The sequence below is a fragment of the Marmota flaviventris genome, chromosome 16 (assembly GCF_047511675.1).
Source record: "Marmota flaviventris isolate mMarFla1 chromosome 16, mMarFla1.hap1, whole genome shotgun sequence".
Lineage (NCBI taxonomy): Eukaryota > Metazoa > Chordata > Mammalia > Rodentia > Sciuridae > Marmota > Marmota flaviventris.
Genome location: NC_092513.1, coordinates 52810054 through 53098411, shown reverse-complemented (window position 1 = coordinate 53098411; position 288358 = coordinate 52810054). Strand labels below are relative to the sequence as shown.

At 38.4% G+C, this 288358-nt stretch overlaps 3 protein-coding genes and 2 pseudogenes across 5 annotated transcripts; 1 reads left to right on the top strand and 4 right to left on the bottom strand.

Annotated features, from left to right (window-relative positions):
* Positions 1-49015: 49015 nt before the first annotated feature.
* LOC114098703 (U6 snRNA-associated Sm-like protein LSm3) lies at positions 49016-50417 on the bottom strand (annotated as a pseudogene).
* Positions 50418-100436: 50019 nt separating this feature from the next.
* LOC114098726 (myosin regulatory light chain 12B) lies at positions 100437-118677 on the bottom strand. The gene is made up of 4 exons (XM_027942946.3): positions 118569-118677; positions 105807-106005; positions 102147-102308; positions 100437-100933 (listed from the first exon to the last, which is right to left on the bottom strand). Exons 2-4 carry the CDS (start codon positions 105988-105990, stop codon positions 100761-100763), a joined length of 519 nt encoding a protein of 172 aa, XP_027798747.1. The 5' UTR covers positions 105991-106005; positions 118569-118677; the 3' UTR covers positions 100437-100760.
* Positions 118678-122184: 3507 nt separating this feature from the next.
* LOC114098683 (myosin regulatory light polypeptide 9) lies at positions 122185-131460 on the bottom strand. Of its 2 annotated transcripts, none has more exons than XM_027942910.2 (4): positions 131352-131460; positions 126159-126357; positions 125506-125667; positions 122185-122688 (listed from the first exon to the last, which is right to left on the bottom strand). In XM_027942910.2, the coding sequence occupies exons 2-4, from the start codon at positions 126340-126342 to the stop codon at positions 122516-122518; spliced, it is 519 nt and encodes a 172-aa protein (XP_027798711.1). In that variant the 5' UTR covers positions 126343-126357; positions 131352-131460; the 3' UTR covers positions 122185-122515. The 2 variants fall into 2 exon arrangements, with proteins under 2 accessions (XP_027798711.1, XP_071458536.1); XM_071602435.1 differs by lacking the exon at positions 131352-131460 and adding an exon at positions 127433-127538.
* An 18745-nt stretch (positions 131461-150205) lies between these two features.
* Myom1 (myomesin 1) lies at positions 150206-285455 on the top strand. Of its 2 annotated transcripts, XM_027942915.3 has the most exons (38): positions 150206-150251; positions 154691-155031; positions 176901-177041; positions 181724-181973; positions 182407-182564; positions 191582-191674; positions 193377-193465; positions 193592-193654; positions 197324-197488; positions 201706-201867; positions 208410-208551; positions 210995-211194; positions 212736-212792; positions 224711-224835; positions 230111-230294; positions 230952-231126; positions 232776-232897; positions 234413-234703; positions 236599-236795; positions 240953-241079; positions 244084-244268; positions 246697-246811; positions 255856-256012; positions 256775-256881; positions 256993-257037; positions 262435-262571; positions 264647-264791; positions 265548-265607; positions 265900-265967; positions 269863-269976; positions 270638-270725; positions 271765-271803; positions 271899-272004; positions 275550-275713; positions 278514-278550; positions 278796-278818; positions 281124-281179; positions 284694-285455. In XM_027942915.3, the coding sequence occupies exons 2-38, from the start codon at positions 154715-154717 to the stop codon at positions 284997-284999; spliced, it is 5010 nt and encodes a 1669-aa protein (XP_027798716.2). In that variant the 5' UTR covers positions 150206-150251; positions 154691-154714; the 3' UTR covers positions 285000-285455. The 2 variants fall into 2 exon arrangements, with proteins under 2 accessions (XP_027798716.2, XP_027798717.2); XM_027942916.3 differs by lacking the exon at positions 234413-234703.
* LOC114098689 (large ribosomal subunit protein eL21-like) lies at positions 173336-173887 on the bottom strand (annotated as a pseudogene).
* Positions 285456-288358: the final 2903 nt, after the last annotated feature.

Sequence of the window (288358 nt, the reverse complement as noted above, 5' to 3'; positions counted from 1 at the left end):
AGCCAGACTGCGGCAGATATTGTGTCCAACTACAACTAAAAAAAATATTAAAGAAAAAAGACCACATAGAGATAGAGAGTACAGGTGATTAGGAAGGGTGGGGAAGGAGGGATAGAGAGAGGATAGTAAATGCCATATTTAGTAAATACAGTTTGATGAGAGAACTAGTTCTAATGTTCTATAGCACAGAAGGGAATTGTAGTCTACAGCAATTTATCATACATTTCAATATAACTAGAAGAGTTTGAAGGTTCTGTACACATAGAAATGATAATATTGGAAGAGATAGAAATGCTATGTAACCTGATTTGATCATTATGCATTTTATATAATACGTATCAAGTTATAAAACTGTATTCCATAAATAAGTATAAATAATATGTCAATTACAAATTTTTAATTAAAAAAGGAAATATGTAAGTGAAAATATATAATACCCAACCACATGTACAAAGACACACTGAAGACCTCAGAAAGAATAAAAGTAAAAGAATGAACAAAAGTGTAAGCAGTCAATTTAACAAAAACAAAGCAATGATAAAGCTGGGCATGGTGTTGCACACCTGTAATCCCAGCAACTCTGGAGGCTGAGGCAGGAGAATCCCAAGTCTGAGGGCAGCCTGGGCAACTTAGACCCTCAGCAACTTAGTGAGATCCTGTCTCAAAATAACAAATAAAAAGGGGTGAGGATGCAGCTCATTGGCAAAGCTCCCCTGAATTCAATCCCTAGTCCAAGAGAAAGAAAGGGGTGAGGAGGGAAAGAGAGAGAGTAGGAGGGAGGGCACAGGGGTGAAAGGGAGGGAGAGAGAAAGAGATGGGGGGAGGGAGAGAGAAACAAAGAAAGAAAGAGGTAAAATATCTAATTCAAAGTAAAATAGGACTGAGGTTTGCTTAGTAATAAAGTTGCTTACACACAATTTGAATATAGATGTTATGAAACTATATACCAAATAACAAAACCTCAAACTATATGAAACACAAAGTTCATAAAATAGAACACAAATTGACAAAAATATAAAAGCTGAAAATTAATATACATTTCTTAGTATTAAGAGGAAAAAGGATGCCGGTAGAGTGGCACATGACTGTAATACCAGCTACTCACAAGGCTGAGGCATGAGGATCACAAGTTCAAGGCCAGCCTCAGCAACTTAGCAAGACCCATCTCAAACTAAAAAATATAAAGGGTTGAGGATGTAGCTCAATTCTACAGTTCCCCTGGGTTTAATCCCTAGTACTAATCCTAGTACTAAATCCCTAGTACTAATCCCTAGTACTGTAAAAATAAATGAATTAATTACTTAATTAAAGAAAGGACAAAATAACAATTTCATAGTAACATATGAATGTATTAAAAATTACAAATAAAAATGAAAGAATCCTCTTTTTACTTTTAACAAGGGTTTGGGGAGAGGGGATACAGAGATGTTTGGTTTTGCATTTTTTCCTCTTTATGTATTATACTCAATATAGCAACCCCTATTACTTTTATATTTGAATAGAAATTTTTCAAACAATTTCTAAACCCACATACATTGTTAAAGCACAGGAGATAAAGTTAAGATTACACCAAGAAAAATATTCATAGCCTCTGTGATGGTTTAGACATGGGGTGTCCCCCCAAATCTCCTGTTAATACAAGAATATTCGGATGTTAAATGATTAGATTATGAGAGTTGTAACCTAATCAGTCCCTCCTTGCTGGCATGGACTGACTGGGTGGGAACAGTAGGCAGCTGGGGTGGGGCTGGAGGAGGTGGGCCACTGGGTGTGTGCCCTGGACAGGTGCATCTTTCTTGTGACCCCTTCCTCCCCCCCCCCCCCCTCCTTCCTGACCCCACTAGGAGCTGAGCAGCTCTCTTCTACTGGACTCTCACCTCAGGCCCAGAGCAAAGGAGTTGACCATCTATGGACTGAAACCTCTGAAAACTGTGAGCCCCAAATAAACTTTGCTTCCTCTAATTGTTCTTGTTGGGTGTTTTGGTCACAGAAAAAAAAAAGCCTACTAAAATAACCTCCAGTGTATCCATTCCTTATTAAGGAAATATGAGAATTATTCAATAAATGAATAATAATGATAACAACAAAGATTAATATAGTATAACAGCAATATTCTTAAAAAAAGAAGCAGAAAGAAAGAATAGCAACAAAACTAATGCACTAGAGTTCTGACTTACTATTATTGCTGTTCAAGACTTGTTAAATAACTCTAGCCAGTTCCTGGACCAAGAAGGAAAACAAAACTTAACCTCTAAAAGCGAATGAATGCTAGCGAGGATGGTCATGAGAAATAATAGAGAAATATAGAAAGAACAATAAAAGAGAAAGCCCCAACCAGCCCCCCTGTTCCACTTTGTCAGTCTGCTGCTCCTGGGAAGATGTACATTGCTGCAGGTGTTTTTTGGGAGGTCACAGCCCAGGGAGACTCTGTCACCACCCTCCACAGAGGAAAATTCTGAGAAATGAGTCACAACTAAAACAACAATCCTATTAATGTCGTCCTCAGGGCAGGATGTTTCCACTGTGCCATTTAAGATTGAAAGACACAAAACAGTTACTAAACTAATAAAGCTGACTTCAAGCAGCAGGCTTTGTCGTGGAGAAAGAGCAAATCCTCCTTGGATTGGCTGCCAATCAATCAAGTGCCCTGGCATGAACCCTTTGAAATGGATGATGGAGGCACAAAGGATGTGCCCAGCAGTAGCAAGAGTACTCTACTTAAAAACAAGCCCAAACCCTACCACTTCCTCACTCCAGAATATGATGTCAGAATAATATTTTCATGCTGGGAAAATATGATTTAATTTCACCACGTTGTTGCAGGTTTTTCTGTTCATTGATTCTCCCATCACTTCTATTGCTTTCCATTTGTTACATTATCTGGTATATGTCATAAGTAAAATGCTTGCTATTTCATTTCGTTTCCTTTTATGAATTTCAGTGGTCATGATAATAAAGAAAAAAAAAATTCATTCTAAGAAGACGACACTTTCTCCCGTAAATAGTATGTGCACTAAATTTTTATTTCTATCATTTCATTTAAGGCTAACAACAACAAAATTTATATGCTCCTCCTCCTCCTCCTCCTCCTCCTCCTCCTCCTCCTCCTCTTCCTCCTCCTCCTCCTCCTCCTCCTCCTCCTCCTCCTCCTCCTCCTCCTTCTTCTTCTTCTTCTCACTGAGTTGCTTAGGGCATCACTAAGTTGCTGAGGCCAGCTTCATACACACAATCCTCCTGCCTCAGCCTCCCAAGCCACTGGGATTACAGGTATGAGCCACCGTGCCCAACTATATGCCTTTCTTCATGAGATAAAAATCAAATGTGTTTCTTGCATCATTATAAAACTGAGGCTCCATTCATAATTTTTGTATGTGAGTAGAGACTTATGCATGAGAAAAAATATACTTAAAGGAAATTGATTGTAGGATCTGGGTAGTTTTTCCTATATAAAATACATCTGTGTGTGTGTGTTTGTGTGTGTGTGTGTGTAACTGGGTCACTGGGGATTGAACCCAGGGGTTGTCTATCACAGAGTTATACCCCAGTCTTTTTAATTTTTTTTTTTGAGACAGTTTCTTACTAAGTTGTCCAGGTTGGCCTCAAACTTGTGATCCTCCTGCCTCAGCCTGCTTCCCCAGTCAAGTGGACTGCAGGCATATGCCACTGTGCCTGGCTCTGTTTTGTTTGTTTTGAGATGTGGGGGGAGGTATCACCATGTTGCCTAGGCTGAAAATATCTTTGAAATGTGGCAATGTATTTTTCATTTTGGCTTTAGTATCTTGACACAATTGTGTTTGTTTTTTTTCAGGTACATGAAGTGTAACCTTTATTAACATCTTTAACATTTGTTTCAGGAGCAGGTGGGTTCATGGCAGTGGCAAAGGCAAAATTAAACTTTTTATTTTATAATATTTTGGATTATCTCTGCTTCCCAATAGTGTCTATGTATTGTTTCTATTTTTAAAAGATCAAGAAATATGCAAGAAAAAAATAAAGTAAAATAAGCTAACCATTTTATCCCATTTAAGGCTTTGCCCTGATGTCTTTTTGCATGATATTAATATTACTATTGTTGCTTTATGTGTTTGTCTTTTAGTTTCAGACTGTCTGCTAAATCTCTGGCCATTTTTTTCTTTCGTATCAGAAACTATAGGATAATTCAATATTGGAAAGTTTATTATGATGTGATAGTGATAATCTAACAAAATCTTTTAGAGGAAGCATTTAATAAAATTCAGATTTTATGTGTTAGAAAATTAGGGGAAAAAAGTAACCTTTAATTTTTTTCTGTTATTTTTTAATGATGTTCCTTCCTAAAAGTATCATAAGGTTGTTGAGTCATTTTGAGAATCTTGTCTTTTCATAGGGAATTTAGTCTATTCATACTCATTACTATAACAGGTAGAATGATCTTTCTTGTGTCATGTTCTTTTATACAGTTGTCCCTCAGTATTAGAGGGAGATTGATTCTAAGACCTCCCTAGGACACTGCAAATGTTCAAGTCCCCTCTATAAATGGGGTGGTATTTACATATAACGTCTTATATAATTTAAATCATCCCTAGATTACTATAATATCTAATACTATAGAGAGCCTGTGTAATTGTTCTACCACATTACTTAGGGAATAATCACCAAAAAAAGTCTCTTGAGTGTTCAATATTTTTTCCAAATACTTTCAGTCCAGGGTTGGTTAAATCCACAGATATGGAACTAGAAGTAATAGAGGGTAGATTGTTACTGATTTTAAAATTTTGCTAGTGATTACCATTCCCCCCCCCCCTTTTTTGGTACCAGGGATGGAACCCAGGGGTGCTTAACCACTGAGTCACATTTCCAGCCTTTTTAAATTTTTTTTTTTTTTTTTTTTTTGAGACAGGATCTTGCTAAATTGCTTAGGGCCTCACTAAATTGCTGAAGCTGGCATTGAACTTACCATCCTCCTGCCTCAGGCTCCAAGTCACTGGGATTACAGGTGTGGGCCACCACACCTGGAGTAATTACTTTTAATATTTAAATAAATCAGCATTTTTGTAAATGACAAAGCCAAATGTAAAAGGGTGCTCTCCCCAAGTCTCCATTTCTGCTCAAGATAGGCACTTAGAGACCTCTGCATTTCTTGACAGCTGAGCATAATTTTGTCTTTGTTTATATAACCCATGAACTTAAATCCAATTGCTACTTTAGTATTTTTATGTCTTTTCCTTCAATTTTCCCATGAACATAGCTGTAAAAATTCTTAATAAAATATTACTAAATAGAATTCAAAAATTAAGAAAAAGTATAATATGTCCTCACCAAAATATATCACTTTGGCCTAGAGTTCTAAAGAAATTCATCAATGCAGTTAACTACATTAACATCAAACAATGCAAAAGAGAAACATGATATGAACTTTCCAAAGATGCAAAACAAGACAAATTATATGAAAAATTGACCTTCTGATACCTGAGCCTCTGTTCTTTTTTTAATCTCTCTTTTTAAGTCCTTTAAAAATATTAATTAGAAGATCGAACCCGGGTACATCTGCACCTAAAAAATAAATATTAAAAAAAGAAAAAAAAAGATCTTTAAGAGGGCTGGGGATGTGGCTCAAGCGGTAGAGCACTCGCTTGGCATGCGTGTGACCCGGGTTCGATCCTCAGCACCACATAAAAACAAAGATGTTGTGTCCGCTGACAACTAAAAAAGAAATATTAAAAAAATTTTAAAAAAAGATCTTTAATATATATATATATATAAATATATATAAATATATATATATATATATATATATATATATATATTTTAGATTGGTCATTTCTTTCATTATCTTCAAGTTCACTAAGTCTTTATTCTGTCACCTTTATTCTGCTATTAAGTCCATTGGTGAATTTTTAAAACACTTTAGTTATTGAATTGTTAAAAAAAAAAAATTCTAGCAGACTCATGCACTAGATTCCAACAGACCAGACTAAAAATCAAAATGAAGTCACTCCTGCTCAAGTTTCACATCACCAAATTGACAGTAAATTGTTATCTGACTTCAGGAGAAATCAGCATAGAGAACAGCTGAATTTCCCAACAGGCTGGTTTCAATTGGCGTGATGAAGAAGTTCCTTCTGCTTTAATCCTTACAAAGAGAAGTAACCTGAAGTAAACAAAAATTAACCAGTTGTTTTTGTATTGTTCTGTGTCCCTGTCCCCAGCTCACAAGGAAGGTGACTTTGAAGTGACCAGTGTGCTCTTTGTTCTTTGTTTATAAAGCCAGTCTCTCCTCTGCTCAGCTCAATGGAACACTTCTTCTATTTTATGGAATGTAATGTTGCCTAATTCTAAAATGGCAAACAAAGCCAATTGGGACTTTTAAAATTAAAAAAATTTTTTTTCATTTTGTTCTTGGATGGTCTATTTCAGGGCTCCCACCTAACATAACAAGATTAAAATGTAGAAACTTACCAGGGAGAAGCGAGTGGGGGAAGAGACACCAACAGACAACAGATATCCTTGAATATTTACAATGTGGGAAGCTTAGGAAGGAGTTCTCCCTATCTTCACAAGGAATTTGAAATTTGGCAGGGAGGAGGACATGGGTGAAAGAGAAGACAACTCTCTCTAAAGAAACAAAGGATCAGGACTCAGAGGTACCAGGAAAGGCCCTAAGGAACATGGGTGTCTTTAAGCAGAGCCTGAGAAACATTCTTCTATGCAGACAGTTAGTTTTAGTAAGTGTCCCAATAAGGAAGGTGCTAGAAAGAATGAAATGCATAGATGCATTTTCAAACTGTTCACTTTTCTTGGTACCTGGAGTTTAATCTTGTCAAACAGTCTTACAGGAAGCTTGAATTACTGACTTCAGAATTGGCCCCCTGGAAGGATAGGTAAGGAGAATATTTGTCAAGGAGCTCCCAACCCCCACAGATCAAAGTTGTCCCATGTTAATTCTATACTTCAAGGTTATACATATACCAGTATGGCAGAGCAGAGGTGGAGTCCCTGTACCGCACATACCATGATCCATTTCTGACTTTTACCATCCCTTCCAGCTTTAAAATCACCTCACCTCAATTTTATTTTTTCTGTTACTATTCAACCATGCCATATGACGGCCCACGGTGGACTGTTCATTCTTCATGGGTAAACAATTTCCTTCTTAAAAAGACCTAAAACATGAAATTTTAGGATGATTTCTTTTCCAAAATTTTACCAAAAGAAATAAACTTTAATAAACTTCAGGGTTGGGAATTTAACTGCATTAATTGTCCATGCGTTTCAAGATAATGAAAGGTACTAGAAGATAACTTACTAGCTGCACTAGAGAATTTTACAAGACCAGGTAATAATATAAAACAAGGTTAAGCAGAAACATGAATAAGAAAACATGCCTGGTAAGGAGCCTTTTACTAGCATTTTGTTAATACCCACATTTTTATTTTGAAAACTTTCAAGCCTATAGGAATGATAAGAGAATAGCACAAAGAACTCTCATCATTTCACTGTATTTCTAACCATTTAATCTATATTTTCTAAGGAAAAGAAGCCTTTCCAATATAACCACTATGCCTTGATCATATTCAAGAAAAGTAACATTTTATTAAAAATTGACTTACTATTAAAATCTTAAAAATAATTATTTGAACATTTTCCCAATGTTTGAACGTGTTCCCAATGAAACTACTATTATCCGTAGTCCCAATGAAAATTGGGAACATGTTCAAATAATGCTCTTTATAAAATTTTCCTCCCTTTTCTATTCAAGATCCTATCTAGAATCACATATTGCATTTAATTGGCATATTAGCATTATGTAACATTATTATATTAGCTCTATATACTTTTTAATCGCAAGTAGTTCTGCTGTCCTTTTAAATTTTAATTTTATTGATTGATTGATTGATTGATTGATTGATTGGTACAGGGGGATTGAATCCAGGTTGCTTAACCAAAGAGGCACATCCCCAGCCTTTTTTTTTTTTTACATTTTATTTAGAAACAGTTGCTGAGGCTGGCTTTGAAATTGCAATCCTCCTGCCTCAGCCTCCCAAGCTGCTGGTATTATAGGTGTGTGCCACTAAGCCAGCTCCCCAGTTATTTTTTAATTTTCTTACTTCCTGAAACAATAATTATCCAGGCCTTCTGTGTACTTTTCTTACTACAAGCCTGAAATCAGCCATTGGTTCAGGAAGCCCTGGTTCAAAAAAATTTTTTTAAGTTTTATTTTAATAAACAGCATTTTCCTCCGGGCACAGTGACACGTGTATAAACCCAGCAAGACAGGAGGTTGAGGCAAGAGGATCACAAATTCAAAGCCAGCCTCAGCAATTTAGCTAGGCCCTAAGAAACTGAGCCAGACCCTGTCTTTTTTTTTTTTTTTTAAGTTGTACGTGGACACAATGCTTTTATTTTGTTTTTTTAGTTTTATGTAGTGCTGGGGATCAAACCCAGGGCCTCACACATGCTAGGCAAGTGCTCTACCACTGAGCTACAACCCCAGCCCAGAACCTGTCTTGAAATAAAAAATACAAAGGGCTGAAAATGTGGCTCAGTGGTTAAGCATCTCTCAATTCAATCCTTAAAAATTACCCCCAAATTAATTAATTAATAATATTTTCATGTTATAAGGAAATTATTTTTAGATAGTTGGAGGACTGTAATTATTTATCCTAGCTTTTCAATTATTATATAGTTGCTAGCTGTAGAAGTGATTTCTGAGAATTGCTTTTATAGAAGTTTAGACATTATTATCTGTATAACTTATATTAAATATTCATCCACAGGGGTTAAAATAGATTACTCAGTCATGAGATACAGAGGAAATGTTAATATTATTTTTATATTCCAAGTGAATAATCTTAGTACGTGATCTTGAACTTTTTCTCTCAATCAGGATATGGTTTTCAAATGAATGGCAGCGACCTCTACTGGAACTGGTGGTATAATGTTTATTTAACTGAGTGAGTCATTAAATATGACACATGAGACAATTATTTCTGTTACACTATGCTTTTGTCTGAGTAAGGCAGTGACAGCTGTGTGCAACACATGACAGATCCTTCTTAAGTTCTGAATCATGACAACAGTTGTATACACCCCTGTATACTAACAGCCTAAATATTTAAACATTTAATAATAATATTTCAGAAATTTGCCCATGTACTTAATGAGGGAGATGGGGTGTGGGGAGATGTTGCTTTCTTAATGCATAGAGAAATTAGGAAAAACTATTACAAAGAGACAATTAATTACACTCTCATTGAATACCCATAATATTGGGCATGCTTTCAGTATAAAAACATTTTAAGCTCTTTGAAAAAATTTATCTCTGCTAGAGAAGTTTGTAGATCTAGAATCCTGCTTTTCTTAAGGTCCACTTAAGATTGAAAAAGGTATGTTGGGGCTGGGGTTGTAGCTCAGTGGCAGAGTGCTTGCCTAGCATATGTTCAATTCTCAGTACCACATATAAATAAGTAAAATAAAGGCCCATTGACAACCATATATATATATATATATATATGTATATATATATATATACAAATATATACCCCAAAGCCACACTTGCTGTTTTGCAGCAATAAGAACATTCAAAATAATAAAAGTCCTCTCAAATATGTCTATATCCTAATCCCCAGAATCTGTGACTATGTAGGTTACATGGGAAGAGGAAATTACATATATTTTATATATATATATATATATATATATATATATATATATATATATATATATATATATATATATAAAAGAAAAAGGTATATTTTTATTTGTTTGGTTTTTTTTGGTTCTGTATATCAAACCCAGAGTCTCATGCATGCTAAGCACATGCTGACATCTGTCATAGAGCTACCATTAAAGTTACCATTTTAACCATTTCTAGGTATAACATTTCCGTAGCATTAAGTACATGCTTACTGTATACAGTGAAGACAGTATTATCATTTGCTGGGCATAGATTTTGGTTTTTGTCTATCACAAGGGAAGACTGCTTAAATATGGTACAGAAATGGAGTCAATGTATTTAACATTCCATCTTGATTGGTAGGCACTGTTCCGGTGAGGACAAACACTACATATATAAAATAAAGAAACCTTAAAGAGAAATCAGTTTTCATTATGTAAGCTCACATAAAAATAGAAAACTAAAGGGCTGGGGATGCAGCTGAATGATAGAGCTCTTCTCTGTTTGTGTGAGACCTACAGTTCAATCCCCAGCACTGCAGAGCAAAAAAAAAACAACAACAACAACAACAACAACAAACCAAACCCAACCCCTCACCCACCCCCCTCCAAAAAAAAAAAAAAATCAGCTAAAGCTTTTCCAAGCAAATATGTAAAGGGCAAAGGAAATAGTCTGCAAAGTACAGTAATAATAATAATAAGTAATTTGATTGAAAAAAGAGCAAAAGCTTATTGTGCTTTGTTATATGTCAAGCACTGTACTGGTGTGGAAGCACTCTATTATTGTTTTAGTCAGATTTTTTGCTACTGTAGTTAATAGATCTGACCAGAAAAATTGTAGAGGAGGAAAAATTTATTTAGGGGCTCACAGTTTCAGAGGTCTCAATCCAAAGACAGCAGCCTCCATTCCTCGGTGCTCAAGGTGGCAGAGGGAAGCAGCTCGAGTGATGCTCAGGAAGAAGAGTGATCTCCACTTGCCAGATACAAATATATACCCCAAAGCCACACTTGCTGTTCTGCAGCAATAAGAACATTCAAAATAATAACAGTCCTGTCAAATATGTCTATATCCTAATCCCCAGAACCTGTGACTATGTAGTTACATGGGAAAGGGAAATTACAGTAGCTAATGAGCTGACCTTAAAATGGCTGACCTTATCCAAGTGGGTCCAACATAATCACTAGGATTCTTACCTGTGGAAGAGGTAGACAGAGGAATCAGTATCAGAGTAATACATAGTGAACAAGACCTGATCAGCCATTGCTTGTTTTGAAAATGGATCAGGGCTGTAAGCCAAGGAATGTGGGTGGCCTCTAGATGCTGTAAGAGGCAAGAAAATGGGTTCTCCCCTGGAGTTTCCAGAAAGGCATGTGGCCCTGCCAGCCTGTTGATTTCAGCTCAGAGAGATCCATTTAACCAACAGATCTGCTTCCATGCACTGAGGACTGCCAATTCCTAGTCCAGAACAGAGGAGTCCTCAGTGCTTTCTGGCTCACCCAACTCCATCTATAATGACTGTTGCCTGCCACCTGCCATTCATTCCCTGGAGCCAAATTCTGGGTAGATGAGGACACAAGCAAAGCAAAGCAAAATAAAACAACCTCAAACTTGCATAAAAAGAAATAAAGGAATACAAAAACCCACAACAAAATAACAGCAACTCCAATCCCACAGCATATTAAAGGATGATATAGACCAATCTGTTGGAATTTATCCCAGGAATGCAAGGACAGTTCAACACACAGAAATCAATCAACATGATGAGAAAAGGAGACAAGAACCCACATGGTAATCTCAACTGATGCAAGAGAAGCATTTGAAAATACTCCATACCCATCAATAAATGAGTAGATAAACCAACTGTAGTGTAAACAGACAATGGAATGTTATCCAGCCCAAAAAGGAATGAAGTTCTGATACACACTCAACATAAATGAAACTCAACCACACTAAGCTGAGTGAAGAATCAGACACAATCACATATTGTATGATTCTATAAGAAATGTCCAGAAAGGTAACACAAGAGAAACAGAATGCAGATTGGTAGCTGCCAAAGGCTGAGAAGAAGAGACGTCTTCTTCATGGGTATGGGATCCTTTTGGAGTGATGAAAATGTTTCGACACCAGATAGAATGGTGTCTGCACAGTACTGTGAATGTATTGAATGCATTAAATGTCACATTAATCTTCACTTTAAAGTGATTACCTTAGGACTGGAGGTGTAACTCAGTGATAGAGCAGGTGCTTAGCATATGCAAGGTCCTGGTTTGAGCTCCAGAATTGAAAAAATAAAAAGATTAATTTGATATTACATGAACTTCATCTCATTAAAAAAAAACAAATCAATGATAAAATATATAAATAAATAAGAAGAGCTTACAAATTAGAGACCTTGATAATCATTGAAGTGACACTATAAATCAACATGGGGAAATTTCCTTCAACAGAATATAGATTTTTTAAAAATAAATGGTGCTAAGACAATTGATTATCCACACTAAAATTATAAAGAAAAGAAAAGAAAAAAAACTGTATAGAAAATGTGAATTCCAAGAGACTTAAAATCTAAATGGAGAAAAATTTAGAACAAAACTGAGGAAGACTTCTTATTCTATATATAAAAATTATAAACCAAAGGAAGAAGAGTGATAAATTTCCATTAAGATAAATTTTTTTAAAAAGATGTAAAATTTAGCCAGGCATGATGGTGCTCATCTGGAACCTAGCCTCTTGAGAGGCTGAGGCAGGAGGAATGTAAGTTGAGGCCATCCTGGGCAACTTAGTGAGATCTTGTTTCAAAATAAAATTGCTATGGTTTAGATATGAGGTGTCTCCCCAAAGCTCAAGTGTGAGACAATGCAAAAATTTCAGTGGTAAAATGATTGTGAGAACTAACCAGTGGGTTAATCCACTCCTATGGATTAATTGAGTAATAACCTTTGGCAGGTAGGGTGTGGCTGGAGGAGGAGGTAGGTCACTGGGGGTATGCCTTTGGGTTTTATATTTTTTCCTTGACAAGCATTGCTCTCTCTGCTTCCTGGCTTTCATGTCCTGAGTTGCTTCCCTCCTTCACACCCTCTGCCATGATGTTCTGCCTCGTCTCAGGTCCACGGCTATAAAGTCAGCAGACCATGGAATGAATGAACTTCTGAACCTGTGAGCCAAAATAAATGTTTCCTCCTCAACATTTTCCTTGTCTAGTCTTTTGGTCACAGAGACAAAAAACTGACTAAAACAAAAATTAAAAACTGCTGGAGGTGCAGCTCAGTGGTAGAGAGCTTGGTTACAATGCGCAAGGCCCTGGGTTCGATCCCCTGTACAACCAGAAAGAGTTTAAAAGTTCTGTTCAACACAAGGCTGTATTTTATTTTATGTTTGTTCTTTTTAGAGATACATGATAGTAGAGTGTATTTTGACATCTGATACAGACATGGAGTATCACTTCCTGTTCTTGTGGTTGTACATGATGTGGAGTTACCCTGGTCGAGTACTCATATGTGAACATAGGACAGTGATGTCCGATTCATTCTACTGTCTTTCCTATTCCCATCCCCAGTATTTTCAAAGTTAAAAAAAAAAAAAGTCAAAAATGGGGGAAAATTAATTCACTGTATCTAGGTGACAAAGAACTGGTGCATAGAATATATGGGAGGGAAAAATAAACCTCACAAATTAATAAGAAAAGGAAAAATAACCCAAGAGAAAAATGTGAAAAGTAAATAATAAATTTACAGATAAGAAGCTAAACAGAAAAAAGGGGACCAATAGGGCAAGAAATGAGGACTGTGGGTTGTGGGGAGGGAGGGAGGGAGAGATGGAAGCCAATGAATTGGACTGGATGATGTTTTCTGCAAGGACAAATACCGTGCAATTAATCCCACTATTTACGCATAAATAAAACACACCAATAAGAATTCACAGAAGAGGAAACTAGGTGCATAGGAAACACTTATGCAAAAAAAAAATGCTCAGTTTTGTGGGAACCAGGGATATGTGAATTTATAACATAGCAAGAACCTTTTTTTTTTTTTTTTAAAACTGGTGGGACCGGCAAACATTTTAGTACTGATGTGTATTGAGAATGATGCTGCAGCACTGCGGTTCCACACTTCCACTTTAAAATCAAGTGGTAGGGAAGGATAGCAAGAGCCAGAGCAAACTCTCTCTCCCATTGCCTGTATACACGTAGGGACGAACTCTGATTGGCCCTCTTGACTCTCATGCTTGCTGTAGGTATGTGGCTAGAGGGATGCAGTCAGGATCACATGACCCCCGCCCCCTTGCATAGAGAGACAGGGGTGATCATTCTCTTTGAAGGTTATATCTGGACCACTCAGACTCAGAAAGGGACAGACTCCCAAAAGGAAAGAGAGATCTTCCAAAGAAACCAAAACCAAAGATGTCCACTGTGGGATCATAATGAGCATTTTTAATGACTTTCCCCCCTTTTTTTCCACCCCAATTATTAATATTGCATAAACATTTCTCTGGAGGTTTTTTTTTTTTTAAGATAGTCAGGAGGATAGAACTCTTAAGTTCTATCAATAGTTTAGTTCTAGGAATTAAGCTAATAAAGGAACAATTAATAGGAAAAAAGACACACCATTTTTTTTTATCAATATTTACATGCATAGGTGTTCACAGAAAAAAAAAAGTGAACCTTACAGAGGTAGTTAAATATGGGGGTTTATCTACTCTGTTAAAAAAGGAAAAAGTGTTTGGACTTCAAGGGAAGATAAATTTGGGGGCAGTGAGTAGGCACTATATGGAGGAATTAATTAAGAGAGTGTTATTTTAGCAAGTGATGTTTATGCAAACTCATCTCAGTGGTGACCCTCTGTCTGCATCAATAAGGCTCTTTTCTTTCTGGTGCAGGAGGGAGGCACCTTCATGAAGGTAAATTTATGTCCTGTTTTAAGCAGATGAGGGGAAGGCAAAGAAGTCTTCCTGCATCTGTTCATTCTTAATTGCCTTTAGTTCAAAATAACTCTTACCCACAAAGTGGCATATCTGGGAGTTGCATATTCTCATCCCCTACAAGCTATAATTTACAGACAGTCCAAGTCACTATTTTTTGATACTTCATTCTATGAGCTTTGACAAATGCACATAGTGGTAACCACCCATACTACCAAGATAAAGAAAATTTCATCAGTCCTCCTCCAGAAAATTCTGCAAGCCTATTACAAACAACCTCTGGTTCTCCCTGTCAGGAAGATTTGGAACAGAATATTCTCAATTTCAATGAATTCTTTCCATGTATTTAAAAAGGGTGAAGTAAAATGTAAGAAATAGTCTGAGAAGTAGACAATGAGATTGATATTAGAAAGTTATGTGGTGATAGATATGTAATCTATGTCTGTCTCAAGTCTGTTTGAGGGACTGATGGACACGGTTACCCGCCCACCCCTCACAATCACCATTATTGATGGCTGGGCACCCTAATGGGAGCACCAGTCCAACCCTGAGGTCTGGTGCTGGGAATTATCACTCAGAGTGAAGAGACCATTTCTTCAAAGGAAGGCATGCCTGGCAGAGGAAAATCACCATTTCTGTTACAGTGTTCAAATAAACAAATTTAATATAAATAACCTCTCGTGAATTGAACAAGTCCCTTCAGATCTCTGGGCCAGATTGTCTTATTGGTAAAAGGATGGTCAAAAGCCTATGCTCACTTTAAGGAGTCTCTCTCATGCATCAGTCTTTAAATCTGATGACCTTTGTGTGGTCAGCTTCAGAGAAACATCTATGTCCGTGTCTTATTGCAAAAAAAAAAAAAATCCTACTGTGTCCTTAGTAGTAAAGGGATTAGAGGTATAAAAAAAAATTTTAAATTCATTACCTGGGGACCACCAGATATGATACAGAGGTATCATAACAGGTAATTTTTATGATAATCATTTGATGTCCAACATAACTCCCTGCTGAGCAGCCCTGGATCCAGAGGGGAGCCTCCTGGACCCTCCCCAGCCAGCCAGCTCAAAGAGGGGAGGGAGCGTAACCTCTGAGCTAGAGAGGGAACACCATAACACGAAGGCCACTGCACACACAACCATCTGTGCTTCATCATGACCCTGTATTCTCCACCCTGATAAGATTAACACAAGTCACGTGTCCCACCCTTACTCCACCATCTGAGGTGTTGGAGCAGATAGGGACAGAGTGAGGGGGACAAGTGACAATAGGAAAGTTCATCCAAAAAGAGCTTAATTCTGTGACCTGGAGAGTTTAGGGAGATTAAAGAAAGAGTCTAGACATGGGCAGTCTGATGAGCCTGTTATGGTAGATAGACCCCAGATAAGATTTGAGAAACCCAGCAGTTGACCGTCCCTTGGATAGGTGCTTATGGTAATTATTTCATGCTATGGTTTGGATATGAGGTAGCCCCCAAAAGCTCATGTGTGAAACAACACAAGAATGTTCAGAGGCAAAATTATTAGATCATGAGAGCTGTGCCCGAATCAGTGGATTAATCCACTGACATGGATTAATCCTGCGGGCAGGTAGCATTTACTTCCTCCAGTCACATCCTACCTTTGGAGTGTGCCTTTGGGGTTTATATTTTGTTCCTGGTGAGCAGAGCTCTCTCTCTCTCTCTCTCTGCTTCCCAGCATTCATGAACTGAGCTGCTTTCCTCTGCCACACCCTTCCGCCATGATGTTCTAGGAGTCGGCTGACCATGGACCTGACCTTTGAAATCATGAGCCAAAATAAACTTTTCCTCCTCTAAGTTGTCCTTTTTGGGTATGTTGGTCACCATGATTAAAGTTGACTAAAACATTCCAATAGGTGAATTAAAAACCTTAATTCAAAGTCACACAGATTTTGTCATTAAAAACCTAGGAATGGGCTGGGGATGTGGCTCAAGTGGTAGCACACTTGCCTGGCATGCGCATGGGTTCGATCCTCAGCACCACATAAAAATAAAGATGTTGTGTCCACCGAAAACTAAAAAATAAATATTCTCTCTCTCTTAAAAAAAAAAAAACAACCTAGAAATCATGCATCTAAAAATGGGTCAGACTTCAGGCAATTTGGATTTGGGACTTTAACAATGTCATCAATGGACGTTTTTCTCCCCAGTGCTTCCTATCTTGGGCTTCTTTTTACAGATAGTTGGAAACTAGGAGTGATATATGTATACATGCATATATACACAGATACGTGTATATTCACATACATATATAACCCCCATATATATACACACACAAATACACGCATATATTTGGATTTATTAGATTGGTCCCCTTGACCACAGACACTGAAAAGTTTTACTTTGCAAGCTGGTAATGTGACTCAGTCCGAGAGGCTGGAAACCAGAACCAGGAGGCCATTGATGCAGGCCCTAGTCCCCAGTACAAGGCCAAAGAGCCCCTGGAAGGCCAATGGTGCAAAGTCCTAGAACCAAAAGGCCAAAGAACCTGGAATTTGATGTCCAGGGCAGCAGCTGAGAACATGCCCATCCCAGGATGGAGAGCCCAAAAGAGAAAACCTTTCCCCTTTTTGCCACTTTATTGTCCCATTTGGAAACAATAGAATGGTGCTGGCCACACTGAGGGCCATCTTCCTCATCAGGTCATTGACCTGTGTGCCAGTCTTTTCCAGAAACACCCTCACAGACACACCCAGGTGTATGGTTTACCAATTCTCCGGGCATCCTCCAAGTTGATAACCAAAATTAACCACCATGGTGACCAGAACAGAACATAGTTCCAGTTCAAACTAGCCAAAGTACCTTCAGCCAAATGAGCTCATCAACTATTTCTTTCTTTCCTCCTTCCAGACACATGGTAGGATTGCAGTTTCTACCCTACTTCCAATGACACTTATAAGTAGCCAAATAACTTACTTTGTCCCCAAAATGTAGAAGGACAAAAAAGAAACTTGTAATCAGTGAGCAGAGTCCACACTTCACCATTCTTGGATGAAGAAATAAACTTTGCGTTGTAAAAGCATTATACACTCTCAGACTCCCTTGTTTCACAGAAATCCTTACAGAAGCCCTGTTATCACAAGTGAGGAAATTAAGGTTCATTTATAGCCAATACACCTCTAGAGCTACATCCCACAAAACCATGGCCACCAGCCACATGTGCTATTGAGCATGAAACTGTGACTGATCTAGACTTGACATACTGAAAGTGTAAACCACACACCAGGTTTTGAAATAATACCAAAAAAAATGCAAAATGTCTCATTAATAGTTTATATTGGGCTGAGAATGTGTCTCAGTGGTAGAGCGTATGCTTAGTATGCATGAGGCCCTATGTTTGATCCCCAGCATCTGGGTACATGCGCGCGCGCACACACACACACACAAAATTTATATTAAACACATGATAAAATAACAATATTTTAGGTACATTGATTTAGATAAAACATAACCTTCAAAATAATTTCCTCTGTTTATTCTGACTTTTAAAAATAGAGCTACTAAAAAAGTACATAGCTTGCCTTTATAATTTGTGCTGTATTTCTGTTGGATGGCACTGGTTTACAGCTTACAGATGAGGAAGCATATCTAGTTCTGAATCTCAACTCAGTTCTCTTTCTAGCATGCATTCCCTTCCCCTGAGAATGAGTTGATCTAGTGAAGGTGATTTGACTGGCTGCTCATCAACATTTATTTATTCATAGATTCATACACCAAATATTTTTGAACAGTTACTATATGCAAAGCTCTGTAGGAGGGTGGTAGGATTTTGCTCTGCCCTGAACTCAGAGTCCTGCTGAGGACAAAAGTTCTGTGCTTGAAAACTTGATCAGTGGCCAAGTTTGAAGGTAAATGAGATGCTAAGAGGAATGCTGTTCAGGAAGGGGAAATATGAACCGGCTTGAAAGGGGGGGCGTGCTATTTGAAGACCATACTGCCCAGTTTTAAAATGCAGTTTGCATCTTGAACTTTGCTGAGGAGTTGTAATCTGTGTCAACTCAGCAAGTCTGTACATTAACCCAGTTCTACTCTTCTATTTGTTGAACCTTTGAAAATAATTTAGATGACAAGAATTTAGATGAAAAGAATTTAGAATTTAAATTTGTCACTCTAGATGCAAATACTTACCACTAGGGAAAAGACGCTAAGGAATCCTGCACCATTCTGTCCCAATTAAACTTACTGAAATGCAATCAAGCACCACATAATGGCATTTGACGGACCTTCTGTAACATGATGGTCCATAAGATTAGATCACTTTTCTCTTTCTTTAACATGGTAGCCATCTTTGTTTGTGTAAAACACTCTCTGATGTTTACACAACCACAATAGCACCTAATAACGTATTTCTCAGACCTTACTCTCCATGTTAAGTGATGCATGGCTGTAACAAAAATGCCATATCTCAGCAGTGAAAATTGCTGAACAATATCTAATATTTCATTCTTTAATGAATAATTATTAAGGGAAAAATTAAATGTAAGATGTTAACAGATGAATCATTATCACACTTGAATTTCCAATTTTTTTTTTTTTTTGCAGTGCTGGGGATTCAACCTAAGCCCTCACATATGCTAGTAAGTGCTCTTCCACTGAGCTACATCCCCAGCCCTCATTTCTAATGACTGAATGCTCATGTCAAATCCTTTGATTCTTGTATCCTCTCTTAATTAAATCTTATGTAAAATGAGCTATTTTCTTTATCTTTTATAAGCAAGCAGGTCACCTCTGCTGGTGATTTTCACAATGTCAACGCCCACCAGAGCCACTGTCAATGCTGGGTACAACTTGCTCCATCCCAGAATTCCAGGAAGTGCAGTTTATGAGTCTGTTTTGCATGTGTGTATATATGTGAGCTGGGGATTGAACTGAGGGCCTCACACATGCCAGCCTAATGTTCAACTATTGAGCCACATCCCCAGCCTGAATCTGTCTTTTTAAAAACCAGGTGATTCCTATGTGCACTTGAGTTGGAGAAGCATTGCAGCTAGCCTTGGATATTAAAAATTTGTTCTCTTGGATTCTCTCTGACAAAATCAAAGGGCAAGAAGAGTAAGGGCTATGAAATATTTGGAAAGGCCTCCAACAGTCAAGGGGAGTGGAGAGAATTATTCATACCCTTTGGTGCCAAGAAATCTGGAACTTCTAAAGCCACAAGCTAATGCATCTTACATTAGTGATTTGGCACACAGGAAATCCCTCCACCCTCAGTGCCAGGAACACAAGGAGACGTGGCATCTCTTAAATAAAACAAAATTGGGATTTTCAAGTTACCTGGAGCTTCTGATTTCCTATTTTGTTGTCTGAAAGTAAGCAAAGTGATTATATAGTCATCCCTCGGTGTCCACAGAAGATTGTTTTTGCAATCCTTACAGATACCAAAATCTGCAGATGCTCAAGTCTCTTATAAAAATTTGCATATAACCTAAACACATCCTCCCATATACTTTAAATCATCTCTAGATAATCTAGATCTTATAACTAATACAATGTAAAGGCTATGTAAATAGTTGTTACACTGTAATGTTTAGAGAGTAATGATGTAAAAAGTCTGTATATTTGGAGTCTCAACTGAGCTCTATTGGAACTTTAAAGAAGAACTAACACTAGTCTTTCTCAAATTGTTCTATTAAATTGATAGAGAACATTCCCAAATACATTCTATGATGTCAGTATAACTCTGACACACACAAAAAAAACAGATAAAGACACATCAAGGAATGAAAACTACAGACCAATATCCCTGATGATCATACATGCAAAAATTCTTAATAAAATATTAGCAAACCACATTTAAAAACACATTAATAAGATAATATAGCATAATCAAATGGGTTTTATTCCAAGGATACAAAGTTGGTTCAACATATGCAAATCAATAAATGTATCTCACTACATAAGTAAAATTGAAGATAAGAATCATATCATCTCAATAGATGGAGGAACCAAATTTCTTAACAAGATCCCTAAAACCCAAGAAATAAAACTAACTCCATTTATTTACCTACAAATGCCATGATTTTATTCTCTTTTATTGCTGAGTAACATTCCATTATGTATATATGCCACATTTTTTTAATCCATTCATCCACTGAAGGGAATCTAGGTTGGTTCCACAGTTTAGCTGTTGTGAATTGTGCTGCTTTAAACATTGATGTGGCTGTGTCCCTGTAGTATGCTGTTTTTAAGTCTTTTGGGTATAGTCCGAGGAGAAGGATAGCTGGGTCAAATGGTGGTTCCATTCCCAGTTTTCCAAGGAATCTCCATACTGCTTTCCATATTGTCTGCACCAACTTGCAGTTCCACCAACAGTGTATGAGTGTACCTTTTTCCCCACATCCTCGCCAACACTTATTGTTGTTTGTCTTCATAATAGCTACCATTCTGAGAGGAGTGAGATGAAATCTTAAAGTAGTTTTTATTTGCATTTCTCTAATTTCTAGAGATGTTGAACATTTTTTCATATTAATAAAAAAAGAACTAAAACCAAGAATCAGTAAGTGTAATGATATCAATTTAAAAGCTTATACACAGCAAAGACAATGATTAAGAAGAGCAAGAAGAAATCTTTACCAGCTATGACTCTGACAGGGGATTAATATCCAGAATATATAAAGAACTCAAAAAACTTAACATTAAAACAATCAATAAGTGAGCCAACAAATACATGAAAAATATTTAATATTTTTATCAATCAGGGAAATGCAAATCAAAACTACCCTAGTATTTCATCTCACTCCCATCAGAATGGCAATTATTATTACAAATAATAATAAATACTGGGGCTGAGGTTGTGGCTCAGCAGTAGAGCACTCACCTAGCACATGTGAGGCCCTGGGTTCAATCCTCAGCCCCACATAAAAATAAATAAAATAAAGGTATTGTGTCCATCTACAACTAAAATGTAAATATTTTAAAAAAATTATACGAAATGCTATTGAGAATATGAGGAAAATATGGAACTGAAAATAAGTGCAACCACACTGGAAAGCAGTATGGAGAGTCCTCAAAACAAAACAAAACAAAAACAAAAACAGGAATGGAACCACTATATATGAACCAGCTATCTCAATTCCTTGGTATTTATCCAAAAGGACTGAAATCAGCATACTGATAACAACCACATTAATGTTGATAGCACAATTCACAATAGCTAGAAGCTGGAGCATAATAAGAGGGGAAAAGGAGTCAGGTATCAAGATATAAGAAAGATCAGTAAAATAGAAGGGAATCAAGAGGGAGGGAGGAGGGATGGGAAAGGGGAAGAAATGCGGAATGAATTTAACAATATTATGCTACATGAATGTATAAATATACTACAGGGAATGCCAGCCTTATGTATATGTAGAAAGCACCAACCAAAAATAAACAAATAAAGGAGCGAAAGAAAGATCAGCAGAGGAAGCAGAATAGAGGGAGGGAGAAGGCGGGGAGAGAAAATGAGGGGTAGAGGAACTGAAATGGAATAAATCAAATTCCATGCATTTATGATTTTGTCAAAATGAACCCAGCTACTACATATAATGCTCTAAAATGAAAAAGAAAAGAAAGCATACTATTTGCCTATAACTTGCATGCATCCTCCCATATACTTTAAGTCATCTCTAGATTACTTATAATCTAGATCTTATACCTAACATAATGCAAATACCATGTAAATAGTTGTTATACTACATTGTTTAGGAAATAATGACAAGAAAAAAAGTCTGTACATATTTAGTACAGATCAATTTTTTTCCCCAAATATTTTCAACCTACAGTTGATTGACAACAGAAGAGTCAACTGTATTGTTTTCCTGCTTCAAGGTTGGTGAGTGTTATCTGGTAATTTTTTTAATGACATAAAGGAAATTAAGATTTGAAGAAATGGTTCAGGAAAATGGAACTGGCTCAAGATCATTTCTTCCTGGTGAGAACCAAACAGACTGTTATATGTTGATACAGTTTTTGTTTTGTTTTGTTTTCTTTTTTAAAAATTTCTGAGGCATATTTCAGTGTTCTTGATTCAGAGCCCTTTTGGGCTCCAGATGTAGTTTGGATTCCTTTTACATTAAAGCATTGATCAGATCTGGACACTTAGTTTTTATCTTTTTGTTGTGAATTAATTTTAAAATGCTCAGGATTTGCAAAAAGAGTACAGTGAATTTCTGTCTACCCTTCCCTCAGCTTCCCCCAGTAATTATAGCTTATATAACCATGGCACATTATCAAAACCAAGGGTTTAAAATTTTTGCAATATTCTTAACTAAACTTTGGACTTAGGCATTGCTGTCTGATACCCCTCCCCCACTCCACCTTGCAAAAATTTATCTGTTGAAGCTAGACACAGCGGTTCACACCTGTAATCCCAGCAGCTCAGGAGGCTGAGGCAGGAAGATTGTGAGTTCAAAGCCAATCTCAGCAATTTAGGGAGGCCCTGCCTGTAAAAAAAATCTAAAAACGGTTGAGGATGTGGTTCAGTGGTTAGGTACACCGGGATTCAATCCCAGGTATCAAAAGAAAAAAAAAATCTGTTGAAACTCATTCCCAATGCATTAGAATTAAAAGGTAAGGCCTTTAAGGGTTGATTAGACCATGAGGACAGAACCTGCAAGAATCAGATCAGTGTCCTTATAAAAGAGATCTTGTTCACTTCTACCACCATGTGAGGACACAAGAAGCTACCATTTATAAGGAACAGTTCCTCATCAGATACTCAATCTGCTGGCAGGTTAATTTTGGATCTCCCAGTCTTTAGAAATTTGAGAAATAGATTTCTGTTGTTTGTAAATTCCCAAGTACAAGGTATTTTGTTATAACAGCCCAAATGGACTCATACCAGTCCTTTCATGTGTTTTCTAAGGAAGATGGCCCAGGAGTAACTTCAAGAGCATCAGCATACTGATGAATACCACATTAGCTGCAAACTTAATTGGAATTTCATGAAAGAAGCCTTGGTCCCCTCTGAAAAGTGGAAGCGTTTCCTATTCCATTCTCTACAGGGAATGTTACTGATATTTTGATAGGAATTTCATTGAATCTATAAATTGCCTCAAATAATATGGACATTTTAGCAATTTTAATTCTTCCAATCCAGGAACATGAGATATCTTTCGTGTGTGTGTGTGTGTGTGTGTGTGTGTGTTTCTTCAATTTCATCATCAATGTTTTGTAATTTTCATATTAGAGGTTGTATACATCTATAGTTAAATTTATTTCTAGGTGTTTAATATTCGTAGCTTCTGTGATAGATGATTCCCTGCCCCACTAGTGAGGATTGAACTCAGGGCCTCACACATGCTAGACAAATGCTCTACCACAGAGCTATATCCCAGCTCATTTTTAAGAAATTGTTTTAATTTTTTTTAGTTTTACTTGGATGCAATATCTTTATTTTATATTTATGTGGTGCTGAGGATCAAACCCAGTGCCTCATGCATGCTAGGCAAGCACCTTACCACTGAGCCACAACCCCAGCCTGTCATTTTTATAATTTTATTTTCATACAAGGCCTTGCTATATTGCCCAAGTTGACCTTGTGCCAAGAGGTCCTGAGCCACAACATCTCAAATAACTAGGTATACAGGCATGAACCACTGGACCCAGCATGGGTTTGCTTTCTTGATTCCTTTCTCAGCAATTTTATTATTGTAGAAAAAAGTAATTGATTTTCATCTGTTCATTTTGTATTCTGCAAAATTTCTGAACTTATTCATCAGTTCTTAAGTTTCTGGGGTGGGATATTTATTTTTTCTATATATAAAACTGTATTATCTGCAAACATGGATACTTTTATTTCATACTTTCTTATTTGGATGCTCTTTAGGACATCATTATTTTTTTATTTACTAAACCTGGTAACCTTAAGTGAGGCTGGAGATGAGTAGCCCCCCAAAATACTTACTACTATAAACCATTTTGAAGGATTTCTTGCAACAAAATTGGATAAACAAGCCAAATATCTATTTTCTAAAATATAAGTGAATCTGCTCAAGTTGAAGCAGGAATAAGGAGATCTGTCTCCCATGAACCACACTCCCTTTTCTGCAATGGCCTGAGGCACCTCTGCCAAATGAGAAAGTTTACAGAGGACCATGCAGGAAATTCTTTCCATTGAGCCCCCTTAGGAAGGTGCCACCATACCCTTCAGAGGCAATATTATGGTGGGCGTACTGATGAGCTGGGAAGCAGCAGAGGCCTTACCTACAGTAGCCCACAACATCAGCACCAGGATGCAAGACTACATCTTCCAGAGGAATTGGGAGTCTGCAAGGAAGTACAGGTTTTTAGTTAGCTGGGTACTGGAAGAAGTTCAATGTGTAAGGTTTTGCAGGCCTTTTATCATGTCCAAGGGGATGAGCCACTGAGTAAAATCTAGGTAATATCAGTATGTAGACATATACATTGAATAGGAAGAATGGAGGAAAGAAGTACGTACATTCCTAATGTGGCATGGTTCAATGGAGAACACAATGCCTTAGTTTATTACATGATATACATTACTTAACGATAGTTATACTTTGTCCTATTATGTGCAAGGCCCAGCACCACAAAATAAATAAGTAAATAATTAAAAATTGTAACATATTACAAAGAATTGAGATGAATTCCAAACTCCAAGGAATAGGGAAAAAAGTAAAGAATATATGGAATCCTTTAGTATATCTATAATAATACAGATTAATATTGCATCTTTATGATCCAATTCAGTTGATTTTTTTCTTTTATTTAAAAACAGGGTCTCACTGAGCTGCTTAGTGTCTCACCATTGCTGAGGCTGGCTTTGAACTTGCAATCCTCCTGTCTCACCCTCCTGAGCCACTGGGATTACAGGAGTGTGCCACCATGCCCTGCTAATTGACAGATTTTATAGTTAGCAGAGGATTTATTGTAGCTTTGGACAGAATATCTTGAATCAAACTGGTATTTTTCAGTATAAAGGAAGTTTTGACAATGAAGAAAGTTCTGTAATGATAGAACCAAGAAAGACAAAAAAAAAAAAAAAAAAAGATCAATGTGAATGTGTGACGTATGTGATAAAATAGCATGAGTGATAAAGTCTTTGTTTTCTCTTTAAAGGAGAGTGTTCCTCAACCCAAGACAGAGGGGAAGAGAATATCTAGCTGCGGAAGATGAGAGCAAGCTTGGCTGTTGACTTAGATAAATGGCACCACACTATCTTGAAAGAACTTGCAGATGTGATCCCAGGACTATACAACCAGGGGGAATCAGAGAGCATGGGCGGATGGCGACAGATGGGAGGAAGGCAAACAAGTTCCAGACTTTTCAACAGAACAGGAAGGGTGACTTGTGTGTCTGTGTGCTGGCTAAGTTTAATGTGCAGAACTCCAGAATGGATGATTGAGGGACTTCCTGTATATTAATTAAAGACTGTGGAGACAGCTAGGAACTACAGTGGATTTCCCCAAATCGGAACTCATAACAACTGTTTCCATTTTGTAGCATGTCACAGGAGGAGCAGGGAAACGTCATAGCCAAACATGACTTATTTCAGCAAGCTGTTTCCCAGAATTCTCTTGTGACATCCTAAGGACAGACAGGTGCGGACTGGTGGTCCATGGATCCTTCTTATTTCAGTATCCATTCCCTGAATTCTCAGTTACAAAAGCACAGGGAAATAAAATGATCATGACAGAAATTTAATGGACTTTAAAAAATTAATTCCATATTTTTAATTTTTTCATCAATAGAATAAAATTTATTCTCCTTATGTTATAATACAAAAATGGGGGGGAATGCTATTTCTTACTTTCTCATTTCCTATTTTTTAAACAGTATATAAATTTAAGGTATAGAAAATGACATTATGATACATATTTTATATGTATGTATATATATCACACCCATGGTAAAATGATTATTACAGCAATCTACTAGATTTATTCATCCTAGATAACAACTTTGTACCTTTTGACCTCTGTCCTTCCATTTCCTCTTCTACTTTGCCACCTCCACTCTGGTAATCACTATTTTACTGTTTCAATTTATTTTATTTATTTTTTTACATTCTACCTATAAGTGAGGCCATGCAATTTTTCATTCTGTCTGACTTATTTCATTTAACATAAAGTCTTCTAAATTCATCTATGCTGCAAATGACTGGATTTGCTTCTTCTTTTTTTATTGGTTATTCAAAACATTACAAAACTTTTGACATATCATTTTTCATACATTCAATTCAAGTGGGTTATGAACTTCCATTTTTACCTCAAATACAGATTGCAGAATCACATCAATTACACATCCACATTTTTACATAATGCCATATTAGTAACTGTTGTATTCTGCTACCTTTCCTATCCTCTACTATCCCCCCTCCCCTGCCCTCCCATCTTCACTCTCTACCCCATCTGTTGTAATTTAATTCTTTCTCTTGTTTTTTTTCCCCTTCCTCCTCAAATTCTCTTATATGTAATTTTGTATATCAATGAGGGTCTCCTTCCATTTCCATGCAATTTCCCTTTTCTCTCCCTTTCCCTCCCACCTCATGTCTCTGTTTAAAGTTGATCTTTTCCTCCTGCTCTTCCTCCCTGCTCTGTTCTTAGTTGTTCTCATTATATCAAAGAAGACATTTGGCATTTGTTTTTTAGGGATTGGCTAGCTTCACGTAGCATAATCTGCTCTAATGCCATCCATTTCCCTGCAAATTCCATGATTTTGTCATTTTTTAGTGCAGAGTAATACTCCATTGTGTATAAATGCCACATTTTTTTTTATCCATTCATCTATTGAAGGGCATCTGGGTTGGTTCCACAGTCTAGCTATTGTGAATTGTGCTGCTATGAACATCATTGTGGCAGTATCCCTGTAGCACGCTCTTTTAAGGTCTTCAGGGAATAGTCCGAGAAGGGCAATAGCTGGGTCAAATGGTGGTTCCATTCCCAGCTTTCCCAGGAATCTCCATACTACTTTCCAAATTGGCCGCACCAATTTGCAGTCCCACCAGCAATGTACAAGAGTACCCTTTTCCCCACAACCTCTCCAGCACTTGTTGTTGTTTGCCTTCATAATGGCTGCTAATCTTACTGGAGTGAGATGGTATCTTAGGGTGGTTTTGATTTGCCTTTCTCTGACTGCTAGAGATGGTGAGCATTTTTTCATGTACTTGTTGATTGATTGTATGTCGTCCTCTGAGAAGTGTCTGTTCAAGTCTTTGGCCCATTTGTTGATTGGGTTATTTGTTATCTTATTGTTTAATTTTTTGAGTTCTTTGTATACTCTGGATATTAGGGCTCTATCTGAAGTGTGAGGAGTAAAAATTTGTTCCCATGATGTAGGCTCCCTATTTACCTCTCTTATTGTTTCTCTTGCTGAGAAAAAACTTTTTAGTTTGAGTAAGTCCCATTTGTTGATTCTAGTTATTAACTCTTGTGCTATGGGTGTCCTATTAAGGAATTTGGAGCCCGATCTCACAATATGTAGATCGGGGCCAACTTTTTCTTCTATCAAGCGCAGAGTCTCTGATTTGATATCATGCTCTTTGATCCATTTTGAGTTCACTTTTGTGCATGGAGAGAGAAAGGGATTCAGTTTCATTTTGTTGCATATGGATTTCCAGTTTTCCCAGCACCATTTGTTGAAGATGCTATCCTTCCTCCATTGCATGCTTTTAGCCCCTTTATCAAATATAAGATAGTTGTAATTTTGTGGATTGGTTTCTGTGTCCTCTATTCTGTACCATTGGTCCACCCGCCTGTTTTGGTACCAGTACCATGCTGTTTTTGTCACTATTGCTCTGTAGTACAGTTTGAAATCTGGTATCACTATACCTCCTGATTCACACTTCCTGCTTAGAATTGCTTTTGCTATTCTGGGTCTTTTATTTTTCCACATGAATTTCATGATTGCTTTATCTATTTCTACAAGAAATGTCATTGGGATTTTGATTGGCATTGCATTAAACCTATAGAGAACTTTGGGTAATATCGCCATTTTGATTATGTTTGTTCAGCCTATCCATGAACAGGGTATATTTTTCCATCTTCTAAGGTTTTCTTCTATTTCTCTCTTTAGGGTTCTGTAGTTTTCATTGTATAAATCTTTCACCTCTTTTGTTAGGTTGATTCCCAAGTATTTTATTTTTTTTGAGGATATTATGAATGGGGTGGTTGTCCTCATTTCCATTTCAGAAGATTTGTCACTGATATATAGCAATGCCTTTGATTTATGCATGTTGATTTTATATCCTGCCACTTTGCTAAATTCACTTATTAGCTCTAGTAGTTTCTTTGTAGACCCTTTTGGGTCTGTTAGATATATTATCATATCATCCGCATATAGTGATAATTTAAGTTCTTCTTTTCCTATTTTTATGCCTTTAATTTCTTTTGTCTGTCTAATTGCTCTGGCTAGTATTTTGAAAACTATATTGAATAGAAGTGGTGAGAGAGGGCATCCCTGTCTCGTTCCAGATTTTAGAGGGAATGCCTTCAGTTTTTCTCCATTCAGGATGATGCTAGCCTGAGGCTTAGCATATATAGCTTTTACAATGTTGAGGTAAGCTCCTGTTATCCCTAGTTTTTCTAGTGTTTTGAACATAAAGGGATGCTGTACTTTGTTGAATGCTTTTTCTGCATCTATTGAGATGATCATGTGGTTCTTATCTTTAAGTCTATTGATGTGGTGAATAACATTTATTGATTTCCATATATTGAACCATCCTTGCATCCCAGGGATGAATCCTACTTGATCATGGTGCACAATTTTTTTGATATGCTTTTTTATTCGATTCGCCAGGATTTTATTGAGGATTTTTGCATCTAAGTTCATTAGCGATATTGGTCTGATAGTTTTCTTTCTTTGAAGTGTCTTTGTCTGGTTTTGGGATCAGGGTGATGTTGGCCTCATAGAATGAATTTGGAAGAGCTCCTTCTTTTTCTATTTCTTGAAATAACTTGAAAAGTATTGGTGTTAATTCTTCTTTGAAGGTTTTGTAAAACTCTGCTGTATATCCATCCGGTCCAGGGCTTTTCTTGGTTGGTAGTCTTTTGATGGCTTCTTCAATTTCCTCCTGTGTTATTGGTCTGTTTAAATTGTATGTATCTTCCTGACTCAATCTGGGCAAATCATATGACTTAAGAAATTTATCGATATCTTCGCTATCTTCTATTTTATTGGAATATAGGGTTTCAAAATAATTTCTAATTATCTTCTGTATTTCTGTAGTGTCCGTTGTGATATTGCCTTTTTCATCCCATATGTTAGTAATTTGAGCTCTCTCTCTTCTTCTCTTCATTAGCATGGCTAAGGGTCTGTCGATCTTATTTATTTTTTCAAAGAACCAACTTTTTGTTTTATCAATTTTTTCAATGTTTTTTTTTTTGTTGTTTCAATTTTGTTGATTTCCGCTCTGATTTTAATTATTTCTTGCCTTCTACTACATTTGCTGTTGTTTTGCTCTTCCTTTTCTAGGGTTTTGAGATGAAGTGTGAGTTCATTTATTTGTTGGTTTTTCCTTTTTTTAAGGAATGAACTCCATGAAATGAATTTCCCTCTTAAAACTGCTTTCATTGCGTCCCATAGATTCCGATATGTTGTGTCTGTATTTTCATTCATCTCTAAGAATTTTTAAATTTCCTCCTTTATGTCTTCTGTAACCCATTGATCATTCAGTAACATATTGTTCATTTTCCAGGTGATGCAGAATTTTTCCTTCCTTCTTTTATCATTGATTTCCAGTTTCATTGCATTATGATCAGATAAGTTGCATGGTATTATCTCCACACCTTTATATTTACTAATAGTTGTCCTTTGGCATAATATATGGTCTATCTTTGAGAAGGATCCATGTGCTGCTGAGAAGAACGTGTATCCAGTTGATGATGGTTGATATATTCTATAAATGTCGGTTAAGTCTAGGTTATTGATTGTGTTATTGAGTTCTATAGTTTCTTTATTCAGCTTTTGTGTGGAGGATCTGTCCAATGGAGAAAGCGGTGTGTTGAAGTCACCCATAATTATTGTGTTGTGGTCTATTTGACTCTTGAACTTGAGGAGAGTTTGTTTTATGAACGTTGCAGCACCATTGTTTGGTGCATATATATTGATAATTGTTATGTCTTGTTGGTGGATGGTTCCTTTTAACAGTATATAGTGTCCTTCTTTATCCCTTTTGATTAACTTAGGTTTGAAGTTGATTTTATTCGATATGAGTATGGCCACTCCTGCTTGCTTCTGAGGACCATGTGAGTGGTATGATTTTTCCCAACCTTTCACCTTCAGCCTGTGTATGTCTTTTCCTATCATATGAGTCTCCTGAAGGCAGCATATTGTTGGATTTGTTTTTTTAATCCAGGTTATTAGCCTATGTCTCTTAATTGGTGAATTTAAGCCATTAACGTTTAAGGTTACTATTGAAATATGGTTAGTACTACCCATCATGCTTGTTTATTTATTTATTTTAATATGGCTAGTTTTTCCTTTTTGGTTTTTTTTTTCCTTCCCTTTACTGAGTTACCTCCCAATGTTAGTTTTGGGTGCTGTTTTTCAATTCCTCTTTTTGTAGTGTTTTGCTCAAGATGCCTTGCAGTGCTGGTTTTCTGGCTGCGAATTCTTTTAACTTTTGTTTATCATGAAATATTTTAATTTCATTGTCAAATCTGAAGCTTAATTTTGCTGGATACAGTATTGTTGGTTGGAATCCATTATTTTTCAGCGTTTGAAATACGTTGTTCCAGGATCTTCTCCCTTTCAAAGTCTGTGATGAAAAATCAGTCGTTAACCTAATTGGTTTACCCCTGAATGTAATCTGCCTCCTTTCTCTCGTAGCCTTTAATATTCTCTCCTTGTTCTGTATGTTGGATATCTTCATAATTATATGTCTTGGAGTTGGTCTATTACGGTTTTGAATGTTTGGGGTCCTGTAGGCTTCCAGGATTTGGCAATCCATTCCATCTTTCATCTCTGGGAAGTTTTCTAGGATTATTTCATTTAATAGGTTGTCCATTCCTTTGGTTTGAACCTCTATACCTTCTTCTATCCCAGTGACTCTCAAGTTTGGTTTTTTCATGACATCCCATATCTCTTGGATAGATTGCTCGTGAGATTTAAGCATCCTTTCTGTGTTGACTATATTCTTTTCAAGTTGATAAACTTTGTCTTCATTATCTGATGTTCTGACTTCTACTTGATCTAGTCTATTTGTAATATTCTCGTTATAGTTTTTAATTTGGTTTATGGTTTCCTGCATTTCTAGGATTACTGTTTGATTTTTTTTTTAAATCTCTATCTCCTGGTAAAGCTCGTTCTTTGCAGTTTGAATTTGTTTGTTTAATTCGTTTTCAAAATATACTTTCATTGCTTGGACTTGCTGTCTCATGTCTTCTCTAATATTCCGTTCCATCTGAGTTAGGTATGCCTTGAGTTCTTTCCCTGTCCATGTTTCTGATGCTTCTAGGTCCTCCTGTAGATTTAAGTTGTCCTGCATTGTTTGTACTCCTTTTTTCCCTTGTTTTTTCATGTTGTTCACGTTACTTTCCAGCTCTGTTTGACTGCTGTGTAACTGCTTTCTCCTATAAATTTGTTTTGGTTTTGTATATCTCTGTTGTCTCTCCTTTGTGGTGGGAGATTATGCCTAGAAATGTTGGGCTTTATTGTACTTTAAAGCTGATTCATTCAATTCATAAAAGGCTTCTGGGTTCTGTTTGTTTTGGTTTTTATAGTTCCATTATCTCTCCTTTGTATTAGGAGACAATGTTTAGAGATGTTGGATTTAATTGTGATTTAAGGTAAATTCATTGGTTTCATTAGAGGCCTTCAGATTTTGATGGCATATAGAGAACTGAGGTTTGGACTTAGGATTTTATGTTAAGGTCGGGCGATTTGATGGTATGGAGGTTAGTATATGTTAGCTTCTTTGGGGGGTTACTCAAATGCAGGCGGATATTAACAAGAGAATAGACAGGAGTACTTGGGGGTAGTTAAGGGCTTAGGCGGACTATAGACCTATTCGTTTATTCATCTATTTGCATTTAGTAAGTTATATGTAGTCTGGGTGTTCATGCTTAAGAGGAAAGATGGGGAAATGTAAGGACGCAAACCAAGAAAGAGAGAGGGAGAGAAGAAAGAAAGAGAAAAGAATAGAAAAGAAAAGAAATGATAAAAAAAAATAATAAAATGCAGTAAAATAAAAATTACAATTGAAGAGAAAAAATTAATTAACAAACATACAAAAAAATTTAAAATTAGAAAATTAAAGAATTAAAAAAATTGAGAAAAGAGAAAAAAAAGGGGGGGGGCACTGTTAGGCTTCTATTTTCTTCGCTTCCCGTAGGTGGTGCTGTGCCTTCCGGGCCAAGATTTTGCCCTCTGGATGTAGGATACAATCCGTGTGAGGCCGCTCCCTCCTCCCCCGCCCCGGTGTCTCTCAAAAACCTGTTAGCTTAGGTTTATTCCTGGCCTCTCATCCCCTGGCTTCTCCTGCTAGCCCGGCCTTCCCCAGTGTGATGCCTCTCGGCAGTTCAAACTGTACTCTGGGCCTGCAGTTTGCTGGGTGTGGAGGGTGGCTATTGGGAACCGGCACCCTATTGTTTTGATTTTTTCCGCTTGCCCCTCCCCCAGAGCTGGCAAGACAGGTTTCGTTTTCGCCGCTGATGGGAGGGGGAGTTGGAGGTCAGGTGTCTTTACCCTTTCTCCACGTCTCTATGCAGGCTCGTTCTGATAATCCCTCCCCCGGAAAGCCTGGGAGAGATTTTATGCGAATTCCCCATTGTATGGGAGATGGGCTGAGTAACACACACCTGTTTTATTGTTGCAATCTGTCGGAAACTGGCGTTGGTGATGTCAGCTCTCCAAGATGGTGGCCGCTGGCTTCCTTGGTGGACTGTCCGGTGTGGGGGATAAAACTGGACAGCTTCCTTCCCCCGTCTCAACCCCTGAACTCAGCCCCGAGCTCAGTGAGGGCACAGCCGGCAGGACTCCACAGAATCCGTAGTGCCGTTTCTCTCTGCTTGCTGGTTGCTTCTCAGCGGCGCCCCGCCATCTGTAGCCGCGGGCCACAGGGCGGGTGGCGGATCGGTCAGCCTGATCTCCGGTCGCACAGTTGGCTCGCATTTGAGACTCAGTAACAGGTCCTCGGTGATGGAAATCCTTTCTCTAGGTTTCAGTGCACCCCAATTTTGCTGGAAATACCTAACAAGATAGCTTTTTGTAGTTCTAACTCGTTATTCACCTGCGCAGTGACGCGGTACACGGGGTGTGATGCACTCTATTCGCGGCCATCTTCCTGATGGATCTGCTTCTTTTTAATGGCTGAATAATATTTCAATGTATATCATAATTTCTTCATCCATGTATCCATTCATCTACTGATGGATATGTTTGTCATTTCCATGTCTTGACCATTGTGAATAATGCTGCATTGAACATGGAAGGGCAGATATTTTGTGGGGTGTTGGATGATATCATTTTCTTTGGGTCGGTACCCTGAAGAATTGGGTCATACAGTAATTCTGTTTTTCATTTCTTTAGGAGCTTTCTTGCTTTTTTCCATAAAGGCTGTATCAATTCCAGGCAACCATATACAAGGGTTCCCTTTTCTACATGTTGTTATTTTTTCATCTTCTTGATTTTGGTTTTGACCACTTCTCATGACGGTTTTGATTTATATTATTCTGGTGATTAATGATATTGAGCACCTTTTCATAAACCTTTTGGCCATTTCAAAGTGTTTTTTGAAGAAATATATGTTCAGGACTTGGACTGTGGCTCAGTGGTAGAGCACATACCTAGCATGTGAGGCACTGGATTCATTTCTCAGTACCACACATAAGTAAATAAAACAAAGGTCCGTTGACAAAAAAAAAAAAAAAATATATATATATATATATATATATATATATATATGTGTCTGTTCAGATCCTTTGACCATTTTAAAGCCAAGTTATTCTTTTTTTTTTTTTAGTTGTATGAGTTTTTACACTCTCAAATATTTTCTTCCGATATGTAGAGTCCTTTTCCATTTTTTGATTGTTTTCTTTGTTGTTAAGAAGTTTTTAGTTTGATGTGGTTTCATTTGCTTCTTTTTGCTTTGGTTGCTTGTGTTTTTGGTGTCCTGTCCAAAAAGATCTATAGCAAGAACAATGTCAAGGAGCTTTCTTCTATGTTTTCTTTTCTTTTTTTTTAATATTTATTTTTTAGTTTTCAGTGGACACAACATCTTTGTTTGTATGTGGTGCTGAGGATCGAACCCGGGCCGCACGCATGCCAAGCGAGCGCACTACCACTTGAGCCACATCCCCGGCCCTCTTCTATGTTTTCTTATAGAAGTTTTCTGGTTTTAGATTTAATCTTTAGATCTTTAGTCCATTTTAAAAATTGAGTTTTGGGGGTTTTTTTGGTATAAGAATAAGGACCTAATTTCATTTTTTTCCATGTGGATATCTAGTTTTGCCAAAACCATTTATTGAAGAAACTTTTCTCTCTCCTTGGTTACTTTCTCAAAAAATTACTGTATAAGCTTGGGTTTATTTCTGGACTCTATTCTGTTCCATTGGTCTTTGGGTCTAGTTTATACCAGTACCATACTGTTCAGATTGTTATCACTTTGCTTAGGCTTGCTTTTTCTTATTCACATTCTTTGGTGGTTCTTCTATATGAATTTTAGAATTGCTTTTTTTGTTTGTTTATTTTCATGAGAAATGTCATTGGGATTTTCATAGAGATTATATTAAGTCTGTAGGTAGGTTTGTGTAGTCTGGACTTTTTAAAACAATATCTTTATTTTGTTTATTTATTTTTATGTGCTGCTGAGGATCAAACCCAGTGTCTCACATGTGCGAGGCAAGCGTTCTACCACTGAGCTACAGCCCCAGCCCTAGTCTGGACATTTTAAATCTTCCAATCCATGAACATGGGATATCTTTCCATTTTTTCATCTTCTATTTCTTTCATCAATGTTTTGTAGTTTTCCATATACAGATCTTTCACAAATATTCTTTCTTACTTGTATTAGTTTGGAAGTTAGGGCTGCCAAAACAAAGTACCCACTGAGTGTGTGGCTTAAGCAACAGAAATTTATTTTCCCATGGTTCTAGAAGCCAGAAGTCTGAGATCAAAGTGTTGGCAGTGTTGGTTTCTCTTGAGGCTGCTTTCCTTTGGTTGACAATGGACTTATTTCTCTGCATTTTCACATAGTTGTCCCTCTGTACAATGTCTGTGCCCTAATCTCTTTTTATAAGGATATTAGACCTATTGGATCAGGATCCATTCTAAGGACCTTATTTTAACTTAATCACCTCTATAAAAACCCTATATTTAAATACAGTTACATTCTGATGTATTAGTAGTTAGGATTGAAAAAAAATGAATTTTGGGGACATAATGCAGCCTATGACATCAGTAGCATCTGTTCTAGCTCAAGCTGTCAATTTGTTCATCATTTGCTGATGATCTTTGTACAATGTGATAATAAAAATGGGTACCATATTATTGATTACTTACTATATACCTGGCACTATTCTCTGTGCTCTATTCACATGGACTCATTTACTCTTCATTAAAACCATCTCAGGTGAGCATTATAATTAACTCATTTGTAGATGAAGAAATTGAAGTGACAAAGATTTTGCCTGTACAATTTCAACTCGGGGCCTTTAAAATAGACATCTCATCTGCAGGAATCTAAATCAATGGCAAAGTGAAATTATAATTCTTGAAAAATATGTAGAATTTCAAGAAATCTTTCAGAGAACTGATTGAGACTCAAAGTAAAAAGAAAGAAAGAAAGAAGAATCAAGAAGAATCAGACATGTTAATTAAGGAAGGAAAAAATAGTTGCAGATGTGAAAGGATCATGGAAATGAATTATTTGAATATAAAACCAACAGCGAGAACCTTGGGAAAATTAATACAGTCTTCAAATATTTTTGCAGGAATGACAGTCTTTATTTTTGATCTGAAAGTCAAAAATAAATGAAAATGGTCACATCTTGCCATCATACAGCTTTGTCAGAAAAACTTTGCTCTAATTCATTTTCTTCATTTTCAGAATTTGTAGGAGATTGTAATCAAAACTGAATATTCTAACTTTGAGGTAAAATGAATTCATTTACAAAATTTTTCCATTATTTAAAAAATTAACTCCAAACATTTTTTTCGATATTACTCATTTTTTTCTGTTTTCAATAGATTAGAGTGACCTTTTTTTTTTTTAGTACTAATGATACTTAGCTAATGATCCTCTATATTACTTCAGCTGATTGAACCAAAGAATATTAACTGATTAATGTCAGACTGAAGTCAAGTTTCTGATGATTTTGGAGCTACAGTTTTATATTTTAAAAAGGGCTGATGAAATGCTATTAGATATGCTCACTTAATAGGTGGGTGACAAAAACCTAGAGTGGGCAGTTTAGATGATGGATAGCAGAAGCAAGTTTCACAAAGATTTTAGGGACTAGAACATGACTTAAAACCATAACATGATTTTTGGGGGTGGGGATACCAGATATTGAACTCAGGGGCACTTGATCACTGAGCCACGTGCCAAGTCCTTTTTTTGTATTTTATTTAGAGACAGGGTCTCACTGAGTTGCTTAGTGCCTCACTTTTGCTGAGGCTGGCTTTGAACTTGTGATCCTCCTGTCTCAGCTTCCCAAGCCACTGGGCTTATAGGCGTGCCCCACTGCTCCTGGGTCCATAACATGAATTTTATCTAGAAAATTAATTGCATTTAGGTTAAAAAGTACCTATTCATGAGTACAAGAGAGAACTGGCCAGTTTGTAGACTCTAAAGCATGATTTAGATTTTAATGACATTCCTAGATTAAGCTAAGGAATACTCTTTTACTATGCCCTCGCTAGACTTAAATGGAGTATTTTACTCATTTCTAGATACCAAAAAAACCAAAACCAAACAAACAAACAAAAAAGCCCAAACAGCAACAACAAAAGTGGTACAAGCTGGAAGATGATCAATAAATCAAAATATTTTTAGGGGGCTGGGGATATAGCTCAGTTGGTAGAGTGCTTACCTTCCATGTACAAAGCCCTGGGTTCAATCCCCAGCACCACCAAAAAAAGAAAAAAAATTAAAGCAATTTCCTGTAAGAAAAAATTAAAGCTAAGTATTTTAAGTCTTAGGAAAGTAATACCAAAGGAATATACCAGAACCATTTTCAGTTATTTGAAGGTCATTTTCAGATATTCAGATTGTGGAGAAGATAGGAGAAGAATGTGGATTGTTTCAGGGAACACAGAATGAGGTTTTACATATTAGAAGAGCTCCGTAAGAATTAAAAGAGATCAATAATGCCCAGGAAAACTGACCCTTTTGTTTCTGGAAGTGTCTAAGCGGCTGGTTCAAACACCATCTATTAGAGATGTTCTAGGAGGAAGGGATTCATTAATCTAGGAAACTCAAATGGATTCAATATATATTTAAAGTTGTATTTTTGGAATGTTTGTGCTTCTGCAAAATATTAAACAATCGACAACTTTCATTAAAGGCATTAAGTTATTCCACATAAATGACATTGATTGCGGAGCTGTTTCAACAATTTACTGATGACCATGGGGACCTAGACTCTTTCCATCCTTCACTCCATCATCCTGATGACTTTCACTTCCAAAAAGAGGAATCTTCTTGGTCTCAAGATGCCTGCCAAAGATCCAGGCATCACAGCCTGACACCATCACATCAAAAGGCAGAAGACAGAGCACCAAGTGGTGATAAAGTCTTTTTTTTCATAAGAGTCTCTAGAATTCTTTCAGAATGTCTCACTGTAGCACGTGGACATTCTCAGCTGCAGTGGAGGTCAGAAAAGCTGTGTCAGTTTCAGCCTTTCTGTGGGAGCTGTGCTTTGTCAGGAAGAAAGCTGCGGGGTAGGGGTGGGTCAGGCAATGGCTGTTATGAGGACAAGTATAACAACATTGGTGAGAATGTGGGGAAGTTGGAACCACCAGGCATCACTGGTGGCATTGTAAAATGGTGCAACTGCTGTTAAAAATAGTGTGGCAATTCCTTAAAAGATGAAACAGAATTATTATGTGATCAGGCAGTTCCACTTTCAGGTATGTTCTTAAAGGCATTGAAAGCAAGGACATGAACAGACCCTTGTACCCAGTTTTCACAGCAGCATTGTTCATCATAGCCAAAAGAGAGAAACAACTCCAATATCCATCTGTGGATGAATACATAAATAAAATGTCATGTGTACATTCAATGGAATATTATTTAGCCTTAAAAAGGAATGAACATCTTTTTTTTTCAGATATCTTTTTTTTTTTTTTTGAATTTTAATATTTTTATTTTTTAGTTTTCGGCAGACACAACATCTTTGTTTGTATGTGGTGCTGAGGATCGAACCCGGGCCGCACGCATGCCAGGCAAGCGCGCTACCGCTTGAACCACATCCCCATCCCCAAGGAATGAACCTCTGATGCATACTGCAGACACCATGGATGAACCTTGAAAATGAAATAAGTCAGCCACGAAAATACAAAGATTGTGTCATACCTCTGTGGAGTACTTGGAATAGTTAAATTTATAGAGAGAGAAGTCAAGGGGCTGGGATTGTGACTCAGTGGTAGAGCAATTGCCTTGCATGTGTGAAGCACTGGGTTCAATTCTCAGCACCACATATAAATAAATGAATAAAATAAAGGTCTGTCAACAACTAAAAAAAAAGAAAACAAAACAAAAGAAATCAAACAGTGGTTACTAGAGGCCAGAGAGGGAATGACAGGGAGTCGGTGTTGGATGCACTTGGGTTCTGTGTGTATATATGAAAGTTTGTGAACATATGAATGTACTCAATGCCACTGAACTGTTTGCTTATTAATGGTTAACAGTGGATTCACGTCATATATATTTACCATGATAAAAAAATTTTTCAATGCACAAATCTTAAAAGTGTGTTTTGGCAACTGCATGCAGCCTGTCTTAGCCAAACGCTTTTCTAGACAGAGAACATTGGCTGTCATCTCCTGCCCCTTCCCAATCAATTCTGACCCCGAACTTCCACAGAAGGCCATTGTTCTCCCCCCCACCTCCTTTTTTTCCCCTGCTGTGGATTAGTTTTGTGTGTTCTAGAACCTCATATAAATGCAATCAGAGCATGAGCTCTTTTGTGAGGTTTCTTTTATTCAGCATAAGTATTTTGAGATTCATCCCTGTTGTTGAGTGTATCGGTAATTTATTACTTTTTATTGCTCAGAGAAATTGCTTTGAGTGAACGTGCCACAGTTTCTTTAGCCAGTCTTAGCAAGTCCCATATCCAGGGTCACCGGGGCTATTTCCAGCTTGGCAGTATTATGAATAAAGCTGCCGTACCCGTTCTTGTATAAGACTTTTAGGAACATGTGTTTTCAATTCTCGGGGGAAAACACACACACACAGAAGTAGAATCGCTGGGTCCTAGGGTAGGTTATACTTATTTTATAAGGAAGTTACCAGATCTTTGTCCAAAGTGATTGAAGTCAATATATATTTTTATTAGTTCTTAATTCGGTTGTATCAGATGAGTCCCTTCATGGTCACCATCAGCCAGGCAATGTTGGCTGTGACCTAATAACGTTAAGTCAACTTGCCAAGAAAAGAAGCCACTGGTTCTGTGGGAAGTGAAGTATGGACACAGCCCCTTTCAGAAGAGATGGGAAGCTTTTGGTCTCAAAGTTCACTCTTCAGGTGACCCAGCAGGTCCCTCTGGGTCATTTTCACACAACTCTGCTGCTATTTCTCCTTTTTATTTGGTCTGAATGGCTTTTAGTCTTTTTCCATTCAAAACCACCTGCCCTACCTTTAGGGAAAACTTTTTGATTATTAAGATAGCAGACATTCAGCTCTGCGCATCACCATGTCCCCTTGAATCCTGGCAAGCCAGGAACACTTTTACTTTTCAGTGTTTAAGTTAAATATAGTCCGGACCTTTGGTCTACATGGCTGTCTTTTCCCTTCCTACCAGAGCACACAGCAGAAGGTAGTTTCAGGAAATCAAGATACAGGAAGTCGATTTCTCTCTCAGTGAGGCGTTAACAGGTTATGAGAGAGCTGCCTTGTCAGGCTTATGCAGTGAGTCAAAGGAGCTTTGTGGGTTTAGATGCTTTGAATGTCTCTGGAGGACAGACCACAGGAAGATCAGACACTCCAGAGGATATGGCCACCCAAGTATTTTCCAAGTTTATCTACAACCTGCTGTGACTGATTTTGCTGTAGGCAAACACCATCTTATGAAAGTGAATTCATTCAAAGGAGGCTCAGAAAATGCTCAAAAGACTAGTGGTTTAAATAAGGCAGAAGTTTATTTCTCTCTCACACAGGAGTCCAGAAGCCAGCAGCCCAGGACTGCCAAGCTAGCTCCATGGTGGCATTCTGTGTTAGTCAGCTTTCCTTGACTATAACAAAATACCCGAGATAACTAACTTTATAAAGAGGTTCACACTTTTGGAGATTTCAGTCCAAGGTTGTTTGGACCCCATTCTTTTAGGTCTTATGGCAAGGCAGCACATCATGGCGGGGACATGTGGCAGAGGAAGCTGCTTCCCTCACAGTGGCCAAGAACTAAGAGAAAGAGGCAGGAAGAGGCCAGAGTCTCAATATCTCCTTCAAGGGCATGCCCCAGTAACAGACTTCCTCCTACTTGACCCCACTTCCTAAAGGTTCCATCACATCCCAATAACACCACAGGCTGGTGACCAAGCTACCACATGGATTTGGGGTCACTCACACAAACCACAGCCCGTTTCAAGACCCAGACCAAGAGGCCAAAGAAGGAAAAGAAAGCTCTTCTTTCCTAAAACTCCAGGGGACAAAATTCAGCTTACTCTCCCTTTGGAAAATTTTTGTTGTTTTTGTTTTATTTTAAAATTCTAAGTGAGATGTTAAACATGATAGAACTGACCAAAAAATGTATCTTTTCCCTATAACATACACAAAATGATAGTATTTGGGATATGTTGAATTTAACAAAATGTTATCAAAACTAATTTTGCCTGTTTCCTTTTAACTGTCATGTATAACAACTCATTAGAACAAATTTAAATTTTTTTTAAAAAATGTAATTATTACAACATTTCTAATTTTGTAGTAATTACATTACACACGTGGTTCACATTATATTTCTGTTAACAGTATTGCTCTAGTATAACCAGGCCCAGTGTTCTCTGGAAGACTCCAGCTTTGGAATGTGGGACAGACACAGGAAATTTAACAAGAAAGAAACAAAACAATTTCGGAAAAGAGGGGCAGAGGGACGTCGAGGAGGCAGAAGCTAAAGATTAAATGATGGAAGAGTTCTAGACTGCGATGCCAATTCCCTGGGGGGAAACGGAGGAAGTCTCTGAGGTAGACCTGGGGGTGCAAGACAGCAGCTGAAACAGGGCTTCCCTGAGTGAACCAAAAGGAAAACCGCCCTTGACTTCTCTGGCCTGGACATAAAGAGGGCAGCACAGAGAAAATCTGAAATCCAACCTCCGAGAATACCTTTAGGAGTTGTCTGGGTAACTCTGTACCTCTGAATTATCTCCCTCTTCCTTTAACCTAGACCCTGGCAGAGGCTAGAACAGGGAGCCCTCTTCAGTAGTGCTGGCACCTGGGCCAACTTTTTTGCTGGAGGCTAGGACTATTGCAGTGGTCACAGGGGCCCTTGGGGATTGTCAATCACAAGTCTGGGCCACATGGGGGGGGGAAAGGGGGGCCATAAAAAAGAAGACAAAGAAACACTCACTCTTCATCTTTCCAGAGCTCCAGAGGGGAGAACCCAGATTATGTTCACTTTTTAATAATATTTTTATGCCAAGTCAGGTGCTAAGCCTGGGTAGTGTTGGAAATGAATATGGAAAAGTTGATGATTATCTAATGAATTTAAACTACCCTAGATCTGCTTTGGAAACAAATTGATTTTGGTTAATTGTCTACATTGGCCCCAAAAGAAAACAGAAAGAGGTGCTTGGCTTTTTCACCACCCATAACTCTTACAGTCATGAGGAAAAATGGAGTTCACCAAATTGTTAGGCTGTCGCGATGGGCAAATGGTGCGGTTTATAAAGAATATCCACGCACTTCTGCCCTTTTCGATGCTTTATTTACTCGTATCACTCAATACAGTTTCACTCTATAGGTTTTTAATCAAGAAAACGACAATCCTCAATGCTAGGCACTGCAATAGACATAATTAATTCACAGCAACCAATTCTAGATTAATTAACTCACAGCAAACCATTCTAGATTAATTAATTCTAAGCACTGAAAACACACTTAATCATGACAGGCTCATGACAGACATTCCCTCTGCATGCTAAGTTCAAGTGTCAAATCAAAAGTCTCAAGCCTTTAAGTCCAGCAGATGCACATTGACTCAGGCTGCGGGGTGATTGGTCCAGAACCAAGGCAGGGGTGGAGCTGACAGCCGGCAGAGGAGGCCGTCCTAGGGAGAAGTCCTGGCTCTCACCAGGGTCAGATGAGAAGAGTGGGATGTCAGTCCAGGTCCTCATCAGGCTCTCAGGCTTGTGTGCATCAGTGTTGGATGGCTGAATATCTATTCATTTGCTCTATTATTTATACTAAATTTTGGGGCTTTTGACCCTCCCACCCCTTCAATCCTTTTCAGCTACCCCCGGATTTCTCAGTGACATCATTTACCCTGGGGTTAAAACATCTGGTCTGGTGATCCCCACCTTGATCTTTCTGCCTTTCCCTCTTATCAGGTGAGGACAGCCTGCCAGAGGCTTCACTCTGAGTTTATCAGGGTGGGGGGAAGTGACTTGTTTGTGCCTGAGGGCCACACTGGGGGGCTCTGTTAGGTGTGCCTGGTGAGACTGCAGGTTTCAAACTGGAGTTTTTACAATGGAGTTGCTTAGGCTCAGATCTAAGGCCGTCCTCACATAAGCACATCATGGTATCAGAGAAAGCAAGGCTGGAAGGCCAAGTGTTTTTATGATAGTAAAAATGATGATGATGTTGATGATGATGAGATGATAGTAATAATAACTTCTAGTGTTAAAGTCGCTTGAAAGGCAATCCAACCTTCCTAACTTCCAGTCTTTCATTTGCAATTCAATTATTTTTTTAAAGTGCCATAAAGATGCTTTTCCAGATCTGAATTTTCAGGCAGTGGTGTTCAAATTAGATCCATTCGAATCTAGCACTATACAATTCAACGGTGTTTGGTCCAGCCACAGAAAGCCATGATGCTTTCTCTAACTCATAGTAGAAAATAAACAGGAGTTGCAGGCTTCTTCCAACGTCAGCCATCTACCAATGAGTCTTGTTGACACTTAGACGTTCAGACCAAGTTACAATATATAAATCTGAGTAGAAATCAACTGGTGACGGTTAGAGACTGAAGCCTAAATAAGCACAGTAATCACATAGACGTCTCCTACCCAAGAAATTGCCCAGAGAGAAGACACTTCAGGATCCTCTGAACCTGTGTAGAAAGTTTAGGCATGGAAAGTTTACAATTACAGTTTCTTACTTCTTTGCCCCTTAAAGTGTGAATATGCTGTGTCATGACTCAAAGGGGGCTAATCTTTTCACAAGAGGCAACTGCCTTTGAATAAGGGCTCCTTTGGCATGTTTTGTTAGTGGGGGAGAATGAATGTCACTATTATTTAATACTGGATTTTTTTGTTTGTTTGTTTTTTTGGACTAAGGTTCAGACCTTTTCATATTATGATTGTGGTTCACTAGTAAAGCTGAAGCTACTTTGTCCCCTAACTGAAACCAGCTAAGTGCTGACATTAATTCTCTTTTCTGACTTAGGAAATGCCTGCAGCCAACAAAAACCCATTGAAGAACTGTATCAAGTCAAAAGTTCTAGAACAGGAAGAGAACTTAGAGGTCTCCATCCAGCTCTGACTGGTCATGTGTGAGGAATCTGACCCTGAGAGAAAAAGTCTGTAGCTCAGAACTAAGGAATGATGGAACTAGGCTGACCCCACATCCTTCTAATTTCCTCTTTGGGAACAGATGTATCACTCTCTTTTTTGGTGGGGGGGAGTTTCTGGGGATTGAACTCAGGGGCACTTAGCCACTGAGCCACATCCTCAGCCCTATTTTGTATTTTATACAGGGCCTTACTGTATAAACGAAGCTTAGTGCTTCTTTTTTGCTGAGGATGGCTTTGAACTTGCAATCACCCTGTCTCAGCCTCCCAAACTGCTGGGATTACAGGCAGGCGCCACCGCACCCAGCATATGTATCACTCTTTAAAACTCAAGCAACAAGCACAGAAATTATGGAAATAATAACCAAAGTATCTCACTGAATTAATTAAATACATTTTTTAAAAAAATATGAAGCAATAGTTTGGTCTCAACCTGTCACACAAACATAAAATCCTCCCCTCTGACTGGCCCCAACAACCAGTTCCTCCGTCACCAGCCAGAGCTCACTGCATTTTTTTTTCCCTGGGGGTAAAAAAGAGAAAATTTTTTTTTTTTTTTTTTTTTTGTCAAGATGGGAGTTCAGAGGTGGAGGAACTTGGAACACAAAACTGGAAACTTTTTTTCTTTATTCCTCACCCAGTACTTTTGGTTTGTGAAACTTTTAGTGGTTTATTTCACTAGGAAAGAACAGCACCAATAATAAAATCAATCCACTTTACATCACAGGTGCCTCGATTTGATTTCCATCAGACAAGGTTAAATTTCTTACGTCACTTTGTGTACAATTTCTCTTACTCGATGAACTCAGGACCTCCTGCATGCTAGCCCAGCAGGGCTCCAGCCCCAGGTCCCAAGTGGTCCCTTAGTGAAAGAAGTTCCTGCTCTTCAAGGTTTAAGGAGAAAGGAAGGGTAAGTCATTTAAGGGACACTGTAACTATACCTCCCCCGCCTTTTTTTATTTCATTTTTCCCCCAGTGTTAGAAGTAAAGTTGCCAGATAAAATACAGGCCACACTATAACATTTGAATCGATTACACAACTGGGAAATATTTAGACAAAACATGTATTCATTGTGTATCTGAAATTCAAATCCTGCTCTGTGACTTGCTTTTTGCTTGCTCACCCCAGCAGCCCCTGTGGGGAGGTACCCAACTGAGCTCCCCTCCCTGGAGCAAATCTTATTGGCTGGTCAAAGACACTCATTGGCCAGGCTTGGTTTGAAGTTATTTTAATTTGATGACTTCCTCTTTTTCTCCTTTGTGCAGGAATCCACTTACCGAGGCCGCTAGAGGAAGTGGTAATTGGATGCTGCTTTCTAGAAACTATGAAATATGCAGCCTGATCACTTTTTCTCCACTTTTTTTCAGTCTGGGGAGAGGAAAACCTTAGGATAAAATCACTTCACCTTATTTTGAAATTCAGTTTTGAATACTTTTTATTGGACTATTCCTCCTTAAAGTATTTTTTAGACAAAAGACCAATTCTTTGGCCATTTTTAACATTCTATTGCCTAAGGTTTTCCTTGGGGAAGTGTGAGCAAAGCAGGTCAGCGTACTGGTGACCAGGATTCAGTGCACTGGTCTTCTTCCCTTTGTATCTGGTGGTATTCCCAGCGCTGGGGGACGGGGAGACAGGTAGGTAGTAATTAGCCCACCACCTCTAGCAAGTGATGCCTCTGTACCTACCACCTGTGTCCAAATGGAGTGACTTAACCTCTTGACATCTCATTCTCTACATCTACAAAATAAAGATAAAAATGTTATTGTTGTAAAGGCCACACAAGTCAATAAAGGCAAAGCCCTTAGAACAGTGCTCTGTCATACAAATCCGTACATCACACCTTCCATTCTGTGCACATCTCCTCTTCTCTAGACCACAGTGACCCCATCTATTGTGGCTGTAATTAATCCACTTGGTGTTCGGGATTTTTTAAAGCAAAACTTGTTCACCTGCAAGCAAGTGCAAATTCTAAGATAATTGGACTATTCTTTTTAGGAAAATACACACTGTTATCATCAGGGATGTATCCTTAAAAAAAAAAAAAATCAGGCCAGGCACGGTGATGCATGCCTGTAATCCCAGTAACTCTGGAGGCTGAGGCAGGAGGATGGCAAGTTTGAAGTCAGCCTGGGAAATTTTGTGAGACCTTGTCTAAAAAAAAAAATGAAAAGAAAAGAGGGAGGAAAGAAAGAAAGAAAGGAAGGAAGGAAGGAAGGAAGGAAGGAAGGAAGGAAGGAAGGAAGGAAGGAAGGAAGGAAGGACTTGGTACATAACTCAGTGATAAAACTCCCATCAGTTCAACCCCAAGTACTGAAGGAAAACAGGTGTGCATAACTAGGAGGAGAGAATCTTCCTGAAGGAATTTTTATCAGGATTAATGAAATGCAGGTAATGGCAAAAATTGGCAGAGACACTGAAACACTCAATTAGGGAAGGAGCCTTGCATAATAGCTTTGTACTAATATTTGGTACAAATGCTTGCTTTAAATGATTAGGATCAAGGGGAAAAAAACAAGGGAGAGAAATGAATTACAGTAGATGGGGTAGAGAGAGAAGATGGGAGGGGAGGGAAGGGGAGGGGAGGGGGGATAGTAGAGGATAGGAAAAGCAACAGAATACAACATACACTAGTATGGCAATATGTAAAAACGTGGATGTGTAACCGATGTGATTCTGCAATCTGTATACGGGGTAAAAATGGGAGTTCATAACCCACTTGAATCAAATGTATGAAATATGATATGTCAAGAACTATGTAATGTTTTGAACAATGAATAATAAAAAAATAATAATAGGGATCATCACTTATTAGGCCCCTAGAACAGTGATGGGTGTTCAGCTGGAATGGAGTCTGAGCATGGATTTTAAAAGCTCTAAGGGTTAAGGGTGACTAACTGGGCCTATTCCAAGTCCCCCACTGCCATTACATTTTAGCAAAGACACGTTGGAAGCTGGCAGAGGAGACTTATTCTGGATCAGTGTGTTGCACGTTTACATTAACCACATGGTCAGCTGGCTTCATGCTCATTCCTTGGCATGCATTCATTCCTGACTGAGTCCTTTTGGTGCTTTATCAAGTTCTGGCTTCAAGTACCCTCCAGATATTGGATGTAGATAACTCTCAGATGGCTCCCTCTAGCCATAAGAGTCAGGAGGCTAGTTTCAAGAGTTGGAGGTGTGTTCCATTTTGCTTAGACAGCCAGGTGTATGTCTTTCCATATACACCCCATGAGGTGCTTGGCAGGAGGGCTTAGGAGCGGGCCTTCAGCAGGCTGGGACAAGTTTATGAGCATGTCAGACGTCACACGTTTGGGAACCCTGAAGAAGAGGATCACTGTATTCAAATGTTATTGTGAAACCATAAAAAGAGAGTTGACCTGCTGGAATTTAAAGCCTAGTTCTTCCATCCTGAGTAACCCTGGTAGATTATTTTAAGGCTTCAGAGTCAGTTATGATACCACCTATCCTAATATCTTAAGGAACAGTGAGCCCACACACATTGGGAAACCACAGAGCCCGATTCAGTACCAAGTTTCCTCTGGCCATTGACTTTATTACATAGTCTCCAATGTCAAGGTTCCGTGTTCCACTGCCTGGTATTCATGCTTGCTGTGCATGATTTAGCTGAAAGTAATTCTGTTATTGTTTAATATCACCCAATGAAAATGATATAATTTTTTTTAGTCAAAAAGAAAACATCAGCTTTGCAGTAATGTGTATGTATCAAATAAGAAGCACTGGAGAACTATGCATGTTTCCAGTGGTATTGAAAGCTTCACTGATGATTATGTAATAATAAATGTATCTGTTATTAATATGAAAAAAATAAAACATCAAATTTAAATAGAAAAATCAGAAATTGTCTACAAGAATAATGGAGCAAACCAACACCAGAAAAAGAGTTCTGCATCTTGATGATCATATTTATTGAAAGGATTGGAGAAAAATTAAAATGTCCTTTAGCTTAAGAAGTTGTAAGTAATTGCAAATCAACTCATTTCTTTCTTTTTTGGTGGTGATGAAAATTGAACCTCAAGTCCTCACACATGCAAGGTAAATGCTCGAGGGCTGAGCTACACTCCCAGAACTCTTGGGCCATTTCTTAATATCAGAATGTATACAAGTTTCTCTTTTGATTATTATACAGTTAAAGAGGCGATTGTACAATGTCTTCTATTTTCTCTCAGGATAAATTCTTTGTTTTAGACCGCTGTCAATGAAGGTACAATTGATACGACATTGAGAGCCACAACCAAGTCAGGATGGCACCTGGCATTTTGCCAGAAGGAGTGGTTGAGAAGTAACGCCAGCGAGCCATTAAGATGATGATAATTAAGTTAAGTTGTATATAATTATTAAGATAACGACTGATTGCTGTAACTGGATGATGCTAAATTGAAACAAGCTGTGTATTCAGTTGTGTATATAAACCTCTGCTGTCTGGCAATAAGGCGGCTCCTGCTACCTCGGGTGCCCGCTACTTTTGAGTTCTCACGGAGTTCCCATTGAGTTCCCGTTGGTTCTTGCGGAGTTTCCATGGAGTTCTGGAGAGTTCCCGTTGGGTTCGGGCAATAAAGTAGTTCCTGTTTGAACCTACAAGTGGCTCATGACCTCCCGGTTATTTGTGCCCAGCCAGACTGTGGCAGTACAATATCATTTTTCCAGATGAAAAGCATTGGAGTAATGTTTCATTGATTTTTATATCTCTTCCTGTGTTTCTTCATCACTTTCTATGGTAGTTGGTTTCTCCCACATCTTCTAATACTATATTTAAATGTTGATTGCATAAACCCTTAGCCATGCTAATGAAGAGAAAGAGAGAGAAAACTCAAATTACTAAAATCCATGATGAAAAAGAAAATATCACAATGGACATTGCTGAAATACAGATGATAATCAGAAACTATTTTGAAAATTTATACTCCAATAAAATAGAAGACCTCAAAGACATCAACAAATTTCTAGAGACATATGACCTACCCAATTGAATCAATAGGACATAGAAAATTTAAACACATCAGTTTCAAGCACTAAAATTGAAGATGCCATCAAAAGCCTACTAACAAAGAAAAGCCCCAAACCAGACAAATTCTCAACCAAGTTCTACCAGACCTTCAAAGAAGAACTAACACCAATCCTCCTCAAATTATTCCATGAAATATAAAAGGAAGGAACCCTTCCAAAGCAGACAAAGACACATCAAGGAAAGAAAACTTCAGACCAATATCCCTGATGAACGAACATACATGCAAAATTCTTAATAAAATTCTGGAAAATCACATACAAAAACATATTTAAAAGGATAATGCACTTTGATCCAGTGAGGTTCATCCCAAGAATGCAAGGTTGGTTCAATATACGGAAATCAGTAAATGTAATTCATCACATCAATAGACTTAAAGACAAGAATCACATATATATCTCAATGGATGTAAAAAAAAAAAAAAAGAAGTTGATAAAATACAGCCTCTAGTCATGTTCAAAACACTAGAAAAACTAGGGATAGTAGGAACATACCTCAACATTGGTGAAAGCTATCTATGTTAAACTCAAGGCCAACATCATTCTAAATGGAGAAAAAAATGAAAGCATTTCCTCTAAAAACTGGAACAAAACAGGATGCCGTCTTTCACCACTTCTATTCAACATAGTCCTTGAAACTCTAGCCAGAGCATTTAGGCAAAAGAAAAAAAAAATAAAGGGATACCAATAGGAAAAGAAGAGCTCAAACTTTCCCTATTTGCCAACAACATGGTTCTATAATCAGAAAACTTCTAGAATTCATACACAAATTCAGCAAAGTAGTAGGATATAAAATTGACACACATAAATCAATCCTCAGTGCCAAAATAAATAAATAAATTGATCATACGCATGTAATCTACCTTGAAGTTCTTCATCATTTCTCATTTCCACATAAGTTTTCTCTTCTAGGCTGAGTCTAGTAAAATCCAGGGGCTCCCATATGGCATTGGTAGTTTGTGATTGTTCTATATCATCTACCATATTTCAAATGCAAGCAAATTTTGTGAATCAAATACCAAGACTGTTACGTCTCTAAAACATTCTTACCTATTTGGGTAAGCAGAGAGAGGCTTACCCAGATTTACACAGGATTTCACAAAAAGTCTAAAGTCCCAACCAAACTCATCTTGAAATTTTATTTCTACTGTGAGGTATTCAAAGGTGTCGGGAGCTGCCCTGGACAGGAGCTATGTACACACCTTTCAGTGCTGAGTAAAGGGGTACTGAACTGGTACTGCACCCATTGCCATGCAATTGGACCTCACTTCCGCTCAGGTAATAAAGGTGCAGCTCCAGGAGTGGGTGCCCCCGATGGGGTTGGATTACACCCACTTGTTTGTTGTAACCCTGCCCTTTGCCCCTTTTTGGATAGAATGTTCCATAGATTAACTCCCCCCATTAATAAAACCTGGGTTCGAGGTGTGCTCCTCCTCTTTCTTGCCTGCCTTGCCCCCCTTGTGGGAGCTGTAGCTGAGGAGTGAGCACTGAACCTGAAGGTAAAGGTACTTTCTGTGTCTGTGTCTTTATTTAGTCAGCCCAAATGCACTTGGAGTGACCCTGATTGATTTAGTCATGTGTCGCCGCACAAAGATGGGGCCAGATGTGCGCTCTGAGAGCAATGCCCTAAATGGATCAATCCATTCATGGGTTAACAAATTAGCAGTTTATAGTGGAAGTTACTGTTATGAAAACAATTTCTCTTGTTCGCTTGCTCTCTTTCCATGCCATACTCTCTGCCATGTTCTGACTCATCAGAAAGGCCCTCACCAGATGCCAAGCAGATGTTAGTGCCATGCTCTTGACATCCTGAACCATGAGCTAATAAACCTCTTTTCTTTGTAAATTATCTAGTCTGTGATATTCAGTTATAGCAACAGAAAATAGACCAATATAGCACCCAAAAAGATCTTTGGTGACTCTATCAGCTGCTCTAAGTATTAGACCTTCCCCCAAGAAGTGTTCCTATTAAAGCATCACAGAATTGGCCTCCCTACTGTCCAGACTGGAGCCCATTCTTGGTAAAATTACAGCTTTGTCAGGGCATCCAGAGGTGAACAGTTTTCTATATTCTGAATTATACTACTCAAACTCACAAGAAGTGGGTATATAAGTAGAAGATCAACTAATTATATCAATTGATTAATTAAAATAGAATATCAGTAAGTTGGTTAAAAATATTGATGGAGTCAATACTAATATTTTTTTAAAGAGAGAAAGAGAATTTTTTAATATTTATTTAGTTTTTGGCTGACACAACACCTTTGTTTGTATGTGGTGCTGAGGATCGAACTCGGGCCGCACGCATGCCAGGCGAGCGTGCTCCTGTTTGAACCATATCCCCAGCCCCCAATACTAATATTTTTAATTAAAAATATCTTAAGTTGTAGAGGGCCACAACATATCTATCTATCTATCTATCTATCTATCTATCTATCTATCTATCTATCTATCTATCAATTTTGTGCTGAGGATCAAACCCAGTGCCTCCCACATGCTAGGCAAGCACTCTATCACTGAGCTACAACAGCCCCTCCATACTAATTTTTGCTGATGGGCACTTTTATTTCCCAACAGCAAATCCCTAAGGAAACACTGTCAATATGCTAAGCCTTCTTACAGAGCACAGAACGAGGATGAAGGCAGATAGGGAAGTCGTAATGCCACTGACTCTGACAGCCTGCACCTCCATTCCCAGCTTGGGGTGAACCAGTCATACCCATGTGCAGGGGCCTACTCCCTCCTTCCATAGGAAGTTCTTGATAGATAGTGGAGTAGGTCATGGTCAGATTTTTCTTTTTAAGGGGAATAGAAGATAAAAATATCTGAAAGCATTATGAAGTGAAAGATTTTTTTCCATGAAATTCATTTTAATTTAGATAAGTGACAGATGTACAGATGATGATAGATGATAGAGAGAAGAAATATGAGTATTGGATCCTCTGTGTGTGTGTGGCGGGGGGGAACATTCATTCACTTTTTATAGTGATTGCCTTCCAAAAAAAAAAAAGTGTGCATTTTGTTTCGTTTTATTTTGTTTGTTTGTTTTTCACAGGGCTGGACATTGAACCCAGGGCCTTGTACATGCTAGACAAGTACTTTACCACTTCACAGCCCTTTTTCACTTTATTTTGAAACAAGGTCTCACTAAGTTGCCAAGGGTGGTCTCAAACTTGCAATCCTCCTGCCTCAGCCTCCAGAGTAGCTGGCATTACAGGTGTGTACCACCATACCCAGCACTGACATCTTTTATTTTTTAATGAATATTTATTGGGTAGCTCCTCTGTAGGGACAACTCTTCTGGAAATTACAATTGAGGGAGGGATTATGGGAGAGATAAGCCAATAAACAAGTAACTATACCCTTTCGGTTCTTCCTTTTCTTAGTCTTGATGCCTCCCGGGGCATGTTCACTCTTCACAGAGAGACAGTCTTAGATGGACCCATTGAGTTCCACTTTCCCAGGGTTCCCCCTCCCCCCAGAGCAGCCTGCTTCTCCATAGGCTGTCCATCACCAATGCAGATTTTTGCACAGGTGGTTCTCCCAATCTCCCAAAATTGCCCAGTTTTCCTCTTCCTCTTCCAACTCCTCATTCCAACTCACGTTCTTGAAATAATCCTGTGGTTTTAATCCTCTAGTAAGATATGTATAAATAATCAGGCTTAAAAATCACACAACTATACAGTTCAAGGGCCTGGATGAAGAAAATTACAAGATGTTGCAGATGGAAGAAATCCTGGAAATCGTCTTTTCTAATCCTTCATTTTCAGATGAAGATGCTGAGATCCAAGAAGGCTGGTACTTGCTCAAATTCAAAACCATGACAGATCTGACACTGAAGCCTGGGTCTCTAGACCCCCATCCGGTGTTCTGTCACTCTGCCATGCAGCTCACCTAGAAGAAATCTGCCTGAAGAGAGCCCAGAAAACATAATAAACGTGTAAACATAATATGTTCCAAATGCAGATAAAATATGCTAAAGACAGGTCGTCCTTCTGTGAGGCTGTGTTTCTATAACAGTGACAGGTACGAGGAAAACTGAATGAAATATTTTCATGATGAAAAAATAGAAGGAGTTGTTTTATCCCCTGGAATAAAAATTTTAAAGCATTTTGCATTCATAGTTGTAATAAAGTCTCCAATCTAGAAACTGATTTCAGTTATTCATTTCGTCAACCCACGTGCCTTTTCAAGCGCTGGTGATATGGTCAGTGATTTTTAAAGAATAAGTTCCTGCTATAAGAGATTTTTCTAATTGTGAAGGTAGGTGTGGGGTGGCCAACACAAGGATGCCCCACTCAGGAAGATCTTGGTGGCCAACTGTAGAAAGAGGTCAACAGAGACTTCAGCTGTCCACTCCTTCAAGGTCATTTCAGTTGCAGATCATTGCTTTGCTCAAGATCATACTCTTCCTCTGAGGTCTTTCCAAGTCCAGTGACAGAACACAGAGAATAAAGATCTGGCCATTTCTATCTAATACAAGGCAATTGTGACGGACAGTCCTTGCTCTTCTGTTCTCTGCCAAATGGATCGATTTTTTTTATTGGGCTTCGTAGTTGTTCGAAACTTCTCCCTCTGCTGTATCCTGTTTCTCCATTATCTTCTTTTCACAGATGGTGACCTTTCATGAATATTCTACACCCTAAACTCTGTTTCAATGTCTGACTCCAGAGAACAGGGTGTGGAGCAGCTATTTTATACAAGGTGGTAAAGGAAGACCTTTTTAAAATAAGATGAAATTTGAGCAATCGGGCAAAGACCTGGAGAATGTCTGGGAGAGTCAATTACAGAGATCTGAAGGAAGAGGGTCCCAGCAGGAGAGAACTAGTGCAAAGGTGCATGACTGGCAGGTGTTTAGAACTGCAAAGGGGCTAAGGGAGTTGGAGCCATATGGAGGAGAGGAGAGGTAGGAAACGAGATGTGAAAGGCATGTGGCAGGGGCGTGAAGGATGATACTCTCCCACCCTGTAGGGGCATGTAGGCCAGGGTAAGGACCTGGCTTTTGCTCTGAGACAGAATGGCAGGTTCCAAGAGTTTCGAGCAGAGGATTGACATGATCTGACCTGTGTTCTAAGAGCTTCACCCTGGAAAAGGGCAGAGGCAGGAAGGCCAGGTGGGAGGCTATTGTGAGAATCCAGTATGAAGCAATGAAGGCTTCCATCTGGTTGGGAGCAAAGCCCGTGGTGAGGAGCAGTCAGAGCCTGGATACGTGTTGAAGGGTAGAATGAAGGTGGATTGAAAGTAGGGCATGAGTCAAAGAAAAAGAGCAAGGGTAACGTCAAGGTTCTGGTCTGAAAAAACTGGAAGGAATAAATTGGTGTTTGTTAGATCAGGATCCACATTTGGAACATATTATGTTTACAAATAGAATTCAGTAAATCTCTAATTCATCATCTGAAGGGAAACGCTTCTAAGAATAAAAGGGATTGATGAATAATTTCTATGGGGTAAACTGGGCATGGTGGCACATGCCTGTAATCTCAGTGGCTTGGGAGGCTGAGGTAGGAGGATGAAAATTTCAAAGCCAGCATCAGCAATGGCAAGGTGCTAAGCAACTCAGTGAGACTCTGTCTCTAAATAAAACACAAAATAGGGCTGGGGGTGTGGCTCAGTGTTCAAATCCCAGGTGCCAATAATAATATAATAATAATTTCTATGGTGTAAAAAATATAAACCTGGATTATCTGGGACAAACCAGGGGATACAACCCTGGCATAGCCCAGGACTTAGGAAAAGGACTATAGCACGTGTTAGGGGAACTGGGTTTAAATGGTAGTTTGTCATTTGTGTTAGGAAGTGCTTTGGCCTGAATGTTTGTGTCCCCTCAAATTTGTGTGTTAACACCCAACCCCTACAATGACGTTATTAAGGGGTAGGATTTTGGTAAAGTGATTAGATCATAAAGGCTCCACCCATAAGAATGGGATTAGTGCCCTTTATAAGGGAGGCTGAAGGGGAGCTTGTGAGTCTCTTTTTGTCTTTCTGACATGGGAGGGGGGGTTCAGGAGTTGGGGGAGTAAGGGAAGAATCATCACAGAGAGCAAGCCTTCACCAGACACCAAATCTACTGTGAGAAATAAATTTCTATTATTTACAAATTACCCAGAGAGATCTAAGAATTAACAATGGACAGATTAACAGGAGGGGGAAAAAAAAAGGTTGATTGATATGTGCCTACGGGAGTAACCAGCAATGAGTAACTCCCTAAATAGTCAGGGATAAAAGATTTTGTGTTAGTCAGCTTTTTGTTGCTATGACAAAATACCTGAAAAAAAAAAAAAACAGCTTAAAGGAAGAAAGATTTATTTGGGTTCACAGTGGATTTAGAGGTTTCACTCCATGGTCACTTGGCCCCATCACTTGGGGTCTTTGGTGAGGCAGAACATCACCACAGGGAACATGGCAGCAAAGCAGAGCTTGGTACCTCATGGAAGGCAGGAAACAAAAATAAACCCTTGAAAGGCATGCCTCCAGTGACCCACTTCCTCCAACTAGACCCCCTCCTCCTTAAAGTTCCCACCACCTCCCAACAGTGCTGTAAGCTGGGGGCCAAGCTTTCAACCCAGGAGCCTCTGGAGAATATTCCAGAATAAGAGGGGTCTTGGTCATAAGCTACTGGCCCCATTCTTCTCCTGCAATTAAGATGTAATTGACTTAGCAACCGCAAGCAGGATTCAGTTAGTCACCAAAGGATTCATTTAGCATCTGGCCAAAATCTTTGGTGGTTACACAACCTCAAGCCATAATTACATGGGAAAATTGTAGGCTAAGTGGGAAGTACCTTACAACCCCAAGGAGATTTGAGGGAACCAAACCCAAATGTATTTGTATTTTGAGGTCAAGGAATTTGTACATATTTGGAGTTATAAGCTTGTCATTGAAGTATTTGAATAAGTTTTTTTTTTTTTTTTATAAATCCAGTTTTAAACATGCAAATGCATCATTGATTGAGATGTGTGTAAATGTGTATCCAGGACTGAATGACTTCAAGAGATCTTCACATCTAATATAAGTTTAATTTCACGTATCAGATTTAGAAGAATTATTGAGTACTCGGGAAGATTTTATTTATTTTATTTATTAAGTTGATTATCTGATGAAAACAAATACATATTAAATTTAGAAGTAAGATACAAACGGTCTTAAAATATTTATTTTGTTGATAGTAGTAACCAGATTTTAAAGGTCTCTGTACAATGGTTATCAAATTTGTTAGATCCAAATATGCTCTACAAATACAAGGTGCTCTAGGAATACCAGTCAACTTGCCAGCAATTCACTCATTCTCCTCTGGTGAATCTTGGTTGTTCCATCCCTCTGGAAACGATCATTTAGGAAAAGGTCCATTGTGTCTGGGCGTGATGACCAGGGTTTCAGTGGCCACCTAGCGAGAGGATCTGAGCTCAGGAGGAGAAAGTCCTCACATTGTGGGGGAGGAGCAGAGGCGGAGCAAGCTGAAGCATCAGACTTCTTGCTGTGGAAAAACAATTTCCTTTTTGTTTATATGGATCATGATGACGGTTTTCCACCATTTGCCGACAAACTAATCTCACTCACATAGGAAGTTACTAAAATCCCTAAGACAGCGCTTCTCAGTGAGTGGCAGAGCTGGGTTTGATTTCACTTCCCAGGCACATGACCGTGAGTGAGCTGTTTGACCTCTCAGTGGCACTCTCTCCTACAGGGTTGCTGCCAATAGAAAGCAACATGGGTTAAGTTTTAGCAAGTTTCTTTAACTGGAAGATGTGATTATTAATATCTAACAAACACCATGGTTATGAGGATAAAAGGGAAATCTATGTAAAAACCGGGAGAAGGGGGGTACACCTGTAATCCCAGTGGCTCAGGAGGCTGAGGCAGGAGGATTGCAAGTTCTAAACCAGCCTCAGCAAAAGCAAGGTGCTAAGCAACTCAGTGAGACCCCTGTCTCTAAATAAAATACAAAAAATAGGACTGGGGATGTGGCTCAGTGGTCAGGTGTCCCTGAGTTTAATCCCAGGTACCCCCTCCCAAATGTATGTAAATATCTTAGATCAGGGCCTAGTACACAGCTGTTTTTATTGTTGTTATTTGCAGAATACTATAATGGACTGCAAAGACCCTACAGGAATGTTTCATAACAAATGGAACTAATTGTGGATTTTGACAGCCGTGGACATGGCTCTCACAGCCCTGGGATCCCCGGTCTCCACTGCCAGGTCTGCGGTGGGGAGTTGACAGAATTTATAGGTCTTTGGACTACCAGGGACTACAGATGCTCTGGAGGTTTAAACCACGGAAAACGGGGTGCTAAAAGTAGTTAGCATTTGTCCTTGGTTTATCCTGCCAATATTGATTGGCACCGGGGATACAGAGATGAAAGCAAAAAGACCTGTCCCCAAGGAAAGCTCCTTCACTCACTCCAGGTGGCAGGATGGAACTATGCAGGGTGCTGGGGAGGGGGAGGGGGAGGGGCAGTGTCAGGAAATGACTCAGAGGCAAGGGATGCTTGGTTGGTCTGCCCCTTGGAATCCTGAGTCAGTGGAAGCTTGAGAAGCAGATTGGAAAGGGGGACCCGGGCAGGGAAGGGCTTCCAGGAAAGGAGGCGGTGAGCTGAACGTTGACTGCACATTAGATTCATCTGGGAACTTCTGGAAAACACTTGGCATTATGGACCTAAAACATTTTCACATGGTTCTAATTTGCAGTCAAGATTGAGAGCCACTGATCTTGAACTCGATTTTTTTTTTTTTTTTAAGGAATTGCAGCGGATATGGTGACTAGTTTGGGTTGGCATGACTGGCGGGAATTCTATCATGGACAAGGAAACATTTTGTGCAGGTAACTTTGCTCCTGATCTTTAAAGCAAAGTGATTTGCCTCCCAGTGGCTGGTTTTTGATGGAGATGATTGGATCATCAATAGTAGGTGCTTCGTCTTTATTTTTTTAATTAAAAAAAATTTAAATCTTTATTTATTGAATAAATAATCCAGAAAGGCAGTCCTTATAAGTTTGACTATTTTAGGTGTTTATTTAAGAACCTTTACTCGTCTTTCTATCCTTCCAATCTTCTAATCTAAAGTCTGGCTAGCCGGGTGTGGTGGCAAGCCTGTAATCCCAGGGTCTCAGGAAGCTGAGGCAGGAGGATCGAAAGTTCATAGCCAGCCTCAGCAAAAAATGAGGCACTAAGCAACTCAGTGAGATCCTGTCTCTAAGTAAAATACCGAATAGAGCTGAGGGTGTAGCTCAGTGGTTGAGTGCCCCTGAGTTCAATACCCAGTACCCAAAAAAAAAAAAAGTTTGTCTGACTTTGCAGTGATAGGGACAGCGAAAGGACTACTCAGAATTATGCTTATTCTAGAAAGATACTTTCTCATCAATCCCTAACCTTGGATGAGGCTAGCTACTCCCATTTTCATTTCAAACAGCCCATATTTCAAACAAAGTATCTAAGCAACTCCTATTCTCATTTTGTTAACATTCCCCAAATCTTCTCTGTCTGCTGTGTAATTTCAGGAAGCAGTCGGACTCTGGAAGCTGTTGGCAGACCTCTTGTCTGATGAATATTTAAGTACCTTCAGTAGCCCTTCAAAATTGGCAGTTCTCCCTCTGAAGACTCATTGGAGCACACACGTGATCATTTGGAATTAAAACGCTGCCAGATTTCACATTTGCAAAAAGTAACTTTGATAGTACAGTACCAACAAAGGGATTTTGTCAGCCATGATTGGGTAAACACAGCTGTTTTCTTCCCTCAGGGGAAGGATAGGAAACTAAAATTATAGGGTATCGTGTAGACATAGGAGTTGAGTTCTTTCACCGATTTTTATAAAGTCTCAATAAATTAATTATGTTTGATTGGGTTAAATAAAGTACAAGGTTTTGGAGTAGGATTGTCTTAATCACTTTTCCTATAACAAAGAGGTACATAAAGCTATTTAATTAATTTATTTAAAATTCTTTATTGGGTAAAAAGAAAAATCCATAAGTCTCTGTTATTCACAAAGTCTTAAGGCATAGTCTGTTTTTTGTTTTATTTTGTTTCTTTCCAATTAAAGAGCATCTTCAAAATATACTGTGTAAAATCTCTCCAAATTTAAGCACCAGATAGAAGATAATTTTTTTGTTCTATTTAATGATACATGACAGTAGAATGCATTTTGACACATTGTACACAAATGGAGCACAACTTCTTATTTCTCTGGCTGTACATGGTGCAGAGTCACACCAGTAGTGTAGTCATGCGTGTATGTTCGGTAATAATGTCTGTCTCATTCTACTGTCCTTCCCATCCCCACAGCCCCACCCCTCCTCTCACTCCCCTCTACACAAACCAAAGTTCATTCATTCTTCCCTATTCCTCTGCCCCATTATGAATCAGCATCCACTTCTCAGAGAAAACATTCAGCCTTTGGTTTTGGGGGTCTGGCTAATTTCACTTAACATGATATTCTCCAACTGTATCCATTTACCTGCAAATACCATAATTTCATTCCTTTTTAAGGCTGAGTAATATTCCATTGTGTATATGCACCACGTTTTCTCTATCCATTCATCTACTGAAGGGCATCTAGCTTGGTGCCATAGTTTCGCTATTGTGAATTGAGCTGCAATAAACATTGATATGGCTGTGTCCCTGTAGTCTGCTGATTTTAAGTCCTTTAGGTATAAACTGAGGAGTGGAATAGCTATGTCAAATGGTGGTTCCATTCCAAGTTTTCTGAGGTATCTCCATACTGCTTTCCAGAGAAGATAAATTTATGTAATTCGAAATAGTCTCTGGAAAGGAATAAGTCCAAAAGAAGAGTGAAATGTATAGGAAAACATTCTTTTCAGTTCTGTACTTATCATATACTAACTACTTTCCAGTCTTTGCTTAGTGAGAAATATCCTCCTTCATTAAGATGCAAGCAACAATATCTAGTAATTTTTTTTATATTTTAGTACTGGCTATTGAAACCAGGTACACTTAATCACATCCCCAGCCCTTTTTTGTATTTTATTTAGAGTCAGAGTCTCACTGAGTTGCTTAGGACCTCACTATATTGCTCAAACTAGCTTTGAACTTTCCATCCTCCTGCCTTAGCCTCCCAAGCCACTGGGATTATAGGTGTGCACCACCACACCGGGCAATATCTAGTAATTTTAAAATTTCCTAATGCATTTATCTGCATAAGGTGCCAGTAGTGACTTATTAATTCATTTGTTAATTCATTTATCTACTGGGGACTACTTGCTTTTAGGGACTATACAATACACGATTAAGTTACAATCCTATCTTGAACCACAATTCATTGGGGAAGACAGACATGTAAATAAACATAGAACTACAGGACAGTGAGGAGAGGGCTATAGGAAAGTTATTTCCAAAGAACTTCAAAATCACTGGGGAAAAGATAGTGCTTGGAAATCGGTGACAATGGGGTCTTCACAGAGCAGGTGATATTTGTACTCATCTTTGAAGGAGTAGGTCCTACTTCTTAGCTAGAGTCATGCACCCCTGTGACCATGTGCTGATGTGTTATTTGACCTCATGCTATCAGCTTTTGTCTCTTCCTCCTCCTCCTCCTCCTCCTCCTCCTCCTCCTCCTCTTCCTCTTCCTCCTCCTCCTTCTTTGACCCCATGTTGGATTTTTAAATTTTTATTTATTTATTAATTCACATTGAGATGGGGTCTCCTGACATTGCCCAGGCTGGTCTCCAACACCTGGGCTCAAATCATCTTCCTGCTTCAGTCTCTCCAGTGCCTGGGACTAAAGGTGCTCACCACCATGGCTGGCTCTCCAGCAGTCTTAATGGACAAGCCCAGAATCAGCATGAGACTACATGACTGGGCATGGCACATTGGGGACCATCTTTAGAGACCAGCTACCATATCCTGACTTTTCCATCTCCTCCATCATTTACTTTCTAATAATTCTCTAATGTCTCATCCCTATCTTTACTGATGATGTCCTAATCCTGCTTCTCATCATGACAAACCTGGATTATTACCATAGCAACCCTCACTCACCTCCAATAGTTCTCCCCGACTTCTGTCTTCCTTCTCTTCCATTTGTACAAGATTTCCTTCCCAAAGGCAATGATTATTCTTTTTAAAACAGAGACTTTTTATGTAAGAAATACAACGCCTATGCAGAAAAGTACACATAATTTAAGTATCAAATAAAACAAGCTTCTTATAATCACAAGAGAGAAAATATTGTCAGCATCCAGAAGCTCCCTCATATCCCTTACCAATTACACCACTGCTTCTGACTGGAAATAACTACTCCCTTAACTGTGGAACCTAACACTTCTGTGTTTCCTTTGTTCCTTCCTTCCTTTTCCCTCCTGTACCAGGGATTGAACTTGCGGACACTTTTTCATTGAGCAACATCTCCTGCCCTTTGCATTTTTTTTTTTTTTATCTTGAGACAGGGTCTTGCTAAGTTGCTGAGTTCAGGGAGCCGTCCCTGAAATATGCATGAACCAAATTGACCAGGAAGCCATTGAGAAGGACAGGCTGGTTTAAGGAACTCCCAGCTACAACTCTGCTGGTTTGAGACTGCCCAATATGTGTGACTTCCTATCAGCTCTGTTAGGTTCAGCACTGCACTAGAGATGGGGTAACCCCAGGAGTCACACAGCCACACAACCCCTCAGAGATGAGTGTGGCTTGCCAAGATGACAATCAACCTGTTTGCTGCAAGACCCCTGCCACACCAAAAAGCAAGACTCCTCCCTGCCTTTGATGTGCTCTCCCTTAAATAGAGAACTGGAGCCATTTTCTAGTTGTGCTGTTCCAGCTCCTAGGTGAGCTGGAGAACCTACCAGGCACTCCTCTTCCTTTTTTTTCTAATTTCTGGTTCTGACTCTTATCCTTTACTAATTATTTCAGACTTTCTTTTTCTCAGGTGGCTTATACCTTCTGAGCAGGAAACTACCCTGGTGGGGTGCTGGCCCCCCTGCAATAGCTGAGACTGGCCTCGAACTTGCAATCCTCCTGCCTCAGCCTCCAGAGTCTCTGGGATTACATGCATGCACCACCATGCCCAGTTGTTTTATTCTTTTGCCACTCAAGTGTACATTCCTAAAAACTATAGTTTAGGCTTGCATGTATTAAATTTGATATAAATTAAACTGTGCAATGCATTTTTTTATGTCCAGCTGCCTTTCCCCAAAATTGAGTCAATATGCTGCACTTTATTTATCTGTTCTACAAATTTGGTAGGCTGATTACTTCCATTTTATTCTTCTTTTTACTTTTTTTTTGGCTAGAAGTGTAGCTCAATAGTAGCGTGTGTGTTAGCATGCACAAGGCCCTGAGTTCAATCTCCAACACCCCCCTGAATTTTGTTTTAGTTATTCTTTTGCATTCATATAAATTTCATACTAATCATGTCTATCTCTACAAAAATCTTGCTAATATTTTAATAAAAATTTTGTTAAATTTGAATATCAATTTGGGGAGAATTGACCTTTTCTGTATTGAGTATTCCAATCCATTTATTTAGAGCTCTGATTTCTATCATCCGCATTTTGCAGTTTTCAACATGAGTCTTAGGCATGTTTTGTTAGATTTACATCTACACTTTTAATTTTTTGTTGAGTGATTATAAAGGGTATTGTATTTTCAACTTTAGTGTCCATGTGATCATTCCTAGTATACATAAAAACAATTGATTTTTATAAATTTATCTTATATTCCTTGATCTTGTGGAATTCATTTTGTAATTATAAGAAATTTTGGAGGTTCCTAAGGGTTTTCCATATTTAAATATATATATATATATATACACTTTGCAAATCAGGATCATTTATTAACTTTTTCTCAATGTGAATGCTTTTCACTTATTTTCTTGCCTTATTGCATTGGCTAGGATTTATAGTACAATATGGAATTGAAATAAGAAATAGTGGGAGTGAAATCTTTGCCTTGTTCCTAATGTAAAGGGAGGACAATCAGTCTTTCATCATGAAGTATGATGCTAGTTATAGGGTTTGTTTTGTGTTTTGTAAAGGCCTTCTATCAGAAGTTATCTTCTATCCAGAGTTTTCTGATAATTTTTATCATCAGTAGATTTTGATCATGTGGTTTTTGTTCTCTGGAAAAACAAAGCTATTTTTCCTGTGCTCTCACACTACAATAATTAATACAGAAGATTTCTGTGAGTTTCTCCCCACCAGCAAGTAATCAAGCAATTCTTCATGGACAACAGCTGGTTGTCCTCTTATCCAATTCAACCCTGCCACGAGTGTCCAGTTCCATGGGTTGAGGGCTCAATCCTCAGGACTACATTCCTACTTTAGATGTCAATCATAATCCCGGGTCTTTTCACCTGTCCTTTTGACTAACTGGCTATAAATCAGGGTTCACACAACTCTCTCCTCAGGTTTGATTAATTTGCGTGAATGGCTCTCAGAACTCATGAAAATGGATTTACTAATTTATTTTAAAGGACATAGATAAAGAAATGCACAGGGTAAGGTGGTGGTACCAAGCTTCCATGCTCTCTACATTGCACCACTCTTCAGAAGCCTCCATATGTTCAACTGTCTGGAAGATCCACTAAACTCCATCCTCCCAAGTTTTTATGGAGGTGTGGTAATTAAGGCAATGACCATTGGTAATTGACTCCATTTTTAGTCTCTACCCTTTTCCCAGAGTTTGGTGGTAGGACTGAAAGTCCCTACCCTATAATCCTACCTTGTGTTTCTAGTGACCAGATCCCACCTGAAGCTACCTAGAAATTGCCAGCTTTCAGTTAACTACAAAAAACACTATCTGCCCAGGGGGGTGGGGGGGCACATGCCTGTAATCCCAACAACTCAGGAGGCTGAGGCAAGAGGATCACAAGTTAGAGGACAACCTCAGCAACTTAGCAAAATTCTCTCTCTCAAAAAAAGCTATATCTATATATATCATGGTTTGCTATGTAACTTAGCAATTTAGCAATTCTGCAAAAACCTGTCTCAAAATTTTATATATATTATATATATAATATATGTATATAATATATGAAGAGGAGGAGAAAAATTTAAATGCATATAATATATATGTATATTATATATATAATATATGTATAAATAAATAAATATATATAGCTTCTGGGATTTATTTCCTCTTCTTTTTCTGGTTCTTGAGTAGGAACTCAAATCATTGATTTCAGACTTTTTCTCTTCTAATGTTAGTAGTACTTTTCTTTCTTTTTATATATTTCTGGGCTGAGGATGTAGCTCAGTGGCAAAGCACACCTAGGTTCAATTCCTAGTACCAAAAATAAAATTTAAAAAATTATCACTTTGGAGATTCCAAGGATTTTAAGGGTTATATGCCAAGAAGCAAGACAAAGAACAAATATATATTTTGCAATATCATAACTGTTAATATGGTTTATTGCATTGATTAATTGTTTTAATAGGGAACCAGCTTTGTATCATTGAAATAAACTCTACTTTGTGATGGTATATAATTTTTTGTATATATTATTGAATTTTATTTGCTAATATTTTCTTAAGAATTTTTGCATCTGTATTCACGAGGAATATTAATCTGTAGGTTTTTTGTTTGGATGTATTTTTGTTTTGTTTTCATATATTATCTTTTGCTGGGGCATTAAGATAATATCAATTTCATAAAATTAAAAAAGTATTCTAATTTTCTGTTTTCTGGAAGAGATTGTGTGGAACTGGTGCTAGTTCTTCCTTAAATGTTTGACAGAATTCTCCAGTGAAACCATCTGGTTTCGGTGATTTCTTTTTTTCAGGAGTTTTTAAATTACAAATTCAATTTCCTTAAGAGTTATATGGCTAGCTATATTATCTATTTCACATTGGGTGAGTTGTAGCAGTGTATGTCATTTGGACTGGTCCATTTTATCTAAATTGTTAAATTAATGTTTGTAGACTTGTTTAAAGTATTTCCTTATTAACCTTTTGATGCTTGTGGGCTTTTGGTGATAATCCCTGTCTCATTCCTGAAATTGTTAATGTTTATCATTAATCCTCCCCCTGACCCACCCCCTCACCTCATGGCCAGTCAGGTTTGACAGGTTTAACGGAGGTTTAAGATTTTATTGATCTTTTCAGAGAACCAGCTATTTCTTTCATTTTTTTTTCTAATGTTATCCTGTTTCAAATTTCATTGATTTTTTTGTAATCTTTGCTATTTTTTTCTTGCTTGCTTTGGGTTTTATTTCCTCTTCTTTTCCTGGTCCTTGAGTAGGAACTCAGATTATTGATTTCAGACTTTTTCTCTTCTAATGTTAATAGTACTTTTCTTTCTTTCGTGGGTGTGTGTGTGTGTGTGTGTGTGTGTGTGTGTGTGTGTTGCTGGGAGGATCAAATCCAGTCAAGTGCCCTACCACTTAGCCACATCCCTAGCCCAGAACTATAAATTTTGATCTCAGCATTAATTTACCTCTGTACCACCAATTTTCATACCCTGCTTTCATTTTCATTCAGTTCCATGTATTTAAATTTTTCTCCTCCTTTTCAGCTCATCAGCTATTTAGAAGTATGTTATTGAGTTTCCAAATGTTTTGAGAATTTCCAGTTATATTTATGTTACTGATGTCTTGTTTGGATTTTGGAGAAAAATGCCCTGTATGATTAGTTATTTAAATTTATTAAGGGTTGTTTGATGGCCCAGGATATGATCTATGTTAGTACATGTCTTGTGGACACTTGAATATATATTCTGCTGTTGTTAAGAGCTGTATTCTAGAGGATGCAATTAAGTTCTATTGGTTGATAGATAATATTGCTGAGTTCTATATCCCTGATAATTTCTTGTCTATTAATTAGTGAGAAAAAGTGCTGAAAATTCCGACCATGATTGTGGGTTCATCTATTTCTCAGTGCAGTTCTGTCAACCACTGTACTTATTTTGCTGTTCTGTTATTTGGTGCATGCCCATTTAGGATGGCTATGTCCTTCTTTAAATACTTGCTCATCTATTATATGCAATGCCCTTTTCTGTCTCTGGTAATTTTCTTTGCTCTGAAGTTTTTTATACCTGATAACAATATAACCATGTTTACTTTCTTTTAGTTAACGTTTTCATGATGATGCTTTCTTTTTCCTTTTACCTATATGATTTTATATGCAATAATTTTCCATAGACAGCAGAGAGTTAGGTCCCATTTTATAAAATTCCACCCTGCCAATCTCTGTATTTTAATTGATATTTTTATCATTTACATTTGATGTAACAATTCGTATGTTAGGGCTTAAGATTGCCATTTTATTTTCTGTTCTTTGTTTTTTCTGCCTCCCAGTGGATTACTTGTACATCTTTTAAAATTTCGTTTAACTTATTTGTAGTTTGTATTTTTGTAAAGATTTTTAGTAGTTGCTTTAGGTTTTACATTATGTATACCTTATCACTGCCTATGGGTGTTGATCTTTTACCAGGTCTCAAATAACATCTAGAATTCTTGCTTCCTTTATGTCCTTGTAACCTTCCCCATTTAATGATAATTGTCTTAATATTAAATTATAATTGTCTTAAATATTTCCTCTACATACATTCATTATTCATTAGGTAATGTTAAAATTTTTGTTTTATCCATCATACATAATTTTGAAGATTCAAAAGAAAAAGAATTTCAATTACCAGTACTTGGGGGGGGGGCCGTAAAGGAAAATATTCTCTTTCTTTCTGATTTTTTTTTTTTTAAAGAATTCCTACCTGTTTAGAGAACTTCCTTTAGCCATCTTTTGATGGTAGGCATGATGTTGACAAATCGGTTTTCTATTTCTGAGAGTATCTTGATTTCCTCTTCATTCCCGAAGGATATTGTCTCTGGGTATATAATTCTGGGCTAAGAGCTCTATTCTCTTAACACTTCAAACATTGTGCCACTCGCATTTTGTCCCTATGGCTTATGATGATAGATTTGTTGTTATTTGAATTTTTTTTTCCTGTATATGGTGTCCTTTCTCTTGTTGTTTTAAAGATTTTTTGTCTTTAGCCTTCAGAAGTTTGGGTATGATGTGTCTCGATATGGATGTCCTTGGGTTTACCCAGCTCATATTCACTCAATATCTTGAATCTATAGATTTCTATCTTTTGACAAATTTGGAGGCTTTCTCCTCCTCCTCCTCCTCCTCCTCCTCCTCCTCCTCCTCCTCCTCCTCCTCCTCCCTGGGGATTAAAGCCAGAGGTTCTTACCCATAGAGCCACATCCCCAGAGATAGGGTCTCGCTAAGTTGCTTAGTGCCTTGCTAAATTGCTGAGGCTGGTCTTGAACTTGCCATTCTCCTGCCTCAGCCTTCCGAGCTGCGGGTATTACAGGTACATGCCACTACACCCATCTGTTATTATTTAAGTACTTTTTTTGGTCCCACCCTCTCCTTCCAGGACTGTAATGACAAAAATATTGGGTGTTTTGTTGTTGTTTTTGTTGTTTAACTCTATCCATTTTTCTCTCTATTGTTTAGAATAGTTTGATTTAAATGGTTCTTTCTTCAAATTTACTCATTCTTTGCTCTTTTCCCCTTCATTCCATTGTTGAGTCCACCCATCAACTTTTTTGTTTGTTGCTTTATTTTTCAGCTTTAGATTTTACACTTGGCTCTTCCTTATATCATCTTTTTTTTTTTCCCTTGAGACTTGCTCTCAGCCTCCTAACTCCCATTTTTCAAATGTGTTCATTATTGCTCATTGAAAAATTTTTTATGATGGCTGTTTTAAATATCTGTTAGAGGAGCCAGGAGTGGTGGTGTATGCCTCTAATCCCAGCCACTCAGGCGGCTGAGGCAGGAGAATGGGAAATCCAAGGTCCGTCTGGACAATTTTGCAAGATCCTGTCTCAAAATAAGAAACAGGGCTGAAAATGTAGCTCAGTGGTGGCGCGCGCCTGGATTCAACCCTTAGTACTGTAAATACATAAATAAACAAAATTTGTGAAATAATCCTAACATTTTGACTTTTTAATGTTGACATTTCTTGGTTGCCTTTTTTCACTCAAGTTGAGATTTTTCTGAGTTTTGTTAGAGTCCATTGAAGCCTTTTTGTTTGAGGATTTTGTGATGGGACTCCGGATCTTATTTACCTTCTCTTTGACCTGGCCTCCTCCCATATTATTGCAGCAGGTAAAAGAGGGCCACCCTCTCATTACAATTGGAGGTAGAAGTTCCTACTTCCCACTTGGCCTCCATTGGTCTTGGAGGAGTGAACACCTCCTCACTGCTGGGCAGTGGCAAGTGCTCTGGGCCACCATTAGATGTCCATTGATGCCAGCTTTGTTAGATAGGAGTACCTCATTCTTGCTCCGCTGTGGCCTCTGCTGACACAGCAGGGGTGGGAGGTTGACATTGTTGTTGCTGGAGAGTGGTAAAGTCCTGACTCTCTGGTTGGCATTCTTTGACAGGAACCCTGTTGGGGAGTTTGGTGCCTTGTTACAGCCTGGCCAGGGGGAGGGATGTCAGGCTGGTGGGGATGGGGGTGGGGCATGGGGTCTGGCTGAACTAGGGTGTCTGTTATCTAAGACTGTTCTGTTTTGCAAGGCTGCTCCTTCCCTGGTTCCTTGACTAGAGAGAACAGGCTTTTGTGGTTATTTGGCCTGTGTCAATTTCTGGTTTACTGGTTCTTCAGCTCCAAATGTTGGCTACGTGAGGCAAAAAAGTAAACCCTGGGATTCACGGTTTGTGCATCTTGAGTCTCAAGGTTCTTCATTGAGCTGCTTTTTTTTCCTCTTCATTTTTCAGTTGACCTATGTGTGTTTTATATATGATATCAAGGGGTGGGGTTGTTCTTAATGGGAGAATTAGGGAAAGTACATCTATTCCATATTTCCTGAACCCTATATATACTCATATTTTTAGCATGTACATTTCCCCAATCTATAATTTTTCAACTTTACAGTGAAGCAAAAGAAATACACATTTAGGGCAACCAAAGGTAGAATTTTGATCTTTTCTTGGGCTAGTAATCTACAGTACAATACTTTCTTGTAATGCCCAATTATAAGTTACTATAAGTGTTCTGAGCATGTTTGAGGTAGGCTAAGCTAAGCTCTGATGTTGGGACTTAAGTGTAATGAATGATTTTTGACTTAACAACTTTTCCAATTTACAATGGGATCATCAGAACATAACCCCCTATCTTTTTTTTCTTTTTCTTTTTTTTTGGTACTGGGGATTGAACTCAGGGGCACTCGACCACTAAACCACATCCTTGGCTCTATTTTGTATTTTATTTAGAACAGGGTCTCACTGAGTTGCTTAGAGCCTCATCATTGCTGAGGCTCACTTTGAACTTGAAATCCTCCTGCCTCAGCCTCATGAGCTGCTAGGATTATAGGTGTGCACTACTGTGCCTGGCTCCTAAATATCTTGGTAGCAATACCGGTTCCAGTTTATAAACTAATGATACTAATAGGTGTCCTAAGACAATCCTTTTAATTGATGCATATGACCTTGTATAATGGTGAAATAAATTAGGCTGGACCAACACAAATTGGAAAATAATTCTACCCATCCCCCAACCTCCCACTGGCTGACCCTGTACCTTATTACTTCCTTTTCTTTCTTTTTCTGGTTTTGTTTTGTTTTTGCAATGCTGGTTATTGAACCCAGGACCCCAGGCAAGCACTCTATCACTGAGCTACATCCCAGACCCACTATTTCTCTTTATTTCTTATTAGTCTTCTTCCTCCTTCCTTCTCTTTTCCTTTATCTCTTCTTTTCTAGGCTTCATTGTGGCTATTTTAAAACTCATGTCTGTGGCAAATGTACCCTCAGGTAACTTTTAGGGGGCTTGGTAATCCATAATATTTACAAACGAACTCTGGATATTTGTTTGTATCACATAGATGCTGATTTTGGTAGCTCAAAAGAAAGATGTCAAAACTTCCAAAGGTTATTAGGACTTTCTTGTGATACTAGTTTTGTGTGATAATTTTTAAAGCAACAAAAGTGTGAAAGTCTGAAATTGTATTTCAAGAGTGCCCCAATGGAAGGATTTTGAATTTATCACATATGGTTGCTGTCATTTTTCCTTTCTGTCAGTAGACGTGTTCCTACCAGCTATGCTCATGGTCATCTGGGAAGCTGTATGCAAAAAGAGAACATGGTTGATATTCAACCCTGAAGTTTCTGCCTGAAGCAAGAGCAAGAAAGGGCATTGCACTCTGCCCTTCTTGAAGGATTAGCTGGTAGCTGTTCAGATGAATCCTGCTAGATCAGAGAGAAAAATCTTCAATGAGTTCATCTGAGAAACTGCATGTTCTGTAAAGCATACACTGTTTTTCCTTTAAACTTACTTGCTCCGGGTACCTCCTATGTCACAGGACAATGCTGTCCGTTCAGCGTACGTTGTGTTCTCATCAGTATCAGCTCAATGACAAAAGGTGTGCCCATTAGGGTACATTTTATGAAACAAAATGAAATTCTGAAATGCAATGCAAATGTAAGGTGTGTCTTGATACTCTTAGCTGCTGAAGCAAACCTGGTTAATTGTTAAGCTTCCAAAGTTATCACAGAATAAATTGGTAAATGTGAAACACCAAATAGTTAAGGATGAAAGGAGACTCTTGAGGGGCTAAATACAAGGAAATACATTAAAATTGGTAAACTTACATTATTTAATTTTGTTCTTAAGATCTACCCCTCACCCTATTTTTATCTATAATTAATTTCTTTAAATGTTAAAGATAGATTATGCCAGTGTTGGCAATAGTGGGAAAAAATAGACACTCTAATACATGATCAATTGCAGAATAAATTTATAAACCTTTTGAAATGGCAATTGAACACAAAATTTTAAATGCACTTATTGCTTGAAACAGTAGTTCTACTGGGGATTTACTATGCAAAATATAATTACAAAAGTATGTCTAGATATATGCAGAGATGTTTATTACAGGATTAATTGTAATAACAAAATTCTGAAAATAATCCAAATATCCACTAGTAGGAGATTGATTAAATACATTGTTATGTACAATAAAATAACATTCACCTATTTAAAAAAATGAGATAAGCCAGGCACTTTGGTGCATGCCTATAACCCCAGCAACTCAGGAGACTGAGATAGGAGGATAGAAATTTTGGGAGACCAGCCTCAGTGACTTAGCAAGAAACTGTCTCAAAATAAAAAACAAAAAGGGCTGGGGGTGTAGTTCAGTGGTAGAGTGCCCCTGGGTTCAATCTCCAGTACAAAAATAAAGGAGATAAATTTGTTTTTTGCATATAAAAGGTTTCTAAGAAATGTTAGTTGAGTAAACATTTTCAAGACTATACACATATATGCTGATATTCCATAACAAGTTCTTGAAGAATAAACATTTATTAACCCTAAATATATTTAGAGAAAGAGACTAGAAGTTAATGGAGAGGGACATCTTTCTTTGAATTTTTTTTTTTTTTTTTACCATCTACATTTTTTTACTTTTTAAAAAAACCACCTCACCCAATGGGACAGGTAACTGTCCATTCAATGAGCTGACCAAATTCAAAATTTTATAGTCTTGAGCCAAGTACAGCAAGCATTCTAACTACTCAGAAAGATGAGGCAGGAGGATCATAAGTTCAAAGCCAGGCTGGGCAACTTAGGCCCTGTCTCAAAATAAAGAAGGCTGGGGTGTAGCTCAGGGGTAGAGCACTCCTGGGTTCAATCCCCAGTATTAGAAAAAAATTATAGTCTCATAATTCAAAAGTTGAAACCTTCTTATGTCTTCAGTAAGAAAATTGGGGGTCAGAGCATTCAGGTGGCTTAGGTAAAGTGATTCAAGGCCTCGCACCAAAGTAACTGAAATACTCCTTGTATTTCCCAATCCACTAATGGCAGACACAATTCTAAATTCTATTCTACTGAGATGTAATTTACCTATAGTAACGTGCCTAAGTCCTAGTGTTCATCTTGAATTTGTGCATGCACGTGCATACACTCTCTCTCTCTCTCTCTCTCTCTCTCTCTCTGTAACCTCCAGGTCAAGTGCCCTGCAGACTTCCTTGTGTAAAGGTCAGCCAGTATACCTCAAATGTAACCACAATTCTGGCCTATAACGCCCAAAGTTACTTTTCAAACCTACATTATTAAAACAAAACAAATCAATCAAATGATGATACTCGAAGGTAGAATGGATAAGGAAGATGAGCCAACTGGGTTTTAATCTATTTCATTAATTAAAAAGACCTCTCTTCCTATCTTTTGACTTATCTTCCTTGCTCACCATGTTCTTTTTAAAAATTATTGTGTGAAAGATCTTAGACTTAATGCATCTCTTTTAAAGGCAATTTTTCTAGGCTTTTCTTTTTATAGTTTGTTTGTGCTTGAACTTTTGCCATGCTCTAGAGATCAGAGAAAGCTCAACAATGCGGAAGGAGGAAAAGAATTGCAAAAGGACTTTGATTTTCTTGTCTTTAAGTCCCAAGTTCTATTTTTCATATCTGCTTTATATCTCACTGCTTTTTCAACATCGATACCCAGCCCTGCATATTCATAGAAATGTGTTCCTAATATTTCAGAAAATCCATATTGAAATAATAGTTGTTCTTATTTAATGCTTATGAATAAATACAGGAAGAGTGTAGAGTTTAAGCATAGAGACTTTGTGGAGAAAGCAAGTCCTGAAATGGACTTTGTTTAAAGTTTTGGAGGAATTAATTTTGAGATCCAAAGCACCAATTTAAAGGATTCTCTTCCATAGGGAGTGTCCGGCATGGAATATCAATGTACTGGGATGGGGAGCTCCCACTCAGGTATGGCCCACCCCAGAGTTTCAACTTCCAGCCACCAGCTGATTTCATGGACCCCACCTACCAGAACATGTGCCCTCTGCTGGCATTAGTGAAGTCTGAAAAAAACTCACTCCAACTCCCTTTCAGCTGTGCTGAAGGAAGCTAAGAAACATCCTTGCTAGTCACAAATGCTTTCTGATATTTTTATCTTCTATTCCCTTTAAATCTTCAGGAGTTTGGAGATGGCAGTTGCAAAGACGGCCCTGCCTTCCACAGACACTGAGCCTGTCCTTGGATACCCAAGGTCAGAGAGCTAGACTTGAAAACAAAGGCTTCCCCCCAAAATCAGATAAAAACTTCATGCAATGTCATAGTGAACAGCAAAGAACTGGCATAAAACTAAAAGCAGTCTTCACGAGAAGTCCAAAACCTGGAAGCAAAAGTGATAGCTGACATTTGGTATAAGATCTTGATTACCTTGCCACACTGCACATTTGCCCTTTATACTATTTCTTACAAATACTTTCTGACATCATTTAACAACAAACACAAACATATTGGGACTGGTCAAAGAAAATCAGAAAGGTCATAATTAGAGGTAAAACCTTAAACTAACACAAAATGATATTTCACTCTAGAAAGGAGGCTTAGGACACAAGGCACAGATGCTGAGATTCTGTGCCCTTTCCTGCTGAGCACTCAAGATACAGTGGGCTGGCCTAGAACCAGAGTTCTTCCAAACTCCCAGCGGGGTGAAGCCTCTGCTTCACCATTGCATGGCTTGCATTGGTCACTGTGCAGTGCCTTTGCTTTCTGACACACTGATACCATCCACTTTCCTCCAAGTTGGGATTTCTGTGCAGGGGACAAACAATAACTGTAACTCATATCTCTCTTTCACGTGGCAGACATTTAAGTGAAAACCAGAATCACTAATATGTTCCCCTGTAGTTCAGTGGTAGAGTGCTCACCCCACGCACCCGCGCATGCGCGCAGACACACACACACACACACACACACACACACACACACACAGAACTAATATATTCCCCTACGATTTATATTTTTCCAAAAAAAAAGAAAATAAAAATTTCTGACTACCTCTATATAACCAGAAAATGGATTTAAATGCTCCCCAACCTTCCCATAGAAAGAAAAGGGAAGCTAATGCATAGTATTAATGAAAAAAGAAAATTGCCAAAGTCTTCAACCTTATTTTTATATCTGTGTGACCCAAAAGGGTAACAAAGGTACTAGGAAACCGAGGCACACTCAGGGAAAGCTGTAATTTTGTCTTCCTCTCAGGAATATGGGCAAGGAAGTGAGAAATTAATCTATGACAGTTTTCTAGATGCTGAGGTCATTATTAAAATTTGGGGAGGGAGGGTACAAATATCCACAGCCTGTCTTGTTAAAACAGAGAGGAGACTATTCCTCCCTCTCAAGATGGCCTGCATTCTCCCTTGAATGTGTATTTCTTATTTTTTCCCCAAAAGGTGTCCTTCCCTTGAGATAGCCCACCTTCTCTCTTGAACACATATCTGCGTTCCAAAGTAAATTGTGTCTCCAAGGAAAGGAGGGTGGGGTACAAAGGAAGGAAATTTTTAAAAGAAATTTTTATGCTATACTGGGGATCCAACTAAGAGCTTCGTGCACACTAGACAGGCACATTACCACTGAGCTACATCCCCAGTCCTTTACATATTTTTATTTTGAAATAAGGCCTGGCTAAGTTGCCCAGGCTGTGATCTCCTGCCTCAGCCTCCTGAGTCACTGATATCATAGGCACACGCCACCATTCCCAGCAAAGGAAGGACATTTTAACACAAAAGTGGAAGAGTATAATTTTGAAAGAAATATTTCTTCCTCTGTATAGCACTAAGTTGTGCTCAAGCAGGGGAATTATCAGTAAGGGTTCAATAAATGTTACTTATTATATGTATCATTATCATTCAGACTGAGCAGGCCTTTTATTTATTTATTTATTTTTTAATTTTTTATTGTTGGTTGTTCAAAACATTACAAATTTCTTGATATATCATATTTCACACTTTGATTCAAGTGGGTTATGAACTCCCATTTTTACCCCATATACAGATTGCAGAATTATATCAGTTACACATCCATTGATTTACATATTGCCATACTAGTGTCTGTTGTGTTCTCTGAGCAGGCCTTTTAAATGAGCCAGACTATCTTTATAAGCCAGTTGGATTTTTTTTTTTTAGGAGAGAGCTGTTAAGGAGGAAAATACGAAAGATCAGTATCATGCAATAAAATCCATCAGTGAGATAGTTCCCTAAGCTTCCCCAGAGATCTGTTTTGAAGTGTCATAAAATGTCTTCACTTGTGAGTAAAAATGGCTTTCGATTATCATACCCAACAGTTAGGAGCTGAGAAATAGCTAATGGCACAAGAAAGAAGAAAATTATTTCTTGGTTAAATTTTACTTTTAGAAATGATCCAGTAATTAGTTTCTAACATAAATACAAGTATATATCTTCGGGCAAGTAAGAGTCATTACATGTCAGCCTGGATTACCAGGGCTTCCATCAGAGGGACGTGGGAGCCGCCAAAGAGACAGGTTTTTCTTATTCTGATATCTTTATCTCCCCAATTTACAATTACAGACTTTGTTTCTATCTAGGGAATATTTGAAAAGGGAATGATACAATATTTGTGAAGCTGGATCACAGAATTTTTCTGCAAAATTAAATGAAGTAAACAGAACCGTATTTTAAGTCCCTCCCTCCCCCATAGAGGAGGATCAAAAGCCACATGCTTTCCTTATCTTCTCTCCAGCTGCAGGGGAGTGACAGAGCTGTCAGGAAGAGACATTGGTAGATGAAACAGAGGAAAAGAAGGAGAAATAAATACCTGCATTCTTCCTTGGTCCAAAACAGAGACTTCATGGTTCTACCCTGAATTGAAGGACTGCTAGAATCAAGGACTAAGTTTATTCTACCAGCTGTTCAGGAGGCTGAGACAGGTGGATCACAAGTTCAAGGCCAGCCTGGGCAATTTAGCAAGACACTGTCTCAAAATAAAGGAAAAACTGGGGAAAAAAATGCCAGAATGTAGCTCAGTGGTGTGAGGCTAAATCCCCTGTAAACACACACACACACACACATACACACCCTATATATAAATATATATATATATATATATATATATATATATATATATATATATATATTCCCAGTCAATGAATAAATATTGGTCCAGGACTTTAAGTTCAATTGTAGCAGAATGAGCAATGACCACTCCACCACTCATGAGAGCCCATGGCCCCAGCTAAGGCTTCTCCTCTCTTCCCATTACCCCCTTACTACTATTTGGGTGTGGTTTTCCTCCCAAGAGTTCCATGTACTGGAGACTTGTTTTCTAGTGCAATTATGTTGTGAGATGCTGGAACCTTTAAAAGGTAGAGTCCAGAGTGGTTCGTTCACTGGGGACATTGCCCTCAGAAGGGATTAATGCTGGTCTCATGAAATGAGTTAGTCCTCACAGGAACCACTTGTTATGAGGAACAAGGCTGGTCCCTGAATCCCCCTCTCAGTTCTTGTCCTGCCACATGATTTCTCCCTCTCACAAATATTCCTGCCATGATGCCATCTGCCATATTGTGACACAGCCAAGGGGGTCCTCACCAGAAGCTGAACCAATAGAACCGTCTAATCTTAGACTTCAAGCCTCCAAAGCTGTGCACTTAAGTAAACCACTTCCATTTACAAAGTATTTTGTTACAGCAACAGCAAATGAACTAATACATCCCTCTTCCTTGTACAAATAAATAGTGCTCCCACTTTCTCTTATCCCTTCTTCTTTAGTAAAAAACAACCTCACATTTCTATTGGGAACAAAGTCCACCAGGAAAAAAACATTTCTAAGCCACCCTTGTAGCCGGGTGCTACCATATAGGTTTTAAGTCCTGGGCACTGAAACGATATGTCCAACCTGTGGAAAGGTGCCTAATGAACTAAGCATTCCTGTTTCCTCTTATTCACGTTCTTCCTGGGTGTAAAGCAGATGTGGTAACTGAGGATAGAGTGACCACCTTGGTCACATATTGAACTTGAACTTCAGCTTGAGCCCCTAACACTGCAGAGCATCACATCAACTCTGAGAGTTGACTCAGACTTCTGATTAGAGGAAATAGACTTCTTTCTAATTTACACCACCATTACTTGATTTTTCTGTTAGAGTCTAATCCTGACTGATAAATGTTCCCTTTGACTTGTCCTCAGACAAGGGGAGAGAAGCAAGAACACAAAAGACTCGCCCAAGATTGAGTTTCTAAAAGGAAGACAAGCCTGAGAGCCATGTGAAAAGGATAACAAATAAAAATTCATCCACACTTTGGGGGGTGGAAGAAAACTACAGATAGCCCCACATGTTAAATGGTGGGATGGAGAGAACTGTATGAAAAGGCAAAAATACCCCGACAGAAAAAAAAAAAGAACAAAAGAATAAAAAATATATCCAGAAAAAAACATACTTAACGTGGTGGCACATGCCTGTTATCCCAGTGACTCTGAGGCTGAAGCAGGAGGATCACAAGTTTGAGGCCAGCCTCAGAAATTTATTGAGGGCCTAACTAACTTAGTGAGACCCTGTCTCCAAGATAAAAATTAAAAAGGGCTGGGGATGTAGTTCAGTCATAAAGCCCCCGGGTTCAATCCCCAGTACTATCAAAATAAATAAATAAATAAATAAAAATTAAAAAAAGAAAGAAAGAGAAAGAGAAAAAACTTGAAGAAAAATTCTTACAATGAATTCTTTGCCTTCTAGAAAAAAAAATTTTGAAGTATACAAATTCAATAAAATGCTTACCAAAGGTAAGCCAAAAGAAAGTTGAGATTACAGTGTGCGATGGTTAATTTTATGTGTCAACCCGACTGTTCGTTCATGTGTCTGGATATTGTATGAAACAATATTCTGGGAGGCTGTTGCTGGATTTGATTAGCATTTGAATCAGCACAACAGACTGCCTTTCCTGGTACAGCTGGGCCCCATCCAGTGTCCAGAAGACCTGAATAAGAGGGCGCTCCTTCTACCTGATTTCTTTGAGTTGGGTCCTTGGTCTTTTCTGGCCTTCAGACTCAAACTGAAATATTGACTATTCTTGGGTCTTTTAAAGTATATAAATTCATACATTACACCTGTCGGTATCTCTCCCTGGCCCTCCCAATGCCCCTCTGAAGAGGTGGTGTTTGGAAGGAGAAGCATCACTTTGGTACTGGGATCACCAGTTAAGAATGTGCAGGAGCTTTATCATCAAAAACCAAGATCTTGACAGATGTATTAGTCGACAGATAACTCTTCTCCATTTTGCTGCCATAGAAACTCAGGGTGGCATCCTGGAAGAAGAGCTGGGTCACCTCTGACTTCTAATTGCTCCTATTGCACAGTAGCAGTGTGCCCTTATTGACATGGTTGAAGACCCTGGGGTTCTCACTGTGCCAGATCTTGAAGGGTTTCAGTTTGTACCCTACAGCATCGCCCCAAGCAAGACTGCTGTGCTGTCCTTAAAGGCCTCGAAACTTGGCATTGACTTGGCCTCTTGATGATGAAAATCTTTTCAAGCATCCATTTCCAGAATAATGCATATTGAAGATTTGCCCTGGCAAGTAATTTGTCTCCACCATCTGCTTATCTAGAGTTCTGAAAAATCCTTCTGGTGCCCTCACATCAGCACCCTCAGACTCATCACTCCTTTTTGCATTATCTAATAAATAATTATTTAAACCAACCAGAGGCAGTAGTAAATTCAGTCTGTAGTCAAATCTAGTGTGTGTGTGTGTGTGTGTGTGTGTGTGTGTTACTTATTGGGAATCCAGGGACTCTCTACCACTGAGCTACATCTTGAGCCTTTTTATTATTGATTTTGAGACAGGGTCTAACTAAGTTGTTCAAGCTGGTTTTGGACAAGAGATCCTCCTGCCTCAGCCTCCCAAGTTACTGGGATTGCAGGTGTCCACCGTTGCACCTGGCAGGTCCAGACTTTTCTTTCAACACCACAAACTTTGTGCTTTGGCCATGATGATCAGGTGGAGAGGGACATGCTTCTGTGTCTACTCTTCAATCCAGATTGTTAGACGTTGCTCCATGTAGCCAGGTGCAGTGGCACACTCCTGTAATCCCAGTGGCTCAGAAGGCTAAGGCAGGAGGATCCGGAGTTCAAAGCCAGCCTCAGCAATTTTGGCGAGGCCCTGAGCAATTCAGGAAGATCCTGTCTCTAAATAAAGTATAAAAAAGGACTGAGTGTTGAGAGCCACAGCCGAAGGGACCCCAGCAAACTTCCAGCTGCCGGCTGATGATTGGCTCACAGTGGCCCCAGCAACATCTAGCTGATTGGCTCCTCTGCGGTGATGCTCATTGGGCTGTTTCCCTGCCCTTTCAGACCACGGAGCTGCTCATTGGGGGACTCTTTTGGCTCCGCCCACGTGACCCAGCCAATCACGGCTTCAAGAGCAGGAGGATTGTGGGAGGTGGAGAGAAGCTTGTGTGGGAGAGAGAGGCTTGTGGAAAGCCGGTGGTGGCAGTTGAGGCTCTGAGGGTTTTTCCTGAGAGGCTGTTTTGTTTGGCGTGTGTGGTTCTAAAAATAAAGTTAGTTTCTTTTGACAAGTGGCTCCTGATTGTGCCCAGCCAGACTGCGGCATTTGGTGGCTCGCACGGGGAGCGACTGAGGGTAAGTGAACTGCTCGCCCCTGAGGGCAGGGCGAGAGGATGGGTAGCCATTTTAAGATTCTTCTTTTGTTATTTTGTTTCACTTTTGTTTTACAAGTGGCTCCTGATTGTGCCCAGCCAGACTGCGGCAACTGAGGATGTGGCTCAGTGGTTAAGCGCCCCTGGGTTCAATCCCTGATACCAAAAAAAGAAAAAAGAAAAAAGTTTCTCCATGTCTGATACAGACTCTTCTTGAATTTTTGTTAGTCTTGGTGCCCTCTGTGAAGCAGAGCCTTTAACAATCATCATTTTGTTCTTGGTTTACAAGATCAGAGCCATGGTGGAACAGGACGTGTCTGATTGGCAAGTAATAATCAGCACTGATTTCCTACCTTCTCCATCAGTTTTGATTCCATTTCCAGGTCAGTCACACCAATGATAATATTAGCAGTGGATTTTATATTCTTAGGGGCCATGATGAACAAAATACATGAGATTAAATCAAGAACAAGAGAAAACGATATAGTCTTAGAGACACAGTAAGCAGAGATGCATGAGGGGCATAACGCAGCATACTGCTTTACAATAAACTTTTTTTATGAGTAGAAGGAGTACACTTAAACGTGGCAATTAAAAGTATAATAAATGCATCGACCAGCAACAGGGTGGTTTATTAACATTATCAAGCACTACAGACTACATAATTACATGTACTATACTTTTATATGACTGGCGGTACAGTGGGTTTGTCCACACCAGCATCACCACAAAGATGTGAGTACTATGCTGTGAAGTTGGATGGCTACCACATCATTAGGTGATAGAAAATTTTCAGCTCCATTATTATCTTATGGGACAGCCATTGTATATGTGGTCTGTCATTGACTGAAAAAAAAATCATGAAAAATAAATGTGCAAGAATAACCTGAAAATAGCTATGAAATAGATAGGCAGAAAATATTTTAAAATAAGAGAATTGAGGGAGACTGACTACCTAGTTCTATCAGGTAGTCGTATTTATTATGAAATATCAACAATTAATTGACCTTCCGGTAATTAGTCTAGAAAATAAAGACGTATTTTAAAATGATACCAATCTGTAGGACAAGCATGATTACCCAATAAATAGTACCGGGTTAATGGGCTAACCACTTAAGGGGGAAAAAAGTTTTGATTCTTGCCTTATCACAAAATAAACTTGAGACCGAATTTCATGTAAAATATGAGGTACCCAAAAGGCTAAACAATTGTGTGGAAAAAAACATGAATATTTAAAATAGAGAATTTTGAAGTGGATCTATTTTTTAATTTGGGCAAAGCACACATAACTTCAAATTTACCATCAGCATTAAGTGTACATTTCAGCGGCATTGAGCACTTTCACCTTATGCAATCGTTGCCACCATCCCCCTCACAAAACTGAAACTCTGGACCCATTCAACAACACCTCCCCAGTTCCCTCTCCCCCAGCCCCTTCTGAGCCACTGGGATTACAGGAGTGTGCCACTGCACCTGGCTACATGGAGCAATATCTAACAATCTGGAAGGACCCTAGGTACTTCATGTAAATGGAATCATACAGTATTCACTCTTCTGTGACATACTTATTGCAATTAGCAGAGTGTCCTTGAGATTTTTCCATGGAGTCCACTTATTTATTTTTTTACTTACTTTGGGTACTGGGGATGAAACCCAGGGGTGCTCTACCACTGAGTTACATCTCCAGCCCTGGTTTTTTGTTTTGTGGGGTATTTTGTTGTTGTTGTGTTGTTGTTGTTGTTTGTGGTGCTGGGGATCAAACCCAGGGCTTTGTGCATGCGAGGCAAGCACTCTACCAACTGAGCTATATATCCCCAGCCCTCAAGCCCTGTTTTTTATTTTTTTATTTTAAGACTGTATTTTGTTAAATTGCTGAGAGTCTAAGTTCCCCAGGCTGGCCTTGAATTGTGATCCTCCTGCCTCGACCTCCCTAGTTGTTGAGATCACAGGCGTGTGCCACTGTCAACATGGAGTTCGCTTTTGAAGTTAGACTAGTGAAAACAAACTGTGTTCAAGATACCACACTTTTCTTGATATTTCTATGTAAGATCGATCACGTCTGAATATATCATGATTATTGTTACATACGATTTCAGAGTTTCTCCTCTTGGGAAAATCTCCAGTGATAACAAAGATGATAGTGTGTGTTGAATTCATCTTTATATGTGAGAAGTTCCCAAATAGAATTTTGTAATTTTTTATTAAAATAATCATAGCTTAATTGAAGAGCTTTCTACTGTCATGTATAACTGATTGGAACTAATAAAAATGTGACTTCAAAAAAATAATCATAGCTTGATTGAAATTAAATAACAAATAATTAAATAAACTTTTTTTTTTAATTGGGGATTGACCCCAGGGGGCACTAAGCCACATTCTGGCCCATTTTGTTGTTGTTGTATTTTGAGACAGGGTCTCCCTACAATTGCTGAGGCTGGCCTTGAACTTGTAATCCTCCTGCTTTGGGTTCCTGAGTTACTAGGATTACAGGTGCGTACCACCTTGCCCAGTTAACTAAGGGAAATTCTTAAGGGATATTTTGTTTACTCACTTCATCAAACAACTCTACAGATGTTTAATCTCAACTATTCTTTATATTAATGTGTGTGTGTGTGTGTGTGTGCTCACACTGGAGATTGAATCCTGAGCCTCCTGAATGCTCATCAAGCACTTTATCATTGAGCTACATCTCTAGCCCTTAATTTTTTTATTGGTGCATTATACTTAAACGTAATGCTTTGTTACACTTTCATGTTTGCACACAATACAACAATATAATTTGGTCAATTTCATTTCCCCAGTACTTCCCCTTTCTCTCCTCTCCTCCCTCACCTCTCTCCTACTTCCTTTACTCTGCTGGTCTCCCTTCTATTTTCACTCACTTCTCCACTTTGTTTTTCCCTCTAGATTCCACATATGAGAGAAAACATATGACCCCATGACTTTTTGAGTTTGCCTTATTTCATTTAACATAATGCTCTCACATTCTATCCATTTTCCTGAAAATGACATAATTTCATTCTTTATGGCAAAAAAAAAAAAATAAAACTCCATGGTATATGTATACTATATCTTCTTCATCCATTCATCTGTTGACAGAGTTCTAGGCTGGTTTCATAACCATCCTAGAACTTTGGCTATTGTGAATTGTACTGCTATAAATGTGGGTATGCATGTAACACTATAGTATACTAACTTTAATTCTTTAGGGTAAATACTGAAGAGTGATATACCTGGCTCATATGGTGGTTCCATTCCTAGCCTTTTGTGGAGCCTTCATACTGATTTCCACAGTGGCTGTACTAATTTACAATCCCACCAACAGTATAAAAGCGTTCTTTCCCCCCCAAATCATCTCTGCAATTATTATCAGTTGTATTATTGATGGCTGCTATTCTGACTGGAGTGAGGTGAGATCTTAGTGTAGTTTTGTTGTTGTTTTTGTTTTGGTACTGAGGATTGAACCCAGGAGTGCTCAATCACTGAGCCACATCCCCAACTTCACTAAGTTGCTGAGGCTGGCTTTGAACTCATGATCCTCCTGCCTCAGCCTCCTGAGCCACTGAGATTATAGACATGAGCCACCACACCCAGCTCTTAGAGTAGTTTTGGTTTGCATTTCCCTAGTTGCTAAAGATGTTGAACATTTTTTTTCATAAATGTATTTACCACTTGTGTTCCTTGTTTTGATATAGGTTTACCCAGTCCTTAATTTTTTAATAAATATTTGTGGACTCAAAATAAAAAAAGACTGCATTCATTCCTAAAGTTATAAAACTTTGCCTTCATAATTGCATTAACTGCTCTTCTATTATTTATTTAACTGTTTTAAAATTTTTAATAACTGCTTTTGTTTGTAAATTTAACAGCTTTAACCATATTAATTATTCAAGTATTTTTCTTTTGTAATAAGTACAGACTTTGATGGAAAGAATTTCAACATAGATTTCATCTTCAAATTATATCTAGGATGCTTCCTATATTTAAAAGTGATTATGTGTTCAGATATTAATAAAAAATGACTTGTTTAGGTGTATGTGGTGCCGCATGCCTGTAATCCCAGGAACTCAGGAGGCTGAGGCAGGAAGATTGCAAGTTTGAGTGCAGCCTCTGAAATTTAATGAGACCCTGTCTCAAAATAAAAAATAAAAAGGCTGAGGATGTAGCTCAGGGGTAGGGAGCACTGAATTTAATCTTCAGGACAATAAAAAAAAAAACTTGCATTTTTTCAATTATGAATGTTGTTAAGCTGATTAGCTATGATGGTACCTAATCAGAGATGGGGAAGCCTATTCTGTAAAAGGCCAATTAAATACTTTAGATTTTTCAGGTTTCTCTTGCATATATCCTGTCCCTGTGGCTCAAATAGAAAATCAGCCATTATGAATGGGTGTGGTTAGTTGCAATAAAACTTTATTTATAAAAATCAGGGCATGCCATATTTGGCCTGAGAATTGTAAGTTGCAGACCCCCTGACCTAGATGATAAATCATCAGGAACAAGAATGAGAATGCCAGAACTGATATTGAAGTTGATATTAAGTCTCACACAGGCCAAAGATGAAGCCAAATGCTCAGATTTGGGGCAAACTGAGGTCAAGGTGAACTACAGAGCTACCATAATAGATACGAGTATACACATTGCAAATTTTTGGAAAGATAAATAATTGTCAGTCTTGGTTATGATTGACAAGTGAAGAGGGGGCTGCTGGGGTGAGGAGACTTTATCATCATTAATAATAATGAGACTTTTTCTTTTCACTTAACATCTTTATTTCCTCTGTTAATTTTTTATCATGCGCATTCTTTACTTTAAAATGAAGTCAAAGAATATTTTCTCACTGAATGACTTGGCATGCAGAGAACCAGAATGTTTGCTGTTCTGTATCAAATATTTATTGAGCGGCATTTTCTTTTAAAGTAGAAAAGCAAAATTAGAAGACCTTCTGAAATTTCCTTGTGATGATATGTGACAATTCTGATACCAAGATAATTTGATTTAGTCACGTTTTGGTACAATGACATTCTGTGCAAGATCAACCTAGCATGCCAGTCCAGGTGTTCAAAGGGCTATAAAGAGGCACAAACAAGGAATATACTGGACTAAATAATATCAAAAGGCTGGAAAAGGTTAATTCAATTCATTGATTATATATTTAGTTTCCTCTTATCACATTGATCAGAATCTTGACTCAATGCATTTTTACCAAAATGACTTTATAAGTAATGATAGTAAAGTGTTAACAACAGAATATTTATCACCGAATCTTAGAAAAACATTAATAACTAATGTATCTTGAATACTTATAATGAACCAGCACTATGCCAAATGCTTGCCATGAGTTATAACAACCAATATTCACAACTCCCCTGTGAAGTATGTGCTAATATCTTCCACATTGCACAGGTGACAAAATGAGGTTTAAAAACATTTGTAATTTTATCCAGAATGGCACCGTTAGTTCTGAGATTTGAATCGAAGCAATCTGATTTGAACCTTTCCCCTGGATCTTGGTAGTTGACCCAGGAGGAGAGGAGAGAGTGGATAATTCACAAAGGATTTCAATTGCCTGTGGAATCCGCTCTATGACCTCCCAGTAGAAGATGGGAAGCCCTGCAGGGGGCGCCAAAGTTACCTCTTCCAGTGGTGTTAACAGCCTCAGAATGGTCCACAAGATTGGCGTTCCGTTTCTCACAAAAAGTCCATATAGGCATAAGGAGAAGACAGATGGCACTTTTCAGAGCATCCCCAAAACTCATTCAGGTTTTTTGAAATTGATTGGCCTTACTCTACCTGATGATTGAAAAGTAACTGTAATGAATAAATCAACATCATCAATTCCTCCTGTAACCATTCGAATGCAATGGAAATACTCTGGGGCTTCTTGAGATGTTTGGGAATGCCAGACAAACACACACTCAGCAGCAGGCTGAACTTGGGTGAGGGCCAGACGTGACAGAAGAGCAACAACAAGTCGAAGGAGAAGGGAGTGATGGATGCTGGTACCAAGAAAAGGAAGCCGGAATCTAATCTGCAAGGATGAGGCAGAATGTGCCTCTGGAAAGAGAAAACAATGTTAACATTTTAACAAGGAACTGTTCTCCAATCCTTGAAAGCCATGTTTGCTCTCAGAATGACCCAAGCCCAAATAAAGAAAATATTCACAAACAAGCCCCAGTTTGCAGCAGGGTCATGTGAGGCAGCCAGACGTAGAAGGTCAGAGGCCCAAGTTCATGGTGGCCCAGTAAGCTCTGCTATTGTGTTCGCATGTTCCTCTGACTTTTTTTTTTTTCCTTTGGAGGAAGCCTGTCTTATGACTGAAAACAAATTACTGAAATTCATAAATAATTTACAAATGCCATTTCCACTTTTGTTGTCCAAGATCCGGTTCCTTCACAGTCTGGCATAATTGGTATGTGAATGGTGCCACCACACCTCTCCCCAGTGGTTGATTCACTGGAGTGTGTTAATGTCTTAGCCACTAAATGAAATGACGGACCTCCAGACTAAGTGCCCACAAAGTATGAAAGTTGTTTTTGTCAGCTTTTGTGTCACTGTGGCAAAAAAAAAGTGGACAATTTAGAGAGGAAAAAAAAATTTTATTTTGGCTCATAGTTTCAGAGGTTCAGTCCATGATTAGTGGACTCTATAACTCTGGGCCCCAGGGGAGGCAGGATATCATGGTGAAAGGGCTTGGTGGAGAAAAGCAGCTCAGGACATGCAACCAAGAAGCAGAGAGAGAGAGCTCTGCTCACCAAGGACAAAATATAAACCCCAAAGGCGCACCCCCAGTGACCTACTTCCTCCAGTCACACTACTGGTTTACTGTTAACACCTAGTTAATCCCTATCAGTGGGTTAATCCTCTGATTAGGTTATGCCTCTCATAATCTAATCCTTTCACATCTGAAGATTCTTTATATTGTCTCAAGTGTTAGGGAGACAGTCATCTCATATCTGAACCATAACAAAAGTGCCCTGGAAACTCGAGGCACTGTGTAAAAAATAAGGCAGGGGATTTAATTCAGTGGTTTCTAGATTCACTGTATGTCAGGATTTCCAGGAGTACGAGTCAAGCATATTGCAGAATTCTTTCTCCAGAGATTCTGATTTGATGGGTCAAACCAGGACTATGTTTGTTTGTTTTTGTTTTATGATACTGAGGATTGAACCCAGGAATGCTTTACCACTGAGTTACACCCCTGGTCCTTTTTATTTTACTTTGAGACAGGGTCTTGCTAAATTGTTAAGGCTGACCTTGAACTTGTGATCCTCCTTACTTGGCCTCCCATGTAGCTGGCTCCCATGGGCCATACAACTAGAAGTACATGATTTTTAATAAATGTCCATGTGTTTCTGGTAAGCAGGACTTTTGAGAATCACTGCTTACAGTTGATCTCTATACCTGCTGCCCCCACTCATATCGTGCAGCACTCCCTTTTCTTCATTTTCCCATTCCAAGGACTCTCTTTTTTTAAAGATTTTTTTAGTTGCACCTGGACTTAAGTGTTTTTATTTTGTTCATTTACTTTTATGTGGTGCTGAGGATCGAACCCAGTGCCCCACACGTGGGAGGCAAGCGCTCTGCTGCTGAGCCACACCCCCACCTCCAAGGACTCTCGAATCAAATTCACACTTATTTTATTTCACTGAAGCAATGGGCATTTTTATTTCTTTCCCTTTTCTAGACTCTGTTCTTTTAGTTTCCGCCACACCTCTTGCATGATCTAGACGCTTTCTGGATTTAATGTGAACTAGATGAATCCCAAGCACCTGCAATTCAAAAAGTTCGAAACCTAATGCATGGCCTTCTCCCCAATGCTTTCTTCGTAAACACAGAGTCTCTCTCTCCCCACACACCCTGGACTTTATCCACTCCACTACTCAAGCCAGAGAGTGAGTGATCCTGAACTCTTCCCCACCTCCATGTATGTGACTCATGTTGGTTCCTTAAGGGACCCCAGGACACTCACCAGCAGGTGCAAGTGTTCCACAAATCAGGACGAAATGGCAGCTCCTTGCATCCCTCCCTCACTTTCCACCCAGTGGCCTTATCTCTCAGCTCCTTCCTTCTAAGTCATTCAGAAAGCATTTAGAACTGGCATTGGGCAACCACGTTAGTCAGATTTCCATTATTGTGACCAAAATACCTGAGATGATCAACTAATAATGTGGAAAGGATTATTTTGGCTCATGGTTTCAGAGGTTTCAGTCTGTGGTCAGTTGGCTCCTTTACTTTTGGGCCTGTGACAAGGCAGAACATGACGGAGTACACAGAGAAGGAAGCTGTTCACCTCTGGGCAGCCAGGAGGCAGACAGAGAGAGAGAGAGGGGTTGCCAGTCTCCTGTGAGGGCATGCCCCCAGTGACCTAACTTCCTCGAAATGAGGTCCACCTCTTCAAATTCTATCATCTCCCAGTGGTACCACAGGCTGGGTACCAAGCCTTCAACATGTAGATGTCTGGATCCAAACTATAGCAACAGCTTGGTCTACTAACGCACATTTGCTGTCTGGTCATCTCTCCACACTCCTTTTAGGTGGACCTGCAATGATGTCCAAACCCCTGTTTATCAGGGGAGGAAAACCAAAGCCACTCCTGCTGTTGTTGTCACCTCTGCTCTTTTCCTACACCTGCTGCCTTATCACCATCTCACCCCTCCATGGCGAAAGAGCTGCTTCCCTGACCTCCTATTTCAAATATGATGATATGGCCCAGTACCCATGTCCCATCCCCAGTATGTCTTCTCTACGGCCTTCAGTGATCTTTGTAAAAACACAAATCTCATTCAATATGCCATTTTCTTGCTTAAAGTCCTTCCAAAGTCTTTGCTTAACATTTAAAGCCCTTCATCTTCTCCTCCTATGCCTTACACCGTCTCATATGTCATGCTTTTGCCATGCTGAGCAATGTGCACTTCCTCATGTGCCATGATTGCTTCTCATTTTGCACATTATTAACTCTTTCTGAAATACTTTTCAACTCCCACCATCCTCCCACCCATCAATCAGCAGCCTCATATAGTCCCACTCTCCCACACGCCCATACAGTGCCAGCTGGGTCACCTCTTTGATCAGTACCACCCAAAGTCTGGTTGGATATCATGCTAGGTATTCCTATAATATCCCTGGCTTATTTAGAGTATCACAGGCATGTATATTTTCTAAAAACAATCTATCTTTCTCACTTGATCATGAATTTCCTGGGGGCTTGCATTTCCACAGCCCAGGATAGTTTTTAGTCATGGGTGTTCCATACGTGCTTGTTAAACTAATAAATAAGTAAGCAGCCTGAGCGAGGTAAACTCTATGAGCACTACAGCTGAGTTGTATACTGTCTGCATCCTGGACTATCATCTATTTGTTCTGAGCCATTGCAAATAGGGAAAAGGAATCTTGCTGGAGAAACTGGGAGGAATTGGAGAAAGGCCTAGATTCACATCTCAGGACTGAACAGCCTTCTTGTGGTAGTGGCAAGAAGTGAACCAAGATGGCCTAACCATAATGTTAGGATCATAATGTTTGAAATCTCCACCTACTCTGAGGAGGCGGAAGAAAGAAGGGTCTCCACAAGCAGATGCACATACCCCCATCTGCTCCTTCATTATCTTCTTCAAATTCATTCATTTTCTTCATTTCCGTTACTCATATCTTTTCAAGTACATGAGTGTTCCAATAACAGGGGAAGGAAGGTGTCATTCAGGCCCAAAGCTCACCATTTTTTCTATGGCACTTTCATCAGGAGCCCTCAAATCCATGGTATACCAGAGTCATATGCTTACAGGGTGTATTAATGAGCTTTCTGTCACTATGACAAAATACCTGAGAAAACTTGTAAGGAAGAATGATTTAATTGGATCAAGATTTCAGAAGTTTCAGTCCATGATCTCTTAGTCCCCTCACATTGGGCCAATGATGAGGCCAAACATCATGTTGGGGAGCATGGAGTGAAGCAAAGCTCTTCACATTGTGGTGGTCAGAAAGCGAAAGAGAGGGAGAGAGGAAGGAGCCAGGATTCCATATACCCTTTGAGGGCATGTCCCCACTGACCAACTTCCTTCAACTAGGTCCCACCTCCTAAAATTTCTACCATTTCCCAATAGCCTCACCAGCTGGGCATCAAGCCTTCAACATGAGCCTTTAGGGGACATTCCTGATCCAAACTGTGCTAGTCGGCTTTACATTGCTGTGACCAAGATACCCAACAAGACCAACTCAGAGGAGGAAAAGTCTACTCTGGGCTCATGGTTTCAAAGGTTCAGTCCATGGTTGGCCAATTCTATTGCTGTGGGCCCAAGGGAGGCAGAACACCAAGCCAAAAGGGCGGCAGCTGAAGAGCTGCTTACCTCATAGCGGCTGGGAAGTTGAAAGAGAGAGACACACACAAAAGGGAAAGGGGCCTCAAGGAAGATGAATTCTTCCAGAGCTTGCCCCCAGTGACCCACCTCTTCCAGGCACGTTCCACATGCCTATAGTTACCATCCAGTTAGTCATTCACACTAAGATGGACTGACTACATTACATCTCTCACATTCTAATCATTTCACCTCAGATCATCGCTAAATTGTCTCTTGAGCTTTGGGGGCACACCTCATATCCAAACCATAGCATAAACTATAACACACTGGAATCTATGCCTGTCCTTCAACACCTCTGTAACAAAATCATAGATGTAGACTGCCGCAGTCCGGTGGCTGGGCAAAATAACCCGGGGGGGGGGGGGGTGACGAATAACTTGTGTAGATTGATACAGCAGGAGTAGGAGCCGTTTATTGCAGGACAGGAGCAGTATTTATACATTTCACACAGCTTATCTAATTAGCATAAACTAGATACATCAGTCAACCAATAAGGAATCTCCACACTTAATGGCTCGCTTTTGTTACTTCTCAAACCACTCCCTCTGGCATTTTGCCAGGCACCATCCAGACTTGTTTACGAATTCTAACATTCCCCTGGCAAAATGCCAGGTGTTATTTTGACTTGTTTACAGACTCCAACAGTAGACATGTCACATTCATCTCCCTTCAGACTGTGGTGATAAGTAAAACTTTATTTTTTTCATGCAAAGGGATAAGTTGCTCTAGGGAACTGCTTTTAGATTTGCCTGGTCTTATTATAGGGTCCTGATTTAACATTGGAGCAGCCATCTTGAATGTTAACCGCCATCTTATAAGTTTCGCTTCCCTGTACTTCCTCTTACCCGAACTCCCCCCACCCCCATTAGTGACCTACCCATGGCCTCATAGCCCTAAGCCAATCCCAGAAGGACATGACCCCTTAGCTCTGGAAAGCCCCATGGTGCCATTGACCTAAGCCAATCCCGTGCTATTCCCACCAGCCTTGCTTTGACGCCAGCACCCCCAGCCAATCCCATAGTGCCATAGCCACACCTCCAAACCCCCACCACACAAAAGCTGAACACCCAAACATCTTGGGGCCTCTCTCCTGTCTATAGAGGGATGGCCTTTATTTGTCAGCTTTGACAAATAAACCTTTGTGTGGATCTCTGGTCTCCGTCCTTCATTTCTCACCATCTTTCTCTCTTTCCTTTCACTAATGAAAAATGTTCAATGAAAAAAAAGTAAGTCCAAGTTCCAAAATTTTAGATAGAAAGTATTTACAATGAATTTAAGTTTTCCTATCAATCCTGACCCATGACTACCAAATTCCCATCTCAACAGCAACTAGCTTCTGGTATGTCTTTGCCACGCATTTGATGCTCTTATGTCTGCGTGGATGCACAGGTGTGCACACGTGCTCAGAACACACATCATACATGAGTAGACTTCTAGTGCCCTATGGGGTCTGTGTGGCCTCAGTGACACAGGAAGCACAAAGGCTGAAGCATGCACTTGACCCTGGCCTGACTCACCCCAGCCCACACAGCTGGCCCACACCACCCCATCTGTTGGCCATCATTTCCTCCGCTGGTCAGGTAGTAACCCATTTTGTTGCCTACTTCCAATTCATCCCAGCCACCAAGAAAGTAAGACAGTATCATTGTATTTTCTAAATCCGATGTGTCTTTTTAAATAAAAGAAAACTGTGCCTCGGAAGAGTTTCAAAATCGAGGTCTGTTCTGAAATGTTCAATAAAGTAGCAAAGTGCTGAAGGTGACAGGCATGTGGCACACGAGAGGTAAACAAAAAGAAATCACAACAAAAACTGTATGCATAAGAAGTGGGTGTCTGCTGAAGAGAAAAGAACACGAACATTTCCAATCCCCACCATTGTAGGGAGTGTAGAAATTCTCATTTTTCATCTCTTTAAAATTGCCTGCTCTGTGTAATAATTTGATTGCACCCATACACTTTTCATTTTTCTTTATTCATTCAGCTCCTGCCCACTCCTGCCTGCTAGATGAGTCAGCCTTGACATCTTCTCAACAGGGTGATCCTGTACTTGTTGGGTTGATGTTCTGTTAATAGATTGGGCTACAGACTCCCTCCACCTTTTTTTTTTTTTGGGGGGGGGGTACCAGGGATGGAACTAGGGAGAGACAGGGTCTCCCTGAGTTGCTTAGTGCCTCACAAAGTTTCTGAGGCTGGCTTTAAACTCAGGATCCTACTGCCTCAGTCAGGGTCTCACTAAGTTGCTGAGGGCCTCATTAAATTTCTGAGCCTAGTCTCAAATTTGAGATCCTCCTGCCTCAGCCTCCAGAGCCACTAAGATTATGGGAGTGCACCATTTTTACTTTTTAACAGACATATCGACAAGGTAGGAAAAACGTTATATGAATGTGATATAGTTCAAGGAATACGCTGCAGAAACCCACTCATGCTCTTGGAGCTGGGAACTAACGTTCAGAATGGGGGAGGGAGAGGCTCAGACACAAATCCTCTTGCTTAGGAGGAGTTTTTCCAAATCACTGACTATAATTGGCCAGTGTGCTCATTTTCTAACGGAGGTGTAAAACCCTTGTGAAGGTGCAGAATTTGTGTTTTGTTTTAAAAACAAAAGGGAAAGCTCTGGGGTTGAGGAAGGCAAGCACGTCCCACTGTCTGATGATCCGGGTGAGAGGCAGAGGTTACAGAGGCTGAGGGCCTGGAGTGGGAGGCCAGTTCTGCCCCAAATGGCTGTGATGCCTGCAGGGAGCCTTGGACGGCTTTGGAGCCTGCATCTTCTCATCTGAGAAGTGGGATTTCATCTCCCAAGATGCCATTTCAGATGGACCCTGCTTTCAACTGTGGACAATCCAGTAGAGATGTCAGAGATAACATGTCAAATTTCTTTCACTGTCTCTAAAAGCAGCAGGAAATCTTTGGTATCTTCAATATAGAACACTTAGGATGGAAGTCGTTCTTTCTCACGTGTCTGCTGGAGTTCTTAGTGAGGTAACTGGGCTGATGTCAAGGCAAACAGTGGGAGTGCTGAGGAAATAAGCCTCATTGTTAGAGCAAGCATACTCCAAAGCCATCTTGCGCCTCCTCGGTGGGCTGTTACACATCAGCTTAAGTCCAGAACAGCTCCGTTTGTTACTCTGGTAAAGGGAGGGAACTCACATTTATTGCTCTAGGTAAGGAAGGACTCGCACGTGTGTGTGTGTGTGTGTGTGTGTGTGTGTGTGTGTAGTTCTGGGAATCAAACCCAGAATCTCATGCAAGTGCCCTACCAATAACATCCCAGTGAGAAGGATCAGAGTTTTTGTATCAACCTCAATCCTCAGATATGAGAGCAGAAGCCCGGCATGGTGGCTCTCATCTGTAATCCCAGAGACTTTGGAAGCTGAGGTAGGAGGATCACAAGTTCAAGGCCAGCCTGGGCAAGTTAAGGAGACCCTGACTCAAAATAAATTAAAAAAATAAAAAGCAATGTAGCTCAGTGTTAGAACAGCCCTGGTACAAACAACAACAACCACCTCATCAACAACAACAACAAAAAACCAATCCCACCAGGTGCCTGTAATCCCAGCAGCTCTGGAGACTGAGGCAGGAGAATCGAGAGTTCAAAGCCAGCCTCAGCAAAAGCAAGGTCCTAAGCAATTCAGTAAGACCCTATCACTAAATAAAATACAAAATAGGGCTGGGGATGTGGCTTAGTGGTTGAGTGCCTCTGAGTTCAATCCCCAGTACTCCCTCGTAAAAAAACAAAACAAAACAAAACAAAAATCCCAATATGAAAAAGAAAAAGAAAAAAAAAGCAAAGCTGGTAAATAGATCACATAAAAATATCACTCAAAAGAAGTTCTGTATGAACAACACCCTAAATAAGCAATGCCAATTTATACTGATTATTAGAAAGTGTGAATAAAGTATTCAGATGTATTTTTGCTGTGCTAGTTACCAGGGTCCATGAGGAAATATGCTTCATCATCACGTTCATTTGGAATAAGAGCTTGAAAGGCAACTTTGTGTGCAGGGAACACAATTGGCCCCTGAGAGATTAGCCTGGCTTCCTGCAAGAGGTATTGAAACAACTTTGCATATTTAAACACACCCACTGGTACACATCCTACAAAATATTACTAGCACCCTTCTTCCAAAAAGGGCTTCAGGCCTATCTGCTTCATTTTGTATTCTGATGGTATTTCCAAGAGACAAGGAGAGAGCGACAAAAAGCTGTCTCATAGGTCATTTGTGTTGGAGCTGATCTTAATAAGCTTAGATTGTGTGAACTACTAAAGGGCTTAGGGTGTAGCTCTGGGGTAGAGCTCTTGCCTAGCATGTGTGAATCCCTGGGTTCAATTCCACGTTCTGAAAAAAAAAAAAGTATACTATGTAGAATGATTAAAGAAGTGATTCTCAACATGTTGGAGGTAGGAATAATAGCATTCATACATAAAGCATAATTTTACAAAGTAATTTCATACATATCCACTGGCTTTGTGTCTTAGTCTTTTTTGGGGTGGGGTGGGGAGGGTACTGGGGATTGAACTCAGGGCTCTGGACCACTGAGCCACATCCCTAACCCTATTTTGTATTTTATTAGAGACAGTGTCACACTGAGTTGCTTAGCGCCTTGCTAAATTGCTGAGGCTGGCTCTGAACTCTCCAACTTCCTGCCTCCTCCTTCCAAGCCGCTGGGATTACAGGTGTGTGACACCGCGCCCACCCAGGCCCAGTCATGCCTGGCTGTGCCTTAGTCTTCTTGGCTCTAAATCAGAAGTGATGATGATGATGATAATTAACTCAAGATGACCCAAGGAAATAAGTGCAGCTGGGCACAGTGGCACACATTTATAGTCCCTGTGACTTAGGTCAGGCTGAGGCAGGAAGATCACTTGAGCCCAAGAGCTCAGGGACCAGTCTGGAAAAAAACAGAGAGACTCAGTCTTAAGAAAAAAAAGTATTGGAGAAAGTCAAATCTTACAGGTGCAAAGCCTGTGGCCTTACTTTCAACAAAATAAAAAATTTTTTCTAGCATGAAGGCAAACAGAGTTTTGCCAAGTTCTAGCACTTTCCAAGCACTCAATACATATCTATAAATGAATGATGGAAGGAAAGGAGAGAGAAAGAAAGGAAGGAATAAAAGAAAGAAGGATTGATTTGACCTAGGAGTCCTAGAGATTGCTTCCTAAATTTTGGGTTCATGGAATAGCATGAATTTCATCATAATAGACTATTCATCAATTCTTTCTCTTTAAGAAGCAACTTTGACACCGTGACAGCATTATTAGTACCAATAGATATGGCTGCTGTATCACTCTCAATTCCTTAGGAATGGCTTACTACAGTACTAAGAATAATAGTGCCATCTAGTGACACTTCTAGTTATCATCTCTAAAATTGCACATGACAACTCCTAAAAACAAATTCACTTAAGAGACTAAGCGTGCGACATGTGCAATCTGTGATCTTCACCATTTTCCTATCCAAGAAAACTTTTCTCTAAATTTCAGTCTATGATAAAATTTCACATCCTCATTCCGATTTCCCAGATGATGTTTTTATGGGGCCTCTTCACACCAGATTGTTCAGTAGTTTATGTGTTTGTATTTCAAAGACTATATGTTTCTTATATTTTAAGACATATCATTTTGAGGTGCAATATTGATATAACTATATGAGTATATTTCAGGAGACACTCTATTAAATGTACACATTGACTGCATTTAACTCAGAAAATAATACCTCAAGGTATGGTGCTTAGGTATAGCAGAGGCAAGCAGAGGTCTTCCTTGTGGTCCCCTTGTATGCCTAAAGGGGACTCTAGGAAAGTTCACAGCACAGGAAAAGAGATTCAGTGTCCTTACCGAGCTCAGAGAGTTTTAGCCTCAGGCTCCCACCTATTTATCTTGTTATCTGCATACCAACATTTGTTCCCTTCACCCTCCCATTCCAGTTACTACGTCCAGTAGGAACCCCCATTCAGATTCCATATGAACTTGGATCATCTGGCCCTTCTGTGAGTCTTAAATTCTGTGAGGCTCCTATACTTGTGCACATAAACTTGTATAATTTTTCTCTTGTTGGTCTGTGTACTGACAATTTATCCCAGTGACTCAAGTTATTGAACCTTCAAGAATAGAGGGAAAGTTTTAACACCCTAAAATTGGAGGGCATCTCCATCAGGCTACAGGTACTAATTGTTTAATTAGGAAATGGTAGGCTTAATGAGAAGTGCCCTATCTTATGCAGAAAGCTTAGAAGCTATACTTTGCCTAGTTAGATAACTTTGAGCAAGTCAGGTAACGTCTCTAATTCATTATTCTTACTCAAATGGGTTAATAATGCCTACCTTATCCACTTCCTAGAGTTCTGAGAATGAAACACAATAATGAAGGCTTTAAAAACTGCTCTATAATGGTAAAAAGTTAGTGTTCTTATTTCCAATCATTTTCCTGAACAGGTTCTGGAGCTCAATTGCCTGCACCCATCTCTTACTTGTTAGTTGTGCAATCTGGAGAATCCACTTCTCTGCTCCTTGGTGCTTCATATGAAGAAGAGATATAATGAAAATACCTACCTCAAAGAGCAGTAGTGTATCATTTACATAGTAAATGCTCAGTACATTTTTAACTACTTGATTACATCCTCTTGAAGTCGCAAGGAGGACTTAAAAGTTTTTTTCCCTCTCTCCTTCTTTTCAATGTATTAGCTTAATTTTGTTCTCTGCCCATATGCAGCTCCATACCTTAATAACTAACTGTAGAATTAGTTAAAATGCAACCCCATTCCCAAGTTTTCTTAAATTCCCAGGTCCAGGATGCTCGGTGACCTCACAAGGGAGTTAAGATGCTCACACCCCACATTCCAGAAGTGATCATTTCTCAAGATTAATAAACCACCCTGGTGCCCACCTGCCCAAGATCGAGATAACATTCTCACAAAAGGTGCTATGTAAATGCCATGATTTTATTCTCTTTTTTGCAGGTAAATGGATGGTCTTGGAGAAAATAATGCTAAGTGAAGTTAGCCAATCACCCAAAAGCAAATGCCGAATGTTTTCTCTGATATAAGGTGACTGACCCATAATGGGATAGGGAGGGGGTGCATGCCTCTAAATAGGGCAGAGGGGTGGGAGGGGAAGGGAAGGGGCAGGGGGTTAGCAATGATGGTGGAATGTGATGGACATCATTATCCAAAGTACATGTATGAAGACATGAATTGGTGTGAACATAGTTTATATACAGAGATATGAAAAATTGTGCTCTATATGTGTAATAAGAATTGTAATGCATTCCACTGTCATGTATTTAAAAAATAAAATCAATTAAAAAGAAGGTGCTATGTAAACCTTTTCTCCATGGTGCTGGGAAAGCTGGAGAAGGTATTAGCTTCCCTACACCCAATTTGCCAGTTTGTTGTTAATCAAACCCTTTCTCGCCCCATTACTGTCTCTCCAGACATTGGCTCTTGTGGGTGGCAGCAGACCTGGACCTTTCAAGGTTACTCACATATACAATTATTGCTGCGATGGCCATGAAATGGATGATCTAGTTACCACTCTGCGGTTCTCAAAAAGAAAAAGGTATTAAAACAGAATTCTAATCAACATTGGAAATACTATTTATTGGACTATGAGGAGGAAGAAGGCCTTGGCCTAGGTGCCTAATAGTCCTGGGTCCCACAACACTATAGAACATAGATGAAACAATGTCAAGTAAAAACATCTAAGTATTTGTTTTTTTTTATCTTGAACCCTTTCCCTACCTCAGTTAAGCAGAGCAATAGAATAAATGCAGTTACCAATGTGCCAGAAATGATAACAACGCAAAGGTGGAGGGGAGAAAAATGGGTAGGACAGGAGAGGCTTTTTAGTCATCTCCCCCATTCCCTGAGGCCAAGCTGTGCTCATCTCTTCAGGATGCCTGTGACAGCCCCCTAATTGGTCTTCTTGCTTCTACCTGTGCCCTTCCATTCTATACACAGCAGCAACATTGAGTTTTAAAAACATAATGCTTCTTCCCTACCTAAAGCCCCGTGGTTACCTACCTGGAGTCTGCAGCCAATACCACCCTGGAATACATAACATCCTAATGCTCTGCCCAGGCTCCTGCCACCCATGCCTTGGGAAGTGCTGTGCTGTCCCCTGTCAGTAAATAGCCTTGCACTGGTCACAAGGGGACCCCTTCTGGTCATTCAGATCTCAACTTCCGGAGGCCTTTCCTCACCACCTTCTGCCAGACATGTTCAGTTATTCTCTGCACCGTATTCATCTGATGTTTGATTGTCCATCTCTTGCTACAGAATTCCAGCCCCACAAGGGCAGCAGCCTCATGGGACCTGCTTCCAGGCTCTCAACTTACAACAGTGCCTGGCAGGTACAGGTGATTGGTAAACGGTGGTTTAAATGGTCAAGATTATCCCACTGTGTTTCCACATTTCCTCAAACACACCTCGATTCTTCATGGCCATTTTAAGCTAATTAGAAAAGGAAATCAGGTGTAGATTCTTGAACTTAAAGTGGAAATATCTTGTGGGCCATAAGGATTAGGTAATAAATATGGAAATGCATCTGAAATGGCAAGCACTCTGCCAAACCACTATAGTTGAACTGCTCCCTCATTTTTTAAAGATATTTTTTTTTAGTTGTAGATAGACACAATATCTTTATTCTCTTATTTTTGTGTGGTGCTGAGGATTGAACCTAGTACCTCATACATTCAAGACAAACATTCTACCACTGAGCTACAGCCCCAGCCCCCTGCTCCTTCATTTTAAAGATGATAAAAAGTAAACACAAATTAATGATAGCAAGTGAATACAGGTTTGCCTACTGCACCAAGCTATAAAGCACAAATATTAAATAATATATAAATGTGCTAGGCATGGTGGTGCACACCTGTAATCCCAGCTACTCAGGAAACTGAAGCAGTACTGGAAGTTCAAATCCAGCTTGGGCAACTTAGTGAGACCCTGGCTCAAAAAATAAAAAGGACTGGAGATGTAGCTCAGTGGTAGAATGCCCCTGGGTTCAATCCTCAGTACAAAATAAATAAATAAATAAATTATTGACTTTAAGAAGAGAAAATCCCAATACACTTTTAGGACACTTGTTGAACAATGTTGCCAAGCTTTTTTTAATGGATTTTTCCTTTTTAAAGTTTTCTCACATTCTTTGACCTTGAGGATTTTAAATGCACCCATAGTAGTCTGTTTTTCTATCCTTCACTTCATGAATTATATTCAAACCAAACATATAACAGCATGGCTTACAATTTCTTTTTTTTTTCAAATATTTTTCTTACTGGGTATTGAACCCAGGGTTTTTCGGATTTCAAGCATGGGTTCTACCTCTAAACTACACTCAGGCCCCTTATAATCTTTGTCTTCTTTTTTTTACCTGAGACATAATTTTCTGGAATCAGTTACCCCAAGATTATTTTTATTATTTATTTGTGGTACTGGGGATTAGACACAAGAGCACTAACTAATAAGCTACATCTCCAGTCTTTTTTTTTTGAAGAGAGGGTCTCACTAGGTTACACAGACTGGCCTTGAGCTTGTGATCCTCCTGCCTTAGCCTTGAGAGTAGCTGGGATTACAGGAATGTACAACATGCTTGGTCCAAAGTTATTTTTTAAATTTCAACAATGTCTACAACAATTATAATGCAATGGCATTTGGGGCTTTTCATATAGTCAGCACCATGGTTCTAGTCCCATGAATTCTGGAATTAGGTGGCCTAGGAGGAACTGCGATGTTGACTTATGAGTAGTCATTCTGATCAATTACTCAATTTTTTTGAGCTTAGTCTCCCCACTTGAAACAGGAATAGAGGCTGGGGGGTGCAGCTCAGGGGTAGCATGAATGAGGCCTTGGTTCAGTCCCCAGTACCCTTCCATCCCAAATTCTGGGCTAATGACAATCTATCTTATAAGACTATTGGAAGGATTTAGTAAAAATCATATATATACAATGCTCATACAGAATAAATCTTCAATAACAACTACTCATTTCTTCAGAATTGTGCCTCATTTTATAATCTCAAATATTTAATGCTATTCCAGAAATATTCTATATTTACCATTTGATAGCTTAAAGATGATTTATTAAAACCATGACTAAAACAAAGGCATAACTAGTTTTTTACTGCATAATAATGTTAAATAGTTAAAAGTTCTGAAGAACACTGTCCCACATAGATGAAAAAAATCAATTTTTTCATGAGATTTAAATTGTTGGAAACCTGAGAAAAGGACTACCCCCAACTACCAATCATTTGTTTAACTTGCCATTATATTCCATTTGAGTCAGCATAATCTTTATTTCAAAATAGCATTTTTATTATATAAAAATGTAAAAATCCAGCAAAACCAGAAATACGGATATATTTTCCTGGGCTTTCACATTTGTTGATTTTTATTCGCAATTTCTTTTTCAACACAATTTACAACCTCATCCCCATTTCCAATCTGATTATACAAGTGCTAAGTTGCAAAAAGGTCTGGAATAAATACATCAAAGAAAAAAAAAGCAAAGCTGTGAAACTAAGTTGCATGCAACAGGTTTTATGAGGGTGGGGAAAGTATCTGAGAAATAAAATAGAGAAAGATAATGTAATTGGAAGATTTTAGCTATAGTTCTTTCAATCATCTTTGTCTTTTGCTCCGTGTTTAAGGATGCGCGTGAACTCGATGTAATTGAAATTCCCCTTTTTGTCAATAGGGGCTTCTCTGTACAGCTCATCCACTTCCTCATCTGTAAACCGATCACCCATGGTGGTCAGCAGCTCCCTCAGGTAATCCTCCTGAATGGTGCCTATAAGGCAATAGAAAGAAGGAACTCATGAACATTTCATCACACTTGAATGGTTCATTTCTTTTTGTTTTGTTTTTGGTATCATGGATTGAACCCAGGGGTACTTAACCACTGGGTCACATCCTCAGCTCTTTTTATTTTGAGACAAGGTCTCACTAAGTTGCAAGTTGCTGAGGCTGGCTTTGAAGTCACTCCTGAGACACTGGGATTACAGCTGTGCACTATCCTTCCTGGCTTAAACGGTTCATTTCTAAATCAAGTCAATCTTACAAAATATTTCAGAATATCCATCATTTACATGAACAAAATAAATTAGCAAACTAAAGTTTATATACATAACCATGTCACTGCTTTCCAATTACTTTTGGAGTTCTTTATTAATATTAGATTAACTTGGGCTGGGGATATAGCTCAGTTGGTAGAATGCTTGCCTTATATGCACAAGGCCCTGGGTTCAATCCCCAGCACCACTAAAAAAAAAAAAAAAAAAATTAGATTAACTCATTTAAAAAACTTAGAAATAGATTATTGTGTTTATAAAGTTAATGTTAAGCAAGTATTATCTGGAGGTTAAAAATAAATCAACTTTCTATTTTAGAGATAAAGTAAAAAAACAAAACAAAAAACCAACCAAGCAACAAACAAACAACAACAACAACAAAACAGGTGGCTGCGCAAAACAATAGGTGCGCTGCTAAGAGCAAATGTGAGGAAGGACTTGACACGTGGAGGTGGGGAAAAGAGCAGCGAGGGAGGGCTGCAGTGATGGTTAATGAGAGGAAGAAAAGTGAATAGTTAGGTTTTTATGCATTAAAAACTACATTTTTTCCCAGGTGCATTAAAATGAAGACACAGACAAAACAAAGCAAAATCCTAAGAAAAAGCCAGAAAAACAAAACTAAGACTTTAATTGTTCTGTTAACTATGCTTTTTAGTGAGATTGAATATATACTGGAGAGTAGTTTTCACTATTTAAAAAAATACTAGCTAATAGACCACAACTCTCCCTTTGGTTTTTAGGAAGCTCAAAGTCGAATTCAAAGATTAATAATACACAAATTTTTTCTTCTTTCTTAGTCATCTCTATTGTTTTGTCCTACTATAAACAATAGTTTCTGTTCATTCATTTTTAAAAAATGTTATTTTACTGATTTTTTCCCCATTTTCAGGTACCATAAATGAGACTAGGTGTAAAGAAACAAAAAGCACTCACCTGTTGCTTCTTCATCAAAGCAAGCAAAAGCATTTCTAATGACATCTTCGGGATCTGTGCCATTTAACTTCTCACCAAACATGGTGAGGAACATGGTGAAATTGATGGGTCCTGGAGCCTCATTCATCATGGCATCCAGGTAGGCATCAGTGGGATTCTTCCCTGCAAGAATTCACAGTTGAACATGTGAGGACAAAGAGCTAATTTCAATAAACATTTTTCTATTGTTATGCTTCCCAACATTACATCATCATTACTTGAAAGTAGTTTTTCAATTAATGTTCATTAAGAACATTATGAGGTGCTGAATATATAGCTTAGTGGAAGAATGGCCTGCTTATTAGCATGCAGAAGGCTTTCTGTTGGGTCTGCACATAAAAGAGCCCAAAATGGAAACAAACAGAACATTTTAAAAAGATAATCTTTGACAACTTAAAAAAATCTTTGATACATCATTATGAAAATGCATTCTGGAGACTCAGGGTGTAAGAGTGCTTGCCTAGCAAGCATTGGGTTTAATCTCCAGCACTGTAAAAATCAAAACAACAACCCCACCACCAAAAAATCCTATTCTGGGCTTAGGCTGAAAGTTGTTCATTCATTAATACTTTATGCCTCCTCTTTTCCCTACTTTTAATTAAAAGCTGAACAATAACAAAAACCTGAAACAATAAACCAGGAAATGCCACATTATTACATCTTAAATATTGATAATATTAAAGGTCCATCAGGAATCATTTCCATACCAGTTATCCAAAATATGTAAATATTAATGCTTTTAGTTGTAAATGTAAATACTAAAGTTTTAGTTATTAGTTGGCCTTTTAAGTTAAAACTATTAGGTTGGCTTGGAATTGGGAGCTTATTTTGAACAATGTTCAATAAACAGATATCCTTGAGTGTTCTTCACACATGTTGCTGAACTACAATTGTGTTAGTATTGTTCATAAATCTTCATCTCAGTTCCAACTGAGAATACTCCCTGTTTTAGAATAATGGTGAGAGATCTCTGGATCCTCCCCTAGGAGTTGGGAAAAATCCCCTGGAATGTGCAGTCAAGATGAGAATATCTGTGAGACCCTGCAGTGCAGGCAAAACAGCTCTAAATGAAGGGTCTAGATGGGCTGGGGCTCAGTGGTAGAGCACTTGCCTAGCATTTGTGAGGCCCTGGATTCGATTCTTACACCACATATAAATAAATAAAATAAAGGTATCCATTGAAAACTAAAAAAAAATATTTAAAAAAGAAAAGAAAAAAAATAGAATACTAGGTTTGAATCCCAGTTCTACTGACACTGAGGGAGGTGGTAGAGCTGGGATTCAAATCCAGTATTCCGGATCCTGCATTCAGTGCCATGGGCATCTTTGTTTCCCATCTGTAAAATAAGAACTCATTGAAATTGGTATCTCAAAGGTCCCTTTCAACATTAAGTTTTTATGATTCTACATAAAAGGAACATCTGTTAGAGATTCGTATCTAAGGAAGCATCTCAAAATTACAATGAACTAAATACTAATGATACCCAAATCTAGAATTATAGTCCACATGTAAATTTCAAATCCTGGGAATTTGGGGTGACATTTAAATACCATGCTGACATCTATGTCACTGTACTAAAATCTTACCTCATCACACCTACTCAGCATACCTCTGAAAAAGATTCACTGAATAAGTGAAAGTAGTTGAAAACATCTACTTTTCTATTTGTAGATTAAACTCTATCTCTTATAGCACAGTGTGTGTGTGTGTGTGTGTGTGTGTTGGGGTGGGGACAACACATAGGTGTTAAGTAAACTCTAGGGTAAAAAAGACAAAGGAATTTAAAATGGATTATTTAAGCTAAGCACCTATGAACTCATTCAAGACATCCAATATAACTTGTTGATCTGAAAGGCAAATACATATATTTAAAGGTTTTCCCCAATCAGAAGGATGCAAAGTCTCCTCTTACTCTTATCTACTACCACCTGTCCATTCAACCAACATTTATGGAGCATTTACTGTGAGTGGGGAATGGACATGTGTATTCAATCCTTGGAATCAATAAAGCTAAGTCCTTCAATTTTTCCTCAGTGGCCTTCTTCAGTAATGACTTGCCAAAAAAGTAAACTCACTTAGCTACTCTGAATGTGAAAGACCCTGGGATATAAGCTACCTGGCAAGTCAACAAATCAATATCTTGAATCTACTCTCAGTTTGGATAAAGGAAAATACTGAAAAATGTTCACAACTGGGGAACATAGAAGAAAGATATATGGTGTTCACTGTGCTATTAACTTTTTGTGAGCTTGACAATTTTCAAAGTAGTATGTTAGGAAAAAAAAAAAAAAGGTAGAGGAACAAACACTAGCCAAGCATTTTTGTGGACACCAAAAGAAAAAAACCGACCTTTTTCTTTGCCCTTTGGCCCTTCAGTTGCCCTTTCTGGTTAGCCAGGCAAGCAGAAGTACACAGCCTCTTTGCAGGACCCCTGACCTACACTTCTAGCCATGCCCTGGCCCCATGCTTCGGCCTATCAAGAACTCATCTGTTTGCTGCTTGCTGTTTTACTTCAAACTGTAAAATCACTGCTGATTCTAGGCAGAATATGTCGGATTTCCACTTCTTTCCATCTATTAAAAATCAGTCCAAACAGCAACAAAAATAATACAAAAAATAAAAAATACCTACAAATTCAAAATAACAAATGGCAGTTTATATACACATTAAATCTTCTATCTTCATATTTTAATTATTAAAAAACAATAAATTATAAAAACCATTCATTATAAAAAAACATAAATAAGCAGGGTGTGGTGTCTCATCCCAGCAACTCAGGAGACCTAAGTAGGAGGATCGCAAGTTCAAGGCCAGCCCCAGCAATTTAGTGTGGTCCTAAGCAACTTAGTGACCTTGTCTCAAAATAAAAAATAAAAAAAGGGCTGGGGATATGGCTTAAGTACCCCTGAGTTCAATACCTGGCACAAAAAAAAAAAAAAAAAAGAAAAGAAAGAAAAAAAAATATCTCATACATATATGTTGTAAAAGTTGGGGTGAGCACAGGGGCACACACCTGTAATCCCAGTGGCTAGGGAGGCTGAGGCAGGAGGATTGCAAGTTCAAAGCCAGCCTCAGCAAAAGCAAAGTGCTAAGCAACTCAGTGAAACTCTTGTCTCTAAATAAAACACAAAATAGGGCTGGAGATGTGGCTTAGTGGTGTGTGTGTGTGTACACACACACACACACACATAGAGAGAGTGTGCAAAAGTCCCCTTCCCTGTATTTCCTTTTTTTTCCCCTGTATTTCCTTTCCCTGTTATACTACCTATCTTCCCCAAGACAAACCATTATCACTCACAATCATCAATTTTTATTTACCTGTCCTCAACTTTAATTAACCTTATTATACTCTATGATTAGCCATACTTATTATTTGTAATTCTGGCTCTCAGCCTAATAGACATGAAGTATTTAACTAATGGGAACATAAGCCTACCTGCCAGATCCCCACACCTGTCAAGCTATCCCCTCATGCCTGACCCACCCCAATATGGCACCTCCCATACCCAGAAACCTCTCCAGAGGTCTTTAGAAACAGAGTAATATGTATATCATGTTTAAAAAAATTCATAAAGAATGGAATTATTTTTTAACAATGTCATATAAAGAATATAAATTACCCAGCGAGGCAAGCATATCATGCAGATCTTCCTTGTCAATGAAACCATCTCTGTTCTGGTCAATCATGTTGAAGGCCTCTTTGAATTCCTGAATCTGTGATTGGTCAAACATGGCGAACACATTGGATGTTGCGCGCTGAGGGCGCTTCTTGGTGGTCTTGGTCTTTGCCTTTTTGCTCGACATGGTGGCTGTTTAATTCTAGGTTTAAAAACAAAAAAGAATGCATAAGATGTATGGCCAGAAGATAACACATTACATCTAAAGTCAGCAAGTAAAAACACCTTAATATAGAATTATTACCTCAACTAGGCAGGAATTAAGTAATATCTAAACATTATTTTCAATGTAACAATTAAGTGGCTGAAAAAAAATCAGAGTTTTGAAAAATTAAGAAACAGAATAGAAATGATTGATGTACTTTCCACCAAATTTCACAGGACCAATTTTTATTAAGTTGGAATTAATTTAAAATTTAATTTAGCTATATGTAATAATAGCTAGCATTTACTGAGTACTTATTATATGCCAACCACTGTTTTGAAGGTCTAGGGATGCCCCACAGAGAAAGGCTCTAAAAATGACCTCTTCCTCTCACAAGTTTGTCCCATTTAATCCTCACAACAAAGAAATGCAGTATTATTATTTCCATTTTACTACCAAGATAACATAACTTCTCTGAGCTTCAGTTTTTTTCGTGGTTGTTATTTTTCCCCCAGTACTAGAGATTGAACACAAGGGTGCTTTACTAATAAGCTATACCCCCAGCCCTTTTTAATTTTTTACTTTGAGAGAGGGTCTTGCCATTTGCTGAGGCTGGCCTCAAACTTATGATTTTTCCTGCATTAGCCTCCCAGATTGCTGGGTTTACAGGCATGCACCACTGAGTCCAACAGATATCTACTGTAATGCAAGGGAAGAACTAAATGAGATAAAGTATGTAAAGAGACTCACATAGTTAGCATGTAGTATATGTTCAAAAAGCGCTCATCTTTAAAAAATATGATATAAAAAACCCCTATTCTATATTGCACCCCTTCTAGCTAGATATGCATTTCCTCTTTCCCTTGACAAAACTCTCAGAACAGCAAATTAATACTCAACTGTCTCCATCTCCTCATCTTCCCAAACACTCCTAGATCCTCTGTAAATGGCTTTGGTGCTAGCCTCCAATACTTTACTGAAAGCCATCACTAATTTAACTGTCAAAGAGATGACATTTTTTATTTATAGTTTAAAAGAATGTAAATAAATAGAGTCATGCACATATGACAACTTTTCAGTCAATGATGACTGTATATGATGGAACATACTACTTAGCCTGAGTGCACAGGCTGTATCATCTAGTTTTGTACATTCTATGATGTCTGCAGTGACAAAACTGCCCAACTACATATCTCTCAAAACATATCACCAACAAGGTGACTTACAATGTAAGGTGATTCTAAAACAAACCAAAACAAAAATATTATCAGTTTTGGAGGAGGAAATCTGAATTCAAATAACAGCTCCACCCTTACTAGTGTCATTAACTTCTAAAAACCCACAAACATCTGAGTAATTTTTGATCCAATGTCTTATCCAATCTTCATAACTATCCTATGAGTTGGGTACTGGTAAATTAAAAAAAAAAATCATTAGGACAGGGTGGTGCACACCTGTAATCCCAGTGGCTCGGGAGGCTGAGACAGGAGGATCATGAGTTCAAAGCCAGCTTCAGCAACTTAGAGGCCCTAAACAATTTAGTAAGATCATCTCTAAATAAAATACAGAAAAGGGCTGAGGATGTAGCTCAGTGTTTAAGCACCCTCGGGTTTGGTTCCCCACCCACCCCCCCCCAAAAAAAAAATCAAATGGCTCCTGGTACTAAAGAATTTAATGTTGCCCAAAGAGAGGTCTGACCTTTGCCCTTAGCTCCTGGGAGCTAATTTCTATCTAGGTTCCTAGAATGTCCTCTCTGACATCTGCAGTCTGAGGTCACACCAGGCAGGCTAACAGTGTGGGTTATGATGGGAGATTTAGATCATACAGTATCAGCCTGACCTCTAGAGAGGAGCTGGAGACTGCGGTTAGCCGTGTAGGCAGTTAACTGTGTCCACGATGGAACCCAAATAAAATACTGGATATTGAGGATCAGGAAAGTTTCCCTGGTTGTCAATACTACCACATATTGTTGCTAGGGGGTAGTTAGCACTCTCCATGACTTGACTGGCTAGAAGACACTGAATCTCTATATTTGAAACCTTCTAGAATCTGTTCCACACAACTCTTCCCTTGACTGATTTTAATCTATACCTTTTCACTTAGTAAACCATATTTGTGAGTGTAACACCTTTCAGGAAGTCCTGTGATTCCTAGCAAATTATTAAAACTGAGGGAAGTCTTGGGGATATGGAAACTTGCAGTTGGTGTCAGATGTGCAGGCAGTCTTGGGGACCATTCTCTATTTCTTCAACCCCATAACATGAAAGCAGATAACAAGCCAGGTCAGTGGCTGAGCAAGGAGATTTTGGACCTAAGTCTTTAGCACTTCTGGTTTTAGACTTTCTATACATATATATTTTCTTTCTCCATTGTAATAGATATGAACACAGGCAGGGTGTTTTTGAAACTTGACCTAGTGGTAGTTTTGAAGTACGTAAGCCTTAGAAGTCTTACTCTCAACTTTGCAACTATTTGCCCTCCCCACATACTGTCCTGAATAAATGTTAATTTTCTTTTCTTTCCTATAACTTAGCTTGTTACTTAAATTTAGTTAAATTTTAAGGTTAAATCAAAGATAGAATGTGGTTCACTAGTAAGACACTTAACTACGGACTGTTGTTTATTGTTGTTGTTGTTGTTTTGAGGGGGGAGGGTCTTGGGGATTCAATCAAGACCTCACACAGACTAATCACGTGCCCCACCTCTGAGCTACACCCATAACCTCACTTGACTACAATTCAATCTTCTGCATATTCCCAAACTGTTAGATTAAGGGTTTTTGTTTTTTTCATGCTAAAAATTCAATGATTCTATTTCTCCAAGATATATTGTCATAAGTCTAAAGGCAAGTAGTTCTATCAGCAAATCATTTTCGTACTAGTCATTTTAAAAAACTTCCCAAAGAGTAAATTATTTTTAAAAAATGATCTGTCAATTGTATCATACTAACTCAATAGCTACCTAAAAATACACTTGTTTGAGCTTTCCAAGAAACCAATGCCAAGATTGGACTAAACACATAAGGATTTTATTAGGGGATATGTCTATGAGAAAGAATGGGGAAGCAGCTCTGTAGATCAGAAAGGCACTCAGATGGTGAGGTAAGTCTGATCCTCAAATGAAGCACAACAGAAAGAAGGTTGATGGAAGAGAACTAAGAACAATTTGCCAACTGGCCCTAATCAAAATAAAGTATAGAGCAAACAGAGCTCAATATAATGGTAGTATAATTTCTTTTTTAAATTCTTTCTTGGTACCAGGGATGAAACCCAGGAGCACTTAACCACTGACCCACATCCCCAGCCCTTTTTATATTTTTATTTAGGGACAGAGTCTTGCTAAGCCGCTGGGGCTGGCTTTGAACTTGTGATCCTCCTGCCTCAGCCTCCCAGGCTGCTGGGATTACAGGCATGTATAATTTCTTTTTAAAAGAGTTTTCAGGGTAGCTCAGTGGAGCACCTGCCTATCATGTGTAAGGCCCTGAGTTCAATACCCAGAATCACATCAAAACAAATTTTCCCTCATTAAATTGTATATATGCATAGTACCCACAAACACTAAACACACACACACACACACACTAAAATACCAGCTAAAAAGTGAGGCAAATTATATTAAAACCATAAAACTGAAGGGAACTCTCATCCACAAGAAACTGCCACCCTTTCTTTCCTCCTTGCCTTCTGAGAAAAGTCTCTTGGCTTTTACCACTTTTTCACTTCCCACTCACTTTCCAATCCACCACAATCTGGCTGTCTCTTTTCCTCTGCAACTGCTTTCAAATTGCCAAATCTAGTCCAAATCTTCTTGGACCCCTCTGCTGTATTTGACACTATTTTATCCCTCTTTTCTTTGAGACTCAGAAGCTTTTGGCCTGATGCTCAGTAATACTAAAATAGAACTGTCCCAGAAGGAAAAAGAGCACAAGAGGCCCAACCTTAAAGACCTTGCACTCTAATGTGGGAGACAGATGAACACTATGCTGGGGAGACTGTTTTATGTAAAGTGCTGTACTCTACACCCTCTGTCTCAGTTCTTCTATTTTCTTCTTAGACTTATATCTCCACTCAGTTAAATATTCATGTTGCTCAGCATTCTGGCAGTACATGGCTTAAAGTTGTTCTCATTCCGCTTTCCTTGGATGATCTCATCAACACTCACTGTTCTGACAACACCTGACTCCCAAGCCTATGCCTCCAGGCCTGACCTTAACCTTGAGCTTTAGACTCAAACACCCAACTGCCTATGAAAGGCCCTCATTTGGATATCCCACAGACACCTCTTAATCAACATGCTGAAAACTGAATTCATTCTCTTCCCCCTCCTAAACTCTTGCAGCTTTGTTTTCTCAGTCTACCCACTCACCTTCATCCACCCTCTCACCTTCATCCACCCGCTCACCAAGCCAGAAACCCAAGAGTCATCCTCCACAGATCCCTCTCCCTGATGAATCAAGTCCTGCCTCTTAAATATTTCTCAGATTTGCTCATCTTCCTCATTTCTCTGCCATCACCCTAAACCTGATCCTCACCACCTCTTGTGTAGAATATTTCTATGGCCTCTGAACCAGCCTCCTTACTTCCTGTTTCCCTCAACTCCTTCATATTCTAGCCAGAGGCCTCACCATTCTACTTTTTGAAATCTTCTTTGCCTCTCCACCTCATAGAAGATATAGAATAAGTTCTAAAGCATGGCACATGGGTCCCCCATTGCCACACCAGGAGTAGGGACTGAACCTAGGGGTGCTCTACTATTGAGCACAGCCCTGAGTCTCCTGCCCTTTTTGAGGAAGGGTCTCCTTAAGTTGCCTAAGGTCTCACTAAATTGCTGAAGCTGGGCTTGAACTTGTAATCCTCCTGCCTCAGCCTGGAGTTGTTGGGATCACCTGGCCACACCTGGGTCTTCCTTTACCTACTCCATCTAGCACTGTCCTTTCCACAGTCATCTCTATTTATTCTTAACTATGTGCTTTTCCTTTAGCTACATGAAACTGTTGGCATGTCTCCAAGGCACCATGCAGTTTCTGACCTTAAGTACTTTCTATTGACCTTTGTTCTTTCTATTTTTCCAAATCAAAATGTCCTGTCCCACTTCATTGTCTTAGGAGCAAAGCAGAAATTAAAGGTCTACTTAACTTTTAGCTACTACCATTTATTGAGGGACTCATATGCAAGGCACACATTATGTGTATTAAGTGCAAGAAGCCTGCCTTACAAATTAAGAAACTGAAAATCAAAGATATTGACTTTCCCAGGGTCACCTAATGATAAAGCCAGGATTCAAATTCCATTGTTACAGGTTATTTCTACCTATGTTTTTTTACTTCCTACTGTTTTTTCCAGTTATTTTAACATAAAAAATTTAAAGACCTTCACCACTACCAATATAATCCAACACTGATTTCTGAGCAGCTACTCTCCTCTAAATTCAAATCCTAGACAAACGGAGTTTTCAAATTAATTCAAACTTCACTGGAGAAATACTGTGCAGGATTGCACTGTGGGTGACTAAAATGTGAATGGCATCCCTGGAAATATGCAATATAACAGCCATGGTTGGGTTTAATCAAGTAGCAGCATTTTCCATCAGTCATGATTGACTTTGAAAACCTTTACCTAGGATGGCCAAATTACTAATACTTAACCTGTATTTAAAAAACCCAACCCTGAGCTAGGGTCATAGCTAAGTGGTAGAGCGCTTGCCTAGCACATGTGAGGCTCTGGGTTTGATCCTCAGCACCACATAAAAATAAATAAATAAAAATAAAGATATTGTGTCCACCTACAACTAAAAAGAAAAAAAAGAAAAACCAACCCAACCCTACCCTAAACCACAGCTATAGAGGAAAATATATAGATTATAACACTAATATAAAGAATTACTTTCAACAGCAGTAAAAATACTTATTGCTTCCTCTTCACATTTTTAATTTTATTTCTATAATTTGTAACATAGAGTGAATGAAAGGATACACATAATGTTCACAGAATTTTTATCAAGGGCAGGGAAGTAGAAATATAGTATTAGAGGTGACTGTGGTATCAATATATGAGGTTGGTAACTGAAAGGTCTGCAAAGCCAACTGCAGTACTGATATGCAAATCAAACCATGAATACCATAATAATTAATAAGCAATCTGCAAATTTCATCCAGCCTATATGGCTTTCTTGGAAGCCTGGGAAAGATACTCATAGAGCATATTCTTTCAGCCACTGATGACTTCCTTAACATTCATTTGAAACTTCTTCAAGTATCTTAAGTCAGCAAGTTGTCACCATACAGCAAATAAATATATCTTTCCCAGCGGCTGGCTGCACATTAGAATCTTGGGGGTGGGGGACACAAATAAATCTGGGGCTTAGTCTAGCCTAAATGAAACTGAATGTCAGGAGTGGACCCCAGGAATCTAGTCACCAGGTGACTCCAATGCACAGTGAAGGCTGAGAGCCACTTAAACTTAAGCCAAATTGACTGTTTATATTTCTAGTTCCCCTTTGTTTGCTTGTGCATGTGTGGGGTGCTGAGAACTGAACCTCTCATGATAGACCCTGAGCCAGAACCACTCAGCTAAGCTGCTCTGGAATTCAAAACCTCCATATTGCTTTTTTTTTTTTTAGTTGTAGTTAGACACAATACCTTTATTTTATGTATTTTTATGTGGTGCTGAGGATTGAACCCAGGGCTTTGCACCTGCTAGACAAGCACTCTACCACTGAGCCACAATGTCGCTCACTTTTTAAGATGCTACATTTGGGAGTAATCTTTCATATACCAACAGAAGCCATATGCTAAGCTAAGTTCTTTTGCATATGCTAAGCAAGTTCTTTTCCACTGAGCAACATCTCCAACCCTTCTTTTAGTTTATTCTGAGAGAGGGGCTCACTAAGTTGCCCAGGCTGGTCTCAAACTTGTGACCCTCCTGCCTCAGCCTCCAAAGTAGCTTGGATTACAGGTATTTGCCACTGTGCCCCCATTCCTGTATTTTTAATGTTGGTTGTTATGCTTTAATGAAGATTCTGGAGACCTGGACTCTTAATTCTAGTGCTGTCATCTGTAGTTGTTATGAACTTTGGCCTTTTAGCTATCCCAGGTCTTATTTTCCTTACTCATCAATATAATAAAAGGTAGATTATAAACCATAAACTGGCAGCCACTAAACTATATGAAGTGTGCAGAAACATTTGTTTAGGGCTGGGCATGGTTGCACACACCAGTAATCTCTCTGGTTCAGGAGGTTGAGGCAGGAGGATTGAGAGTTTAAAGCCAGCTTCAGCAATGGCAAGACCCTAAGCAACTCAGTGAGACCCTGTCTCTAAATAAAATACAAAATAAGGTTGGGGATGTGGCTCAGTGGTCGAGTGCCCCTGAGTTCAATCCCCGGTACCAAAAGAAAGGTTTGTTTAGCACCCCCAGGGACAGCCTCTAACATGTCTCTTTAGAAAACTGAATTAGTTTGCCAGTACTTTTTTTAATGGAACATTTTACATAGAAACCTGAATTTCTGACATCTTGAACAACTGCATGATAAGGAATCATTTTGACCAGCACCTCCAAATTCCTGTTGATAATGAATATTCAACAAACAACCCCACTACTCCTTCCATGTCCTTGTCCCAGCTGCTATTAGTTGTCGCTGCCTCCTTGGCCCATGAGAGCATCTGATCACACTCCTTTGGCCAAGGTAGTAGGACAGGCTTCAAGATGGCACTCAACAACAATTCTCATGCCCTTATGCAGTTTCCTCCAATAGTGAAAAGGGTTGCTGTGTGACTTTGTCACCATAGACATTGCAGCTTCTGCCCTGCTCTTTCTTGGCTCACTCAATCTGGAGGAGCTAGCACTAGGTCATGAGGGCCTAGTGGCCCTTCTTGTGGAAAGGCCCATGTGGCAGGGAACTATAGGCTCCTGCCAATAGCCAGCACTATCCTGACTGTGACTTCATGAGAGACCCTGAGCCAGAACCACCCAGCTAAGCTGCTCTGGAATTCAAAAACTCCATATCGCTTTTTTAAAAATATTTTTTAGTTGTAATTGGACACAATACCTTTATTTTATGTATTTCTATGTGTGCTGAGGATTGAACCCAGGGCTTTGCCCGTGCTAGACAAGCACTCTACTGCTGAGCCATAACTTCAGCCCCTCCATATTACTTTTTAAGGTGCTACATTTGGGAATAATCTTTCATATACCAACAGAAGCCAACAAAGCCACTGTTTCCTTGACCTCTTTAATGTTAAAATAGGGCAGTGCCTTTATTTCAGAATTAGAGCCACAGAATTTTAGAAAGCTCAAAGGACCACAGTCAAGTTTGCACTGGGTAGGAAAATTTCTATTTCTGGTTAGAAAATTTTAACTCCTATTCAACTTCTGTTCTTTTTTATTCTTTTAATTTTTTTTTGCAGTGCTAGGGGTTGAACCCAGGGTCTCATGCAAACCAGGCAGGTGCTCTACCACTGGATCTATATCCCCAGCTCTGTAGGGGCTTTTAATCTCAAGTCATCTTTCCTCAGCATTTCCATCACCATCATCCTCTTCTGGTTGCTATCCTGCTGATTTGCTGGTGTTTTTTGCTTCCTAATTGGAGTTTCCTTCAAAGCTCTGTCCTTGAAATGTGCTTTTCTTAAGTACTGCCTGAAAAACTGATAGTGCACAGGTACCACTCAAAAAATGAGGTAATTAGGGAGAGAAGAGGAGAGGAGCTGGTTTTGAAAGCAAAGAGGTGATAAAGAATTCAAGTGCTAGCCAATCTACAGTAGTTGAGATGCCCAGAGGTCAAGATGCTCATCAGGTCTTCTTTAGCAAGGTTGATTTGTAAGCTAAGGCGAGGCCCTGAGTGGAGGAATTCACAGAAAAACACAGGGCAGTTCTTGAACTAAAACTTAAGGTCACTTTTAATTCAATCTCATCTTTACCAAGGTCTATCAGAATCTTGGGAATTTCTCATGGATTCCCATGGTCATTAGTATAATCAGACTAATTAATGTTTGTTCTAATTAAGGGGATAAAATGACTAGATACATGAGCAACAGTCTGAAAACAGCTATCATAAAGAGAATTTAGTATATAATCAAGTTTAAATATTTCACAAAATTAACCTCGTATACTTAATAACATAACATTGCTTTTATGCTGCATATTTAGAAGAAAAAAAAAAAGTCAGTCCATAAATTATAACTCTTTTAGAGACCCAAACTCAATTTTCACAACTTTTCTGTTCTTAACACCAGGTAGGCTTTCCCCTTAATATATTCTAACATTTACTATATACATTATAACACTGTCATTCCTTTTTCTAAGTTTTATGATTGTCCTAGTTGGCAGTAAACTTTCTGTCCTCCCAAATTATGTTTTATTGCAGTGAAATTTATATAAAATGAAACTTACAAATCTTAATACTCTTTTAATCTATTTTTGTAAAGGTTTATACCCACATAACCCAGTTAAGTTACAAATGTTAACACCATTCCAGAAAGTTCCCTTTAAATCAATTACCCTCTCTCACAGGGATCCCTTGTTCAAATTTGTATATCCACAGATGAGTTTGGTCTGTCTTTGAACTTCTCATAATAGAATTACAGTGCATATTCTTATATGCCTGACTTCCTTTCACTCAACATATTTTTGAGAGATTGATCTATTTTATTGTCAACAGTGAGTTTATCAACAAGTTTATCAATGGTTGTTTTTTTTTTTTTTTTCTTTCTTTCTTTCTATGCTGGGCATCAAACCTAAGACACCATTCTTATTGCTCAGAATGTTACATTGCCATGCAATTCACCAATACATTTTTAAGGACCTTTGCCTTTGCATTTTGGATTGTACCTGGCAGAGTACCTTGCACATAGTAAGTGCTCAATAAATACTAGCTAAGCAAATACATGTTTCCTTACTACCACAACTATATACATGTTTATTATAAGGTAGGTCCTGGATCTTAATTCCAAAGTAAGGTCAGCAGAAACTCTACTGATCTTCTTGAAGAGATCCTTAACAAAACTTAAAAGCTACCCCTTGCTCCATACCTGGCAGGAACGTTATTAATAGAACAATAATTGAATATTAAAGGTGTGCCAGGCACTGGTTTAAGCATTTCTCGTGTACTAATACATTTAATCCTCACAACAACTTATGGTAGAGGTACTATTATTATCACTATTTCTCAGATGAGAAAATTGGATTTAAAAAGGAATAAACAACTTGCCACAGAGCCCGAAAATGGTAGCATTTAAGAGTCAGGATCTACATTCAGGACATCTGGCTTCAAGCTTGTACCACTAGCCTCTAATATCCTGCATATAGGCGGCTGAAATTCTCCATCATGAGAGTAAGAGGTAATGCCTCCACATAGCTAATACGTGTGTTGGTGCTCAGAAAATGATACCTCAAATTATGGTGTTTGACATGCTAAGTACTTTGAAGTGAAGAAGCAGCTTCAAAGTCTCTTGTGACTTCCATTCTCCATATTGGTTCTATTTCTCTCTAGAAGCAAAGGGAGTGAGTGGCTGTCTCTTAGGTTCCCTCATCCCACTATGAAAGTTCTTAAACAAGGAATGCAGTTGTCTCAGTTGCCCTCCCTACAATCTCATCTTACAAAGAAAATTCTGTGGAAAGAAGACTAGAGTTGATACCACACCCAGAGCCAGAAGAACTTTGTCCTGGGATATTACTGTCTGTTCTTCATGATAATTCATTTCCTCTAAAAATCATTTCCTTTTCCTCTAAAATTGCCTATGTCCCCCCTCCCTTCCCTATGAATAGGATATTTAAGCTTCTAAACCTCATTAAGTTAATGAATACTCATTTCCCTATTGTCTTCCACAAAATAAATTTTGTATGCCTTTCCTTCTGTTCACCTAGTGTTTGTTTCAGCAGAAGGGAAGTTCCCTTTGCCCCTACAAGTAAATTTAGGAAGATCCTAATCAATGATGTTGGCAAATAGTGTATAACAAACGTGGGAAGTAAGAATTCTACTACCGAACCACCCATGTGCAAATAGAGTATAATGCAACTCATCCCTAGATTATCTGGTGTCTTTCATTCTTGGGAGAATGGAAAACTAGTTCCATTTAAGGTTTCTAAATCTTCTTTAGGAGTCTTTCCTAACCTTGGCCACCCTCACTTGGGAATGTTTTTCAGAAGTAGAGCAGTTCATCTTGTCCAAACTCAGTTTCATTAAAGCATAAATGAGTACTGAGTCATCCAACATACAAGTTGTTTCATTTAACAGAGCTTGAACAAATAAAAAGCTGTACACTTACTTCTTAGGAAGTCTAGGAGGGTGCACCTGAAGTTTACGGAGAAATGGGGTGGCACCATATGAATTCCTTAAGTTACCATAGTCAAATTACTTAACTCTGGTGTCAGTTTCCTCAATTATAAAATGAAAGGGTTTTACTGAAATAATCTATGAAAGTCCTATTAAATTCTAAAATGCTATGTGGTTCTTCTCTTACCAAAGGCCAACTCTATCTTCAACAAAAAGTGTCAAACCAATCCCCTAAAGGTGCCCCTTTCTTCATGTTACTCCCATTTTGAAGAATCCAAACGATTCCCTAAGGCATCTTACATAATCTTTTATTTCTTGTCAAGTTTTCAAGACATCCATAAAAGGGCTTCACTTACTTAACTACCCTCATTTTATTGTGGTGCTGGGGATCTAAACCCACAGCCCCTCACACACAATGCTCTAGCACGGAGCTACACACCCAGCCTCAACCACCTACTCTTATTTCCAGCTGTTATTCACTAGAGTGGTGCTCTTCTCAGGCTGGTCTCCCCACTGTTTCCTTTTCACACGACAGAACTCCCACCCGTAGAGCTTTTGCTCTTGTTATCTCCTACAACAGATCTAGCCAGAAATTTTAAGTTCCCCCTAGAGCTTAATCAAGGACTTCATTGAGGTCACGATTCTTTCCAAGGAAGCTTTTCCAGATTTCTTTTAATTGTCCTTTTCTTCAATCAACACCGATGAACTAAATCTTTACAAAAAACAAAAACAGCGAGAGTTCAAACTCCCATGGAAATTATTCCACAGGAGCCTACGCTGATCGTGGTCGGGCACCGGTGCGCTAACAGTTTCCCTGAACACTTTATCTTAGGCAAGAGCCAAGCACTGACGGGCTCCTGTATCCCCCAATGCACACAGGACCGTGTGGGCCACAGAGCCGAGCCCCACGCGCTGTTGGCCCTAATCCACTGCTTGGGCCCGCAGCGGGGCCGGGAGGGCAGGTGCAGGCACCAGGTGTGAAGTCATCCAGGTGACGCAGGGCCGGCCCACTCAGCGCCAGGGACCCGGCCATCTCTTCCAGAAGGCTGTCTCCCCAGCCCAGCTTCATCCGCCTCGGAGTTTTCCGGGTCCTCGACTTACAAGCCCCGGCCACTACCAGGGCCTCTCTGCTGACCCCGCTCCCCTCACCTCCAGCCCCGAGCCACTTCCCCGGCAACCTGACAGGTCCGACTGCCACCCGGCCGCGCAGCAACCCGGTCAGGCAGCAGGGTGCAGCCGGAGGGGACACATGCAGACCAAGGGGTGTCACGCGCAAGGCCGAGCGCCACTCACCCGGCGCCAGGTACCAGATCCGGGATGCCCTGCGCTAGACGACGAGCGACGTCGACAAGCGCGGGGTTGTGGTCGGACAGTGGCGGCGCCGGCACTTCCTGCCTAGGGAGGCGGGGCGGAAGGCGCACCGGAAGGCGCGGCGGCTCCAACAGGGAGAGAGGGGTGCGGTCAGCGTGGCGCGCAGGACAGTGCTGGCCGGGGGTCCGGCCCGGCCTGGGGCTGCCGGGGCTGCACGCACACAGCCCGGGTCCTAGTGGTCTCTTCCTTCCTGTCCAGGTCTGTCGCGGCAAGCCCCCGTGCGGCTGGGCGGCCACCCCGTGCCCCCCCCCCTTCCCGCGGCCGGTCCCCACCGTCCTTCCGCATTCCTGGCCGTGGGGCGGGGTCGAGGGGCAGGGCCCGGGACACTGCGCTGGAATTTGACCCGCCTGGGCCTTGATCCGCCCAGTTTGGGGTCCCCGCAGGAAGCGGCCCACCCAGGGTTGACAGATTTAGCAAATTAAAGTACAGTTACCATAGTTCAATTTGAGTTTCTGATCATTTTTAGGGTCTGTTCTATGCACTATGAGAAGGTTCAAGAGGCACGCTCCTGCTAACTCTGGAATCCCTTAACTACATTCCAGCCCAAGGAAAGTCGTTTATGCCCTACTCCTTTCCTACCTTCAAAATATTATTATTCTTAGTTAAATTCTATTTATTAATTTTTGCAGTGTTGGGAATCGCGCATGCTAGGACCTACCGTCAAATAATAAGGTGTACGGTCTTATCAGGCCACACAACTGTTTCATTCCTCCTTTTAAACATAACAAAGTTTTGTTTAAATTAAAATTATTACTCACACACGTATAATCATATATACAATGCTCTTGGTCAACAAATGGAAAACAGGAAGCTACATAATTCAGGTTTTGTTCTACATACTCTTTGTGGCTATAATCGTCAAGATAATAATTAAAGGAATAGCACTATTTCAAAACAATGGAGAATGGTCAGCCTAAGAGCCAATTTTTACTCAACTCTTCTTACTGCCTACACAGGTGCCAGATGCTGGGGAGATGAATAATTTGAATTATTTTTCCCTTAAGGAGTTTATATTCTAGAAGTCTATATCTTAAATCCTAGAAGGTAGGAACTATGTGTTCAGCACTCTACACAAGTAGTTCTTAAAACAGTAGCATGGAAAATAACCTGGAAAGGCTGTTAAAAGTTTCTTGAGCCTCAAAATCCAGTATTATGATTCAGTGCCAGAAGTTGAGAATAATTTGCACTTCTGACCAGCACCCAGGTGATGTTGATGCTGTAAGTCACACCTGGTTCTAAACATTTAAATCTTCCTTAGCTGAAGTTTGCCCTTTGTTTGATAGTTTAAGTAACTGTCTTTACACTCATCAGATTTTGACTTCTTAGGTCTTTATCACAGAACTCTTCCAAGTATGATCTATTACCTAGGGGTAGAGTACTTGTCCAACATGAACAAGGCCCTAGGTTGGGTCCCCAGCACCGCCCCCCGCCCAAAAAAAAAACACCCACAAAGGGCTGTTAGCCAAATATCGTCTATTACTACTTCATAAGCCTTTACCCTGGTAAATGTAAGCTCATAGCTGAAATCACCCTGACTATACTTTGTGTGCTATGGATCAAGCCTAGGGCTTCAAACTCTACCACTGACGTATACTTCCTGCCTATACATTAACTTTGAGCTCTGTATTTAAGTTTCTAAACTGTCCTAATCATCACTAACCACATGTTGCTATTTAAACTTAATGTAAAATTCAGTCCCTGTTGTATTAGATACATTTTAAGTGTGAAGATTATGTCCAAATGGCAACACAATCATAAGCAGGTGGATGGTGATCCTGCCACCTCTGGGTTGGTTTCATCAATAGGGTTTTTTTTGGGGGGGGGTACTAGAGATGGAATCCAGGGGTGCTTTACCATTGAGCTATATCCCTAGCCACCACCCCTGCCTTTTAATGTTTTAAGACAAGACCTTGCTAAATTGCTGAGTCTGGCCTCAACTTGCAATCCTCCTGCCTCACCTGCTGCTGAGTCACTGGGATTACAGGCATGCCCCTGGATCATGAGAACTCTTGAAACAGTTTGTTTCAAGATAATTTTCAGCATGGAAACATTTTAGGAACTGTCAAAGTCACTGTTAGCGAAAAGATGCTTTCAGCTTTTTATTGGTAATCACCCTGAATTAAGCAAAGCCCAGTTACTAAGCAGAGAATGCTATTACTAAGCTGGCCGACTTATTTCATGCAGGCCAAATCATCCACTATTTCTAATATAGGGTGAGTCTTTGAACAGTTATCCAAAATGAAAATGGAGATACTGCAAGAGATAATTTAGTAGTCCCCCGCCCCCAGAGGAAATAATGTTACTTATTCTTCACTGGAGATTTGTTAACTAAGCAGAGGTGATAATTTTTTCAAGATTTTAGCACAATGGCAATAGCTGGGCAAAAATATACTTTTTAAAATCACTGAATGAGATTCATTCAGAGAATTAAGGCAGATTCTATAATTCTGATCTTGAAGGGGAAAAAGACTAGTTATTACTAGTCTTCTATTAGTATTCTATATAGCTGTCCTTACCATGTTAAAGGATCTCCCTTTCTGTCCTATTGAGTACAAAGGTCTGTTGCCCACAGGCATTCACTGTTCACTGAATGAGGTAATGGTTTTCTTCAAGGATAAAGCTTGTTAGTAGTAGCATAAAACTTGAAGTTATTAGAGTAATTTTCAACTATTTATCTTGGTAGGGTAATTTTGACTGTTTTCACTCAACTCTCCTCCTCCTTCAAATCCTTTTAAACTCAAATCTTTCAGAGTTTTCACACTTTCAGATTTTTAACACTTAAAGAGAATGAAACAGTCTTCCACTCCCTGATTAACTCTGAAACAGTCCTGTTTTTCTGCAAATACCAGAAGTTATTTTTAGGACTGAAACAATGACCTCACTTTCCCAGGCATGTAGCTTCAGCTGTTTTGATTGTGGGCAGGTCAGGAATGTCTAAAATTTATAAATGGACTCATGATGAATCTCTGCATAAACAAACATGGTCTTTCAATTGGGGTTGCTATAGTAAAGAAAAACCATATACAATAAAAAATACTATATTGTATTTTAAACAGCTTGAAATACAACACAGAAATCTGTCTTTTGATAAAAGCATTCCATAGACTCTCTTGAGCTAAAATCGTTTTTAAAAAATAGGACAAGTGAAAATTATGCTCAGTGACCTAGTCTATTTTTAAATGACATAAAATAATGTACAAAAGCTTAGAAGATAAAGTGGGGACACATAAAACAGATACATCAAACTTAAGAACTTAAAGCTACTACAGTGTCACTATATACAAATTCTACAGGAAATTATTTTAAAAACTGGAAGACAAAGTGCAGGAAACCTGATTAGGACAGTTAAAATTATACTTCCTTGGGAGGAGAAAATGAATGTAGAGAAGATAGGACTGTTAGGAAAACTGAAGGGAATATAAGAGGGGTCTGGCAAGCCTATCATTTTCTGGGATTTACCTCTTCCATCTTTCTTTGAAACATAAAACTAAAACTAACAAAATCCAATTTTGGTAAATAATAAGTTAAAACAAGTCAGTATTTTATCATAAAGTTTAATCATGGTTCAGAAAAAATTGAGTTGAATAACTTTCTCTGAAAAAATATATTGACTCTGTGTAGACTGCAGTTATTGGGGGTGAGGGCAATGGTAACTTAAATTACCCTATTTTCTATTCTGAAAATGACAAAAAGTCCCATTTCCAGTCTGATTATAAAGATACATGAGCCTCAAAATGGCTGAGAATAAATACAAAACAAGAAAGGCAAAAGCTGTAATGCTAAAAGGCATGCAATAGGCTCTAAGAGAAAAATTTCAGAAATACCCAAAGTGGCAACAAGGAACATTTGTCTGGAATTTGAAGATCTTTTCAGTCATCTTTGTCTTTTGCTCCATGTTTAAGGATGCGCGTGAACTCAATGTAATTGAAATTCCCCTTTTTGTCAATAGGGGCTTCTCTGTACAGCTCATCCACTTCCTCATCTGTAAACCGATCACCCATGGTGGTCAGCAGCTCTCTCAGGTAATCCTCCTGAATGGTGCCTAGAGAATAAAGAACAGGGGATCAGAATACATATTACTGAGACTAATTACAAGGCCTATCTACACTTGACTACACATACTGTTTAAGTTAAGAAACTGTAAACACACAAATAAATTAGATATGGGGTTTCCACCTGCTTTTGGCAACCTCGGCAGACAGGTGCCTAGAAAAATATCCAGCTACTTCGCAGCACTGCTCTATTAACCTGCCTCCACATCCTTCTTCTGATCTCTTTATAATAGAAACTAAACCTATGCCTAAACAAAAGTAATATGGTGTGACTAATGAAACTAGGCCTCATGGCTCCTTGAAATGGCACGAATGGTCATGCCTATGCTACAAGCAAATAGCGGTCACCTGCCACATTAAAATCAATACCGCATCATGAACGTCAATAAAAATACTTTAGTTGAAAGAATAGTGGAGTCCTAAAGCCCAGTTTAACAAGCTATATTATTTCAGGTATTACACTTTACCTCTTTGGTTTTCTCACATGTGAAAGGAAAATTTTATGTTTACAAATCTAACTTATAATGATAACAAACATGGCCAAGCCTAGAATGTGCAAAAACATGGAATAAATACTGGTGCATAAAGTATGTCACTGACCCTGTGTTAGGTAATTGGGATGTGAAGGGTGAGCTGAAAGGTATGTTTTTTTTACTCTGGGTTTTGTGTATATGTGTGTGCACGTGCACATACCCACTATTGGGGGGTTGAACCCAGAGATGCTCTATCTCTGAGCTACAACCCCAGCCTTTTGTTTTTTATTTTGAGACAGGGTTTTCCTATGTTGCAGAGGTCTGCCTCAAACTTGTGATCCTTCTGCCTCAGCCCCCGCAAGTAGCTGGGATTACAGGCATGTGCCATCATGCCCAGTTACTTGTGGGTTTTTGATACAAAGGTTTTCATAAAACCTGCCTGCCAGCTGGGCATAGTATCTATAGTTTCAGCTACTCAGAAGACTAGGGCAGGAGGACTGTGAGTTTAAGGTTAGTTTGAGCAACATAGAGAGACTCTTAAGAGAGACAGACCCTGCCTGCCTAAAACAATAAATATATAAATACTTGTAAATATAAAACACAGAAACAAATTCCCAAATGTCACCTATGATTTACTTTCTTATATTGGCATTATTTTGGAATTTTAGCTTTGTGGAAATAAATTCTCATCTCCAGTCAAGTCATTCAACAATTCCATAACTAATTATCTACTGTGTGCAAGGGCTACAAAGATGGGAATGAAATACTTTTTAAGACAAAGAGCAATTACTCTGGAAGTGGGAAGAAATTGTAATTATTGGGAACAAGTACACAACTAAAATATAAAGTCAAATAGTGTGTGTGCCGCAAAAGAGATACAGATACGTACAAGGAATGGAGAAGCTTTTTGCTTTCCTGGGAGCCAGGAAAAAACAGTAAGAAATCACAGGCAAGGCTCCATAAACGATCAGACCATTGAGATGGGTATGAAAAACACATAAAACCTTTTCTTCTTTTACAATTTTTTTTTCTTCCATTAAAAAAGTAGAAACTGCTCACAATAAATTCAAACAATACACGGGTGTCTTCAGGAGTCAAAAAGGTAAGCCTCCTCTGCCTATATTCTTCCTACATTCTACTCCTTCCAGAAATAAATTAAGAATCTTCATTGAAAATGCAGAAAGAAGAGGTGGTATGGTAAGAAAGGCAGAGGAAGAAATGATGAAAGTCAGCATAACAATGCATAAATGTGTTTGGAAAGAAGTTAGGGAGACAATACAAGAGTGGAGGGTGCCTTGAAAAGGCAGAAAACAACCATACTGTGGGGAGCCTTGGAAGCCAGAGTAAGGAGACAATGCTGGCATCAGCAGGCCCAGACCACCACCCAGCACTGAAACTAGTCTAAGCAATGTTCCTCCTCCATGAGTTGGGAATCTTGGAAAATATTCCCTTTGTGTTTTATCTTATATATACTTCTGCCAAAGGATCAAACATTTATGTAATTAATGCGTTGTTTTTGTGAGAGTCAACTCTATGCTAGTCAGTGTGCACACTGTCCTACTTCCTCATTTAGTCCTCACAACCACCCTATGAGGTAGGTAATATTAATGCCCATTTCAAAAAAAAAAAAAAAGAAAACCAAGACCAGGGTTGTCGCTCAGTGTGCTTGCCTAGCATGTGTGAGGCACTGGGTTTAATCCCTGGCACCACATAAAAATAAACAAATAAAATAAAGTTATTGTGTCCATCTACAACTAAGAAAACATTTAAAAAGAAAAAGAAAAAAAGAAAGAAAACCAAGGCTTAGAGAAGCTAAGTAGATGGCACAAAATTAGACAGCTATTGTGTGTTGCAGAAGAGGAACCTGAAATCCAGTAGTCTGATTCCAGAGCATAAACTCTGCTTGGTTTATTTTTAAAAAGAAGTTAGCAGATTTAAAAAAAATTAGAGTTCAGAGATCCCTGGTAAGCAAACAGGTTTCTACTGGTGCCACAGACTGTGGCAAATATATACTTTACACAAGATTGTTCTCACCAAAGTTACTCATTCTACACATATTTGCGGGGAACCTAACCCTCTGGAATTAACATTTTAGTAAGAGGTAACCCAAGTTTCCCAAAGATATCTCAAATACAACCTACGAAATTTTATAAATTACTAATATTTAAGGAAAGAGAGTATAATAAGTGATAAAGGCACTCCAGGAAAACCCTGTTCAAAAAAGTAGGGGTAGTATTAACATAAAGGTTTTATCACATTTTAGGTTATTTTATATATCAGGTATTATAATTAAAAATCAAATCACTTTGTAATTAAAGATTACCACTGACTTACCAGTAGCTTCTTCATCAAAGCAAGCAAAAGCATTTCTGATGACATCTTCGGGATCTGTGCCATTTAACTTCTCACCAAACATGGTGAGGAACATGGTGAAATTGATGGGTCCTGGAGCCTCATTCATCATGGCATCCAGGTATTCATCAGTGGGATTCTTCCCTAAACAACAACAAAAATAAAAAGAAGAGAGGATCATAATTTCAAGTATACTATGAAGCATATCAGCTATTAATCATAGTAAACATTTTGACAAGATGATCATTTGTATAGTTTGTTGTTTGCATTCATGACAGCAAACTTTTTAGAGAAAAAGTCTTTGGAATGAATACAGCCTAAATTAAGAATTTGGAGACTATAAATATTCCATTAGGATGTTAGAAAGAATAGTACTGCTTCATACTCAAGACCAGTGTGTCTCCCACCAACATACACACATGGCGCCCACCCCAATTCTGAGACAGGAATAATAATCTGCAGGCGCCCACTCCAATTCTAAGACAGGAATAATAATCTGCAGGTGTCCATGTGGGACTTTATTTGAATCTAATAGACATTAAACTGGCTTCACAGAGCTTTAAGAATCACAAAATAAACATGAAAGGCTTCATGGAAATTCTATTCAGTATATTAATAGTAAAACTGAGCATTACCCAGTGAGGCAAGCATATCATGCAAATCTTCCTTGTCAATGAAACCATCTCTGTTCTGGTCAATCATGTTGAAGGCCTCTTTGAATTCCTGAATCTGTGATTGGTCAAACATGGCAAATACATTGGATGTTGCGCGTTGAGGGCGCTTCTTGGTGGTCTTGGTCTTTGCCCTTTTGCTCGACATGGTGGTGGTTGAATCCTAATTTAAGAAGGGAAATTCAAGAAAAACAAAATCAACATCCAAAATTATTTAAGTTTGAATAAAAACAATGATTAGCAAAAGTAAACTGAATTGACCTTCCTGATATGTTTGAGTTACTTAGAGATGTGTCTGCAGCAGGAGAATATCACTTGGTAAAAAAATCTCTCAACTTATCAAAACCATTACTCAAAGAACCAAACTAAATGAAAAAAAAAAAAAGACTTGGTTCAATGAACATTTTGTTGAAAGGATAATGGAAAAATATAGAAAACTGAAGTTAATCCACCTATAATTAACTTACATAGACATTACCCTTAAAATCATGAATTTTTATAAAAGCATTTCAACAAAATTACATATCCCCAATACTGTTGGATAGCTTAACAACTGATAACCATAACACTAATATTTATAACATTTAATAACAATATAAGAATAAGAAACAAACCAAAAAAACTTAGGTATAGTTCTATGGGGGTGCTGAGAAATATTAATTCATCTTTAGTAGGTCCACCTAAAGGTCTCATTCTATAGTGGACAGAAAGTAAGAAAGTAGGGAGACTGAGTGGTGGAACAGGTCTTCTCTCCTAATCACTATTCACAAGCACTATTCTTACACATTCAACTAACATTTCTCAGTGCACTTTCATTTCTGGATCCAAAATAGTTCAAGAAACATTTTGTTGAAAAGATAATGGGAAAATATAGAAAACTGAAGTTAATCCACCTATAATTAACTTCTTTAAACATTACTCTCCGTTCAAACCAGTTTCTTGCATTAGAGCCATATTAAACCATTGATATTACTAAAACATCTAAACAAATCAGCGTACAATTTTTTAAAGCTTAAAGATTTTAAATTTAGTTTAAGTTTTAGAGAACATCTTAAAAAGCAGAGATTACCTTTGCTTTCTAATAACCAAAATTTATCCCTACAAAATTTAAGTTAAAACTAATGTTTAATACATAAAAATGAAAAGGCAATTTTCCTTTCAACACTCCATTTTTAAAAGACTATAATATTTATTTGAAGCTACAAATCCCATAGTCATCAGATAAAATTCTACTGTACCATCCTTTAAAGGTGATGTGGCTGAGAAGTCAGTCTGCAAAACCTCTGATCAGCAAGAGTAAGACACTGTATTGAGTTATATTCTTCTGAGCAGGTCTAAAATAGGCACTACTGATTTCACTCTCTGACCAGGATAACAATTTTAAAGCTTACGTTCTGAAAACAACATTTAGCAATGATGTGGCAAAACACTATGCCCTTGCTCTAAAAATAAGTCTGTGGACTGCAAAGAATGAACTGCTACCTAGATCTCAGCACTCAAAGTGACCCTTGGAATATAATGCTTCCTATGGGTTTAAAATGTTATTTTTTACATTCTTTCCTTGATTGAACTATATCACCCAGACTAAATTCAATTATGAAAATAATTAGAAAAGCTCTACTTGTATTATTTTTAACTGAATCTCTTTTTAGATTTTAGTTCCGAATTCCATAAAGGGTAGTCACAAATTCCAGCCCATCCAATATAGCTCTCCTTGCAATACACTGGAATGTATTACTGGAAAAATATACCATACACAGCATAGAAATTATATGTTCCTCCTGAATTTCCTTTTATCACTTCTTTATGAAGGTACTTTTCATGACCCATGTAAGCATTCTCGAATGCATATTTTCTTTCTGTTAATACTTTTGTGGGGGGGGGGGGAGACTGTAAATCTTCTTTAAACTGTACAGAATTGTATTTTCGCCTTCTATTCTAAATGTTGCTTTAAAAACTAGAAAAATTTATGGAGTATATTATTCCTCTGTCTCTTAAATGTACTCAAGGACTTGGCACAAGTGGTCAAGACCCAATGAATGGCATGCACTTACCAGTCCACACCGCTTTAATATTTTAGGTATGCCATGCCTTTGCAAGCCAAAACCCATCTTTAAAAATAGTCTGTTTGGTATGACAACATTGTCTTTCTCTAATGATGCAAAAATGTCAGTTATTTTAAGAACAAAGACTGATGAGAATTATAAGTCAAATGATTAATCTACAAAGTATGCTGATGGGGGTCATCTAGATACCTTTTTTAATTGCTTAGCTTGGGTTGTAAAGTAATAGATAAATAGTTTTAAAATTTTTGAGTATTTTCTATTATTTTAATCATGCATTTTTTGAATATGTACATGCATCATAAAATAATTTAAAAGGTAAACCTTGCAGGTGGTACACGCCTATAATCCCAGAAACTCAGAAGACTAAGGCAAGGAGGATGGCAAGTTGAAGGACAGCCTGGGCAACTTAGCAAGACCCTATCTCAAAATACAAGATAAAAAGGGATGAGGATGAAGCTCAGTGGTAGAGCATCCCTGTGTTCAATCCTCAATACTGCCAAAAAAAAAAAATAGTTCTAAAGGTGTTGTTTTTGTTTTTTTGGTCAGCACAGACAATGATCATTCAACAGTTAATCTTATCAACCCTACTATGATCAGTTAATCATACTACCGTGCATCAAGTATCATTAGGGCTGAATACTAGTTAAAAAATGTAAGGCACATGTCCTACCTGCAAGGAGCTTAAAATATAGTTGGGGAGGCAACTATAAAAAATGAAACGATTGGTTCAACTTACAAAATGGGTCACAGAGTTTTCATTCCAGAGGTATGACTCTAAAAGTTAAAATAACGTGACAAAAATGAAAAATAATCCATAAGGTGGCACGTGACTATCAAGTACTGTTGAGTTCAGAAAAAAATGTGTGTACTTCTAAAAGATTGGATGGAGGGAAAACTTTGAAAAACCATGAGCATAACTTGCAGGCTATGAAATATTGTTAAAGAGATTTCAGTGTTAGTTTTAATTCTAACAATTAAGGCAGTTAATTCCACCAAAACTGAGTGTCATGTTGCCCAAGTTACTACTTGGGATTTAACTTTTTCAAGGAAATTGGTTCTGATCTATGAGTTTATCTCCCACCAGGAACCTGGAGCCTTGCAGCAAGGAGTTGTTCAGATTCACAGTCCTTATTCCAAAATAAGGAAACTGGTTTGTTTTTTCCTACAATCTAAAAGCATGGCTAAAATAAACACAGGTGGAGGGAATCAAACCAGTGCTGTGATCAAGATCATCATCTTTGATATTGTGTTTCCACTTTGCTATGATTCTGTTTTGCTGTCCATTTTACTCTCTCTCAAACAAGTGAGGCTGTAACTCTTTATGCAACAAGTCTTTTAGAAATGCACACCTCTGTGTCAGTCTAGAAAGTTAGGGTAAAATAAATTTGAAAATACTTCATACACCAGTACATGTTTTCTTTATTTAGGATGGATGGGAAGCACTTGAGATTTCCAAATCATAAGGGTCCTTACTTGTAAAGCTGAGTCCTTATTTTGGAAACATTTAAAAAGAATTTTGGCGGGAAGTGGTATTTGTTGTGTGAAATTTAAAAAGCAGGGAGATTTGTAAAACAGCCTTCTTTAATATGCATGAGGATTTCAGGAATGACTGGGGAGTCAAGGGTGATCAAGAAGATAGTAAGGACAATCAGTAGCAGCCAAGACAAAAGAAGGTGTGCCAAAAATGCTTAAGATGTTAGACAAGACCATGAGGTAGGAGGAGAACCAGAAAGAAGAGATCTTCAAACACATTTTCCCCAAACACCAAGGGCAACAGAATCTTTCAGATTTTCTAGAAATGTTGGCATCTAAAGATTTTTGAAAACCATGTAAAAATCTATAAAGTGTGACTAATAGTTACAATTCTGGAGTTCTGCATTTCTACAGCGATAATAAATGTAAAATAATCTAGAAACTTTTTCTATAGAACTAACACTTATATTAAGAATACTCTAGGGAATGTACTATAACCTTTGATGAAAATTTCCTATCTTAAAACTGCAGAGTGTGAAAATCCAGATCATATATCTCATATCTCGGAGTACCTTTTTTTTTTTTTTCAAACTAAGAGATTTATTTTTTGGTGCTAACTCAGTTTTTAAAAGTATATTTGCAAGTTGGGTTTTCCGTTCCAACTAAACCAAGTTTTTGTTTCTTACAAAAACTTCCGGTTGGAAGTCAGAAAAGTTCTCTTCGACTGCCACACCCAAAAGTTCTTGCCACTTGACAAAGACAATTAGTTGTCAGGGGTGATTTGGCAGTAAAGCCTCTTTCTAAAATAAAATGCTTTTCTGGTTAACTCTTATCAAAGGCCTTCCAGAACACGAAACAAACACTAGTAGTTTTAATCAACACTTGCCTTCTTCACCTTTAGAAATAAAACTTCTTACTTAAAAATGTTAAAATCTTAATTGAACCCACATTTCTTTTCTGAAGCTTTCTAAAGAACTGGCATGTACTTTCGTATACTTACTAAACTACTTACAAAGGAAACACTGACTTAGCCCAGTGTCTCCACCCTAAAGGGAAATTGTCATTTTGGGGTTTAAGCTGCAAACTAAACCCCAACACTCCTCTCTGCCAAGTATCATTATAATTAGAAAAAAAAGTTCTAATTACAGAAATGGACATCGCGCTGCGATTTGAGTTGGTTATTCCTCCTAAACAACAGCTGCAACCGGAGGGAGGACGGAGGCTGGGCGGGGAGGGCCACGATTTTAGCGCAAACTCCCTGGAATCGGGCAAGTTTACGTTAGAAACTAAACTTAGATCCCAGAGTCAGCTCTGCCGGGTTCGGGTTTCGCGGGCCCGGCAGACACCCAAGCTTTAGGCGCCAGCAAGCTAAGCCACATTTTCCGAGATACAAGTTTCAGCACAGGAGCGAAGTTTGGCATCTGGGCCACTTCTGACCGCGGCCCTAGACTCCACAGCTGGCCGCTGGACTGAAAACCCGGGATCGGCTGGCACACCTGCCCAGGTGCGCTCCGGGCGCCGGGATCCCACGGCGAGGAGCGCCGCTGCCCTCCCCGCGGCCCCGCGGAGATGAGCCCCAGGAACCGGCCTCACGCGCCCGACCGCGAGCATCACTCACCCTACACAGCCACGAGAACCAAGCACCTTAGCGAATCCCTCGCTGCCTCTATCACCACCTTTCTGCCCCAGAGCCTGTGAAAACCAACACTTCCGGTCTCCGCTTTGCAAACCGGAAGGAAGCACAGTCACCATTCTCTGCCCACAAAGTGGGCTCGACTTAATGCAAAGGCGCCTAGGAGGGAAGTTGCTAGGGTGGTCAGCCGGCGAGATACTGACCGAGTGCACCGGTAGGAAGCATAAAGAAAGGGACTTGAAACATAACGGAATGTGTAATGGTTCGCTGGGTCTGATTACTGAGCTTCCGTCTTTGGTGTATCTCTACTTGATTGAAAGTGTTCCTATTCCCCCCTCTCATGTCTGCGTATGGTTGAGTCTGTCCTGTGGCTTTGCCTCTCGGCACATTCCAGAGCACGGCGAGGGGCGGGGTCCTACAGCCTAAGTCCTTGTAGGGAAATCGTCGAGAGGGCAGCGCGGCCCACGTGACTAGCCCTTGCTCCGCCCCCGAGGGCCCGGCTGCTCCCTCTGGGCTCCAGTGCGCCTGCGTAGCGGCTGCCTTGAGCCGCGCAGTGTCCGGTTCTGCGGCCACTTCTCGTCACTGTTCGTGTAGGCCCTTGAACAGACTCTTGCGGGCTGTTTGGTCACGTTATGCAGTGTTTTATGAAGAGTCCACCCCTTCCACACAAGGAGAAACATTGTGAAGTCCTAAGGGCCCCCAGCCAAGTGTCTATTTATCTTTTTGACTCTTGACGGACTTCCTAAGGTCATGCGTGGCTGAAGATTTCCTCCCTCTTAAGAAACAGTAGCTGTTATTTTCCCCTCTGACCATGATTAACGAGGAGAGCCCGAGGAAGGCAGGAAGGTGACTCTTGCCTCACCTCTTCCTATAATGAGGACTTGCAGCTTGGTGGAAATAGGAATATAAAGTTGGGTCTTTTTTTTTTTTTTTTTTCTCAGCGCTCTTTGTCTAGTCTGGCTTCTTAACAATGCCTCTTGTTACTCAGCTTTCTGACCTCATCGGTGAACCTATTGTGTTGGATCCGGGAACACTCAGCCCATCACCCTGGCACTAAGGTCCAGTGACTAGTTTGGTTCTTGTAACCAACACAGTTCTGAAGTTTGGGGTTACCCTGTGGTCTTCACCTTCAAAGCTGACTCTGACTTGAATCATTAATCTGAAATGAAAAGGAAGATTATACCTAAATGCTGCGATGTAATATATTCTAAATATTTGTAAGATCCAGGTGCTTTCCAGGAACTCGGGAGCATTACCCTATGACACATTCCGTGTTGGGCGTGGTGTTGCACACGTGTAATCTCACACACACAGACTCAAAGTTAACTTAAAGGTTAAGTCACTGAGAGAAAGAAATTGCCCCAATTCTGTAGATGACTGAAACAAAGGTGATTTGTTTGTCTAGACTTCCTTGACAAAAAGAATCATGGGGTTCTAGTTTAAAATACAAATAGTTGGGTGCTACATCTTCAACTCACAGAGTCAGAATCTTCAAGGGCAGATCCTGGGAAGCCATGGATTTAAGAGGGTCCCTAGTGACTCATCCGGGAAGGAGAAGACATAGCTGAATGGCAAGCAGTGGCAGTGCACACTCCAGAAGGCTCGGTAGGAAGGGAACAGTCATGTGTTTTTGTCATTTGTCTAGGGCGGCAGAGCACGCACCTGCAGTGCTTCTCACCTCCACTGGGTGGTGGCCTATCACCGTGAAGATGGTCTTCCCTCCCCTGCGTCCTCTCAGTCAGGGGCAAAAAAAAAAAAAAAAAAAAAACCTTCAGATCATAAGGAAGTGAACAGTTCGGTTTTCTTCTCAACTTGAAAGATACATTTCTTTTGCTCTTCTAGTGTCAGATAATTGTCTTGTCTGTCTTCTACGCAATCAACTGGTATTACACAGCAACTGCATTGCCTAGGTCTGTGGTGGGGACTGTGGTTTACCCTGTTTTAAAATTAAACAGGGGGTGGGCCGGTTTAGTAGATAAGGATGCAGAGTTATAGAGGGTGTCATGTATAAGACAGCTAACAATGACAGAGTATCATTCAACTCAAACTGTAGTGATCACAGACTCAAGTGGGCCCGTGGTGCTCATGATGTTTTTCGCTAGTCCTCGCATGCTCTTTTTCTCTTAGATGTCAGTTTTGAAACCTCTCTCACACCTGTAACACCCTCTGCCTCATCCTCACTCTCAGCTGATGAACTTGTTCATAAGTCACTGAGAAAATAAATGACTCCCACAAGCTCCTACCCATCACATCTGCTCACCAGCTAACATCTGTCCCCAGATGTCCTTTCCCACCTCTCCTATTTACACTAGAGAGTTACTTTCCTTGTTCCTAAAAAATTCAGTTCCTCCATTTTCTTGCTCATGTCATACCAATAATTCTGCCCTCTCCTGCATTATTGGGTTCTCTGTGTATTGGATTATATAATGTATCCCATAACTGGGGAGGCAGAAGAAATCAGAGAGATATGTGGAAGCATATTCAGAAAGAGGCGATGTTGTCGGCTTTAAAGTTGGAGAAAGAAGGCCAAGGAATGCAGGTGGCCTCTGGAAGCTGGAAAATGGATGAAAATTTATTCTCCCTTAGAGCTTCCAGAAAGGAACAGTCTTCTCAACACCTTGATTTTCTCCCAATGAGACCTGTGTTGGACATAGTACTACTATGAACATGGGTATACAAATCCAATGACCTCTTAAATCCACTAGAATAAATCTTTTTTCCCTACCTCTCCACCTAACAGGTCTTCATCAAGGTCATCAATGAGCTCCGTATCCTCATAGCTAATTCTTAGTCCACAAATAGCATTTGACAGAGTAATCACTCCAACCTTTGAAACACTCTCTTCTCTTGATTTCCTACTTCCTGATGGAGACCCTTCAGTCTGTTTTGCCAGTTCCTCCTAATTTCTTTAGTCATTTTTAGTAGTCTAAGATTCCGTGCTTGAATCTCCTCTCATTTCTATCAAGGATCCTTTCCTAGCTAACCTCATCCACTCTCACGGCTTTAAATATTGCGAATACATGATTGTTTTCAAGCATGTATCTCTAGCTCCAAATTCACGCCTGTATGCTCTTTTGACATCCCCAAGAGGAGGTCTGATAGGCATCTAAATGTTCGTACTCTGAAACTGATCTCCCCTTCTTTACCTCCAAAACCTGTTTTCCATCAAGCTAATTCTACTTTTAGTTGTTCAGGCTAAAACCCTTCAACACACTTTCACTCCCCTCCCTTTTTAAGAATATTTTTTAGTTGTAAATGGACTTTATTTTGTTTATTTTTATGTGGTGCTGAGGATTGAACCCAGTGCCTCACACCGTGCCAGGCAAGCGCTCTACCACTGAGCCACAACCCCAGCCGCAACCCCCTCTTTTTCTTTCACATCCTTCATCCAACTGATCAGTCAATCCTGATAAGGTTTTTGTCTACTTAGGTCCTAGAAGTATCTCCAGGACCTAAAACAGTAATTAGCACAACGCTTTTGTTTAACTCTTGCAAAACATATCCAGAATTTGATTGTCTCACCACCTTTACTGCTACCATTCTAGTCCAAGTTATTTTCATTTCAAGATTGGATTTTTGCAATAGCCTCCTGACGGGTCTCCTTGCTTCCTTGTCCTCCTCCAGTCTGTTCTCCACATAGTGACAGAGTGATCCTTTCAAAACAGAAATTAGATCATGTCATTGTTCTGCTTAATACCCTCCCATGGAGTCTTATCTACTTCAGAGCAAGAGCCAAATGCCTTACAATGGCCTACAAGGCTCAATGATTTAATGTCCTGGGAACTTCTCTGACCTCATCTCCTACTTCCTTCCTTCTCAAATCTGCCCAGACATATTGATATCCTGAATGTTTCTTTAAAAAGTCAGGTATTTTTTCCACTTCAAGATCTTTGCATTTGTGGGCTGGGGTTGTGGCTCAGTGGTAGAGCGATTGCCTAGCACGTGTGAGGCACTGGGTTTAATGCCCAGCACCACATTTAAAAATAAATAAATAAATAAATAAATGTATTGTGTCCATCTTCAGCTAAATTTTTTTTTAAAAGAGATCTTTACATTTGATATTCCTCCTGATTTCCATGTTCTTTCTTTTAGTAGGTTCAATACTTGCACCCTCAACTCTTTCAAGTTTTCACTCAGACATCACTATCACTAAAAAACCTTCTCTGGTCATTCAATTTAACATGCATCACTTATCTTCCCAGCACCCTCCTTTTCTTGCTTTATTTTTTTTTTCCTTCACACTTACTCTGACATATTATACACTTAATCTGTTTACTATTTACCTCTTCTACTAAGTTCCCTGAAGAGAGTTTTTTTTGTTTGTTTGTTTGTTTTTTGCCTACTTTGTTTATTGAAGTATCCCAACACCCAGAAAGTAATCAGCGCATTACAGGTACTCCATACATAAAAATGCATGTTGAATGAATGAACACCTGGAAAGTAAAGTATGATCGGAAAACAGTAGGTATCTGACGCCCATGGAGTAAGCTGTGACCATATCCTGAGTGACTTCTAAGCCATGTTTTTGCAGGTCAGTGGGATACCACATATTTGTCTTAACAGTGGGATTAATATGCTCAAAATTGTACTCTTTAAAAAATTGCTCTGGTAGTAGTTTGAAGTATCAGCAGAAGATGAGCCTGGTAGGAGCAATCAGGATTTCTGATAGATAACACCACTAATTCAAGTAAAGAAGAAAAGAGGAGAAATAGTTTGGAGAATAGGGTATGGTGATGGCAGGAGTTGATGGTTATTTTTTTGGAACATTTTGAGGTGAGTACAATGTAAGTACTGAGGCCTTCCTTAAAATGCAGCATAAAGAGACAAAAAAATATATATATAAAAGAGCTATTAGGAATAACGGAGACTCTGTTGAGGTGACCAATGTGTACTTAATAGGAAATTCAGAATAAGATAAAAACCAGGACTTAGGTTAAAAAAAAAAAGTTAAAAAGGATAAGAGTTTTCTGGAATTGAAAGAGTCAAAATTCTTCATTCAGATGAAAATTACACTCTAATATCAAGCAGCAAAAATAAATTAAAATCTGTTCAAAGTCATACCGCAGTGAAACTTGAGAACATCCAGGGTAAAAGGCAAATCATAAGAGCTGCCAGAAAGAAAAGATAGATTGTCTACGGTGGAACAATGGAGGGAAGGCTGGCAACAGCTTCCCTCCAGCAACACTACACACTGAAGGTGGAGCGGTGATGTCTTCAAAGTGCTGCGAGAGGCACCACGGTGTGTGTGTGGCCTGGTGGACAGCACCTGACCGTTCTTTCCAAAGAATTCTGGATGCTGGTTTCTCTAGAATCTCTTGGGTCTAGAGATTAATCTTACCTCTTATGATTCCTGAGTTGGATAATTAACTAAGGATCACAACATTGATTTCACAATCTTGTACCATGTCCTGAATAGATGTTTTGACAACTAACATTGTCAGCTTTTGGAACATCACCAAAATTCTGAGCTAATAGGAACATCGTATTTAATGTCCTATTGAAAAACATTAAACTGAAAATATTATCTTGAAAAACATTAAATAATTCTGAATTCTTCTCTACCTTCTCATGTATGTTTGACTTGCTTCCCAACTACCTTGTAAACATATTCTGTTACTTTTATAATGGTTCAGTAGAATTTCTGAATGTATACTTTTAGCAACAATGATAAAATAATACATTTTTATTGTTATTATTCTTTTTTGGGCACATCTTATGAACCAGGCTTTCTGCTAAGCGTTTTATTAACATTTCCTCTCATTAACATTACTTGCAATGTACTGTCACTTCCATCCTCCATTTTACAAGTGAGGGACCTGGTCCTTTAAGAGGACGGAGACCTGCTCATCGTCACATGTGGATAAGAGGAAAACACAGGAATCTGACACAGGTCTGTAGGACTTCGGAGCTTGAGCTCTCAGCCTTTGTGTCATATTGATTGGCAAAGCATGCTCACTATTAAGAAGAATGACCCTTTAATTTGGAGTGGAAATATTTACACAAAATGTTGACTCTTTTAGTCAACCTTCTGTTACTGTAACAAAATACTTAAGGTAATCAACTTAAAAGGAGGGAAGGTTTATTTTGGCTTATGATTTCAGAGGTTGCAGTCCACGGGCATTGGCCCTGTCGCTTTGGGCCTGTGGTAGCAATGTGTCATGGTAAGAGCATGTAGGAGGCTTTTTACCTCATGGTGGCCAGGAAGCAAGAAGAGAGGAAAGAGGGGGCCAGAGTCCCAATATCCTCTTAAAGATCATACCACTAGCCAGAGTTTCTCCCACTAGGACCCACTCTTAAGGGTTCCACCACTTCCCAATAATTCCATGAGCTGGGGACCAAGCTTTCAATGCATGAGCCTTGGGAACACTTATCTGGCATTGACTTATTTCTGTGTTGTTGTTTTTTTCCTCTCCCCAGGGAAAGAGACTCTGTGATCTCTTGTGTAATTTTCTAGCAAGGCTTAATTCCACTGAAATAAGTGCCTTGGGAAAATAACTACTTTGCCAGTCACCTGTAAGTGTATTGGGATTTGAACTTGAGTTTTCCCTGCAGAAATAATAAATAACAGTAATTTCCACTGACAGTTTGCATTTTACATAATTTGTCAACATTTCATTTGGAATACCTCCCTTTGCATTGCCCCCCCCCCCCCCAAAGAGTGCCACATCAGTAAAGCAAGCATCAAAGCACTAGCTTTGCTGTGCAACCTGGTAATCTCCAAAAGACCAAAGAGCCAGAGGCTAAGTCTGAAGTGGCTACAATTTATTACCTAAAGAACCATGATAGTAAGGTGGCCCTAATTCTCCAAAGTGCCTTATTCTGCTTGTATTCCCACTACATTTCAGAATACCAGGCATATCATATATGCTCAATAAACCCTTAGTTAAGACTCTATACTTAACTTTGAGATAAAGACCGTAGAAATAAAATTAGGGTGTTTGGGGAAGTGGTAAATGGGGAAAGGAATTTTGTGTTGAAACTCAACCAGCTGAATGTAATCAAATTTCTGTATCAACAGCTAGGTCCAGAGTGAAATTTTCTTGGTACATAGGTGGCCAGATCACCCACAAACAGGTTAGGTCTTGTTCCGATATACAGGCCTAATAAAAATTATTTTCCAAGGCAGGGTAAGAGACAATGAATAAAATCTTTAGTATTACTATGTTGGTTCTTAAAAAGTATACTCTTTTTATATAAAATGCCTCATTAAGTTCCTTTCCTTAACATAACTTCATAATAATAGAAAGGAACAAAATTTCAGATCTCCAAGCCAGATGGTACAAAGTTTAAAATCAGAAAAATTGGCTAACAAATGAAAAAATATTAATGGAAATAGATTTGAAACTACAGAGCTTAACACATGATTCTCCAAGTGTAATAAACAATGGTGAAAGAAATAATTTTTAATGAAATACAATTGAAAAACAGAATATGAAAACTGAGACTAACTTAATCTCACATAGTGTGTACCACGATTAATTGTGAGTTATAGTTGAGCACAAAGCACAATAAGTTGAATGAGATAGAATTGGGTAAGTACTTTGTTGGGGAGAATATAGATATTTTTAATGTCTTTAAACCAAGGTGTCATTGGCACACAATATGCTATGCCCATTTAAACTGCACAATGTGACAAGTTTTGACATATGCATCTACTTGTGAAACTGTAACCACGATCAAGATCATGAAATATGCATCACCCCCAAGTTTCTTCATCCCTTTGTGGTCCATCCCTACCCAATGTTCTCACTTCTCCCCCACCCCAACCCCAGGCAACCACTGATCTGCTTTCTGTCAGTATATTTGACATGTATTTCAGTTTGGGGTGAAAGTGTTACTGATTATTTAATTGATGGATCTACTTATATGAAAGTCAGAATGTAATGGAAAAAAGTAAGGGAAGAATTGAATGGAAGCTTTTTGTGATAATGACAAATAAATGTTTAATAGCCAGACTATACAAGATTTAATAGATTATTTTTGCTTGCTTGATAGCAAGGAATTTAGAAACACAGTCCAGATAGCTCAAGAAAAAGGATACATATTTTAGGGGTACACATGAACTGGATCTATAACGGAGAGTTGCTGAAAACAGGTAGCTTGAGGGATTGGCCGCTTGGTTTCTCTCTATGGGTTCAAGGGCTATTTTCTCATTGCACTGATGGTTTTTTAAGCACATCAATTTTGTTACTCTATACCAACTGTCCTTCTCTAACTTCAGTTTATGGTCCCTCGTAAGTTCAGTTTGGTGGCTTGCTCACTGTCTAGTGATTCCACATATATACCCAAGACATCTTTTGACTCAGCCTTTTTGACTTTTGTTCCTATTAAGTGTCTTGACACTCAGGATTTCCAAATTTAAATTCTCAAGGGAGTATGTGATTGGCTCACCTTTTTGGCTCAGGCCATCGACTATAGGTTGCTGGTTAGGAGAAATATCAGTTACTTTTGAATCAGAAAGGACCCATCATCACCTGTGGTCTCAGAGCAGGAGGCATATAGTACTAAACACCTACAGGTACTGTGAGCGGGGCAGAATTCCTCAGGAAGAGATGTGAGTAGGACAGGTATTGAGCACTTACCTGTCTAATAAAGAGAATGGATCATTAGAGCTGATCGGAACTGAATTCAAATTCCAGCTCTAATATTTACTAGCTTTGTGACTTTGGGTGGCTTACCTAACCTCTCGGAACCATAGTTTTTATTTTTGTTTGTTTGTCTTTGATTTTGTTTTTTTCATTTGTAACTTGGGGTCATAACTAATGTTTAATTTTTTGTAAAAAATTAAAATAATGTCTGTAAAGCATTGGTATAATATTCAGAATACAGCAGGTCTTAACTAATGGTGGCTGTTGTGTTACTATTTTAACAGATTCATAATGTTCTCAAGAAAAATAATCTGTATGGCAGAGGTAAAAAGATAACTCACTCAAGAGGAAGGCCAAATAGCGAACATTTAAGGAAATGTTCAATATCACAGATAATTTTAAAATACGATTAAAAATAAATATATCCCCCATTTGTTAAACTTGCCAAAAAAATAAAAATCAAACATTCTAATATTGATGGGGCAATGAGGAAAGAGTACATTCATATTAGGTTAGTAGCATTGTAGATGAGCCTAATTATTCTAAATAGCAATTTCATAAAACATACTCTTTGATTCATAGTATCTTCTGGGAAAAATATTTCCCAAGGAGATAATTGGAAAGGAAAACTTCTATTTGTACAAATATTTATAGCTTTCTTTTTTAATTCAGAGGCTTTCATAATTTTAGAATTGAAAGAGACCTAAGAGATCATCTTCCTCTTGGGTTGCATGTCAGAGTCATTTAGGAACTTTTAAGAAACACTCATGTCCCAAGTCAGTGATTCTGAGTTAATTGTTCTGGAATATGGCCTGCTCCTGAGTACTGTTGAAAGCTCCTACAGGAGATTCTAATGTGCAGCCAGGAGGGAGAGACACTCCCTAGGAAACAATAGCCAGAGAGGTTAAAAGGCCCCCCCCAAAAGAACACACTTAGGAGGGATAGAAGAAAAATGAAGATGTTCCTAATGCCTCGTTCCAACGACTAGTGCTGGGAAATAACTGGAAATATCCACGTGCTCTGTATTTAGGGACCAGGTAACAAATTATGGTAGAGTAGTACAGTGCGCTCATTAATTGTGATTGAAAGGAGATCGTGTCCATTTTGGGGAGACAACTCCCCATGGCTCTCTCATGTTCTGCACATCTTCTAAGTGAGGCGCTAGTTTCCTTTGGTTTCAAACCAGCTTTTCAGGGATGTTTGTGTACTGAACAGCCTTTGAAGATAAAGTGTCTCCCTCCAGAGCAAAAAGCAGGCTTGCTCACATCTAGTGTAATCAAGACAATGCCTCCCTTTGCAGCAAAGGGGAGGTACCCTTGATGCTCATTATAAAGTCTACAGGTTTCCTAAGCTCAAGATGCTTTTCTTGTAAAGCAGCCACTGTGTGGATAGGTATCACCTGGTCTTCATGTGGTTTCCCTGTGGGAACTGAGAGGTTGGCAAGCAGTAAAGAATATGCTCTGGCCACTGCTTCTGCTGGGAATAATAATCCCTCTTGACTCTGACCCAGAAATCTCATGTCTCCCCTTAGCCTTCATGAACTGAAATAGGTAACTTGTTAGTTTGCATGTAGGGTAAAATCTCTAGTTCTTTTTAAATTGCAATTAATTATATGTAACAAAATTTATCATTTTAATAATTTTAAGGGTATAATTCAGTGACATTTAGCATATTTAGACCGTTGTGCATTGCCGCTATCCATCTCCAGAACTTTTATCCTCTTGCCAAATTAAAACTCTGTACCCATTAAACAAGAACTCTCCATTTCTGCCTCCTGGCTCCCCAGTAACATTTGTTCTGCTCTCTGTCTCTAAAAATTTGACTAGGTAGTGCTATGTTTAGGACTCGAGGTATTTTTACAAAAACAATATTTTCTTTTTTTTAAAGTGAGAACCAGACTAAGGATCATATAAGTGGAATCACTTATTATAGGGTGTTGGTTTAACATCTGAGCAGCCATCTTAAATGTTAACCGCCAACATATGAGATAAGTTTCGCTTCCCTGTACTTCCTCTTACCCGAACTACCCCCACCCCCATTAGTGACCTACTCCATGGTCCCATAACTCTAAGCCAATCCCGGAAGGACACCACCCCTTTGCTCCGGAAAGCCCCATGATGCCATCAACCTAAGCCAATCCCATGCTATTCCCACCCGCCTAGCTCTGATGCAAGCACCCTGGACCCATCCCATAGTGCCACAGCTACAACTCCAAACCCCTACCCCACAAAACTCAAAACCCTAACATCTCAGGGCCTCTCTCTTCTACAGAAGGATGGCCTTTATTTGTCAGCTTTGACAAATAAACTCTTGTGTGTATTTCTGCCTGGTCTTTCATTTCTGGTTTACCTGTCTCTCGTTCCTCACTTTCCCGTCACTTATTGTGATAATCACTTAAGTACTAGAAATTATTATTGCTAGTACTCACCTACAGCTCTCTTGACTGGACTGTAGGAGCAGGTAGGCCTCTGGGGTAAGTGGTTTGGCCCACTGCCAGAATCCATGCATCAGTTCCTGAGCCACATACAGGCCAGTATGTACTCATAGCAGTTCTCCCTTCAGCTGATCTTTGTTGATACTTTGTCACACTGACTCTTAGCTCTCATCTGTGCCATCTCTAAGTGGTTCCCATGTCCTGATGAGTTGTCCTATACATACATTTTCCATTTTTCTTTGTTGAGCAACTATTTACAAACTCTTATTATGTGTCAGGAGCTAAGTACTGGGAGTACTTAGCAAAAAAAAGAGATCCAGCTTCTGCCCACAGGTCACTCACGGTGCAAAAGACAGAAAAGTAAACACCTAAATTGTATATTGTAGTATACACTTCACATCCCAGTGGACTTGGGGAAGTCTTCCAGAAGGAGATGACATGGGGTCTTCAAGGAATAGGAGTGAAAGAAGAAATATGCTTGTGTCACGCAGGACCAAGAGGAGCAATATGTGTGAAGGAACTGGGGCTTTAGCATCCTAGGGTTCAGGACCTGAAAGGGTCACCTATGGCTGGAACTCAGGAGGCAAGCAGGGAAACAGAGAGATTTGGAGCTGGAGAAGGATGCCGGGCCAGATGGCGAAGATTCCCTCATCCCATGCTGAAGAGGGCAAGTAGGAAGGAACAAGTGGTGAGAGGCTATGCGAAGGTCTTAAGGGAGAGAGGACGTAATGAGCTCTGCTTGTTATTCTCTGTCAGTCCATAATCACAGCCCTCTCTCTGTCCTCGGAACCAGTGCCTGGATTCCTATAGTCCACAGGCTTTCTCAGACAGCATGAACAGATTCATGAATGGGAATTTTGGTTCTAGTTTGGTTCTGGTTCTAGTTGCTAATGCCATAGCATGAAAACACTGCTGGAGCCAATTTTTTTTTTTCCCCGAAATGAAGGATGTTGAAGTGTTATCATATTTCTGGAAATTCAAAGGCATCATTTCCTGACAAGTATTAGTAAATAATGAAAGGACAGATTTCAATCCAACTCAAACAAAGATCCTGGCAGACCACAGGAAGTTCTAAAAAAAAATTGATCAGTCTTAACTGCCTGACTGCTCTCTGTCCTTAGCCGTTATGGAGCACACGGACAACTTTTCAATCACCAGAGTAGTGGGCAGGAGGAGCATTGTGAATGGAAGGTATGGATCGAGGTTAAAAGAACATAACCATGGTCAACTTTTCATTATCTTGGGGTATATATATATATATCCCACCCCACCCCTACTGGGGTATTGAATCTAGGGCCTAGCACATGCTAGACAAGAGTTCTACCACTGAACTACATCCCCAGCCCTTTTTAAATTTTTTATTTTAAGACAATGTCCCATAAAGTGGCCCAGACTGGCTGTGAACTTGCATCCTCCTGCCTCAGCCTCCTGAATAGCTGGGACCACAGGCATGCACCAGCATGCCCAGCATCTTGGGTTCTATTAAAGGAAGGTGGTGAGACTCACCTGGGACTTTGGACATGCCTAGCATTCAGTATGCTGCCCATTCATACTGAGTTCTTCCTTTTTTTTTAACCCGTAAAGGTAGACAGTCTAGGAAAGGTAGGGTGGGGTCAAACCTTGGTTCTGGGGTCTGGAGCTCTGGGGGAGGCCAAGATCACTGATTCAGCACTGGATCAACAAGAGCTTCCACAAGGACCTCTTGATAACCACTGCTTTTTCTGCTCATAGGGAAGTGTTTATTAATACAGCCTCTGCCCAGTCATCTAACAATCCTAGGCCTGGTGGACCTGAACAACCAAGGGCTTCCCTTTCTTCTCCTACAAATAGGGGAAGAGGTTTGGATAGGCAGATTAAAGGTTCTTTTTTTAAAATTTTAGTTGTAGATGAACACACAATATCTTTATTTATTTTTAGGCGGAGCTGAGGATTGAACCCAGTGCCTCACACATGCGAGGCAAGCGCTCTACCACTGAGCCCCAGCCCCAGCCCAAAGTGAAGGTTCTTGTGATGGAAAAGGGAACTGAGGAGAAAAGGAATAAAGATGGGCAAGTCATAAAGAAAGAAAGTGATTCCATTTCTGTAACCATAACTGCAGCATTCCACAGGCCTGGAGTCGAGTCTAGGGGACAGGGCAGTCTGTAAGGGTCTGAGTAGGGATTAGGACCCTGTCCTACCACTTACCTGCCAGTACTTTATCACTGCAGGATTGCCCTTTTACAGGAAAACTGGCCAAGAAATTCTTATCCCATCCCCATTTGCGGGGAGGACTCACATAGCCCCCTCCCATCCTGGAGGGCCGGATTGGCTTCATTTTTCCAATACCTAGATATGGACAACATGAGCATCAGCTCTAATTTTAGAACTAGGTCTAGTTCACGTACTTGAGGTCTAGTTCATTCAATAACTAGGTCAAATTTGGTTTCTGATAAGGGTCCTCGGCCCCATCCTCCAGCCGTTCCTTCATCCCTTCTTTCCTTCACCGCCATCCCTGTATGCATGACATACAGACTTAAAAAAATGACAGCGTACCTGAAACACATTTCTGGGTTATTTCCAGTACAGTAGGGATTAAAGTCGTAAAATGATGCTCTCAGGAAGGAGTGTTTCAGAGGTGAGCTATCAACTACAAGCAGACTTTTGGAGCAAGGAGGATTTATTTTACCTTTCCCTCCTTTACCCCCAAATTGCTCCACATAGGATGTTGCTAAATCAGCTTATAGGCAAGGCAAGACTAGACTAGTCACTTTTGGATCAATAACCCAGGTAAGCTGGAAATCATATTAGAGATCATTAGTCCCAGTACTTTATTTTGTAATTGATAAAATGGAGCTCCAGAATTATGAAATGATTTTTTTAAAAGTCCCTCAATAATAAATAGCAGAATTAGACACCAGAACCTGTCACCCCCAACACACACACACACACAGGCACACGCACACACATACTTAATTAGATGAGTAGGCCACAACAAATGTACTGCTTGCAAAAGAGCTCACTGAACAATGTCTTTAAGCTATTCCTTCTGTTGAAAACATCTGTTTTTGTTTGTTTTGTTGTGCTGGGGACTGAACCCAGGGCCTCACACATCCCAGGCAAATGCTCTGCCACTAAACCGTATCTGTAGCCCTAAAAGCATCTGCATGGAAAAATGTTACTTAGAATTTGGAAATCTTAGATCACAGAACAGGGTCTGTGTCAGTCATTTTGGCTTCCCTGTACCTATCATGGTGCTTTACATGATAGGTGGACAATGGATGAAGTCATTGGATTTGTCCCTTCAGTTTCTATCTTTTAAAAGAGAGGGATTCGTTGGGGTTTTGCTTTGTACAGATGTAACAACTGACCGAATTATCCTTCTGTATTGAATCCACTATTTCATTATTTCACCTATTCTATTGTAATTAATTATTATAATTATTATTGAGGAATAACATATAGTTATGTATTAGATAATAAATTAGAATTATATATAGTCTACTATATATATCTGTCTACTCAATTACCTGGCAGCTATTTTGAGGACATGGGTTAGTCCCCTCTGCACCCTAGAGGATAGTACAAAGCCTGAAACATTGGTAGGTTTTTCATAAATCTCTTATGAACTGAACTGAGCAATTGCTCAGTTTTTTTTCCATGTCATTGGTGTATGGGTTTTATTTGTTAATTAAAACCAGCAACTTAGAAAAAAACTTGATTAATTTCAGTTGGAGTTTAGTTTTTGTTGTTTTTACATTTCATCTCTAAAGAATATTTTTGTTGTTTATTCCCTCGTGCACAGAGTAACGATTTGCTATTAATTTCTTTTTTACTACTGTAAAACAAAAATGAGCTGGCAAAATGCTAGATTGCTAAACATCTTTTATGGATTTATTTTGGCTTTTACAATATACTACTGTTTGTTAAACTTGTTACTTCACACTTAGAAAACATTAATGTCCTCACAGTTTAAAGAAAGAATGTATCTACTTTAAATAAGACTACTTTTTAAAAAGCTAGAATTCTTGAAGCAAATATCTTCTGAAGTTTCCAATTTCTACAGTTATATACTTTTTTTTAAAGTATGTTGAATTATCCAGGTGTGGTGGTGCACGCCTGTAATCCCTGCAGTTTGGGAGGCTGAGGCAGGAGGATTAAAAGTTCAAAGCCAGCCTTAGCAATTTAGTGAGGCCCTAAGCAACTTAGTGAGACCCTGTCTCAAAATAAAAAAATAAATATGGGCTGGGGATGTGGCTCAGCGGTTAAGTGCCTCTGAGTTCAATACCTGGTACCAAAAAAGAGGGAGGGGAGTATGTTATGTTATATGGGTTTCTGGGAAATTTGAAATTAACAGGCATATGGTACTCCATTAAGTTCACAATAATTACACATCCATTAAGGGCATTGTGAGAAAATCAGAGTAATCAACAGCATGAGTACATATCTATAAGGGAACTGTGACTAAATCAAATAATCAGTTTGAATGAGCCCAACTAAATTTTCTTCTTTAACTTTAGTTTTATTATCTAATACATGACTATATATAATTTATTATCTGGATGGTTGTATTTTGGATAAATATTCTGTTAGAAAGGACTGAATCCAGATGATGCTATAGCAAAAAGATCACTTAGGATCCTAGGCTGGGTCTAGCTCACACTTCTTTTGTATAATCTTACTGTATATTTATTTGCAATAAACTCTTTGACTTTCACTGGGCTCCTGAATGGTCAATGAATAAATGATAATATCTCAATATATTTATCTCACAATGTGTGGGGACTTCTCTCATTTTGTGTTCCTAATGAGGATCAAAGTGCAGTAAATACTTTAATGTATTGATACATTGGTACATGCAGCCAGTACATTTTGACCTACTAAATATATTTTCACATAAGAAACATAAATGAAACTCTTCTTCCATAACAGTTTTTTCTTCTAATGGATATTATCGTCCACACATGGTGCTTTCTAAGCATACACACAATGATACATAGATAAATGGTTGAGAGGCAGCACCGTCTGACCAATCAGTTTGGACTCCGCACAATAGACCTGGATTTGAATCCCCTGTCACATTCTAATTGTGTGACTTAACACAACTAATATTAATCTCTCTAAATATCAGCTTCTTAATTCATAATGTGTTTTATCATGTGTCCGATCATCAAATAAAATATTGTAAAGCAATTAGTAATACTAATTACTAATATGCCAAACAGAAATATTAGCTAGTACTACAATGATTTGTGCTTCTTATTTGTGTTTATTTTTCCCTTTCCTGCTTTGAGAGGGATTTGAAGCAACACACCGTGTTCTCTACAGGAAAAGCTCACCCAGGAGCCATCCCAGTGGCTGGTAGATAAAACTTGAGAAGAGTCACTGTATTCTGTATTGGATGTTTGAAGAACAAATTGATGCTTGGGGAACACAAAGCTTAAAACATTTATGGATTCTAGACAACTGAAATGTTCATTTGCAAACTAACCAGAGAGTATACAGATGAAGAAATGCCAGGTTGAATTTTTCCAGGAAACTGGATCAGGAGCTAAGTGGAAAGATTCTTTCACATGCTTTGGGTAACTCAGAAGCTGACCCTCTGTTATGAATGGAGACCTATATTGCCCTTGAAAGACTGTTTCAAAACAGCTAGTTTCCTGTCAACAAAATGTCCTTAGAGGACACAGCAATACATGACAACAAGTACTGGACTTTGGAATCCAAATATTTCTGAATGGACTGCATTTGTGTCATCCACAAACTGTGATCTCAAAAATGACTTCACCTCTTAAAACCTCTCTTCCTTTAGCTATATAATGGAGCTAGTGATACCTACCTTGCAGGGTATTAGGAGAATTCAGTGGGATCATGTTCATAAAGTACTGATCCCAGTGTTTGGCATTTGATAAGTCCTCAATGATGTAACTGTAGTTATCATCAAGAAAGTAATTATATCACCCCAGCAAGAATGGATATTATAAAAAAAAATTAAAGACAGGAAGTGATAGCAATAATGTGAAGAAAAAAGGAACACTTTCACACTGTTGGTGGGAACGTAAAGTAGTACAGCCATTATGGAAAAACAGTATGGATGTTCCTCAAAAGGCCAAAAATAGAACTACCATGAGATTCAGTAATCCCACCACTGGGTATACATCCAAAGGAAATGGAATCGGTATGTTGAAGAGACATCTGGAGCATTATTCACAATAACTAAGAAATGGAAACAACCAAAGTGTCCATTCAAAGATAAATAAATTTTTAAAACTGTGGTACATATACACAGTGGAATTCTATTTGCCCATTAAAAAGTATGAAATTCTGTCATTTGTGGCAACATGGATGTAACTAGAGATCATTATGTTAAGTGAAATAAACCAGACACAGAAAGACAAGTGCCACATGATGTCACTCAAGTTAGATAGGAGTAAGAAGCTCTGGTATGCTATTATTGCACAGTAGAGTGACCACAGATAGTGATAATGCACTGTACACTTCAAAAAGCTAGAAGAAAGGAGTTTGGACTTTTCTTCCCATAAAGAAATTTTAAATGTTTCAGGATACAGGTATGTTTATCCTAATTTAAACACTGTACATTATATACATGTATTGAAACATCACATGGTACCCCATTAATATGTACGATTTTTGTGTTTTTATGTATCAATTAAAATAAATTTAATTTAAGCTAGAAAATAAAAAAGGAATTTTTAAAAAGAAAGTAAATACAAAGCATTCAATAATATTTGGGGCTAATATTTTGATAGATGACAGGGATCTGTATTCAGTCAATATAATTACTTGCAAGAACACAGTCCAATTTATATTATCTAAACAATGAACTTGTATATTATTACTGTCAATAATAATAGTTGACATTTACTGGGCTAAATGCTTTACCTGCGTTGGAACATTTAATTTCAGCAATCCTACAACTTGGATGCGATAACCACCATTTTCAGAGAAAGAAATTGAAACTTGGGGAAAAAGAAGTTTCTTGAGGTTCATGGCCATGAAGGGTCATGAAGGGCCTGGAATCTGGATCTGAGGAGAGTCCACAGTGCAGTCCACCTCCTCTTTAGCTCCACTGACTCAAAAACAGAATTTCTTAGTTAGACTGGTCTTTCTCTGAGTTTAGAAAAGACAAAACATTGAGTTTCTTCCCAAAAGGCTTTCATTAATGATCTAGGAGTCAAATAACCAGACCAGAGCTCTGACTTACTTTGTAAATTTTCCTGAAATGAGAGAAACGGTGACTGTATTATGAGGCCCAAACTGCCACCACGCACGACCCATTTCTTGCTTTGCCTCCAGTTAGCCTCCCATTTTCCCTTTCACTCTGTATCTTTTAAGTGTATTGTACACCTGTTATTAACAGCACACCCAGAATCATATCTTGGCATTAAAATTCCATGAAGTCCATTTTGAGAATCGGATTACTACACCTATTTTTAGCTCTCCACACAAACCACTCTTTCCATTATACTTTCAAATATCCTGGGTTACAGTGATATTGAACATAACTCTTACAGCCAAATAAAAACCCCATGTTTGTCTAATCAGACGGGACCGTTGTCCGCACTAATATAATCACATTAGGAAGGCAGCTACCTGCCTGTGCCTCTCCTCCTCTGGGTCTGGGACTACCCTCCCCATTTGCTGCTATATTTATCTGCCTTCTTGGCCATAAAAGGCTGGCTGTGGGGCCCTGACATTCTGCTGCCTGACCACATGCATTATTTTTGAACTGGCCCCCAGGGTCCTGCCTTTAGCCCTGCCTCTGAACTTTTTCTTGGATTCAACCTAGAGTGGGGTTTTCATTCTCTCCTCCAGCTCCTCGGCCACATCAGAACATTTCCCCCACCATTACTCCTTTGGAAACTGGTAAGTGTGACAGCCAGGCAGAGAAAATGCACTTGAGCGCTTATGTGCTCATCAGCACTGCAGTGTGTGGCTTCTTGCTCGCCTCTCAGCTTAGCAGTTTTCTCACAGAGATGTCAGAATAGCAGAGAAATAGGAATCTGGGAACTAGAACAGCAGGGAGCCAGCTGGGCTGGCAGGGTTATTTTCTCAGATCATTGTATTCTTTTTAAATTAAGCTCCCATTCCTAGAGCTATAAGATCATGTTTGTCTCAGATTCAACTCTGACTACCCTTTCCACGTTATAATTCAGCAGTTTGGTTGAAATCTGGAATGGACGAGGGGCAAGAAATCCTGTGCTTTCCTTTCTCTGATGATAAACTGGGCCAAAAGGAGGCAAATTAACGCTGAGGTTACTAGTTTATGATCCAGTGATTTTTTACTCTGACAATGCCATCAGTGTGTGTCTGTGTGCACCATGGTTCTCCTAACTTGAAAATGATTAACTCAGATTTCAGAGGCAGCACCGATTCCCCACAGAATGATCCTGAAGTTAACACCTTCTGTGAATAATTTTAATCAGATTTCAACCTTGAATGCCTATCCAAAAGTATCAAATGAAGATTACAACTATGGAGTTTGTATTTCTTCCTAAATTACCAAATTGTTTCTGAAAATAAAATTTAAGTTTTAAACGAACAGAAGACAATAAAACCATTTGTCCTGCCAACAAACTCTAGTTGTCCAGCAGTAGGGATAATCCTTGTCTACTTGATGAAGAGGAGGAAGTTATACCTTCGTTCCAGAGGTCAACCAGTTCTGTTGACTTAACGTCAAGCCCTGTTTACTTGTAATGCGTGATCCATGTGCATGGAATATTAAATATTATTAAAAATAAATACATTGGGAGAAATAAAAATAGAGAGGAAAATAGAATTGAGGTAAGATTTAAAGATTTTATTTTGTGAAAATTATTTCAAATCATCTGGGTAGTGACTTTAGCTTATAACATAATAAGTGGAAAAACCTTTATTATTTATTTGTAGATCATTCAGACAGTATTTGCCATGTGATAGTGTGGTATGTATTGTTATAGAAACATATCTAATATCTTTGTAACTGCCTGGCATAATTCTATATTTATTCTAATCTTTTGTATTATCAAAATTCATATAATAATTATTAATTATCTATGACAATTTTATCCTGTATATTTAAGAACAGAAAAGAGCAATCTATTTAAGGGTTGAAGCAGAGTTGCTTGTTAGTAGCTATTTTTTTCTCTTAGGAAATGCCATGTAGACTGATATCTTCCTTGAGACCTAAGATACATATTTCTGGAGTGAAGTTTGCTAGATTTTCTTCTCTAGGGAATATATACTGACTTTTAAAATAGCTTAAATGAAAAGTATTATTAAATATGGCAAAAATATAGCAACTTCAGAAGGATTTACTCCTTCAGGTTTTTAAGAAAAACAAATTTTAGAAAAAAACTGATTACTCCCAAACTGATTTTCTTATAAGATTTTTTTTTTTTTTTTTGGACTGGGTATTGAATTCAGGAACACTCAACCACTGAGCCACATTCCTAGCCCTATTTTGTATTTTATTAGAGACAGACAGGGTCTCACTGAGTTGCTTAGCACCTTACTTTTGCTGAGGCTGGCTTTGAACTCATGATCCTCCTGCCTCAGCCTCCAGAGCTGCTGGGATTACAAGTATGTGCCAATGCATCCAGCTTCTTATAAGATTTAAAAACAACATTTGAAAAGATACATAAAAGCGTTTAAAAAACTAGGAGGGGAGACATCTATAAAAATGTTATGTTGTCCATGCAGCTGATAAATCTCCTAACAGTGAACAGATTACTCAAGAAAGCTAATGTAATGTGAAGTCTCCCCTCCCAATGCTAAGCAAACTCCATCTTTGATTTTTGGTATAATGGTAACTAGTTCACAATGCCAACTGGCATCCTGAGGAATGACTCTCTTACTTCTTCATGTGGGAAGACTGGAAGCCTTCATATTCCTTGTAAAGCAAATACTTTTTTCTGATATACCCTTTTGAAGTGTTCCTAAGATTTGACAGAGCTTGTGAGTAACATTGCCATAAGTCCAGGGCTCAGTCTTAGCACCTACTTTTCCATTTACGTTTGTTCTCATTTAGTTTTTTTGTTTGTTTGGTCTTTCAGTACCACCGAAATGCTGTTTGCTCTCTAAGGCAGGTTTTTATACTGGTCTACTTCCCTGAACTCCAAAGTCACATATCCAGCTTCCCATTTTAGGCCTCCTCTTAAAGGTCTAGCAAGCATCTCAGATGCAGAATGTCTCAAACCAACCTTGTGTTCTTCCAACTCAAACCAAGGCTTTCTTATCCTCCCCATCTCCGTCATAACAACCTCAGTCTTCCAGTTACTCAGGCAAAACCCTTGGCATTATCTCTCTTCACACTCTAATTCAGAACTTCCACCGAATGTTATTTGTTCTATCTTCCAAAACTGTGCACCGTCTGACCACTTGTCACATTTTCACCACTACCTCTGTCATTGCTACCCTGGATACTGCAGTGGCCTTTGTGTTGTGTGCTACAGCCACCATAGCAAAGTACCACAGACTGGATGGCTTACCTAACAGAGACTTCTTTTCTTACAATGCTGGAGGCTAGCTATCCAAGATGCAAGGGTTGGTTTTCTCTGAGTCCCTCCTTGGTTTGTAGATTGCCCTCCTCTCCTCCCTTTGTTTCCACATGGTCCTCCCACTGCTATATGTACAGATAATGCGTCCCAATTTCCTTTTCTTATAGGGACACCAAGTGTCATTCTCAGCTCAGAACCTTCCAATGGCTTCTCAGTCTCTCAGAATAAAAGATCAAGTCCTTACTGTCGCCTATAGTACCCTACACTATCTGCCCTTCCCCCCTGCCTGCCCCTCATCTCTAGGACACCATCTTTGCCTCTCCCTCCTCCCACACCCCCTGCCTCTCTGGCTGGAGCATGATAAGTGCCCCTTCCTCAGGGCCTCTGCACTGGTATTTTATCTAGAGCACTCCTCCCCCAGATACTCTCATGCTCAGATGTCACCTTCCAGCAAAGCCATCCCTGATGGGGCTATTTAAAATTGCATCTATCCCTCTTTCCTGCTTGATTTTTCCTCTATCGTACTTAGCGCATGCTAATATACCTCATTAATTTTCATGACTGTCTCTTACAATAGAATATACAGGTCTAACTACTCCAGTTACCCTACTCCTTGGTATAAGACTTTAAATCTTCTTATAAGATTTACCCAAAAGAACTAAAATCAGCACATTATAGTGATCCGAGAATATCAATATTTATAGCAACACAATTCATAATAGTTAAGTTATGGAACCAGCTCCAGTGCCTACCAACAGACGAACAGATAAAGAAAATGTGCTGTTTATTCACAATGGTGTTTTACTCAGCCATAAAGAAGAAAAAAATTATGGCATTTGCCAGTAAATGGATGAAACTGGAGAACAGCATGGAGGTGAAATAAACCAGACTCAGACAGTCAAGGGTCAATTATTTTTTCTCCCATGGAAAAGCTAGAGCAGAATAAGAGGAGGGGGGCGGGGGCAGGAGGGTGAATTCCATGAAAATAGAAGGGAGATCAGTGGAGTAGATGAAGGGGATTGAGGAGGAGAGAGAAGGATTCGGAAAAGGGAGGAACTGCAGGATAAAATTAACCTTATGCTACATATATAAAAGATACACCACAGTGATTTCCACCTATGTGTATCTTTAAAACACCAATTAAAAACAATAAATAAAGAAATGGAAGGAAGACAAGTAGAGAAGGGAAATAGGGTGGGAGGAGAGGAGGGAAAGAGGAAGTACTGGGGACTAAAATAGAGCAAATTACATTCCATGCATGTATGACTGTGTCAGAATGAACCCCACTCTTATGTATAACTATAATGCACTAATAAAAACATTTAAAAAAAGAATCTACCGTTCTGGAGCAGGTTATTACAGCAGAGATTTTTGCTTTTGGTTTGTTTTTGTTCACTTCTGTATTTCTTATGCTAGAGTAATTCCAGGCCCATAGTGGGTGCTCATTAATTATTTGTTGAATGAATACTACATTGCACTCCATCATTACATATTATCCCAAATGAAGTCCCGGTCAGAATGAAATTGCCAAAAAAATTTAGAAATGTGCATGACAGAGGGCCCGAGGGAAAAAGCACAACAGCAAGAGTCAAGAAACCCTGTGAGGCCCTCCTAAATATAAAGAAAAAAGAAGTCACAAGACAGGAAGGGACACACAGGTTATGTGGGAGGGAGTTTACTGAGTAACCCGTTAGACTGAACCTCACATCCTTTTCCATTTACCCCTTGGAAAGTTGAATGCATGCATTCTTACACGTTGGTGTGGAGGACTTGTCCTATGGCCTGGGTTCCTTAATAATTGACTCAAGAATTGCTGTCCTCTTGTAGGCTGCCTGCTCCCCTCGAGGGCACATGATGTCGTTACCTTTCTATCAGAGGTCCCACCAGCACTATGATCTCAGCTACCGCAACAAGGACCTTCGCACCACCATGAGCCAGTACCAGCAGGAGAAGAAGCGATCGGCCATCTACACCCACGGCTCCACCGCCTACAGCAGTCGGTCCTCGGCGGCTCACCGCCAGGAGTCGCAGGCCTCCATCCAGGCCTCGGCCTCCTCCTACCAGCAGCAAGCCTCTCAGGCCTCCCATCTTGGAAGCTCGCAGTTCTCCCTGGACTCCCAAGTCAGTCGGAAGGCAGCCTCAGCCTACGATTATGGCTACTCCCACGGGTAGGTCTTGAGCAGCCTCCCAACCTTGGGTAGAGGCTGTGCTCTGAATGGTCCTCCCAAATCACTTTTCCTGGCTCCTTCAATGTGGCAGCTCTACCTTTAAACCAGGTGTGGAGAAAGAATAGGTTTGGGGAGTATAGACACCTGAGATACAGGTATAGACACCTGAGACCTGTGTCTATACCTATTGCCCATGATTGTCTCTTTGGGATTCACAGAGAGGTTCCTAGTTCTCTTGGGGAGTCTCACTTGCGATTCCTGCTGTGATATTTCTAGAAGCAGGGACATTTTGCCACAAGTTACTTTAGCAGCCGCAGAGCCAGAAAATATCATTTCAACACTCACAGCAGGTCTCCTGGCTCTCAGAAGGTTTTTTGCTTAGATGAGAGGCCACCAGGGTAGAAGTTAAAATTCACAGGTCACAGAGGGCTAAATGATGGCAGAGATGGATTCTATTTTTTTCAAACTCAGAAAGCCAATAATCAAAATTCTGAGCTATTATTCAAGCAGAAAATACTTTCTTTAGCTGGAGCATTTTATTAAACAAAAAAACTTGGCCTTATCTCAGTCAGCCTAAGACTAATAGAACCAAACCTGTATTGTAACAAAATTAGATTTATTGAACCAACAATTTGGCAGACTATAGATAACTAGAAGGAGCTATTTTAGGATTTTAGGAAAAGTGGAGTTTAGATGCAGATCTGGTCTACAGAGCAACCCCAAGATCTCATTTCTTTGGAAACAATAAAGTTAAGGTCAAGGTGGACTGTTGTATCCAAAAACCCTTGGTTGGAGCTCTTTACCTGGGGTGGGAGCAAAGGCTGATTTTCTGGGGTTAACAAGCAACTGAGATCCTTTAGGTAAGAGTGAGATGTTTCATTCTTACTGATGTGAACAGCAAACTCACCAATAGTCTGATTGCAGAGAAGAAAGTTCCACCTGCAGTCACCCAAAGAAAGAGGTTAGTTGCTAAGACGCTATGCAGCAGCACCAACCCTGGGAGAAATGTTTTTTCTTGTTAATTTTGCATTTGGCTTCTCTGTGTCTGTTGGTCCAGACCAATGAATGCTGTTTTCCAAATCCAAAGCACTTTTATTTTCTCAGTATTCAGAATAAAATACTTCATGGAGATTTAAATAAAACAAACAAACAAACAAAAAAAAAAACTCTTGCAAGATACATGTGATTTTTTTTTTAATTGAAAGTCTATCTTTAGCCTACAAAAAGAATTGCTGATCTCCAGAAGCATAGACATTTCTAGACTATGTGGTCAGTAGCCACCTGCTGCCTCTAATCCTCTTCTCCAAAGCATGGGGCATAGTGGCATTTTTTGTTATAAATACGATATCATTTTAAATCTTCCAAAATTTAAGTCCATAAAATATCTGGTAAAGCAACTGGAAAGGGGGCTTATCTCTGGACATCTAAAGTTTTTGAGGAAATAATAGAGTGATTTGTATAAGTAGGCATGAAGAAGTTTTTCCAAGAACAGAAATTCTTAAATTCCTGCTGGGTTTGAGCAGCACCTGATCTACAGCTGTCCTTTGGTCAGTGACCGTGGCCTCCTGGGAGCGTCTGCTAAGTTCAGTAACAGAGCCAGAGCCTTCTGGGGTTTACCTGGAATGTATGATGGCAACCTTCTGAAATTCCATTTAAAATGGAACAGGATCGTTTTGCAGTCTCACTTTCATAGGTCATGGTCTGCCATGGGGTATTCATAAGGATCTCTGTTGGCTGGAAATATGGAAATATTGTTGCTGAGGTGAATTCATTTCTTTTAGCACTTGCTTCAGAGGAAATGCCTTCCAAAGAAAGGTTGGGAGGAATTAACACCATGTGTATGTGACATATCATTTTGTTCTCCTGAAAAATGTTCCATAGATACCATTCAAGAACCTCAATTAGGAAAGCAGCTGTCTTATAATGGAGGAGGATTTACATCTTCAATATCCATTTTCTTGGACTGTCTGTGCTGGGGCTATAGAAGATGGGTATTTTAATTATCGTGCAATTGTTAGCATACAACTTTTTGTGTAGTTATTTCATTTTGCCAATGTGGAAGAATCTGTAGAATTTTGTAAGCTTGTATTTTTATATTTTCTTTTTGAATTCTTTTCCTTTTTTTTTTTCTTTTCTTTTCTTTTCTTTTTTTTTTTGTGTGTGTGTGCGTGTGTACTAGAATTGAACTCAGGGGTGCTTAACCACTGAATTTCATACCCGACCATTTTTATTTTTTATTTTGAGACAGGGTCTTGCTATGTTGCTGAGGCCCTCACAAAGTTATTGAGACTATTCTTGAACTTGCAATCCTCCTGCCTCAGCCTCCCAAACTGCTGAGATTACAGGTGTGAGCCACCACGCCCAGCATGAACTTCTATTTTTAAGTGATATTTCTTCAGCTTTACATTTATATTTTATTTTAAAATTATTTTAATTTGATATGTCCTTTATTTAACCATGTGTGTAATATTCATATTTGTTCATAACCTGATGTATTACACAAAAGATTCTATTTGTATTACGTAAAGGGTTGAGTATACTCAGAAATCATTTGCTCTATAGAGTCTTAGGAAGACTTAGCCATTTTAGGTATAAATAGTCTTAGACAATAAACTTTCTATAGGAAATTAAATGTAATCATTCCTTGTGTTCAACGTTCTATCTTGCTCCTTCCTACTGTAGGTATATTTGCATAGGTAGGTGGGTATTCATTAATGACTTGCTATGTTTGAACAACTCAGTTTTCTTGGTAGAAACATGTTGAGCTAGAAGCAAGTAAGGGAAGAATATACCAATGATGTCTTTTTTCCTTTGTATCATGCAACCTAGAAGGCCGACCTAATCCTGGAGGTATTTTTGTCTTTCTTTTTTTAGGCATAAAACTAACAGGTGCAGATAATGTTCTTTGAACGCCTTAAGTCTTCATAATTCCTTTAGGTAGTATTTAAGTTTGTTCAAAATGAAATGATTTTTTTTTTCTTGCGAAATGAAATATCCCTTTAGATTTTGAACAGTGCTGTCAATTAAGGCCCCCAGAGATGGAAATGCACTTCTGTGGAGTGGAGTGGATGTAAGCACTGGGCTTGGTCTTGGTCTATTTTTATCCTCCGCTCTGTAGTTAGATGCCCAGTGCTAAAGTGGAAACTATGGAGATTTATAAGAGCTCAAGGCTTGGCTGACCTTTGTGAGTCTTAGGAACAATGGCTTGCTTGGTGTCATTGTGATTGTACAACAGATTGGTTATTAACTGTATTTGGAGCCACGAGTTATAAAATAAATTCTGGAAACCTCACTCTAAATGTCTTTTTTCTTGATCACAGGAAAAACAAACAAACAACAACAACAAAAACACCTATGGTAAATAGAGCACAAAATATCTAAGAATGGCAAGATTATTGTTTTATACTAATAATCAACAAATATTATCAGAGGTTGAAGGAGCAATGTTATTCATGACCACTTTTCACTGTTAGGCAAGGATACTACTTAACCTCTGTCCATGAGTGGATTTCAGTAGAGTGTTGGATGGTCTGAAATTATGTGCAAAATTAGATGAGAATTTTTCTGGAGAGAGGGACTGTCACTTTCATTGCATTCTTAAGATATTTCCATGACCCGACAAAGCTCATAGGCACTGCTTTAAGAAGTCTGCATATAAATCCAGACAGCCCAGTGTGTAGCCTTAAGAGCTCTTTCCTAATTCAGTAGTATAAGGACCCAAGAGGGAACAGACAGCTGTTCAGAGAATGTGGCCTTGTAGAAGCAAGGTGCCTTCCATTCTTCTGAGTAAGCTGGATCAGACACTAAGTGGGAAGTCATTAAAGGAACATTCTGTTGTACTTAATAAGTAGGAATGAACTTTTAAAAGCAGAGAACAACCCCACAGAGTTCTTGGAGGTTGGGAAGATTGGGAGTTACCCTTCAGCCCTCTGTGGTAATGGTAGACATCTAAGTTTCTCATTCTCAACAGATTAAAATTCAGCCCACATGAAGCAATTTGGCATTTTCATCCTTTTCACTGAGTCTTTAAGGCAATTCAGAGAAGTAGAAATTATCATCCTCATAAATGAGAAATGAGAAAATTGGAGATTAAATGACTTTTCTTCATTACTGTAAAATGGAACAGATTTCTGATCCAAACCCCATTTCACCCAAGGGCCTGCCCTTTCCACAGGTACCTGACACCAGTTATAGTCAGCAGCTGCCTCTGACCACACTCTGCCAACCAGACTTTTTTTTTCTCTTTCTTTTTTTTTGAGACAGTCTCCATATGTTGCTCAGGCTGGTCTTAAACTCCTAGTTCAGGGGATCCTCCCACCTTTGCTCAAAGTGCACCAGATTTGCATCCAGGTACCAGATTTTTCTGGAAGCATTGATATACAGTTTTGGAACGTGCTTCCTTTTATACAGCCTTCTTGGGGAAAAGCCATTGAGCACTGATATAACCAAGATTTAGAGCAGGGAACAATGGATGGAAAGACACAAATGCTAAAGAAGAAAATCCTAGGGGTGTTTATAAATGCCAAGCCTATGACTGTCGACTCTAACTCATTAGTATCAGTGAACAGGTGTGCAAGGAATTCTTAAGAAACACCATTTTGGGGATGAGAACACTAAGGCTTGAGTGGCTTTCCCAGGGCTCCCTAACTTTAAATCAGGCCCTTCACCAACACTCGTGTTCCACTCACCAGTCCCCATTGGGTGCTGCCCAGGTAATAACCTTTTTTGAAACTACTAGAGTTTGCAAAGACTATGCTGACATTCAAATTCATTCTGATTCATGCAAAAAATACCACTAAACACATCAGGGTCCGACGGGGACCTGAAAATTTGTTCCATGTCCTACTTCAATATGGTTTCAAAAGGTTACCAAAGAAATCTGGCTTGTGGACATTTTTTGTGACCTGACCTTGGCTATTAACATTAGGTTAGTGTTGATTTTCTACATATCCATTTTCAGACATTATAATGGGATGTGGATGGTCTTGGGATCAGATAGGACTATGCTTACTTGCATTGAGGCATAAACTTTAGATAAGCTAGTTAACCTCTGAATTTCTTTATCTATAAAATGAGGAAAATGCTTGTCCCTTGCCTTGTAGAAGTTTAAAAGGGATGATCATATGAGATGTTAGTGTAGTGCCTGGCTCACTGGGGATACTCAGTAAGGTTGAGACATTCATTTATTCATTCCATAAATATTTACTAAGTGTCTCCTGGGTGCTAAGCTCTGCTCTAAGTGACTAAGATAAATTGTGAAATATTTTATATTGCGTTGAAGTGAATTATATATGATGTTAGTGGGTAAGAAATGTCATGGAAGCCATAGAAAAAGAGAAGGACAAGCAGGTGTGTGGAATGGGAGTACAATTGGCATTTCAAATCGGAGAATCGGGTCTTATAGAGATGGTATGTCTGAGCAAAACTGTGAAGTAGCCAGGATTTGGAAAGGCACCTCAACCATCAGGGACAGCCACTGCAAGACCTTATAGTAAGGACCGGCATTGAGAGCAGTGTAAGGAAATGGGGGAGTGAGTGATGGATAGACTAGGTGGAGATGATATCAGAAAGGTTACAGATGAGGTAAGACCAATTATGGAGGGCCTTGTGGGCCACTCTAATGATTTTTTTTTGGGGGGGGGTAGGTACTGGGGATTGAACCCAGGGACACTTTACCACTGAGCTATATCCCCAGAATTTCCCTATTCTTTTATTAATTTTTTTGGGGAGATCAGGGTCTCACTGTTGCTGAGGCTAGCCTCCTTAAACTTGTGAACCTCCTGCCTCAGCCTCCCAAGTCACTAGGATTATAGGTATGTGCTACCATGCCTAACTAGTTTTTATTCTGAGTTCAAGGGGAGAGCCGTGATAGAGCTTTGAGCCAGGAAGTAATGTGACCCATTCAATGGTCAAATTATAATAGGTTCCCTGTGGCGTGGCCCATGTATGGCAAATACACTGTCAAGGCAGAGCTAGATGTTCAGTGAGAAAGAACGTGGTAAGCAGTGGCCAGATTTTTGGATGAATTAGTTATTGATGAATTCTTAATCCCAATGGACTTTTCATAGATCTCCTTAGTATCCTCAGCAGTGGGATTTTGAGGCTGTGAAAAGATCCATATTGGTTTTCTATACAATGAATCTTCTGAGCCTCTCTCTAGATGGTATCAGGACAGTAAAACCGATACTCATTGTCCTTTCTCAAAGACTCTACATCATGATGGAGCAATTCCTTACTCCATTGTTGGTGTATTCCTGTTAATTAGTAAGAAAACCACCTTGAAAGAGCTGTAGTTATATGGATACTCAAGTCCACCTGTAGGTCCTGGGAATACCAGTTTCATATAATTAGCAATTTATAGATCTGTCGAACTATGGAATGCCAAAGCAAGACGGGACCAAAATTCATTTAATTTTCAAGTCCCTCGTTTCCACTGAGGGCCAACAAGAAGGGATTCATTCTGTGCTTCCTGTGTGCTTACATGGAAAATATAACGTGTGAGCTTCTTTTGCAAGTTAAATTAGGTTTAGATAGTACAAGATACTTCCAGGATGCCATTCATCTGCCCTAGGCAGGTGAATTGTGCTGGAGAAGAAAGAAAGGCCAGTCTTTTCAGAGAGTGGGAATAGAATGAGTCAGCCAAAGGCAGAGGAAGGGCAAAGGGGTTACCTCCCTGTGCTGGGAGGTGAAATGTTAGCTCTGTCCCTTCAGGGCCCTCACCTCCATAACCGCAGCACCTTCTTGCTGACCAGACAGTGGGGTGTAACCGAACCTCCCCACAGAGATCTCTGGGCCTTGGAAACCCAAGAGAGCTTCTCCAACAAGCTTGACCTTTTCCACAGAAGTCTCTCTTCATGAAGTGAGAAGTCAGGAACACCTCAAACGAGTCAAGTAACATTCATGCAACATCCAGTCAACCAAAGTGACCATCCCCAGTGTGGGACTTTTAGAAACCCAGAACAATCCAGTCCACAAAGAGACAGCCTTGGACTCCATAAAGCATCTCTAAAACTATTGTCAGGTGGGCTGGGGTTGTGGCTCAGTGGTAGAGCGTTCGTCTAGCATAAGCAAGGCCCTGGGTTTGATCCTCAGCCCCACATAAAAATAAATAAACACAATAAGGGTATTGTTTCCAACTACTTCTAAAAAAAATAAATATTTTTAAAAAATTATATATATATAAAAAACTATTGTCAAGTGTCTTGCATAACATAATGTCTAGGAAAAATAGAATAAACTCTTTCATTCCTGCTTAAAAGTCTAGTCTACTTAAATCAACTTCTTAAATTTACAAATGCATAAAAACAGTATGTGTGTGTATATGTACATACACGTACAAATATAAATAAGAACCGTAAAATATTTAAATCTACCAGTGTTTCATCCATCTGTCCTTTCTAGAACACGTGACAGTTCTACCTTCATGCTGGGTCATGACTTAGGTCCCGTGGTTTTTGCTTTTAGATCATGGCTATACATCAACTATATTAATTTATTGAAAAGGAGAGTAAAATGTTAACTGTTAGTGGAAATTTAGTTCATGGGGAAAAAATAAATAAATAAATAAATAAATAGAAGGAAGAAATGTACTTATAGTTCTATTTAAATAGTTAAAAAATAATAATAAAAGTGAGGGCTGGGGTTGTCACTTAGTGGTGGAGCACTTGCCTAGTGTGTGTGAGGCACGGGGTTAGATTCTCAGCACCACACAGAAGTAAGTAAAATAAAGGTCCATTAACAACTGAAAAAATATTTTAAAAAATTAAAAGTGAGATGTTTCTATTGCCAAGAGCATGAAATAGAGAGGAACAGGGAAGGGGTGGGGGAAGAAGGGTAAGGCTAATCATGCAAATAAATAAAAAATGAATAAATACATTTAAAGCCAAGGGAAGGTTATTATGACACCAGGTACCAGTGAGTTTCAAGGTTGATGTTGATCAAATTAATGTTTGTCTCTTATAAGGAACCTTTTTTGCAAAATGTATTAGGGGAAAATAGGATTAATTAGAACAAATAAGAAAAATTACTGACTCAAAGAAAAAAAAAAGGACTCTTTCCAGCCTCCCACTTCTCCACTAACTTTGATGTACTCCCGAAACTCTCCTAAGTGTCAAGATTGGGAAAGAGAGGATTGAAAGGTCAGTACACAGCGTTGACATCAACATGATGCATGTATCAAAGAAGGGGCACAAAATAGAGCTGCTCTAGATCAGAAGTAGATGCCAAACAACCTTTTCACACAGTCCAAAGAAACTATTGTCTTGAAAGTTTTGCAAGAGGGGGAAATGTAGCCAATAGAAAAGTAGAAAGGAGAAGAGATTGAAAACTAACTCCAAGGGATTCTCCATGGGGTCCTGAGGATGAAAGAGATGAAACTTCAGATACCAGCCACCCTAACGGAGGGTGGCTGACTGGAACAAAGAGCCAAGAATAAGCTGGCCCATTGTTCATTAAAACCACTGCCCTTCAGTCTTCTGGTATACAGCTGAGCATTTTGTATATATGCAACAGTATTAGGCTGTAAATATGTGTCAAGAATGATGTCCTACTCATTTTCAATGTCCAGCTTCTCCACAGGGTTCCATGATAACCCTAGACAGAAATTCCCTCTCAAGCCAGTGAATTTATTATTCTTTATGGCTGAGTAATATTCCATTGTATATATATGCCACATTTTCTTTATCCATTCATCTGTTGAAGGGCATCTAGGTTGGTTCCATAGCTTAGCTATTGTGAATTGAGCTGCTATAAACATTGATGTGGCTGTGTCACTGTAGTATGCTGATTTTCAGTCCTTTGGGACTGAAATATATCAATATAATATATTGAAATATATCAATATACCAAGGAGTGGGATAACTGGGTCAAATGGTGGCTCCATTCTAAGTTTTCTGAGGAATCTCTGTACTGCTTTCCAGAGTGGTTGCACCAATTTGCAATCCCACCAGCAATGTATGAGTGTACCTTTCCCCCCCTCACATCCTCACCAACATTTATTGTTGCTTGTATTCTTGATAACGGCCATTCTGACTGGAGTGAGATGGAATCTCAGTGTAGTTTTAATTTGCATTTCTCTAATTGCTAGAGATGTTGAACATTTTTTCATATATTTGTTGGCCATTTGTGTTTCTTCTTCTATGACATGCCTATTCAGTTCCTCTTTGTCCATTTATTGATTGGGTTATTTGTTTTTTTTTTTGGTGTTAAGCTTTTTGAGTTCCTTATGTATCCTGGAGATTAACGCTCTATCTAAGGTGCAGGTGGCAAAAATTTTCTCCCATTCTGTAGGCTCTCTCTTCACGTTCTGGATTGTTTCTTTTGCTGTGAAGAAGCTTTTTAGTTTGATACCATCCCATTTATTAATACTTGATTTCACTCCTTGCACTTTAGGAGTCTTGTTGAGGAAGTCAGTTCCTAAGCCAACATGATGGAACATTGGGCCTACATTTTCTTCTAATAGGTGCAAGGCCTCTGGTTTAATGTCTAGGTCCTTTATCTACTTTGAGTTGAGTTTTGTGCATGATGGGAGATAGGGGTTTAATTTCATTTGGCTACATATGGATTTCCAGTTTTCCCAGCACCATTTGTTGAAGAGACTCTTTTCTCCAACATATGTTTATGGTGCCTTTGTCTAGTATCAGATATCTGTATTTATGTGGGTTTGCCTCTGTGTCTTCTATTCTATACCATTGATCTACATATCTGTTTTGGTGCCAATACCATGCTATTTTTGTTACTATAATTCTGTAGTATAATTTAAGGTCTGGTATTGTGATGCCTCCTGCTTCACTTTTCTTGCTAAGGATTGCTTTGGCTAATCTGGGCCTCTTGTTTTTCCAAGTGAATTTCATGACTACTTTTTCTATTACTAGGAAGCATGTCATTGAGATTTTACTAGGAATTGCATTAACTGTGTATAACAGTTTCGGTAATATGGCCATTTTGACAGTATTAAATCTGCCTATCCAAGAACATGGGAGATCTTTCCAATTTCTAAGGTTTTCTTCAATTTCTTTCTTTAGTGTTCTGTAGTTTTCATTGTAGATGTCTTTCACCTCTTTTGTTAGATTGATTCCCAAGTATTTTACTTTTTGAGGTTATTGTGAATGGGATAGTTTTCCTAATTTCTCTTTCAGTTCATTCATCATTAATGTATACAGATACAGTTGATTTATGGGTGTTAATTTTTATCTTGCTACTTTGCTGAATACATTTATGAGTTCTGGAAGTTTTCTGTTGGGGTTCTTTGAGTCTTCTAGATGTAGAATTTGTCATGGGCAAATAGGGATAGTTCAAGTTCTTCTTTTCCTATTTGTATCCCTTTAATTTCTTTCTTTTGCCTACTTGCTCTGGCTAGGGTTTCAAGGACTAGGTTGAATAGAAGTGGTGAAAGAGGGCATCCCTGTCTTGTTCCAGTTTTTAGAGGGAATGCTTTCAATTTTCCTCCATTTAGAGTGATGTTGGCCTTGGGTTTAACATATTACAGCTTTTACAGTATTGAGGTATGTTCCTACTATCCCTAGTATTTCTAGTGTTTTGAACATGAATGGAGGCTGTATTTTGTCAAATATTAAACCAGTGAAATCAAATTTTGTTTGCACTGGTCTTCTAAGCTGCCTTCTCTCCTTTTACTCTCCATCCTGTCTTCTTTGATTGACCTAATCCATTTATTTGCTTACTATACTATGAAGCTCTTCAAAAACAAGTTTGTAATTTCTTTTTGTTGGAATCTTTTTCTGCTGCTATGACAGAATACCACAGACTAGATAATTTATAAATATTAGAAGTTTATTTGGCTCACGGTTCTGGAAGCTGGACAGTCCAGGATCAAGGGACCACATCTGGTGAGGCCTTCTTGCTGCATATCTGGTGGAAGGTATCACATGGCAAGAGAGTACGCAAGTAGAGAAGAGAACAAGAGGGGCTAATCTAACTTTTATAACAAGTCCACTATTGCCCTAACTCACCCAGTTCTCTGATAATGACATTAATCCATTCAGGAAGGCAGAGCAGTCTCACTTCCTACTCCCATGGTAGAGCCTGGCATTTTAAAAAGATTTTGGTGGATGTATATATATATATATATATATATATATATATATATATATATATATATATAGAGAGAGAGAGAGAGAGAGAGAGAGAGAGAGAGAGAAAGAGAGAGAGAGGGAGAGAGAGAGATTTACAGTCTGAAAGGTGACTGTTCATTAATTTTTGAAGTAATCTTTCTATTGCATTTTCAAAATATCAGCAGATTATATACAAAGTTTATATTTAACTTTATAAGACACTGCTGTACATTCTCATGATAAATGTGCAAAGATTCCAGTTTATTCACATCCTTGCCAATATTTATCATTTTCTCTTACTTATTATAACCATTCTAGTGGGTGAGTAATGGGGTATCATGGTAGTTTTGCATTAACTTAATAGCTAATGATGTTGACCATTATTTTTTGTGTTTCTTGTCCATTTATATATTTTCCTTGGTGAATTGCCTAGTCAAAATCTTTTGCCTATTTTTAAATTGGATTGTTCTTATTTTTTTTTATTTATAGTTGTAGATGGATATAGTACCTGTATTTTATTTGCCTTTATTTTTTTTTAATGTGGTGCCAGGGATCAAACCCAGTGCTTCACGCATGCTAGGCAAGGGCTCTACCACTGAGCCACAAACCTGGCCCCTTGGATTGTTCTTATTGTTGAATTGTTATAGGTACTTAAATATTTTGGATAGAAGTTGTTTCTCATATATGTTTGCAAATATGTTCTCTCATTCTGTGTCTTGTTGTCTCAATTCTCTTCAGTGTCTTTTGAAGACCAGAATTTTAAAATTTGAAGTTTAGTTCATCAATTTTTCCTTTTTGAATTGTGCTCTTTGTGTCATATCTAGGAACTCTTTAGCTAAGTCAACACCTGAGAGGGTTGTTTATCTTCTAAGAGTTTTTTTAAAATCCTCTTTTATATTTTGAACTAGAATCCATTTTGAATTAACTTTTTGTATGATCTTGAGTAAAGTTCTAAACTTATTCTTTCACATATGGGCATATAATTGTCAAGCATCATTGTTGAAAAGACTATTCTTTCTCCCATTAATTTTTTTGATACCTTTTTAAGAGATCAGTTGACCCTAAAATGCAATGATATAGTTTTAGACTCTCAATTTCCTTCCACTAATCTATGCTTGTTCTTATGCCAGTACCAAATTATTTTAATCATCATTGTTTTGTTATTATATTGGTGAATATAAGCCCCTCAAACTTAGATCTTCTTTTTTTAAAAAAATTAGTTCTTATTTAAAAAAATTTTGCTATGTAGTTTCTTCATATTCTTTATAATGTATAAAGAATATTCTTTACATATAAATATATTTATGTTATACTGTCTATAATTTTTGTATATAATATATATACTATATTGCATTGTTTTGGTGCAGGGGTACTGGGGATTCAACTCAGGGGCACTCAAACACTGAGCCACATCCTCAGCCCTACTTTGTATTTTATTTAGAGACAGGGTCTCACTGAGTTGTTTGGCGCCTTGCTTTCGCTGAGGCTGGCTTTGAACTCACTATCCTCCTGCCTCAGCCTCCCAAGCCACTGGGATTACATGCGTGTGCCACCAAGCTGGGGAATTTTATTGAATGTTTTTATATTATATATTTATATTATATGTGAAGCATATATTTATATTATATAGACCTATTTCTTTATATTGTGTATATTTCTTATACATCTTTCACTTACTGTAATGTTTTATAATTTTCTGAATACAAGTGTTATACTTTAAGCTCTTTCAAAATATTTTATTCTTTTTGATGCTATTGTGAATGGAGTTGCCTTAATTGTGTTTTTTGATTGCTTATTGTTAATATATAGAAATATAGTTGACCTTTGTATTTTGATTTTGTATCCTACAACCTTGCTGGATTTGTGTTGGCATGTTTTGTGTGTAGATTCCTTAGGATTTTCTACATACAGGATTTCATCATCTGTAACCAGATGTGGACTTCTTCCTGTCTAACCTTAACTGCTCAGCCTAACTAGAACCTCCAGTAGAAGGTTGGTGAGAAGTGAAAAGAGCAGATTTACTGCTTGTTCCAATCTTAAAAGGAAAGAATTTTGCCTTTTGCCATAAAGTATGATTTTAGTAATAGATTTTTCATGGATGGCCTTTATTAGGTTGAAGAAGTTTCCTTCTAGTTCCATTTTTTTTTTTTTTTTTTTTTTGTAGAGGGTTTTTTTGTTGTTTGTGTTTCTTTGTGTTGTTTTGTTTTGATTTGGTTACCAATGATTAGACCCAGGGGCACTTAACCACTAAGCTACATCCCCAGCCCTTTTTATTTTTTTATTTAGAGGCAGGGTCTCACTGAGTTTCTTAGGGCCTTTCTAAATTGCTGAGGCTGGCTTTGAACTTGCACTCCTCCTGCCTCTGCCTCTCAGGCCACTGGGATTACAGACCTGCCTCACAGCACCCAGCTTGTTTAGAGTTTTTAACATATTGAATGCTACATTTTGTCACATGCTTTTTTTCTGCATCTATTGAGATTAGAATGTGGGTTTTTGTTCTTTATTCTATTAATATGATATATTAGACTAACTGATTTTCAAATATAAATCAACGTTTCCTTTTTGGGATAATCTTCATTTGGTTTTATATGTTGTTGGATTCGGTTTATTAATATTTTGTGAAGGATTTTGGTGTCTATCTTCATAGTCTATAGTTTTATTATAGTGTCTTTGTTTGCTTCGGTACCAGGTAATTACTGACTTTATGGAATGAATTGGATCGTATTCCTTTCTGTGTTTAAAAAAAGAAATTGAAAATGATTGGAATTGTTTCTTCTTTAAATATTTGATAAAATATGTCAGTGAAGTCATTTGGACATGGACTTTTCATTGTGGAAATATTTTACATTATGAATTTAATCTTTTTTCTTGTTATTGGTCTGTTTTCATATTTAAATCTCTTGTAGAATTGGTTTTAGTAAGTTAAGTCTTTATAGGAATTTTTCATTTTATATAAATTGCCTAATTTGTTGGCACGAAGGCAACTACATTATTTCCTGTCTGTGCCTCTTAATTTGGGTGGGGTTGAAAATTATATCTCTGCTTTCCTTCTTTTTTTTTTTAATTTTTTATTGTTGGTTGTTCAAAACATTACATAGTTCTTGATATATCATATTTGCTTTCCTTCTTTTTTAAAAGTTTTTTTTTTAGTTGTAGATGGACACAATACCTTTATTTTATTTATTTATGTGGTGCTGAGGATGGAACCCCACGCATGTGAGGCAAGCGCTCTACCACTGAGCCACAACCCAGCCCTCTCCTTTCATTCTTGATTTTAGTAATTTGTCTTATTTATATTAATATTATTATTTATTTTTCTTTTTGTTGTCACCAAAGCTTGATCAGTTTTCTTGATCTTTTAATTGATTTTGTTCATTTTTGTTCTGTTTCCTATTTCATTGATTTCCTCTCTGATATTTACTATATCTCCCTTTTGCTTATTCTGTGTTTAATCTTTTTTCTAGTTTCTTACAGTGGAAGCTCATTATTCATTTTGAGATCTTTCTTTATTTCTAATATTGATACTTAAAGCTGTAAACGTCACTGTATGTACTGCTTTAACTGTAATCCATACATTTTAATATTGTATTTTTGTTCTCATGTAGTTAAAATATTTTCTAATTTCTTTTGAAATTTTTTTGACCAATGGATTACTTAGAAATATGTCATTATTTTTCTGATGTCTGAGGATTTTCTAAATTTCTGTTGTACATTCTTGTTTAATTCTTCTGTTGTCAGAATATATATTTTCTATTATTTCATTCTTTTTAAATTGATTAAGATTGTTTTGTGAACTAGTGTATCCATTCTCTCTGAGAATGTTGAAAGAACAGTCACTCTTTTGTCATTGGGTGAAGTTATCTAGAAAGTTCAGTGAGGTCAAGTTGATTGATAGTGTTATTTAAATCCTCTAGGTCCTTGCTGATTTTTTGACTAGTTCTTCCTAATCAATTACTGGGAGTGGAATATTGAAGTCTCCAACTATTATTTTTCAGCTTTCTTTTCTTCTTTCAATTCTATCATTTTTCCTTTTGAATTTGGGGGCTCTGTCAGGTGCTTATGTATTTTTATTTTTATGTTTTTCTGAAGAATTGACCCTTTTATCATTAGGAAGTGTCCTTCTCTGTCTCTGTATGTGTATCTGTTTGTGCATATGCTTCTTGGGTTCTAAGCATCATAGAATTATAAATTAACATCTTTCATTAAATTGGGAAATTTTAGGTATTATTTCTTCAAATTGACTTTCCTGCCCTTTCTTTCTCTCCTCTCACTGCCATGACTCATATACTGGTGTATTTGACTTTGTCCAACTGGTCTTTGAGGATTTTAATTTTTCTTTATTTTTTAGATTGAAAAATTTCTATCTTTTCAAGTTAATTGATTCTGTTTTCCTTTATCTCAAATCTACTGTTGAGTTCCTCTAATAAATTTCCAAGTCACTGAGTGCTTTTTTGTTCCACGATGTCCATTGGTTTGTACTTTCTAATTTCTCTTTGATGATGCTTTCTACTTCTTCTTCTTCTTCTTTTTTTCTTTTTTTTTGTATCAGGGGTTGAACTTGGGAGCATTCGACCACTGAGCCACATCCCCAGCCCTATTTTGTATGATATTTAGAGACAGGTCTCACTGAGTTGCTTAGCACCTCACTTTTGCTGAGGCTGGCTTTGAACTCATGGGCCTCCTGCCTCAGCCTCCCAAGTTGCTGGGATGATTGGCGTGCTCACTGCTGATGTTCTCTACTTGTTGAATCATTGTTCCACCCCCCTCAGTGTGTGTGTGTGTGTGTGTGTGTGTGTGTGTGTGTGTTTCAAAGTTCAGGTCATTTATAAGTGACCTTAAACTTTCTTGCCTTTCCTCTCTGCATATGTGCACAGGCTTACATCCAGCCAATCATTTGTGGAAAACTTGGACCCTCCCCTCTTTCCCTGCACAGGTGTGAAGATTCCTTTTACTGTCTTGTTTTTCCTTATCTTTCTGTTAGATTTCTGACTGATCCAGTCTGCTGCCTGAATTAACCAGGCAATCTCAAGCTAGCTGAGCTGCTGGTCTTTTCTTGCTTATTTGCCACTTAGATTGCTACTGTTACAATTCTGCTGGAAGTTTTATCATGCTTTGACCATATCAAGCCAGCATCCTCCCACAGTAAAACAGATCTTTTCCTGCCTTTTCCCCACCTTGATAGAACTATCTTATGTACTGAGCTGAGGGTGGTGGATGGGAGCAGCCTAGGCATGAATGGCACAGACTCCCACTGCTCATATGTGAAGTTCAGTCATTTTTTTTTAAGAATAACCAATTCTCAGTGTAGTTGATGCTTTTGATTGATTTTTCAGAGCCCTGATTGAGTTTTTGACAAATGTGCCCTGATTTGTCATTGCTTTTTGAGAAGAGGAATCATTGAACTACTCATTCCATCATACTGGGAACCCTGCCTCTGCATTGGTAATTTTTGATAATTCATCAGCTGATTCTTATGTGAAACCAGAATTGAGAATCCTTAGGCTAGGGTGTAATTACAGGAAGATGAATCTGATTCCGTTGCATTCAGTGAGCATTCATTGAACAATGCCAATCACTGGACATAGTGCTGAGGACCCAAAGATAACTGGGACCATCCTTCTTCTTACATAGTCCAGTCGTTGGGCAAGACAAATAGAATAATCAATTAATCAGTGTAACCATGACCATGTAGGGATGGGTGATGCTGGGTTTGAGAACAAAGTTAGCAAAGACAGTACCCACAGGACACCATTTTTCTGAAATGTGCTGATAGGCTGAATATTTTCAAAATGTAACATAGTCCTTAAACAGGTCGAAGTGTGAATAAATTTATTTTTCAAGGGGGGATCAGGGATAATTTCCCCAAATTATGTTGTGATTATAAACATAACTGTAAAAGACCAGATTTTTAATTTATGCTACGTTTAATGAGGGTGTGTGTGTGTGTGTGTTTCTTTTTTAATTACTTGATTTATTTTTATGTGGTGCTGAGGATTGAACCCAGTGCCTTACACATGCTACCACTGAGCCACAGCCCCAGCCCAAATGAGGGTTTCTTTTTTTTTGGTTGTTGTTGTTGTTTTATTTTGTCTGGGCTGTGGTGATCTCAGAACCCCAGTTTATGATTCAGGAAAAGCAAAACAACATCAAAGTCATCATGGGCAGTGTGATGTGGTGTTACGATCTCCTAAGAACGGAGTCCACAAAGGCAAGCTGTGGACATGTAGAAAGAAATACTAGCACTTTTTTTTTCTTTTTAACTGAATTCTATCTTTAAAATCTCCTAACAATCGAATCAAGTGAATTTATACAATACATATTCATTGAACTTATAAATAAACAAACAAATATATATATAGGTGGCATGCCCTCAGTGGTTTTTGATTAAAAGAGTGTTCAGTCATAACCTTTGGAGACCACCGATACAGTGGAAAGAACACGAACCTGAAAATAAGAGATGGGTGCTAATTCCAGTGCAGCTACCAGCTTGCTGTGTGAACATGAGCAAGGTATAGAGACTTTTGTAAGCTTTTGTTTCTACATCTGTACAATGAGGGACTTGGTGTAATAAATAACTTAGAGGCCGTTTCTAGCTCTGGGATTCTATAAAAGGTTTTGTTCTTGCTTTTCCTGTCACGCATTATTGTGAAGTTGTACAAGGAGAAGATTATAATTTTTTCCTTTCAGTATTTGGATTAGATGAAGTTTTAGCCTGTTTCTGAGTTCCTGGAATATTTCTAGAGAGTGCCTCTGGACTTTGGCTGCATCCCATCTCTGTGGTGCTTCTGGTCATCGTTGTGATAACGTCATACATACCAAGACACTTATTTAAAATCTGTTAACTGTAGACATATTAACAAAGGACATAGTGCAATGAGTGGCAGAGTACAAAAAGATGCACCTAGACACAGTTATGGAGAGACATCTGGGGATGTACACAAGTCAGTCCTTACCTATTGCTTAATTTCATGGCTTGCTTCGATGGAAATTCAGAAAGTTTCAAGATTTAAGCTGAGTACATAAAGAATATCAAGTGTAGTTTTAATAGGAATAAGATCTACCTAGATCAAAACATATTGTTTAGTGTCTACTCCAAAACTGAGTTATTAGAGGATTACTTTCAAAATTTACATACAACTAAAAGCCCAGGGGGTTAACAAAACCTTACTTAGGTTCAAAGAAACTCAAAATCTACATATTTTATTTATTTATTTATTTATTTATTTTTAAATCACTTTTGTAGTCCACAAGCCTTTATTTATTTATTTTTTTAACATTTATTATGCCATGAATTCATAGGGAATAGGTTCCAGCAGTTCAGGCTCCTTTCCATTTGTTCTCACAAAATGTGCTTCTCTGGGTGGGGCAGGCTGGCGCTTCAGCTGAACCCAGGTACCTTTCTCTTTGGCTTCCTTCTTTTTCTGATCATTTTCCTTCACACGTTTCAGGAAGCTGTCTCGGCTCTTAGAGTGCTTAATATGCTCAATACGCACATTAATTCTCTTGGCAAGAATCTTGCCCTTAACTTGCTTATTCACAACAATGCCAACAGCATGCTGGGTAACATTGTAGACTCTCCCAGTTTTGCCATAACATTTGTGGGGCATTCCTTTTAGTACCTATTCCCTTGATGTCTACAATATCACCCTTCTTGTAGATTCGCATATATGTGGCCAAAGGAACAACTCCATGTTTTCTAAAAGGCCTGGAGAACATATATCGGGTTCCTCTCCTCTTTCCCTTTGTGTTCGTCATTTTGGCGAATTACTGAAAGATGGCAGTTCCGGCCGAGAAAAGCTACATATTTTATTTAACTCCCCTGAAAACATTTTTCAACTTTAAAATTTAGTAGTGTAAAATGTAGGACTTGGGCGTTCATGGATCATGACATAATAGACTATCAACAGTCTTTCCTCAAATGATTACACAGTTAATTTTAAAACTTTGTGTTTCCCTAATTCATTTTGCTTGCTAGCTTTAATAAATAACTTGGCATTACTAAATTATCTATTTGTGTGATATTTTAACATCTAATTCTTCACTCACCTTTTTTATTAGGAATCAAAAGCTGAAGAAACTTTAGGGGGTATAACAAAGGTGGAGATCTTTGTGTTTTCTAAATAATACTGTTAAATACATAACATCATAATACTTTTTATGAAGTCTTTTGTCCAGATAAATTATGAAATGGAAACTAATGATAGTGTCACGAATCTTCAGCATCAAATTCAACTATTAAAAAAATCAGTTGTGATTGATCAAATTATGCATGTGTATGTATGAATATAAGATAATGAATTCCACTATTATGTTTAATTATAGTGCACCAATAAAAATCATTTGCTAAGATTTACCTATGAGATGGAATCACATTCTGGGTGTGTTCTTTGTAGTAAATTCATCATTTTAAAGATCTGCCTTAAAGGAAAAATGACATAAAAAGATACAACATACCAAGAAGAATGATCAAAAATAGCTATTTTGATGCAAACAAACACTGAAAAATAAGGTTATAGAATAAGACTGTAGACACTAGAATAGAAATACAGAGAATAGAGCAAAAACTAGCAAAATAGAAGTTAGAAAATCCAACTATTCTAGAAATAGGAAAAGCACCAAGACACTTAAGCTCATAATTAATTTTATTTTGTATAGTAATAGAATAAATGAGCAAAGCAAATTACACTTTTAACTTGGATCTGTAGAAGCACAGCCTGTTCTCTGTGACCTGCTGGGGTATAGGATGCAGTCGTTCTGGTGCTGCCTGGAACAACCAGCCAGGAACAAATTTCACTCTGGCTTCCAATTGGTAACCAATCCACCAGCTTAACTTCAAGGTTCTAACCTTTAGTTTTAATGCTGATCATGGAAAGAAAGCTAGATATTCTTCTCTGGGGGTAGGGGGCAGATAATGGGGAAAAGAATCTTGCCATTTCCATGGGACCATTCCGGAGGTTCAAAGACAGTAGCCCACCCTGTCCCCCCCAGGCCTGGAGCCCCTGTGCCTTCTGCAGTTCTTTGCTGGCCTTAGAGCTCTGTGTAGCCCTACTTGTTTTCTCACATTGTTATTTATCCATTTTGTACTACGTGTATGTTGGGACTGTCTTCTGCTTTTGATTTAGGTCCTCCCGCTTTGCTTTTTCTAGATGATTTTCAAAGATCAGGAAATGGTCAAGATTTGAATGGTTTGTTTCAACCATTCAAACTATTGGGTTTTCCCATATAGTACTGTTCACATGCTTCTTCTTCTTTTCAAGTATTCTCCAGACCAGGGGCCATTATTATTATTATTATTATCATCATCATCATTATCATTATTATTATCATTATTACCAATGTTTTAGAATAGTTTCACCTTGACAGAAAAATTACAAGCACAGAACAGAGTTCCTACACAATCTCCCCTTGTTAACATCCTTCCTTACCGTGTGCCCTGGGACTTTTAACCCTGTCCAGAGATTGACTCTAGGGTGTCCATGAACTCCTCAAATTTATGCCCAATCTTATGGTTGTATGTAAATGCATTTCATTTCATCCAGGAACTGCACAGATTATGATAATACTTTTTGTCTTGTCAATCCTTTTCCTCTACCTCTGCTCTCATGTCACCTCCCTAGGAAAGGTTTTGGTTTGTTAAAACACTGACTGCCTCCCAGTGCCCGTGTGTACATAGGCATACAGAAACCACCAAAGGGGTCTTTATCACACCCCTGTAATTCTCTGGGTTATTTGATGTCACATCTTCATGTTTACATCCTATATTAACTCCATCATTTGAAGAACCCAGAGTTCCTTCAACAATAGGAGTTCCTTCAGCCTGTAGGAGGAACATGAAGCTTCAAAGTGCGAACTCAAGAGTCCTGCATCAGAATCGCCTAGGATCCCCATTCAGAAAAGCGTGCATTTTTAACAGTCCTCCCAAAGGATTTGAATGCAAAATTGCATCAAAACTGGTTATATAAGCCCAACATGGTGGTGCACACCTGTAATCCCAGCGGATCAGGAGGCTGAGTCAGGAGGATCATGAGTTCAAAAAGCCAGCCTCAGCAACTTAGGGAGGTCCTAAGCAACTTAGGGAGACCCTGTCTCTAAAGAAAATGTAAAAAAGGGCTGGGGATGTGGCTCGGTATTTAAGCGCACCTGGGTTAAATCCCTGGTACCAAAAATAAAATAAAAAACAACCCCCCCCCAAAAAAAAAACCTCATTTATATAGATTGCATAAATTTCAAACACTATCTTAACATTAAAGGATGTTTGGAAATATAAAATCTTTGGTCTTTTCCCTTGAAACTTTAAGGCGGAGAAGCCATGAAAATATCATTTTCTTTTAGTGTCTATATAGAATATGTTTGTGTATCTGAGATCTATCTAATTCCACTTAAGTTCTTTTTTTTTTTGCCATTATACATGAGCTCTCTTATTTTTTGCATTACAATTCTTAATACACCTTTATAGCACAATTTATCAAAGCTCTGTTTGTATATAAGCTATGTTGACACCTGATTCACATCTTCATATGTATTTTGTATAATGATGACCATCTCCTTTCACCATCCATGCTATTCCCTTTCCTTCCCACTCCTATTCCCTATCTAGAGGTAATCTTCAATTCCACTTAAGTTCTAAAGATAAAAGATAATAATAACATGAGAGATCTAAGATTCTGAAAAAACTCTTCCTAGGTTAAAACTTCCCTTCATCAGTAGTTTGAATGTCTTCAATGCACTTTTTAAAATTATTATTATCTAAATGTTCAATGCACTTTTGTTATTGTTTAACGTTAGGGGTTTTTATTTCAGGCTTACAGATTCCAGTCTGCTGTTAGATGATTATTCATCCAAGTTGAGCCCCAAAACCAAGAGAGCCAAGCAGAGCCTTCTGTCTCGGGAGGAGAAGGAAAATCTGCCAAGTGACTACATGGTGCCTATATTCTCTGGACGGTGCGTGTGCTTTCTCTGCCTGGCTTTGATTATTAGAATTGAAGAGTAAACTGTGTCAGATAATAATAGTAGCAACTAACATTTATTGAGCACTCACTATATAACAGTTGAGAAAGGTCTCAGGAATTTCGGAACTCTGAACCAAGGGAGATTCGTTAGTTGTAAAAATGGAATTTCTTTTCAGAAAGTTTTGCCATCACAGAGGATGCCTATGTGACCAAAAAAGAAAGAAAGAAAACCATTAGAACTTGATGCTACTTAGGTGACTAATGGGATGTAGAGCCTTGGATGCTAATGATTGAACACTAAATATAATCACTACAGCTAGTGTAAAAAGATTTTCCTAGGCACATGTTCATATCCTATTTTAACTATAAAGTGTTAAAACTATAAAATGTTGGGTCAACTGGAAAAAAAAGAGTTAATGTTTAGGTAAATGAAAAATGTCTTGGCTGTTCATGTGGTTTTAATTATTATTCATTAGGGGAAAAATGAAACATAATTTGAATGGAAACCAGATTGTTATCTATTTCCAGGTAAATTTCAAACAGAATAATCACTAAATCACAAGTCGATGTAATGCCAATTTTCTGACTTTATTATAAAAACTTCTTACTTACTTTTTTTTCTGTTAATAATATTCAAAGGAAACTTGTCTGAGACATCAAAATGAAAGCTTAACAGGAACTTGCTGGACCTTGCCCTGTTTATTTTCTCTGAATGTAGAACTATCCTCATAGTGAAGGTGACACTTGAAGTCAAAATCCTCTCACAGCTAACGTCAGGGAAAAGTAGATCCTCATTAAAGTCAGGAAATCTTTCGGTTGTGATTTTTGCTGACTCTCTCTGTTACCTTGGGGTTTTCTTTCCATCCCTGCCTGATAGTTCTTTTCTGACTTGTTTCAGAGGTTCATGTCATAATCATTCTGCACTCAATTAGGAAGGTAAAGGGACTTACTAGCATTCAAGTTTTAGTTTTTTTATCTGACATCCTTGATTTTTTTTTGAACTGAACTTTTCAGAGAAACATTTTTATAGTGCTAAATATGCTTGCCCAGACTAAGCCCATTCACAGTAATTTTATTTATTTATTTATTATTTGTTCTAATTATTTCTACATGATAGTAGAATGCATTTTGCTACATCATACCTAAACGGACTGTAACTTCTCATTCTTCTGATTGTAATGATGTAGAATCACATCAGTTGTGTAATCATATATGCACATAGGTAATAGTGTCTGATTCATTCTACTATCATTCCTAATCCCCATACCTCTGCCCCTCTCTTCACTCTCCTGTCTAATCCAAAGAACCTCTATTCTTCCTAGTCACTGCTTCCCACTATTGTGATTTAGCATCTGCATATCAGAGAAAACAATCTGCCTTTGGTTCTTTGGGATCGGATTAGCATGATATTCTTCAGTTCCATCCATTTACCAACAAATGCTGTCATTTTATTCTACTTTAAGCTGAGCAATATTCTTGTGTGTGTGTGTGTGTGTGTGTATCACAATTTCTTCACCCGTTCATCTATTAAAGGGCACCTAGGTTGGTTCCATAGCTTAGCTATTGGGAATTGAACTGCTATAAACATTGATGTAGCTGCATCACTGTAATATACTGATTTTAAGTCCTTTGAGTTATAAACCTAGAAGTGGGATAGCTGGGTAACATGGTGGTTCCATTCCAAATTTTCTAAAGACTTTCCATACTGCTTTCCAGAGTGGTTGCACCAATTTGCAGTCCCACGAGCAATGTATAAGTGTAACTTTTTCCCTATATCCTCGTCACATGCACAGTATTTTAATGTACACTTGTATTCATTATAGGAGTTGGCTAGCCTAGAAGTAGAATGTTTTGGGGTTTTGTTTGTTTGTTTGTTTTGTTTTGTTTTTGCTCTTTTTCCCCACTCTGTTTGGAAAAAATTTAATGAGGCTGGGAGTGTAGCGCTTAGTGGTAGAGCATGTGCTTAACATGCTCAAGGTCCTGGGTTTAATTCTCTGCACCAAAAAAAAAAAAAAATCATTAAAAACCACATCAACTTAGCCTACAAGATATATCTCATTACCTGAGAGGGCACAAAATGAAGTTTCTTGCTCCTAATGTCTTCTCCCTGTGCTTTCCCCACTAAATGGATTTGCATCTTCCAGGCCAATCTCAAGAAATGATATTTCATAAAACAGTGTGATAAAAGACAATGTGAAAAAATTGACCTTCAAGGGTTTATCTCCAGTTCTTATTTTTTTAATATGGATTGATCTCCTGTCTTTTGTTACTATGTTGAAAATAACTTTTCAAAATGGTGTTAATGATATTTACAATCTGAGAAGAAAATAGGAAAGCAATTAATATTTGTTGAATATCTATTTTATCTTGCTAAATCCTCCATACAACCCTAGAATGTATTAGCATATCATTTTTTGGACAAGAGCGTCAATGGTTAGTGACTTGCTAAAAGTCACATGGTTGGTAATGAAAGAACTGAAGTCCTCCCAAGACTGGCCAATGCACTGTCCGTGTTTTCTGTAGTTATAGTTTGTTTCTGGAAAACATCATTTCTTCTTCATGAATTCCCCTTCTTGTACTCTGGTAAGTTGATTTGGCTTTGTGTTAGCAATAAGGTTTCTCACACACACACACATTGTTTTACTGATGCATTATCGTTGTACATAATGGTGGGATTCATTATTACATATTCATACATGCACACAATGTAACAATATAATTTGGACAATATCACCTCCCTGCACTTTCCCCTCCCTCCACTCCCACCCCGTGGTCTCTTTCCTCTACTGAGTACGTAGGCTGATTGCTTAGTTCAGCAATAGGTTTTGAATTTAGGCCATTAGAGATATGCAGAGTATTAAGAAGTTTTTAATTTATTTTTGCTTTATAGCAGTGTGTTTTGTTAACATATTAATACCACATTTCTTGCTCTTGTGCCCAGATTACAGAAGGATATCATCAATATCCCCTGTATTTACTTAAAGTAGAATATCCCTATTGACCAGGGCCCAACATATTTTTTTAAAGTACATTTGAATTCTCATATTAAATAATTACATGTTTAAGGTTTTTTGTTTGGTTGGTTTTTGAGATTTAGTTTATTGGTACACAGAGGCCGTGACTTCTTTCTGCCCTCTGAGCGTTCAATATTTCCACAGTTCAAGGTAATGAGAACTTATACTTGAAGTTCTTTCAGTTAGAGTTGTCTCAACTTGGGGCAAGACTAGCATTGCATATGGTCCATCATGATATGTATCAAATCATATTATAGAGCCCATTTCAAATCTCTCTGTTGTATGTCGACTTCCATAGAGAATTCCAAACAAATTTCCTTGATGCTTTGTTTTGCATTCACTTACTAATTCTTTATTTACTATCTCATTCAAAAGAAAATATTAGAGGTAATAATGTCAGGACACTAAGCTAAAAATTTTTATTTTTCTTTTCCCTCTACTAAATTATAGTGTATATATTACTAAATTCCATAGTGTAGACTATCTTGTTGATACCTGGAAAGATAGAGAAAAAGTTAAAATTTAATCACTAAGTTTTAGTCAGAAACCAAATGGACTAATGTTGTCTTCCAGATGTTTTACTAATATTCCATGAGAAATTTAAAACTTGGGCAAATATTGAGTTCCACTTCTCAGTAAACTGCAGAGTCAGGCGCTAGGAACCCGTAAACACTGTGGCAATATTAGTGTAAATTCTGAAGTAATTCTTATAAGAAAAATCAAATGTACAATTCTGACTTAAGAGACCAAAGTAGATTTAATTTCAAGGGAATCTTCAGTATAATTAATACACTTTCTCACTGAAATATCTAATGGTGTTTTCAACAAAGGCATTGGAGGAGACTAAAAATAACCAGAATAGTTTTGGCAACATTAATAAATCACCACACGATTCTCTCATAAACAAGGACACTAAGCATAGTACTTTTGGATGTTACCACTCATCTGTCATCACCAGCAAGTCCTTTTTATAAATACCACAACTTTCATTGCAAATTTGATCATTTCTTCTCATCAGGGCTATGTACAAGCACAAATGATTGTCGTATTAAACACACACACATATAATGTCATGTATATACATGACATTTACTATCTGAGAAAGAAATTTAGCAGGCATTGGCTCTCATGTAATCTAGAACATATTTAAACATTGAACATCTTTGAGCAGGACATTGTCTCAGCTGAGTTATGGAATCCAAATCAAGTAGTCATATACCAGGAGCATGGGCACATAAACTGGAATAAAGTCTTCTGGAAATGAAATCATAACTTCATGTATTATTGTATTTGGATACACTAACTAGTAAAACAGGCTTGGGCAAGTTATCTAACTTCTCAGAACCCAGTTACCATATATCGAAAGTAGAAGTGCTATTATTTACCTCATGGATTTTCATGTGAATAAAATAAAATGAGATAATCTATGTGAAGAGCACTAGAACTTTAATAAGTATTATTGCTGTTGTTGTTACTATGATCATTTGTTAAGGGGAAGACCACTACTATATGGGAAGAGTCAGCTCCTGGTTTACCAGGTTGTTCTATGTCAGGTTTTTCTTGGTCACCTTTCTGAGTTCTGGATCCTTGAACTTAGTAAAAGGAGGCAATCTTATTACTGCCATCCCAATATCCACATTTTACTATTATTGTGTTTTAGCCAAGTACATGTCAGTGGAATTACAGATACGGAAGAAGAAAGAATTAAAGAAGCTGCTGCTTATATAGCCCAGAGGAATCTTCTCGCTAGTGAGGAAGGAATCACAGCATCCAAACAGTCCACGGCGTCTAAACAGTCCACAGTGTCCAAACAGGCCACGTCCACCCTTCAACAAGAGGAAACTTTTGAAAAGAAGTCAAGGAAAGTTGCAATTCGAGAAAAGGCAGAGCGCCTGTCACTGAGAAAAACAGTAAGAAAACACAGTTTGATGCTGATTACAATGTAAGAAGTTGTGTTTGTGTGTAGATAAAGACTGATCTGTTTTCAATGAAGAAATATGTGATCTTATCGAAAAAAGTAAGGAAACAAGAAAAAAGACATTAATATGTGTAGGCCACAGAAAGGCAAACTAAATAGTTTAACATTTCACAGAATTTCAGATTTTTTTAAAAATTAAGGTTTTAAAGACTTAAGAAATCCATCTTCTGGAAGTAAAATACATTGCTCAAGTTTAAAATGTTAAGTAACTGCATTTTTTTTTTTTAAGGGAGAAAGGGAATGGAAAAATAAGGCTCCAACTGGAAAAATAAAAATACTGGCTTCTACTGCTCTTTTAGTAACAGAAGTTACTTTATTTTTTGTAGTATTTTGATAATCATGCTTGTTTGTTTGTTTATTTTCAGTTAGAAGAAACCCAGGCATATCATGATAAGTTGAATGAAGACCATCTTCTCCATGCTCCTGAGTTTATTATTAAGCCTCGTTCCCACACGGTTTGGGAGAAAGAGAATGTAAAATTACACTGCTCTGTAGCCGGCTGGCCAGAACCTCGTGTCACATGGTATGTCATCTTTATGAAAACTAATAGAATCAATTACACAAAGTTAAGTTTACCTCTAGTGAAAGCATACTGCACTATCAATATACAAGGGTCAATGGGAGCATCTATAAGTTTGCAAAAGTTTAAAAAAAAATGAAAAGAGGATATTGAGATGAATTATCATGTATGGAAATAAGAAAACAATCGTGTATACATACAATAGATTATAATACTTTACAATTCTATTGTGATACGGGTCTTTATTTTATACATATTTGCATACCAAATATGTCTATAACCTCTATGGACCATAAAAATCTGCTTCCCTTGGCACACTTTACAATATAGTATGAAGCAATGTTACCTTCAAAAAGAAGGTAACATTCAGAAGCAATGTTACCTTCAAAAAACAACCTAAAATCCAGAAAGCCTCTATCACTCCCTCTTATGGGAGCTGAGGCCTCAGAGTGCTTTCTGACATCAAACAAAGGAAGGAATTGAATGGGAGATAGTGCCCCATATGGGGCCCTAAGACATTATTTTTCCATAAAGAATAAGCACACCTTTTCTCCTTCCATTGTACATTCTAATGCAATTGTCAATGCCTTTGTGATCCTTCAGCTTATCATTTTCCTGTCCTATGTCTTGAGTATGGAAAAGGAAAAATATCTGCCACAAAGAGTAGAAATGTGAGAGTCATTGAGCAAAAAAAAAAAAAAGGGCTGGGGATGTGGCTCAAGTGGTAGTGCGCTCACCTAGCATGCATGTGTGGGGCATTGGGTTCGATTCTCAACACCACATAAAAACAAAATAAAGATATGTGTCCACCTAAAACTAAAAATGAATAATTTTTTTTAAAAAAGATTCACCTGCAATATCAATTTGTCTTTGAAAGTTCTGGATTTACTTACAATTTTTCTGTGTATGCAAACTCTTTCAAGGGATTTTTGACTTTGAAAGCCAAAAATTAAAAACCAATACTGGCTATGAATTATTAAGGCAAACAATGTAATTTTTAAATTTATGTTTTATTTTTTTTTTAAATTTACGTGTTTTAGAATATAAAAGTAAGTTAGAAATAAGACTGCCTTTGTCCCACCCCTCTTTGTGACAGTGGAATTGCTTCATTTGGCTCTTTAAAGGAACATGTCCTCCTAAAACAGCTTACTGGGCTGGGGGTATGGCTCAGAGATAGAGCACTGGCTGTGTGAGACTTGTCTAGTCCCCTAGTCCCTGGCACCACAACAAACAAACAAAACTTGATTACTTCCCATCAAAAAAAGAAAATCCAAGCTTTATTATAAAAATTCATGAATATCTACATCATGTACAACCAGAAGAATGAGTAATTATACTGTTTTTATATGTAATGTAATATAGTGCATTCTACTGTCATGTATAGCTAATTAGAACAAATTTTTAAAAATGCAAAAAATAAAAATGAAGAAATCCATGACTAATAAGTTTTCAACTTCCAGAAATATTGTTTGGTCAATAAAAATTCCTCTTATTTTGTAAATTAAAATATATTAATAATAAATGAATAAACAGCATCCTTAATTCAGTAGATATAGACATTACATATTTTCTTATCTTTCTTTTCTTGCTTTTTAAGAATTAAAAGATATTTTTCAAAAGGGTGCAAAGTCATCTCTGGGAAATAAATATTAATTTCTTAAGCAGTCATTTATCCTGTGCAAGGCATATGGAACAAGAAATCCAACCACCTATCACTGATGGTCTTATTAAGCCAGAAGGATGTGATTTCAGAGGCAGAACTCAACTTTAGAGATTAAACTCCCTCCACTGTGCTTTGCTGGCCTGGCAACAAAATAACTGGAAAACAAACAAAACAAACTCCCCAGAAAAAAATATGAGATGACCACACTGATGACCCTTAGAATCCTAGTTAAAGTTAAAAACAGCACTGTCCATTTTCAGTTATACTAAGAGCTAAGAAGTACTACAAATTGTCCCCCAAATCCTTCACATGTGTCTTTATTGATTTTGCTTTGTCTCAGAGGATTGGAGAGCTGGAAGAGCTTCCTCTAGACTCAAAACCCCCCTTGATGCTTTAGTCATATATATATAAGGTAGATGGACACAATAACTTTATTTTGTTTATTTAGTTTGTTTAGTTTGTTTGTGTGGTGCTGGGGATCGAACCCAGTGCCTCACGCATGCTAGGTGAGCGCTCTACCACTGAGCCACGACTCCAACCCTAGATGCTTTAGTTTTAATTTCATGGAATTTCAGAGTAGCAACTCCTTCTAGCCTGAAGCAAAGCAGCCATCACTGGGACTCAGTTTCTTACTGTAAGTTCTCCCAGGAGGGACAGAATATTTCACAGAAAGTCTCATTTTGCAAACTGAATGAAAAAAATAAATATTAAAACAAAAACAACAAAAAAAAAAAACCCAAAAAACCGCACAGAGGACAACTAAGAAAATAGCTAAACTACTTCGAAAACAAGATTTGTCCCTGGGTGAATGAAATTTGGATAATGAACTCAAAGATAATCGACAGTAGGCTATGGCAATGAACAGGGTCAGATCCAGGTTTGTGGGACAGGAAACTTACACAATTTGGGAGATGCTCTTTACAAAAAAGACTATAAGGTTGGTAGTATAAATTAGGCCTAAGGCCTTGCAGGGCCCCATGTTGGGGAGATACCCTTAAATTTAAGCCTCATTCATTTCCAGGTCAATCTACCTGTGGGAGTAGATTCTTTGTGGGATGTGTTGCCTTTTTCAAAAGTCTATCTGGAGCTCTAAGCTGTTTTGTAATGCTGGCAGAGTATGCCCTCTTCAGTAAGGTTCTCCTCAAAGAGCAGGGAAGCCACAATCCAAACAAGAAACAAGGTTACTGGTGATTACTTTGCTGCCATTTATGCCTTTTTAGTACCTAATTGAAGCTTCCTGGGCCAAACCTTGAGTATAGTATGCAGGAAATACTGGGGATGCCCTTTCTGAATAGCAGGAGGTAAATGAAAAGAATACGTTTGGGATGATGCTTTAAGGTACACCCAGTCCTAACAGTTAAATCCTAAGTCATGTCTTTCAAAGGCTCGTGTGCAGGGGCCTGATTCTCTCAGAACCCTTTCCAAAGAGGGTTTGACTCCAAGTTTCCACTGGGCACAGTTAGGTCATGGGAATCCCTGAGGTCTAACAACTACCATGAACATGTAGCAGCTACTCTTCAGCCAATCCCAGATTACGACTTCTATTTAAGTGGAACCAGAGGTTACCCAGAGGGCACTAAATGGCAGGAGCACATGTCACTCATCAAGGCCAGGTGCAGGGAGGACGCCAGCACCATCCTCTTCCCAACTCAGAGCAGAGGGCAGCCTGTTTATGAGTTGGATTCAGTAGGAAAGTTGGTGGCAGAGGATGCTGAGCCACACCATGGTGAAACCAGCCACCTAGAGGGGAGCTGTGTCAACATAGAAGGAAATTATTTATGTAGTGGTAAAACCAAAGTTTTAACACCTGATAGGCCATTTTTAGGTAATAACTTGCATTATAATCTGTTAGGAGAGAAAAAAAGAATTTATGTTTGTATTTGTTTTATTTGCATACTGAAATTTGCATAATGAAATATGTAAGAACCTGAGAGGAGCAATGGACTCTCAGGGAGGAGTCAAGTAGAAGGGGACAAAAGGGATGGTATCAGGAAACAGGCTGTTTGCTCTGTATCTTTTATATCTTCTGGGTCTTGGAGCAGATCAGTATATTACCTAGTCAGATTTTTAAAATTACATTAGATAGGAGAGAAGAAAGAAGGTCTTTTTAAAAAGAGAAAATTACAGGCACACACCTGTAATCCCAGCAACTCAGGAGGCTGAGGTAGGAGGATCACGAATTCAAAGCCAGCCTCAGCAAAAGTGTGGTGCTAAGCAACTCAGTGAGATCCTGTCTCTAAATAAAATACAAAATAGGGGGATGTGGCTCAGTGGTTGAATGCCCCTGAATTCAATCCCTGGTAACTCCCCTGCCAAAAAAAAAAAAAAGGAGGAAATTATCTTAATTTTGCCTTTTTTTTGTTTTGTTTTGTATCAGGTATTGAAGCCCCACGGGCTAGCCACTGAGCAACAATCTCAGCCCTTTTATTTTATGTTTTGAGGCAGGGTCTTTTATTTATTTATTTATTTATTTACTTATTTATTTATTTTGTTTTAATTAGTTACACATAACAGTACAATGATCTTGACATATACAATTGAATCAGATTGGAGACTGGGTCTTTCTAAGTTGCTTAAGTCCTCATTAAATTGCCGAGTCTGTTCTCAAACTTTTGATCCTCCTGCCTCAGCCTCCTGAGTTGCAGGGATTACAGATGTGCATCACCATGCCTGGCAATTTGGCCCTTTTTTTAAAGGGCCAGATTTAATTGGATTTCTGATTTGAGGACTAAAACAAATTTGTCAATGGAGTTTTTTTTTGGTACCAGGGATTGATTGAACCTAGGGGTGCTTAATCACTGAGCCACATCCCCAGCCTTTTTTTTATTTTTTATTTTAAGAAAGCTTTTCACTAAGTTGTTTAGGGCCTTGCTAAGTTGCTGAGGCTGGCTTTGAACTTGAGATCCTCCTGCCTCAGCCTCACAAGCTGCTGGGTTTACAGGTGTGCACCATTGCTCTTGGCATCAATGGAGATTTTGATTGTAGCCTGCAGGGATATAGAGCAACTCATTGTAGCAATATATTGGTATTAGTGAGTAATATTCATTTATTCACTCCACACCTGTGTTTTCAAATCTATGTTGGGTCCTGACTAGACCCTTAAACAAGATATTTGTATGTAACTCCTTAGTCCAAAAGTCACTGTCAAATAGACACTTGATGAAAATGATCATTAAGCATTTAATTCAAAACCTAGGAATAAAATATTTTAAATGTAGGAAGATTCTAGAGATTTGTAAAATTTCTATATTTGCAAATTTTGAGAATTTGTATATTCTCTCATGAAATTATATGCATTGAATTTATTTGCAAGATTAGAGCTATTTACTATATATATATTTACATTTAGCAGTTCCTATCATATTATCATAGGAAAACAACCTAAACTTAAAATAGTTAACGAACATTATTTGCAAATTATTATCAGTTCCCAACCTAAGGGTATGGGAGTTTATTTTAGGGTTTTCTTATTTAACTCCAAATCTATCCTAATGGGATAGATCTTTCAGATAATTTTAAAGTAGGTATTAGCTATTTATTCAATATTTAAGGTTGGATTTTAAGCACCAGTTCCATTTGTGGTGAGATTTAAAATGTTCAAGATCATTTTGGTATGAAATGTTTGTTGATTAAAAATAAAAACTATTACGAAGGCTTGATTGTGTTTTGCTCAGCCGAAGAGCTTTCACTGTAACTTCTCATTATCAAAGTCAGTCTGACATCTGAGCTGACATTTGTACAGAAGGTGACAAAATTCACTGGTGGCAGATTTGTTATTCTAGAAATACTTACAGTATCCTGAAAGCTCATTAACTGATAGTTTAATGAACTACTTGAAAATCATAATGGAAATGGCATACATCTACATATTTGCAAGGATTTAAGAAATCCTTTGACAAATAATCCCAAGGTATAGATCACTCTCTAAAATTAGCCAATGACTGTCCAGTTTGGAATTTCATTTTCCAGAAATAACAAGTGGCAAAGTGTATACAGAGCAGGCTGCAGGTCCTTCTTTCTTCTCTAACTGAAGACTGAAAATGGCCAATCTCAATGGACCCCAAACCTGAGTGCCTCATCAATGAAACTCCTTGGAGAATAGAATGAAGTTGCTTTTTGACTTCATCCTTTCTATTGCTTTAGCCCACAGTTTCCTCCTTTGACATCCAGAGTTCCAGAGGAAAGACTGGAAGCTCCCCAGTCAGAGCGTTGTGTGTATACATAAAACCAATTTTCTTTGCCAGGTGGTCACATTAGAAGAGTCGTTGAGTGTTTAGGTGGGGGAAATATTTAGCTGGGGGAAAGTCATCAAGGTGCTAAGTTGGGCAGTACCCTGGGAATTGCAAAATACCATTTTAACTCAAACTTTATAGAGATATGAACAGCATTGTTGACCCAAAGCCAACTTGAGTGTCACTCTGTCCCTTGGTCAAGCAGCACTTGCCACAGTATTTAGTGTCATATTGGTCTCCTTGTGCTGAGAAGAGCTACTGAAAAGCCTTCAGCACATGAAAATATGGAGCAAGAGGGAGCTTCCTGGTGGAATATGAAATGACCTAAACCAGTCCAATCCAAGAACATGCTAATCAACCTGTTCTACCCTGTCATTTATCAAAATGGGGACTGTTGAAGATTAGGGGTGGCCAGGAGATTTCTTTTGACAATCCATCTCTGATCAAATAGTCCTCCTTGTTTAGAGCCCTGTGGGGAGACAGCTGCCCGAAGTGGCTTCTGGGCTGGCAGGAAACAGTTTGTGGTAGCAATGCCTTCTGTGAGTGGGGGAGAGGGTTATGCAACTACACCTGCTTGCTGTGCAGCTGTGACTGTAGCTAGACTAACCCTCTTCAACTCACATCTGAGAGAAGCAAATGCCTCAGCTTCCTCTCTTTGTATGTACTTCTTTAAAATTATCCCTAGCATGAAGGATATGCTTGTCAGAATTCCATTCTTTCAGAAAAAAATGATGAAGCTACAATTTATCTATTGCATCACACAGTAATTGTCTTCTATCTAATTAACCAACACTGAGTACCTACTATTTGCCCCATGACTCATCCTGCTTCAAGAGTGGGACTAGAAATAAATATGGATCAGAGACAGTCCTCATCAGGGGACTGGCAACCTAATAGAGGAAACACAGATCCAATCATTATTTTGATAAATCTTATAGTTAGCAATTTGAACCAAGTAATCCTGATTGATTATTCATATTGTGTGGGATTTTTAAGGAGGAGTCTATTGAAGAAGTGCCATTTGATCCGACTCTTGAAGGATGAGTTGAAATTTTCCTTAGAAAGGAGAGTGAGCAAGGTGAAGAAAATGAATAATGTATTGAGGCAAGGGGCCCCACACCTGTTACTGCAGCTCTTTGGGGGCCTAAAGCAGGAAGATGGCAAGTTCAAAGCCAGACTGGGAAACTTAGTGAGACCCAGTCTCAAAATAAAAAAACAACAACAATAAAAATGAATGATTTTGCTTTAGAAACTCTATTAGTTTTCCATTGCTATAACAAAAACTAAGGCTGGATGTTTTGTAAAAGAAAGAGATTTATTTAGCTCATAGTTTTGGAGGCTGAATCCAAACAACAAGTTGCCAGTTCTGGTGAGTGTCCTTCTTAGCTCTGTCATAACATAGCAAATGGCATCATGGTGAGAGTTAATGCAAGAAGTGAAAATCACAGAGTGGCAAAGGCTAAGGAGGGACCGGGCTTGCTCTTTTATAACAATTCACTCTCGTGGAACTAACCAGGATCGTCAGAAATACTTTAACAATGCTAAGGGTAATGACCCAAATGACTTTGCACCCAATCACTTTTAAGAGGTTCCACTCATAATACCACCACATTGAGGACCAAGCTTCTGACACATTCCCTGGGGGACAAACCCATCCAAAAACCACAGTGAGGGCACAGGGTGTGTGTGAGTGTGTGTGTGTGTGTGTGTGTGTGAGTGTGTGTGTGTGTGTGCACATACACACAAAAGAGAAAGAGGGAGAGAGAGGAGTTAGGGAGAGGAAAGAACTGGCTAACGCTGATATTCTTTCTGTCTCTTTCCACCACTTTCCCTGCTCCTAAATATCCTTATAATCATTTCCAAAAGTATGCAGTTCCATAGAGAGTAATTGGAAAATGCAGAAATCCATAGGGTCAGGAGCCAGATTGTCTGGGTTTAAATCCCAGCTCTGCTCTTCCTAGCTGTGCAATGTGGGGCAAGTTCCTTAATTTCTCGATGCCTTGGTTTCTTCTTCTGTCAACCAAAGAAAGCATTACCTCATATGGTAGTTGCAAGGACTGAACTTACGGATTCTGCCTAGGCATAGAGCACTTAGTGAATCCTCTATCATTTGTGGTTATTAGCATTACTTGTACACGTGAATTGGGGTGTCTCAAAGGAAAACCCAGCTCCTCTTTTGGGAAGAATTGATTTAAGGAGATAAGCATAACCACTGGCTCCTGAGAACATGAGGACATGGAAAGAATCCAGTTGCTACTTACAGATGTGTGTGACCCAAGCCACCCTCTGGGGACTGAGAGGCTTAACCACCCATGGAACAGTCAGAAAAAGAGAAGCTTTTAGCTTTTGAGAGGAGTTTCCTTTTCTACTTTATAAGTTTTTCCAAAGTAAGAACCATGTTTGTTTATGACATAGAATAAACCACTTAAATATAATGATCTTTCAGTATAATGACGTTGTTTTGAATAATGACATGCAAGAATGTTAGCAAGAAGAACATTTTACTTTCATCTCACACAGTGAGCCAAACATGAAACCTCCATTGTTATGTCAACAATGGTCAATTTTTAGCTTTTTTTTTTATTGACACATACACAACTAAGTGTATGTTACATATAAATATAGAGTTTTGGTGAATTTTAGACTGTGTACACCTCTAACAAGAAACCTGTGTAACAGCACCCAAATCAAGAAACCAGACATTATCAGTACCCAAGATGCCTTTTTTACACCCCACCCTTCACTCCAGGAAATAACTATCCTGACCTCCAGCTGCATTATCTGGTCTTTTTGGTTTTGCACTTATTACACTCTGTGCTCTTTTGTAATCGGGTTTTTCCATTAACAAGAGGTACATAAGATTCATCCATATTGTTTTGAATAGTTCATGTTTTTCAAGTAAATTTTATGGAAGAAGGGAAAGTACTTCAGCAAGAAATTTCACTGTTTTGCAAGTGCATTTTCTTTAAGCTCATATAATTTATATTTATTAAATAGATGCCACTGCTATCCTCGGGGCCTTATTTATAGAAGGTGTCCCCGCAAGAAGAAGAATTGGATGTGTGTGTTTAATCATGTAGTTATTTGCACGTCAGTAGATTCATTTCATTTCCATCATCTTACAGGTATAAAAATCAGGTGCCAATAAATGTCCATGCAAACCCTGGAAAGTATGTTATTGAAAGTCGATATGGAATGCACACTCTGGAGATCAACACGTAAGAGAACACCAATGTTTGTGTGTGTCATCCAACAATCGTTCGGGGAAGTTTGTCACCACCCAGTTAACTAACAGTCGCTCTCTGCTTCTCCTCCCAGGGCAGCCTGATGACAATAGGAAGCTTCTTACACACCCACAAGTGATCCTCATGACTGATCCTTACCATGCCCACACTGCCTCCCAGTGTGATTTTATATTTGAGTTTAGTCAAAGATGAGGAGAAAAATTAATTCATATCTTTTTATTCATATTTTCATTACTGGACAAATTTCCATAGACATCAGCAAGAAAATATGTTGTATAAATAGTCATTTCTATCCAGTTATCCTTTCAGAGTCCTAAATCAACATCATCGTCATACTCTTTTGATTTTAATCAATAAAAGGCCATAGAGATTGGGGTAGGTGGCATTGAAAGGTTGGACTTGGAGATAAGGTTCTGTCTTTCCTTCAGCTCACCAGGAGCTGTGGAAAACCATGTGCCTTGTCAATCTATGTATGCAAAGCAATGAGACATTGGGATGTTTGAGGGTAAAGCAAAAATCTAAAGCAAAATCTGAGCATTGATCCCACACCAAAATTTCCAAGTCCTCAAAGGTTTATCAAGTCTCCCCAAATGGTTTTGCAACCCACACCAAATTTTATGGATTAAAATAAAACAAGTTCCAACCCTTTTCAGTTCAGATAAAACCTTGGGGTACTGAGATGTCCAAGCGAAATTTCCATCATTTCATTCTCAAGAGATTTGTATTCTTCTCCCCAGATCAGAGGTGTTGGCCCAAGTGACACCTGGCTTCAAACAGAACCCAGGGGCCTGTGTTGTTCACCAAACGCTGGCCCTGATCTAAGTCACACCACTTCTGCCAGAGGGTGGTTCTACTGATGCAGCCATGAACAATGTGGCTGCTTTCAAAATTAAAAAACTATGAGTCAGACTACTGTATTTGCCTTCCTGGGTTCTGTTGCTGTCTGTAAAATTTCTATAAGAAGAAGTAAGTTTATACAAATGAAACCAAACCTTGAGGAACAACGGAGAACATGGGGAACTGGAGGGATGAGATACAAAACAGCCTACTTTGAAATCTTAGCCGGTTCCTCTCTCTCTGTGAGATCCCTCTCTCCCTAATTCCATTTTTATAAGACATTCCAATGGGCATTTCTTGGGTTAGGCGGTAGGCTGAAATTCCAAGTGCATCTGAATGGTAGTAAAATTGGAGCGTAAACACTCACTGGTGTCTTGAAACTAGAACATAGAACCATATGTGAAAGGTTTACAGCTCAGGGAGACTGTGGGAATCTCTAAGGAGGGGCTGCTTCTTTCTCTTCCCTGGGCCTCCAGACTGAAACCCACCACAAAAGACTGGGCAGCAGGGCAGCCAGACCCTCTGGTGCGTCTCCAGGTAGTTACCTGCCACAAGGCACGTGGCTGGACATTTTCTCCTCCCAAAACAGCTTTAGATAAGTTTACCATAGTGTTCCCACTGAGCTGCTGGCATGGAACTGCAGTAGGTCCCTTGCTCTGTATGAAATCCCACAGGTAATCAGACCAGAGACAGTAGCTTCATGGAGAGCCCCCAAGAGCCACATGTTGGCCACTGAGTGACAGTGTGCTGTGTGTGCAAAGAGTGCCCCAATAGAAGAGCCACTAATTACCCAGGTCTGTCACTGTGATGGCCATTTGTTTCTATTATGTTCTTTCAGATGTGATTTTGAAGACACGGCTCAGTACCGGGCCTCAGCGATGAACGTTAAAGGAGAGCTTTCAGCATATGCATCAGTTGTGGTAAAGAGTAGGTTTGCTGCATTTGTTTTATTCAAAGTGTTGTTTTTTTCTTTTAACAAAATATCTTCTGATTGTTTTAAAAAAAATTAGTAAGTTGATCATGAATCAGTTCACATGTATTTCTCTTTTCTAGGATATAAAGGAGAGTTTGATGAGACTCGCTTCCATGCTGGGGCTTCTACCATGCCCCTCAGCTGTAAGTTGAATAATATATTTGTTAAATGTCATCTTTATGTAAAATACAGCATAATAAGCTATTCTATAATGCTGAATTAAGTGATACTATATGTAATATAATATATGCAAGGATGGATGTATTAAGTTTTATGGGTATTTTGTTTTTGCTTGTTTTAGATTCTCTGGTTACTGTTTTCTTTTGGGGTCAAATTACTTGGAAAGCCAGATATGATAGGCTAAGAATGGCAAGACTTAAATGATTTTAAGTCTTCTTGTGTTAAAACTGAGAAAGACATTATGCAAACCTGAGCAGAGTGATGTAACTAAACACGCTAAGTGTGTGCACACACTCCCCCACACGCCCCCTACTCTATATCACAACATTCCACTCATCCTTAAAAATTCAGGTCAGCATCACCCCCTTGAGGAACCATGTTTGACCTCCACTCTATCCCTTTGTCCCATCCAGTCAGAAGTAGGTGTCCTCAGTGAGGCCATGGCTCCTCCTCTGAGAGTCTGTGACATGGGATACTGTTAACTCTTAAGTTATCTCTCCTACTGGTCCTTGAGCCACTTGAAGGCAAGGCTGAACCCTTTATCTCTGAACTCCATTGCCTGGCACAGCATAGATATTTGATAATGAATCAATCAATCAATACATCTATTTATAAAGTACAGTTTTAAATCCAGTCTAAATGTGGTTAAACAATAAACTATTCAAAATATTTTGGTCAGTGGTAATTTGAAAATTTGTGAACTTCAATCATTTTATCTATATGAGAACTTATTCATATTTTAAAATTAAACTCCTTATGGTTGTTGAAATCCTTATATGCTTACAATGCTCAGGCTGAAAAAAGGTAGTCAAGCCTGAATGTGTTTCCACACATTAAACAATGCATGGTGGTTTTGAAAATGGTTGATGAAGGTCTTTTCTCAGAGGTCAGTCTTTCACCTAAATGGTTAGTTATATATATCTGTAGACGCCTACTTCACTGGCTTCATGGAATGGCCCTTATTTTAATATTCCAAGTTATAATCATTAGTATCAGTTCCGTGTGTGGTTGGGGATGATGGGTAGAAGTGAGGAAGGAGCCCATCTCAAATCATGCCCTTTTTCCATCACTTGATTTAAATTGAGATAGAATAGCTGGAAATGTGAATCTACGACTTACCTCTCAACAATCCCAAGACTGGCCTGTTGATCATTCCACCATCATCTGAATATATCCTGCTCATTTCCATCACCATCTCATACATAGTTCACGGTTCTACATTTTCTTTCCTGTCAAGCCAGATTCTTAAAGCCCAGATTACCCTACTTCTCTTCCTGATCAACTTTATCGAGCCTCTTCTGACTGGCCTCTGACTTAGAAATTGGTCCTAACAGAAGATAGAGGGCTCGTACTTTCAATTGATGTTTATTGAGTACCTGCTATGTGATTAGGTACTGGTTTAAATGCTTGGAATATGCTGCTAAATATCATAGACACAGCTCCCTGCCCTTGGTTTTGTTCTAATGGTTAACATGTATTAATTGGTTGTTCTAAACACTGTTCTAAGATATTTTTATATGTACTGATGCACTTAAAGCTCATCAAAAGCTTACAAAGTAGGTGCATTTTTATCTATGCTACCCAGATGAGTAAAGAGATTGGAGTTTAAATCATGGAACAAGACCACACACAGTGGTAGAAAAAGAACTTGTAGCCTGTCTTTTTAATTCTAAACTGTATTTTAAGCCAGGGTTTGGCAAACATTTCTGTAAAGGACTAGATTGTAAATATTTTAGGCTTTCTGGGCCATATGGTGTCTGTTGCAACAACTCAGCTCTGCCACTGAACATGAAAGCAGCCATAAACAGTAGGGAAATGAAGGAGTGTGGCTGAGTTCCAGTAAACACTTAGCCATGAACATTGAGTTTGAATTTCCTATGGCTTCTCAATTTCCTGTGGCTTCTCAGTCATAAAATATTCTTTTACTTTTTATTTTTCTCAACCATCAAAAAAAATTTTAAAAAAATTCCTAAGGGTACTAAACAGGAGGAAGTCCATATGTGGCCCACAGATTTCCCAACCCTACCCTAAACCGTTTTTTGCCATAATGGAAAGTACACAGGACAAAGGGTTGAGGGAGTGACTAAGGAAAGATATTTTATCTTCTGGTTGGTAAAGCTGGCTTCCTGCTGAACCCCAAGGCTACCCCAGACAGTCTAATCTCCGGTCTAGAAAGAAGGAGACTGCTTGCCGGAGCTTTTAGATCACTGTAGAGCCTCCTTATTGGTTTCAAAACCTCAGGCAGCACTGGAACCAGCCCAGCCCTCCAAGGCTGAGCAAGAGTTAGTCAAATCTACTCTCTTCTTGGTTCTCAGTGGAACATCATCACTTAGAAATGAGGCAGATGGGAGACGCTCTTAGGAGAAAAGTTATTTCACCAATGGTTAGTGGTTTTGTGGGGACACACCAGTTCAAGGCAGTGCATTATATTGGTAGAGAGCAAAGCTTCTGGGAACATCCTGCCAGTACAGTGAATCTGGCTATGTGGGTAAATGTGGGCAGTTATTTAATCCCTCTAGGGTTCCCTTTCCTCTACTATAAAATAGAGATAATAAGAGTCCTTACCTGAGAAGATTATTATGGGGCTTAACTGCGTTGATCGCTATTAAATATTTGGAACAATACTTGGCAAAATTGAACCCAATGCTAGGTTGCATTTTCAAAGGGAAGTTAGGAAAAGAAATGAAACATGAAGAGAAAGGGACTAAGTTTGAGAGTTGGGTTTGAATTTTAATTTCACCCATGTTTCCTATGAAATCACTAAGTCATCACTTCTTTCCTGCCCCCTTTCCTTTGAGGAAAGAGAAACTAAAATTGAGGAGACTTGATGATACAGGCATTTATCCAATCTATACATTGAGAATAATCTTTTTTAAGCTATATATTTTAAACTTTAGCTTTCTTCCAATTACATTTTTAAATACTTAAAATTTTTAGGTCATTAAAGAACCAGCTGCAGTGGCACACGCCTATAATTCCAGCCACTTGGGAGGCAGAGGCAGGAGAATCACAAGTTCAAAGCCAGCCTCAGCAAATTAGCAAGTCACTAAGCAACTCAGTGAGATCCTTTCTCTAAATAAAGTACAAAAATGAGTTGGGGATGTGGCTTAGTGGTTAAGTGCTCCTGATTTCAATCCTTGGTACAAAAAAAAAAAAATCAGGTCACTAAAGAAAAGAAAAGGAAGTAAATTACTGAAAAACTGTTTTTATGAGTAACTTATGTGGTTATTTGGTCCCAAGAGTACAGCAGTATAGTATAACTCAAAATCTAAAATTAAAAAGTGCATATGTTGCAGCTAGCCTGCACTATATTAAGTCTAGGCTAAATGTGATATTAGTTTGCATTCAAGACATTAAACCTGACCTTTTAAATTCTGTTCATCACAATAATGAAACTAAGTATTTAGTTTCTATGATCAATGAAGCAAGAGTTCCCATGTCAATTTGGTATGTGTATGTTCTACCTACTTCTTATATGAAATTAAATTTTTGCCCAGATAAATCATTTGACCAGTCTTTATTTCAACTTTTTTTTTTGCCTGTTTTTATGCAAATGCTTGTGTATCTTGGATTTAAAAAAAAAGAAGAAGAAGAAGAGAGAAATTACTGATATTTGTTTTTGTTGTGTTCAGTTGCTGTAACCCCTTACGGTTATGCATCCAAGTTTGAGATCCACTTTGATGACAAATTCGATGTGTCTTTTGGGAGAGAGGGAGAGACAATGAGTCTGGGCTGTCGGGTAGTCATCACTCCTGAAATTAAACATTTCCAGCCAGAGGTCCAGTGGTACAGAAATGGTGAGTCTTCATAACAAATTCTCACTTCAGTTCTCACCCACAAAAGGTTGCAGACCATATTGCAGATCTGCTTATCAGGGAGAGAACAACCTGCTGTATGTTTAAAATGTTTTTACATAGACATAAAAGCAGCAACACTTTTATAATATATTTGTGATTAAAAAAAAAAACTCACTGGGTACAGTGGTGCACGCCTCTAATCCCAGCAACTCAGGAAGCTAAGGCAGGAGGATCGTGAGTTCAAAGCCAGCCTCAGTAACTTAGCAAGGCCCTAAACAACTTAGCAAGATCCTGTCTCAAAAATTAAAAATAAAAAAGGGCTGGGGGTATGTTTCAGTAGATAAGCAACCTTAAGTTCAATCCCTGGTATTAAAAAATAAAAATCTCTATGGTATAAGTGATAGGTTTGTGAGGAAGGGTATTTTACCAAATGAAAGAATTTTTTTTTTAAAAAAAGCATATTTAATTTAAAATTAATTTTATGACATAGAAATATCTGGAAATATATATATATATATATATATATATATATATATATATATATATCCTATGAAACAATAAATTTATGATGTTATTAAGTATCAGAGTCAATTAAGAGGAAATTCAGACCTTAGCACTTCTGTTTTAATGTATTAAAGGCTCTTTATAAGTACATTCTACACATAAAATATGCAACCTACATTGACATCTCTTTAAGGACATAAAAGTAGATAAAATGATCTTCCATTTTATGGTATATTAAAATCAATGCTGGTAGAACAGAAAAAAAAACCGTTCCACTGTCCTTTCCTCTAACTCTGGCTTTAAGATACTTTATTTAGCTTTAATTTATTTTAAAGAGTTCTAGAGCCATGATACTTTAGTGTGAGTAAGAAATAAGGTTTTTATTTCCCCTTTTAAATCCTGTCTGGTTAAAGTCTAGATAAAGAGAAGGAAAGGGGAGGGGAGGGGAGGAGAGGGGAGGGGAGGGAAGGGAAAAAAATTATCAAAATACGATGATTAGTTAAAGCATTGAACTTACTAAATAATACAATCTTGAGTCTGGGGTTGTGGCTTAGGGGTAGAGCGCTTGCCTAGCATGTGTGAGGCACTGGGTTCGATCATCAGCATCACATAAAAATAAATTAAATAAAGGCATGTGTCCCACAACAACTAAAAAAATATTTTAAAAAAATAATAATACAATCTAAATTAGCATCCTAAATATTAGATCCAAAGTACTGAGTTTTTACACCAGGTTATCTCACCCAATAGATGATGACATTGAAACTGTCTGGAGAGAATAAAGCATTGCAGTAAATCACACAGACAAATTCTGTCAGCAGGAGATCTCCAGACTTGGTGGTGGTCACTCTGAGGCCCAAGCTCTTTTCATTATCCCGAGCCTCTTCTTACATGGCTGAAACATGAGCTCTAATACTGAAAACCAAAACTCCTAGGAAAGTTTGTACACTCTCTGACCTTTCTGTGTCCCTTTATGTCTGGATATTGAAAAACAGCATGGCTGCTAAAGAATCCAACTCCCCCTTAGGTACAAGGCAAGTCCTGTGTTAGCTCTCAACTGGCAGAGGATATGTCACAGAAAGAATAACAAATGGACCTGGAAACTCTCATCATCCCTTTTAATTTATCTTAAAATTCTTCACCAAGTTTATTTCTAGAGAAGACTAGACTTTAAAGTTATTAAAAATTGTAAAATTCGGGGCTGGGGTTGTAGCTCAGTGGCAGAGCGCTTGCCTTGCACATGTGAGGCACTGGGTTCAATCCTCAGCACCACATAAAAAAAGAAAGAAAGAAAGAAAATAAAGATTTTTTTTTAATGTAAAATTCAAGACACACATAGCTATTCTGTGTCATTAGTAAGGTTATCAGACAGTTTTTTTCTGCTTAACTGTTTTATAAAATAAACTTCAGAAATACATAGAAAAGTAAAAGAAAAAAATAGTTAATGAGGCTGCTTTGTGGTATTTCCTATTAGGGATTTGATGATAGTTCAAATTCCATTTTGTTTATGAAAAAAGAAAAAACAAAAAACTAAGGCCCAGAAAGGTTAAGTGATTCATTAATGAAAGTGATAGGACTGAAATAGACCCTTCTAGAGCTGACTTTTTGGGCATGCAAACTGTGCTATCTCACAGGACCACTCTGGAAGCGGACTTGAGCTTGGTTTAATGCTCTGCTATCACCATCTTAATATTGTTAATCATTTTAAATTATTTTTTTAGTTGTAGTTGGACACAATACCTTTTTAATTTTATTTATTTATTTTCACGTGGTGCTGAGGACCGAACCCTCGCACATGCTAGGCAAGCGCTCTACCGCTGAGCCACAACCCCAGCCCTATTGTTAATCATATTATCTTTGAACTTGTGTTTTATACATGAAGTCCCATGGGTCTATGGAGCATGTACATAATTAGAGGACATACACTAAGTGGCAGTGCAGCCACACAGAGGCTCAGGCCCTCAGTGTGGTGGACTGTGGGTAGCACACTCACCAAGGAATGACCCTGACTTTCAGGCATGTATGTGAGCACCTGGGCGGTCTGGGACATGGAGGGTTTTAATATGCTTCTGGGGACCAGGACCTGGCTCAGGTTGGAATTAGCAACAGCAGTGGCACCATCCCCAGAAGCAATGGTGACTATGGCTGTGGCCCCAGAGGAAAGGAGGGATTCTACCGAGGATATAGTATGGACATTCTGCAAATTTATTTACAAAATGTATGCTTTGAGCAACTTCATTTTTAATCAACATAATCAAAGCAATGTCAATCACTCTGCAAAAAAGCCAGCTTCCCTTTCTGTCCCCACAACTCATCTCTATGGAATTTGCACATAGATTAACTCCCCAGCACTGGGACAGAAACAAGCAAGCAATAAACCTTGTCAGTTAAATATTATATATAAAAGCACACATATGGACATTGCAATAACATGCATAAGGCAGTTAGACTTCTTCAAAGACTTTAGAGTCTCTGGTTTTGAGGCTTAGAAATACACATTGAGGTGAGTGGGGTAGTGCACACTATAATCCCAGAAACTTGGGGGGCCGAGGCAGGAGGATCACAAGCTCAAGGCCAGCCTCAGCAACTTAGTGAGGCCCTGTCTCAAAATAAAAAATAAAAAGAGGACAAGGAATGTGATTCAGTGGTAAAGCGCCCCTATTTTCAATCACCAGCACAAAAGACAAGAAAAGAAATCACATTGAATTTAAAGATTCTAGGATTTGATGGAAAGAACATGATTTTCATATGAATTTTGGGTGAACCAATTATACAAGGAGGACAGTTCTAAAGTTAACTTTTCCTTGTAATTAGATACAATAATAGAAAGCATAAACAAGTATTTCAAATTATATAAAAATCACAGATCATTTTTTGATTTCTTATATGCCTGTCTCATGTTAGAGGACATGCCAGAGAAAATATCAAAATGCAATTGTGTGAATTTACATTTAAAATTAAATTCAGAATTATGTGAAACTGATTTGTGTGGAGTTAAATCTTTTTAGAAAAATTGTTTCTCCAGAATCATCAGTTCTAGAGTACTAAGATTTGTATTTTAAAAAAGACTTTCCAAAAGTTAACCCAAAGTTGTCATAGCCTACATTATATACTCATTAACTGTTCCAGTAACAGTTAAACCAGCAAAAAAATCCTTCTCTAAATAAAAACTTAATCAAATTCATTAGTGAGCTTGCATTTGCAGAGTGATTGACATTGCTTTGATTATGTTGATTAAAAATGAAGTTGCTCAAAGCATACATTTTGTAAATAAATTTGCAGAAAAGCCATAAATATCTTATCAAGATGACCCATTAGTACTATTGTTTATTGTATATAAAATTATGACACCAAAATATTATTTTTTGCAGTTTGTATGACCCCCTATTATGTTTTACACATAATAAAAAACTCCAAAGCAAAAATCTTATAATTTAATACCTTTTACTGAATTTTTCCTCTATCTTTGGAACATGGGGGTTGGCAGTTTAATTTTTCTACTGAGCAATGCAAATTATGTGTCTGACCCAGGGTCCTCACCTCTGTCTGGTATTTTTGCTAATGTAAAGATGGCAGACGGTCTTAAAGATCTAGAGACTTCCTCTAAGTGTCAAATAACTTTCAATATAGAAAGGAGAAAAAAGAGGGAGGGAAGAAAAATAGGAATAGAGGGGGGAAATCAATTAATTTGCTTATGTTTTTTTAATTTCTAGGAGCACCTATTTCTCCATCAAAATGGGTGCAAACACACTGGAGTGGAGATCGGGCAACGCTGACATTTTCTCATCTCAACAAAGAAGATGAAGGCCTTTATACAATCCGTGTTCGAATGGGAGAATATTATGAACAATATAGCGCTTATGTCTTTGTTCGAGGTAAGACCTAGCAAAAGGAGTACACCCAACCATATTTAAAACACCAAGTCCCAAATCAATTTATCCAAACATGTTTTTGTAATGATGAGAGAGCCATTTGAAATTTCTTCAGATTATCTGGAATAGGAGTATTCATTTTAGGTAAAATCAGATCTAGTATAAAAGGTGATCCCTGAAGGCACCAATACACCGGTAATTGGTTCCCAGATCATGGATTTCCCACACCTTCAGTGAGTTTTCTATAAATGATTGAGTATAGATGCTAAATTCTCATGAAGTAGAAAGCCATCTCAATTTGTAGAAGCTGCCACAAAAGAAGTTATGTTATTTTGGAACTCACTGTTTAATATGTATGTCAAGGAGGAAATTTAATATTTCATTGCAGCCCCTTCTTTACGAATTTGGTTTTGATGATCTAGGAAATGAGGTGCCACCTTAATTCTATAACTGTCAATTTGGTGAAGCTTTCTTTTTTTCAGTGGTGTCTTGAATGGATTGGATATATACAAGTGGAATGTGGAATCCTAGCACTTCGGATGACGGTTAACAGTTTGAGGCTGCCAGGGGGTGTTCTGTGTTCTTGAGTGTGATGGTCATTTAGGTACAGCCACAAGAGGAGACACAGGAGAAACTAAGAAAGACAGAGCTTATTGTACTCACAGATTCTAGAAACAGGAGGCACAGCAGGGCCACATAGGAAGGCATCTTGATTGGTCAGGAGGCAGAAGAAGCCGTAGCAAGGAGAGAGCCTAGCCTATGACCTTTATTGTCGTTTCAGGAAAGACAGGGTAGAGCAAGGTGAAGAGTTGAAAATTGGTTACTTTGGTTAATTTTGGTAGGCTCTGAGCTCCAAGGATGGTCTCTTGTTGTCTGGTACCTGGACCAGGGATGCTGAGGGCAGAGAAATATTGCCTCCTTAGATGTATGGACCAGATGGTGGATATATGGCTCTGGATTGGTTGATTAGCACATCAAAGGCATATTCCTGGCTGCACTCTTTGCTGTCCCTAAACATTGGCTATCCTGGAAGTTTATGAAGATGTCAAAGCATCATAATACACAGAAAAATTAAACTACAAACAACACAGACTTACTAATTTTTATCTCGTATGCACTAGATAGAATCATAAACTCAGAGACATTTTGATCAAATGTCTATTCAGGTGCCCTGAATTGGGGCCCACAGAGACCATAATGTCTGTGATTAGAACTGTATTTAAATATAATTGATTTCTTTTGTAATCTCATGTATTTCATTCTATGCATTCAAAGGTATTCTTCTCTGAAGGAACTTTTAGGTTTTATCTGCTCATCCAAGCGGTTTGTGGCACAACGATAGTTGGGATTCCCATTCTATCCAACCCCTAATTTTAAGATGCAGAAGCTGAGGTTCAAATAAGTACAGAAATTTACTCAGGAGCAGAAGTAGATCTAGGATACAGGTCTTCTAACACATTACCCAGGATTTTAATTAGGGTACAGGTTAAGTTGCTGAAATGAAACAACAAAAAGTTTATTTCTCTCATGTCTATATGTTTAGAGGTAGGTGGTCATCCAGATGCCTCTGCTCACTGTGGTCTTTCAGTATCTTGGGTCCCATTATTCTATTTTGTCCCACAATGCTGTCCAGGTTCCCATTCCAGCTTACAGAGAGGAAGGGAAAGGAAGTGGAGGGGGAGAGGCAGAGTGGCACACATCACATCTGCTTGTGAACACGGAGTACCGAGCAGCCCCCCACCCTGGGTGTCTAGTCCCTCTAGGGGACCAGGGTGTTCCCAGCTCAGAGGTTCCAATACCAAGAGAAACAGGAAGAGTGATTATTGGGGACACGTAACAGTCTACTCTACCCATCGTGTTAAACAGTAATAAATAATCATTGAAATCTGCTGCAGACCAGCCACTGAAAAAGATATAGAAATATCTACAACATCTGAAAAATGTGGCAGTCTTTGTCTTCCACAAAAGCATCATGGGCAAAGTCCAGCATTGCCAGGGAAAGAGAGGAGCTAGCCTTCTGCAAAATTGCAGTGAAATCAACTCACTGGAACTCATCAGCAAGTCCATTTGTTGAGCCAACCCACCTGGATAAATCTGGTTAGATAAGGGCTGAAGAAGCAGCCTTTGCCTCTGGTCTCAGTTGTCTTGGCTGAACTAGCAAGCATCTCCAGGTACTCTAAAAACCACATACCTTTGTGCTTCCTGCGTGGACTTTTTCTGGGAATCCTGACATGGTCCAGGGTTCCTCAGCATTTCACAGTGTCTTTCTCAGATTGCATGCCTAACTAGACTGGGAAGCAGGAAAGAGGTGTCAAAATTTGAAATTCATACTTCAGCCAATTTTTAAATTCACAAATGAAGGAAATGGAAAAATTCTAAAATTTATCAGATGTTGATGTGAGAGGATCGAGTAGATAAATGGAAAGATCCATTTCAGCTATTGCACTGAGAATTTAACAACTCTTAGAAAAGGTTGTAACTTATAAGTTTATTTCAAATGATATGTATGTTAGGGTCTTTTAAACATTTTTATTGAGGTCCAATTTATATACCATAAGATTCACTCATATAAATACACATTTTGATGACCTTTAATGTGTTTATAAAATTGTGCAACCGTCACCCACAATTCACTTTTAGAATATTTCTTTTTCTTTTTTTTAAGTTGTTGGATACAATATCTTTAATTAATTAATTTATTTTTATGTGGTGCTGAGGATTGAACCCAGGGAGTCGCCCAAGCTAGGCGAACGCTCTACTGATAAGCCACAACCCCAACCCCGCTTTTAGAATATTTCTATCACTCCTAATCTGATGCCTATTTCTCTCTCCCATACTCAGTCTAGCCTCTGGCAGCCACTAATTTACTGTCTCTACAGATTTGCCATTCTGGACATTTTTGGATATTTGTGGCCTTCTCTGTCTGCTTTCTTTCATTCAACATGTAGTGAGGTTCATTCATCTTGTAATATTTTTGTTGTAATAATTTTGCAGTGTTCCAATGTATAGATGTGCCTTGTTTTGTGTATACATTCACCAGTTGATAGCTGGATTTTTTTCACTTTTTGGTTATTATGAATGATGTTGCTATGAACATTTGTCTTCATATTTGTGGGCCTATGGTTTCATTTCTCTTGGGCACATAATCACAAGTAGAATTGTTGGATCATATAATAAATTTATATTTAACTTTTTAAAGAAATTTCCAAAGTAGCTTTTTCTTTTTTTTTTTCTAGTATTACTGGTTGATTGAACCCAGGGTCTTGCACATGCTAAGCAGGTGGTCTACAACTGAGTTACACCTCCAGCCCTTTTAAATTTTATTTTAAGACAGCGTCTCATCAAGTTGTCCAGGCTGACCTGGAACTCACTGACCTGGAACTCAAGCCTCAGCCTAGATCACTTTGCCAGCTGCCAAAGAGTCTTAATTGAGGCTTTGTTTTTAAAACTTTGTATCCACTAAGCTTCATGAAGCCATCTCAAGTTTTTTAATAACTCTGGTATTTTTGCTGCTTAGAAAATAGTTTCTGCACCAGCATAATTAGTGTATAAAGCACCAGGTATCTGCAGAAACACTTTGCAAAACTTCACACATTTGGCCAAGGTTGTTTTATTACATAGATATGTGTTCATTGTGAAAATATAGATGATATGTATAAGCAAAGAAGAAATTAAAGAAAAGCCATCCATATGTTGTCTACTATCCAGAGATAGCCGATGATCTTTCTCTCCCTCTCTCTCTCTCTCTCTCTCTCACACACACACACACACACACACACACACACACTGCTACAGGTGCAAACACACACACACACATAGAAACAGATGAGTAGAATGATAGTCATAAAGTATGGGATAGAAATGTCATGAAGGAATAATTGCAAATGGAAAATAAGTATATGAAAAAAGTAACTGAAGAAATGAAAATTGAAATAAGAATATTTTTATCTCCCATATAGGAAAATTCAAAAAGCTTTTAAAATCCTGGGGTTAGGGAATAGAGGAACAGGCAGGCACTCTCAGACATGGCTGGTAAATATAAATTGGCCCAACTTTTCTGAAGGTATTTTGCCACTGTATATCAAAAGCACACATTTCCAACTATTCTAGTTCTAGGAACCCAATGGAAAAAAAGCAAAAAAATGTTTGTGTTTGGGAAAACTGGAAAATAAATCTAGATATCTATCAATATGGGAGTTGTAAAGTGTGTGTATACGTATACATGAATATATGTGGTATATGAAAGTGTGTGTGTGTGTGTGTGTGTGGTATATGATATATATGTAAATACATATTTATATGTATAATAAAGTATATGATAAAGTATATGCATGCTTTATGTAAACAATGAAATACAAAAAATAATGATATATACTTATATTTATTGATAGAGACTTATCAAGAAAAAGAGTTTATGTCTCTATAAAACAATATAATACAATCTTATTTTAGTTCAAAAATAATCATTTTTGAGCTTATATATATAGGAAAAAACCTAGACTTATGCCAAAATATTAGTTGTAGTTATCTCTAAAGTATGGAATTAAAGGAGCGCTAAACAATATTTATTATTATTTATTTTACAGTCATGCACTACTTTTATAATAGATCAACAATAGAATTACATACATTTTGAAAAAAGTTATTAGTAGTCTGTGTCAGAGGTCAAAAGATAAAGAAGAGCAAGCTAATCTTTGACCAGGGTAATCAAATCTACAGAACATTTGGCTGTTTGGAGGGCTGGGAGAGAGCAGGGCAGATGGGTGGAGAGGGTTCATGTTCACTGAGTGAGTTCTGTGGGTCGGTGCTACATAGCAGCCACTGGAAACCAAACACTGTGTTATGTTGCTTCCCTGTTGTGCTCTTGTCATTTCAAGACGACTCTGTTTATCCCATTCTATTGTGGCTTCTTGAGAACTTTTGTATTTAGCCCCAGAAGAGAACTGAATGAATGAATAAATAAATGAATGAGTAACTGGAAAGATCATTAAGCCCGTCTCATGAATGGCTTATTGCAAACAATGTCATACAAATGCTGGAAAGTGGCTCCCCTATGCCTACTGTCCTCTAGACATCCCTGCTGTCGTACAACAGTGTAATGTCCACTCAGCTAACTGAATTCTGCTCCACCCATGCAGGGGTTGCTGGTTGTTATGTTATAAGCCTTTAATAAAAGGACATGGCTACAGGTTGCCTGCTGTCCCCCTGGAGGCTGAGTGGCTTTCTAACATTATCTCTTCTGACACTTAGGGCCTCTTCCACTCTAACTCTGCTCTACCTTCACCAGCAACAGCCCCGCTCCCCGCATCCAGTGCTTCAAAGCCTGGAAGGAAAGACATTTCTCTGCCCCCAAACGCTCATTTCCTGTTGTGTGGCATGCAAGGGATTCTGCCCTCACTTCTAATTAGATTCTCCTATAGCACATCTGCCGGAGATATTTTCCCAGAGACACTTCCCTGCTGGTTTATGGGGCATGAAACAGAATGTGCATAATCCAAACAATGTGAGCTCTTCACAGATAATGCAAACCTATTAAATTCAGAAGTCTGCAAATATTTCTGCCATGTTATCAAATATCTTAGTAACTCATTAAGAGCTACAGAGTATAGATCAGAGGGAAAGACAGTGTTTGCTCGGTCAACAAGAGTGTTTTCTCTTGGGTGAGTGGCTCCCACATGTCTCAGCCTTTCTTCCTACTGACTCCATTTATGAGAGTGTTGGTCAAATGCCAAGAAGAGTTGGCACATGTGGACCCTTCCTCCAGGGACTTTTCTTCTTGTCTTAATCATTCTCACTTAAAAAGTTGCTTACTGAATATTTTGACTCCTCTTCTCCTCAAAGCAGCTCTGATTCACTAATTTAGCTGTGCCTGAGTGGACTGTATTATCAGAGGATCCCATTTCATAAACACTCACGGCCTTCATTTCTTATATTATCCTGGACTTTTACTAAACTCAGATAAACTAGGCTTAGATGTGGATATATGTCAGAGTTCTTTTCCCAAGTATCTTCAGTTTGGGAGCAATCATTCAGTTAAAAAGGATGTTTTCTTTTCTCTGGTCAGAGTGGTAATGCCCAGCATAAGAATGGGGCATGGGTTATTATTCTCTTTGTGAATGTACCCAGAAGGTGGCAGAAGGAGCTGTTTGTCCCCTTAGGACTCTTTCATAGATTCTTAGTAACATTGCACAATCAACGTTTTAAGAACAGAAATTCTGGCACAAGTGACTTGTCCAAGAGCAATTTCTGACATCTACCATTAATTTTCTTTTGGAACATTTTGGGCAGCAAGAGTCATGAGGCAAAGGTCGTGGGTCCTTTTCAGAGCCCTTTCTGTTTTCTAACATAATGTTCTTCTCCCTGATGTGAAAAGCACACATTGCTATGGTGGTAAACAAATTGCAAATTTTGAAACTTTCTCTATTACAGCCAAAGAGGTAGCCACTGTGGTGGTTTGGTAAGAAATGTGTGCATCAAGACCTCAGTCTGCCAAGCTGGCAGAGCCCGTGGAAGGCGTCTGATGGGATTCTTCTCTGTCTCCACAGATGCTGATGCAGAGATTGAAGGAGCCCCTGCCTCACCCTTGGATGTGGTGTGCTTGGATGCCAACAAAGACTACATCATCATCTCTTGGAAGCAGCCAGCTGTAGATGGAGGGAGCCCTATCCTGGGATATTTTATTGATAAGTTAGTGCCTAGTTGAACTTCAGTTAGCGTTCTTTGACACTACATAGAGATGCACACTTGATTTCTCCCTTCATTCCTAGGTGAAAGACTTTCTATTCTGATCCCCTTCCTCCATCCTTCATCCTTCATCCTCATTATCTTTCTCTCTTTGTTTATATCTACACGTGCACACACACACACACACACGCCCACGTGAACACACACACACGTATCTATATCTATATATTCTTATCTACCAATTTACCTCAATTCAAAAGAGAAATTCTTAAATTTGACCACGCATGTCACCAACTTGGCAAGAATACTGTAAATTGGAAGACTTTAGAGAGGCCACTTTAATAATGAAATATCTGATATTTTATATATTTGATGTCTATATTTCTAGTATGTCAGTAATTTAAGAATATTGACTTTAGGAATGCAAATTTTTATCTAAATTACAGGGTGCAGTTTCAAGTTATACAAGAAATAACAACAAAACTCTGCAGTATTAAATGATGCTTTTATCTATAAATTCTTGCTATTTACATTCTCCAATTTTTTTTTTAAATTTAGTTGTAGATGGACACAATACCTTTATTTTATTTATTTGTTTTTATGTGGTGCTGATGATTGAACCCAGTGCCTTACCTGTGCTAGGCAAACGCTCTACCACAACTGTAGCTAGTTACCTAGTTTTTATGGTAACTAGGTTTTACACATTAATTATCCAGTGAGTTTGAACAATATAGACAATAAATTTAGATTATTGGCCTAAGTACATTTTTCTCTTAGTTTCTATTCAAATAGTTCTTTTTTCATTTTTGATTGGGGAAGCCACAAGGGGCAGTTAATCTGTGTTACTATATTACAAGGGCTTTGTACCAAGGTATAGTAGACTTTACATTAGTCAGGTACAGCACGGTGCAGGACTGTAATCTCAGCAACGCGGTAGGCTGAGGCAGGAGGATTTCCAGTTCAAAGCCAGCCTCAGCAATTTAGCAAGGGCCTAAGCAACTTAGTGAGACCCTGTCTCAAAAAAAAAAAAAAAAAAAAAGACTGCAGATGTCTTTCAATAGTTAAGCACCCCTGGGTTTAATCCCTTATAATAAAAAAACAAACAAACAACAACAACAACAAAACCCTCACATCTCTAACAGTAAGTAGTGAGTATCAGAACTGGGATTCACATATCAACCTGGCTATAGGTTTGTGTTCTTTCTGCTCCAACATGCTGTAGAAGTTTCTAGATCGGTGGCCCTCTACTTTTCTTTCTGCCCACATGAGGATTAGAAAGCACCCTCTAGTATCACTGTGTCACCATGACAGTGTCTGCAAAGGAAGAGGGAGAATGAGTCCTAGCAGAACTTCTGGAGACCAGGGTGGTTTGGAGAACTGTCCTCTCAGCTCCCTACCATGCCCCACCTAGAGAAGCTCCAGAATTTCTACAGAGGAAAGATTGAGATAGTCCTTTATATTAACACTGAAGAAAATGCCTACTGTCTACTTCAAAGAATGGAAGGTGATGATGAAGAAGGGAAGACTTCCCCAGCCTCCTCTGCACGGGCACTGACACTGTCACCCCCATGAGCTTCATTTGGGAACCATATATTTTGGACATAGAGTCATATGGGGAAGTGATATAAACTAAAAGTGCCATTTTCTGCTTGTAAAAAACGATGAATTAATCCTAGTATGGCACAACTCAATCACAGTTTGAGTCTCTAAAGCTCTGTCAATCAGGCTAATAGCCAAATATCATATTTGTCTCTGGAGGAGCTCTCCCCCCCTGCCCGCCCTTTATCCCTAGGTACCAGCTGCTGTAAAAGCACTCAATTAGAAATCAGTTTCCAAGTACTTAATTTCCCCCTGGAAATCTCCCTGCCTCTAATCAATCTCATCTGTTAAGCAAACAAACATAGGACACTAACCTCTTCACCATTCCACCCACACAGGATGTGGTCACCATCAAGAAAATATGTTGAGCTGTTTTCCAAACTACAGTGCAAATAATTATCTTTTTTAAAGGCGCCACCTTCCCAATAATGCTTCATTTCCAAAAAATAAAAATAAAAACCTACTTAAAAAGAAGACAAAGAAAAAAATCACAAATGGTAGATTAAAGTCATCAGCCCAGGAGATGTGTCCCCATAAGACTCACCCTCCCAAGTAAAGATGATAGAAACCTACCTATTTCTTGTTCCCCCAGACTCCTACACTTAGCATTCGAGACTTCTTAGCTCCCTACTTTGGAGTTCAGAAAAGGTCAGAGGCTCCTTTTTTCTTATTGAAGAAGACGCATTACATTTGAATGTTACTGAGTGCCTGCAGTTTAAATCAGTAGCAAACCATGCTGATATTTAACAGAGATGATCTGAAGCAAGTAGGTGGGTTTGTAGCTTTGGCGCTATTGATTTAGCCATACTTCTTGTAATATTCTTGTCAATCATGTTCCTTCCCGTAGATGTGAGGTGGGCACAGATTGCTGGTCTCAATGCAACGACACACCTGTGAAGTTTGCTCGTTTTCCAGTCACTGGATTGATAGAAGGTCGTTCCTATATATTCCGAGTTAGAGCTGTGAATAAAACTGGAATAGGCCTTCCATCTCGAGTTTCTGAGCCTGTGGCTGCACTGGATCCCGCTGAGAAAGCTAGACTTAAAAGTAAGCACTTTTCACTTTTTTCAGGATCATCCTTAAACTTAAAAAAAAAAATAACTGCAGAAGGTTTCATTGCAAGGTTACCCCTTTCCCTTCCACTAGAGGGAGATGAGAATAAGAAATCCTTATTTTCATCAGAAAATCATGGGACAAGGGAGAAGCTTGACAACATAAGATATATTTGGTTTTTGAGTCACCCGTTCTCATATGGGCTTTATTTTTTTAAATCTTATTCAGAAAATTAACTTTGCTAATCTGAGTTCCAGGCATTATGTGTGGAATGAAATACAAAAATAGCCTGGAGAGCATTTTTATTCATTTTATTATTATTAGCTCATCCACAATAAAGGGAACCATAAAATGACATTACAAGAATTGTTTTGTAGTAAAATTTCAGTCTATACTATGCTTCTCACCCCTGGCCCTATTGACATTTTAGGCCAATAACTCTGTGTTGGAGGTATCCTATATATTCATTGCAGGATGCTTAGCAACTTTCCTTGCCTCTACCACTCAATGCCAGGAACATAGATCCCCAATTGTGATGATCAAAACTGTCTCTAGATACTGCCAAATATCTAAAGGGGGACAAAATCCCAAATGGAGGATTACAGTTCTATTCCATATTTACAGTGTTATTCTTTACCTTAATTACATGTAATGGCATGGCAAAATAATGTCACCTTTTCCCTGTACCTGTGTCTAATCAGACTTCTTGATTATTCTCTAATCACTTTTCACCCACCCTCAGACTTCCCTGGATTTGAAAATTCCCTCCCTCTTTCCAAAATTTACAAATTTCATCTCACCCTTTCATTTACCCCTATTTTAAAATTCCAACCAAAATAAGATTTGGTTGAGTTGATGATAAGTTATCTTCTTTAATAGCTTCTTGTCTTTGTACAAACTGTGGCCAAAAGTCCCCTGATTGAAGCAGAAGTTGAATCGTTCTCTTTCTGATGTTTATGAGGATCGCAGAATGAATTTTTTCTCTAACTTTATTCCTGTCTCTTCTATTTTCTTTACTCTGAATCTAAACTAATTTCCTTGGTGGAAAATACTCCTCAAAATGTAATTGGAAAAATTGTTTTTGCTTAGTTTTATTGCTGGATGGACACTCCTTGTCCTTTTTTATCTTCATAACCTGGGGGCTTATAATTGTTCTAATTGTTCTAGAAGCGTTTTCCCCAAAATACAAGCTATCTCTTAAGAAGAGACAAGAAAGCCTACATATTTCAGGAGATCCATATTGAACAGTTACATGCATACATGTTATATACCTAACTTGTATAAGTACATTTCCAGAAAAGTGGACTCAGTCCGTTCAGGAAGATCCTAGACTCTAGCAGATGGTGAATCTCTTGAAGATAGGGGCCATGCCCCCCATAATACCATACACATGCTTGGTAAGATTTGTTGGGAAAATACAAAAGTAAACTAACGGCAAACTCATTTGTGACTAATCCAGCCAGTTTATCAATTTATCAATACATTTAAAATGGAATTTGTGAATGTTTGTTATTTTTATTTTTGTCTCTGTTCAGGTCGCCCTTCAGCACCCTGGACTGGACAGATCATTGTCACTGAAGAGGAACCTACAGGTAAAAACTGGCTTCCCCGGCTACTGTTGCCAATGTTTTGCTCTGCAATTTGCCTTTTGCTATAGAGGGCACAGTATATATGATTTAAGATTCTTTGGAAAGGTATTCTAAAACATCTGGAGATCATGAAGTGACAGATCAGAAAATCACATTTTGGAGGCAGCACTGGGGCTTGAATCTGGGGCCTTCTGCACACTAAGCAAATACTCTATCACTGAGTCATACTTTCAAAGCCCCAGAGAATCACATTTTGTTTTTTAAATTTTATTGAGATGCAATTCTTAAACAATAAATGTACAATTTGATACATTTTACATATGTACCCACCAGAAGCCATGGCCATAATCAAAATAATAAATATATCCATCCCATCCCCAAATTTTCTCATGCTCCTATGTGATTTTCCTTTTTCACCCCTGCCCCATCTCCAGGCCGTCAACTGATCTGCTTCTTGTCACTATAGTTCGTATTCACAATGTTAGATAAATAAAATCATACTCATTTTTGTCTGATTTTCTTCAGTTGGTGTAATTATTTTGAGATTTATCCATGTTGAAGCTTGTATCAATTCATTCCAATTAATTATCCATTCACTATTAAAAGCATTCTTAAGTATTTGTGTGGACATATACATTATCAGTGCTCTAGGATAAAAACCTAGGAGTTGAATGGATGGGTTATATGACATGTGCATGTTTAATTTTTAAAGGCATTGCTAAATGATCTCTAAAATGATTGTACTGGACTGGGGTTGTGGCTCAGCAGTAGAGCGCTCACCTAGCACATGCAAGGCACTGGGTTCGATCCTCAGACCACATATAAACAAACAAACAAATAAATAAATAAAGGTATTATTTCCAACTACAACTAAAATATATATTTTTAAAAAAATGATTGTACCATTTACACTCCCACCAGCACTAGATGAGACTTCCAGTTGTTCCATGCCATCATTAGTACTTGTATGATCAGTCTTTTTAATTTTAGCCATTGCAGTGGGTTCACAGAGGTATTTCTTTGTGGTTGTGGTTTGCATTTCCCTCATAATATTTTTGTGTCATTTGACATCTTTTTTTTTCTATTTCTTTTTCTGGAAATGTTGTAGTATTAGCTTTTATATTTCAATCTGTGGCCCATTTCAAATTAATGCTTTCTAGACTGTGTGAAGTAAGGATCTTAGTTATTATCATTGTTAGTATTATTACTTGTGTATGTCTTTCCAGTTATTTCAGCTGTATCTATTGGAAAGATTGCCCTTTTCCCATTGAGTTTGCCTTGGCACCATTGTCAAAGTCAAATGACTAAATGCCTATGAATATATTTCTAGAATCTCTAGAATTTTATTTTCTCTATCTCAATATGATACTGTCTTGACTACTGCAGCTTTTATAAGCTTTATTTTTTTTCATATATATGAATCAGGAAACATAAATTATCTAATCTTAAGTTGTTGTTTTTTTCCAAAGTTGTTTGACTAGTCTGTCTTTGTATTTCTATATAAAATTAAATTATCTCATCAATTTGCGCGCACACACACAAATAAAACAAAGCCACTAGGATTTCAGTTGAGATTCTGCTGAATCTAAGTTGACATTTTAACAACATTGAATCCTCCAATTCATGAACAAAGATATATCACCATTTATTTAGATTTCTTTTATTGATCTCATCTTCATAGTTTTGGTATGTTTGTCTTGCACATTTTGTCAACTATTTTTTAAGTATTTCATATATCTGATGATATTGTTTAATCCTATTGCTTTTTAATTTTTAATGCTAATATATTGAAGTACAATTGTCTCTTATATATTGATCTTATGTCTTCCAACCTTGAAGAACTAATTTAGCCAAACAAACATTAGGTTTATTGGAAATTTTTTCCATAATTTTTTTGGGGGAAATACCGGGGATTAAATTTAGGGTCACTCAACCACTGAGCTACATCCCCAGCCCTTTTTTGTTTAGAGGCAGACTTATTTACTTACTGAGTTGCTTAGCACCTTGCTTTTTCTGGGGCTGGCTTTGAACTTGCAATCCTCCTACCTCAGCCTCCCAAGTCACTGGGATTACAGGCGTGTACCTCCATTCCTGGCTCAGAATAAGTAATAAGTATTTTTTTAGTATTCAATTTTATTTATTTATTCCATTGACTATAATTCTATGTTTTGGTTTTTAGTAACTTGGATTTATAATATACATATTTTCTCAGCCTTCCTTTAATTACCATGATATTAATTTCATTAGTAGTGTAAGAATTCACAACATTATTATTTCACTCTCCCCTCCCAGCTGTGGTGCTATTATTGTTATACATTTTATTTGCTTATATTGCATATTATAAACCACACAATACAATGTTATGTTGACTTTAAACAGTCGATTATTTTCAAAGAGATTAAAAATTAAAAAAAAAAAAAGTTCTCACCAGCCTAGTGGCACACACCTGTATTCCAGCAACTTGGGAATTTGAGGCACAGGGATTGCAAATCTGAGGTCAACCTTAGCAATTTAATGAGACCTTGTCTCAAAATTTAAAAAACTTAAAAGATCCAGTTATGTAGCTTAGTGGTGGAACGCCCACTATGTTCAATCTTAAGTACAAAAAAAAAAAAAAGGAAGAAAAGAATTCTCAATATTTATTTACATTTTTACTGTTTTCTTTGCTTTTCAGATTCTTTTTTTAATTGGTTGTTCAAAACATTACAAAGCTCTTGACATATCATATTTCATACATTAGATTCAAGTGGGTTATGAACTCCCATTTTTACCCCAAATACAGATCGCAGAATCACATCGGTTACACATCCACATTTTTACATAATGCCACATTAGTAACTGTTGTATTCTGCTACCTTTCCTATCCTCTACTATCCCCCCTCCCCTCCCCTCCCATCTTCTCCCTCTACCCCATCTGCTGTAATTTAATTCTCTCCCTTGTTTTTTTCTTTTTTTTCCCTTTCCACTCACAACCTCTTATATGTAATTTTGTATAACAATGAGGGTCTCCTTCCATTTCCATGCAATTTCCCTTTTCTCTCCCTTTCCCTCCCACCTCATGTCTAAAGTTAATCTTTTCCTCCTACTCTTCCTCCCTGCTCTGTTCTTAGTTGCTCTCCTTATATCAAAGAAGACATTTGGCATTTGTTTTTTAGGGATTGGCTAGCTTCACTTAGCATAATCTGTTCTAATGCCATACATTTCCCTGCAAATTCCATGATTTTGTCATTTTTTAGTGCGGCATAACACTCCATTGTGTGTAAATGCCACATTTTTTTATCCATTCATCTATTGAAGGGCATCTGGGTTGGTTCCACAGTCTAGCTATTGTGAATTGTGCTGCTATGAACATCGATGTGGCAGTATCCCTGTAGTATGCTCTTTTAAGGTCTTTAGGGAATAGTCTGAGAAGGGCAATAGCTGAGTCAAATGGTGGTTCCATTCCCAGCTTTCCCAGGAATCTCCATACTGCTTTCCAAATTGGCTGCACCAATTTGCAGTCCCACCAGCAATGTACAAGTGTACCCTTTTCCCCACATCCTCGCCAGCACTTGTTGTTTGACTTCATAATGGCTGCTAATCTTACTGGAGTGAGATGGTATCTTAGGGTGGTTTTGATTTGCATTTCTCTGACTGCTAGAGATGGTGAGCATTTTTTCATGTACTTGTTGATTGAGTGTATATCCTCCTCTGAGAAGTGTCTGTTCAGGTCTTTGGCCCATTTGTTGATTGGGTTATTTGTTATCTTATTGTTTAATTTTTTGAGTTCTTTGTATACTCTGGATATTAGGGCTGTATCTGAAGTGTGAGGAGTAAAAATTTGTTCCCAGGATGTAGGCTCCCTATTTACGTCTCTTATTGTTTCTCTTGCTGAGAAAAAACTTTTTAGTTTGAGTAAGTCCCATTTGTTTGTTCTAATTATTAACTCTTGTGCTATGGGTGTCCTATTAAGGAATTAGGAGCCCGACCCCACAATATGTAGATTGGAGCCAAATTTTTCTTCTATCAGGTGCAGAGTCTCTGATTTGATATCAAGCTCTTTGATCCATTTTGAGATCACTTTTGTGCATGGTGAGAGAAAGGGATTCAGTTTCATTTTGTTGCATATGGATTTCCAGTTTTCCCAGCACCATTTGTTGAAGATGCTATCCTTCCTCCATTGCATGCTTTTAGCCCCTTTATCAAATATAAGATAGTTGTAGTTTTGTGGATTGGTCTCTGTGTCCTCTATTCTGTACCATTGGTCCACCCGCCTGTTTTGGTACCAGTACCATGCTGTTTTTGTTACTATTGCTCTGTAGTATAGTTTTAAATCTGGTATCGCTATACCGCCTGATTCACACTTCCTGCTTAGAATTGCTTTTGCTATTCTGGGTCTTTTGTTCTTCCATATGAATTTCATGATTGCTTTATCTATTTCTACAAGAAATGCCGTTGGGATTTTGATTGGCATTGCATTAAACCTATAGAGAACTTTGGGTAATATTGCCATTTTGATGATGTTAGTTCTTCCTATCCATGAACAGGGTATATTTTTTCATCTTCTAAGGTCTTCCTCTATTTCTCTCTTTAGGGTTCTGTAGTTTTCATTGTATAAATCTTTCACCTCTTTTGTTAGGTTGATTCCCAAGTATTTTATTTTTTTTTTGAGGATATTGTGAATAGGGTGGTTGTCCTCATTTCCATTTCAGAAGATTTGTAGCTGATATACAGGAATGCCTTTAATTTATGCATGTTGATTTTATATCCTGCCACTTTGATGAATTCATTTATTAGCTCTAGTAGTTTTTTTGTAGACCCTTTTGGGTCTGTTAGATATAGTATCATATCACCCACAAATAGTGATAATATAAGTTCTTATTTTCCTATATTTATGCCTTTAATTTCTTTTGTCTAATTGCTCTGGCTTTTTAGTATTTTGAAAATTATATTGAATAAAAGTGGTGAGAGAGGGCATCCCTGTCTTGTTCCAGATTTTAGAGGGAATGCCTTCAGTTTTTCTCCATTCAGAATGATGCTAGCCTGAGGCTTAGCATAGATTGCTTTTACAATGTTGAGGTAAGTTCCTGTTATCCCTAGTTTTTCTAGTGTTTTGAACATAAAGGGATGCTATACTTTGTCGAATGCTTTTTCTGCATCTATCGAGATGATCATATGGTTCTTATCTTTAAGTCTATTGATGTGGTGAATAACATTTATTGATTTCCATATATTGAACCAGCCTTGCATCCCAGGGATGAATCCTACTTGATCATGGTGCACAATTTTTTTGATATGCTTTTGTATTCGATTCACCAGGATTTTATTGAGGATTTTTGCATCTAAGTTCATTAGAGATATTGGTCTGTAGTTTTCTTTCTTTGAAGTGTCTTTGTCTGGTTTCGGGATCAGGGTGATGTTGGCCTCATAGAATGAATTTGGAAGAGCTCCTTCTTTTTCTATTTCTTGAAATAGCTTGAAAAGTATTGGTATTAATTCTTCTTTGAAGGTTTTGTAAAACTCCGCTGTATATCCATCTGGTCCAGGGCTTTTCTTGGTTGGTAGTCTTTTGATGACTTCTTCTATTTCCTCCTTTGTTATTGGTCTGTTTAAATTGTGTGTATCTTCCTGACTCAATCTGGGCAAATCATATGATTTAAGAAATTTATCGATATCTTCACTATCTTCTATTTTATTGGAATATAGGGTTTCAAAATAATTTCTAATTATCTTCTGTATTTCTGTAGTGTCCGTTGTGATATTGCCTTTTTCATCCCGTATGTTAGTAATTTGAATTCTCTCTTCTTCTCTTCGTTAGCATGGCTAAGGTTCTGTCGATCTTATTTATTTTTTCAAAGAACCAACTTTTAGTTTTATCAATTTCTTCAATGTTTTTTTTTTGTTTCAATTTTGTTGATTTCTGCCCTGATTTTAATTATTTCTTGCCTTCTACTACATTTGCTGTTGTTTTGCTCTTCCTTTTCTAGGATTTTGAGATGAAGTGTGAGTTCATTTATTTGTTGGGTTTTTTTCTTTTTTTGAGGAATGAACTCCAGGCAATGAATTTCCCTCTTAAAACTGCTTTCATTGTGTCCCATAGATTCCGATATGTTGTGTCTGTATTTTCATTTGTCTCTAAGAATTTTTTGATTTCCTCCTTTATGTCTTCTGTAACCCATTGATCATTCAGTAACATATTGTTCATTTTCCAGGTGATGGAGGATTTTTCCTTCCTTCTTTTATCATTGATTTCCAGTTTCATTGCATTATGATCAGATAAGATGCACGGTATTATCTCCACACCTTTATATTTACTAAGAGTTGCCCTATGGCATAATATATGGTCTATCTTTGAGAAGGATCCATGTGCTGCTGAGAAGAACGTGTATCCACTTGATGATGGTTGATATATTATATATATGTCAGTTAAGTCTAGGTTATTGATTGTGTTATTGAGTTCTATAGTTTCTTTATTCAGCTTTTGTCTGGAGGATCTGTCTAATGGAGAGAGCGGTGTGTTGAAGTCACCCATTATTATTGTGTTGTGGTCTATTTGACTCTTGAACTTGAGGAGAGTTTGTTTTATGAACGTTGCAGCACCATTGTTTGGTGCATACAAATTGATAATTGTTATGTCTTGTTGGTGGATGGTTCCTTTTAACGGTATATAGTGTCCTTCTTTATCCCTTTTGATTAACTTAGGTTTGAAGTTGGTTTTATTTGATATGAGTATGGCCACTCCTGCTTGCTTCTGAGGACCATGCGAGTGGTATGATTTTTTCCAACCTTTCACCTTCAGCCTGTGTATGTCTTTTCCTGTCATATGAGTCTCCTGAAGGCAGCATATTGTTGGATTTGTTTTTTTAATCCAGGTTACTAGCCTATGTCTCTTCATTGGTGAATTTAAGCCATTAACGTTTAAGGTTACTATTGATATATGATTTGTACTTCCAGTCATGCTTATTTATTTATTTATTTTAATATGGCTAGTTTTTCCTTTTTGGTTATTTTTTTTTCTTCCCTTTACTGTGTTACCTCCCACTGTTGGTTTTGGGTGCTGTTTTTCAATTCCTCTTCTTGTAGTGTTTTGCTCAAAATGCTTTGCAGTGCTGGTTTTCTGGCTGTGAATTCTTTTAACTTTTGTTTATTGTGAAATATTTTAATTTCATTGTCAAATCTGAAGCTTAATTTTGCTGGATACAGTATTCTTGGTTGGAATCCATTATTTTTCAGCGTTTGAAATACGTTGTTCCAGGATCTTCTCGCTTTCAATGTCTGTGATGAAAAATCAGCCATTAACCTAATTGGTTTACCCCTGAATGTAATCTGCCTCTTTTCTCTCATAGCTTTTAATATTCTCTCCTTGTTCTGTATGTTGGATATCTTCATAATTATGTGTCTTGGAGTTGGTCTATTACGGTTTTGTATGTTTGGGGTCCTGTAGGCTTCCAGGATTTGGCAATCCATTCCATCTTTCATATTTGGGAAGTTTTCTAAGATTATTTCATTCAATTGATTGTTCATTCCTTTGGTTTGAACCTCTATATCTTCTTCTATCCCAATGACTCTCAAGTTTGTTTTTTTTTATGACATCCCATGTCTCTTGGATGGATTGCTCGTGATTCCTTAGCATCCTTTCTGTGTTGACTATATTCTTTTCAAGTTGATAAACTTTGTCTTCATTATCTGATGTTCTGACTTCTAATTGATCTAGTCTATTTGTAATATTCTCATTTGAGTTTTTAATTTGGTTTATGGTTTCCTGCATTTCTAGAATTACTGTTTGATTTTTTTAAAAAATCTCTGTCTCCTGGTAGAGCTCATTCTTTGCCATTTGAATTTGCTTATGTAATTCATTTTCAAAGTATCCTTTCATTGTTTGAACTTGCTGTCTAATGTCTTCTCTAGGATTCTGTTCCATCTGAGTTAGGTATGCCTTGAGTTCTTTCTCTGTCCATTTTTCTGATGCCTCTAGGTTCTCCTGTGAATTTAAGTTGTCCTGCATTGTTTATAATCCTTTTTTCCCTTGTTTTTTCATGGTGCTCACGTTACTTTCCAACTCTGTTTGACTGCTGTGTTTCTGTTTTCTCCTTTAAATTTGTTTTGGTTTTTATAGTTCCAATATCTCTCCTTTGTGTTGGGAGACAATGTTTAGAGATGTTGGATTTAATTGTGATTTAAGGTAAATTCATTAGTTTCATTAAAGGCCTACAGATTTTGATGGCGTATAGAGAATTGAGGTTTGAACTTAGGATTTTATGTTAAGGTCGGGCGATTTGATGGTATGGAGGTTAGTATATGTTAGCTTCTTTGGGGGGTTGCTCAAATGCAGGCAGATATTAACAAGAGAATAGACAGGAGTACTTGGGGGTAGTTAAGGGCCTAGGCGGACTATAGACCGATTCGTAGAATTCATCTATTTGCATTTAGTAAGTTGTACGTAATCTGGGTGGTCATGCTTAAGAGGAAAGATGGGGAAAAGGTAAGGAAGCAAACCAAGAAAGAGAGAGGAAGAGAAGAAAGAAAGAGAAAAGAATATAAAAGAAAAAGAAATGATAAAAAAATAATAAAATGCAGTTAAATAAAAATTACAATTAAAAAAATAATTTAAAAAAATTAAGGTTAAAAAATTTTAAAAAGAAAGAAAAAAAACACACTGTTAGGCTTCTATTTTCTTCGCTTCCAGTAGGTGGTGCTGTGCCTTCCGGGCCAAGATTTTGCCCTCAGGCTGTAGGAAACAATCTGTGTGAGGCCGCTCCCTCTTCCCCCACCTGGTGTCTCTCAAAACCCATTAGCTTAGGTTTATTCCTGGTCTCTAATCTCGTCACTTCTCCTGCCAGCCAGGCCTTTCCCAGTGTGATACCTCTCGGCAGTTCAAACTACACTCTGGGCCTGCAGTTTCCTGGACGTGGAGCACAGCTATTGGGAACTGGCACCTTATTGTTTTGATTCCCTCCGCTAGCCCCTCCTCCGAGAGCTGGCGAGACAGGTTTCGTTTTCGCCGCTGGTGGGAGGGTGGAGTTGGAGATCAGGTGCCTTTCCCCACACCTCTATTCACGCTCACTCTGTTAATCACGCCCCCAGACAGCTGGGGAGAGATTTTATGTGATTTCCCGCTGTATGGGAGATGGGCTAAATGGCACACACCTATTCTATCGCTGAACATGCTGCATTCTGTCGGAAACTGGCGATGGTGACATCAGCTCTCCAAGATGGTGGCCGCTGGCTTCCTCGGTGGACTGTCCCGTGTGGAGGACAGAACTGGACCGCTTCCTTCCCCCATCTCAAACCCAGAACTCAGCCCGAAGCTCAGTGAGGGCACAGCCGGCAGGACCCCACAGCATCTGCAGCACTGCATCAAGAAACACGCCGTTTCTTGGTGGGCCGCAGTCTCTAGCAGTGGGGCGGGCCGCCGATCAAACAGCCTGAATCTCCGGGTGCACGGTTCACTCGCGGTTGAGCCCCAGTAACCGATCCTCGGGTGATGGAAATCCTTCCTCTAGGTTTCGGTGCACCCCAATTTTGCTGGAAATTACTAACAAGATAACTTTTGGCTGTTCTAACTTGTTATTCACCTGCGCAGTGACGCGGTACACAGGGGTGGTGCACTCTATTAGCCGCCATCTTCCAATCTCCCACTTTTCAGATTCTATTAAGACTTTCTTTCTACCTGAACCACTTCCTTTAACTTTCTTATATTGCAGGTCTATAGTTATAAATTATTTTATCTATTGTGTATTTTTTTAGAGTCTCTGTTTTACCTTTTTTGAAAAACATTTTCACTGAATATAGAGTTTTAGACTGACAGTTTTCTTTCAGTATTTTGGTCCATTGTCATGCAGATCTGCACTATAAGAATGACTGCTGTTATTATTTCTGTTTCTGGATAGGTGTTATGTCTTTTTTCTCTATCTGCTACCAAGATTCTCTTTATTATTGGTTTTAGAAATTTGATTATGATTTGCATTTGTGTAGTTTTCTTCATATATGAAGAGTTTCTAGGACCTGTGAGTTTGTATTTGTTATTAGCTCTGGAAGATTTTTACTTGCTCTTTCTTGTCTTTTCTTCTGTCTTTTCTTCTTCAGGAACTCTGACTACATGCCACTTGAAACCACTTGAAATGTCCTACAGCTCCCTGTTGCTATGTTCATTCAATCCTTACTCTCTTGAGCCTGTGGAGTGTTTTTATTGCTGTTTCCGTGTCCTTGTCTACTTAATCTTATTCAGCAATTCACAGATACTGATTCTATAATCAGCAGCTTTTCTTGTTTTGTTTCTATTGATTGATTCTTCTCCTCATTAGAGATCATGTTTTCATGTTTCTTTTCATAGTTGGTAATTGTTTATTAGGTGCCAGACATTTGTTTGGTGCTGGATATTTTTTATATTTGTAGAAATACACTTGAGCTTTATCTGGGAAAACAATTTAATCTTTTTAAGAATTGCTTTTGTTAGGTGGTGGGGAACTCAACAAGGTTAACCTAAACAAGAGAAGGAACAAGAGCATCATGCAAGAAGAAAGAGACTTGTAGGATTATGCCCTTGTTAAAGTCCATAGGCATTCCCACAAGTGTTGTAGATTGGTGAGTTTAAAGAGAACACAAAGGGGAATTTATTTACATGACTTTGATTTTGATCATCAGATTTTATTGAGGTTAGCATCTGAGGGGTATGTTGAGTTTGGGTCAGTGAGATGAGGAACAAGTAGGCTCTATCACAAACAACCACACAGCAGGGCAAAGTTTCAATTAGGCCAGACAGGACTGGGTACAACCGGGTATCGAACAACTTATGTCAGACCTAAAAACGTCTGCCAAGGCAGCAACTATATTAAATAAACAAATGTACCAATTTGGCAAACAAAATTACAAGACACCCTCTATTGTTTCTGGCAGTCCTAGCTGGGTAGAAAATTAGAAGGTCTGAGAGTGAGGTTGGGAGAGTCACAGAGAAGGAAAGGGCAGATTTCAGGAGTACCCAGATCCTGGCAGTCCCAGTGTATCTAGAGTTTAGACCCAAATGAACTCTCCACAGACAGGGTTTCCACTGGCTCAGAGATTAAAACAAGGTGGAGAACAAAATCCTTTGACCAGGTAAGCAGAAGCCAAGGTCAGCAGAGTTGGGTTTATAGTTGAAGTTATGGTAAAGCTGGCTTTCTTTCTTTTCTTTTTTCCTTTTTTTTTTTTTTTTTTTTTGGTACCAGAGGTTGAACTCAGGGGCATTCAACCACTGAGCCACATCCCCAGCCCTATTTTGTATTTTACTCAGAGACAGGGTCTCACTGAGCTGCTTAGTGCCTCACCATTGCTGAGGCTGGCTTTGAACCTGCAGTCTTCTTGTCTCAGCTTCCAGAGCCACTGGGATTATAGGCCTGTGCCATCGTGCTGGCAAAACTGGCCTTTCTTATAAGCAGAGAGTGAGGGTCTGGAAATACGTAGATACCAAAGGTCAACGTTAAGTAAGTGCCTCAAGGCTAGTGGGTGGGACAGAGATATGCACTTCACTGAAACTGAAAGGAGGCACCAAAGGAATCAGCTGAGCTCACTGGGAGTGCCAGTACCAATAAAGGATGACAGAATCAAACCCCACCCCCTCGTGACACACCACAGACTTCAGCACGCACTTCTTCACGACCTTCACGACCTTCAGCACCTAAGCTCCCACTTGCTGTGCTGTTCAGCTTCTGTTTTCATCAACTCAAGTATAAACAACTCAAAGACAAAAACCGTGTCCCAGGCTCCTCAGGTCTGTGTGCTAAATACTCAATGGCATCTAACAATTGAATGAATGATGTTTCAGGGAGATGTTTAGAGACAAGGTACTTCTTTATACGGTGGAGCCATAATTAATGATTCCTCCCAGAGGACAGAAGCATCTTAGGACTCTCTGAGTGTCCCAGGCCACCCAGATGGTATGCTCACTTGTCCTTGTTGTTTTTCAGAGGGTATTATTCCCGGGCCTCCCACCAACCTCTCTGTCACTGAGGCCACCAGGAGCTACGTGGTACTAAGCTGGAAGCCCCCTGGCCAGCGTGGCCATGAGGGCATCATGTACTTTGTGGAAAAGGTAAGACTCCAGAATCAAGGTTACCTTGTGCCACTTCCCAGACTTTTTTTAGAAGTAAAGTTGTGGGAACAGTGAACTGAGGGAGAAGAAAAGGGGGACATCCTGAACTCTACGTCCTTACGACCATGAACTCTCCATAGAAAGATGTATATCTTGTAGAACTTTGCCTGAAAGTCTTCTTGTCTCAGGGGACTTATGGAACTTAAAGCCTCACCCATAAACTCTTAAGAGGACTACAGATCCCAAATCATGTCTCCTATAGGAAAAAGAAGTATTCCTGAAATTGTAGATTGCCTTTATGATGGCATTTTTCTGGAGATTTTCTGTCTCCCTTTCTGTGTTAAGGGATCTTCATCCCTCTACCACTTGACCTTGTGTGATAGGGAATGAACATCAATGGGGTAGATAGGTCAGAGGAATAGAGAAGTTGCACTACTTTCAAACAAGAGGGAGAGTTGAGCATAGCAAGCCCTCACTCATCACCATGCTCAGCTAGCATTACTCTAAGTGCAGAGAGTAGGGTGGGGTCAGGGATGACAAAACCACCAAAGACACTGGAGAGTTCTTTCTCACAAACACACTTGTGTTGAGGATCAGAACACTAGGGAGGGTCACATACAATGAAGGCCTAGAGTGAGTGAAATGGATGAGGATGAAATGTCAATCAATCATACACCCCTGTTCAAGGGGAGTTCTGATAAGCATTGATGCCCAGCAAAAGGAAAAGAGTCAACCTGCAGGACAGGATTGGGGAAACGGATCCAGTTGCCAGTATGGAAACACAGGAGAGCCTTCAGGTAAGGCCCAGGTCAAAGGGATGCAAGAAATCCCTGGTTCACAGGATCATGGCTTCTTGAAAAGGATGTTTAAGGAGTTTGCTTAACATGAGGCTCAAAATCCATTTGTTAAGAAAGTTTTTATGAGGGGTGGGGAGATTGCAGTGGTAGAACACTTAACCTAGCATGCATAAGGCATTGTGTTCGATCCCTAGTACCTCAAACAAACAAACAAAAAAACCCACATATGATTAGGGTATAATTGAGAAGATAAAACAACATACTTTTTGTCTTATATATTAGAACATTTACATTTTTATTGGTAGTGATGATGCACTTTTTTGGTTGGTTGATGGTTGGTTCTTGGTTTTTTTGGTTTTGTTTTTGTTTTGTACTGGGGATTAAACAAACCTGGGGGTGCTTACCCACTGAGCCACATCCCCGGCCTTTTTTTTTTTTTAAATTTTGAGACAGGGTCTCGCTAAGTTGCTTAGTGCCTCGCTACATTGCTGAAGCTGGTTTTGAACTTGTGATCCTCCTGCCTCAGCCTCCCAAACTGCTGGGATTACAGGTGTGCACCACCATTCCTGGCCTATTTTTTGAACAGTAAATGAAACCAGCCTTTGCACTTTCAAATTTTATTTTTATAAAATTGTATACTAGCATGAAAACTTATCATTTACATTTTACTTTGATAGCAAAATCATAGAAGGACCTTTTTTCACATAAATACGGAGTGCAAATAATTTTCCTCTTTTATCTTGAATGCTTATTCATCAGAATTGAATATTAATTCAATTTCAGAAAATCTATTAGGTCACCTTCCCTGACAATTATTGCAAGAGAATAAATTTCATAACCATCTGTAAATTAGGCAGCAACATAAAAACAACATAGAGATATCTTTTGGTCTTTTATTTATTTCAAATCAATGGCCCTTGACAAAATTATAGGAGAGCTAAAAATGCGAGTGTCCAGGATTTCCATTTTTTTTTTTTTGTACCAGGAATTGAACCTAATTCAAGTAAGGGGTGCTTAACTACTGAGCCACATCCCCAGCCCTTTTTTACTATTTTATTTAGAGACAGGATCTCACTGAGTTTTTAGGTGTCTTGCTAAGTTGCTGAGGTTGGCTTTGAACTCTCAATCCTCCTGCCTCAGCCTCCCGAGTTGCTGGGATTACAGTATACACCACAGCGCCCAGCTCCATAATTTCCCTTTATTAATTACTTTCCTCATGTTTAGCTCATGTCTTTAAGCTGCATTCCTCTCTTCCTTCTTATCCCTAGCAAACTGATAACCATAAATTCATCATCTCTTCCACATGAACATGGATATTTCCCAAAAGAGTCTGGTTTTGGGGGGCTGGAGCTGGCGCTGGGGTTCAGTGGTAGCACACTTGCCTGGCATGTGTGAGGCACTGGGTTCAATTCTCAGCACTGGGTATGAATAAATAAAATAAAATTCTATCAAAACTACAAAAATATTTTTTAAACAAAGAGTCTGGTTTTACAAAAGTAATATTTAACATTTATATGTACATAGTTATATTTTCTAGATATTAGCCTCAAATAAAATAAAACCCAAGTAGCATTCTGAGCTTTTTTTGTTTGCTTGTTTGTTTAATAGAGGGCAAGAATAGAGTGGTAGATAAATAAATGTTCATTTCCTGGGGGTGTTTAAAACACACCTGCTCTTCATCTCTTTGAAATGATACACAGGGAGTTCTGAATAACCTCTGTGACAGTAATTATCATCTTTCCTGTGATAACAAAGCACAACAACCCAATTCTGAGGCATTTTCTGAGGAGTCAACACTGGCTTCTGTTGAATGTTTCCTCTGGTCACATCAACTCTAATTTCTCCATGAAAGTCTTTCACTTACCTAGACCTAAATACATATGAATCTGTGATTAAAGATGTTAAGTATCTTCCACCAGCCCACCCATTTGGATAGAAGTGGACGTTCATGGTACCATGTTGATTTGAGAGGCTGCATGGGGTGTAGTCCACTCTTACAGAACACCCACGATGTTGAGACATTGGCGATGTAGAACGTGTCCAAAGACTTGGGGGTGTTTACAGAACTGTCTAAATGTCAAACCATTCTGAGCTGAGTCTAAAATTATTTTTGCTGAATTACTTCTGTCCCATGGTGTATTTCCATTTCCAGAATGTTCATGCATCTGGCAGTACTGGCTCTTGGGTTAGTCCTATACTTGCATTTTCTCATGGAACTTTTCACCTGGGATTTGCATGCACATAGAACATGAACCTGTCTACAGGCCTGCAGCCAACTAGTTATGCCATATCTGTGATCCCTAAAATGATTGAGATTGATTGTTTTATTAGTGCGGGAATCAGATAAATCCATTTCTGCACTCCAACCGTCCCTATCCTATATTCTTTTCAGCCCCCGACTTTTTCCTTGTGTATCTTACATCTTGAGCTCTTTCCCTCATTCCCCTGTCAAAAATACAGTCCTGTCAGAGATAAGGACTATATCACTTGCCAGGCTCTGTTTCTATCCACAGGAATGAAAATAGTGTTTGCCATAGGCCTGGAACTTTTCTACATGTTAACCCACTGAATTCTTAAAGTAACCCTTTGAGGTTCATAGTTTTATTTTCATTATAGTTATTTTGTAGATGAGAGAATTGAGATATTGATGGGATATATCATTTGTCCAAAGTCACACAGCAAGCATAAGCCTGAGCTAGGATTTGAACCTGGGCAGTCTGGCTCAGATCCACAAATCCAACCACAGGTTGAACATTCATAATCTGAAAATCCAAAATCATGAGCCAACATGATGCTCAAAATGTTTTGGATTTTAGGTTTTCAGATAGAGGATTCTTAACCAATAAAGTCTATGCAAGTTTTCCAAAAATCAAAAAAATTCCAACATCTGAGGCACTTCTGGTTCCAAGCATTTCAAATAAGGAATACTGAACCTGTATTTCACAAGCTGCCTTTCAATCTTCCTAAATTCAATCTCTTGATAACTTCAAAAGCATCATTGAGAGGGGCAAAGTTATAACAATATAAAGTTCTTAACCTAACAAAAGACAGCTATTATTTTTTATTATGAAAGTATAAACGACCAATAATTGTTTAAGGAAATATCCCCCTGGGGGGGGATATGTCAAAACACAACTATAAACTAAAAAATTAAATGTCTGAGACAAAGTTACGCTTCAGTAGGCAGTAGATCACAAAGACAAATGACACATTATCCTAAAAGACAATGCAAGGGACTTTAGAGGTTGCCTTACTAAATCTGCCTATTTTACAGATGATGAAACCCAGACCAAAAGCAGTCATGAGATTTTCCAAGGTCATGTAGCTCATTATTAACACAACTAGGATCAGACCCATGTCTTTGGGTCCCTTCTATCATTCCACGCCTCCAGTCAAGACAGTGAAGATTATGCTGAATAATGTTCTAGTAAACTTATATGCCCCAAATATGTCACCTTTGACAGCTGGTTAATCTGTCACAAAATCTGGATTTCTGGAAAAATCTTTTGAAACCCTTAAAAATATCTGTAGCAAAATCAGGCAAGATTTTAGAAATCTCTGCTTCTGCTGACCTTGGATGCATTTGGAAGTAGACTAGGAGAAAGAAAGGCTCACTGAAGAATTCTGACAGTTTTCTTACTATATTCTCTACCAAATCTCACCACATTCTCCATTTAAGGATTTCTATGTCACTCTGCATCATTTTAATTTTAAGAGTAAATCTCTTTAAATTAGTTTTCCCATGACTTACCCTAAAATTTGTGCAAGAATAAAAAGCGCACATTCTTTGAATTTCACTCATTCATTCAGACTAAAAAAGTTGATTACTATGTGCCAGAAACAGTTCTAGGCTCTGGATTAGAGTAGTGAATTCAACAGCTCTCTAAATTCATGGAATATACTTTCCAGTGGAGGAGACAACAAATAAGTTATTTAATTTCAAATAGGAATACATGTTTTGGAGAGAAATAAAGTAGGGCAAGGGATAGAGTGATGTTAAAAAAAACAAGAATTCTTTTTAAATTGGCGATGGGATCTGGTGATTGAAGCAGCCTCTCTGAAGACACGTGGTTATTTGAGCACAGGACCTGAATGATGTTATGAGTCACTAAATAACGCTCAATTAAAATAATACAGCTTACAACAATGTCATGAAAATTTATATGATACAGCATATTACATTCAATTATCTGCCCTATGTATTATAAAAATACCTGACTCCAAACTATCCTTGAAATAAAAACTTCTTTAAGTAGATCGATTTGCTTAATAAAGGAAGTGAAGTCTTAAAAGTCCCAAGCTTGTCAAAGCCCCTTTGGTATAGAGAATCCTGGGCCCACTTTCTTCTTTCCTCCAGTCTAACTTAGGAGCAGGTGGCAGTGTGTTGGCAGGTAAATAAAACTTGGAGATGCCTGTCCTCAATGGAGCCCCCTTTGTACTTGGTGGGCTTTCAATGGGGGTCCCTGTTCTTGCTGCAGTGTGACGCGGGAACAGAAAACTGGCAGCGGGTGAACACAGAACTCCCAGTGAAGTCTCCACGCTTTGCCCTCTTCGACTTGGCCGAGGGGAAATCCTACCGCTTCAGAGTGCGCTGCTCCAACTCTGCAGGAGTTGGGGAACCCTCAGAGGCGACGGAAGTGACTGTGGTAGGGGACAAACTTGGTAAGTGTAGCCTCAGATGGAGCAACTGTGAACTTATTTACTCCAAGAGAACATTCCAAAGCATGAATGGAGTTAGTATGCATACGTGCATATACCCACAGTGTCTGTGTGTATATAAATACATAACTGAGTATTTATTTTAAATATCTAAACGAATTTAAAACTGAATACATCTAGTGCAGTACATTTGGGGAAAGAGATCTACTTGCAATGTTAAACACTTGGAAACACACATAATGTCATCTATTCAGAGTTCATTTTATAGCTATTTTCTGATTCTTTTTTGTTATTTCTTCCTTTCTAACCCTTCCATTTGGGTCTTATAACACACACACACACACAGATAAAAATGGTGACATCCTTCTCTCATATATTTAATTGATGGTTGTACTTGGCCTATCTATTGAATAAAAATTCATTATTTTTGTTTATAAAAAGTAAACTTCCCCAGTTTTTCTAAAGTGCATGTAAATTTAGTTGATGCTCCCAAATTAGCACTTAAAATTTTTCTGCCTTAACAAATATATTATGAAATAAAGCAGATTATTGACATAATTATTTATTTACAATTTCCATATGTGTGTGTTTATGCAGATGTGATGAGGTTAATTTTTCCAAACCATCCTGGGTTTTATTACCATTTTTCTCCTTACTCAGATATCCCCAAGCCCCCTGGCAAAATCATCCCAAGCAGAAACACAGACACCTCAGTGGTGGTTTCCTGGGAGGAGTCCAAAGATGCCCAAGAGCTGGTCGGATACTACATCGAGTCAAGCATCGTTGGCTCTGGCAAGTGGGAGCCCTGCAACAACAACCCTGTAAAGGGCTCACGGTAATTAAATGGGGTGTTTTAGAGCCACTGGGGGCCCAAACTGCAGCACAAACATCTAATGAAGGGAGATTAAGAAAGAGAAAAATACCACACATCTCCTTTAAATATCCAAATCCATTTAAAATGGAGCATGTCGAATGGAGTACATTTGGGACGAAAAGTTTGGCTTGTAATGTTGAACACTTAGAAACCATGGCAGCTCTTCTGAGAGTTCGTTTTATACCTCTTTTCTGATTCTATTTCTTTTTATTATTTCTTTCTTTCTTCCCCCTCTGTTCAGGGCTTCAATAGGGAATGAGATACCAGATTCCAAGGACCTAATAGGCTTTACCAAACATACGTGAACAGAAAACTATCACCATTTTACTAATTCTAAGCATCACCATGATTAAATCCTATGCTAAGCTGACATAAGAAACAGCAACACAGGGACATTCTGGATGCTTTGCCACCTCATTGTCTCTGTTTTTAACGTGGGGAGGGTCATTTTTTGGTGTTGTTGTCAACTGTATTCTCAACCAGCTTTTAAACTGGTGGTGAATTCTGCACCCACACTCTGAGCTTCCTTTGATTTAGAACCAGTCTGAGAGGGGGATCAGATGGGCTTGGGGGGCAATTTCTGGCGTGGGCCTCTTCTAAGGTCAACAACCTCATAGGATGAATTGGTTCTTTTGTAGAAAATGAGAGAATGGGAGAAGGAAATATATTTTGTAAAATATTCATTTCTTACAACACAATGTCTATGCTCTCCAGCATTTTCCTGGGGCTTTTCAGGAGCGTTCATGAGGGTAGCAGAGTCTGCCCTTCTACAAACAGACCGGAGCTGCTTAAAGGTCATATCCACAATATCTCAGCGCCCCTAACACTCGAGGGCTCAATAAATATTGGCAGAACCAAGCTGACCCTAAGCACTGAAAGACTGGCTGCCTTTATAAATATTTGAACAAGCTAAAAGTAATACAGTCATTAGCAGACCTGTTATTTCCTCAAGCTACAGTTCTTAGATGGATTTAAATATTACAGTGATTCATGAAACAGCTATTTATAGCCATGAGAGCAATTGGAGAGTAAGGTTGTTGTATGTGTGAAACTGCCTGTGGATTCCCATCTCATTATTGCATACTTACATCTAAATAGTAATTCTGGAAATCATTTTTCATCTTATTATCAGATTCCAGGGTAATTCTCAAGTAATTGTACCTTCTTTGGCATGTAGGGAGACAGTCTCTGTGACGAAGAGCAGTCAATGCCTTATAGTCATAAGCATATGCCTGAAATAGCCATTAATAATAACATTAATGCCACCTATTATTTATTAAATACCTCACGTATGCTAGACCCTGTAATGATATTTTTTCTACTTTATAGCTAATCTTTACATGAAATTTTTATGTAGGTGTTATTATCCCCATTATACTGGTGAATATTAAGGGAAAAACCAGGAGTCCTCATTTTTTGACAGTTTTAAAAATTGATTTAATTGCCTTCTTGTCTAAAGTACATGTGTTACCTGAATCTCTCTACAGATCTTTTCTTCCTTTTGAAAAATGGATCATTTTCATAAATTCAGACCATTCAACTAAACTAGTAATCATCTTCCCTAATTTTCTTCCTAGGAAAGTCTTTTTGAAACTTTCTTTCCCTTTTAGATTTACCTGTCATGGATTGGTGACTGGTCAGAGTTATATTTTCCGGGTCAGAGCAGTTAATGCAGCTGGACTTAGTGAATATTCCCAGGATTCAGAAGCTATTGAAGTCAAAGCTGCTATTGGTAAGTTTCTTATGCATAACTTGGTAGGGAAAAAAAAGTGAATTTCTCTAAATTATAAAAGAAGATACCGTAGCCTCCAGAAATCGTCTAAAGCTTCTCATACTGCTCCATCTTCCATCTTTAGATGATCATTTTCTTTGGCTTTAGGTGACATCTAACCTTCCATAGCTGTCATTGACAGATCTTCATCACTTACCCAGATTCTGCACATCTATAACCTTTTCATCTTCACAATTCCACATTTCCTTAGATATTTTCCATTGTGTGAAACTCCATTCTAACTTCATGCTCATCCTGGGACTGTGGAGGGCCATCCTGATTCCATGAAGTGGTATATCACCCATAACCCAGATCATCTTGTACCCAAAAGCTATTTCATCTACAACAGAGCTTGGCTTGTTTTCACTAACAGTACACTAACATGCTTCTTACAAACCCTTCTAGAATCCATGTAAGGTGGTTGCTTAATCATATGTTTCATCTCTGCTTGCAAAATAACCAACAGAATAAAACCAGTAATAAAATAATTCTATGTATGTGTGTGATGTACCTCCCAATTTTGGATAGAGTAGGAAGGGACCCGGGTAATCCAGACCAACAAAAATAAAATCTGTGATATGCTAACATATTAAAAAGAGATTGAGCTGATGGTGTAGCTCAGTGGTAGAGCACATGCTTAGCATACTCAAGGCCCTGAATTGAATCCCCAGCACTATATATATATATATGTGTGTGTGTGTGTATGTATATATATATATACACACACACACACATATATATATATAAAAGATCATTTAATGTCTGTTGTCTTCTATTATATCAAATGTTACTTTCTAGTATTTCCTTTTTGTTAAATTTTTTTAGTTATAAATGGACACAATACTTTTTATTTTATTTATTTATTTTTATGTGGTTCTGAGGATCAAACCCAGTGCCTCACACATGCTAAGCAAGCATTCCACCACTGAGCCATAAGCCCTGACCCTCTAGTATTTTTTATAATAATATGGACAATAGCAGACATGTTTCTTGAAGTTGGAAGGTACAGGTCATTCCTGTTGTAGTAATGAATATAATTCTGTTATGAAATCAGGATCTTTCATATGATGTCTCTTGTACACTTTTTTAATATTATGTCTCTTGCCTTTTTTTCCTGTTCTGTTGAATAAGAGAGCTTATCTATCTCAAGAAATGTCTAAGACTTGTTTTTCTGTATAAACTAAAAACCCTCTGGGTTCTGCAAATAGAACTGGTTTCTGTTCTATGTCTGTGGGTTTTTTTTTGTTCTCATTTCTTCTTTTTTCCAGAATATGGAGAAGTTGAAATGTTTCCTGGTGTACATTATGGGAAATGTGTGCTCTCCCTATTTCTTGTAAATCCAAGTGATTTCTGTCAGACCAAGATGGTTTTTGCTCTGCTTGCAGTCCTGATGTTATTTCTGTTTGTTCTGTTACCTAAGAGTAACGTACACGTCTCCAGGCTCACAGCGTTTCTGTTGTTATCTGGCGATTGTAGGGGGAGGAGTGTCTCCAGAGGTGTGGCCTGAACTGAGTGATGCACCTGATGGACTAACAGACTCCAGGGGGGGCGTGCATGGAGCCTCCCCACCAACCTTGCAGAAAGCTGCTTTGCCCAGTAGCAAACCTAACAAACCTTCACCACCCAGTAGCCCTTCCAGCCTGGGCCAAACAGAAGTGAGTAAAGTAAGTGAAACAGTTCAGGAAGAGCTGTCCCCACCACCACAGAAGGCAGCTCCCAAGGGGCAAAGTCAGTCTGACCCCCAGAAAAGGAAGAAGGACCTCGTAGGTGAGAATTGAAAAGTCAAGCCGTTCCATCTGTCTCCATCAGTGTCCTCACCTCTCATTGTCCGGGTCACATTCTTCATCATCTGTGTTCACTTCCATCAGTGTGGATTCTGAATGTTATGTTTTCAGCTAACCATTCAAAATACTGTTGACTAATGAATTATAAAAGTAATCAGAGATGGGTTAGACATTTATGCATTATTCCTTGAGCTGAATAATGATAAAATGTTTAGAGGAATTTGGTTCCAGAGCTTTGTTTTTTGGTTTGTCAGGCAGACATACCTGTGGCCTCATTTTGCTAAGAGACGTAGAAGGTCAGGAAGGACTTATATTAGAGCCCATGTGAGGTTCTTTGGAGTCCGCATGTTCAGTACATGTACAGGAAAATTATTTCATCAAGAAGTGACCGGGATCATAGTTATTAACTTCTATTGCTCATTCTTAGGTTTACAAGTGACTATTCACATTTAATTCAAATCATTATCTCTTTGAGTTGTCATGAAAAGCTTAACAGGATATTATAATCACATAGCGCCATAGTCTATGATACACAGTCCACACTCCCGGATGTCAGTAAGGTGACAATGACCTGATTAGGATATCTGATACCTGTGCCTTATATTTTCTAAGAGACCATGTTTTTCTTAATCCAAGTGAAATGCTGAGCATATGCTGATAAATTTTTAAATGCTTCTGTCTGTCTCCTCTCTCTGCCCCCACTCACACTTATATAACTTCCTCTATTTTTTAACATTTATTTGTCCTTTTAACTCAAGAAAACGAATGGGATTTTCAGTTGAGAGTCCATATGCACAAGGGCTCTGAAATAGAAAGGGAAAGAAAGCTGTTTATGAAGGCAGTTGGTGAGTGTAGGGGGGAGAAACAAATGTATTTCATTTTAAAAATCTTCACTTTTCTGAGGATCTTTTTGAATAAGAATGAGATTGTTTCTTCATCTCCTATAATCCAAATAAATATTCATGGAATTATTTTTGATGCTATTGCATAGCTGGGTGGATTTCTATCACCTTACCCTCTCTTTCTTCATTGAAAACTAATAAGCTCAGAAGTGAAGTGAAAAGTTGATTAGCATAGCCATATAAATGTAGAAGGACTTTTGAAATATCCTCCCAATATTTTTCTAGCTAGGCACTAATAAACACAGTGACAGCCGTATGGTATTTTGTGCTACATGAATGACGTTCCAACATCAAGTTTAAGATGATGTGACAAGAGCTAGGGGTGTAGCTCAGTGGCAGAGCACTCACTCACCTAGCATGTGTGTGGCCCTGGGTTGCCTCCCCAGCATAAGAAAAAATTTAAAAATAATAATGTGGCAAAAAAGTATTATCTGCTAAGAGAAAGTCACATGGCAAATAGTGCCTTCTTTTTAAAAAATAGTTTTTAAAGGTGGCATCCATTTGAGCTCCAAAATAAGATTTTTTTTCCTGAGTGCAGACAGAACCTACATAATTATGAGATCTCACCAGGGTAAGTGTTCCTGAATGATGAAGTGCTAGACATTTGGAAATATGTGGAAATTCTAAATACGCAATTTGCGACAGGAAATGGTGTACACATTCCATTTTCCTCAGAGAGCAAATAAAAACAAACCACATAAAGAAGTAACAATGTATACCTTGGGAAATTTTTCTTCTTATGGGAAAAATCATTTTTCAGGATATTGTACTATTTTTAAATATTTGAAATAACAATTGCAATGAGATTATTACTTTGTGTCCATTTTCTTCTCATGCTAATACCAAGTTACTGATCAGTCAGTCTCACATTTTCATTTTATACTGCAAGACCTTCATTCAGGGCACCAAACAAGTTTCATATGTACAGCGTCATGCGTGCATTTCTCTTACTCATGAGCTATTCATATTGCAACAGCGGCACCATCTCCACCTTATGACATCACCTGTCTTGAAAGTTTTCGTGACTCGATGGTTCTTGGATGGAAGCAACCAGATAAGACTGGAGGGGCAGAAATTACTGGATATTACGTGAACTATCGTGAGGTAATTGGTGGGGTACCAGGAAAATGGAGAGAAGCCAACATCAAGGCTGTCAGTGACGAGGCATACAAGGTAAGCATGTGACCATCCTAGGGTGACAGGCCCTATGAATGAGGATGTGTTTGCATGCACCCACTCCTTATAAAGGACTTGTGTCCATTCTTCAGTGTCCATCCTCTGCATGGGCATGACTTTTATGAAAAATATTCCTCAGTCCATACAAGTAGTTTGGCTAACCAGGCAGAATTTGTATTTTCTTTTCTTTTTTTTTTTTTTTAATATCTTTATTTTATCTTTATATGGTGCTGAGGATCGAACCCAGTGCCTCAATCATGCCAGGCAAGCGCGCTACCACTTGAGCCACATCCCCAGCCCCAGGATTTATATTTTCTGGTTCTTACACATAAGCATAATTTCTCAGAATATTTACTATTAAATGCATACTTATTGCAAAAACTGAAATTTCTTTCAAAACTTACAAAATATGTAAGCAGTATGTCACTAGATATAATTTTAATACATCACCTGTACATTTTTTGGATTCTCTATAGACATAGTCATATTATCTGCAAATAATGATTTACTTCATTCCCAATTTTTATTTCTTTTACTTCATTTTCTTACCTTACTTTATGCCTAAAGCCTCTAGCTCCATGTTGAATAGAAATGTAGAAGTGGTGATGCTGGCCATTCTAGACGCGATCTTTATTTTGATCCTTATTTTAAAAGAAAAGTTTTCAAGCATTTCACCATTACTTACTCTGTTTGCTAAAGGTGTTTTGCAGACGATATTGCCCATTAAAGGAAGTTTTCTTCTGTTCCCAATTTGTCAAGAATGAATTTAAACTATTTTTCAAAAATGCTTTTCTGAGTCTGTTAAGTGGTCATAGTTTTCCCTTTAATTTTAATGTGGTAAATTCTCGTAATTATCTAATCTCAGCTACTCCAGAAACTGAGACAGGAGGATCACCAGTTTGAGGCCAGCTCAGGCAAGTTAACAAGACCCTTTCTCAAAAAAAAAAAAAAAAATTAAAAGGGTTAGGAATGTAACTCACTGGTAAAGTGCCTCTGGGTTCAATCCTCAGTATTGGGAACAAAACAAAACAATCTTGCATTTCTGGTATATATTGTATTTGGACATTATGCAGTCTATATTATATACTCTTCTTATATATACCAAAATTTTATTGTCAATATTATTTAGGTTTTGCTTCTGTGTTGTGATTGAGATTATCCTGAGACTAGAATTAATTTGATACTGATATCTGACAAAGACAGTACAGGCAGGGAAAATCGCAGGATAATCTCACTTAGTTGAGCTGTAACTTCACTCATTTTAAATGTCATTTTACATATTTTGAAATGACTTTATTAGATGCATACAAAGTGACTTTATTATTAAGAATACATTTTGTCTTGAAGTCTATATTTTCTGTTATTATTATAAGTACACTGGTACACTGGTTTTCTTTTGGTTGGAATTTGCATGGTATGTAACTTTTCATTTCCTTTTTTTAATTGATTTTATTATTTTCAATATTTCTGTAACTTTATGTTTTTTATGTGTCTCTTATAAATAGCATACAGTTAGATTTTTTTCCCTGTATGACAGTCTTTGTCATTTAGAAATATTTAAAGTTACTACAGATTTTCTTTAAATTCTGGGCCTGGGGATGTAGTATGGTGTAGAACACATGCCTCAGGGTCCTGAGTTTGATTCTCAGCTCTGCAAAAAGCAAAACGTGAACTTTTATTTTATACTTTCTATTTATTATTCCTGTTATATGAATTTTTTTGTTCTTTCTTGATTACTTTTAAATATTTTTAAAAGCCATTTCATTTTCCCTCTACACTACCTTAAAAGATAGAGATTTGGAGATTTTGGCTTGTTTTTGGTGACTGAGCAAACTTAGAATCTTTGTTACTCCATGTGTTTCACTCTTGTCTCAGAAGCATTAAGACCTTATAATACTTTAACCCATTTACCGTCTTCCCAAGGTGTATACTATTGCATGGTGTGTCTTGTGTTCTTTTTAAAATCTAAATAGTATTGTGATCATTGTTTTAGAGATACAATATTTGTTTAGATTTACCTCCACTTATACCATCTTATGAGCTGTTAATCCTTAATCTTTGACATTCCATTGAGATTATTTCCTTTTTTAAAAAATATTTATTTTTTTAGTTTTAGGTGGACACAATATATTTATTTTACAATTAGGTGGTGCTGGGGATCGAACCCAGTGTCCCTGCATGCTAGGTGAGCACTCTACCACTGAGCCACAATCCCAGCCTGAGATTATTTCCTTTTGCCTTGAATAAATATTTTAGTATTTCCTTTAGTGAGATTATTCTGAAATCAAATTCTTTATTTCTTTAGCTGTTAAAACTATTTTTATCTGTTCTTTTTAGTTATACATGATAGTAGAGTCAATTTTGACATATTTATACAAACATGTAAGCTCTTTATTTCTGTTTGTTTGAAATTATCTTTTCTCATTCTCCAAAATTATTTCTTAGAGGTAAAAATTCCATAATGGTAGTTTTTGTTTGTTTGTTTGTTTGTTTGGTGCTTATAAAGATAATTCCACTGTCTCCTGGCTTATTGTTGCCTCTGACATGGCATTTGAGGATAATTTGTATTTTTTAGGCAGCTTTAATATTTCACTTCATTTTTTGTGTACTACATTTGAAATAGTATCTGTCTTTTAAAATGTGTCTTCAGGGCTGGGGATGTGGCTCAAGCGGTAGTGCACTCGCCTGGCATGTGCAGGGTGCTGGGTTCGATTCTCAACACCACATAAAAATAAAATAAAGATATTGTGTCCACCTAAAACTAAAAAGTAAATATTTTTTAAAAATGTATCTTCCTAGAAATTTGGGGGAAGGATTCTTCAATCTGTGAGTTGAATTTTTCAGAAAGACCTCTTTAGAAAATTCTTTATCTCCTGAATATTGTTGCTACCCCATCTTCCTCTCTTCTCCCAGAATTTTAGTTAAACATATGTCTGATATTCTAGCTCTCTCTTCCATGTCTATTAATCACTCTTCTCTCTTTCCCATCCTCATGTCTTTCTGTGGTGTCTTTATAATTTCTTCTGATTTTCTTTCAGTTTACAAATTATCTTCCTTTGCATCTGATTTTTCAATTAAACACATTCATTATTTTTTTTTCTTGCTGAATTTTCCCTTTTTTCCAGGTCACATTTTACATGTTCTGTGATGTACTTCTCCTACAAACCTTTTTCACACCAACATATTCCATCATTTCTATTCTGCAAATGCTTTCACATCTGCTACTTTGTCATCTACATTTACCCTTGCAGGAACCCCATTCCATCCAATGGATATAGAAAATATTAGGTCACACAGTAAACAGCAGAAGTGTAATAAGAACTTTAGTATTGTAATTCCTGACTTAGAACTAATTTTTCATTTATACATGCCCTAGTTTTCCATTGACACATAACAAATAACCACAAATGTTGTGGCTTAGAACAACCTTTTTTTTTTTTTTTTTTCTAATGTCATAGTGTTCATGAGTCAGGGGTCTGGGAAAGGCCTAGCTGGGTCTTCTGACAAGGTTCTCACAAGGCTGCAATTTGGGTGCCTGTTGGCCTTCAGTCCTCTTCCAAGTTTCTTCAGACTGTTGGCAGAATTCACTTCCTTGAAACTATAGAGCTAAAAGGCTTGGACTCCACCATGCTTCCCTACTCCAAATGCTAGTCACTTACTTGTTTCTTCTTAAAGAAAAAGGACAAATTTTGCTTCAGGAAGGGCTCAAGCCCCATTTTTAAAGTTCTTGACTGATTACATCAGGTTCACCTAGGATCATTTCTCTTTTGATTAACACAAAATCAGCTGATTAAGGACCTCAATTCTTTCTGTTAACATCCCTTCTCCTTTGTAATATGACAATGGAGAAGGACTCAATGACTCAATCACAAGGATTGAAACTCTAATACGTTATAGCATATTCTATAGGCTATAAGCAGGTCATGGGTTCATCTACACCCCAGGGAGGCGATTACAAAATGTTGTGACTCACGAAGGGCCGCCCTTGGGTGTATCCAACCCAAGGAGATAAATAAATAAAACATTGAACAACTAGAATAAAACAAGGTCATCATAGGATATTCCTGAGACAGGAGGTAAATAAATAAAATGTTAAACATCAAGAAAACACAATCCTGATACATTCCCTCACTGTGATGTTGTTGATGTTGCAGATTAGCAACTTGAAGGAAAACATGGTATATCAGTTCCAAGTGGCCGCAATGAATATCGCTGGACTGGGAGCACCCTCAGCAGTTAGCGAAAGTTTCAAGTGTGAAGAGTGGACCATTGCCGTTCCAGGTAAACTGAGGACACCCTGCCTCGGTACTGAGGCTTGGAGTTTCTTGTAACAGAACCTACAACATGAGACTCAATTGAAGTACTACATTTAAGAGAAAATAATTCTCTTGAGTCCCTCATGCTAACCTAAAGTTTTTATAACAATATCAAAAAAATGGATAGCAATATAAAATTGAGAATCAATTCCTAAGATTGTGTTCCAAATAAATCCCAGAGCCCCTATATCTCAAACTATGCTTGGAGTAGGATTGACAGAAGTACACAATTGGAGTGCTAAGTAAGCATTTAAAAGAAATCACAATCTTTGCTTTTGCTTCTTAAAGGCCATTAAAGGACATCCAATTCAAATTCCCACAACAAAATTTCTGAAAAGCTTCTTGCATCCCTCATTATGCAGTTTCCCAGTGCTCTGAAGCCTCTCATTTATCAACTCCCCAAATCTCTCTCTCTAGACCCAGTCTATGTGGCTGCTCCTCCTCATTTTCTGTCCTCCTCCCTCTTCCCAGCTGTTTATTGTGTTATGTAGATGGATATATTGTGCCTGCCTGGGACTTAAGTCTTGCTTCTTCTCTCCATTTGACCCTCTGCGGTGACTTCTCAAGTTTCCTCCCTCCCTTTCTTCCCCACCCCCCTCAAATTTGACTGGAAAATAATCTCCTTTGCAGGTGGTCACAGGGAGGTGGCTGAAGGTGGGAGGAAAGAAAACAGGAAGTAGGCAGAACGACTCACCTAGGTTGACACCTCTTATAGAGCTGTAAGACTGAATAAGTTTAATCACTGAATACAAACAAATTTGCTAAGCCATTAAGATTCCAACTAGCAATGCTGATGTGTTTGATGCGTGATTTCATTTTGTTTCCAATGGTACTGACTTCAGATGTGTCCCAGGATGATTAAAATCTTCCCATGGGGTTTGATATGCAGCACATTTAACCACTGGCATAGCATCAAAATAGACCACATTAGTGCCCCAGGCCATGTGAGGGCATCCAGGGTAGATGGCAGCCCTATCCCTGGCCTTCCCTTCTTTCCTCTACTTGAACCCCTGTGTCCTGGAAGAACCATCGTGTTACCTTCACCCAGTGAGCCCCCAGCTGCATCACTTCTCTGCCAAGTGTGAATGGAAAGTTTATAAGAGACACTCAAGAGAGGTTTAAGGCCTCACTCAACTTCAGCAAATACTATAAGGCATATAAACTGCCTTTTCTTACATCCCCTCGATGCCTGCAGATATTTCTTAAGTTCTTTCTGCCACCTACACAAAAGTGGATCTATTTTCAAAGTCTTGCAATTCCTGAATAAAGGTAAAAATGCAAATGACCAGAGTCTTAGAAATTCTAAGCATGCCTGTGGAAAATGTTTTGATAGAAAATGGTGTAGCTGATTTTAAAAAAAAGTTGTAGGGTGAGCACTCTGAACAAGAAACAAATGAGGCAGTCCTCCACTCTCCTGACAACCAGACTTGGTGTTGGATAAGCTATGCATCCAGAGTTTTTATAGAAGATAGCAAAAAGAATGTTGTATCTTCTTTCCATTGTGCACATGAAGAAACTGAGATTCAAGTTAAATGATGCACGGAAGGTCACACAGGTGGTAAATGACAGAATCAGGACTGCAAAATAGGTCTTCCTTTTGCTAGACAAGAGATGTTAGGAAGCAGCAGAACCTAGTTTCTCTTCCCTCAAGTAGGATAGTGCTGCATACTTGGATGCCTCACCGAGCTCTAAGGGTAACACAAGATCATGATCATTAAAACCCTTTGCCAGATAGAATACGCCATGCTAGTGTAAGGTATATGGTGGAATATTTAAATATATTTCCATACAAGATATCGGAAGACAAGGATGATGTGTATTTGAAACTGTTGAGTCGAGGTAAATGGTCAAACAAATATTGACCATTTAGTTGCAAAATGCCAAAGCATAAACACAATCTTGTGTTTATAGCTGCTTTCAGGTCACTGTGAGTCACTTCAGGTGATTTTGATTGGATGATGAGACATCAGTTGCTAGTTTTAAAAAAGAAAAGAAATAAGTATACCACCTAAGTAGCAGCTGGTGGTCACACAAAGGTATGGGCGATCACATAGTAGTTTGGACTCCCCCTAAGAATGCAAAGAGCATGCCCAAGGGACATATCTTGGCTTTCTCCCTTCAGAGAGTATTAAGTTACTAGGCTTCTGAGCTTTCTCTTACTTGGGTAAATGGGATGAATGAAACAATATTTCACACAGATTCAGGGACCATGGGATTGATTCTATTTTATGTTGGTGCAAGTTATTTTTATAAACCATAATCTGTCATTTGTTTTTTACCCATTTGTGAGAATTCCCTCCAATTGGTGGTTATTCATATTCATTCAATTACTGTCTATGTTTATATGCCATCAAATAGAGTTGTTTTCAGCTAGGCACAGTAGCACATGCCTGTGATCCCAACAACTTGGGAGGTTAAGGCAGGAGGATCACAAATTCAAGGCCAGCCTCAGCAACTAGTGAGACTCTGTCTCAAAAAGTAAAAAAGGGCTGGGAATGTAGTTCTGTGGTAGAGTGCTCCTGGGTTCAGTTACCAATACCACCAAACTATTTTGCTTTCTTCAAATTATTTGAGATTGAGGGGAGTTTCACTCAAAAATAACCTAAAACTGAATCTGCAACTAAACTAGCCTGTTCTGATAAAGATGACTAACAGGTCCAAGGACAGCATGATGGGAAGTTTTAATTCAGGCTCCTACAGGCACCTTGAAGTATCTTTACCCACCTGCCCTCCATGAAAAAACTTAATTGATGTAGAACAGTTGTGGAAATTTGCTATGAAATGACCACTAAATATCTATTTTCATGGGAATGCTAGATTTAAAACACACACACACACACACACACACACACACACACACAGCATCAGATTCAGCTTTAAGACCTTAAATGTACTTGTAAATTTTTGCATATTTGAGTTCTCTGATTTACCTTATGATTTCTATTCATTCCCTTCTCTCTCTTTCTCAGGACCACCTCACAGTCTTAAGTATAGTGAAGTCAGGAAAAACTCGCTGGTTCTGCAGTGGAAGCCTCCTGTCCACTCTGGACGGACCCCAGTCACCGGTTACTTTGTGGACATTAAGGAGACCAATGCCAAAGATGACCAATGGCGAGGACTCAATGAGGCAGCCATTAAAAACAAATACCTGAAGGTAGAGAATGCTTTTAGAGCATGTTTTTATCCTCTAAAAAGGAAAAGTGTTCTATTACTATTAACTTTAAAGATGGGGGGAAAAAAACCACTCTCTCTGCTTTGGTTTATTTCAAATATTGGGCTCCTGGTAAGATTCCTTTTGGCAATGGTTAGAATTGCAGGAATTTTATGATGCTTGAAACAGTCGGTGATATTTAAGCTGAATTCCTCAGCCTAGTTTTGCAAAACATCCACCAGCTCTTTCTATCCGCGTCCTTTCCCTCCATGCTTCAACTTACCCAAAAGGTGACTTTTTTATTCCTACCTCAAAAAAAATTTTTTTTTTCACTTTAGGGAGCTGTTTTTATAGAGGTCACACCAGAACATAGAAACTGGGCTCTTTTGAGTCACATCCTGACTCACTTCACCTGCTGCCTCATGCTTGCACTCTCATGAGCTCTTGGAGATTAGCAGCACGGGTTCACTCAGCTCTTGCTTGACCTGCCTTGCCCTTGCCTGGGTCATTGCCCTCTGGATTCCCCTAGTGTATCCTAACCAAACCAGTTCCTAACTCTGTCTGCCAAAGATTGTTGTGCTGTAACCACTGACTTGCTCACTTGTCCCAAAAAGAATGTTTCCCTCTGTTGTTGGCAGAGCACTTGGAAGACCCCCCAGATCTACAGTAGGGCCTCAGAAACTATTGAGGAATATGAGCCCCTTGCTTATTACCTGCAATGAAGTGTGACTTCACCACAGTCATTCAGTCATTTACATACTGCATTCACACCAAAAGGATGTAACCAGACAGAGTTCATTTTCCTTTTTTTTATTGGTAATTACCACCTGGTGAGATGAGGTGGTGAGAAGGGAGTAATTGGAAAGGGTGGGGGACATTGGATGGAAAAGGTAAGGGGATGTAATTTGGAAATTATAGAGAAGGGGAAAACCCAAGGAAAGAAGAGTAAGTGTACACAGGTCACATAGACTATGTATTTGTGGTGCTGTTGGGGCCAGTGGTTCTCATCCCTGGAGTACTGGAAATGTGGAGGTGTGTTGTTGTCGCATCAGACACTAGACTATAGACCTCCTTCCTGCACGTGTTGCAGACACCTGCCTCAGCCACGCATCACCTACACAGCAGGTGCAGATGTGTCAGACATCTGGCAGTTGGCCTATTTTATCATAACAAGGAAATGTTTCTGTTCCTTTCTGGAAATTCGCAGCTTACTGGTATTATTTATGAACATGGGATTTTAAACATATCGAATGCTATGCATTTAGCCTGTGCCTAAGTTCAAGTTCATTTACAAATTGAAATTCACTTCAAAATCCATTCATTGGAGGGAAAGCTATCACTACATAAATAGTGATGTTCTGTTGTCATCAGCTCAATAAAATCAAATCGATTAAAAACCTAACAATTTAATGCATGACTCATTTAAATACACAGCCCCAAATCCTTCATTTAATTGAATAAATGTATTCCAGCACTGTTTGATTTAAATCCTGTTAGGGATATTGATCTCCATCACAGGATTAGGTAGAAAATTATGGCTTCTGTGTGTGATAAATTCCTTCTTAAAATACAATATCACTTTTAAATGTCATGTGTTTTTAAAATAAAAGGATGATTTTTTTTAAAGTGTTAATAGTATTATTAGTACTGGAATCATACCGTTATTATTACAGTGCAAATCCCCCCAAAAATCACACAAAAAATATGAAGAGGGACTGTCATACAAAAATAGAGTGTAAATGCAGAATCCAAAGAAAGAAAGAAATTACAAATGCACTTCAGAACTCAGAGAAAGAAATTATAAATGCAGTGCCAAATCCAAAGAAAGTCACACACACACATACAAAAAATATGAAGTAGGTTCTCAGAAAAAGTCTCTTTGATGATTAAAAGCTTGAGGATTTAAAATTTTAATGCACTTTGATTATTCACAAATTACTTAAAGTCACAATTATGTTAGTGTCTGTTTAGTAAGAAATACCTATATTTGATTTACAGGGACGATTTTTGTTTTTTTTTCTGTTCTAGTACTTGAACATGCTTTTAAGCAAATGGAAAGTGTCAGTGATCCATGCTTTTAATTCTCCTCTCTTGCCAAGAATTTCATCTGAATTATTCTTGGAATATCTCAAAAGAGCGGGGGCAGCATATATACTATTATGACCATTTTGTATTTTGTTGGAAGCCATTAAATTATCAAAAGAAGGTAGATCATCAGATTTGGAAGGGAAACTCCTTGGCTATTGATGGCTGGTCTAGACAGAAGATAGTCCAGAGTCTGCTAATGGAGTGATTAGTCACAGACAGAATCAGCTCTAGAACACGAGTCCTGTGTCTTTGGTACTATGTGACTAAATGGTTATTACAGAGGAAGAACACATCTGTTTAAATAACTAAAACATCCACTGCTTTTTACATCTGCTTCTTCCAGGTACAAGGCCTCAAGGAGGGCGTCAGCTATGTGTTCCGTGTCCGAGCCATCAACCAGGCTGGTGTTGGCAAGCCATCTGACCTCGCTGGCCCCGTTGTGGCAGAGACCCGTCCAGGTGGGCATTGACTTTTTCATTAACAATCATCTTGGATGGGGATGTAATTCAGTGGTTGTTCAATCCCTATCACTGCAAAGAAAAGAAAAAGATCCATCTTCTCTGTGTAGGGTACTAACATTTAACCTGACTTTGTATTCTTTTCCCGATTTTCAAAATCAGCAACGTATGCTAGCTAAGAAATTGAGATGTATGACCTTAGCATAGGACCATTCATTTCTTCACAAGTACCTTGGAATAGGGATGAACCAGGTTTAAATTATCCAGGGGCTCTTTTAGTTCACACCTAAGAACAGGAAATTCAGGCCGGGGAGGTAGCTCAGTGGTCGAATACTTGCCAAACATGTACAAGGCCTTGGGTTCAATCTCCAGCACGGTAAATAAAATAAAATAAATAACAGAAATTCTGGATCAAATTATGCCTCCTGGACCAATTCTTCCAAGCAAAAATTCCTGGGAAATTGTTTCCATTATGTCCCGGCCATTATGTCCCATAAGATACTCCCAATTATAGGGGAAGCTGAAATGGCCCAGTTAACTGGCACAATCCTTAAATGAATTGCAGCTATTAAGTTAATCCAAGGGTCAGCAAACTTTCTGTGAAGGGCCAGATAGTAAATATTTTTTTGTTTTACAGCTTTATGGTCTCTATCACAACTACTCAACTCTGCCATGGCATGAAAGCAGCCATAGACAATATATAAACTGATGAGCAGGACTGTGTTCCAATAAAATTTATTATGTGCGTGATGTATATGCATTGAATAATATGCATTTTATGAATTATAAAATTTGAATTCTATATAATGTTTATGTGCCTTGAAATATAAACCTTCTTTTTATTTTTTTCAACTGTTTCAAAATACAAAAACATTCTTAAGCTTGTGGACCATACAATAAGAGGCAACAAGCCATATTTAGCCCACAGGCCACAGTTTGCTGACCCATGGGTTAAACTAACAACAGTCCTGTCTGAATGGTCTGCAGAGCTGAGACAGCCCTCAACTTGCCAGACTCAAGAGATGCTGGGATTGAGCAGGAAAAGACAGTCTTTCCTTTATTATGAGAACAAACTTTATAATGTTCATTGTCCCTATAGTTTCAGATCATTCTATAATAACTATTTCTTTTTTATCATTCAATTTGTCTTTTTTAAAGTTATGTATTTCAGTTCTTTAAAATTACATAAAAGAAAGCATTGAAAGCAAAACAGGATTAAAAAATCCTAACCAGTTATTTTTAAGTTTTTATTCATCCTAGTTCAAGTATTTTCACTTTAGTCTTTCCTTATTTTCAGAATTGAAATGAACCAAGAGCAGATACATCATGTAATATTTATTTTCCCAGTGAGCAAAGAATGTAAACATAGGAAACTATTTTTACTACTTGTCAGTCAAAAAGTATAAACAATGTATACCTTTTCAGGAACCATCTGCCCCTTTCATCTTAATAACTATTTTCGGTAACTCTTAAAACTAGTTTGGGGCTGGGATTATGGCTCAGTGGTAGAGCGCTTGCCTAGCATGTGTGAGGCACTAGGTTCAATTCTCAGGACCGCATATAAATAAATAAATAAATATCCATCAACAACTAATAAAAATATTTTTTAGAAAACTAGTTTGTAGCTATGAGTCTGACAAAGGTGACCTTCTTTACAAAAGTATGGCAGGTGTCTGGAAAAAGTGCCACACTCCAAGTAAGTAACCATTGCAAAATTCTAGGAGAAAGCAGAAAAATGCTAGGAACAGATACACTAGGTCAAAGTAGATGTACAAGGGACACCGGGACATATACTCCTATAGAAACAGGACCCTTCATTTGTCAACTTTGGGGATATTAAAAGTGCCAAATGGACATATGTGAGGACCCAAGGGCAGTGTCTACACTCTCATAATAACGACATTTAGATTACTCGATGAGTCAACTCCTACTAGTCTAGTCATGGGTAAATCAAAAGCACACTTTAACCTGTAGATTCCCAATCAGATTAAAGAAAGCACAAAGCAATTTCTTATTCATTCTTTTCTAGCCTCAGAATGGCAGATGACCAGGCATAAAATTAACAGTGTCATCACTAGGGAAATTTTGACACCAGGAAAGGATCTGTGACCCTCTGAGTGCGAGTTTTGTTTCACTGATCTGGAAGACCGTCCCCAAAGTCATTTTTGTGGCCCTTCCATTCCCAGAATGTAACTCCAACCAGCAGCTGCAGACAGGTATACACTAAGCAGCACCATATAGATGGGTTCAGGAGTCGTTGGCTCGAAGTCTGAAAAAGAATCCTGAGACACACAAAGCCAAGATGCTTCCCCATGCAGGAGCACCAAAACTCCAGTGATGCTGGACTTGTTTTATGGGCAACAAGCACATTCTTTCTTGCAACATGTATTTCTAGAATTCCTTCTGTTGCTTGATGCTGTGTGGGCCCTGGGGGTAGAGTAATGTGTCATCTTTACTGCATACTAGTTTACAATCTTATAACGACAGCAGAGTTTACAACATGGTATGATGAGAGAGCTAGGATAATATATCTCCATAGCCAAATAGGCTATAAACCAGGTATCAAGGTTTTTTGAGTCCCTGTGAAAGCATATAGATAGCCCAAAATTGGCTATGTTTAGTAATTTTATTAAATACCAGTAGATGACTTTTTCTCATGTATTTATTTTAGAATGGATGGAGTGTAGGGGCATGTTATCAATTTCAAGATTTGGGATGTAAAACTTAGATCACTGTTTCAGAAGAACTTCTTCTGGTATCCAGTATTAAAATTTCAGATAGAAAATCAAGCTTATCATGTAACAGCAAACTGCAAATACTTCTAACAGGATACCTCAAGTGTAACTGAATTCCATTTAAAAGTTAACCTAATCCATTGGGGGTTGTTCGGATCACTGAACTCCCTTTGAAGTCAAAGAATATGTAAGTAGATGTACTCTAGCCACTGCTACAAAGTATGTCATGCTTTCCCATGAAATCCTTTAGCTAAAGAAGCCTATAAATAGGTGGAATCATATTTGGGGTAGATTTTTTGGTACCAAAAAGGACATTCACATCTGATATTTGATATTATTAAAGCAGTATCTGTGGTTGATTGCATCAGGCCAAGGGATGGAGGTAGAGGCCAGGTGAGACAGACAGATCATATGAGAGCCAAGAGAGAGACCTGCCAAGGTGTGGCAGGTGATCAGGAGGGCAACAGGCTGGCAGTACAGGCTGCAGGTATTCTTAGTGGAGAAAACTGCAGTGGGCAGGAGAATCAGGTGATGGGCAAGAATCTGAACACCAGGCAGGGTCCCAAGAAAGAAATGGGTCACAGAATGCTAGCACTTGGTCATGAGGAACAAGTCAGGTCAGCAGAATACATTTACAGAAGGAATAATGAGTTGGGATTGAGCTGACATCCTAGTAATGAAGGGCACTTTACAATCCCAGAGTCTAACAATTGGTTGGCCCAGAGCTTGGTAAGGCTGAGAAAGCTACTAATTACCCAGGGGCCTCTTGGTGGAGTCTTGGAAGACTCTGAAGCAGGAAGCCAGCCCAACTCCTAGCAATGAGCTCAACTGGTTCCTTTAGAAACCCACCCTAAAATGTGCTTACTAATAGATCTTTCACCTACTGGGACAGTAGTTCTCAACTTTGGCTGTAATTTAGAATCATGCCAGGGACTTCAAAAGTATTGCTACCCAGACCAATTAAGTCAGAATCTCTAAGGCTGAGCCTATTGTTTGTTTAACTCCTTGGGTGATTCCAGTCTGAAACCAGGCTCAAGAAGTAGGCATTAGACTCTGAGCACCTTCCCAATAGGGAGCTGTATCTTTTCTGTATATATGCTGAGAGTCTGGCATAGTACCTGGTATAGTATATATTGTTAATCTACTAAACAAAAACATAATGAATAACAACTATGTTTAGCCAGTGAATGTGACTCAGTATGTACACTTCTCCCTGGGCATGTTGTGATACATGTCCTGGTTATAAAGGATGGACTGACTGGGAAAGAAACATCCAGTAAGGGATGCAGGGGGTCAGGCAGCAATCCTCACCACAAACGGGGCATCTCAGTACACTTCCATATGCTTGACTCTAGCCACTCTTTAGGTTTTTCTCAACAACAACAACACACACACACACACACACACACACACAGTGGAGAAGGACAAATAGCTATACAGCATATAAAACAATACATTAATGTTGACATAAAAGACTTTAAACAATATGAGACAAAAAGCCTCATATCAAATTAGGAAGTATAGAAGAAGGCAGTTTACAGAGATTTTATTTCACCTTTTAAATTCTATGTTTTTTCTTTTAAAGAAAAATTTATATGAGAGAAAAGTAGGGCAGAGTTGGCTAATTTTCAAAAAGCTCATAGTAACCCTGGGCCACATCTTAACTCATGTTCAGACTGGGGCTTCCTGGCTCTTGGAAGACTGCTAAGATACCATTTGTGTGATTGGATATTCCTGTGTCCTTATTAGGGCTTTGTTAAGGGTTGAGCAGTTGACTAGGGACAACTCTTATAACTCTTTTGCAAGTCAAAATCTCTCTTTTATTGCATTCTTCATGTTCTTGAACAGATTCAAAGATCATTTTTTAGAAAATGTAAGTCATGACAAATTTTAGTTCACTTTTCAAGCCCAACTTTTCTGTAAAAAGTGGGACAACCTTAGTCTGGAAGGAATCCATTAGGTTTCCTTTAAGATGATAGTAGAACATCAAACTTGCTTCCTGCCCATTAAGTATCTGAATCACTTTGTTCATACTTTAATCAACTTAGAGAATGAATCAGCCATGAATTAATTGACATTACCTCAGCTCTTGGCCCAAGCTCATTTAAACCCTGGGTCATTAAAAAAAAAAAAAAAAATTTTTTTTTTTTTGAGAATGTTACAGCTATACTTTTCTCTTGGACTTTTTCTCCAACACTGTACAAATTTAATCTCCCTAAGGTGTTATCTGGAGAGTTAGCCTGGGGCATGTTAGAAATGCCATTGTTGCTTTATAGGTTAATACACTGGTTTTGGTTTTTCTAGCATTTATATAAAAGATCATCCATTTGAATATCATGTGTCTTTGTAAAATTGCAAAAGAATTTTTTGCCTTTTATGTATTCAGGACCCCTTACTTAAGGAGTTATATTGTTAATTACTCTTAGATTTTAGTATCTGGAAAGACTGGCCCTCCAGATGACCAACTCCACTTCTCTTATTATAGAGAGGGAAATCTATAGTCTAACACATCCATATGAAAGAAAACTCCAACTTCATATTTTAATTGTTTTGCCTACTTTTAAATTTTTCAAAAGATATATTTTTGCTTTAAATTCCTGCTTTCTCACATTTATTCCTTGTTGTCCCAAGTAACTTCTCTAAAGTGTCTACTAGAGCTGGGAATGTGGCTCAATGGTAGAGCATCAGGGATAAGGCCTTGGGTTTCTCCAGTACCATACACACACAACATAAATAAATAAAATAAAAATTCCAAAACCACTTTTTTTCTCTATTCATAAACCCAGAAGGAAGGATGAGTCTTTTTTTTCCCAAAGGCAATGTCAGTTTAATTTTCCACATCTATTGTTTGAAACTTAAAAAATACTATCTTTTGGGCTGGGGCTGTAGCTCAAGGGCAGAGCACTTGCCCGGCATGTGTGAGACACTGGGTTCAATCCTTAGAACCACATAAAAATAAATAAATAAAAGGTTATATGTCCATCTACAACTAAAAAAATAGAAGAATATTGTTTAAAAATACTATCTTTCATTTTAAAAGGAAAATAGGTAACTTCTTTGGTTTTACTTCATATTTTCACAAAAGATCAACCAGTTACTTTTAAAATTTTCATTTTCCAGAATACTTCATTAAGATAGCTCTATATTTTCCAACAGCTAAGCAGGGCTATCCTGTTCTCCAAGTCACACTGGGTGTGGGACCAAATTTGGCTCAGAAACCTCAGCAAATCATGGTTTTAAATTCCAGTTGTTCTATACTTCCATGCTTTAAAATGTCATTTTAAGATTTTTTTGATGAAATTATTTAAAAATAGGTTCCACATTTCAGTGAGCATTTCTCAGTCTCCTTGGATGCAGTCTGCTGAATCATACTTACCTTTTTCTGTATGGCTCAGAGCCACAAGTACCAACCTTATTTATGGAGCAGTATTGCAATAAGTGATGTCATTTTGGAATGAGATGCAATTCATCCCTCTACGAAATAATGTCTTTGTGCCTGTTTTTTAGTTTTCCGGCTTGTTCTCATTTTCCTTACAATGATAGTAGCTTCTTACTTCCTTCTCATTTTTTTTTAGTTTAATCTACTGAGGGAAACTAACAAAATAGGCTAGTTAGAATTTTCTCCAGTGATGTTTAGATTCCATGTGAGGATCTATGGAATTCTTCAGTGTGTGTGCAGGACACTAGCAAGTGGACTTTGTCACATCAGCAGAGACATGCTTTCTTATTTCTTGGTTTCTGGCAAGAGGCCAAATGGGTGAGCTTTTATAGTACAAAGGTTATCTACAGAACTGAGAAAAAGGCAAAGCTAATGGAATTGTCCATATTCTTTCACTTTTATGACTCCTTTGTTGGCAGAAAAATCCAATCTCTCATGTTAGTCAACATCAAGATTCTTAACCCAAACAATATTTTTATGTTGTAAACTCAAGTCATGCCTTTAATACACTGAACAGCAAGAATGTGGATGATTCACTCCCTTTTAAGAAGGATTACAACTAAGATAATGAATGATTAATATGAGCAGTTATGCTTCCAAAATAGATAGTATGCAAAAATCAAGAAAGATTTAGTCAACACCTAAGACTTCTTTCCTCTTCATAACAATACAGATAAACAAAAAATCTTTGATTTATATTCTTACAGCAACTCAGCCATGCAAACTGTGTATTATAACACTAAGCCTCAACGCTCTTTGGTGTTCATTTTTTTTCCCTCAAGTTTTATTTATTTATTTTATTTATTATTTTGGTACCAGAGATTGAACCCAGGGGCATTTAACCACTGAACTACATCCCCAGCTCCCCACCCTCCCCTTTTTTAATTTTTTTTTTTCACTTTGAGACAGGGTCTCACTGAGTTGCTTAGGGCCTCGCTAAGTTGCTGAAATGGCTTTGAATTCCAATCCTCCTGCCTCAGCCTCCCAAGTCACTGGGATTACAGATGTAAACCACCACACTCTTCTCTGAAGTTTTAATAAGAATGCTTATTCAATATTTATTTTACAACAAAGGAATATGAGGATTGGTCATGTGTTATCAATAATAGAAATAAACCCTGGTCTGCAACTTACTATGGAGTAGATTAAGCCCTTTACAAAGGACATAGTGAATGTTTCACTTAAGGAACAATTAAACGTTTATTTGATCATTTTTTTTAGGTTATTTATATAGCCAAATAGGAAATCATCCTGTTTGTATTTTTTGTTTTTGTGGTGCTATGGATTGAACCCAGGGCCTTGTGCATGCTAGGCAAGCACTCTACCACTAAGCCATATCCCCAGCCCCTGTTTGTTTCTTGAAGAAATTTTAAACATCTCCTAGAGCTAGTGTTCACTAAACTTCTCACTTTGTGGAGATTGATAGTTGAAGCACACACTGCCATTCATAAGAATCCTCATTAGGTCATCTGTCAGATTCAGAAACCATGATCATGTTCCTCATGCTACTTACAATTCAGGCACACATTTCCTCTTGGCCTTCCCCTCAGAGGATTTTGACACCTTTTTCCCACTGACAAGTTTTATTGATGGTAGACCAAGATGTTGGACTCCTACAATACAGTCGGAAGAGAAAACATCATTCCTTTGTGAGATATGTATTGGAAAAATTTAAAATATATTTTTAAAAATAAGCCAGGCACGGTCGTGCATGCCTGTAATCCCAGCAGCCTGGGAGGCTGAGGAAGGAGAATAGGAAGTTCAAAGCCAGCCTCAACAAAAGTGAGGCACTAAGCAACTAACTCAGTGAGACCCTGTCTCCAAATAAAATACAAAATAGGGCTGGGGATGTGTCTCCATGGCTGAGTGCCTCTGAGTTCAATCCTTGGTACCCACCCACCCCCCAAAAAATAATAATAATAATAATAAAATAAAGCCATACCTTTCTGGGACTATAATTTTTTTAACATACTGAAACAAACCAATTTCAGGCTGACAATTGAATGAGTATATAAGTTTGAGTACAATGTTTTGCTTTTTTCAAACTGGATTTAGGCATAGATGCGAATGTTTTCTAATCTGTACAAACTCTTTCTGATTTGTGATATTAGAGACAGGTGCAATTTATTATAACTCTCAAAAGAATAAAATAACTGAAAACACTAACCAAATTGTTTTCTTTTAAAATTCACACACTAGTCTTCTTGAAACATACTGCATCTCTTGAAACTCATTTCTATTTAAATTTTCATGCTGTTCAATAACAGCCTTTCTAGGTTGCTAACATTCTAATCCAGAAGGGCATTTTTAAATGGATTTATGTTTATATGATCAACATAATAAGTTCCCATATATTTCTCAATTCTAAAATAACTGACAAATTCCCAACATGTGAACATAGGCAAGTCTTATTCTGTCTCCCCTTCAATTTCTCTTTAGTTTCTTTGTCCCTTTCGATCCTTTCCTGGTGACTTATTGGATATGGATATTATTGAAGCAAAAGTTATAATTAGGACCTGAGAGTCAGTTTTCCTTTTTCTCAAGGCAGTCTTGTCTCCTTATTGTAATCAATCCACTCCCACAATTAATTGTACCACCTGTCATATCAGCCAATTTTTCCGTGGTCCTGGCCAATCAACATTGTTCATGGTGTTGACTTTACCTACACGGCACGTTAATTTAAGTCTGTGTTACAATATAGGAGTTGAATTTTAAGGCAAGAATGTCCATCCACAGTGATCAATTGGGCCTCTTTCTTTGCCAGGCTCAGGACCTTGCTTTCAGGTTGAAGTAAAACATTCCAAGGTAAGGAATTCTCACTTGGTTGGTTGCTGCCACAAAGTATCAGTACCTTCTTTTTGATCTTCTAGGAACCAAAGAAGTTGTTGTAAATGTGGATGATGATGGAGTCATTTCATTGAACTTTGAATGTGATCAGATGACTCCAAAGTCAGAATTCACCTGGTCCAAAGATTACATATCCACTGAGGACTCTCCACGATTAGAAGTTGAAAGCAAAGGCAACAAGTAAGGATTGTTTCCATTTTAATGATGGGTTTCCTTTTCACTATAGGAGCATGAAGTACCTTCCACAATTCTTGAAGTCAAATACGTTTGGTCAAAGAAAAGGCAATCAAACTATAATATTTTTTTCTACTTTGTGCACTTAACATTTACATGTTTGGTTGATTTTAAACACAGACTAGTGATAAAGTTTGCCAAGTTACAAGACATAATGAACTAGACCATTGGTCTTTTCATTATTCACGCAACATGTTATGTGCCAGACAAGGTGCTTGGATCTAAGGATACCACAGTCACAGATCCTGTCTCTGGAGGCACAGAGATTGACAATACTAGCACTGTATAATAAATTCAGAAAAGGAAGAACAGGGGACATCATAAGAGAAGCATCCAGAGATATCCATAGCACATTCTGTACTATGGGAGAGATATTTAGGTCCCCCCAGCAAGGCTAATCAGTGAAATGTCTTTATGCGGGATGTGTGTTAGTATGAAGCATGGCTTGGAGATGGGGGATTTGTACTAGCCCCACCTCCTTCACCATCATCCCCTGGAAAGAGGTCAGGAAAGTCTTCTAAATGGAAATGACATTTAACCTGAGACATCAAGAATGAACAGGCTTCAGCTCAGCAAGGAGGAAAAGACAAGTATTCCAAATGAAAAGAGTACCCACAAAGATGCCTAGAGAGGGAGAAACACAGGCCCACAGTCCTGGCATGGCCCCATTTCTAAAAAATATATATATGTATATTTTTTATTCTGCAGGACAAAATTGACCTTTAAAGACCTCGGGATGGATGACTTGGGCATTTACTCCTGTGATGTAACAGATACTGACGGGATAGCATCAAGCTACGTAATAGATGAGGAAGGTAAGCTTAAGATCAGTTCAGTCACAATTCTAATGTTGCTTTAATTTCTCAGTTAGTCTCAAGTGACTTTTAGTAGTTCAAGGTGTAATTGTTTTCGGTTTCTCCCTACAGAATTGAAACGTTTACTTGCTCTCAGCCACGAGCACAAGTTCCCAAGTAAGTGTGCACAATACATTCACAGATGTTAGCAATCTTACCAGGGGGCAACTTTTGCAATAAAATCAAATGGCAGCTCTGATGGGATCCAGAGAAGAGGCTCAGCCAGGTATGTGGTGCACACCTGTAATCCCAGCTACTTAGGAGGCTGAGGCAGGCGAATCTCAAGTTCCAGCCCAGCCTGGGCAACTTAGTGAAAAGCTGTCTCAAAATAAAATATAATAAAGGGCTTTGGGTGTAGTTTAGTGTTACAGTGCCCATGGTTCGATCCCCAGTATCACAGAAAAAAAAAAGACACTCTTGAGAACATATAATAATAGATAAGCAGCTACAGAACCACCTTCTAGAAGTGGTACTTTTTCCCTTGTTCTTGTTTTCCTTAGAAACTAAGATACTAACATAGAAAATATATCCTATGCTTTATTTCACAGAAGTGTCAGGATACATAGGCATAACATCTGAGCACTTAAGTTCTTCTCTTTTTGCCTACATATTTTAGAATCATTTATATCTCTTCTAGATAAATTCGTTAATGTCTGTAGGCAAGCTAATATTCTCTTAAGTGATGTTGGCACTTAGTAGAAGAATCATACCTCCAAATAAAGACAATCTAAAGATAGCACCTACCACTTTATACTCTCGGAAAATAGGGTAAAGATGCCTTGGTCAGAAAGAGAATCCTTCTGAACTACTTACACACCCTTAAATAAAGCACCTTCTACATGAAAGATTAAATTCCACAGTTGACACCGAAGAGAAGAGAAAGGAGTCTGAAATAACACTCAGAAGCTTCCACAGGCCTGACAGGATCTCTTACCCACTGCCAGTACTAAAGCATCCAGAAAGGCACACCATAGAGCTTGAGAAAACAAATAGTAACAAAATACCCTCATTCTTTTAAATTAGGAACTTAAAGGAACTCCTTAATACTTAAAGATATCTTTTCTTCACAAATACAGAAGCTTCAGACATCCCCCAAATTATATTCTTATCCCAGACTGTGGACAAAGCTATGTATTTGCATATGTGCATTTTTCTAGAGAGAAGATCCAGAATGTTCCTTAAACTCTCACTGGAGGCTGTGATTTTCCAAAAATAAAAATAAAAAATACTGCTCTAGAACCTACTTACTCTTATATTCCCCAGGAATTTTATTTTACTTTATTTTTTTGTATGGTGAGGCTGAGCGTTGGTGACTATTGGTCTCAGCCGTGATGTTCTCCAGATGAACTCTTGTTAACAAAGCTGCAGAATGGAGTGCTTATGGAACATGAATGTAGGGTGCAGACTTTGTTCTGGAGAATCAGCCTCATGGCATTAAGCAAACCATTTTCATCCGTACTCTTATCCACCATTAAACTGGAAACATAATAGCCCGAGTGATGTTTTAAAAGTTAATTTTGAAAAACAGTGTGGAAGGTAAGGTCTGGCCTGGATGCTCTTCTTACTGTACTTTGGGCTCACCCTGTGAACCTGAGCAGCTCATTTCCATTTTCCTAGACCTTGGTTTCTTTTCCAGGAATAGCTATCAGAGTAGTTGATATCACCTACCGCATGTCTCTGAGGCATGTAGGGTGCTTGCGTTGCTAATTCTCTCCTTTCTACCAATATTCATAGTGTCAAACGCTGATAGAAATGAAGAGAAGCAGCTGCATCTACTAATCTAGTTAGTCAGACAACAAAGGACCGGGATTGTCTAGGTAGCCGTTGGTTTCCACAGCATTTAAATTCAGTTTAAAGGAGGGAGATGAAAAAAGACAGGACAGGGTGTCACTGTTGAGTTCAAATTGCCTGGGCCTCCTTGGAGTTCAGCGATCGCATGAAACTGGAGACAGTGGCCATAATTGCCTGATGTTGCTGTCATTTAAACTGAGGTATTTTATTTTGAATAAGCCTACAGTCTCTAATTGTTGGTGCTAGGAGAGGGGGTTGCAACAAACTCTAGTCTCCTTTATTGTAGACTAGCTGTAGTAGCTTGGTGGGCACAGAAAATGTGTGAAATTCTCAATGCAATTATCAAATCCCTTACCCAAAGGAGTTTTCATTGCCCATTGATACAGCATTGTAAATATTATGGTTCCAGCACTTTTCTCTCGCCTACCAATGTCACACCAATGAGGTCACTACATGAACATTTTCAGAAATCTGATGATAGGATCCAAGCAGCCCTTCTGATGATTTCTCGGCTTATACCCACTTCTTCTCAATGTTGACACATTAACTAAGTCATTTTGTTGAAATCATCATAAGGTTTTAAATGGTCTCATCTTCCTTACAGAATGTAAGAGTATGGTGTTCCTTTATCCTTCAGCACAGTGAAGTCCCATGTTAAGCTGTTGGCAAAAAAATATTTTGAAAGCCACTAAGCATATGCCTTAGACCTACAAATAACACATTTTGCTGGATGTGAATTAACTGACAGAGAAAAGAGCTGAAGGAAATTTAGAGCTGAGAAAAAGGGGGGAAATGTATAAAGCTAAAAATGGAAAATAACAGTCTGTCTTGCCAGTATTGATACTAAATTGCAGTGTGAAGAGAAAGCTTATCTGCAGGGGGAGGTGCACTTCAGTGTCTTCAACAGCCTGCAGAATCTCTCCTCATTTGCAGGCACTGGTTATTACCCTTTCTGGGTACAAATAATATATGTATGCAGACCTACCCAATCACATATATGTAAATATAGATATCTTGCTACAATCTGATTTGTCAACACATTATATTTTATAATTGGTAGTTGGAGAATGTTGTGGAAGCAACTGGAAGAAGAAAAAGCCACAAAAATACTAATAGCTAACATTTACAGTGCACTTATCGTATGCCAGGCTTTTTATAGGATATTTAAACAGAATTTATTATTTGAACTCCACAATGACCATAAAAGGTTGGTACTATGGTGACTTGACTTTAGAGATAAAGAACATGAGGTGCAGAGAAGTTAAGTATCTAGAGCAGTTGCACACAGCTGGGAAAGACCAAGTGGTCTGTCCCTGGTACCTGTTCCCCAGTCATGTCATGGGCTCTTCCTGTGCCTGCACCTGACAAGTCTGCTCTGTGTCCTCTGAGATGATTCATGTGGGTCTGTGTTCCAGAATGGGTTTCCAGAGTTCTAGAAGACTTCCTGCTGTGCTCAAGACTTACTTGTAGCAAGCATGAGCATTCTGTGGGGAGAAAGCTTAGCCTCTGCTCTGGCCACCCAGGGATCCCTCCATTATCTGCTTTTCTCAGACATCTGCTCTCATTGGAACACCAGGGGACAACTGGAATCAAGAGGAATACAGAAGAGAGGGAATTACCCTCACCACAGCTCTAGGACCCATATGTTACTAATCATTCCTGGGATTCCGTTTTCTCATCAGTAAAATTAGGGGAGGAAGACTCAAGATGGTTATCTTGAGCACTGATCATTATTCACAGAATCTTAATGTGACTTCAGTTTCTCTTCAACAGCCTCGAGGGGCACTTCATATCCACATCAGCAAGCGAGGAGCACAAGGTTTAAGGAGGAGAATAACTGTTCAAGAGGACGGTGTGACTCCACAGCCCATCCTCTTCCCTGTGGTGCATCTCCTTAGTAGATGATATCTGAGCATTCTTCAGTTCTCAACCAGAACAAGCCCATGACTGAATTTTGTAGTGGGTAGGGAACAATGCAAAGGAAAGGTGTCCCTTTAAGCTTGATGGGGTAGATTTAGGGTAAATACGAAGAATGTTAATTTGCATTTGATACAAGTTTGGTAGTTTGTCATTTAAAATATAGCACATGTTAAATTTTTGAAATAAGTTTAAGAACAATTTAGAGAAATAAATGGTATAATTTCCCCTAAAGCTAGTTAAGGATTACTAAACTGTGAGAAACAGCCAAGCTTTTCCACAAAGTATGCCCTGGAGCCACGTCTGATAGAAAACACGGCCAGAGGAGCCTTTCTGGAGAACACTTCCAAGTTGTGAGAAATTAAAAAATGTCACTGAGACTCAAACGGCTTAAGCAATATTAGTATAAATTAGAGATGCCATATGGTTCCTCTGTTTTCTAGGTGAAGAAAGCTATGCTGTATTTTGATAGAGCATCTTGATAGTGGCTCATTTATTTGCCTCTGAATAATTTTGCTTGGTCTTGGAACTAAAATGAGGTAATATATTACTGAGGAGAATAGGTTTAAATGACCAGCCTGAGTATACAGTCTTCCCACAGTATAGGTGGGGGATTGGTTTCAGGACCCGCTGCCAATAACAAAATCCATAGACGCACAAGTCCCTTTAACAAAATGACATAATATTCCACCTATCGCCCATCCTCATTCTCCCACATATTTAAATTATCTGCATTACTTATAATGCCAAATACAATGCAAATGCTATGTAAACAGTTGTTCTGCTGCATTGTTTAGGGAATAATGACAGGAAAACAATCTGCATGTGGTCAGGACAAATGCAATTTAAAACAATGTATTTTGATCCATGGTTGGCTGAATCCCATGGGTGCAGAACCTATGGATATGGAGGGCCAACTGTGTAGTCAAAATTCATTTTTTTTAAGATCTATATTTTAAAAAACATTTCAAAAATCCTGAAGTAAGTTAAATTATTTGAAAAAAAAATCAAATGTAACTCCTTTCTAAATAATTTGAAGTAATTAAGATACTAAACCTTAGAATGTTAGAGATGGAAAATGATCATGGTTAATTAGGGCATTTAGTTTAATCCAATTCATTTACAGACACATCAAATGAGAGCCAGCAACACAAGGTAACCAGCCTAATGTCACACACTTTGCTAGTAGCAGACCTTGGGCTCTCCTGGGATCAGTGCAGAACTCTTCTTTAGATCTCATCATTGCCCTTGAATAAACCTAACCAAAGCCATAGAGGAGAGTCACAGATATTAGCTGGATGTGTCCCTAGAGGTAAGTTCATCTTCTTCCTTTTTACAGTTGAGACAATTGTGATTCAGTGAAGGTGAACAACTTTCCCATGGTGACAGCCCGAGGGTAAAAGCCCAGGTTTCCTGTCCCTCAATCTGAGGTTTTTCCTACAAAGCTCTCACTGCCTCTGGGCTTTGCAAAAGCACTATTCCCATTGACCTTTTTATTTTTTTCTTTTTGGTACCAGGGATTGAATTTAAGGGCACTCAACCACTGAGCCACATCCCCAGCCCCGTTTTGTATTTTATTTAGAGACAGGGGTCTCACTGAGTTGCTTAGCACCTCACTTTTACTGAAGCTGGCTTTGAACTCATGATCCTCCTGCCTCAGCTTCCCAAGCCACTGGAATTACAGGCGTGCACCACCACTTCCGACTCCCATTGTCTAATTTTTCACGCTTCCAACAATCCGTATCATTATTATCAGCTACCAATATAATTACTGTGTTTATTTTTGTTTGTTTTTTTTTTTCATAGCTGTCCCAGCTAAATCAGAGTTGGCCGTTGAAATTTTGGAGAAAGGTCAGGTCCGGTTTTGGATGCAGGCTGAGAAGCTCTCTGGCAATGCCAAAGTCAACTACATATTTAACGAGAAGGAAATTTTTGAAGGGCCGGTAGGTTTTATGCTTTTGGGGTTTTTAAATGTATCATTGTAGAACACATGGAGGATGCCCTACTAGAACATGGATAAAGTGTTATGAAAACTACAGTAGAGTGGAGTCTAAATCATTCTTGTATGTGAAAAGAATGTGAAGAAGAAATACTTAGGAACTATATTGTATTATTGAAACTGATACACTTTTGAGATTGAAAGAGAGTGCTATTAATAATTTTTTTCCAGGACAACATTTATAAATCAATACTGTTTCAGGTAAACCAAGAAGTATAATCACCCAGGGAAACAGAGCTGCCTCTCCTGAATTCACGGCACACTCCCACAGCTTGGTAAAAAATGTAAACTAGTATTCGCCATTTCAAAAACCAGAACTCTGGCATTTTTTGTTTGTTTTTAATGAGCTGTTAAAAAAGATGCAGGCCATCTTTAGTTTCTAATGTGTCAGAAACCCCAACAGACTTGATACATTACATGGAGAAAATAATATCTTGTTTCAGTGGCTCAGGAAAATGCAGTAAGAATATCTTTCATTGCCTTTCTAGCTAAAAATGCAATGAATCCTTATTGTGAAACACTTTAATGATTCAGGACAGATCATACATTCTTACAACTTTTAATGTACGTGATTGGAGATTTTTTTCCATACTTCTGTGTACGTCTATATAATGCTATTTCCTTTCCTTTTGATGTAAATTTAGTTTTTATAGACAGACTTAATACATCTGAGCTTTATTTGTCCTCCCCAAAGATATCAGTAGAATTATGATTAGGCCAATGCCCTGATGTACTAAAGAACTTGGGGTTCTGGGTCTGTAGCCCTCTCCTGTGCTGTCATGAATGTAAATGAAAGTGGGGAGGAGATATGGCTTGTGGCCATTACTAGCAACTTATTATCTTTTTATTGCTGTTTATTTTAAAACATTTAAAGATCTTTAGTGAGGAATAGTATTTCCTTGTATGCACTTTTCAACATATAGGATAACTTTGTATAAAGCTAGATCCCTTCACTCATATGTCCACTGGGGTCCATCTCCTCCCCATTTCCAAAGTGTTCTCATCAACTGCTATGAGGACACCTGGCTGGAGGACAGGAAGGAAGATTATGGTTGGAATCATTTCCCCCATAACCATTGAGTGATCATCCACACACACATATGTAGACTTTATGTGTTCAAGCATGTACACATGTAGCCATGCATGCACACACATATTGCCTTATGTCAAGTTCCATAGCCAGAGAGTTCAAATAGTTTCTGATTCATGATGTAGGATGGTGCTCTCTGGAGAAAAGAGGGTAAAAGAAGCAGACTAGGGTCAGAGAAAGCTAAGTAAAAATTGGTCTCAGCTGGAGACTGACTTCCTGCAAGAAGAGGCTCTGGGGCATGAATTGTGCCACAGAGTTGGTCCCAGACCTGATCCTTCATTCTGGGATATATTTTATAGCAAAACTTCATTAATTCAGATTTATGGAATTTGTGCCTATACACCCAGGGACTAAGATTTACCTTTACACTCTGAAAAAGAGTTGTCTAAACAATGTAACAAAACAATCTAATAAGAATGAAATAGTTCATTAAGAACAAATTGATTTTAATGCTTTAGAAGCATTTTAATTCATATATTATTAGCAGATATTTATTTATTGCCTACCATATACCAGGAATATGTTAGATGGTGAGGATATAGCAATGAATGATAAGATGTTCCCCCCCCCATGCTACCTAGAGTTTTATATTACCCTGCTAACTAAAAAATAGTGTAATCTGGAAGGTAAAATGGGAATCTTAAACAACTTTTCGACAATATTTTGTAACATAGAGTAACAAAACTTCATTTAAACTTAACAAAATTAAATTTCAAATTATTCGGTCATCAGTTCTGATCTAGGTCATGTATTCATATAAGAAATATGTTCCTTTTCCCAGGTGCAAGATTTTAATGAACTTGCTTGGTTGTCAGGAAATAATATTAAAAATGTGATTCTTGGGCTTCATTTTTATTTCATCAGACTTATTGTCATCAAAGTGAAATGTCTACCTCACTGATTTCTCTCTTTATCTTTCCACATTGAAGAAATACAAGATGCATATTGACCGAAACACTGGCATAATTGAAATGTTCATGGAAAAGCTGCAGGACGAAGATGAGGGAACGTATACGTTCCAGATTCAAGATGGGAAAGCGACTGGCCATTCTACTCTTGTCCTCATTGGAGATGGTAAGAAGCCTGAGGAACAGTAACTGGAAGGCCTTACTGCTCCCTTCCATGCCAATACCCCTTGACACAAAGAGGTCCTGTGAAAGGTAGTGGGAATTGTTCCTTAATTGGATTCCTATGATCAAAATACAATTTTCAGTTAATATTTTGCAGAGTATTTCATTTCAGGAATGAACATTAATTTAAAAGAATACCAAACTTATCCCTGGCCCTCAAGCAAAGCTGCGTTTAAATAGTCTCATGTATAAACAAGTACTTCTTACTAAAATCTGCAGTGAAGGAAGTTATAGCACAACCAAGATTGTATATGTGTCTCAGAAATAAGCCAGGACACTGTTTTACAATATGTACTTACTCTAAATTACTTAACTGGAAAAGAAAAATACGCAAAAGTACTGCATGCCAAATCTGTTAATCGTATACTATAACTAGATTGTGGTAGTCAGCTGCCATAAACCCCTGTGGAAAATGCCAAGATTTAAAATGTGGCATTTAACCAAGCATTGGCAAGGCTGCCAGATCTCTGTTTGCGATATCCAATATCATTTCACTATTTCCTACCTTTATGACCTTGGAAAAGTTACTTAACCTTTCTCAGCCTATTTCTTCATCTATAAAAATCAAAATGAGTAGAGTCATCACAATGTATGAGCATGGTAATAACAAATATAAGTCATTTAGCAACAGTGGCTGGCTTGGGCATGGTATTTATGCTGTTCAACTCAATTTCATACTCCGTTGTTTTTCAATTTCTAGTTTATAAAAAGCTCCAGAAAGAAGCTGAATTCCAGCGACAAGAATGGATCAGGAAACAAGGTAAAAACAGGCAGGGGATAGAGGGGAAAACCAAATTTTGTATAAAATATTCCAAGATTATTTCCATAACAAATTAAATGAATAGTATTGATTATGTTACTAATAACTGATGAAATAAAAAAGAATTGAAAATATTGGTCATTAAATATTCAGACATTAAAAATAGTTAGAACTAAATCGATAATTTTTAAAATTTGACTTCAAACAAAATTATTTTAGGATTTAAGAATGAGCTTTGATCTTGCATTTTGTGATTGATAAAGTGATTGTTTATGTCATTAAAATTTTATAGGTCCACATTTTGCTGAGTATTTGAGTTGGGAAGTGACAGGTGAATGTAATGTACTGTTGAAATGCAAGGTAAGAGGTGGATACATTTTTAATATTGGATTCAAGGGAAATATATAGAAAATAGAATATGGAGAAGAAGATCAATTTTTTATCTCCTCCATTTGAACCAAAATGATGAGCAGCACTTCTTTACTGTTGAGTATTACTGTAACCATTGGTTGGGAAAGAACATTTAAAGTAAAACACCCATAAACTGTGGGAAGGCAAGGTGATTGTGCCTATTTGTTACCTAGAACCTCTTCACTATGAGTTGAATATCCCTTTTCCAAAATGCTTTGGACAAGAAGTATTTTGAATTTTGGATTTTTTTCAGATTTTGGAATATATATATTTGGGGGCAGAGGCTAGGGAGAAGATATCTTGAGATGGGACCCAAATCTAAACACAGAATGAATTTATGTTCACACAGCCTGAAAGTAATTTTCTACAACATTTTAAAAATTTTTATTCATGAACATGGCATAGAATTTTCCACTTGTAGGGTCATATTGGCATTCAAAAAGTTTTAGATTTTGGAGCATTTTTGATTAGGTATGCCTAACCTTAACCTCAGAAGACTCACATTGGTTTTGTCTTAGGCCAAATCTGCATTCTAAGTGGTAGATCTATTCCAGTCTTATCTCAGCTGCAGTGTTACTTGGTGGACTTCCTATCTAAACTGTGAGACCAGCACAGCAATATCTTTGAGTGTTTTCCAGCTGTTCTCCTGATTCTCACCACTGTGCCACCTTAAGAGGCAAGGCTTGGAAAGGAGTTTATAGCTCACAACCAATTGTCTTATTAGGACTTTGGAAAGATTTTTTTTTTTTAATTCTATATAGCATTCTAAACTATTTTGGATCTCAGCATATTGTATTAGTCAGATTTTCATTGCTGTGACCAAAATACCTGACAAGAACAACTTGGAAAAGGAAAAGTTTATTTCATGCACACTTTCAGAGGTCTCAGTCCATGTTTGTTTGACTCCATTGTTCTGGGTGTGAGATGAGGCAGAATGTCATGATGGAGGGCATGTGGAAGAAAACTGCTCAGCCAGGAAGACAGAGTGTGGCAGGGGAGAAGCCAGGGACAAAATATAATCCCCACAGGCACAGCCCCATTTATCTACTTCATCCAGTCAAATCCCACCTGCCTGTGTTACTACCCAGTAATCTGTTCATATCATTAATCCATTAAATGGTTAAATCCACTGATCAGGTTATAGCTCTCGTATCTAATCATTTTACCCCTGAACATTCCTGCACATCTAACATGAGCTTTTCAGGGCCACCTTATATCCAAACCATAACACATATGTTCTCTAGCTGAGTGAATCATCAAAAATGTTTGTGGAGAGGATGGAGATATAGCTCAGTGGTAGAGTACTTGCCTGGCATGTGCAAAACCCTGGGTTTCATCTCCAGCACTGCAAAAAAAGAAGGAAGAGAGAAAAAGAAGAAATGAGGAGGAAAAAGGAATAAAGGAGAGGAAAGGAAGGAAGGAAATAAAAAAGGAAGGAAGGGAGGGAGGGAAAGCTTTTGGCAAGCCAAGCATTGGTGGTACATGCCCATTGTCCCAGCCACTTAGAACACTAAGGCAGGAGGATCACTTGAGGCCCATAGTTCAAGCGAAACATAGCAAGACCCCATCTCAAAAAAAAAAATTAATTTTTTAATTAAAAAAGAAAAAAAAATTTTTTGAGAAGGCATTGTTGAATGAGGGAGGGGTTGGATTGTGTGGTCATGGTGGCCAGCAGTAACTCAAAAGCAGAATCATGGATCCGGCACTTGGCATGCAGTTGTCATTAATATAAGCCAGAACCCAGTGCCCTAGTCTTTGCTAGGTCTGATAAACTCAAAGAAACAGCAGTTCACCAGAAAAATCAATTCTAAGTTTCTCTCAGGAAGTGGCAACACTTCTTGAAAAACTCTTTCTCAGGCTGCAGCTCACCCTCTCTCTGTCACCCTGGCTACCCACTGCCATACTGCCCCCACTCACTTTACATCTTAATGGCCTGTTACACCAAACCATCCCTCCCTAGAACCCCACACCTCCCACTCCTTTCTGTACTACCTGTTTCCCTTTGGGAGTGAGCACTCCTGTCCTATTCAGATGACTCTCAGAAAATTCAGCCCCTTCTCCAGATTCTGACCAACCAAGGAGAGCCTAGAAATAGATTATGAATATTCACACATTCTATACTATGCTGCTGTTCCAAGTCCTTCAGATGGCCTTCTTCTTTCAACTTCTCTGGCAAAATCCTTTCTGAAGGCCCAGCTCAGCCATCTCTGTAGGCCTCCTCCTCCTTCTCAGTCCAGCTAAAATGAAGTTTCCCCTATTACCCACAGCTCTTTGTTACATTATGGCAATGTGTGTAAATTTAGTAATTTACTATTGCATTATACTCCTTGTTGTATATACAGCTAAACCTTCAGACTCATGAGACTATCACAGACTCCAGCTGGCGCTAATCTACTCCAAGGGATTGAGGAGGAGCCCAGATCTTTGCAAAGGCAGTGCTGGGCATTCCTACCTACAGGAGTTCACATGAGCAGCTGTTCCCTTTGCCACCTCCAGGTGACAACTGAGGTGCAAGGAGACAAAGTCTACATTGGTGCAGGAAGCAATGTGGATTTAAGACACCACATGGCTCCAATGATCCAGCCTCTTGTAACAGCACCCTAAGTGAGATTCCAGGATCCCTGCAACAGATCCGTCCACATTCCAAGAGCTGGTGTTCTCAGAGAAACCTAGAGCATTGCTATCCCCTCCTAGTCCAATGCAACTCTTCACTCGGGGCCACTTTATCATAAGTAATGTCACCTAGTAACCCAGTAACTTTCTATAACTCATGGATTTGTTTGCAGGGTCATAAGGGCATTCGTGTGTATGGGTTTCAATATGGTTGCCAGTATTGGTTCTTGTGTTCATTTATTAGCTGACATTTTTTAACATCTTAAAACTTGTTTAAACTTGTTTATAATGAGACTAAACATTTTCTTCATCTGTTTTGTAGTTGTGTTTCTTTTGGTGGGTGTGTTGTTTGTACATTTTACAAGCTATTCAGTGGGGTCTTTGGGGTTGTTTTCTACATTTGTATGAAGTTTACTCTTTCATACAGTTTTAATTATATAAGAACTACATTCATATAGTCTCCTTTGTAAATAAAAATTCAAATTTTATATATAAAGTTCAGGATCCCTTTAACCATAGGAGATTATTTAGTCCATCTAAAATTATAATATGGTATGTGTGTGAAATGAGATCCAATGAGTCTCCTCAATAGTACTAAGCAATTAATTTATTAAATCATACTTCCCCTTTATGTATGTTTGTAATACTTCATTATTTATCTTTTATCAAATTTTCAGATATAGATTGAAGTTTACTCAATCTGTGTCTTTAATAAAGCCATTAGTTTTTAGGACATAGGCTATATTTTAATCTGATAGGTTTTGCCTTACTTTGGTCTTGAGATTTTTATTTTCACTCAAGTGAGTAGGTTAATGTGTATATATTATTTCTTACCTACCCAATAATTTTTTTTCATTGATTAATTGAGACAGGGTCTCACTGTGTTACCCAGGCTGGTCTCAAACTTGGGCACAAACAATCCTCCTGCCTCAGCCTCTGGAGTACAGGGACTACTTGTGTGCCTCACTATGCCCAGCTCACATAATAATTTTAAAATAATGTTTACTGCTGGAAATAGAGATAACTATTGACTTAGTTTTATTCATTGGGATCCACTTTATTCTAAACCCTTTCCTCAATTGAAATAGTTTTCAATTGATTCCCTTAGAAATTGGTGTCTTCTGACTCTGTGTTCAGACTTTTTCTTCCCTACCTGGCTGCATTTAGAACTACTTAGTTTCCTAAGAATACCATCTTATGTCAAAAAAGGTAATTATGGATTTTCTGCTAGGTGGCAAATATTAAGAAGGAGACTCACATCATTTGGTACAAAGATGAGAGGGAGATATCAGTGGATGAAAAGCATGACTTTAAGGATGGTATATGCACCCTGCTTATAACAGAGGTAGGTGACTGAAAATGTGAAATATGGTGTATTAGCTCTCTACCCCACATCCTCCCAGCAGACAAACACTAGACTTTATATTCATTTCATGCCCTGGGGATTTACAACAGTTTATTTCTAACTGCTGTAGGAACACAAAAGCATTTCTACCTTGTGATATGCGTGGGCTTGTCAAATATCCAACCAGTACCAGACGGATGCCACAACTCTTGCTTTTTGTGTTACTTTTTTTTTTTAATGTAGGTAGCTAAGTGTTATTTGTTATTTGTATGCAAGCTTCTTAATAACTTGTTTCCTAAAAGAACAGAGATGATCAGATGCAGTATTCATTAAGCATACAGATTTTCATCTACATTTTGTCTAAAAGAGCACAGTTTCAACTATGTGGATCATTAGTTTTAAATAAATGAGGGCATAGCAAAGGATTTAAAGACTTTGGCTGAAATCAATTATAGCCTTAGAGGGTAACAAAATCAGGATGACTAGCTAGGCAAATTATTATGGATAAACACATCTATGAATCGTTCATCACTTGTGTGGCTAAATGCTTATTTGGTCTGTGTTTTGAAGGCATTTCATAAATCAAGGAATTGAAAAATGCTGTTTACCATACCCTAAACTCTACAACAAGCTGCAAAATAATTTATCAATCTCCCCTTAGTTTTCCAAGAAGGATGCTGGATTTTATGAAGTTATCCTAAAAGATGATCGAGGAAAAGATAAGAGCAGATTGAAGCTTGTGGATGAAGGTCAGTCCACCAACTGCTGCGATCTGTTCTTGTGTGTTTTCTATGAAGGTTACCAGGATTATGGTGGAGACTGGGCTGATGACTGAAGTCATATTGATTTTTTTTTTTTTTTTTGTCCATAGATTTCAGTTTAATTGAAATTCCAGCAGAGTAAACTACCATTTTATTTTTTTTAAATCATTTTTGGTCTTCCTAGAAATCAAAAGTGTACTTTAGATTCTCAGAAAATTTATAGTACACAGGGCACTAGGGGTCTGTTTTCAATTTAAGTCATTATTTTTGTTTCAACTCTATAAAAAGGTTCCAGGATCAAAAACTTCTATGAGAAGCATGTTGAAAAATAGTCCATTGTTAAGGGTAGCAAGAGATTGATATGTGAAATTTGAAGCCTCACAGTTATTAGCCAAGTAAGAAAGCCGTTTCTACTTCAGAGACTACTAAGGACAAATATAGCATAATAATGAAAATATTTTTGTGACATCCCCCCCACCAAACTTCCAATTTTGTTCCTGAACAAGATCTTTTAACAATATTTGCTAACCAACAGCAGAAGTCTGACTTTGATTTCACTTTCCTACTCTTGGCAAAGGCAGGATTACATGTTTATCGGCAAAAAGCATTATTAGGCTGAGGAAGTTCAGCCAAGAGAGATGGTTAATTCATTATGAATTGATGACACAGATAAGAAAACTTCCTGTACTGTAAACTAAAACTTCCTGGGACTTGAGAAGGAAGAAAATCCTAAAGCCAAGAACCTTCCTGGAAATCTCACTATGGCTCTTTCTCTAAAATATAAACCTGGTGGTAATTACAAAGAATTAGCAGGAAAAAAAGTATATATCAAAGTAAAGCAGAGATCTTTGAAAACCTGATAAAAATTCAGTTGCCCCTCAAAGAGCACTGATTTTCAGTTGGTCAACAAATTCACCTTGTGTCCAATGCCCTCCACCACACAGTTTTTGAGAGTTAACACTTTAAGTTTTGACCTTACGTTGAGTGTGTTTTTGCTAAAATTTTGGCTATAAACTTCTATCCACAGCCTTCAATGAACTGATGACTGAAGTATGCAGGAAAATAGGTAAGTTAAGATTTTCTCACCACAGCAATGCTTTACCATTCTCCTTCCAGCATGGACTTATAAGTGAACGAAATATGCTGTGTTCTTCTTTTCAGCTTTGTCTGCTACTGACCTGAAAATCCAGAGCACAGCCGAGGGCATCCGACTGTACTCTTTTGTTACTTACTACCTGGATGATTTGAAAGTTAACTGGTCCCACAAGTAAGTAAATGGAAACTTTCTTGCTGTATAGAAATTCTTTCTTCACTAGGGAGTGAAGGGGGCGGGGGGGAAAGCTGTGCCTTTCAGATAAGGAGACTTCTTAATTCACAGATCTGACTTAGGACAGGAACACCCAGACCATTCCCTTACTGCAAGGTTAGCTCTTTCCCTCACCATGTACATGGTGAAGCCAGTCATGGCTACAATACAACATCTTCCTTGGTGACCTACGGAGTTCACCATTCACAAACCTCTCTGTAATGGAACCTCTACCTCCAGATGGTAGTACTCAGCTGTCCCTGTTTTGCTAGGCCTCCAGACCACATTCACAGCCCTCTGTTTCTGTATTCAGCTAGTACATGCTGTGTTCTGGAACAGAACAAAAGCAGAGTGCACCAGGAGGCACCAGATTTCCTGTTATGTGAATTAATGGCCGTACCAAGAGGCTTCTTCTAGAGAGCTCAAGCTTATCGTTGGTGTTCACATGAACTGGCACAGTTGGGCGTTAGCATGTTTCTTGTCCACCCTCGGAAGGCTTTGGAGACCTCAAGATGACTTTGGGGATTTGTGTTTGAACTGGATTGAGCCTGAAGATTCGTCCTAATCCCAGGCTGCCTTTGTGGAGTTACAAAGGGATTGTATTCATGTTCACCTCTAGGATTTCAAGAACCAAAATGGGTTTCTAAATCAAACCAGTCCTCTCCTTCACAAACTTGTCAGGGTTCTTAACCTCTGTGCTTCCTTAAGATATCCTGAGCTGAAAGTGAACAGAGAACAGGCATAGATAATCTTTGGTGGTATAGTCAACTGCAGTCCAATCTTAGGATGCAATGTACCTCCATTCCAAACTACCTAATGTTTTTCAGAACCTCACTAAAAAGTAGGTCCTATGGTATCTCCAGGAGGACACAGATAACAATTGTTTATTCATGTTGTACCTTCAGTGGACATTGACAGTATGCTGGGCACTGTTCCTACTCTTTGGATATATGGGCTATTTCATACCCACACTCTATGGAACAGGTACTCCTTAGAGTGATGTGGACACTCAGGCTCAAGGAGATGACTTAGTCAAGGTCACACAGCAAAGAGGTGGATTGAAGAGGCCTGTGCCCAGGCAGCCTCACTCCAGAGCCTGGTTTATCATGGCATACCCACTACTCACCCTCTGTTCAAATTGCATTAAAAGTCTAGAATGGGATGGTGGTGCTAGGGAGTGGTTGATCAATGGGTACTAAAAGTTACAGTTAGATAAGAAGAAATTCTGTTGTGCTCAGCACAGCAGGGTGACTATAGATAACAATAATAAACTTTACATTTCCAAAAAGCTAGAAGAAAGGATTTTTTAAAGTTTTCACCATAAAGAAATGATAAGTGAAAAAATAGACATGTTTCACCAGATTTAAATATTATATAATAGATACATGTGTCAAAAGAGCATGTCCCTCCATTAACATGCACAATTCCTATGTTTTCATGTACCCATTAAAAAATAAATATAATGTTTTAAAAGTCTAGGGCTGAGGGTAGAGCACTTGTCTCATATACACAGTCTCTAAGTTGTATCCTTAGCACTGAAAAAAAGTCGGATTAAACAATTAACCCAAACTAGGTGGTTTATGTCTACTTTGAAACAGCTTTATTCTTATGTAGACTATTATTTTATTGTTATTATTAATAATCATTTTCAGAATTCTAAAAGATGAGAAGTAGTAAAATTCCAGTAGGAAATGCTTGGGGTTTCATTCATTTTTTCTATTTCTTTCAGAATACATTTTAGGAACATAGTCATTAAGTTAAAATAGATCAAATTCTAGGAAATTCCTCTGTGACATCTAGGACATTCTAATTTATCAGTATGAAGAATGAGAGAAGGAAGATTAGTTGAACCATCCATCAAAGAGCCTTATATCATCTCTAAAAGAATTAGTTGTTCCAAAAAAGAGAACATTTATATTTTTGAGGAAATGGCTATTAGACTAGCAAGGCGTAAACTTCTAACCTTGTTTGGTCTCATTGCTTTACTCACATGAGTTTCTTGTGTATTCATGTGCCTATGAAGGACTCAGGAATCAAGGATTGTCTTAGGTTTTTTTTTTTTTTTTTTTTTAAGTATGTGGCATACTTAAAAAAAATTAAATAGGTTCTAGTCTTGACTTTGCTCCTACTTTCCATTATAGTCTTAGGTAAATGACTTAATTTTATGAATATCAGTTTTCTGTTATATAAAATAGAAGAAATAATACACATTTCATCTGAAGTGCTTAACATACATACAGTTTTGCATGTTAACCAGAAATTAAAGAACAGATTTATCATAACAAAGTAGAGCACAGTCTGTCTTACTCTCTAAGACATGTCTATTGCTCAGGTTAAAATCTGGGGATATAGATGATCAGGTTAAAAATCTGTGGGTACCTTATATTTTATGGCATTTAAATTTTTAATATCTTTAATATTTATATAAGTAGGTATTCTTCAAAGCATGTAATAAAATAATACTAAATATCTGAAAGCTAAATCATTTTTGGTGAAATTTTTTTCTTTTTTAAAGTTAATCTTGTTTATTACAACTATAAACATAGAACACACTTGTCTTAGAAAATACATTTATGAAATCAGATTACAAAGTGAAAAGAATTTATAATACAATATTGTCCATAGTTTTACTAACCAAAAATAGGAACATTTGGAAGGTACTTCCTTCCAATCTTTTCTCTGTGTATAATTGTTACTGTTAAAAAAGTAGTTTTGTATTCTGCCTTTTTTTTCTTATTTTCTTACACTTTTACAAACTCTTGATGAAATTTCTTTTAACAGCCAGAGTGTGTTTACATACTTTTCTCATATTTCATTTATAGCAGTAGCATTTGTCAGATCACAGTACAAAGGGCTATATTTCCTGTTCTTCTCTTACGAGAACACAATGCACGGGTCTGTTTGTGACCTACTGTAGAATGCTGAGAAACTTACAGGGACAGAGCACATGCCTCATTCATTTTGGCAGCCATTCTGCTTTTCATTCACTCTTGGCTCTATTACCAAGTGCATTTTTACATACGTTTTAAATAGCTTTGGAATAACCTATGTTAATAGATGTCAGGCCCAGATGAGCCTCCATGAGTGTTTTTGACTGGCTTATAAAATCCAGTTTATAGCCATTAATCATCTGCATGAAATATGCAACAAAATAATATGTAGTTTGGCCTTTTAGCTTTAAAGATCCCTTTAGTCCTATAAATAAACCCAAGCAAAAACAAAGATATTTATACCACTGAGAGTATTGCTCCTATTTAATAGTCTACCTTGGGCCCTAGACTCATATGGGGCATTAAATAAATGTTCAGACTCTCAGACCCAAAGCATTGGAATCCAAGTATGGTGCTTCAGGCCCATAATTTCTCTGAAGCAGAAGAACAACATACACAGACCCCATGGTTTTTGAAAGTCTATGAGTTTGTTGTAAAGCCTTTAATAAGAGGCAGAGGAAAGAATCAGCTCTGCATGAAAGCAAACAGTAACAATGCTTTCTTTGATTTCAACAGTGGGGCTGGTATTAAGTACACAGACAGAGTTAAGAGCGGGGTCACCGGGGAGCAAATCTGGCTACAAATCAATGAGCCCACTCCAAATGACAAAGGAAAATATGTAATGGAACTCTTTGATGGTAAAACTGGACACCAGAAGACAGTGGATCTTTCTGGACAAGGTAAACCAATATTCTGCAGGTTCAAACTTGCTATAGCCAGTGAATCTTAATGAAAAACAAAGTAATTATGTTTGTGATGTCAAAAGAGGTATGATGTTGGTGATGTCAAAGAACAAAATTTTAACAAGCTAAGTTTAGGATCTAATTGGCTTTTATTAGTGATTCATGAATCAGGCAGCATTCCTATTTACCAAATAGAAAAGTACTCCCCAGATTTATTATACAGCAGTTGGGTTTTATAAGGTAGCATGAGCAAGATCAAGAAAACAGCATAATGCAGGGCTGGGATTGTGGCTCAGTGGTAGAGCACTTGCCTAGAGTGTGCGAAGCCCTGAGTTCAATTCTCAGCACCACATAAAAATAAATAAATAAAACAAAGGTATTGTGACCAACTACAACTAAAAAATGTTTTTTTTTTTAAGAAAATGACATAATGCAAAAAAGCAGATTGATTTATATCAGATTCCTTCAGTTACTTTCTTTATAGGGTTAAAGCAGAGGAGACTTCCTTAGCATGCTGGCTCAGTTTGATTGGGCCTCTTCTGGTTGCTGTAAATCCCAGATTTTAGAAAACTTCCTGTTTTAAAGTTTATTTGATTGCATGGCACCTAGCATAAGTGACTGTACTCTGGTTTGGTCTGGTCTGTTGGGGCCTAGTATAGGAATTCAGCTTAAAACAATGGCCTCCTGTGAATTTTATTAGTTGTGGTTTTGGTAAAGCAGTTTTAGTCAGCCTTTGTGGTAGAAGCAAGAAATTGGTAGGTGGACAATCAGTGAAAAGTAAGGTAGAGACAGTAAACCTGGAGAGAAAGCACAACTCTTGCAGGAAGATGTTTCAAAGAAGGGCAGGTTGACTCCAATCACTTTTATAATAACAAACAATAAAAAGCCATAGTTCACAGTGATTGAAATTTGAGCATATTCATAGAGTCCAAGATACCAGTTGTGCTGGTAGGACTGAAGATGTGGATGAAGAGGAATCACTGACGTACCAAAGTTCTGAAGGATGGACAGGGCGAGACCAAAGGCAGAGGGGAAAGTGTTCACTCTGGAAAGGAGTAAGAGACTCTTCTTCCATAACTAGAGGAATGAACCTGAAGAAGCAAGGGCAAATGTTACAGAAGTAAGATGGAGACTCTGAGTCCCTATGGGCCCATATTTCTTAGTCGTCTGCTGAGAGAATAAGAGATTCTAGAGAGGTGGAGAAGAGAAGAAAGCTATGAGAGATGCATGCAGACAGTTTCCAAAGAGCAAGACCAGAGCTGATGCCCAATTACTAATTAAAATTTTAAAAGTTAAAAGATGCACAATTTTAAGTAAAAATACTCTGTGCCATTTTCCCCCTCCTGGTACTTACTATACTCTTCCTTGTATTCTTTCCTGAAGAAGTAAAATAGTGTAGATGGAATATTCTAAAGGAGGCTGTGGACTGACTACCCCCACCCCCCACCACTTGTTTGTAAAATACAGTCAAAATGTGCAATAACACTTAGTGCTTTGCATCCTCAAAGGGTGGAGTTTGAGAGAGCCACTTTTCAAGCCTGCATTGAAGTTTTATTGTGCTGGATCCCCTGACCCTACCCCACTCACCTACTGTGCCTACACAGATCCACCAAAGTGTTCTCAGGAATAGGAGTTGCTCCTGAGGGACTTGAGCTTTCTGGGCCACACTCTGCCAGCATTACAAACACAAAATGATAGTCAATGTGATCATTTAAAATGCAGCAGTAAAAGAGAAGCAATATGTGGGTGAATATATTTTCAATTTTTTAAAATTTGTTCTTTCTTAATTTGGCCCACCAAAACTTATTTAACTACTTCACCCCCAAATCCTCCTCCAGCCAAACGCTGTGTGTTGTGTGATCGACAAAACATTGCCACTGTCATCACAAATTGGTTCCACTCTGGCCCTTTATTTCTAAGTGTGATATAGTGACCAGGACAAGTCCTATACTCTCAACCTGGCTTTGCCCCCCTTTCCTTCGGGTCTTTGAACAGATGAGAAAAATAAGGATTGACAATCTGAAGCCTAACTTTATATTTATTTTTCCATCTGTAAAATAAGGGTGGGGAACTAGTATAATCTAATTGTTCTGCAGACTTGAAATAATGATTCCCAGATCACAGAGGAGCTCAAAGACCAGGCGAAAAGGATTTCAAAACAAAGCTTCCTTTTTGCTGAAAGTCTTCAGTCAGAATGGCTTACTCCCCCAGCGCAGGAAAAAAAATTTCCTTTGCAGCACTCTAGTTCTCATCTCCTTGTCTGTCTGTCTTTCATCTCAGCTCCATCAGCCTCAGAAACATCGCTTCAGGCGAGCCTTGGCACACACTGTGAAGACTGTAACTCACTGTGTCCTTTTGCCCAAATTGGCCAGAAACACAACATAAAGACATTAAACTGTCTAGCTGGGAGCCTGTGACATTGGAAATGATTTAATAAGCTTTTTTGATGCTCAGGATGCTTAGTAGACAACCAACTTTTATTTGAAATAGGCTTTTAGTCCCATTTTCTCCCTCCAGTGGGGCTAGTCACTGCCCTTCTGCTTAAAGGGTTGAAAGTCTCCCACTGAAGCAAAAGCATCGAAAATCTAGTATTTCATATTTTTTGCCTACAAAGTACTCGCTTGTCTTGTTGAGGGCGTTGAGCTGCCCGGTGAACACACAGGCAGTCAGTCTCATTCAAAGTCAATTTGGCTGGGCTGATCACCGTGACCCTGAGGTGTGAGTTTTAATCAGCCCCTGTGCATCTACATCATGAATTCTGGTGAGAAAATTCTTAACTTTCTTCTTTTTCTTTTAGCATATGATGAAGCCTTTGCTGAGTTCCAGAGGTTGAAGTAAGTCCCCTTTCCTGGCAAATGCCACCTCCATGCAGTAATGTCCCTGGAAACTTATGTACTGTTCACCCATCTGAGAGTTAGAGGCTTTTGTTTCAAGTGCAGTAAAAGCCCTGCTTCCCACTGCTATTTTGAGCAGTGAAATATCTCTGAAGCAGTAAAATGCAGTCAAGCTAGCTACTTAAAGTCCCACTAAAACAAAACTCTTCTTTGTTTCTATGTTTGTTCGTCTCTCTCAACCACAGACAAGCTGCCATTGCCGAGAAAAGTAAGTAACCCCGCCCCCCACCCCAATGTACTCTGGGTGCAGATCTGAAATAGGATTTCATTTTGCTCTCATAAGGACAGATGGAGGAGAGTGAAAGTTATTTCCCCCCCTTCTTCTCCTTTCTTTCTTTCTTTCATTTTTAAATCTTATGTGTTCTACATATGTTTCTATTTTAGTCTTGTGAGTAAGAATGTCTTTGGAAAGAAGGTCTCAGGTTACAATAAAAGAATGTCACCCAGCTCTTGACTTGAGCTATCACCCAAACATCCTGAGAAATCTCTTGGTTGCAAATCACAGAATCGGTTGAGAGTCACTTGCAGACAGAATGCATCAGAAATCATATACAAACACACACACATATACATATACATGTATATATACATTAACAAAAAGAAACATTGTAAATCTGACATCAGGTAAATCACTGTAACTTGTTCCCAACAAGTATTGTATATTTTCCCAAAAGTGCCTATAAGATAAAGCTGCCAAGGAGGCCCTTCTTAAATTTGTTAAACTGATCAAATGAATCACAGCACTTGTGGACACACACCAAACTGTCAAGTTTGCACATTCAGAAATGCATTTGCTGTTACACTTCTGTTAGCTATTTGCTTCACACATAAAGATTTTTAGAACTCCAACAGCCCTGCAGGATCCCTGAAGTCTGACTAATCTGTTTCTTTTTTGGTGTAGGAGACAGAAGTTAAATATTGTCATGGGTTAAAATGGTAGAGTTGATCCTGAGTTGCAATTGAAGGGGACTAGGAGGAATGGGAAGGGAAATCATCCTTCACTTCCCCATGGCACCAGGTTCTCCAGGAGGAACTTTGAACCTTTCAATTGTACTGTTTCCCTCCCCTCCTCTTTCCTTTCCCCTTTCCCAGCTCAGACCCTGCATTTGTAAGGCTGCTGCTAGTGATAAAGGGGCAGAAGCCAGAAAAGGGGCACAAAAGCATGATCAGGGAGTGTCAGAGCAGGAGGGGGCATTATTATATCCCTCCCATTCCTGGATGCACCCAGCAAAGCCCACATCCCCAAGCAGTTTCCTGCCTCTCCAGTCCTTGAACTCCCCTGTGGACAAGCAGCCTGGTCCTCTAGGTCATGTACTCCTAGAGCTCTTCTGCCTCAGAGATTTTATATTTCTATAAGGCATGGGACACTTACTTCAAAATCTTCCACAGAGACCCGATCCATAAAATAGGTAAAGCTTACCCACTCCTAATTGAAGTTAGGGTGGGGACCCAGCTCCCTACCTCAGCCCCCTTCCAGGCCTCCTCTCAGTGCCACCCCTTCCCCCACCCCCACCCAACCCCCCAAAATCCCATGGATACTGTGGAGCAGGTTTGCAAATTTAATATCCATAGGTCAAATGTAAACCCACCCTCCATCTACTCCATACCCAGAGATTGAGGCCCATCCAGCAAGGTGACTGGCCTGATATCACACAGCAAGTCGCTCAGGGAACCAGGTGATGGACTAGGCCCACAGGTGGTACCATGGAATGAGCAGTAGAATGAAGTCAAGTTTCTCTGTGGAGAAGGGAGTTATAGAAATAAGGATCAAGCATCATAGGTTAGTTGAAGTAGGCCTAAAAACACAAGGCTGGCAGCCACTGTGTGTTAGTGACAGAGAGGATGTGTTACAGAAAAGTCCCTTCCCTGGAACTTAGGTATCCAGACCCAGAACATAGGACTTTGCCAGAGGTACCAGCCCCTAACCCATCCAGTACTTATGCCCTCTTCTGAGGGCCTTTACCCTCAGCCAAAGATAGTGGTTTGCACAGAACTGTGAAGAGGTACCAGGAAACAAGAAAAGAAAGCTGTCTGGGGAAGGCCTCAAAGAAAGCCCACGTCTGCATGAGCCTCCAGAGCTGCCCAGCATACGGCCCTTCCATTATGCAAACAGTGCTCAACATAGGGAGATCTATAAAGAGGCCACGCTGGGCTTGGAGGCCATCCATTAAGATTTGTTCTGCCTCCTTGAGCTTAGCCTCACTAAGCTGCAGAAGGACTGGGGCTGAAAATAGCCATGAAAATTGTAGAACCAGTCTTAAAGTGGCAAAGCAATCCCAAGCTGGTAGTTTAGGTACAGCAGCAAGTACCCATGCATGGTCAATATGTAGGTAAAGGATTAAAGTTCAGAACCACTGGATCATTTTCTTATTTGCTTATTAATGAAAGTATAAAATAACCATCAGGAGAGGGAAAACAAAATTGGGGAGATTCATCCCCTGGGATGGTTTTGTGAGTGTAGTCTCTGGCCCTCACAATTGCAGTGATTAACCAGAAAATGCCTATGCTTGCAGATCGTGCCCGGGTGCTGGGCGGTCTCCCTGATGTGGTCACCATCCAGGAGGGCAAGGTGAGTACAAAGCACTCCTGTCTCTGCTCCAAGTACCCCAGACTGTGTCCCATCTTTTAAGATGTACTTATTCCCAGATCCCCATCTTATTGGCATGGTTGTTTATACTTGTCCAAAATAGCTAAATACAGGGTTTAAATATTATCATCATGGGCTGCGGCTGTGGCTCAGAGGTAGACTGCTCACCTAGCACATGTGAGGCCCTATGTTCAATCCTCAGCACCACATAAAAATAAATAAATAAAATAAACGTATTGACAGCTACCACTAAAAATAAATAAATAAATATTTTGAAATTATCATCTTAATATTTTGTAGGCATCAAGATGCAAGTTTGTCTCATGTGGACATAGAGATCATTTAGTATCTCTCTAGAGTCACCCTTTATACTGATGAGAAACTGAAAATATTCAGTCATAACTCTGTGACACATAAAATAGAAGAAAGAAATGACCTCTAACACACAATGGGAAATGGACCATACTGTTACAAAGTGCCTCACCTTTGTAGGGACACGGACTGCTCCAGGCCTTTCTATAGACTTTATTTCTTTTAAAAACTGATTTCTCTCCACCTGATTTTAAATGTTCCTGGCTCCATAATAATCTCTTTGAGAAGCAGTGTTTTGACCTGTATTCACTTCCATCATTCCTGAATCTCATTAAAACAAGTTTAATAGGGCAGCCATAACTGGAGAGATATTTATGGTGGAACAAAACTTTTCCCCACCTCAAAGGGTGGTGAAGACATACAGTGGACACTTGGAACTCAGGTAACAAATCAAAGCATATCAAAATGCGTTAATGAGAGGAGGTTCCAATCAGCTGCATTTCTTCATGGGTAGAAAATGTGATCACAGTTGAATTTAAGCTCGACCATCACAGTGTTGCTTTTGTTCTTAAATCCTCTATTTCATTTCCCTCACCTAATGAGGTTGGACCCACTGGGTAGTGATGAGAGGGAGTGTATATGAAAGCACTTTGTAAATTGTAACTCAAGTCTAAAGTACAGATATGAGTTCCCATAATGCTTAAGGAGTTTGGGAGTTTTTGTTTAAGCTCTAACCCCACATAATCACAATTTCCAATATTATATGCCTGGTCTGCTTGTTTAAGCTTAATGGCAATAAGTTGACTCATATGTTTCTTTCTGAAAAGTATCTGTAGAATAATTCAGTAAGAAATGCCAATTAATTATGGGATAAAAATAGATTTCTTGATCTACCCAGTTTTTACTCCTACAGAAGAGATAATAAGTGATCACAGAAGACCCATTAAAAAGATATTTAGAAGAACATGTTTTTCTTTGTCCCTTGTGATCCCTAGTTCTTTCCTTATGATTTCTGGATTTTTAGTAAGAAACAAATGCAAGAATAGAATTTAAAATGTGAAGCCATCAGGGAAGTGAAAGACCACAATGAAATATCATGACACACCTGCCAGAGTTGCTATAATACAAAATGGTACATAACAACAACAAAATCCAGAGTGGCAATGCTGGTAAGATGTGGAGAAACAGCATCACTTGTACATTGTTGGTAGAAATGTAAACCAAAATTATACAGCTTCTGGAAAACAGTTTGGCAATTTCTGGGAAAAAAATGAATCATGCATTTACTATACAATCTAGCAATTGCACACTGGGCATTTATCCCAGAGAAATGGAAATCTATGTTTATATTTAAAAAAAAAAAAAAAAAAACACCAACAAACTAACCCAGTAGCTCAGGAGGCTGAGGCAGGAGGATTATGAGTTCAAAGCCAGTCTCAGCAACTTAGAGAGGCCCTAAGCAATTTAGCAAGACCCTGTCTCAAAATAAAAATCTAAATCAGGCTGGGGATGTATCTCAGAGGTTAAGCATCCCTGAATTCAATTCCTGGTACCAAAAAAAAAAAAAAAAAATGAAAACAAAAACAGCAACAACAAAAAGTATAATAATGATCATAGCACTTTATAATGTTCCCAAGCTGTAAGTAGTATAGATGACTCTAGGCATGTATATACCATGGCATACTATTCAGCAATAAAGAGGGGCAAACTATTGATAGATGAAACAATTTAGGTGAATCTGTAAGGAATTATGCTGAGTTTAAAAGTCAATCCTGAGGGCTGGCATTGTGGCTCAGTGGTAGAGTGTTCACCTGGCATGTGTGAGGCACTGGGTTCAATCCTTAGCATCACATAAAAATGAACAAATACAATAAGGGTATTGTGTCCATCTACAACTAAAAAAATTTTTAAAAAGTTAATCCTGAAAGATAACATATTGTAGACATTATTTATATATCTATTCTTGCATTTTTTTCTTATTTTTTGAAATGGAAAAATTTTAGAAATGGAAAACAGGTTAGAGGTTTCCAGGAATAAGGAATGCCATTGAGAAGTTGGAGGGCAGTGGTGGGTGTAGTTGTAGTTGTTAAAGGACAACACAGGGGTTCTTATGGCAATGAAATATGCATCTTGACTCTGGTGGTAGATGCAAGGACTTACATAAGTGAGGAATAGAACAAAACTTCCAAACAAATACAAAAGAGTACAGATAAAATCAAGGAAATGGCTGGGCATAGTGGCTTATGCCTGTAATCCCAGCAGTTCAGGAGGCTGAGGCAGAAGGCTCAGTGGTTAATGGCCCCCGGATTCAATCCCCAGTACCAAAAAAATAAAAATAAAATTAAGCAAGATCAATATCAATGTACTGGTTATGATATTGTATGATCTTTTGCAAAATGTCAATTGGGAGAAACTGGGTACACAGGATCTCTATTATTTCCTACAACTGCACATGAATCTACAGTTATTTAATTTTTTTTCAATAAAAAGTAAGGTAGTGTAAAACTGTAGCCTGAATGCCAATTCTTTAGAATAAGAGATTATTTTTTTCCCCAATAAAAAGTAAGGTAGTGTAAGACTGTAGCCTGAGTACCAATTCTTTAAGAGGATTTCAGCACAGATGGGAATATCTTATTTAGGCTAGGTTTTGGTAGAGCACCTCTGCAGTTGTACAGATTAACTGGGGTTTGGGAAGCAAAGTAAAATGAGGAAGATGGAATGTGAAAATAAGTTACATTATCTGGAGCAGCTGTTCCCATTCCGATGCTGGGCTCTGTGACATAAATGAGATGCAAATGTGAGCAGGTGGTGATTGTAGCAATAAGGAGGTTTTGTACTGATACAGAGCCCAGAAGACTACATTCGAGTAAAAGCCATCAATGTGTTTATGAAGAAAAAAGTGGAGGAGACCAGGAATGGAAATAGAACTCCTTTGAGTGTTTTGAAGACAAACATTCCAGAAGCCCAAAAGCCCTGGCCCTACAAAAACCTACTCACGAGTTATTTCAAACTGTCACTCACACAGGTGCTCACACATAATTACTTTAAGCCCCGGTTTGGGGGGGATTTATATTTTGTCTTCCATCTGGTCATTCCAAACTGCCAGCCAGCAAGCAAGATTTTTGAAGTTGGATCATGTATCTGACTTTTATCCACCCCCCAACCTCTAAAACCTGTTTTGCAGGCCCTTAATCTCACTTGCAATGTGTGGGGTGACCCAACTCCAGAGGTCTCCTGGCTGAAGAATGAGAAGTCGCTGGCCTCAGATGACCACTGCAACCTCAGGTTCGAGGCCGGCAAGACTGCCTACTTCACCATCTCAGGTGTGAGCACGGCCGACTCGGGCAAGTACGGGCTGGTGGTGAAGAACAAGTACGGCACCGAGACAAGCGACTTCACGGTCAGCGTGTTCATCCCAGAGGAGGAGGCAAGGAAGGTCGCATTGGAATCCCAGAAAGGCAACCAGAAGTCCTCCCAGAAGTCCAAGTGAATGGAGATTGGGCTGAGGGGTGCAGGGGGTGCCAAGACCAGTTGAGCCGACGGGGCTGCTTGTGTGTGAGTGGTTTGGGTTACAGACAAGGAAGACATCGCAGTCTCCTAATTTGTGCTGGATTAGGGTGGGGGGTGTCAAATCTAATTCATATGTTTAAAAAAGAACCACTAATGATACTTTAATAGTTTTTCATTATCTATAAATTATGAGCTGAGAAAATACCTTGGTAACATATTTATTAGTTTTAAGGAAAAGATCAGAATAATGTTGGAGGGACATTGAATGATGGTCAGAGAGCAAGGGAACGTGTTGTGGGGCAGAGTAGGGATTGGATGAGGTTTTACCAGTAACTTCTTGTGGATTACGATGATACTCCAGCATCCTATCATAATGGACACCAGCTGGTAAGCCATCCGTGTGGTTGGTATGTTGTTACAACAGTGATGTGCATTTCTGTGGGTAGCCTTGTGATCTGGCACCTCCTTGGTATGAATAAACGGCCTCACACCTTTCCTAGTGTTTCTCTAATTCTGTTTTGCTGCTCATTTGGGATTCCTCTGCAGCTCCTTCCTTGACACTTCTCACAGCACATTTTCTGGTGTACACGTTTTAGTTAAAATAGAACCTCCAGAACACGACCAGATAAGCCATCAGAGGTTTGAAATTACAGTTGCTGTGCATCAGGTCATTGACCATATAATCAAGCCAATCCCATGGTTAAGATACCCAAGGAAATTGAATAAAAGGTGTCAGTTCCATGTAATAAAACGGTGTGAGGTACCCAGTGCCAGACTTGGTGACTAAGGGCCCACAGCTAAGAATAAAAGGCACCAAGCACCCTCCAAGCTCAGAGAACTGCCAGCTTTGGGGTGAGGCTCTTTGCCAGGCTTGCTGAAAGGCAGCTCCTAACAGCAGCTTCTTCAGGAAGTTTGGTTCCCATCCCCCTGGTGTGCACACACACACACAGCCCCCCAACTGGAAGAAAATGGTAATAGTGAAGAGCTTCCCCCCCCTCCTTTCTTCTGCCAGGGGCAGGTGTTTTGGTCTGTTTTATGCTGCTATCATAGAATCCCTAGGACTGTGTGATTTGTAATAGCAAAAAGAGATTAATTTGCTATAGTTCTGGAGGCTGGGAAGTCCAAGATCAAGAGGGTGGTTTTTGGCAAGGATCCTGCTGCTTCATCCCAAGGTGGTAGGAGGAAGGGCAAGAGTGTAAACTCTCAAAAGTGGGGGAGGAGACACCTGCTCCGGCTGTACACATAACTGCAGTAATCCATTCACGAGCACTCTCATGATCTAATGACCTCTTTAAAGTCTGTAGTTTTAAAGATTAAGTTTTTAGCACGTGAAGTTTGGGGGACACATTCAAAACGTAACAGGAGGGGATGGAGCAGTGTAGTTGGGAAGGGCCCTCCACACCCTCTCCTTTACAAGGTTCAAGGCTGGAAATTGCCTCTCAGCTGACTGTTCATTTGTCCAACTGAGTCCCGATGCTGATGCTATGACATTGAGCACAGTGCAGGTTTGAGACACTGTATTCTCACTCTCAGCCATGGCAAGTGCTACAGTTTGGGTGTGGCTTGAGTTTGACCCCAAGGGTCGTGTGTTGGAAGCTTGGTATTCAGTGTGGTGATATAGGAGGTAGTAGGACCTTTGAGAGGTGAGTCCTAATAGGTGGTGCTTAGGCCACTGGAGGCACTACCCTCAGAAGTGATGGAGGTAGTTCTCATGAGAACAAGTTGCTACCCCTCTGAATCACTCATCTGGCTTCCTGTTTGGCTATGAGATCTCTCACTCCACACACACTCCCACCATGAAGCCACCAAAAGTTTTCACCAAAAGGCAAACCAATGGCGTTTCCTAATCTTGGAGTCTCAACCTTCAACACAGTGAGCTAAATAATAACCTCTTTTCTCTATTCAGTTACCCACATTCAGGTATTTTGCTATAATAACATAAAACAGACTGATACATCAGGTAAATGCATTTCCTAGGGTTCAAGTGGAAGGAGGAAGGTGGCTGGCCAGGAACACTCTGAAATTCTCCCTGCCAGAACAAAAGGGCTACCTCTGGAAACTGGACCCAGAAAGAAAGAATTGCTAAGTAGATTCCTGCCAGAGAGCCAAAGAGGAGGGAAAACATCAAAAAGTGGCAGGTCTCCCAAGTTGTGAGGTTATGCAGGCAAGAGGTTGCTAAAACTCTCTCCCTGATGCATCCTACATAAGAGCCAGCTGCAGCATCTCCAGTGTGAGAAGAAATGGGGCATATGGGAGCACAGCCTGCCAGTCTGTTCTGCAGTTCCACCCACTAGAACAGAGACTGGGGGAAAAGGAAGAAGGATTTTGAGTCACATGAAGACAGAATTTAAAACAGTGTGTCCTAAATTCTGAAATTGTATGAAAACATATGAAGTCGAAGTGTGCCATCCACGGTGTCTTCATGAGAGGTGATATCAGGGAGAGAAATGATGCTCATGTTCAGAGCTCTATACTGAGATTTCCCAATAAAATGGTTCTAAAAATTATTTCAGCCATTATGATGACCAAACTAAATCAGCTACATCATGATTTGGTGGTTTAGGTAAAAAGCTGCAATTTCTAAACAGGAAAATATACCTGAAACTATAGCTCCATCAATTTAATGATGCGCAAGTACTTTCTAACCCCAATTGACAAATTTGTAACTTGCTAAATGTGAGCTACTAGTTTGCCAAGGGGCATATTGGAATGCAAAAAAGACGATTTAGTTTTATTCTTATAAAACTAAGATATAATATAGTCAAATGATAAATTTTGCAACTTTCCTAATTCCTTGAAGTTCAGCTTTACAATTTTACTTTTTCTATCTAAAAATCTAATCAATGAAAAAAAATTAATTTTAGGGCTGCTTTTTATTATATAGCTAAAATCCCTTTAATTTGTTAAGCTATATTTACATTAGTTAATGTATTTCCTTTCCATTTTAATCACTACTACTGTCTGACTTAAACAAAAACTTCCCAAGAACTTAAATAACTTTAATTACCTACATATTTAAATATGGAAAATTCAGTGTTATCTTAGATGTTCTCATGTTATATATAAACTTAGATCAACATAAAATCATAATCAAGTATTTTAAGTTAGAATCGCAAAGCTGAGCTGTTACTAGACTAAATTATCTATAACATTTTAAATATATAAAAATCAAATATGCACAGACTCCATAATGCAATAATATTGATTTTACCTAGATATGGTTGCTAGGATTGGGGGCTGGAATTTTAATACTGATAACTGAATGAAAGACATAGACTCACAAGTGGGGAGCCAAAGGTGGGGAGCCAGTACCAAAATCCCTGCATAAAGCTGATATGT

What these genes read in the sequence shown, in the direction of transcription:
- LOC114098683 (XM_071602435.1), bottom strand. An exon ending in TGATATGCTTGCCTCACTGG is followed by an intron (nt 125,668 to 126,158) that starts GTAATGCTCAGT and finishes GTTGTTGTTTAG; the next exon opens with GGAAGAATCCCACTGATGAA. An exon ending in CTTTGATGAAGAAGCTACTG is followed by an intron (nt 122,689 to 125,505) that starts GTAAGTCAGTGG and finishes TTTATTCTCTAG; the next exon opens with GCACCATTCAGGAGGATTAC.
- LOC114098726 (XM_027942946.3), bottom strand. Translation starts at nt 105,990, where the DNA reads ATGTCGAGCAAAAAGGCAAAGACCAAGACCACCAAGAAGCGCCCTCAG. An exon ending in TGATATGCTTGCCTCGCTGG is followed by an intron (nt 102,309 to 105,806) that starts GTAATTTATATT and finishes GAATTCTTGCAG; the next exon opens with GGAAGAATCCCACTGATGCC. An exon ending in CTTTGATGAAGAAGCAACAG is followed by an intron (nt 100,934 to 102,146) that starts GTGAGTGCTTTT and finishes ATTGCCTTATAG; the next exon opens with GCACCATTCAGGAGGATTAC.
- Myom1 (XM_027942915.3), top strand. Translation starts at nt 154,715, where the DNA reads ATGATGTCGTTACCTTTCTATCAGAGGTCCCACCAGCACTATGATCTC. An exon ending in CACACTCTGGAGATCAACAC is followed by an intron (nt 191,675 to 193,376) that starts GTAAGAGAACAC and finishes ATGTTCTTTCAG; the next exon opens with ATGTGATTTTGAAGACACGG. An exon ending in TCACCATCCAGGAGGGCAAG is followed by an intron (nt 281,180 to 284,693) that starts GTGAGTACAAAG and finishes CCTGTTTTGCAG; the next exon opens with GCCCTTAATCTCACTTGCAA.